The sequence below is a fragment of the Trichoplusia ni genome, chromosome 5 (genome assembly GCF_003590095.1).
Source record: "Trichoplusia ni isolate ovarian cell line Hi5 chromosome 5, tn1, whole genome shotgun sequence".
NCBI lineage: Eukaryota > Metazoa > Arthropoda > Insecta > Lepidoptera > Noctuidae > Trichoplusia > Trichoplusia ni.
In genome coordinates, this window is record NC_039482.1 from 12,965,863 (window position 1) to 13,254,220 (window position 288,358).

Consider the following 288,358-nt stretch of genomic DNA (forward strand, 5'->3'; position numbering starts at 1 on the left):
AATGGAATTATCATGTTATTGTTACTTTTATAATGTAACTAGCTGTTACCCGCGACTTCGTCCGCGTGGTTAGAAAATATAAGTTACGTTTTTTTTTAAATCAGATTAGTTTTTTAGAGTCCACGCTACGTAGTTTCTGTAATTAGCGCGTTCAGACTGACAAACTCTTCAGCTTTATAACATTAATAGGTATATGTGGGTTATGTGCATATGGGGAAGATAAAACTTAAGGTTTTAATTTTTGATAATATTAAAAGAGGTACAATTTTGAGTTTGTGACGTTGTTGTGGGGTAATCTCAACATATACTGAACCGATTTCGGTAATTATTTTACTAATAGAAAGCCATGTTACTTTTTTTTGAACGGCGGTCAAGTCGTCACTTTGTATATACTCAAACAAAATCGTCTAATGGAGTGAGGACTTGTTAGCAAGTTTTGTGATTAAATTTGCTTCCCATCCTCGATTATTGTGACGGCAACTATCTTGATATTCATGAGGCACAGCTAAATTAACTCGAGCTTTTTCAGAATTTTTCATTAGATTCATATTTGGTTTAAGCAAATATGATCACGTGTCTGAATTACGTCTAAAAAACGTTTCCAGTTCCTTAATGACACACGTTCACGATGCCTGAGCTCAACGGAAAATTTGCGACTTAAGAGGCCACCTCACTCCACAGGATTCTTCGACAGGTCTTTCACCGTGCAAGATGTGTGCTTGTCGAACAAACTCCCTGCACTAATAAGAAAGAGTCAAACACTCAGCACCTTTGAAAAACTGGTAAAAGACCATCTCCTCCCTCTAAAGTAGCTGTCTCAAACCTACCCTAACACTGAATGTATTAAAAATCAATGCTGCAATACCATGTTCCAATTTTTGTCTAAAAGTTAAAATATCATAATCTTCTTAACCTAAACCACCGTGCTATGTTATACGCGTTTTTGAGTCCGTGAATGGTAGAGTGTTGCAATCCTTCCTACACCGAAAGCGGGCTACCGCCGGCCAGAACCTGACTTGGCCTAACCCAGTCACCCTCACGTTTTGTGCCTGGTCTGGAAATATACTTTCCCAACTGAGCAGAACATACCGTTTGTTTCTTTTTGCCATTTAACAGCTTCATAATATGAAAAATGTTGAACCATATCCGATGGCGGAATGCTTCCGAAATGCGTAAATGCTCTCCGTCCCTTACCAACATTATGGAAGGCCGCCAAGCCTTACGGCGATATTTTGAGACACATCCGATACGTCAGATGATTTCGACATTGTTCAGTGAATGTCGAAGGCGATCAGAATTCAAACGTTCGTTGTGCTGTTTTTCGTTCTCTTCAGGCCGCTCTCCAGTAATTCTTTCTATCTCACTTTCTAACTCATGATAATCTCGGTCAAACTGTTGACATCACATTCATCACTTGTTTCAAAAGACCTATTAGTAGATGTGCGAATTCGCTGGGAATTCAAGCATAATTCTCTATCAGTAAACGTCTCCGGCTCAAGATACAATGCGTGACGTTCACGATCAGCTGACAGTTGCGCACCATGTTCTGAACTTGTCTCTTGAGATTTAGAAGCAGATGCATAAATACCCTGAGAAATCAAACACAATTTCTACGGAGCGACTTGCAGCCTGATGTTCTTCTGTCTCTCCTCAATTTTTTAAGCTCCTTTGGGACGTTGGGGAAGATTCACCTCTTTCTAGGCATGGTTATAGTTTTATTGTGAAGATACCTGATCAAGTAGAATCTAAGTGACAGCTACGCTGGCTATATTATATGGAAAACAATAAAAACTTCTTTTAATTTACTTTTCACAATATGACAGACATCAAAATATGTCAAACGTTTGACATGAAAGTAGGTGGAGTAAGGTAAAGGCACCTATTTCCGCGGTGTCTTCATTATAACTTAAAAGAACATAAATTAAGTAGAGAATTGGCTATTTTTATTAGAAGTGTTATTTATCTTAATTTTGAAATATACTCACAGTTTGACTGTAAAAATGTTAAATAGTGTAAAATATAAAGAACCTTATTACAATTTTTAAATTCTAACTCCAATGCATTTGGTTCCTAATTCTGAGTGTATAAACTGTAAACGAAAGGAGGTGGCGAGAGTGACACAAAATGTATTTCAAAAACTTGTTTTCTAGTCGTTTCTTGAAGAAGTACTCAAAAGTTACATATGTATGTGTTTTCGATAAAAATGTAACCCTTCCAATATTTCAAACTAAACAAATAGTCACGCAGTATAAAATTATCATCTTAAACATTATTTGGTATGAAGCGTGCATTCGAGTAAATGTTAGCCTTAAACTGACCGATTATTTGAAAACGTATACACACTAAAGCATAATTTGCTCATATAAACGTGAACAGCTAAATTGTTAATTGAATAATGTACCTTGCAGACAGAAGTAACTTGTAAATTGCTTTGATAACAGCGTTCTTTTCTACAATACCCAAATATGGTGCCTTTACCTTAGTAAATTAAATTTGTTATTTTTTTCATAATTTCCGCATTTTTTTCCTTTTTCCTCACCGTTTAAACCTTCCCTGGACTATTACGAATAGTTCAAGACTAAAAAAAGCCAAATCGGTTCAGCCGTTCTCGAGTTTTAGTGAGACTAACGAACAGCGTTTCATTTTTATATATATAGAGATAGAGATATAGAATATAGATAGATAGATAGATAGATAGATAGATAGATAGATAGATAGATAGATAGATAGATAGATAGATAGATAGATAGATAGATAGATAGATAGATAGATAGATAGATAGATAGATAGATAGATAGATAGATAGATAGATAGATAGATAGATAGATAGATAGTAGGGATAAGGTTTACCAGCATTCGTTTTTTAAAATGTAGTTAGTGATCCACTTACCTACTAATTTGACACCCATCTAATAACTCGGTAAATAAAAATATGCACAAAGTCAGCGTAGTGGTAAACCAATCACTGACCGTATAAGTACCTATTTGTATTTTTATGCGTATCACGTCTAGGCATTAGTATTGCAATAAAAAACTATAACAGCAACTTAAATTAGCGTTGCTTAATAAATATAGGTGTTTAAGGTTAAAACCATTTTATTGGTATGATTTGATTCTTAAAATTGGTTTTTTTCTATGGAATGGTGGGAAATTCAGATTTATTCGACATTGTTATCTTAAGGTTATCAGATAATGTTTACACGAAACAAATGCACATATGATTTTTGGTTTGCGTCTTTATTGTTTGTGAAACGACCCGCGACACTAGCACTTAATTCCTTAGTGCGGGAGACAACATAGAAAATTCATAACCATAACCAAGTTACAGAATGAAAAATAATATTAAATTTAAAAATCCCAGTAAACGAAAGTAGAAAATAGCAATGGCTAGAAAATATCCACCCGAGCGTCCTTTAAAATATCATTCTGTATCTAGGTTGTGATAGGAACGTCTATTTTTGTCGTCCAGATTAAATGTATTGCCTAGACTTGATTCCTCGTAATCCGATAGATATTTCTGCAGTTGACGGAGACGAAATACGATTGCAAATGTTGCAATATTATTTACTAAAGTCTCTAGCCACACGCCATGGAAAATTATACGTATCGTTATTTGTATAGAGAGTAAGTTTTTAAACTTAAATGGGCTATTTAAGGCTGAGTTGTCAGTAAAAGAATGTGCTTTTAACAATTTTAAAAATATATTTGGTTTTTTGCTATTCAGATTGTTCTTTGACGAGAGGATACAGTAAAAAAACTGTCGGTAAAAGATGGTTTCTAAGCAAAAGTAAAAATTCCAAGAGTTATACTTTTTAGGTGTAGCCAAATCCATTCGAAAATATATGTAAGTTATAGACAGTTAATGGTATCTAGTGGATAGAAACAGTCAAGTGGTAATTTGGTCACTTTATTGGACCTGAGGGTCTGTATCCATGATATAAAGTAATATTATTACGCTTGTAACCGCGTGACATTGCAATACACGCCATTACCCGAAATAATAATATATTGAGACGTTGTAATAGGCCCCCTAGCTTTCCCATTGTCCCAAAGGGCTCCATCTCTGATCGACGCCGTACCTCTCCAGACCTCATCAAACCTTGAAGTTCGATAAAGTTAAAGCTGACAAATCCATTGATTCCACACAATAAACCCTGTCTCCCAAACGTTTATTATACCTGCCTCGTTTTAGTATACATCTTTATAAAATTCTTTATAGCAGCGTAAATTAGCTATTAGTATTTTTATCTTTGTTGCGATTTTAAATGATGAGCCGGGAGAAACCATATGATTGATTTTAAAAAGTTGTTGCGAGTATTGGCAATTGGCAAATGGCTTGGTAGTTATTTATTCCGTTTATTACACTCACTTTTCTTGTTTGTCGTTCTGTTTGAATTTTTGCAATTAAATTTCGAGGCACTTCCTAAATAAGCTAGCGAGCTGAAATTTTCAGGGCAGCTTCAAATCCGATGTCAATTTAATTTACAACTATAAAACGCTGAATGGATTGAATTGATTGATTTAAAAACGTGGCCTTTTTCACTTTTTTAATTGTTTTCATCTATAAAGATATCTTCATCAAAATTTGGTTCAGGTAAACAATGTAGCACATTCTTACGAACACTGAAACTATTTATTATTCCATTAGTCATGAGATAAACTTAGAAACGGAGACGGAGAGAATTAACTAAAAAATACTATAAAAAACAGAATAACATGTTCATGTATCATGTAAAGTCTCAAACCGCTCATTTTCCCGACCTTATTTACTGTTACTTACCCAACAAGACGGATGTTATTATTTTCTTCCATAAAGTTTGAGATATTTATAGAAATGTTTCGTTCTAATTCAATTGCTTTGATATACCTTTGAGACGGACTTCAAAGGGCATGTAAGTAAATGGCTGCATCAGTTTTAATTTATTTCCTGTTTACATGAAGATGGGCGTCTCATAACGAAATAGAAGGCCTGTGACGTCACGTAACTTAAAAAGCTATAACCGCATAAGTGAAACGCTCACAGGTTAAGCTATGCTGGACGCGGTTGGTCCCTAGATGGGTGACCATCTGTGTCATAACGAGTTCCTCCGTGTTTCGGAAGGCACGTTAAATTGTGGGTCCCGGCTGTTATTCCTACATCTTTCACAGGCGTTAAAAGTAGTCAGAAGCTTGAAAAGTCTGACAACCAGTCTAACCAAGGGGTATCGGGTTGCCCAGGTAACTTGGTTGAGGAGGTCAGATAGGCAGTCGCTCCTTGTAAAACACTGGTACTTAGCTGAAACCGGTTGGACTGGTAGCCGACCCCAACATAGTTGGGAAAAGGCTAGGCCAATGATAATAAGGTATTTAAGGTTAGGTACATAGTTAGATTAGTTAGAAGGGTACCATATGTAAATCGAAAAACCGAACAATATTGCTGAGACTCCGCTGTTGGTCTGTCTGTCCATCTGTCATCTGTATTTCTGTTGCGGCTGTAACAAAAAATATAAAATAATTTGATTGTGGTAAAAAAACGCTTGCCTTCAAAGAAATTGGGATACTCGCGAATTTATTTTATAAACATTATGTTATGTTATACACCTCTCAGTCTTGTTAGTCTGAGTTGAACGGGACAGGTTTTATTTAATAGCCTATTTTTAGGAAGAGGAGTAAAGAGACAGAAAGAGATTTGTCCCTTCAAAACGAGCGTCGAGCTTCTGCACGTTTACGCACGCAAAGATAGAATAGAGTATATTGTCTACAGTCAATCGTCATTATTATAATCAGCAATTATTGAGAATTATTGTGTTGCACACAAATGATACTGCAGAAAATTCGAGTTGATTAATCTAAAACTTCGTTAGTATTCAAAAACACAAAAAAAATCTTGTTTTGTTTTATCTGCAAAAAAACAGTTTCTATAAGAAAATTTTAAACCACTTTTTAAGATTTAAAGAAAACCTTATAAATAAAACTCAAAACAAATATAATTCATAAAAAGGTCATTCAAAGATAAATACAAAATCACGTTTATTTGTAGAGTATGCACTTACAGCAGTTATCGACGATTCTTTCCGGTCATTTCCATTAAATATTGATATGAAATACGTTTACTTAATCCAAGTCGTTACATTCACATAAATGACTCTGACTTAACGTAATGGTTTCCTAATACGTTTTGGAACAGGTATAAGTGGTATCGTACCTATTATTTTAATATAGTATTTTGTCAACCCCTATTTTTGTAGTGACATTGGTCTTTATTGTGTTAAATAATGATGACAGTTTTTGTATTGAGGTTAATATATTTGATTAGGTAGTAGTTTTGTTTGTTACTCGTAAGGCAAAGGGCAGAGATGGCGTGTCGTGCAGTAAGGGCCACTGACACCCCGGGCGAAAATATTATTTTAAAAAATATATATTTAAAAATTAATCGACCTTTTTTTAAGATGTGTACTTTTTATTAATATTCCATCAATATAGCACAGAACTTAGAGGCAAGAGACTCAACCTTCAGACCTTGGCGCCCCAGAGAATTTGTCGCCCTGGGCTATCGCCCCATCACGTCCCCCCCTAAGGCCGGCACTGGTGTCGTGGGAGATGCTTAGGTCCAGCAGAGGATTGAGACGGGATGATGATGATATTATTTAAGCCTAAAAAAACAAAATGTCTCCTTGTGGAACCGAGGCAGTGCTACGCGTATTGCTGCCACAACGTAAATTTCCTTCTTTTTGCAATACAGAAGCGGGACTGTCATGAATTAAAAAACAAAAGTTAAAACTACCTTCATATTTTACTTACTCAGCCATTTTAAATTTTAATATTTTATCAAAAGCTTTGAATTTAAAACTACTTTGTTTTCAATCTAGTAGAAAAACTTGAACAATGAGCTACCTTTTAAATACCGGCTTTACAAAGAGATATACGTGTCTCAATGAAAGAGGAATGAGTTTCCCGCTAAAAATGTTTAATGAGGAACATTTCCCGCCCTTTGCTGACAGCTAGTAGCGCTTTATTGCGTTTGTTTTTTTTTAATTAAAAACAAACTCAATACTTTAGTATTTTACGAAACTAAAAAGTTACATCGTCACAGCATTTTATTTACACAATGGACGGCTAAGGATGGTTCAGCATATTATGCAATGGTGTTAAAAAAATAGCTGACACTTGTCCACCTCTCTGCGCGGGTTTATCGGTAAATCCTGTGAACTAGAAAATAAGTTCTATTGGTGAAGCGATTTTCAACATCGCCCGCACTAAATAATTTATTCTTCGTGTTCTTAAAACATTCAAGTTGTATGCACAAAGACACTTACATTCAGAACAAGCAATTGTGGATCACACAAACGTCTGTCCTACGCGGAGATTAAACCCGTAACATGACGACGCCCAAACGGCTATCCGCGCAGCCAAATATTTATTTGGCTGCTAGATTATATTATCTATAAATGGTTCCATAAATCTATACTCTATACTAATATATAAAGCTTAAAGAGTTTGTTTGTTTGAACGCGCTAACCTCAGGAACTACTGGTTCAAACTGAAAAATTATTTTTGTGTTGTATAGACCATTCATCGAGGAAGGTTTGAGGCTATATAACATCACGCTGCAACTAATAGGAGCTAAGATACAATGGAAAATGTCGAAAAACGGGGAAAAATATTCATCTACGAGGGCTTCCGTTCCAAAATTCCTAACTTATATCTTCTAACCACGCGGACGAAGTCGCGGGCAACAGCTAGTAAAACAATATAGCTTTATGTAGGTACTTCTACCGCAGACGGGTAGAAAATTACAATTATCACAGCCCGTATATACATAATTAATCGCATTCCTATATTTATAACATTTATGAATACAATAACGTGATACAAACCCTGTCAAATATTTACATGAATACTGTTAAATAATTATGACGTTACGTACGTCGTTACGTACCTTAAAGCTGGCGGAGTCCAGGTGTCGTCTATTTTGAAATAAATTGTTTTTCTTTTTAACTTTTCTTAACCACCTTAAGATTCATTTATCACCAGCGTTACCCTTAAATGGCGATAACCGTGACAAGTTTACACTAGCTTTTTAGGGGTCCCTTACTTTTTAAATAAAACAAATGTTATGTTCTTTACCGTTATTATTGGATAATTTAAAATGCATTTTGGTACTAAAAGGTACCATTAACATGTCTTTGTCTAAACATACATTTAGATTCGATAATTTTCGTTTAGATGTGAATTAAATTTATACCCGTTTTATAAATTAAATAAATATTATAATTTAAAAGTAAAAATAACAGCTTAGGATATAACAAAAATCATATTAAATAAAAATAGATAATCCGACAAATACAAATTACGGAATATCGTTTTAAATAATAAATCTATGGCTATAATCTGTTTTAATCTTCACAGATTATAAAACGGATATTAAAAAGTTGCTTTCAATATCGCAGCTCCAAAATATAAATTCTAAAAAGTTTTTTCACTGTAGTAGCAATATATTAAAAATCCCAATTTTTTTTAAGTCATTGGTTATTTTGAAACGAAATTCCGTATTTTGTAATAACTTGTAATTACAATTAGTCTTCGTGACAGTTATAGGAAACTTAATTAGTCAACATTCAGAATTTACATAAAGCAGACATTTTATGCGTATGAAGTTTTAAAACCATGGTACTAGCAATCAATAAAAAAAGTTCATATAAGTAGTGAGTCACAAAAAAAAACGAATTATATTTGAATATAGAACTGAATCGTTAATAGTTTGTATGTATGTATGTTTGTCAGCGATTATCTCGTGTTAGGCTGAAGCGATTTGAATGCGGTTTTCAGGAATGTGTTTGTTACTTAACATGTATTTATTACGCCACTTGCGCTATTTATTTAATTAGATTTTTAGAACGAGTGCAATCATGGCTTTAAAACTTCATATACTCGCGTAAGGTAGATATTTATCCATTTCTACTTTAATAATATTATTAACATCGATTTAAAAAAATCTTTTAGAATCACAATTAGGTAATACAATTTATTATTTATTTATGCGACTCGAGTTAAATTCTACTTGTACTTTTTAATAATTTTATTGATTAATTTAATTAAGCGACTTCAAGAAAGGAGGTTCTCAGTTCGATTGTTTGTATGTATGTAGGTATGTTTGTACGCGATTATCTCGCGTTAGGCTGAATCTATTCGGATGCGGAAAAGTATTCGGTACATTCAGGAGAAGGTTTTAGTGATTTAACCGACTCAAAAAAGGAGGTTCTGAGTTTGACCTGTGAATATGTATGTACGTTTATCCACGATTATCTCGCGTTTGGCTGAATCGATTTGGATGCGGTTTTCATAAAAGTATTTGTTACAATCGGGAGACCAATTTAGTTAAAATAATTTATATTATATAATATACACCTCTATTTCAAACTTCTACTTTTTGAAGTCTGTGCCAAACCAATTTTCATGACAAAGGAGAACGCTGCTTTATTAGATACTAGCTATTGCCCGCGACCTCGTCCGTGTGTTTACGTAAACATAACCTACCGTTAGTTTACAGTCTCGGTATTCATTTGATTGAATATTTTGTTGTATGGTTTTCTCTATGTAGCCGCTTTCATTTTGGTTTTGTTGGTTTGGCACCGACTTCAAAAAGTATAAGTTTGAAATAGTAATAATATACCTATAATATACATTATTTTGTTCTTTTCAGTTTTTTTTAATGCGTTTCTTTTTTTTTTTCGAAAAAAAATAGTGTTTAGTCTTTCTGCTTTGTTATAAGATTTTTTAATGAGAATTTTGAATTAACTTGGATATGTTATTTTTACACTTATTTAATAAAATGATTATTCTACTACTCGACAAACTACTTAGGTATAAAATGCAAAATAAAATTACAAAAGTTTTTTTTTCGTTAAATAATATTATGTAATGAATTTTATTCAATGTCAAGTTTGAAATTGATTTCAGAACACTGACATGAAATAAATAAAAAAATAAGTGAATTTAAAATGTAAATGCACAAAAGAGAAGAAAGTTAATCGTTCGTAAGGGATGTGGTTCAATGTGAGTTGTAAAAAGTTTTTATGTAAATAAATATGGAAGGGTGGTCGACCCTTCTGTCTGTCTGCTAGTATCGATTGGAATCAGTTTGATGTCGCGTTCGATCGCAACACAAGCACTTTGCAGTAGAATTTCAGTCGTTTTTTAAAGTGTATGAATACTGGCACATATTATGATCTGCCCATGAGTTTCTTACCTAAGCAACACGTCACGTATTATATACAGTCGTGACGTCACTATCAGCTATCCGCGATCATTGTTCCACAGCAGGAGATAACTCAAATCGCATCTTAATTATAAGCACTTTGGAATCTAATTTACTATAATTTACATAGCCATACCGACTAATATCTACGTACACTTAGAAAATCTACATAATTACAAACTTGTTCACTAAGAATCTAGACTTTTCGAATTTTTCAGAGATCTAGGTTGTTGTACAGTTTTATTTTTTTTGTTCTTATTTTCTAGGTTGAACGCGTCGGCGGTGCTGGGCGGCGGCGCGCTGAAGATGGAGTTCTTGGAGCTGGGCACGCTGTTCCCCGGGGACACGCCACTGTCCGTGCTCACCGATGCCGGACTCGGACTGTCACTCACATTGTTGCACACCGTCAACTCCTGCCCCGGTATCGAGACGATCTGACCTATCGGCTTCTGCCTGACTAGATTTATGCTTTGGCACACGTTATTCTTCACTTCACTATCACTTGGTTCCTTCTTCTGGTACCGGGTGAGCGTCCCCGCGGAGCCTGCGGAGTTCGGCCGGTACATTGGCGTGAACTGCGACTGCGGGTAGTACTGCATCTCGGCGGTAGCCTGGCCCGGGACCCACGGGCCCATTGTGGACACGACGGGAGCCATGTGCGTCCACATCGGCACTTGGACCACATGCGCCCCATCTGGTATGGGGCTGAAGCCAGGCGCGACTGGCATGGGCCGCACCACGCCTACAGGAGGCGGCGCACTGTGCGGCCTCATCGCTGGATGTCCATACTGACCCACAAACTCCTCACCCTCATACGTCCTGTTCGGTGTGGGGCATTGCGCGTACTCAACATTGGGGAACACCGTGTGTGGACTTCGTTGCAAATATGTAAACATCTGTTGCTGCGCTTGCTTCATGGCGACGTATTGCTGCAGGTGCATGGCCGTCTGTTGCCTCTGCTGAACTATATCCTGCGCCATCGTCGCTGTCGTGTTACCGTGGATGTAGTAGATATGAGATTGAGTGTGGACTTGTGTGACCGGCGAGTGCTTTTGAGTTTGAGGGTTGAACTTGTTGTCTGTCACATTGTTCTGAGGGTCCTGGTACTCTTCCGGCGGTGCGATATATTTCGGTGGTGATGGCGGCGTCACCTGTTGTGACATCGGGTAGCTTATGATCTGAGCGATGTACGGCTGCTGGGACTTAGCTGAGTGTGCTGGACTGTGTGTTTGGAATGTAGGATTGTACGTAATCTGTGACATGTCTTGCCCCAGCCCTTGAGCCTCGCCCTCTTTATGGTTAGCCTTGTGTTCATTAGCTTCGTTTTTCTTAGGCTTTTGGTTGTAAGGAACCACTTTAGGGTTGCTTTTCCAGTTAGCGCCTGCGCTTTGCGGTCTCTTGACCGGTGATTTAGTGGGGTCTTGCCAGTTGTCCCCGTTGAGTTGTCTCGGGTCTGGTGGATGGTGGGATTGTGCGCTGTGGGCTCTTCGCGGCGGTGGGGAGAAGCTGTCCATGACGTGTGGCTGTCGGTAGCACCTGCGGCTGGAGCCAGGGCTGTTGACTTGTCGCTCCGGCGGCGCTGGTATCATTCTGGGCCCTCTCCTCCTGGCTGGAGTGGGCGGCGATGGCTGCGACTGTGAGGAATGTGTCGACATGGAAGCTGAGCGCCATTGTTCTATTAATATCCTGCGCCGTTCATGTTCTATTCGGATTTCCGTTTCGCTGGACGAATCGTAGTCTCTGCCCTAAAACAGAATAATCATATTAGTTCTCACTTAGAAACTAACATCAAATTAAAAATGCTTATTCTGCAAATTCTTACATTCTCAATTTTGTCGTCCAGCATTTTGAAGAAATCTTGTTGGCTCGCCGAAACTTCACTGCAACAAATATTATGAAAATTTAATTAAACTTTCCTTAAATCACCTCTAGAAGACTACGGATATGATCTTTGAGGTTTATTACAAAGTCCTCGGTTTTGAACGGTATCAATAGAGGTAAATTGAATATGTGATCTACATACATGGCAGGCTGATGGTTGGTGAGTGGCAGGATGTGCTTGCTTTGCTCGGCGTCGGCCAGCGCGTCGTCAGGGTGCGCTCCAGCCGGACCCTCTTCCTCATCAGCGTCTTTGTCTGCAGCGCCTGTAGAAGAAGACCCTACTTGAATTTCTTCGTATTATATAGTTAAGGTACCATCATACAACTTAAGTAGAATCATTGGCATTGGCTTAGCCTTTTCCCAACTATGTTGGGGTCGGCTACCAGTCTAACCGGTTTCAGCTAAGTACCAGTGTTTTACAAGAAGCGACTGCCTATCTGACCTCCTCAACCCAGTTACCTGGGCGACACGATACCCCTTGGTTAGACTGGTTGTCATACTTTTCAAGCTTCTGACTAACTGTAACGACTGGCAAAGATGTAGGAATAACAGCCGGGACCCAGGATTTAACGTGCCTTCCGAAACACGGAGGAACTCGTTATGACAAAGGTGGTCACCCATCTACGGACCAACCGCGTCAAGCATAGCTTAACCTGTGATCGAATCACTTATGCGGTTATAGCTTAGCCACGAGCTTACGTAGGATCAAAATCGTAATTTGTCGTCTAGTCTTTTGATATTGTTAATTATTTTCAAGTTTATATTCGGTATTAGAGTCGTGTAGATCTTGCCATTCCGTAATCTGGCTTTGTGAAAAGTAGGTTGTTTTTATAAAAGCTTAAATAAACACAATGAAAAAAGACAAAAATTATAATCCTATTTTTTCAGTGTCTATCTAAGGAAAGACGAGAAGCTTCTAAATACCTGTCAGCTGACCCAAAGTATCCAGGTCATTATAGTCAAACCTCACAAATTCCGGACACGGAACAAGTTTAAACCTTCGATTAAACTGTAATACCTTAAATAATTGAGAGCATCAATAATGCCGTCAGACGTTGCGTGGCTGTCATATCTGACACACCGAAGGCTTAACCGTGTCCAATCACAAGCCGGCGTAGGTGTAAAGGTCTTTTCATCGCTACGAACATTAATTGCTACGCTATTTACGTAGCAACGTAGGCGGTAGTTCGCAAGAATATTTAATTAGAGGAATGAAGATGTAATGGGGTAAAGTATTTGTAAGTACGTTGTAAGTAGCAAAGGCATCCTTGACTTAGGGCACCGTCCTTTCTCGGTATACAAAGTGATACTACGGTAGGAATGCGTAGCGGAAATGTCTTAAGTATGTGTTGTGAATGAATGAATATTTTTATGCCTAAAAATCTATGAGAATGGGAACCATGTCGGATGGAAAGAACCTTTAAATATTTTGCTTACACCTACTATTTCGACATCAAAAATTAGTAATACGAATGACATTATCATTCGACAATTTGACATCAATGTCTGTGCAATTTTGACTGACGTTTTCACCATAACTCAGTGTTTTGAAACTAGTTTTGTGTACAGTTTATTTCAAGTGGAAGATTCTGGCTCTGGGCTCCATTCACGGCCGGCTCGAGGCAACGTTTTTCATAATTACTTCCAAAGGTAAAGTTGAAGGATTCCCGCGGGTCACCTGTTTGTGCGCTAAGCCTTTGATCTGTTACCTAAGGATACATTTCTTTACAAACTTTCAGACTTTCTTTGTATTATAAATTAATTATGTAAGATTTTAACCATTGTTTACTTTGACAGAAAGTGAGCTGTTACAATTTTGTAAATTAAAAGGGCGTTAAAATTTTTGTTGCATAGGTTTACGAACCCAATATTTAAAAAGGGACCAATATTACTAAGGTTTCATTGTCTGTACTGTCTGGCCTTCAGTACCATGACAGTTAGCATATATTATAGACCTCCTTTTTGGTTTGATTCAAGGGCGAAGGGATGATGGGATGGGATGAAGGGATGACTCAAAGAGTATAGATCCACCATATATGCTACAAAGTTTCCGCCTATCTGTCCGTTGGTTTCTAACCAGCCTGTATGTCATAAATCGTGATGGCTCGACAGTTGTTTTATTTTAAAACTGTGTATTCAAAAGAGAGATTTAAAAATATAGGTGAGAGGAGACTGTAGAACATGTAAAATGTTATTGAGACAGCATTTTATGCAGATATTTAAAACAAAATACCGACTAAAAAATTCAAACAATAAAAAACCGTATAATTAGTACAGTTTATAATAATTCCCTAAAACGATTCCAGTAAACGTTGACACCGTACGAGAAATATAAATTGGATGGCAATTATTTTTGGGGAAATTTGCGAACGAACGAAAGCTTGTAATTCACGAGGGAGATATTTATAAATGTTTTACGTAAATTGGGAGTTTTTCATAGAATGTTTTTTTGTTTATTTCGATACTTATAACATTATGGAGATTAAATTATTTTGAGAGAACGGTGATGAAGGAAAATTGATGGGTATTGAATTAAACTGATTTCTGATTAAGTGATTTCGGTTGGCCTTTCTAAATCTTTTAATTACTTGGTACTCGGGTCAAGGCCAGTCTGTTCCTTTAGGTGATGATGCATTTAAGCAATGACTTGCAACATAACAAAGGAACTGCTTCCCGAGATGTTCAAACTTCTGCGAAAACTGCTTCGGTCTACAAAATTAATAGATTAAAATATGTAAATACTCACATTTTTAATCGTCAGTCCATTTAAATTTTATCCAATTCTTTTTATTACATTACATCGTTAAAGCAAAGCTACCCTGAAAATTTCAGCCTGCCAGCTTATTGGGAAGTGCCTCAAAGTTGAGTACCAAAAATCCAAGCGGAACGACAAACAAACAAACAAGAAAGTAAGTATATAAAACGTGGGAAAATATTACTGGTTGAGGTTTTATTGTTAACTTTATATAAAAGGTCGTAGAACTATATAGCTAGGTATAGTTTAATCGATAAGTACGCTCCCTTAGGTGGCCTCAAGTTGATCAAGTCACGGCGAAAAATGCCCCGTCAACCAACCGAAGATAGGGGAGTAAGTATCGTCACTTGGGGTGAAGTCTTATCTATACTAAGATATAAAGCTGAAAAGTTTGTTTGTTTGTTTAAACGCGCTAATCTCAGGAACTACTGGTTCAAATTGAAAAAATATTTATGTGTTAAATAGACCATTCATCGTGGAGAATTTTAGGCTATTAACTATCACGCTGCGACTAATAGGAGCGAAGAAGATACAATGAAAAAATATCGTATTAATTTATATTTTGGTATTCCTTCCTGTATAATGAAACGAAAAATGTACTGTAACAAAAATTTTCGACCGTTGAAATACCCGAAATGCTAGCTATTCAATCAATGACATCCGTTGCTAGGCAACGTAGGTCATTGAACCAAAATACAATACACTCGAATGTGAACTCGTCAGGGCAATAAAGTAATACTATTAAAATTAATCAAATATCAATTTTAAATGTGAATAAAGCAAAACGAAAATCAAAATTCTTGTTCCTTGTACTTGTACCGATGTCTTTTCGGGTGGTCCTTATATTAGCTACTAGCTTTTCGCCCGCGTCGATGTTGGTTATATCGCGTTTCCAAGAGAAGTCTTCAAAAGTCTGGGATAAAAATTATCCTTTGTTCTCTCTCAAGGTCAACTCAATCTCTGTACCAAATTTCATTAAAATCAGTTCAGTGGTTTAGACGTGAAAGCGTAACAGACAGGCAGACAGACAGGCAGACAGACAGAGTTACTTTCGCATTTATAATATAAGTAGGGATAGACGGTCTTTCTCGTATTTTAGTTTTAGTTTAGTTTAACTCAACTCCTGTGATAATTGTTATTGAGTATTTTTTACAGCTTTTACATCTGAGCCATTTGCATTCGTAGGTACATGTAATACCTACGTAATGAGAACTATGTTTTTAATAAAAAAAAAATTCACTTGCGTATTATAAAAGACTTCACGGTTAGTCGAGTAGTTGAGGCAGCCACGACAATAAATGTGACGTGTCGCGGGTTCGATCCCAGCGTAGGACAAGCTTTTGTGTGATCCACGAATGTATGTCTTGAGTGTGGACTCTGGATGTCTTTGTGCATATGACATGTATTTTTATAAAACCACTCGCGATACAAGAATTACAGTCTTTAAGTAGTCTGACATTTATTAGAAGATATGATTATTATAGATTTATTGAAGGAAAACTTCGTGAAGAAACCAGTACACCTGATTATTTTAGGCCAGGAGACCTATGGCTAATTTAAACTCTCATGCCAGGTTGTAAATCAACTATAGGCTTAGAAAAGAAAATTGAGAATGCCTACGCAAAAATATATAAGTTGGCTTTTAGTTTTTTGTCTTTTTGGTATGTACCCACAATATACACGCAATCATCCTTGTTAGAGGGTTTGTGTAATATCGCCCAATTAACCATATTGCCCTGTAATAGGGCTGTATAGTATACAGGGTGCGCCATAAACGAAGGTATTCATGGCCAGTCGTGCGTGATGCTACAATTAGCATAGTTTATTGAAGATTGGACTGGTGGAGCGGAAAGGTATGAGGCATTGTGTTTAATAAACAGCAAACGTGTAAAAGAAAATCTAAAAGTTTTACTGGCAAGCGGAGAAATATATTATGTTATTTGACTAAGGCCAGATTTTCAATCGTCAGATAACTTTTATTTGAGGAATGAATATGGCCGTTTGACATATTTTCTATAGAAAAGCTGTCAAAACGTAGAACAAAATAAAGTCGTCGAATAAAAGTTATCTGGCGATTGAAAAATCGGCCCTTAATGTAATAATATAAATCTGTATTGTCCTTCAGCCGGGTTTCCAAAAAATATTTGTGAAATAATAATTGAACACGTATTTTTTGACTATCGCATAATTAAAAAGTAAGGGTTTTTTTTTTTCAAAACCTCACCGTACCGTACCTACCGTACCAATTACCAAATATGAAAATATTCCAAATACCCTATTATATAGTCATATAAACAATATTTAACACAATAAGTCATCATTGGCCTAGCCTTTTCCCAACTATGTTGGGGTCGGCTTCCAGTCTTACCGGATTCAACTAAGTACCAGTCTTTAAAAAGAGCGACTGCCTATCTGACCTCCTCAACCCAGTTACCTGGGCAACACGATACCCCTTGGTTAGACTGGTTGTCTGACTGTTGACTACCTGTAACGACTGTCAAATATGTATTAATAATAGCCGGGACCGACAATTTAACATGCCTTCCGAAACACGGAGGAACTCGTTATGACAAAGATGGTCACCCTCTACAGACCTGTGTTTAACCTGTGATCGTTTCACGTTCGTATAACACTATCTTGTATCAGTATTTTACTCTCACTCCAATGTAAAGTGTGTGAACGAAAATTATAATTAAATACGTAGAACATTCTATACGTCAAAATAACTTTGTTTTGCATGATCGTTATCAATAGACGGAATTATTGCAATACTAGGGGTGTCCAACGTGTACGGAATTTCGAATAACTTTTTACTTAATTTTCCTAATACATTTACAGTCGTAGTGGCCTAGCGATTCTGTGCATGGAGTTGTATGCATAAGGTACAGGTTCGGTTCTACTGCAGGGAAAACACTAAAGTAATTTTTTCGCGTGTTAAATGTACTTTTTTAATTATTCCAAGATCTGAACGGTGAAGGAAAACATCGTCATAAAAGCTTCATTGGAAATATTGGAGTTTGAAATCGCCAATCGCCAATCAAATTCTCAAATCTTTCCTGTACGGGCAACGGCCTGTGGGATGAATAAAGGTTTCTATTAATATTAATGCATTATTTTAAAATACAACTCAGTCATTGGCCCTTAGGCGTTAAGCCATGTCCGTTGTTCAGGTGCAAGGCAGAGACAAATTTGAGGCATTTAAGAAAGTCACTGAGTTTCTTTAGTAAATAAGAAAATATATTTCATCCAAAGGAAAATACGTAAAAATTACTAAATAACTCGTATGGTAAATGCTAAATACGGTAATCAGAAAGATTGTATTTTGTGTCCTTGAAATGTCGTAATTCTAGTTGCGTTTAATTTTTACTATCCTAAAACGTATCTCTCCACTTTTGAATGTTATCAAGAAATACGATTTTGCAGTTCTCTTAACCAACAGTTGCACATTCAATAACACTTTACAAAATAATATCCATTTTCCAAAGCAGAACCAACAAGGAGAAACATAGCATAGCACAGTATCGCATCACATAATTCCGTATTGCACGCAACACCCACTCTCATAACGGCGACCCATTTCCTCAGAACTTGTTTGAAGTAACTAACAATGTGTTTTGAAAAACCACAACCAGATTGTGAAACGCAAAGGATTGTAGAATGTATGGGATGACGTCACAGTATTAAAAGTGAAATTTAAATACATTTTGAGTGACATACATGGTATAACTTAAAATATCTTCAGAGGAAATTGTATTTGTAATTAATTACAATACAATTTCTAGGAATATTTATTATTAAGTCTGAAGCCACTACGCAAAGTAAGGAGTGTCTGTCTATAAGATGGCCGCTATGTTGGTATGTGTGTCTAAGTCTATCTGTAGCACAGTAGCTCTTAAATAGGGGAACCGATTTAGATGCGTTTTTTATCTCTTTGGATTTTCCATTTGTTGTTTTACCTTGTCATAATTTAGGTGCAGTATAAATCTGCGAAAAATAGTATTTCATTTCTTAACACTGAGGGAACAAATTGTTTTTTAATTATTTATACGTCATCGACATCTCACAAAACGAAATAAGTATTTGATAGTTTTTTTTTAAAATTAGACGATCGACAAACATTTTGCTTTCTTTCATAGAATTCTCTCGTTTTCATCCTTTATATTGTCTGAATAATACTTTTCAGAGATGTTGACTACGTTCAGTTATAAATTACTCTGCAGTTAAGAATTCTTGATAAACCTGAGACAAACGCGCCCACTCTTGAAAATTGTGTTAAGATTTAACAGACAAGATGGCAATTGCAATTTCTTGGAAAAATACCGAGAACCCTTTCTTTATTATTTTGTTTGTTGTGATTATTTTAGAGATATAAATGTAGAGTTTTATAAAAGTAAATAAATCTACATTTTTTTTTGTAGAGAAAGACAGTTTAAACTTTTATTTACTTTCACTTTCCCCGTTGAATGTATGTTATCAACTCTTGGAGGTTTAATTAGATCCACTGCTCGGTTTCCGATAAAACTGAAATGACAGCATGCAGCATTCGACATTACATTGAGCTGATCTGCTGATGGAGCTAGAAGGTGGAGCCACACTAAAACACTATCAGGTTTCCATTCGTTTGAACTGTCTTTTCGAGTAGGTACTTTGATTTCAAAACATTAAAGCTTATTTTTAAACTATGTTTTTAATTGTTATTCTTACCTTGTGTAACTCGTCAACCCACATTCATATAACAAGATTGTCTTTTAGTTACGTTAAATTTAGAGATCGTATTGGTTATTTAGCTTATCAACCAAAAATATAGACGATTTTTTTGCTGGTATCGCTCGTCATAGTCATAAATGATTCTTAAAAAAAACTTAAAAAAAATTACCTACAAACTCTATTAAAATTATATACTACGCTGCTATCAGATCCGAAAGACATACCAGCTAACTCGGAATGACTCGGATACATTCAAACAATGGCTACGTTACATAAATACATAAGGTGGACAGTACTGTGTAACAAGCCGAGTTTATCCAGCTTCTCTATACATTGAGCAGATGTTGCTCTGTCCGTCCATTGGCTTCACGTCAAACAAACACGGCGTTTTTATTGTCTAACCCTGGTTCATTGTGTAAGCTCTGTATTTGCACATACCTGTGTTCAAAACGATTAATACGTATTCATTATTAATATACAATCGTTAAACAAGATAATGAAAATGTTGGCCGGATTTTGCTGCAATTGTTTTAATATCGAAAATATTGTCAAAACATTATCTGTACTAATATCATAAAGAGGCAATATTTGATTGTTTGTTTGTTTGACATGAATAGGCTTCGAAACTACTGGTCCGATTTGAAAAAATATTTTACTGTTGAGAAGCTACATTATCTATATTAGTTTCGTGAGAAAATTGCGATATTGTAACCCGAGGTGTCATAACTTATATCTTCCAACCACGCGCAAGACGTCGCGGCCAACTGCTAGTACCTTGATAAGAACTGACGATACAAAAGGTTGAACTGCAATAATAAAGCTGCTGTCTGTCTTTTCGTCCGTCTATCTTTCATCAGCTGTGTTTATTGAAACGTGATAGCTATAGAGTTTAAATATTACAGATGATGTATTTCTGTAACCGCTCAACATTATATAAAAATCGAGGCATACAGCAATGTTTGGTATGGTAAAAAAGTTATTTATTAGCCTATTTGTACGGAACCGTTTTTGACAGCTGTTAATTATGTGATGTATGCCCATAATACTTGTAGGCGTAAAAACCTACCTACTTGTAACCACCGACGCAAGATGGGTCGTGGGTTCGATTCCCACCCAGGACAAATGTTTGTGTGATGAGCACGATCATTTGTTTTGTGTCTGGGTGTAATTTATCCATATTATGTATGTGTTTAGAAATATATAAGTATGTTTATCAGTCGTCTAGTACTCATAATACACGCCCTGCTTAGTTTGAGACTAGATGCCGTTGTGTGAATGTTGTCCAATATTATATTATATTATTATTAATTCGATTTCAATTTAGTTTCTTTTGTATTAATGGTGAACCATGTGCGAGAGAACTTGAGTTGTTTTTATAAAAATCGGTCAAGCCATTTAAAAGTTGTGGGGGAAGGATTTTACCGGGGGGATTTTTTTAAAAATCTTAATATTTTGCGGACGAAAATAGTACAAAATTTCGAGTACATTATTAAATTGAGTATGCAATTTTATGGTATTATTATTTCCTTTCGTTTATTTTCGCTTATGTCCAGAAATGTGGTCTTGTGGTAAGGCAGATCAGTAACAACTTCAGTTCTCCAAAGAAAAATCAAATGGAAAGCTTTAAAACTATGCCTTCAATTCGTAAGGATTTAGAAAATCGGTACTCTTAACTTTTAAAATAAACTCTACCTTATTTTTTGTAGGGAAAGGTTGATTTTCAATCGGCCTAACTGCCTGTAATATCTTTATGGCTTAAGAAGATTACCTAAAGGGCAGTTGGTTAAGGACTTTGCGAACTTTATTGAGGTTCTTTAATGTTTTGTAACAAGTCATTTAATTTGATACCAATTCTGATAACTTTGCACGTAAAAAGCCTACGGTCATATTAAAATTCTGGGTGGCGCTCTTGATATACATAAAAAAAACTAATGCAAATTTTACTTTGTTATTCGTAAATGTCCCATCTTGTTTATGAACTAGAAAAATACCTACCAACAAAGTAGACAAAAGTTAGTTAAGTACTTATAAATAAAATAAAATAGATTAAAAAAATAAACAAATTACCCACGTTTTTAACTGTAAATTTTTAACATATTTAGTGAGTTTTACGGCTCATTTAGACGATGCGAGAAATATTGTACAAGTTGCAATACATTGCGGGATCGCGCAGCTCTGTCGTCGAAAGGTATGTGGTATAGCCGGCAATGACGACCTCCGTGGTCGAGTGGCGCACGCACCGGTTTCAAGGTGTCGCTAGCTCTGAGGTCTCGGGTTCGATCCCCGGCCGGGTCAATGTAAAAATTCACATTTCTTCATTGTCTCGGGTCTGGGTGTTTGTGGTACCTTCGTTGTATCTGAATTCCATAACACAAGTGCTTTAGCAACTTACTTTGGGTTCAGAACAATGTATGTGATATTGTCCGCATTAATGTATCGCAACTTGCATGATACTTTCAACACCGTCTAAATCGGCTTTTATATTGTTAATTGCATTGTCATCGGGTTTGAAGATACCCTGAAAATTTCAGCCAAAAATCCAATCGGAACGACATACAAACAAACAAACAAGAAAGTGAGTTTATTAAAACATGGTAAAAATATAAACAGTGACGTTTAACTTTGAATGTACCCCATAGTGCTTAGAACTCGCTTCGTTTCCATTTGTCGCGTTTGAATAGAGGCGTTTCCGTCGTACGGCGAGCAGGAGCCACCGGTACAGGGGTCTTTGTTGAGAGACGGGAACTGGCCCCTGGTCAATGGAAACTTTGATTCTATTATCGCTTATGGTTAGTCGTAGGTTAATATTGTAAGCATGGAAGAGATAACTATTATACTGATACACTCAAGTTGACTGCATCTTTCTGTGTTTCGGATGTTCCTGCATCCTGTGTTGTGGGTCCCGGCTGTTATTCCTACATCTTTGACAGTCGATACAAGGTAGTCAGTAGCTTGAAAAGTCTGACAACCAGTCTAACCAAGGAGTATCGTGTTGCCCAGGTAACTGGGTTGAGGAGGTCGGATAGGCACTAGGCAGTCGCTCCTTGTAAAACACTGGTACTTAGCTGAAACCAGTTAGACTGGTAGCCGGCCCCAACATAGTTGGGAAAAGGCTAGGCCGATGATGACACTCAAATTGACTGCACGGATAGTCGAGGATTGAGATCACCGCGCCGATCCCGCTGAGCGCGAAGTGTTGCCTGCTCGATCGCGTAAGGCATTTGTGTGTTGTTGTGCTGAGTCGGGGTGTCTTTGTGCATGCGAAGTGAATATTTGCGAAACCCCTGCGATACAAGGTTCAATCCTTGTGTCGCAGGGGTTTAGTGGTTAATTAAATGAGTCATTTTCAAAAAAGTTTAAAACCACCATACAGCATAAATGCTGAACTGGGTCTATTTGGCACAGCCGTGAGGCACACGATACCTGCTTTTGTGTTCATTCTTTTGTGTGCCCAAGGCTTGTCAAATAATTTTTTTTTTTCTTTCGTTCTTCTTAAGCATTTTTAACCCCCAACGCCGATCTGTGGGAATAATGAAGTCCGATTGATAAGTGAGAGTAGACATTATTTACTAAATCTCAGCCTGCAATTCTGGTTAAGATGATTCGTCATGTAGGTAATCAAAAAACTGTTTGTCATATTTGTTAATTAGCAAAAATATTGTAGGTATACTAATATTTTCCCTCACGTATTTTTGCGTGTTAAACCCGAAATCTTTGGATTTTATCTAAATTAAATTTATTTGATGGAGGATAAGTAACCTTTGTATATATATCTATATCTCTATCTTCTATCTATCTATCTATCTATCTATCTATCTATCTATCTATCTATCTATCTATCTATATATATAAAAATGAAACGCTGTTCGTTAGTCTCACTAAAACTCGAGAACGGCTGAACCGATTTGGCTTTTTTTAGTCTTGAACTATTCGTAATAGTCCAGGGAAGGTTTAAACGGTGAGGAAAAAGGAAAAAAATGCGGAAATTATGAAAAAAATAACAAATTTAATTTACTAAGGTAAAGGCACCATATTTGGGTATTGTAGAAAAGAACGCTGTTATCAAAGCAATTTACAAGTTACTTCTGTCTGCAAGGTACATTATTCAATTAACAATTTAGCTGTTCATGTTTATATGAGCAAATTATGCTTTAGTGTGTATACGTTTTCAAATAATCGGTCAGTTTAAGGCTAACATTTACTCGAATGCACGCTTCATACCAAATAATGTTTAAGATGATAATTTTATACTGCGTGACTATTTGTTTAGTTTGAAATATTGGAAGGGTTACATTTTTATCGAAAACACATACATATGTAACTTTTGAGTACTTCTTCAAGAAACGACTAGAAAACAAGTTTTTGAAATACATTTTGTGTCACTCTCGCCACCTCCTTTCGTTTACAGTTTATACACTCAGAATTAGGAACCAAATGCATTGGAGTTAGAATTTAAAAATTGTAATAAGGTTCTTTATATTTTACACTATTTAACATTTTTACAGTCAAACTGTGAGTATATTTCAAAATTAAGATAAATAACACTTCTAATAAAAATAGCCAATTCTCTACTTAATTTATGTTCTTTTAAGTTATAATGAAGACACCGCGGAAATAGGTGCCTTTACCTTACTCCACCTACTTTCATGTCAAAATTAAAAGAAGTTTTTATTCTTTTCCATATAATAAAACCTACATGGTAGCCAGCGTAGCTGTCACTTAGATTCTACTTGATCAGGTATCTTCACAATAAAACTATAACCATGCCTAGAAAGAGGTGAATCTTCCCCAACGTCCCAAAGGAGCTTAAAAAATTGAGGAGAGACAGAAGAACATCAGGCTGCAAGTCGCTCCGTAGAAATTGTGTTTGATTTCTCAGGGTATTTATGCATCTGCTTCTAAATCTCAAGAGACAAGTTCAGAATATGATGCGCAACTGTCAGCTGATCGTGAACGTCACGCATTGTATCTTGAGCCGGAGACGTTTACTGATAGAGAATTATGCTTGAATTCCCAGCGAATTCGCACATCTACTAATAGGTCTTTTGAAACAAGTGATGAATGTGATGTCAACAGTTTGACCGAGATTATCATGAGTTAGAAAGTGAGATAGAAAGAATTACTGGAGAACGGCCTGAAGAGAACGAAAAACAGCACAACGAACGTTTGAATTCTGATCGCCTTCGACATTCACTGAACAATGTCGAAATCATCTGACGTATCGGATGTGTCTCAAAATATCGCCGTAAGGCTTGGCGGCCTTCCATAATGTTGGTAAGGGACGGAGAGCATTTACGCATTTCGGAAGCATTCCGCCATCGGATATGGTTCAACATTTTTCATATTATGAAGCTGTTAAATGGCAAAAAGAAACAAACGGTATGTTCTGCTCAGTTGGGAAAGTATATTTCCAGACCAGGCACAAAACGTGAGGGTGACTGGGTTAGGCCAAGTCAGGTTCTGGCCGGCGGTAGCCCGCTTTCGGTGTAGGAAGGATTGCAACACTCTACCATTCACGGACTCAAAAACATAGCACGGTGGTTTAGGTTAAGAAGATTATGATATTTTAACTTTTAGACAAAATTTGGAACATGGAATTGCAGCAGTGATTTTTAATACATTCAGTGTTAGGGTAGGTTTGAGACGGCTACTTTAGAGGGAGGAGATGGTCTTTTACCAGTTTTTCAAAGGTGCTGAGTGTTTGACTCTTTCTTATTAGTGCAGGGAGTTTGTTCGACAAGCACACACCTTGCACGGTGAAAGACCTGTCGAAGAATCCTGTGGAGTGAGGTGGCCTCTTAAGTCGCAAATTTTCCGTTGAGCTCAGGCATCGTGAACGTGTGTCATTAAGGAACTGGAAACGTTTTTTAGACGTAATTCAGACACGTGATCATATTTGCTTAAACCAAATATGAATCTAATGAAAAATTCTGAAAAAGCTCGAGTTAATCTAGCTGTGCCTCATGAATATCAAGATAGTTGTCGTCACAATAATCGAGGATGGGAAGCAAATTTAATCACAAAACTTGCTAACAAGTCCTCACTCCATTAGACGATTTTGTTTGAGTATATACAAAGTGACGACTTGACCGCCGTTCAAAAAAAAGTAACATGGCTTTCTATTAGTAAAATAATTACCGAAATCGGTTCAGTATATGTTGAGATTACCCCACAACAACGTCACAAACTCAAAATTGTACCTCTTTTAATATTATCAAAAATTAAAACCTTAAGTTTTATCTTCCCCATATGCACATAACCTACATATACCTATTAATGTTATAAAGCTGAAGAGTTTGTCAGTCTGAACGCGCTAATTTCAGAAACTACGTACCGTGGACTCTAAAAACCTAATCCGATTTTAAAAAAAAACGTAACTTATATTTTCTAATCACGCGGACGAAGTCGCGTGTAACAGCTAGTATTGAATAAAAATTGTAAATTTATTCAAATCTCATAAATACCTATTTTTTATCATGACCGTGTTGTAGTCATTGGATACATGAACTGGGCTTCTTTTGTAAGACGACTAAAAAATCACGGTGTATTATTATTCCGATTATTTTACTTTCTTAAACTACTCAAAATTATTATTTTTTAATCCAAATAGTCCTCAATAGTAATTGGTGTACCAAAGTAACACTTTCAAGGTCACCAAAGTATATCGACAGAGCCTTTATTCGCATTCAATTACTCTAGAAAAAAACGTCACAAGAAACGTCAACAGTAAAAAAACCGCCTCCCAAAACAAAGAGCTCCCTAAATTCGGAGCTTACACAAATCTCCACACTTTCGAAGCATCAATAGATCCATTGAATTCTCGACGTTACGACACCGGGTGCTTTATTTATTGACAAAGACGTCCCGGACGTTTTTTATTCGCCGTAAGATGGGTAGCCACCATAATAAACACGTACGCACCATTTTAATGGCGTCTGAATGGTTTTGAGCGGCATTTTATGGGCCTCGCGCAGGTGTGGTTATTTGTTCATAACCTCTTATAAAACGGTAGTAGGTTAAAAGGGGCTGTGAATAAACAATGAGTGTTATTGCGTTTAAATGTGAACACATTAGGAAGTCACCCTGTATATGAGGTATATTGTTTAAACAAACGACGATTTATTACGTAATGTCGAAAAGTATCTCAGTAAATCCTACAGACCAAAAACAGAAACAGTTGTATTATGCACGATGTCCATCTGTTACGTTTTTTTTTAAATCGGATTAGTTTTTTAGAGTCCACGCTACGTAGTTTCTGAAATTAGCGCGTTCAGACTGACAAACTCTTCAGCTTTATAACATTAATAGGTATATGTAGGTTATGTGCATATGGGGAAGATAAAACTTAAGGTTTTAATTTTTGATAATATTAAAAGAGGTACAATTTTGAGTTTGTGACGTTGTTGTGGGGTAATCTCAACATATACTGAACCGATTTCGGTAATTATTTTACTAATAGAAAGCCATGTTACTTTTTTTTGAACGGCGGTCAAGTCGTCACTTTGTATATACTCAAACAAAATCGTCTAATGGAGTGAGGACTTGTTAGCAAGTTTTGTGATTAAATTTGCTTCCCATCCTCGATTATTGTGACGACAACTATCTTGATATTCATGAGGCACAGCTAGATTAACTCGAGCTTTTTCAGAATTTTTCATTAGATTCATATTTGGTTTAAGCAAATATGATCACGTGTCTGAATTACGTCTAAAAAACGTTTCCAGTTCCTTAATGACACACGTTCACGATGCCTGAGCTCAACGGAAAATTTGCGACTTAAGAGGCCACCTCACTCCACAGGATTCTTCGACAGGTCTTTCACCGTGCAAGGTGTGTGCTTGTCGAACAAACTCCCTGCACTAATAAGAAAGAGTCAAACACTCAGCACCTTTGAAAAACTGGTAAAAGACCATCTCCTCCCTCTAAAGTAGCCGTCTCAAACCTACCCTAACACTGAATGTATTAAAAATCACTGCTGCAATTCCATGTTCCAAATTTTGTCTAAAAGTTAAAATATCATAATCTTCTTAACCTAAACCACCGTGCTATGTTTTTGAGTCCGTGAATGGTAGAGTGTTGCAATCCTTCCTACACCGAAAGCGGGCTACCGCCGGCCAGAACCTGACTTGGCCTAGCCCAGTCACCCTCACGTTTTGTGCCTGGTCTGGAAATATACTTTCCCAACTGAGCAGAACATACCGTTTGTTTCTTTTTGCCATTTAACAGCTTCATAATATGAAAAATGTTGAACCATATCCGATGGCGGAATGCTTCCGAAATGCGTAAAATAATGCTCTCCGTCCCTTACCAACATTATGGAAGGCCGCCAAGCCTTACGGCGATATTTTGAGACACATCCGATACGTCAGATGATTTCGACATTGTTCAGTGAATGTCGAAGGCGATCAGAATTCAAACGTTCGTTGTGCTGTTTTTCGTTCTCTTCAGGCCGCTCTCCAGTAATTCTTTCTATCTCACTTTCTAACTCATGATAATCTCGGTCAAACTGTTGACATCACATTCATCACTTGTTTCAAAAGACCTATTAGTAGATGTGCGAATTCGCTGGGAATTCAAGCATAATTCTCTATCAGTAAACGTCTCCGGCTCAAGATACAATGCGTGACGTTCACGATCAGCTGACAGTTGCGCACCATGTTCTGAACTTGTCTCTTGAGATTTAGAAGCAGATGCATAAATACCCTGAGAAATCAAACACAATTTATACGGAGCGACTTGCAGCCTGATGTTCTTCTGTCTCTCCTCAATTTTTTAAGCTCCTTTGGGACGTTGGGGAAGATTCACCTCTTTCTAGGCATGGTTATAGTTTTATTGTGAAGATACCTGATCAAGTAGAATCTAAGTGACAGCTACGCTGGCTTTATTATATGGAAAACAATAAAAACTTCTTTTAATTTACTTTTCACAATATGACAGACATCAAAATATGTCAAACGTTTGACATGAAAGTAGGTGGAGTAAGGTAAAGGCACCTATTTCCGCGGTGTCTTCATTATAACTTAAAAGAACATAAATTAAGTAGAGAATTGGCTATTTTTATTAGAAGTGTTATTTATCTTAATTTTGAAATATACTCACAGTTTGACTGTAAAAATGTTAAATAGTGTAAAATATAAAGAACCTTATTACAATTTTTAAATTCTAACTCCAATGCATTTGGTTCCTAATTCTGAGTGTATAAACTGTAAACGAAAGGAGGTGGCGAGAGTGACACAAAATGTATTTCAAAAACTTGTTTTCTAGTCGTTTCTTGAAGAAGTACTCAAAAGTTACATATGTATGTGTTTTCGATAAAAATGTAACCCTTCCAATATTTCAAACTAAACAAATAGTCACGCAGTATAAAATTATCATCTTAAACATTATTTGGTATGAAGCGTGCATTCGAGTAAATGTTAGCCTTAAACTGACCGATTATTTGAAAACGTATACACACTAAAGCATAATTTGCTCATATAAACGTGAACAGCTGAATTGTTAATTGAATAATGTACCTTGCAGACAGAAGTAACTTGTAAATTGCTTTGATAACAGCGTTCTTTTCTACAATACCCAAATATGGTGCCTTTATCTTAGTAAATTAAATTTGTTATTTTTTTCATCTTTTCCGCATTTTTTTCCTTTTTTATCACCGTTTAAACCTTCCCTGGACTATTACGAATAGTTCAAGACTAAAAAAAGCCAAATCGGTTCAGCCGTTCTCAAGTTTTAGTGAGACTAACGAACAGCATTTCATTTTTATATATATAGATTTAAGTAAGAAGGTTTACTTATATCATTTTTCTCTTTTATTTGTAACTATGACAGTATTATTTTTATGGGACTAGTTCATTCTAGTTGGGACTATTTTTGTATCTCTTATAGTTTAGCTAGTCTATTGCGGTTCTGCATCACGTATTCAACAAAATCGGTACTTCCCTTCTTTCTCTTACCACTTGCGATAACTTATTTTGTAGGTATATACACTGTAACATTGACGAGCACACACATTAAAAAATAACCAAATTAAAACATAGACCAACGACGATAAATCCAGGACCCCGATTCTGCTATCTACAATGGCCGATGGATGAATGTCAGTAGAATTAAATTTGAAATTATTTCTATTCTGTTAAGCATTATGCCAATATAATAAATGGAAATTCTTTGTATTGACCATGAGTGTTCCTCCCAGTACTTAATCTTCAATTATTGTGTTAGAAAAATACTTTCAATTATAAGCATAGGGCTAATTTAATTCAATTGCCATTCATTTATCGGCCATTGTAACCAGCAGAATCGGAGCCCTGAACATTTGAATCGTCATAGGTATTTATGACCAAATCTTTAAAAGGAGGATTTCATAGCACCAGTGAATTATTAAAAACAGATGTCTCCAAGAAATAATCGAAATATGTTTTCCTTGCAAAGATTTCAAAATTTGGCCACTTCAAAAGCAGCTTCTTCAAAAAAAGCTGTTCATTCTATTCACTGAAGCGATAACCTTAAAAAAAATACGACTTCCACGAGAAATAATAATCCTTGTGTCTATGCACAATAATGCACTAAGACACCCAGACTTAGGACAAGTATTCGTGTAGATCAAACGCTTCTCCTACGCGGGGAACCCTCTCCCCTATAACTGGCTAACGTTAAGAACTGTTATCAAATTACATTTAATTGTGCGTGGAATCCTATACATATAATTAGACCTCGTAATTAATTATTACGCGAAACAATGGCTTCCCTTATTCAGGCCGAATTTTAGACATTACTAGGTATGTGGCCATAGAGTAAGTGGCTGGGTTTCTTTTTAATTTGTCTAAAGAAAGACATCTTTTAAAATAAGGCAAAGGTACCGGCAATTTTTTTACCTATTATGGTCATATGACATATGGCTATTATCAAAACTACGTCAACTTCTGTTTTAAATAAGGGTCATGTTAGTATTATTCTTGAATGGGGCTAACGACATGTGCCCAAGGCCGTGATCCCCTTGAAAAGCCATAGGTTGCATACAACGCCAACTTGTGTGCCGCTTGACGCTAATATACTATAACCTGCTGATGACAGCGGACGTATTTATAGCATTATTTTTAACCCCCAAAGCCAAAAGAGGGGTGTTCTAAGTATGACGTATCTTTCCGCTGGTCTGTCTCTCGTTGGCATAGTAGCTCCTGAACGGATTGAGCGATTTCAATTTAGTTTTTTTTGTATTACAAGCTAATGATGCGTATGTGTTGTCAGGGCCCCGATTCTGCTATTTACAATGTTCGCTGAATGAATGGTAATGGGATTAAATTTCAATTTCTTCCTATTCTCTTGGACATTTTGCTAATTCCATATATGGAAAGTAATTGTATTGACCGTGAGTGTTCCGCTCCGTACTGAATTTCCAATTATTGTGTTGGAAAAATGCTTAGAATAATACGAAACGAGCCAATTTCCATTCATTCAGCGAACATTGTAAATAGCAGAATCGGGGCCCAGATAAGTAAGATAAAAATAAGTAGAGCCTTTTATGATTGTGGTCGAAGGAAGTTTTTTCTGTGATTTTTTTCCATTTATTTCTTTTTTTCCTCTGCAGCACCGTACATTTCAGAACGTCTCTTAATCTTTTGGTTTGCTTGACGGTGACGCTGTAGACGGGCTATACCTAGAGTTTTTATAAGATCATTCCTTTATTTAATTGAGCGTGTGATTCTCCGGTATTGAGCATCCTACCTCTATTCCTTTTGAGTGTGTCGTAAAAGAGGCCTAAAGGATTACCGGATAGGGAACGGCAGTAACATTCTGGACAATGGTTGTGCGGTTAAATATACTGTTATAGTAATGGTTCACAATAAACAGCTAAACGGTCAAAATACCCTCAGAGCGATACGCGTTTTGCAGTAAACTGGAAAATGTTCACTGTGGTTTTTTTTTAATAGTGTGTTAATCAAAACCTATTAGTCTGTCAAATTATTTCCGAAAATTATCAGTAGTCTTTTAATTTCATAGCCTAAACAAAAAACGGAGATAATATCTCGTGTGACGTCAGTTATCAGCATATTTTTACCGACAAATGACGTTCTTAGCCCCCAAATCCATACGTTTCACGACATTACGTTTTATATTCGTATTTTAAATTAATTTCATAAAATTGAATATTTGCTTATTATGTAGTGTAGTTAATTTGTAGACTGGCATACCGTTATGAAGGACTCTCGATTTCAAAGAACTATCTATTTTATTTTTCAAAGTTTCGTGATATAGTTAATTAATAGGATTTCAGTTTTGTTTTAAGTCAAAGCACCGACAGTCTACATTGGTATTCGAGCTAATTATAATTCACTAATACCTCGCCATGCCATAATCCTCAAAGGATAATCTTATTAGCAGCTTACACTCCATAAAGTTCATCATAAAATATACACCTATGCTAGACGCAAGTAGTCAATCGCAGATTAACATTCATATTACTTTTGATATAATTTTTACGTATTAAATGGTGCATTCGGGACTTATCACATAAAATAGAGTGGAAGAGGGGGGCTAAGAGTCCTCTCATCTATTTGGTAAGATTATTGGTTTTTGTTCTCTAACACGACTCCCGCACTAAGGAATTCGTTCCTTGTGACAAAAGGGGCATTCAGGGAGGGGTCAAGCATTCGTGAATCATACGCTGGTGTCGACGCAACAAAAGCGAGAATCGAAATCCTGACACGACGCGCACAGCGGGTTTGGCGTGGTGACCACAACTACTCTTCTCTGATGCAGTCCTTCGATATAACACAACTACCGTCTTACTTAGGGAGTTGGTAGTAGGATCCCATTGTCGCTAATCAAGAAAAGGCATCTAATTAAAATCCAAGATGGCGTTAAACGCTTCGTACACACGCTCTTGTCTCCGCGGTTCTTTTGGCCGCATCCTTAGCTTTTACATCTCATGAATATTTAGAGCACGTCGACAGGTACCTCTGGCTCCCTCTGCATACCTCTCTTTATCAAATATATAGAATAAAACTTCAAGCACCGTTTATTTACCTATTATACCTATATTGAAATTTACCTTTGGAACTACTGAAGCTTTCAAAGGGGATTGTAAGCCGAATTTATGTTTTACCGTAGTGTTTGAATTGTTCCAGTTTAAGAGGTTTGCTTTGAATTCAATGGTGGTTTTATTTGTGTTAATATTTTGTTATTTGCCATATTTGAGTTGAATGCCTTTGTGGGACATTTTTACGGTGCGAAATAAGTGAATAATTGTGCCTTTTTATAAAATCTTGAATTTAAGAAATAGGTGCTTTTATTAAGTATGTGGAAATGAAATAAAAAATATATAGTTAAAAAATAAAGATTCCATAGTATCTTATGTTTAAAAGATACGTTTTTCAAGTATAGCTCACCTGACTTTTTGGCACTGTTTCCTTTGCCGCCATTTTTGTTTCGTCTCGGGTAGAGATTAATTTTACTCTGACCACACCCCATCACAGAGCGTTAAGCGCACATCACCAAATCACTTAGCATCTTAATTGCATTTAAAAATGAATCACCGGATTGACCACTCATCTATTAAACCAATGTTTACTCGAATTAGTTTTATTTCCTAATTATTGTTTAATCACATTCACTTTGATTTATGTTTTTGCGATTTACAGATGACTCAGCTCCATTTTTTCTTTCCTGGAAATAAAAAAAGGGATTTAAGCAGGCAGACCGGGTTACAATTGGAAAAAGCTTTGACGCAGGGGACATTATATTTATGCGAATGATACCTACAAGTACATACATACAGTGACAGTATTTGCAAAGTGGTTATTTGGAAATGAAAACAATTATCATTTTTTTTTAATAATTATGTAGTCTTAATTAAAGAGAAAATTTTGGAGCTGTAGGAAAAGCAGTCGCAACTTCTGTCTTCCTTATAACCCCGTGAGTTGCAAATAGTTTCAATATTTTATGGTATTTTGATAAAAATAATACATGATAAATGACGCTTTAGATGATATTTACCATACATCAGCAGCATTGGGAGGTACATAAGACAGGATATGCATGATGGTAGGTTTGGCAAGATAGGTCCTTAAACACTTATCACTAAAGAGGTCTCCCTTGATTGTATTGTATTGCAAACGATTGTAGTTTTAAATTGTAGATTTTGGGTATATTACTTTCCATAGTACCGAAAATCTGGGTAGGAAAATAAAAAAAACAACTTACTCGTTATTATACAAGTCATACCTAAGTTATCACATGGAACAAGGTATATAACGAGTTTTAAATTGCATATTTTTCCGAACGTTAACGCTCAAAAATGTACTGAATAGTAAGTGAAGAACGATGGCGTCACTAGATACATTTTGACAATTTAACAATGTGTAGACCCTCAGACCAAATGAGGTTTACCTGTTTGTCTACTACGACTTAAAGTAAAATTGTAAGGGTTGCAGAAGCGTGATGGCGCAACACACAGCTTAGAGTGGCATCTCTCTCCCACGCCCTCAATATGATTACTTTAAGGCGTGATCATAGACCCTCTAGACAGCCAGCAAATTCATTCTATCATGGATAGTGATAACATAACTTCCTTACTTATTCTTTTTTTTTCTTATTATTTACGGGGTTTTTTCTGAATAGAAGATGTCACCCCGTACTTATTCTTGCATAACAAAACAACAAGTCCAGTCACAGACAAACAGCTTAGTTTATAAAATTAATTTTGGAAAAAAATAAAAACTGACTTCAAGACTACACTAACAATATATACAATTGAACTAAAAAGTATAAAATAATATTTTAATTACAAGCCAAAGAAAACTAAAGGAAAATCAACGAAATTATTGATACTTATGCATACTATTTACATTTTAAAATCAGTTATTTTTGAGGTCGGTGCCAAATGCGGGCAGACGCGTGAGGGCAGAAGACGCTGATGGTTGTGTTTTATGTTTGTATGTATTAGTTTATGTTTCTTTTTTGTGTTATTAATAGATAAATTATTTTATTGTTTTCTTTTCAATTATCGGTTGTTTTTCAATTATTTATGTAATTTCTTTTTGTGTCATTAATATATTGTTTTTGTTTTGGCTGGCACCGACTCCAAAAATAACTGATTTTAAAATGTAAATAGTATGCATTAGTATCAATAATTTCGTTGATTTTCCTTTAGTGTTCTTTGGCTTGTAATTAAAATATTATTTTATACTTTTTAGTTCAATTGTATATATTGTTAGTGTAGTCTTGAAGTCGGTTTTTATTTTTTTCCAAAATTAATTTTATTTTTCTCTTTTTAGTGGAAAGTTAGTGATTTTTAGTATGGGTAGGCCTACTAAACGCGCTGCCCAAATGAGTTCTTTGCCCCCGTGAAACTGCCCAGAATTCCCAGTGATATTTGTTCGAAAGCCTCCACCCAGTCTGTTACCATTTGAGAGTGATGTTAATTATGGAGGCCATTTTGAATAACCGAATATCTCATCAGAACAAACATCTAATTATGTTTATTTTAGTTTCAGTATTGCGTTTTTTGTAAAACTTTGTAGGTGACCATGAACATTATTTTTTTTCGAAATAGTTTTTATAACCTTTGTAGTGAGTACAGGCGTGATAATATGTTGTGTGATGGCGTAAACAATGCTTAGATATGCTATAGCAACAATTGCGGTTAATCTGCTGTTATTTATTGAAGAGTTCCCCCGATTTCTACAAGATCCCATGATCAGATATTGAAATGGTGATAATGGGACCACACGGGAAGCACAAGCTTTCAAATAAAAAAAGAATCATGAAAATCGGTTCACCCAATCGCAAGTTACGAGGTAACAAACATAAAAAAAATACAGTCGAATTGAGAACCTCCTCCTTTTTTTGAAGTCGGTTAAAAACATCTGCGTTGCACAAATTTTAATATGAAATTTTAGGCAAAAGCAAAAGAGATACACTAATCGAGGTACTATATCATACAAGTTGTGGATAAGACTAAGCATCTTGTAAACAGCTCGGCAAGAATGCCCGAGGGCTGCAGTCGCTACAGACAGGGGTTTCCTATAACAATGAGATATACAGAATTGAAATCATTTGGAAAACAGTATAGCTATTGTGTCTGCCTCCAAGATACTATAGAAGAGGTGAATGAAACAATAAAACATTTTTTTTTATATTACGTGAGAATATTCTTTACTCTTCCTCATGTCAAATTGTAATAAACTTGTACAGTTTTAATGGAAACTGATAGTGTTCCTAAAATTAAACTTTTTAGGTAAGTTGGGTTATAAAATTTGAAATTAAAACGAAATTTATAAATACGATAGATCTAATATTTAAAATTCCCGTGTCACGATGTCAGTTACCGTACTCCTCCGAAACGGTTTTACCGATTTTTAACAAACTGAATATTCGTGTTCAATAGGTCTGAGAATCGGCTAACATCAATTTTTCATAATCCTAAGTGATAAGGGTTGTCCACTCTTAATATTGTCTCCACTGTGATCATCGACTGTTAGGCGGTACATAGTGCGCCGGGACAGCTAGTATACATATATAAAAACTAGCTGTTGCCCGCGACTTCGTCCACGTGATTAGAATTTTCCCCGTATTTTCCACATTTTCCATTGTATCTTCGCTTCTATTAGTCGCAGCGTGATGTTATATAGCCTAATGCCTTCCTCGATAAATGTTCTATTCAACACAATTTTTTTCAATTCGAACCAGTAGTTCCTGAGATTAGCGCGTTCAAACAAACAAACTCTTCAGCTTTATATATTAGTATAGAAGTTTAGATATCATGTGCACAAATCTTTAACTTTTCCCCGCAAAGAAATATTATTACTTTTGATCATTTCTAGGTCCTGTTAAGTCCAGTAAAATAAAAAATCTAGACATAATTACTACAGCTCTGAGACATGATTTCCTTGAAAACTGGGACATTTAGAAAAACTCGTTGTTTTTTGTTTGGAAAATATGATTTCAAATAACGTTACATCTACTTAACTAGAGCTTTCTTTATCTTTCTTATCTTTATCTTCTATAACTTTAAGTCCATTGAACTAGATGCATTTTGTACTTTTATTTTTATTATTTATTTCATATTCTTTTGGTTATCAGTTTGGTTTTGGTTATTTTACTAGTGTTGCCCGCGACTCCGTCTAGGAGGCTTCTGTCTCCGTGCGAGGACTATAGCTTACGTGCGGTGGACCCCGTTTCCCTGGAAATGCATCTCCTTAGTGAACTTATAGCTTTTACACACCTTTTTAATTTTATCTCGGGATCAATTTCAAAAATCTGGATAAAAGGTAGCCTATGTTCTTTTCCATGTCAATGGCTATATGCATGCCAAATTTCATCCTAATCCGTTCAGCCGTTTTTGCGTGATTGAGTAACAAACATCCAAACATCCACACTTTCAAATTTATAATATTAGTAAGGATATAAATGTCAAATAATCTTTATTATAAAAAAAAAAACAATTCTAAATGTCCCAAATAGTTATGATCTAATAGACACTCTGTCATAACCTACCTAGTTTCGTATTCCGTTTTCCCTTTCGCTTTTTACCAGATTAAATAATAAAATGTGCAAGTGAACATTGAGAAAAGAATGAAAGCAATTGCAGGGTCGTAAAAAAATTGCCCTGTAGGTATAGGTCGGTTGCATCATTTGAGAGACTACATTCCAATTACGTTTCATTTCAATCACTATCATTATTTAACTAATTAAACATGGTCGTCGAATGACGACTAATGACCGAATGATATGCATTCGATCCCTCACTCATTCATTCGTTCACACAGTTTGCAATATTGCCAAATGAGTTCGTATTAGCCTTTGTAGCATCGTTCGAAGTAATCAGCCATTAATTTATACACACTACCCATAATTTTGATAATGAAGTACAGTTTTCATTACCTAATTTCAAAAGCGGCGATTTACTAAAATGTGCTAGTAACAAAAGCGACATTTTAACATTGTAATTCTTAGCTAATGCAACAAGATATTGAGCTGAATGTGGGTGGACTGAAAGTATCCTATATTTGGCTAAGTCGACCCGGTTAGGAGTTGTCAAAATTATACTTTGCTATTTTCTAAAAAAAGAGAAAGCAATAGATTTTCCAGTGTCGTGCAAGTTTCAAATCGCCAGAAACTAGTAACAATGAACGTCCTAAAATATACTATTTTGTAGATTGCAACAGTGGCATCTATCTACTGACTTACAAACAGGTCAACACAACCAATAAGAGTAATACAGCATATTTTTACCTATTTTCCTTTATTAATTTATCAATTACTGGCACCTACCTCAAAGAGAGTTCTAACATAACTTTGGAACATGCGAACTTTTCGTACGATTTATAAAGCGTACATGCAATTACTTTATGCCATCTTCGAATTTGTATGTGTTACGTCATCCAGCCAAATGATATTACCTGTACCTATATACTGACAAATTCGAAAACGAACATTTTGCATAAGTTTTTGGTAGTAACTATTGTGAGAAAGTAGTCGGGCAATTCCGATAAATACACGTGAAAAAACCGTTGCATCATAGAAATGAAGTTTTTAATAGCAGGTATTTGTAACTAAGGGAGGGACGAAATTAAAAAAATATTTCAAAACTGCTTGCTGTTAAGATGCGAGTCGGAGATACGACACGAGGGCTTATTAAAAAAGTCTTAGGTGGTATAAAAGTCTAAAGGTGGAAGAAAATGAAAACGGAAAACAAACAGACAGACGTACAGACAATGGAGCCACAGCAATAAAGTTCCGATTTTATCTTTTGGATACAGATCATTAACAACCTTTCAAACTAGCGTTAACAAACATCAAACATGACCGGTAATACAAAGGGCAATAACAGAACTAATCCGACACAATATCTTCCATTCTAACAAAAAGTATTCACCAAAGAAAAATAAAACATTCTCCTAATAGCTGAAACTATGAAAGCAATCCAGACTTGATTCTATACTTCAATTATTTTATCAAAAAATGGAGCGATAGCGGCCATTTAATAATACACAAAGAGGACCCACGAGGATAAGCAAAAAATTCTTAAAATGAAACTGCACAGTCGTGGAAGCGAGAGAGCGCGCTACAAACGTAGTGGCAGCTCTTACCCACAACCGTTTTATTCCTTTAAGATGGTAGGTCCCGAATGGTCCATAGAGTGAGCACATTGTTTTTTATTCGGCTCCCGGGTAAATGCCAATTATATTTGTCCATTTTGCAGTTTATGGTCACGACCTCATACGCCGGTTATTTGTTAGGTATTTTTATGTGTTTCTGGTTGTTTGATCTTTTAGTTAAGCTTATATTAACTGCATTAAGGATTTATTGAGGAAGTTTTAATCGCTGGAGTGTTGTAAGGAAGTTGTTTTTGTCGGTAATTGATGGGGCTATGTGGAAATCTGATATACTAACTCTCTGTTTGAGAAACGGATTATGAAAATGTTATTTAATATTAAACAAGCGTTTGGAAAATTTGGAAATTACATTTCTTTTAGGTTACCTAACATATTTATATGACTTCGATACATTTGAGAAAATTCTATAGTTGAAATATGCAGAATGCATTTTCAATCATCACTAATTACTATTCAGGGTAGTAAAGCTCGGCTGTCTATACCTCACCATGCTGTTTTTGAATGAACCGTGACAGCAAGACAGACAGACAAAAATAAAAGTTAAGCAACGCTAGCCACGGTCATAAATTTGATAGGTAACTATGCATTTGTTGCAAACTGCTTTTCTTTAGACTAATTTTACGAAAACTATTTCTTCTACGACGAGTCTCCAAGGCTTATCAAAATCGTTTGAATGCTATCACTGTTGGCTTCTGTAGGATTCTGAAAATTTCAAGTAAGTACTGTTAGCTAGTTTAGGTAGTGACTCAATGTCAAGGGTCTTATCCAAGATAAGACGATGCTTTAGAGAGGTTCTTGTGTCATCCGCAGTTCGCAATCTTAAGTAGGTACTCCCTTTGTCAATATTTTATTCAGTAATATTTGACAATACATTCTACAGTAAGAAATAAAATACTTATATTGTAGATTAAGGTTTAAGTCCCATGACCCAGATTTAAAAAAAGCTTTTTTGGATCACACATTTATTTTTCCGATTCGGAGATCGAATTTGCATCAGGACGCTTGCAGTTTCCAACTGTACCACTCGGCTATAAGTGTAGTAAAATATACAAAACTATAAGATACTAGCTGTTGACCGCGACATCGTCCACGTGGTTAGCATATATAAGTTAGGAATTTTTGAATGGAAGCCCTCGAAGATGAATATTTTTCCCCGTATTTGCCACATTTTCCATAGTGTCTTCGCTCCTATTAGTTGCAGCGTGATGTTATATAGACTAAAACCTTCCTCGATGAATGGTCTATTGAACACAAAAATGTTTTTTCAATTTGAACCAGTAGTTCCTGAGATTAGCGCGTTCAAACAAACACACAAACCAACAAACTCTTCCGCTTTATAATATTAGTATAGATTTAGCACTGAAATCAGATAGTAAAAACTAACCTTTTAAATTGATACTTCACGGTAACTACTAAGATAAAATCATGTATCATCACTAGTAATATAAAAATAAAAAAATCAATTGACAGCCACAGTTCAATGACATTTCTATTTTTGTATTAGTTTAGCTACAGAAAGCTTAATACCATCCTACAACGGAATTACCTGTTGACTCACATCAGCTGTTTTAATGTCCCACACTTTTAATACGTTCAGTCACGAATGTAAATTCAAATATTTGTAAACAAACGCGCGAATTCAGTTACATCTTACGTAACACGCCTAGTTTTGCTTTAATTAATTACTTCAGTCATGTAAAAAATTGCACGGATAGCCTAGTGGTTAAGGTCATCACGCCAAACCCGCTGTGCACGACCGACGTGCTGCGGTTTCGATCCCCGCGTAGGGAAGTGTTTGTCTGATCTACAAATTTTCGCTCTGAGTCGGGGTGCGATTGTACATGTGCCGAACGTTTGTGAAACCGCCACGTAACAAGGATGAAATTATTTAGGGCGAAGTCAATTTAAAATATTATTTGTGTTTTAAATTCTGTGAGTCGAGGAACGGAAGGTGATTTTTTACTGCTGTTTCTTATGTGATTGTTTATTGTTGTTTAATTCTTGTTTATGTGTAAATTTTATATTAGACTTTTGTCCTCTTTTTTAGTGTTTAGTTTCTGTTGTAATTGTATTATCTGACTGCCCAACCACTTGGTGTAAACTGTTATGTTGTGTATTTTATTTGATAAATAAATTTGATGTATATGCAACTAGCTTCTTTACGGCAAGTCATGTAAGTCTCCTCTGAACAGTGTTAATGATGACAGGGATCGTTCTAATGCTTCCATGCACTTTTCAACGAAGTTAGCAATAGCGATATAGCGCCTTAAAATGTTGTATTTGTATATAAATGCCATAACCCATCATAAGCAATACCGCCGTCTCTGTAAATAGAAATTGAGTTTTTTACCGAGTTGAATGCTTTTTTGAACTAGATAATTCTGCCGTCGAATCTAACCTCGTAGGTACCTATATTTCATAGTTATTTCATAACTCTCCGAACCTGATTTTCCCACGTTTATTTAAATAAGCCAAGTAATGAGGTAGCCTTTTTGTATATTTCTACAAACAAACTAACAGATGGGCCGCGTTCCCGCGACTTTCATTGCTTTTAATTCTTTTTTTATTTGTCAGTTTCTTGTACACAAAATGATAATAAAGTTTGTAACCGTCTTGTAAATCTTGATGGTGATTTGGAGGTTTTATGAGGTAACCACATAGCTGGCCTCCTGGGGACTACCGCTACATTCCATGTTTGTTTGTTTGTCGTTCCGGTTGGATTTTTGTAACTCCTTAATAATAATAAATAATACCTTAAAAAATGCGGACAACATCACATACATTGTTCTGAACCCAAAGTAAGTTGCTAAAGCACTTGTGTTATGGAATTCAGATACAACGAAGGTACCACAAACACCCAGACCCGAGACAATGTAGAAATGCGAATTTTTACATTGACTCAACCGGGGATCGAACCCGGGACCTCAGAGCTAGCGACATCTTGAAACCGGTGCGTAAGCCACTCGAATTTAATGAAGTCGGATAAGTTTACGTTCTATCTACCTCACATACAAACATACATACATACTTTCGCATTAATAATGTGTGATGTACCATGTAAAACTAAATGAAAAAGTTACTATAGAAAAAATACACAGGGTTATATTTAATCTTTTTTTGGTTGCGGGGGAATCCTCGTGGATTCAATGGAGTATTTTCAGACTCTTAATGACTTAAGCTGAACTTTTATTCCGCATTTAATCGGTGCGCGATAATGCATAGCAATGCAACATGCACCAAGGGTATATTATTATGCACATACCCAGCAACTTTCTTTAAGACCTTAAATATAATCAAGTCTCAAAAAACGAGAACAAAAAAAACTGTCAATATTTCTAATATACGTCTAATATTTGTTAAAACTTACCAACATTCGTGAAGCCGGGTTCGGCGAAGCTCTTATTACAAAAGTTACAAACTCAGATACTTTAATGTAAAACACATCCCTCGAATTTAGGCTGTGCGCGACTAAGCGAATATTCGTAAAAAAAAATACTGCCCCTTACCTTAATAATAAGGATATTAAGGACTTCATCTCGTTTGCTTGAGAAAAAGTTAAGAATCACGTAAGAATTCATTATAGCACATGGAAATAGCTAGTGGATAACGTGGTTTTGATGATGAGTAATGCATATTTTAATCATAAAAAGTAAATGCATGTTAATACTAAAATTCCAGTGATTATGTTGCATTTATCAAACTGTTCAAGTATTGGCAGTTTTGATGTCATTACACGTTTAATTTTGTTGACTAAAGCATTCCCCATTGTTTCACCTCTACAGTAAGCCACTCGACCTAAGTAGTTTCAATCAGCGTCCCTCACTGAAGCCCCCTTTTCTAGCTAGTAAAGGATTATAGGGGTGATTTCTATTTAAGCATAATAAAACTTCATTGTCTAAGAGACTGATTCATAGTGACTCAAACAATAGCCGAGACACCCACACCAGCACGCCCATGTATGCCTTAGTTACCGCTTTTTCTGTGGGCTCGTGTGCATGTGTGTGTAGTACATTCACATACGACCTTACAGATACACACACAAGTGAAGTCACATAAACGCACAGAAAATGACAGATATGCATGCAAATATCAAAGTCACGCACACAGACAAACAAGCACACAAACGCAATGTGCTTACGTGTCAAAAAAAAAACAAATCGTCTGGCAGATGCAAGGAGTTGCAAGCGTCTGTCTAAGTGGCAGGAGGGCTCTTCAGACCCTCAACCCTCAACTATCGAGGGGCACCTTTGTACAAGAGGTCGGGAATCAGACGACTGTTGTTTCTCTGGCTCAGCGGTGAGTGCGTGCTGATCGAGTTTCACACTTTAATGTGGATACAAGTTTTTATTTATGTTTGATAAAAGTTGATTTTATGAGAAATATTAAGTTTATGGTGACAGGCATAATTAATAAAGTTATTGTTTTTTTTCACTACGTCGAACTAGTCGGACATTCCCGATAAATACGCGTGACCATTCGTGTGATCATTCTCACAATAGTTACTATAAAAATATTTACGACATGAAACACTAAAGTGAACTTCCGATAAACCAAGAAAAAATATCTACCTAAATATCAAACTTGCATTAGGACAAAACTGTATTCCTATTAAATTTATATTGCCATATCTACCCAAAACAATAAACAATTATAAATCAGCGTGAAAATACACGTTGCGATACAAATGAATACACAAATCATTTACGGAAGTACATTCGAAAGCCACAAATCAAAATATTTGATGATCATATCGCTTCAATATTTGTATAACTTCGTTCAAACGATACCCTTTCGTGTTCACCGAAATGTTGGCTGGTAACAAATAAAAAATGTTTCAGTATTTACCTGGGATTAGAGATTTCGGTTTTTGTATTAATGAAAACAACTGAATGTTATTTTATTTCATGTTGATCTGAAATATAATTGATTAACAGAGTAGTATTCCCATTCGCTACTGTGTGGCATCGCGAATTTTTTCAGAGAATAAAAAAAAAAGTTTTTTTAGTCTATGGCAACTCACAACTAAACGTCACTTTCTTTTTTCGCGACTTAACGGCATCGTGGTGATTTTGTTAATTACACTTTAATTACGTTATTTAAATAGTTTTTGGCATATTTCAAGTCGAAAAAGTATTGCCAAGTGATACAAAAGCCTTGAAAATACTGGCCAAGATGTTTAAAAGTGATCTTCGAGACTATAAAGGCGCTGCGGAGTTAATGCAGGATGCGTGTACGCAGCCCTTGCCCTAGGTTCATCGCCGTGGGATGGAACCCCAAATTACGGAATATAAACGATGGAACACTGACCCATAACCTCAAAGAGGGGGGCCAACAGGTGAGGTTTTCTCTAATTTTAGGTTCAGCGAACAAGGACGCAAATATGATGTGAGATGATGCGAAATACTAAAAACATGCATGAACCGAGCGGGTCCGAGAGACTTTAGCTCGAAGATCGGGCTCTTCGCGAGACGTCGTAGCTCTGATAAACCCTACTGCAAAGTTCGGGACGCGAGCCCGCAACTTTGATAGTACACAAAACAACATGCATTACATATAACCGAGCTAGTACGCGATGCTCCACGCTCGATGTTAAATTGTGGGCGCCCCCAAATTACGGAATATAAACGATGGAACACTGACCCATAACCTCAAAGAGGGGGGCCAACAGGTGAGGTTTTCTCTGATTTTAGGTTCAGCGAACAAGGACGCAAATATGATGTGAGATGATGCGAAATACTAAAGACATGCATGAACCGAGCGGGTACGAGAGACTTTAGCTCGAAGATCGGGCTCTTCGCGAGACGTCGTAGCTCTGATAAACCCTACTGCAAAGTTCGGGACGCGAGCCCGCAACTTTGATAGAACAACATGCATTAAGTATAACCGAGCTTGTACGCGAGACAGCTCGAAGATCAAAACTTCGTACGAGATACGACAGTTTTGATGAAGAACGTACTATGTTCACTGGTTCTCACAGTCCACAACAAGAACCAATGGTGACACTCTTCGAGGTGGATTCGAGGCTCAAGATAGAAACAAGACCAATGCAACTATCAAGAATGTATAACAAAAGTTATAACCGAATACCACCTCTAAACCTAAGCAAGGACTGTGGAAAACATAAGTGGTCCGGCATCAAACCAAAGTGCTAGCACAGCAAGGTGGACCCAAGAGTGGTATGATACAACTGTGACACCCTCGCTGAACAGAATACAGGAAGGGTGGCCCCGAGAGGTACACCATGCCATGCATCCAGCAGGCAATTGTCAACCAGGTATATGCAATATATCTAACTCTCTTTCATGTTGTGAACATACCACCACTAATGTACCTTAAAATACTTGAACATAACATTGTTTACATAAACAATATACATATAAATGAAATCAACAATATGTGTCAGACCATCAATAACTCACGAGTTAGGGGCTGTACAAATATACACTCACAGTAAAAATTTCTATCTATATATATGTCTAAAGATTTAATATTCTTAAGACCACCAAACTCAACGGACAGATCAGATTTGTTCTTAACTGAAAACCAAAAATATATATAGAAAAATATTATAGTTTTCAAATTGTGGATATGGGAACCTTGCACCATCAATATCACATGTCTTGCACAGTCTTAAGATAAAACTGATTCCTTAGGTTCAATAACACCTAAACTCAGAAAAAGTAATCCGCTTTGAGTTTGAAAATGTCATATAAATTTACTGCAATTCCATGTAGTCCACGTACAGCACCCACAGTCCTTACAGACTAGAAATTTAACAAACTGTTGTCTGAATGACCACCCATTGGTTAGAATCAGTATAAATGTCTGGCCGACAGAGGGGCTACACTCACATTTATCTAAATGATTTTCCCTCACTGTTAACTATGATTAAAGTATATTAGTGCACTAAATACTTTAGGTTTACTATGAATAGAGACTAGTTAACATCAGAAATACAGCAAGAATGCAACTCCTATAGAGATACTAAATATCAATGATATTAAACATTGCCCAATCAGCAAATTGGCAAGATTGTTGGGAACGTTCTGTGAACCTGCCCAAGAGGTTATGTTCAAACACACACAAAAAATAATAGAACAAGTTAAGTACTTAGCCTTGTTGCATAACAATAGCAATCTTGATGCTGTCAACTGACCTAAGATGGGGCCCCATTACATAATCCGAAACTATAAGAACAGTGTAGAAAATGTATACTAGAACTAGTTTCTAAAGCTTTTCTAATAGAATGGTGACACATTGTAATGGCGAAAACAATTGTAGTGTGGTGCCTTGTTTAGAATGATGACTTGCATTTAATACATCAATTAGAACATAATATTAACTGGATTAAAACACATTGCAAGATTATACAGCCAGAGTAACATGGCTGCAAATACATAAGTAAGATAAATAGTGCTCAGTTCCACATGTAAGTCAACGAAAAAACCATACTTGTTTCGTTATCAATAGATTTTGGGCCCCACAAGTTTATCTATAGCAATAAAAACAATGTGACACACACATCTCTAAGAAGTGAGGCACCCAATAACATTAATGCTACTAAACACTAAATGTATATTTATTTATTTATTTATTTATTCAAGGAAGGCTTACAGACTAATAACATCATTTAGATACTAACTATAATTTTAACTAGTTGCTAATAACAAGCCCCCACATATTAAGTACAGTAAAATACAATACATAAGACTCAGAAGAATATTTAAATAATTCAAGCATCGAAAAAAGATTTGGCTAGTAGACGCCTTGCTGTGCCTGCACTTGTGCAAAACAGATCAATATTTAAATCACGTGGTATTACGTTGAAGCTCCGAGCTGCCCTTAATAGAAAAGCATTACGTCTGTAGTTTGTCGTTGCAAAAGGTACATGTAAGAGTGATCGTTGACGGAAACCAACTAGATTTGTTTTAAGAGATAAGTTAGCTACAAGTTCTGAACAATCGACTGTACCATTAGCAATATTTAATAGAAGACATACATCATTGATCTGACGCCTAATTTCCAACGGAAGGAAATGATACCTTTTACAACGATGTATGTAATCTTCAGACCATAGTTTTGCCTTGTAGTCGAGATAACGCAAGAATTTCTTTTGGATACCCTCAATACGAGACGTGTATACCTCATATTGAGGGCTCCAAACCTGTGAGGCATACTCCAAGTGGCTGCGTACGAAGGAACAGTATAAAATCTTAACTGGCTTAAGAGTACGGAAGTCAGCGGTATTTCTAATTATGAATCCCAGCGCTTTCGCCGCTTTCTTAACAATAACGTCTATATGTTGATCAAATACGAGCTTACTATCTTGTATGATTCCTAAGTCTCTTATGCTGCTAACTTTATTAATATTTTGTTGGTAAAGTTTAAATCCAGCACCTATTATTGTCTTTCGCCTAGAAAAGGTTATGTGAAAGCATTTGGACACATTAAGTTGTAACTTATTAAACCTACAGTATTCCTCAAACCGTTCGAGATCGGATTGTAGACATGTGACGTCTCCTAGGTCCCGCACAACTTTATGTATTTTCATATCATCTGCATACAGCAGGACATAGGAGTGTTGGAAGCAAAGTTTAACGTCGGTAATGAATATCGTGAATAGAAGTGGCCCCAAAATGGATCCTTGTGGTACTCCTGAAGGAATAGAAACCCAATCTGAACTATATCCCCGAAGCACCACCGCCTGTGTACGATTTTCTACATAAGAAGAGAACCAACGGAATAAACTCCCGTGTATACCGGCTTTCATTAACTTATCCAAAAGAACTCTGTGATCTATACGATCGAAACACTTACTATAATCAGTATATATAACATCTACCTGTGCCTGCTGATCCATGCCTTTCGTAATGTATTCATGCGACAATATTAGGTTAGTTGTAGTAGATCGCTTTCGGATAAAACCATGCTGCTCTTCACCAAGTTTAGACTTTAGTGCTGTGTATACATTATTATGCACAATTCGTTCAAGTATTTTAGCAAACAAACATATTTTTGATATAGGGCGATAGTTGGCCACATCTGACTTGTCTCCTTTTTTAAAGATGGGAGTTACAAAAGCTGATTTCCATATGTTTGGAACTACACCTTCTGTCAATGATCGCTTGAAAAGAATATATATCGGTACAGCAATACTTTTTGCACAGCTAACAATAAAAATAGGAGGTATCTGGTCAGGTCCGCCTGCCTTGGAAAGGTCCAAAGACTTCAGTAACTCCAACACTTCAGTATAACTTATCTCAATAGAGCTTATACATGTTGAGCACTCACCTAAACTAAATTCTGAGAAATCCATGAGTGTTAATGGGTCTGGTTCTTTATAAGTAGAACTAAAAAATGTAGCGAATAAATTACTAATACCTTCTCCAGTAGATGCAGTCTCATCTCCATATCGCATAACATTAGGAAAAGTGTTGGTATTCTTTTTACTTTTAATGTACGACCAAAAAGACTTTGGGTTCCTTATAATAGATGATTCTACTTTGTCCATATAAGTGTTAAAGCAAGACTTCTCCAGTTCAACGGCTCTGCTACGCAATATGGAGAAGGAATGATAGTCGGATATATTTCTATATGTTTTGTATCTACGATGGTATTTATATTTTTCTTTAAGCATTTTGACTAAGGCCGAGTTGTACCAAGGTGGATGTGAACAGTGAGTGATAGTTTTAATTGGAATATGTTTATCTCTGAGTTCATATAGTTTACTATAGAAGATTGTTACTGCCTCGTTCAACGGTTTTGGCAGCAACAACTCATCCCATTTTACTTTATCCAAATGATCTATGATTGCTTCATAATTTCCCTTTGAATAAATAAATTTAGTTGATTTTTTATCCGCAAGTTTATGAATTTCTACAAAATTAGTATTAATAATGAAGGGTTTATGATGTAAATCAACGGGCAGTGCTAGGGGGTTAATGCATTCTGCTACACCAAGGGAATCATTGGAGAATACCAAATCTAATAATCTATCTTTAACATTTTTTATATTATTGTATTGACAGAGATTTGTTACTATGACGGTATCAAAGAAATCTTTTATGTGTTGAGAGGAAATATTAATGGGGGTAAGTTCTAAACTATTCGTACTTACACTTATCCAGTCCACATTATTGCTAAAATTGAAATCACCCACTATTATGAATTTATCTAACGGCTTGGTTAACATTATGTGATTAAGGCTATTCGTGAAGTTTTTTAACTGAATATTATATGAGTTACCTTGGTTCTCGTTACAAAGGTAAACTGTGCAAACATGAAGGCAATAGGTCACCGAAGGCCTGGACCTTTTGAGAATCAACGAAATCCAGATGTCCTCCGCGGAACTACGCCAGTCGTGTCTCTCAATTGCAGTAAGATCACTTCTAACTGCAATTAAAACACCCCCACCGCGACTTTGTATGGTACGGGAATAATCGCGATCACGACGCCACACCAGATACCTACCATCAAACATTTCACTATCACTAATATCATCCGTAAGCCATGTTTCGGTGAACACGATAATGTCGTAGTTATTAATGCATACATTACGAAGGAGACTGTTTGTTTTCGTACGCAGACCACGAACATTTTGATAATAAATATTAATACTAGACATATCGGAGCCTCACAATAACAATGTTACTCAAATTAATACTAAAACTGTTCGAAACTAATTTCTTCAATTTGCTATAATAAATAAATAAACAGTGGGTGGGAGCAGAAAAAGTCATGCACAACAAGACACAGTGTATGGCGAAGTATAACTTTGTAAACAACAAGTATTGAATACGAACAAAAGGTAATCGGCGACAAACCGGTATAATTATCAATTGACAATTAGTCTCAAGCCACATAGTAATGCATTGAAAATAACGCACTAAAGTATTACAATTAAAGTCTCTATTAAGTTGTAACAAATGACCACCGAACAAAACATTTTTATAAAACTTATTTGAACACACGGAGCACGGACACAAAGACATTAGGAAAACGCATGATGCATGCAGTGTCCAACGGATCTCAAACTGTTGAGTATTTTTTATATATAAATTAGTTGTATAAATGATAAGTATAGCTTTTAGTCCAAAGTAAGTTAAATTATTTTTGTTAAGTCTTTTTCCGATTTTATTGTAATAACTGGACTTGTATCTGATTTTCGTACATGTATCTTGGTGTGTTTTATCCAGACATATTGAAAATTTGCTTCAGCAGCCGATTTCTTGGTCTTCGACAGTAATAATTTATTTTTTAAGGTAAGATGGTCATTTACGTAGATTTTTTGATTACCGGGTAGACCAAATAGACTGGTTGTCAGAGGAGTCGTCTTGGCCTCCAGTCTAGCGGCAGCAATGAAATCCTCCTTTACATACCTGTTGCAGAAACAGACTATTACAGGTTTTGTACGATCCTTCTCACGTGTTGGTACTCGCGATACAAAATTGATTTGAGTTTTTAAGACTGGATAATTAATTTTTGAACCAATTTTTCCGACCAACTCCAAAAGATTCTCGTTATTTCGCTGCGTTATCCCTTTTATTTCTATATTGTTCATTCGGGACCACTGATCCCTGTCTTCGGATTCTTCCTCCAGTTTCTTCACTCGAGCCTGAAGCTTCTCCATATCATCTTTTATAAATTCCACCTTTGCGACGCGTTCTTCCATATCCGTCAACTTTTCTTCGAGTCTATTTATAATATCGGCAACTTGCTTGCTAAGTGACGATTTTAAGTCGGCGAATTCAGTTCTCATAGCCAAAACTTCTTCCTTTAAGCTTTCCAACGGGGCAAGTTTCTCGGACAACGCTCGTATTTCGAGTAAAATAGCTGACTCAGATACTGGTGATTTTGGTGCTGGTGAGAAGGGTTGATGGGAAGCGCCCGATAGTCTGCATTTGTTGCAGCGCCATGTAAGCTTTCTGTCCCCCAATTTCCGATAGCCAGTTTCTGTGATACCCGCACATTGGAAGTGCATTGTCATACAGCACACAGTGCAGTATACTCCATCCGACATCTGTTCACTACAGGTATCACACACTTTATCCATCACTAAAAAGTTCAAGTTCTATAAATAAAAACTTTGAGAATTAATGGTTGGCTTCGAGAAACCCACAGTGGATATGAGTAATACACGACCGCAAGGTACGAATCTTACGACTGTACTGATATGCATCAATACTTAGTGGACATGAATATGTTTTTTAAGCATTCCCAACATTTGTTTACCTTACTAAATGTTTCAGAATATTAATAATGACAAAGCAAAAAAGTCACTAAGTTCTTATTCACCCAATTTTGGGATTTTTAACCGACAACACGCACTGAGCAGACTAGGTGCCCTGACAAAAAGCATCTCTTAGGGGAAGCACTTAGAAGCCAACGTTAGATAGCTCATTAACCATCATGTTACCATCTGTGTCAACAAAGCAGTAACCGGGATCCTATTTTGATCTTCACCCTTATTAATTAGGAAACATTAATAGAAAGTTTAGAGAATGGAGCTAGCTTCAAAACCCTAAATTTCCACAAATCAGCATTGACTCTAAAGATGGGAGAGGAATTAGGTATGGATAACAAAGGATTTCTGAGAGGCTTACTCAGATTGAGATTTGCCTGTATTACAGAAAGCCAGAACCCATATTTTGTATTGAACCAGCTAACTCATCTGCTAGCTGCCTCAAAACACAATATTATAAACATATTGCTTATCGGTTAAGAAAGTATAGATGGTTATTAAATAGAACTTGCAACAACTGGTTACAAGCAACATGATGACAAAATAGGCTAGAACATAATCATATGGCACAGGAATAACTCTGTTGACAATAGACACAAACATACATATATTATGTTAATGAAACATACAATACACCTGTATCTGAAGAGACAGAATTATTTAGTTATTTATTTGAACCAAGACACAAAAATCTTCTAACTCCTAGCTTGGATAGCTGCTCAATGGGTACTAGCCGCCCTCTCATACATTAAACTAAATAACATAGCCCATGTCACACCCTGACAATTAATAAGATGAGAATTGTGATAACCAACCTTACTCTCAGTAAAAAAGGAAAGGAACCATAATGTACTTTTTACTTTTAAGATCATAAATTATGGCTAACTTCTAAGATTTAAAGATCCTTGTAGCCTCAACCAATACCTGAAATAAGTTAACTTTACCATATTAAAAGTTTTACCCTTGGCCTTCAAAACAGTTAATCAGGTATCAAATTTATACCTGCTGACAGCTGTATCCCACACTCCAGCAGTACATCTGCAAGAGCAGCAGGAATGCTCTTGAGTTTAATCAGGGAAAAAGGTGGTTTGGTTGTAGGTTCTACTACCTTTGCAAGGCCTTATAGCTCATGTCTTAGGAACCGACAACTGCAGTGACAAAAAATTTAATTTAATTTTAATCATAATTGAGTGACTTACAAACTGCAACTTACAGTAAATGGAATATCTCATTATCATCTTGTTATTTCTTATTAATAGCATATAAATAAGAAATATTTGCAGTACCTTAAATACTCTTATTATTACTGCGCTAAAAAAGAGCAAAAATTAGTAACTAATTATCTAATTTTATGGCAAAATTAAAACAATATGAAGAAAATCTGTATTACTAAAAAATCATAATTACATTGTAAATAATTAAAAATAATTATCAAATTGTTTGACACAATTAACACAATGTGTAGAAAATTTGTTACTAAAAATTTATTGTTACATTGTTAATAATGAATAATTAATTATCAAACTGTACACAATATCACTATGTATTGGAAATGTGCCTTACTCAAAATCCATAGTTACATTGTTAAAAGCTAATGGTTAAGTATCAAATTGCACAAGGTGCAGGAAATTTGTATGACTTAAAAAAAAGTCATAGTTACATTGATATCAAAAAGAGCACAAATTGGTAATTAATAGTCAATCATGAAATTGGTGGACACAGTCTCCACAATATGTGGAACAATGATAAAGATATATTTATTTGCATAAACATGTGTAACATAACATAAAATTTGTTCATTGTTCCACTTAAAAACTCATATTACATTAATCTCAGTAATAGAACAAAGATAAAGAAGTATTTATTTGCCTAAAACATGTATTAAACATTTTTTGATGTGGTGAAAATATAAGGACAATATATGCATCAACATGTTCTGCCCTTTTGGCTTACAAATTTGGCATTTAGAAAAATTTGTTAATTACTACAGACCAATTTTATAAAAAATGAAAATTAATAGTTGATCAATAATCAATGTGTATGACAGAATATATGGATAAAAACAAATGTAGATACTAATATTAGGATAATATGCCACTATAAATAGATATCTTAATAATTATAAAGCCTTAACCGTTATTCATCATATCCAGGCTTATAAGATGTACCCATTATGCCTCAATCTCTGAACAACTACTCTGTTAATCAATTATATTTCAGATCAACATGAAATAAAATTGAGGATTGGATTAACTTACCTAAGTGACATCCAATCGTAATTTTATGAAGGTTGATCTGAAATATAATCACCCACCCCGACCCCAGCATCAATAGCTGAACCCTGGCATAATGGGACACACAAAATCATGGTTAGCTCTAAATCAGTGACGTTTAGTTGTGAGTTGCCATAGACTAAAAAACTTTTTTTTTTATTCTCTGAAAAAATTCGCGATGCCACACAGTAGCGAATGGGAATACTACTCTGTTAATCAATTATATTTCAGATCAACCTTCATAAAATTACGATTGGATGTCACTTAGGTAAGTTAATCCAATCCTCAATTTTTATTATACTGACCTATTGGTTTAGTGGTTAGTGACCCTCCGGAGATAGTGGGTTCGATTCCCACCCAAAATAAATGTTTGTGTGATGAGCAAGATCATTTTTTCAGTGCCTGGGTGTAATTTATGTATTTAGAAATCAGTAATACTCTAATAAAAGGTTCGCTTTGTTGTGCTAGATGGCGCCGTGTGAAAGTTGTGGAATATTATACATATATTTTTATGTTTATCAAATTATACTGCACTAGCTGTTCCTCGTGGTTAGAAGATATAAGTTAGGAATTTATCAACGGAAGCCCTCGAAGATGAATAATTTTCCCTGTTTTTTCCACATTTTCCATTGTGCCTTCTCTCCTATTAGTCGCGGCGTGATGGTATATAGCCTTAAACCTTCCTCGATGAATGGTCTATTCAACACAAAAAGAAACCAATTTGAACCAGTAGTTCTTGAGATTAGCGCGTTCAAACAAACTCTTCAGCTTTATAAATTAGTATAGATTACTGTCTTAGTACATACACGTACCCATTTCAATAATTAGCGGGTTAGCTGATACCGCCATCTTTGGTTAGTTAAACTGACACAATGATAAGTCAATTATCTTCTGTAGCACTATTGGTCAGAAATTTGAAGACATAAATCTGCCCTATTGGCCGTATTCCGTATTTCCGTGTAGGAAAATTATTAATACAACATTTAACGTTCACTATCTATTCTAGCCAGTGTTTCCACGTCAGACAAGTGTCTTGCTAATAAGGGTGATAATGATAAAACTCAAAAGTTTATATTTCAAGGAAGCTGTTTCCAAAGCCCTATTAAAACATAACAGTATTCTTTTCGGGCGAGAACCGACAAGATATTCCAAAAGTTTTTCCTATAAAAATATATACATATACATACAATTTACCTTATACATTATTATTCTGTATTCAGGATTTGCGTAAAATAACAAAATGATAAAAAATATACAATCCTACTTCCTTTCTATCTTCCTCTTTTATATGTATGGATGTTTGTTCCTCTTTCACGCAAAAACCGCTGAACGGATTCAGACGAAACTAGGCACACAGATAGTTTATAACCAGAATTAACACATAGGATAGATTTAATCCCGATTTATAGCGGGCGGGCCCGAGGCCATCATCTAGTAAAAAGTAATAACAAATCCAATCATGAAAGAGGTAACAAAGTTCAGGCGATTTATCAAACTGAATTCTATCTAAACCGTACCACAAAAGAGCATTCTCAAAATCCAAATGACAACACACTGAAATCCCTTAATAAGATGATCAATTAAACTCTTACAAACACGTGTATAGCCCCGTTTATCTCCACACACCATGAGCAAGGAGCCATCTTAATAATCCCTATCATTACGGTATACACCTTTGTAATATCGTGCCAGACTCCTCGACTATGTAAAGGATTAAAATTAAATTTCACGTACAAAGGTTGTGATGCCAATGTACTTCGTTCAGGGTTGGCAAAAAGCTAAACTTTCGATTTTATAGGGTTACGTTCAAAGAGGAAAAACGGAACTTTATTATTGTGTCCGCCGTCAGTCGGTTCGTTTATCACCAGGTTTTATCTCATGAACCGTGATAACTAGACGGTATTTTTGCCGCTTAACCTATGTTTCTCATTTGTTTCAGCTAGCATGACCGGAAGTGTCGTGAGTCCGACTCGAACTTAACCGATTCTTTCGTTATCTTATATTGCATTCATAATAGAATTAAAAAAAAAATCATTTAAAAAACAATCAAACATTCCAAATAAGTAAATAAAAGTATTCAAAACTACAAAAACCTTCACTTATTCCGACCTCATGTGCAAAGCCTGAGCCACCAATCCGATCCTAATAATATTTGTAACTGCTAAACCAATCCTTCTCGGTCAACAGCGGCGAACAAAGTTGTACAGATTTTATGAGCACAGCAAGCTCTTAAACTTTCAATACTAGTGCAGATTGCATCTTCAAAACCATACTAACGTGTTAACAAGACTGCAGTTAAAACGAGATGGCGCGCGAAGAGTGTACAGCTGTGTCTCCCTTCTATAGTTACCAGCACGGATCTTGGGCGCTCGGCAAAAAAGTGGGGATCGCTTTGCGCATCGTAAAATAAAACGCCAATCAATTGTGCGTACTCGTCGTCTTGAGGTGCATGCAACTGCAGTAAATAACGAATTTCAATCAATCACGAGTGACGATTATGACGCCATGCGCTGTGGGCCAATCACTGCACTTTATCCGCCCCGGGCCTCACTTCATACCGCAAAAAGGACCCAAAATATCACTTCTGCGCAGGTGAAGGTCACCGCTCAAGATCCGTGCCGGTAACTATACAACTGAAACGGTGTTATATAGACTGTGGGTGGGGTTGGCCCTAATGTTTGGCTTAATCCTTGATTACATTTTTGAGTTAGCCAAATGTTTGATCATGGAATCAATACTTGAAAATATATTTCTACCTGTATTTATAATCTATTTGTTTAAGTAAATAAAAAGGAAACAATAGGGATGATGATTTGGGTATAAAAAGAAAAAATCTCATTAGTCCCTCAGTTAGATAATTGTAAAGTATGAGACATGTATTTTTTCCTTTTTCAGAAAAACTAGAATTGACAAAGATTAACTGCTTTAAAGTTTAGGGGGCTTGTGACGTAACGATATAGTAAAATTTATACTCAATCGCGACGTCACGCGTAAGTTTCATTCACTGTAATTTGGTCAATTTATATTTGCGGGACAAACTAAAAAATACTTATCCATTATTATACAAAAAACTACAAGACGGATACTGCTAAAAAAAATTGTCATCATCCATATTATGGTTTATATTTTTGTAAAAAAAGAAAGAAATTTCAAATTTAAATCGGCTAAGCTTACCACTGCAATTAATCAGTCGTTTTATTTTTAATTTGTTTTTAAAAAAACACCAAGATCTAGATTTAATATTGCAAGACTGTTTAAGTTTTTACCCATTTCCAAAATAGCATTCAAGTGTATTGTATTGTCAAATATACATTTTAGAACTTAATTCAGCCCAAATGTCGTTGTTGTTATAGTTTCGGCAATTAATCGCTTATTTTAATTGTTAAAACTACATCTTCCTATTGTTACTAGGTTGAAAACATAAACCAGATATTTACAAACTAGTTGGATTTAATATCTACTCTAATAAATCCTAAAAATCTATTTTACATTAATTATAGTTCCGTAAATTGGCCCAAAATGTAAACCCTTTAACACTTTTCATGTTAATAAGATATTGTTTTGAGGCAATTATGAAGAATTTTACGACTTTTAAAGGCGACAGCCCTTACGCGATATTATTAGACCCCTGTGATTAAATTTGAAACGATCTCACAAGGTTAAATAGTGTTATAATGAATAGGTACGTGAACATAAATAGGTATATTTTATTCTTCGAGGAGCTCGTGGCTAAGCTATAACCGCATAAGTGATTCGATCACAGGTTAAGCTATGCTTGACGCGGTTGGTCCGTGGATGGATGACCATCTTTGTCATAACGAGTTCCTCCGTGTTTCGGAAGGCACGTTAAATTGTGGGTCCCGGCTGTTATTCCTACATCTTTGACAGTCGTTACAGATAGTCAGAAGCTGAAAAAAGTCTGACAGCCAGTCTAACCAAGGGGTATCGTGTTGCCCAGGTAACTGGGTTGAGGAGGTCAGATAGGCAGTTGCTCCTTGTAAAACACTGGTACTTAGCTGAAACCGGTTGGACTGGTAGCCGACCCCAAAATAGTTGGGAAAAGGCTAGGCCGATGATTTTATTCTTCAAGTAGATCGATCCTTCGTAGAGATTTGAACTTTTCTTGGTAATAATCTGAGACTACTACACACTCTTCTTACACTATTCTTTATGTATACATAAAGAATATAGATGAACCCAGAAAAATACATTTTTTTTATGATACAAAGAAACAAAAACCCATTTTACTGTATGACATAAAGCAAAAAAAATGAACAAAGCAATCACTAAGTAAACACGACACTACAGAATTGCAAACGGACATAAATTCGAAACCCAATGATCCAAAACATTGCTGTACTGGTACCTGATTGTAACTCGCAAAAATAACATGTCGCAAAAAATACAAAAGAGTCCGAATGTAAAAAATACAATTCTATATGCGCACATTCGTTTTTGCAACAAAAATGTCAATTGTTACATTCAGTTATGAAACAAAAGCATCATGGCTTCCGAGGCAGTTTATATTCTGTTGGTAAGGCATATTAAATTTTATTTTGAAAACAAAATAACTACCTAAAATAGATAAAATTACTGCTTTCTTCTATTATTCTACTTTTGTTGTACTCCGAGTATCAGTTTCCCTTTTTATTTCATAAAGCATTAATTAATAATCAACATAACCTGAAGACCAGAAAAGTAGTTTATTATAAAAGTCCTAGTTGATTCCTAATTCTTCTAGCCTTTTTTTTTTGGTAAGGCCGGGGAATCCTCATGGACACCCATTCCCTCGGGAGAGGAAATGGGTAGTGTCAGACTTTTACTGACTAAACCTGAACCGCCGTGCTACGTCTTCCGCGTTTTTGTGTCGGTGTACGGCAATGCGTTGCAACCCTACAGGCTGGCCAAGAAACAGAAACTGATATGACTTCATTTATGAATACACTTTTTACCGACAAGTGACTAGATTTTTTCAGTCAGATACCATTCTCTAGCATTCTCCTTCCGGGATTGCACGAAATAGACATCGATCTCGTGCGAATCTAAAAATATGACATTGTTTACAAACCAGGCCTGTAATGAGGAGGAATTTGATAGCCCATGGATCAGTTTAACGTCTATGTGATCGTGTTTAACGAGGCAATCATTGTGCAAGCATGTTCATTAAGTTATAAATATGCCATGCCCCGATCGAGCGTGATAATGCTATCTATATCGGGCCGTAATTATAAATATGGAATGTATTATCTGCCCATCTATGTGTAATTTATCTGTAGTTATACAATTAAGATAAGGAGATTGTTTGTTTGAACCCCTATCCGAAACTACAGGATTAGATATGACATTTTTGCTATTATACTCATTTAGACACTTCATCACGCTGTTTGCTTAGAAAGTAAAGCAAGGCAAGTGTGACTGTAATTGCATAACGTTAAAAAAAACAATCAAATTCTCAAATTTGGTAGGAAGGAAAAAAAAGAAGATTTTAAGTTTTTGAGATCAGCCTGGCGACAGACGAACGAACAGGCAGTACTACTCTAGTTATATAAGTATATAGTGTTTAATTTTTACTTTTTGGATACAAAACCTAAAATCTATATAAATAGTAATTAAATTCCAAAAAGAAAGCTCTAATGAATCTGAACAAATTCATAACTGCTATCATCACGCATAACTTGACAGTTCACCACATTGCTAAAATACCGATCAATAATATAAAAAAAAAACAACAACAAAGAATCGTCTATCACGCTTTAAACTACATCGAACAAATTTGTCTTGTATAGACAGATGTTTATAAATCAGTCACTATGAAGTTCCCTAATACAATGCTAGCTCAAAGAGGATTGCACAAAGGTATAGTTACCGGCACGGATCTTGAGCGCTCGGCGCAAGAGTGGGGATCGTTTTGCGCATCGTAAAATAAAACGCCAATCAATTATGCGTACTCGACGTCTTGTGATGCATGCAACTGCAGCAAAGAACGAATTTCAACCAATCACGAGTGACGGCTATGACGCGATGAGCTGCGGGCCAATCACTGCACTTTATCCGCCCCGCGCCTCACTTCATACCGCAAAGGGGACCCAAAAAATCACTTCTGCTCAGGTGAAGGTCAGCGCTCAATATCCGTGCCGGTAACTATATCAGGTATTCATTCGTGAAGCCTGCATTAAATTCTCAGTTCCTGCAATAGTAACGTTAATCTTTTTTGGATATAGTAGCAAGAGGCCGCTTGATAATGAGGCAATTTTTAATACTATACAATAATTTACTAATGTTGAATGTAACATTTTTTTCCTTTTCAGAAGGGTCGCTAATCGGACTAAATAAAGTTACTGTAATAAGTATAACACCGTTTATTCTTTAGATCCATAATGAAAGTTATCGTTATTGTTCAAATTACAATAGTCATCTATGCATTTAACTGTCTTAGATGTACTTTTTTGCAATATTTTCTTATTTACCTTCGGTAAAATACACAGAAATTACGTAATGATGAAAAAGGGGGTTCAAAGTGGAAGATACCTAAATTATGTCAAGCGCACCACGGGGGGGCAATCATATAACGTGGTTTGTTAGTTACAGGCCAATCTCTGTATCTCAGCAGGAGACATTTTGGGAAAATAACGAGCTCCTTTAGACTCTAAATTACTTTAAATCATGGGGAAATACTACTTAGAAAAAGCCTTAATTTCAGATATAGGAATACTCAGTTCACTAAGAGAAATACGAAAAAAACTAACCTTAATCGCATCATAAAAATACGGATTAATATTTGCCTAAAATGAAGGTGAAATATTGAAAACAATTGTTTAAAATACTATATGAAATATGTGTGTAAACAATGAGTAGAAAGCTAGATGTCAGGAGGTGGGAACATACCTTTCCAATGTGTCTGTAACAATTCGAAAAATTACCACTATGCATATATACATGCAGTTAAATGGTATAAAAAGGAACCATAGATATTATACCTTTTTCGTCGGGAAACATCGCGCGCCGTCACTTTGTCACTCAGCAAAAGGAGATCAGTAAATCGGTCACGTTCCTTGTTTATAAGTAACGGAATTGTCTTGACATGTCCTACTACTATTATAAAGGCGAAAGTTTGTATGTATGGATGTATGGATGTATGGATGTATGGATGTTTGTTACTCTTTCACGTAAAAACTACTGAATGGATTTGAATGAAACTTTACCACAATATAGCTTATACATCAGAATAACACATTGGCTACAATTTTTGAGGTTTCTAATGTGTCCTGAAGTCCACGCGAACGAAGTCGCGGGCAAAAGCTAGTGTCAAATAAAGGTGATTGTTTCTTTTCAAATGACATTATAATCTGAAATCCAATGAGTTAATTAACAAATGAAGATGAAAAACTAGCTATTTAAGTAAAATTCATTACGTTCAGAAAGTATTGATTTAACAGGATTGCTGAAAGCGAGTTCAGTGAGGAGTAGTCTTCGCAAATATTAACTGAGAGGCATAATGAGAACGTGCCGATCAATCAATACCTTGAGTGAAAAGAAATTTCTTAGAAACGTCTTAGTTTTAATAAAATAATTTTATAGAGAATTTTGCTAGGAGCTTGAAGGTTTTAAAGGAAATTTATAATGGAAAATTTAGTCATTAATACCATTGTTATTTATTACTAGTTGTTGCCCCTGTCTTCGTCCGCGTGGATGTAAAGATAGGGCAGGTTTTTTTTCGGTTATATAGGTACTTTTAGAGTAATTCTGAAATGAAAGTTGTCAACAAGCAATTTCTTAAGATTTTTGGAACAAAACAAAAATAATTTTGTCATAAAATGTTGAAATTGTTTAATATTTTAATTTATTTATAAACCGATACATTTCGAATCTTCTTTTGGCTTGTTCATAGCATTCATAAATCAAACACAATTTACATTAAATGAACCCAAAAACAAGCAGGTGGTCTTCAGAATAATTTATTTTAAAGTAGATTATTGATATCAGAGAAGAGTTAATTAAAAATACTACTTACTAAAATCGTATTACAAGAAATATTTTTGTACTGAAGAGATAAGGGACCCACAACCGTCTTTAAAAAAAATTGTATGAGCGAGATGGGGCTCTATACCCTGTATAGCACTGTCCCGCTTCCACAACATCAGAAAAGTCATTTTCATTCATCAAAAGCCTTCATTTCGAAGCTAGTGGTAGACCCCCATTACGAATTCTTTAAATTTGTTTTCCCGAACATTCTTTAATAAAATGCCAGCACTAAGATCCGTAATGAATTTATTTTAGTAATTTTAAGAGAAACTGGACCAGAGCTCTACAATTTGTACCATAACGCTTACAGCAAATGAAACTTTATTTAAGTAATAAACTTAACGATGAAGATTGAAAATGAAGAAAATGAAATGGAAGAATTTGTAGTACTCATTCTGCTCGAAGTTATTTCTATTACATCTCTATGTTTAGGGTTCCGCATCGAAAAGGTAAAACCGGAACCCTGGTTCCGCTGTCTGGTCTTCTGTCCGACTTTGTGTCACCGGGCTATATCTCATAAACTATTACAACTAGACAGTTTTTTTCTGATGATTTATTTCCGTTGAAGATTAAAGAATAAAATAATGAAAATAAAAATTGACCATTATGCTATTTTTTCTTCACCTGCATTTGTGGCTGCGAGTTCGACTTGCACTTGACCGATTTTTTTACAATCAAAATATTTATTATTCTTGCAGAAGTTCAACCGTATCCACCAAAACTTTTACTTTACGTTACATTGCCCAAACGTTTCCAAAGATCTATAAATTTTTAACTCCTCAAGCAGTCACCACACATTTTCTTAGTATCCTTTTAGTAAGATATCTTCAGAGAAACCCGAAAACTCATGTATTTTTAAAATGAAGCGGGTACTTCGCACAAATTATTCATAAGCTTTATAAATATTGTAGACCTCAACGAAAGCGTGTTTTCTGATTTGATTTTATATTTTATGCCTGGGAATATTGTGAAAATTATCTTAATATAATAATTTTTTTTCTGTAACCTTTTCCAACTATCAGGCTTTCGAGAAAATGTGACTGTTTTGAGAAATGGTCGTACGTCCATTGAACACCGCATCTTATGTAACCTATATCCATTGTGGAAGAGATACTGCCATACTCCGTTACTACCGTAGTTAAGATTAATATTAGTTTAAGAATTTAGGCATCTAGTGAACATATAACAGAGTATTAGCGGCAATCGTGTAGCCATTATGGTTTCTGTAAAACATGGATCAGAGAACAAAATGAGGCGTTTCTTCATTCCTACATTAGATATCAAAGTGACGAAAAAGGTTGAGGGTTACAACTTAAAAATGACTTCATGTTGAACGTTCACCCATAATTTCTTCTTTAAAATGTCTTCAATCCCGTCTAAATAATGTTGGTTTTCCACTATCATACCCTGGTATCGAGATAACGTTCTAATTACATATGAATTTGTACGGCAATGCGGTAAAATACCGGGTAGAGTGCGGTGAATGCCCGGCGGGCATTTTCCGCCGTTCCCGGATTATTGCGGTTTGACGCTGCCCTTGTTTAGTTTTCGATTCCAACAATCAGAATTTCCGGGATGTGGGCATGGAGAAATATTATGAAACGTTTAATCATTGCGGTAATCGCTTTGTGGAAAAATATGAAGATGAGAGCAATTTGCTAAATGGATTTTTTTAGTTTCTCGCTTAAGTTTTATCTTTGCTGTTTTTTTTTTTTTTTAAATAAAACTATACAACCGCAGACTCTAGGTCCGCGCCTTTTTTAGTATTGCCTTTTTTATTGCAGTGACTAAATTTTTCGCCATTTATTACATTCATTACATTCTCCGCTGCGACTGCAGCATTCGTCCGTCCACGTACATATGTTTTAGACGTACGGGGTCCATCACCTTTTTTTCTTATTCTTTTAATTTTGTAGCCGTATTTTACTTACATGCTATGGTTATCCTAATGTTTATTTATTGGGTTGTTTTTTTTTTTATTAAAACTTTTATGTTTATATAATATGCTTTTTTATTTTATGTATATAACTAGCTGTTACCCGCGACTTCGTCCGCCTGGTTAGAAAATATAAGTTACGTTTTTTTTTTTAAATCGGATTAGGTTTTTAGAGTCCACGCTACGTAGTTTCTGAAATTAGCGCGTTCAGACTGACAAACTCTTCAGCTTTATAACATTAATAGGTATATGTAGGTTATGTGCATATGGGGAAGATAAAACTTAAGGTTTTAATTTTTGATAATATTAAAAGAGGTACAATTTTGAGTTTGTGACGTTGTTGTGGGGTAATCTCAACATATACTGAACCGATTTCGGTAATTATTTTACTAATAGAAAGCCATGTTACCTTTTTTTGAACGGCGGTCAAGTCGTCACTTTGTATATACTCAAACAAAATCGTCTAATGGAGTGAGGACTTGTTAGCAAGTTTTGTGATTAAATTTGCTTCCCATCCTCGATTATTGTGACGACAACTATCTTGATATTCATGAGGCACAGCTAGATTAACTCGAGCTTTTTCAGAATTTTTCATAAGATTCATATTTGGTTTAAGCAAATATGATCACGTGTCTGAATTACGTCTAAAAAACGTTTCCAGTTCCTTAATGACACACGTTCACGATGCCTGAGCTCAACGGAAAATTTGCGACTTAAGAGGCCACCTCACTCCACAGGATTCTTCAACAGGTCTTTCACCGTGCAAGGTGTGTGCTTGTCGAACAAACTCCCTGCACTAATAAGAAAGAGTCAAACACTCAGCACCTTTGAAAAACTGGTAAAAGATCATCTCCTCCCTCTAAAGTAGCCGTCTCAAACCTACCCTAACACTGAATGTATTAAAAATCACTGCTGCAATTCCATGTTCCAATTTTTGTCTAAAAGTTAAAATATCATAATCTTCTTAACCTAAACCACCGTGCTATGTTATACGCGTTTTTGAGTCCGTGAATGGTAGAGTGCTGCAATCCTTCCTACACCGAAAGCGGGCTACCGCCGGCCAGAACCTGACTTGGCCTAACCCAGTCACCCTCACGTTTTGTGCCTGGTCTGGAAATATACTTTCCCGACTGAGCAGAACATACCGTTTGTTTCTTTTTGCCATTTAACAGCTTCATAATATGAAAAATGTTGAACCATATCCGATGGCGGAATGCTTCCGAAATGCGTAAATGCTCTCCGTCCCTTACCAACATTATGGAAGGCCGCCAAGCCTTACGGCGATATTTTGAGACATATCCGATACGTCAGATGATTTCGACATTGTTCAGTGAATGTCGAAGGCGATCAGAATTCAAACGTTCGTTGTGCTGTTTTTCGTTCTCTTCAGGCCGCTCTCCAGTAATTCTTTCTATCTCACTTTCTAACTCATGATAATCTCGGTCAAACTGTTGACATCACATTCATCACTTGTTTCAAAAGACCTATTAGTAGATGTGCGAATTCGCTGGGAATTCAAGCATAATTCTCTATCAGTAAACGTCTCCGGCTCAAGATACAATGCGTGACGTTCACGATCAGCTGACAGTTGCGCACCATGTTCTGAACTTGTCTCTTGAGATTTAGAAGCAGATGCATAAATACCCTGAGAAATCAAACACAATTTATACGGAGCGACTTGCAGCCTGATGTTCTTCTGTCTCTCCTCAATTTTTTAAGCTCCTTTGGGACGTTGGGGAAGATTCACCTCTTTCTAGGCATGGTTATAGTTTTATTGTGAAGATACCTGATCAAGTAGAATCTAAGTGACAGCTACGCTGGCTATATTATATGGAAAACAATAAAAACTTCTTTTAATTTACTTTTCACAATATGACAGACATCAAAATATGTCAAACGTTTGACATGAAAGTAGGTGGAGTAAGGCAAAGGCACCTATTTCCGCGGTGTCTTCATTATAACTTAAAAGAACATAAATTAAGTAGAGAATTGGCTATTTTTATAAGAAGTGTTATTTATCTTAATTTTGAAATATACTCACAGTTTGACTGTAAAAATGTTAAATAGTGTAAAATATAAAGAACCTTATTACAATTTTTAAATTCTAACTCCAATGCATTTGGTTCCTAATTCTGAGTGTATAAACTGTAAACGAAAGGAGGTGGCGAGAGTGACACAAAATGTATTTCAAAAACTTGTTTTCTAGTCGTTTCTTGAAGAAGTACTCAAAAGTTACATATGTATGTGTTTTCGATAAAAATGTAACCCTTCCAATATTTCAAACTAAACAAATAGTCACGCAGTATAAAATTATCATCTTAAACATTATTTGGTATGAAGCGTGCATTCGAGTAAATGTTAGCCTTAAACTGACCGATTATTTGAAAACGTATACACACTAAAGCATAATTTGCTCATATAAACATGAACAGCTAAATTGTTAATTGAATAATGTACCTTGCAGACAGAAGTAACTTGTAAATTGCTTTGATAACAGCGTTCTTTTCTACAATACCCAAATATGGTGCCTTTACCTTAGTAAATTAAATTTGTTATTTTTTTCATAATTTCCGCATTTTTTTCCTTTTTCCTCACCGTTTAAACCTTCCCTGGACTATTACGAATAGTTCAAGACTAAAAAAAGCCAAATCGGTTCAGCCGTTCTCGAGTTTTAGTGAGACTAACGAACAGCGTTTCATTTTTATATATATAGAGAAGAGATAGAGATAGAGATTATTGTTTCCTTTATTTCACTTAAATACATATAAATTACATTTTTGAATATATATATAAAAAAAACAACATACATTTAAAAATATAAAAAATAGTGTCCAACCGGCAACGGGAACAGGGCCCAAGCTGCCGGTGGTCAGGGCTCCAGAGAGAGGAACCTCCTCACGATGCGCGCCGTGTCCAGAAGTACCGCTTTTTGAATCAAACCCTTGACCCAGACGCCCAACGAGAGCCTCCGAAGATGTTGATCGAGGCTCTTGGCTATTAAGCCATTGGCACTTACGACTATCGGGACAATGATTGCCGAGTCCACCTCCCACAAGTCGACAACCTCGTGAGCTAAATCCAAATATCTCAATTGTTTTTCTTTTTCTGCTTTCACGAGGTTCTCGTCATGGGGGATGGTGATATCAACAATCATTGTCCGACGCTCTGATCGATCGATCACCACTTTATCAGGCTTATTGGCTACAATAGTCCTGTCAGTGATGATAGACCGATCCCAGTACAGTGTGATATGACCACTTTCGAGAACTGGGTCGGGCACATACTTATAGTACGGCACCTCAGATTCCACAAGTTTGTACTTCAGAGCAAGCTTCTGATGGATAATCCTGGCCACTTGGTTATGTCTGTGCAAGTATTCACCGTTAGCAAGACGAGAACATCCCGAAACTATATGTCTCAAGGATTCACCGGAGGAGTGACATGCCCGACAGATGTCAACTGTACCATCCTTAATTATATATTTTCGGTAGTTATTCGTCATGATAACTTCATCCATAATTGCACATACAAACCCTTCGGTCTCTCCAAAGAGATCTCCGAAGCGTAGCCAGGCCACGGACGCTAAGAAATCTATATCAGCCTCGTGAAGGGTCCGATAATAGCGTCCGTGTAGCTCCTTGCTTTGCCATACATCTTTGCGGTCTTTGACGCTTAGTACGACAGGTCTGCGCCAGTTCTCTTTGCCTAGAGAGAGCGGAGTGAAGGCCTTATCCACTGCCACAACATCTCGATGCATCCCCACGTCCATTCGGAGGAATTACTCCCTGAGGTTACATATCTCGCGATTATGAAGGGTCTTGGCGTTTATTATTGTTATTATTATCATTATTATATATATATTTTTTTTTTAACCCAGTTATTAATATACATAACTAAGACTTACATTTACAATAAACACTTACAAATTTACACATTTCACTATCTTTGCTGTTTAACACATTAAACATGGAAAACTAAATTAAAATATAAAAAGTAACAAACTGCTGGTTAGGCCAGTTTAACTGCATAGAATAGGATAGAATATTCTTTATTGTACACTAGCTGTTGCCCGCGACTTCGTCCCCGTGGGTAGAAGATATAAGTTATGATTTGTACCTGCCCTGATTTTTCACATTTTCCATTGTATCTTCGCTCCTATTAGTCGCAGCGTGATGGTTACAGCCTAAAGCTTTCCTCGATGAATGTTCTATTCAACACAAAAATATTTTTTCAATTTGTACCTGTAGTTCCTGAGATTAGCGCGTTCAAACAAACAAACTCTTCAGCTTTATATATATTAGTATAGAAGTATAGATAATAATATAGTATTAAAGTCATAGAATTACAGCAGTGATTCTTAGTGATAACAGAAAGTTGAAAACCCTTAATAAATGTGAGGCCTAGATAACATCCTAATAGTTACGAGAGTATTTTTTATTTATTGTTAGATTATACTATTCTGTACCTTCGTTCGAATGCTTGTTTCAAAAATATTATTTTAACGATTGAAACGAAAAACTGTTCCGTCCGATTGTGATAACATGCTGACAGATAAGTCGTCGAATGGCATAGATACACTTGTCACGTTTTTCTCACTCTTTCTAGCATTCATAGCGCATATAGCAATATCTCACTTTCGTAGGCTTTAAAGGAAGGTAAGTAATTGACATGACAAATCTATAAAATGTATGTCTGCCACATGTTTTGTACTGAACAACAAAAAAATCTTCCCAAAGCTTATTTACAGAGAAGTAAGACTTAATATTGGTTTTAATGTTTTAGAGATATTTTAATTGTTCAAAATTTCACATCAATTATACTACGAACTGTCGACGACTAAAAATAATTGTGTCTCTTTCCTATGTCAACAAGTCCAGGTTATCCAACAACTTTCTCCAACACGTAGGAAATAGAAATAATAAATTCAAACATTTTCCATAAATATAAAGTTTGAGATAAACTCCGACACAATTTGTACCAAAAAATAAACACATAGTAAAAATCTTGTGTTAGTCTACGGAGGGACATTTATATAAGTTAGTTGGTTCCCCTAAGGGCTGGGAGGCCGTCGCGGTCGATACCACCCTTGCAAAACTCGACGGTGCCTCTCGGTGGATAATTCGCAGAGTTGCCGTATCCATTGATGTTTTTGTGAGGACGTTTTAAATCGGACAGCACTCAAAAAGTTCCATGGATAACAAAATAGGGTAGGTTAAGTTATAAATTAGTAAGGAGATCGTGTCTGCTTCCCAGATGGCGGTGAATTACGTTCGAAGGGCAATTATAGGGAGAAGTCAGGAACTGAATGAAATATGATTTATTGATTGTTTACTTTTCGTTTAGAGGTTGTTGCGGCCTTGTGATGAGGTCAAGCTGTTACTGCAGTTTGATTAGTTTAATTTTCGAACCATTTGTCATTTGTTTTCTAATTGAGGGAAATAAACGAACTATTTAAGTAAGTATTTAGTAAAAGTATATCTATATCTCTTTTTTGGTACGGTAACACCGGTTTCTGCGCTACGGAATCTAATCCTTTATCAAATTCATTTAACTGCAAAAGACGCCCGAAACAATATATTGTTTAATCTAAATATTCATAAAACGTGTTATTTTTGAGTTAATACTATCTAATATATAAAATTCTCGTGTCACGAAATTAGTTACCGTACTCTTCCGAAACGGTTCGAGCGATTTTTATGAAATTTTGTATACATAATGACACTAAAAAAAAAATCTTATTTTTTGGACGATTTTTTGTTTTTGTTTTTTTTTGATAACGTGGCATTAAAAATACATACAACTAGAAATAATTTATTAGGCCAAACAACGTTTGCTGGGTCAGCTAGTATATTTTAATATTCTAAATTAGGATTTTCTCTATTTCACACTGCCAAGAATTATTCATATATTTCTGTCAAAATTAAAAAATATACATAATTAAATAAAATTGAAGCGAGCTTTTTCCAGAAAGAAAACTGCTTTGGAAACCAGAACGAGATTTCCCCTTATCACGGATGAAGTAAGGGAGCCGACTTGAATACAAAGTAGAATTGAACCAACAATGATAACCGCGGTATACATATGTAAAAGATTCCGGCTTCAGAATTGTCTTATTGGAGCTGATTTAGGAGTATTTGAAATCCCTACTAATATTATAAATGCGAAAGTAATTCTGTCTGTCTGTCTTTTACGCTTTCACGTCTAAATCACTGAACTGATTTTAATGAAATTTGGTACAGACTTTGTAACAGTTTTTATCCCGGACTTTTGAAGAGTTCTCTTGGAAACGCGATACAACCGACGTCAACGCGGGCGAAGCCGCGGGCGAAAAGCTAGTCTTTCAAAAATATTATTAGAGTTTAAGTTTCGTGAGGCGGATTCATAGCGACTTCAAATAATGGTTAACTCATAATATTAGCCCGACTAGTTTGGCCTGTTGGTCTCGTGGTAAGTGACCCTGACTGCTATACCGGAGGTCGTGGGTTCGGTTCCCACCCCGGACAAATGTTTCTTAGTTTAGTGTCTGGGTGTAATTTGTATATATTATGTATATTAGAACAATAAAAGTATGTTTTTCAGTCATAGTACAACCTTTACTTTGTTTCATACTTCGTGTGAAAGTTAATTACGGTCTACGGTTGGGTCCAAAAATAGCCCGGCTATCTCATTTGATAATTAGAGTTTAGATGTCATGAATTATTCTGCTCGTGATCTGGAGAGTGAGAACTTTAAAAACGACTTCTGTGTCTCTATTTTATATTGAAATCTCATTCTAATCGTCAAAAATCTTACACTTAAAATATATTTTCTTAGAAAAAGTCCAAAAAACCCATAGTTCAAAAGTTCAAAAAACAAAAAATTCTAGCACCAAATCTAGATTTCCAGTCCTATCGATCACTTTAGACATATAAAAACCTGATCCTAGATACCTAGCTACCTGCTTACCCCTCACAATACATCTTTTCTACTCGAGGGAGCACAATGTTTGCAGCATCCAATATTTCAGTGCGTTTACATTGGACTTAATGAAAGATCGCGTCTTCTGGGAACATGTAAGATATTTTTACTTTATCCCTTACTTTATTAGGATTACCTCAGATTTTTATGGGTTCAAAGGGTTGTTGATGAATGATTTTATCAAGGTTTGCCTTTGTATACATAGGTATAAAAACTAGAGTAATCATAAGAAATCGGAGTTGGATTTAGGATGTCAAATTGTAACCACTATTAATTTTTGATATACTGATTGTTATGCATGTTTAATTCAAGCTTTTTTGTTGGTATTCGAGCAGGGAAAATCACATTGTAACAATTTTCAGTGAACCAGATCTACTTTCAAGTGTATAGAATTGACATTTCATGAGTATAAGTCACGTGAACTTCACCTGTCATCTGCATAAATTCGAGCGTTTTCAAAACACTTAACTAGAGGTACGTTTAGACAGAATAAATACATAGGTATAGTGATATAAGGATTATTTTCACTTGCAACCCTTTTATTTCTACCATAATAATGGATAACTCCTCTTAAAATTCTCAATTACAACCAGAATCTTAAACAAACGAATTCTCCTACTTCCTCAGCACACGTATGTAACTTCGTCAATCGTTTTACTATCGGATTTAAAAGCGGGCTCGTGTAAACATACCGTCGGATATTCCTGGCTACTCTCAACTCTGGAACCAGTCAGACAGACACACAGACGTAGTAAACAATGTGTCTTGTGGACGTTATTTTCCAGACCACAATAGGCTTGCTAATGTTACTATTGTTTGCTTATCATTGGGATGTATTGAGGAATAGTCAAAGCTGGTATTAATAGTAGTGGTCTCGAACAAAGATTTCATCAAGCTATAGGTATCTTACGCATAAATCAGAACGCACAGACAATATTGAGTTGCATGAGTATACTGCCGTCTACTGACTAAAAAGCAGCTAAGCGCAAAAAGTGTTTTTGGAAAAAACGCAAAAATGAGGGGGAATTGATGTCTCTTGAAAACTATGCAACCTAGGACCGTGGTTGCAAGTTATATATGTAGACAAAGTGTTTGTGCACAATATGCAATATATTTCATTCAATCATATTGATTACATTTTATTTAAACGAAACGAAACAACTGTGGCTTAACGGCCTTTTAGTTAGTAGACGGCAATATGACGTCAAATGTTTAGTGTTGTCATTCGATTTATTATTTTAATACGTTTAGGTGAATTGACAGCGTGTTGAGATAATATGTAGCTTATCCAAATTATTTACTTACTTACTGGAATATTCGTGATGTTACAAGATGTACAAAAGTGGGTCCGTTTTAACCTATTGGGTACGGAAAGCAAGAATTCGAGGTCAGACCCTTAAAATGAAATGAACGAGAGCTAAAGACCAACTCTTCAATGAAAATCATCTAGAATACAGGGCACCGATTCTGCTTTTTAACAATGGCCGTTGAATGGCAACTTGATTAAATTTTAAATTATTCCTATTATCTTAAGCATTCCAATACAATAATTGGAAGTTAATTATATTAGTACCCTGTTACCCTGAGTGTACCGTCCCGTACTGAATTTACAATTATTGTGTAGAAAGATGCTTAAGAAAATACGAAAATTGTCATTATGAGCCAAATTTCATTCATTCATCGGCCGTTGTGAATAGCAGATTTGAGGCCCAGGACACATTCTGTCAATACCAGATTGCAATAACATGATCTATGGTTGCGAATGGTCTACATAATTCAGTAACAAATTGTTTGGAAACATCAAAATCCTTTACGATGTTATTTGTAGTTTGATGCTCATTCATCATGTGAGCCCGTTGTCATAACTCATTGTGGATTACCATTAAGGTAACATGAGGTACAAGCTTGGGTATTTAAGCTTACTTTTTGTTTAATTTCGTTAGTTTTAATGTTAGCTTGAGTTTTGGTCTTAATACAGATGTTGCTGTAGCATGTTTTTTATTATTATTAGCTGCTTCTATTTTGGAATATATAAAAAACATAATTTCAAAGTCATTATTGTCTAACCTAGAATCTAGAATCAATGTTATGAAATTAAGGACGAATTATCAATATCAAGTATGAGATTTTGAAATCTATACTAATATATTAAGCTGAAGTGTTTGTTTGTTTATTTGAACGCGATAATCTCAGGAATTACTGGTTAAAATTGAAAAAAAAAATTGTGTTCAAAAGAACATTCATCGAGGAAGGTTTTAGTCTATATAACATTACGCTGCAACTAATAGGAGTGAAGATACAATAGTTGTCTATTGTATCTGTGCCAAAAACGGGGAAAAATATTCATCTTCGAGGGCTTCCGTTCAAAAATTCCTAACTTATATTTTCTAACAAGTCGGGGGCAACAGCAGTCTACTATAATCTCACACATCTTCAAGATGTCAGTTTTTGCTGTGAAGCCGTGGACAAAAGCTCGTCAGCCATATCCGAAACTGTTCATAGACACATCTTTTTAACCTAAGCCCAAATTTTCGCAACATTTCGCGAGCAGTTCTGTTTAAGACGAGTAATGTGCATTCCAGTGAAATACCACCCTAAAGTCAAAATACTTCCACCTCAAAAGAGTCGGTTAAAACGAGATGAAACTAGTTTTACGAATAATTTCGCGGCGTGTTTAACTTTTTTAAATTCTCGTTTGAGTCTCGCGCGAATGAAAAATGTTCTGGCGTAGAGTCCTTTGCTTGATACTGAAAAATTCTGCTGAATTTTGTACACGTAAAAGTGTGAAGACGGTTTATAACAAGTACTGAAGAAGTTGAGTCGTTAGCTGTAGATTTTTTAGGATTTTATGAAGATTTTTTCTGACTTTAAATATTTTCTTTAGTCTTGTTATAACACATTTAATAAAATTTCTAAAACAGCAATCTCTATATCTGATCCATCGTTATAAGCATAGCAGTGGCAATTGAGGGATAAAAAACAAATGCTCATATGTAAGTATATTCAATTTTATACAAAATGTTTTCTCATTCGAACAGTTTTATTTTCAAAACCTAAAAAAAATATGGATGACAATTTCTAGGCTTAGAGCGTCTTGGTTTAAAATAAACAGTTCCGAAAATATACAGCTGCATAGATGATACCTGTGTCAATAGACCTACCGAAGTTGTTGGTTAGGAGGACTACCAACACTTTTGAAAGAAGACTTGCAGGTATAGGAGCGAGACAGCACACTACACGGCATATAGCGCTGTCCCTCTTCCTCAAATCCACCGATTTTAGTTTTGGCCCTGGGGCAGGTTTCCCGCGTTGGTAACGAGGCGATATCAAACGTATGCAGCCATGCAAATTCTTAACCCTCGCTAATAGGATTCAATCTGATAACAAGCAGGGCTCTCATAATGATGTGGACGTTAGAGGGTGCAATTACGCGAAAATGATCTTTATTTCAATTGGAAAAACTTTGATAAGTAGACTGGTAATGAAAGTTTTATATTAAAGGTTAGGTACTTACCTGTGACTATGAATTGTTATAATGTTGAATAGAGGTTAATAATATTCTTTACCGTTAATATCGTTTGGAAATGATTTGTATCAGCTGATCGTAGCGATTACGTAATGAATGCTCAGTCAATAGAATGATAGTGTTCGTCTCCAAAAGAAGTATGGATTCAAAAAAAATTGTAAGCGTACTTTAAGATCAATACAAAATACAAAAATGAAACAACAGTAGAGGCTAATAATTAAACTCGTTCGTAAAAAATATACTGACAAGTGACGTCACACGAGATTGTAACTTACTTTATCCTCTCCAGTTTTTGTTTATTAAAATATTCAAACGTTTATTTTGTGTTTTTTAAATATAAATATTTTTAATAAACAAAACTGAAGATGATATCCGGATTTTTTTTGGTAAATCAGTATGCAGATCTTTCCACCAAAAGTGCCACATAGTATATCAAACTAAATCATAAACTTACAAGTTACATGGTTGAGGGCAAGCAAGCCGAAGTTCTAAGGAATGTTGTATTAGTACTATGTCTTAATAGTTTCCAAACCAGAGCAAGTTTACAACGGACGTTTTGCAGGAAATTTCAACAGTCGCCACAGCACGGAACAGAAAAAATAATGGAAGAGTCATTTACACTGCTGAAGTACTGAAACCAGTGTCCATAGACTTACTCAAACACTTTCCGCTTCTCATTTCTTTTTGATATCTCTCAAATACCTATATACATAATAAACTAGCTGTTACCCGCGACTTCGTCCGCATGGTTAGAAGATATGTTAGGAATTCGAAAGGAAGCCCTCGAAGATGAATAATTTTCCATTTTATCTTCGCTCCTATTAGTCGCAGCGTGATGGTATATAGCCTAAATCCTTCCTAGATGAATGGTCTCTTCAACACAAAAATATTTTTTCAATTTGAAAAAGTAGTTCCTGAGATTAGCGCGTTCAAACAAACGAACAAACTCTTCAGCTTCATACACGGTGATTTTTTAGTCGTCTTACAAAAGCAGCCCAGTTCATGTATCCAATGACTAGAACACGTTCATGATAAAAAAATAGGTATTTATGAGATTTGAAATAAAATTAAATACAATTTTTATTCAATATTATGATGCAATTCGTAGTTTTTTAGAAACACAGCTCTGTTGCGGGAGCGGTCCGAGCCTTATAACAATGGTGAGGGGCGCGGGCGGTGGCGTTTTTATAATTTTTAAGAGTATATTTCAGATTTCTCTTGTTTAATTTTCTTCGTACTTATTATTTAGTTGATGATAAAAAAAAAAAACGCGCCTAGGGGTATTTTACGTCGCATACATGAACTGGGCTGCTTTTGTAAGACGACTAAAAAATCACCGTGTATATTAGTATAGATTAAAAATTACTTGTTACCAACTTTCATCATCTTTCAACATCATATCATCTGCCTAGGGTTGATCAACGTATCTGTCAGTAATCTGTCAAAATTTATATGCTAAGATTATTCGAGAGCTACGTCGTACAACTTGCGTCATCCAAATGCCACTTCTTTCAACCTACCTGTTCTCCATGTCATATTGTGACACGTGTTCCCTTTGACACAAGAGTATGGAATAACAACACACGAGGAATTGTCTGACGTGGAATAAGGACACACTTAAGTACCGGAACCTATTTATTTTGCTGTTTTATTAAAGGGAATGTTTCTTGCTTCTTGCTCTTCCATTAGGATTCAGTGGAAAAGGAATTCCTAACAAAAAATGATTTATTTTTAAATAAAAATTGGAGTGTTATTAGTTTAAAGGAAGAGCAGAAAATATATGTATGTAGAGGAATAGTTTTATGTCATCAAAATCAAACAAGTGAGTGACAAATCTACAAGCATTTATTGATCAAAATATGTAGCTTTTTATATGTATGCATTTTATCAGAAACAATCACCGTAAAAAAAGTCCTTGACTACAGGGAGCACTACATGCAATTGACAATTCAACAAACCTACAGCTGACAACAACAAAATAAACCTCAAAAATTTCTAAAAGCATCTACAAAATTTCTTCCAAAAATCCGATAAAAACAACATCCCCATCTTTAGCTAAAAGATCACAGGATCAACAGTTGCGGACTTTGAGACCAAATAGCTTTGTTCCTTGTAAGGTATTTGCTATCTTAGAGAAGGCTTCCTCTCCGAGCCGGTCTTATTACAGATTATTAGTTGTGCGTTCACTGTGAAGCGGTGAAACTTCAAAGTTCATACCAACAATATCTTAGCTTCCACCTTACACGGAAAGGAATAGGGGTTATAAATAATTAAGTAATGAGAAAACATGAGCTTGGATTAATTGTTTTTATTTGTAATTGCTTGTATTTAATAGAAAATGAAGGTCTTTTGGTTTTCAAGAGTATTTTAAAGATGATTTTGTTGTAAAAATTCAATGACAAGAAAATTCTTTCGACATATAAAAGAAAGCTTGTTGATAATACATAAGCATGAGTCTTAGTACCTAAAAACCGTTAAAGAAGTTAATAATAGAATTCTATTTTGGAAAAAATCTAAATTGGTATGGTTAATATTATTTTTAACAGAACTTTGCAGATATACTGAGCTCAAGTTTCTTAACTGCAATACTTGAAAGCCTGACTCCAAATCTCCATTATAACGTGTCCATGCTATCTCTATATACAAGGTGTTACGTACCATAATTAATTGAACCACTAGCTTCAGCTGCCGTAACACGACTCTATGATTTATTTGCCTATCCGTGAAGCCGATAGGTTATCTAACGATGTTACTGTCTCACATCCACCTTGCATACGCTATGCATGTAGATACAGGGTGTTCCGATAACTAACTTGAAACTTCGGTGACTAACATTGGCTTTATAAGTTAGACGTTCTAGGTAGGTGTCGTTTTGAAATTACGTTTAGGCTGGCGATGGTTTTGGGAAAGGATGAGATGTGGGTCTGAAAATTAATTAGGTACGATCAAGATTCATCAGTTTCAAACATACAATAGGGCTTTGGACTAAATCTAATAATATTAATAATGTATAGTCCGTCAGAAAAAAATAAAAAAATATTGAATAAGTATTTTTCATTTCAAACAATAAGGATAATTAAAAATACTGAAGATGCTGGAATGTATGGTAGTGGGGGCTAGTAACATCACTTGCTAGTAAAAAACGCACTGGTTAGTGACGTTGCAACAGATTTCAAATCACTTATAGACTCTTCATTTTTTATTTACGAGATAAAATAAAAAAATGCGGATCCAATATTTTACGGAGATCAGACTGATCCGACTAAACTGTTTTCTTCTTTTGACAAATACTCCGTTTAAGTGATATCATATCGGCATTAAAACCTGCAAAAATGTTGCAAACAAATTCGTCTTGCAGTTTTAGCTGTATTCCTATTTCAGTCTATTTTGCCAGCAACACAGAAAACCGGACATTATCATTTGATACCAATTAGCAGCTCATTAACGTAATTGCCAGTTAGCAAGGTGTTGGTTGCCCGCAAGATGCCTTTGAAGGCGCCAGATACTTAGGCACAGACGCGGCCTCTACTAAATAATTAAGAAAACTGAGGAAAAACTCTAACTCCGTACTTGTGTTAAGTCGCATAAGTTTTATACAGTTTTTTAGTTGTGTTACTAAGGATTACTTTCTGTAAATACAATAGCTTGGAAAATAAAGTGTTAATAAGTATAACAACTTTCGTTAGTCTGATTTATAAGACCATTATTTATTTAATCACGGTTTACACACCCGTATTTATCAAGAAAGCCCGATTAGTCTCGGACCCAACGTTTAATCATGAGCTGATGCGGCGGTGGTATCGATTCAAAAACTGTAAATACGCTTGAGTAAAGCGTCATCATCAAAAATACTTTCAACAAAAACTTGAATTACTTTGAATTTTTTATTAAAAATTGCTTACAGACACTAGATATATTTTAAACAAGCTTTCATACGAAGAAAATACAGGCACTCCATGACACACGATTGTAAATTAAAGGACTTTCGCCAAACTATATGCAATATGACTTTGTAAGCCTTCAGGTTATTTAAGTAAGTTCAAAACTCCGCAGTTATGAACAGTTTGCGTTAATTATTGTTGGTCGAGGGAGGCTTATGTGAACAGGTACACGGGGCAATGCAAAATGAATTTTATTTGCTTTTTGATATTCAAAGTATCGTAATTGGATATTTAAAAACATTTAGTTAAGCTTTAGCTTTAGTTAAGCTTTTCTAAAAGTCACGTTACTCTAGATCTCATCAGTGACATAAACTGGTGACATTAATTACTTAGTTTTTTCAACGAATCCCACACTAAGGTATGTAATACTTGTATCGCGAGAGCTTTCACACACATGCATGCCACATGCATAAAACCGCCCAGACATAAATCAAGCGCTCTTGGATCACATATCTACTCGTCCTACGCGGAGATAGAGCCCGCCACACGTTATACGTAGTGGGTTTGATGTACCTACCTATACCAATAGCTCCGCTATGCGTGCAGATTTAAAAAATATTCACATCGAATAATCATCACCTTTACGCATTTGACTGATAATCACCTTTCCGCATTTGACTGATAAATTTCATGTAGATAACAGAAAGTCAAATATATATTAAAACGTATTAAACAAATATTAAATACTTTATTTTTATATAGAAAGTAGGCTATTTTACTACTTATAACATCAGCTACCTTCCAATGAAATCCCGTTCAAATCGGGTCAGCTGTTTCTGAGATTACTCGTAACAAACAGGCACTTCAAATTACCAATATACATCTCTATATATATAAAAATGAAACGCTGTTCGTTAGTCTCACTAAAACTCGAGAACGGCTGAACCGATTTGGCTTTTTTTAGTCTTGAACTATTCGTAATAGTCCAGGGAAGGTTTAAACGGTGAGGAAAAAGGAAAAAAATGCGGAAATTATGAAAAAAATAACAAATTTAATTTACTAAGGTAAAGGCACCATATTTGGGTATTGTAGAAAAGAACGCTGTTATCAAAGCAATTTACAAGTTACTTCTGTCTGCAAGGTACATTATTCAATTAACAATTCAGCTGTTCACGTTTATATGAGCAAATTATGCTTTAGTGTGTATACGTTTTCAAATAATCGGTCAGTTTAAGGCTAACATTTACTCGAATGCACGCTTCATACCAAATAATGTTTAAGATGATAATTTTATACTGCGTGACTATTTGTTTAGTTTGAAATATTGGAAGGGTTACATTTTTATCGAAAACACATACATAATTATGTAACTTTTGAGTACTTCTTCAAGAAACGACTAGAAAACAAGTTTTTGAAATACATTTTGTGTCACTCTCGCCACCTCCTTTCGTTTACAGTTTATACACTCAGAATTAGGAACCAAATGCATTGGAATTAGAATTTAAAAATTGTAATAAGGTTCTTTATATTTTACACTATTTAACATTTTTACAGTCAAACTGTGAGTATATTTCAAAATTAAGATAAATAACACTTCTAATAAAAATAGCCAATTCTCTACTTAATTTATGTTCTTTTAAGTTATAATGAAGACACCGCGGAAATAGGTGCCTTTACCTTACTCCACCTACTTTCATGTCAAACGTTTGACATATTTTGATGTCTGTCATATTGTGAAAAGTAAATTAAAAGAAGTTTTTATTGTTTTCCATATAATATAGCCAGCGTAGCTGTCACTTAGATTCTACTTGATCAGGTATCTTCACAATAAAACTATAACCATGCCTAGAAAGAGGTGAATCTTCCCCAACGTCCCAAAGGAGCTTAAAAAATTGAGGAGAGACAGAAGAACATCAGGCTGCAAGTCGCTCCGTATAAATTGTGTTTGATTTCTCAGGGTATTTATGCATCTGCTTCTAAATCTCAAGAGACAAGTTCAGAACATGGTGCGCAACTGTCAGCTGATCGTGAACGTCACGCATTGTATCTTGAGCCGGAGACGTTTACTGATAGAGAATTATGCTTGAATTCCCAGCGAATTCGCACATCTACTAATAGGTCTTTTGAAACAAGTGATGAATGTGATGTCAACAGTTTGACCGAGATTATCATGAGTTAGAAAGTGAGATAGAAAGAATTACTGGAGAGCGGCCTGAAGAGAAAGAAAAACAGCACAACGAACGTTTGAATTCTGATCGCCTTCGACATTCACTGAACAATGTCGAAATCATCTGACGTATCGGATATGTCTCAAAATATCGCCGTAAGGCTTGGCGGCCTTCCATAATGTTGGTAAGTTTACGCATTTCGGAAGCATTCCGCCATCGGATATGGTTCAACATTTTTCATATTATGAAGCTGTTAAATGGCAAAAAGAAACAAACGGTATGTTCTGCTCAGTCGGGAAAGTATATTTCCAGACCAGGCACAAAACGTGAGGGTGACTGGGTTAGGCCAAGTCAGGTTCTGGCCGGCGGTAGCCCGCTTTCGGTGTAGGAAGGATTGCAGCACTCTACCATTCACGGACTCAAAAACGCGTATAACATAGCACGGTGGTTTAGGTTAAGAAGATTATGATATTTTAACTTTTAGACAAAAATTGGAACATGGTATTGCAGCAGTGATTTTTAATACATTCAGTGTTAGGGTAGGTTTGAGACGGCTACTTTAGAGGGAGGAGATGGTCTTTTACCAGTTTTTCAAAGGTGCTGAGTGTTTGACTCTTTCTTATTAGTGCAGGGAGTTTGTTCGACAAGCACACACCTTGCACGGTGAAAGACCTGTCGAAGAACCCTGTGGAGTGAGGTGGCCTCTTAGGTCGCAAATTTTCCGTTGAGCTCAGGCATCGTGAACGTGTGTCATTAAGGAACTGGAAACATTTTTTAGACGTAATTCAGACACGTGATCATATTTGCTTAAACCAAATATGAATCTAATGAAAAATTCTGAAAAAGCTCGAGTTAATCTAGCTGTGCCTCATGAATATCAAGATAGTTGTCGTCACAATAATCGAGGATGGGAAGCAAATTTAATCACAAAACTTGCTAACAAGTCCTCACTCCATTAGACGATTTTGTTTGAGTATATACAAAGTGACGACTTGACCGCCGTTCAAAAAAAAGTAACATGGCTTTCTATTAGTAAAATAATTACCGAAATCGGTTCAGTATATGTTGAGATTACCCCACAACAACGTCACAAACTCAAAATTGTACCTCTTTTAATATTATCAAAAATTAAAACCTTAAGTTTTATCTTCCCCATATGCACATAACCTACATATACCTATTAATGTTATAAAGCTGAAGAGTTTGTCAGTCTGAACGCGCTAATTTCAGAAACTACGTAGCGTGGACTCTAAAAACCTAATCCAATTTAAAAAAAAAACGTAACTTATATTTTCTAACCACGCGGACGAAGTCGCGGGTAACAGCTAGTATTCTATAAAATGTATAGATCAATAAGAAAACATGATCTATATGGCAATATATCATGTATTTCCTAGTTGAGAGGTACCTGGCGCATGTCAGGTCGCTAAGTGAATCGGATGAAAGGGAAAGGAGTTACCTTAAAGGGCTCTCAACCTTCGATTATAACGCACCATTAAATACATTGACAACATGTTATGTTATGACATTTTACGAAGTAGGTTAACAGATTGATTTTCTTAGATGTCTGTTTTTAATGTTTTGTAATGCCTGAAATATTTATAAATTGTATATATTTGCCCACGTTTTTATTTTATTACCACGTTTATATAAAGTCACTTTCGTATATTCTTCGTATATTATACACTCACTTTCTTGTTTGTTTTTTTGTATGTTTGTCGTTCCAGTTGGATTTTTTGCAAATCAATTTTGAGGCAGTTCCCGATAAGCTAGCAGGCTGAAATTTTCAGGGTAGTTTCAAACACGATGACAATGCAATTTATACAACTATAAAAACGGCTGGACCGATTTTGATAAAAAAACAATGGAGTGGCATTTAAAAACGTGGGTATCTAGATTTTAAGTCTATAATTTTTTTCAATGTATTTATTACATGAAGACTTGTGGCGAGGTGTAAGTTTATTTAATGACCAGGGCCAAAATAAAATTCAGTACGGGTCGAACACTCGCTGTCAATACAATGAATTTCCAATTATTGTTAGACTATTGCTAATTGTTGTTAATTATTGCTTAGAAGAATACGAATATAAATAGTATAATTGGGGCCCATGGCCAGCCGGGGAGTGTGCACTGGGACTGCAGACGCTAAATTACAAACAGCTGTATAATATATTAGCCGTGCATACACCTACCCAAAGTATACTTGCTCCATGTAATCATATAATGTAGTCCAATTAGCAAAGTCGCTCCCTGAGCAGGGCCCCGATTCTGCTATTTACAACGGCCGATGAATGAATGGCAATTGGATTAAATTTAAATTTATTTTTATTCTTTTAAGCATTATGCTTATACAATAAATGTAAATCTATTGTATCGACCTCGAGAATACCGTACCATACTACATTTCCAATTTTTGTATCAGAAAAATGCTTAAGAGAATACGAAAACTGGAATTTTAAGCCAATTTTCATTCAGTCATCGGCCATTGTGAAATTTAGCAGAATTGGGGCCCTGGCTCTTGTTCCCTTTATACATAACATGTCTTTAGCATTAAGCCTGTTGAAGTTTATTTTCCTTATTACAGTTTTTATTTGGTTTCTTGAGCCTTCCAATTGAAAATAGAGTAGTCATTAGTCTTTAGATTTATTAACATACTAGCTGTTACCCGCGACTTCGTCCGCGTGGTTAGAAAATATAAGTTACGTTTTTTTTTTAAATCGGATTAGGTTTTTAGAGTCCACGCTACGTAGTTTCTGAAATTAGCGCGTTCAGACTGACAAACTCTTCAGCTTTATAACATTAATAGGTATATGTAGGTTATGTGCATATGGGGAAGATAAAACTTAAGGTTTTAATTTTTGATAATATTAAAAGAGGTACAATTTTGAGTTTGTGACGTTGTTGTGGGGTAATCTCAACATATACTGAACCGATTTCGGTAATTATTTTACTAATAGAAAGCCATGTTACCTTTTTTTGAACGGCGGTCAAGTCGTCACTTTGTATATACTCAAACAAAATCGTCTAATGGAGTGAGGACTTGTTAGCAAGTTTTGTGATTAAATTTGCTTCCCATCCTCGATTATTGTGACGACAACTATCTTGATATTCATGAGGCACAGCTAGATTAACTCGAGCTTTTTCAGAATTTTTCATAAGATTCATATTTGGTTTAAGCAAATATGATCACGTGTCTGAATTACGTCTAAAAAACGTTTCCAGTTCCTTAATGACACACGTTCACGATGCCTGAGCTCAACGGAAAATTTGCGACTTAAGAGGCCACCTCACTCCACAGGATTCTTCAACAGGTCTTTCACCGTGCAAGGTGTGTGCTTGTCGAACAAACTCCCTGCACTAATAAGAAAGAGTCAAACACTCAGCACCTTTGAAAAACTGGTAAAAGATCATCTCCTCCCTCTAAAGTAGCCGTCTCAAACCTACCCTAACACTGAATGTATTAAAAATCACTGCTGCAATTCCATGTTCCAATTTTTGTCTAAAAGTTAAAATATCATAATCTTCTTAACCTAAACCACCGTGCTATGTTATACGCGTTTTTGAGTCCGTGAATGGTAGAGTGCTGCAATCCTTCCTACACCGAAAGCGGGCTACCGCCGGCCAGAACCTGACTTGGCCTAACCCAGTCACCCTCACGTTTTGTGCCTGGTCTGGAAATATACTTTCCCGACTGAGCAGAACATACCGTTTGTTTCTTTTTGCCATTTAACAGCTTCATAATATGAAAAATGTTGAACCATATCCGATGGCGGAATGCTTCCGAAATGCGTAAACTTACCAACATTATGGAAGGCCGCCAAGCCTTACGGCGATATTTTGAGACATATCCGATACGTCAGATGATTTCGACATTGTTCAGTGAATGTCGAAGGCGATCAGAATTCAAACGTTCGTTGTGCTGTTTTTCTTTCTCTTCAGGCCGCTCTCCAGTAATTCTTTCTATCTCACTTTCTAACTCATGATAATCTCGGTCAAACTGTTGACATCACATTCATCACTTGTTTCAAAAGACCTATTAGTAGATGTGCGAATTCGCTGGGAATTCAAGCATAATTCTCTATCAGTAAACGTCTCCGGCTCAAGATACAATGCGTGACGTTCACGATCAGCTGACAGTTGCGCACCATGTTCTGAACTTGTCTCTTGAGATTTAGAAGCAGATGCATAAATACCCTGAGAAATCAAACACAATTTATACGGAGCGACTTGCAGCCTGATGTTCTTCTGTCTCTCCTCAATTTTTTAAGCTCCTTTGGGACGTTGGGGAAGATTCACCTCTTTCTAGGCATGGTTATAGTTTTATTGTGAAGATACCTGATCAAGTAGAATCTAAGTGACAGCTACGCTGGCTATATTATATGGAAAACAATAAAAACTTCTTTTAATTTACTTTTCACAATATGACAGACATCAAAATATGTCAAACGTTTGACATGAAAGTAGGTGGAGTAAGGTAAAGGCACCTATTTCCGCGGTGTCTTCATTATAACTTAAAAGAACATAAATTAAGTAGAGAATTGGCTATTTTTATTAGAAGTGTTATTTATCTTAATTTTGAAATATACTCACAGTTTGACTGTAAAAATGTTAAATAGTGTAAGATATAAAGAACCTTATTACAATTTTTAAATTCTAATTCCAATGCATTTGGTTTCTAATTCTGAGTGTATAAACTGTAAACGAAAGGAGGTGGCGAGAGTGACACAAAATGTATTTCAAAAACTTGTTTTCTAGTCGTTTCTTGAAGAAGTACTCAAAAGTTACATATGTGTTTTCGATAAAAATGTAATCCTTCCAATATTTCAAACTAAACAAATAGTCACGCAGTATAAAATTATCAGCATAGCATTTTTTTCCTTTTTCCTCACCGTTTAAACCTTCCCTGGACTATTACGAATAGTTCAAGACTAAAAAAAGCCAAATCGGTTCAGCCGTTCTCGAGTTTTAGTGAGACTAACGAACAGCGTTTCATTTTTATATATATAGAGATTATTTTGATGAGATTTTGATAAGGTTTTGATAAAATTTTAAAATATTAATATGATGATTACTATACTATAATGTAATAAATTAATGATAAAATCATGTAATCTTATCTTATCTATAGATACTAATATATAAAGCTGAAGAGTTTGTTTGTTTGTTTGTTTGAACGCGCTAATCTCAGGAACTACTGGTTCAAATTGCAAAATTCTTTTTGTGTTTAATAGACCAGTCATCGAGGAAGGTTTTAGTCTATATAACATTACGCTGCAACTAATAGGAGCGAAGATACAATAGACAATGTGCCAAAAACGGGGAAAAATATTCATTTTCGAGGGCTTTCGTTCAAAAATTCCTAACTTATACCTTCTAACCACGCGGACGAAGACGGGCAACAGCTAGTAGGTAATAAGGCTGCATGTTTTAATTTGATTATTATAGTCAAACAATATTTGTATACCTTCCAAGGTGAAACATAGTGCAACTAAAATGTAATTTTCCACCACCTATGTTTAACAAATAAAGAATTTGAAAAAAAAATTGATCTTTCATGAGAAAATATGAGTACATAAGAAGTAAAACTAAGAACAGGGGCCAAGACTAGTTATCGACAGTTTGATAACGCAACGCGCAACGAACTATGAAATACATTTCATACCAGAACAAAACAATCTGATTGAGAGTAGGATTATTTACATGATCATCATTCCACTGCGACACAAAATGGCTGCAAACGTGATGCGGACTTTGTTCCGTTTGCTTATGGTGACAGTCAGTACTCTAGACTCAGTGACATCGCACTCGCTGTATGCACGTCCTCAGATTCCACTTAAAGATATACAACCAGTGGTCATGTTGAGAGCTCAACCTGAACCAGAACCCGTGTCCGCTGAGGATAACTTATGTGGCCCGGCACCATATGCGAGTTACAGTTGTGAAAATTCAAGTGTCACGGTGAATGGTTTCTTGAAAACACCGGTCTTAGATGATCTACAACTATATGATGAGCCCACACAGAGGACAGATTATGTTCAGCCTACACAGAGGACATATGATGAGCCCACACAGAGGACATATTATGTTGAGCTCAAACAGAGTACATATGTTGAGCCCACACAGAGCAGTGCCTCAAAAGTTGCATACAGCTCCTTACAAAATATTAAACCTATATTAAGACAAACTATATTCGACCCCGTTACGCCCGCACTCCCAGTTGATATGACCTCTGGAACGATAGGTATATATCAAGCGGATCTGGCTCCTACGGAACATGTTAAAGATGGTAATTGTACACGGTTCTGTGGTGGGCGTTGGAAATAATATAGTTAAGCGATACGAAGAGCAGACATTAAGTTTACTCGCGGGCGACTCTTCGCGCGCTAGCAACTAGTTAATGCACCTTGTGTGTCTCATGTTTGGTCCTTTGGCGGCATAAAAATTATCACACGTACCGTTTCAAATACAGTTCAGCCATTATAGAAAGTTCACCTCGGAATTCGAGAAACCCTGCTGTAAGTCTGTAAATATTTGTAAACATACTGACACCCTAAAACTTGTCTCAAAACCTATTTACGATTAAATTTCAACATTAAAGTTCTCACAAATCGTACTTTTTGCACTTTTTGGATTTTTTTTTTTCTTATTTGTATACATAAAAATGAAACGCTGTTCGTTAGTCTCACTAAAACTCGAGAACGGCTGAACCGATTTGGCTTTTTTTAGTCTTGAACTATTCGTAATAGTCTAGGGAAGGTTTAAACGGTGAGGAAAAAGGAAAAAAATGCGAAAAAGATGAAAAAAATAACAAATTTAATTTACTAAGGTAAAGGCACCATATTTGGGTATTGTAGAAAAGAACGCTGTTATCAAAGCAATTTACAAGTTACTTCTGTCTGCAAGGTACATTATTCAATTAACAATTCAGCTGTTCACGTTTATATGAGCAAATTATGCTTTAGTGTGTATACGTTTTCAAATAATCGGTCAGTTTAAGGCTAACATTTACTCGAATGCACGCTTCATACCAAATAATGTTTAAGATGATAATTTTATACTGCGTGACTATTTGTTTAGTTTGAAATATTGGAAGGGTTACATTTTTATCGAAAACACATACATATGTAACTTTTGAGTACTTCTTCAAGAAACGACTAGAAAACAAGTTTTTGAAATACATTTTGTGTCACTCTCGCCACCTCCTTTCGTTTACAGTTTATACACTCAAAATTAGGAACCAAATGCATTGGAATTAGAATTTAAAAATTGTAATAAGGTTCTTTATATTTTACACTATTTAACATTTTTACAGTCAAACTGTGAGTATATTTCAAAATTAAGATAAATAACACTTCTAATAAAAATAGCCAATTCTCTACTTAATTTATGTTCTTTTAAGTTATAATGAAGACACCGCGGAAATAGGTGCCTTTACCTTACTCCACCTACTTTCATGTCAAACGTTTGACATATTTTGATGTCTGTCATATTGTGAAAAGTAAATTAAAAGAAGTTTTTATTGTTTTCCATATAATATAGCCAGCGTAGCTGTCACTTAGATTCTACTTGATCAGGTATCTTCACAATAAAACTATAACCATGCCTAGAAAGAGGTGAATCTTCCCCAACGTCCTAAAGGAGCTTAAAAAATTGAGGAGACAGAAGAACATCAGGCTGCAAGTCGCTCCGTAGAAATTGTGTTTGATTTCTCAGGGTATTTATGCATCTGCTTCTAAATCTCAAGAGACAAGTTCAGAACATGGTGCGCAACTGTCAGCTGATCGTGAACGTCACGCATTGTATCTTGAGCCGGAGACCTTTACTGATAGAGAATTATGCTTGAATTCCCAGCGAATTCGCACATCTACTAATAGGTCTTTTGAAACAAGTGATGAATGTGATGTCAACAGTTTGACCGAGATTATCATGAGTTAGAAAGTGAGATAGAAAGAATTACTGGAGAGCGGCCTGAAGAGAACGAAAAACAGCACAACGAACGTTTGAATTCTGATCGCCTTCGACATTCACTGAACAATGTCGAAATCATCTGACGAGATTTACTATCTTTATATAAAATTGTTAGAAATCAAGTTGACTCTTCTTACCTCCTAAGCAAAATAGGTCTGAGATGCCCGCGTTTCAATGTTCGTGACAAGTCTTTGTTTTATACGCCCACTACCCGAACTAATTATGGTAACAACTTATTTATAATAACAACAACAAGTGATGAATGTCTGTTGACAATTTCTACGGAGCGACTTGCAGCCTGATGTTCTTCTGTCTCTCCTCAATTTTTTAAGCTCCTTTGGGACGTTGGGGAAGATTCACCTCTTTCTAGGCATGGTTATAGTTTTATTGTGAAGATACCTGATCAAGTAGAATCTAAGTGACAGCTACGCTGGCTATATTATATGGAAAACAATAAAAACTTCTTTTAATTTACTTTTCACAATATGACAGACATCAAAATATGTCAAACGTTTGACATGAAAGTAGGTGGAGTAAGGTAAAGGCACCTATTTCCGCGGTGTCTTCATTATAACTTAAAAGAACATAAATTAAGTAGAGAATTGGCTATTTTTATTAGAAGTGTTATTTATCTTAATTTTGAAATATACTCACAGTTTGACTGTAAAAATGTTAAATAGTGTAAAATATAAAGAACCTTATTACAATTTTTAAATTCTAACTCCAATGCATTTGGTTCCTAATTCTGAGTGTATAAACTGTAAACGAAAGGAGGTGGCGAGAGTGACACAAAATGTATTTCAAAAACTTGTTTTCTAGTCGTTTCTTGAAGAAGTACTCAAAAGTTACATAATTATGTATGTGTTTTCGATAAAAATGTAACCCTTCCAATATTTCAAACTAAACAAATAGTCACGCAGTATAAAATTATCATCTTAAACATTATTTGGTATGAAGCGTGCATTCGAGTAAATGTTAGCCTTAAACTGACCGATTATTTGAAAACGTATACACACTAAAGCATAATTTACTCATATAAACGTGAACAGCTGAATTGTTAATTGAATAATGTACCTTGCAGACAGAAGTAACTTGTAAATTGCTTTGATAACAGCGTTCTTTTCTACAATACCCAAATATGGTGCCTTTACCTTAGTAAATTAAATTTGTTATTTTTTTCATTATTTCCGCATTTTTTTCCTTTTTCCTCACCGTTTAAACCTTCCCTGGACTATTACGAATAGTTCAAGACTAAAAAAAGCCAAATCGGTTCAGCCGTTCTCGAGTTTTAGTGAGACTAACGAACAGCGTTTCATTTTTATATATATAGATAGATAGATAGATAGATAGATAGATAGATAGATAGATAGATAGATAGATAGATAGATAGATAGATAGATAGATATTTTTAAGAGTAAGGTGAAATATCGCTCACTTGGCAAGCTTCACATAATGATTATGTATGTAATGAATTCTCTCAATATTTGTGTTACTATTCGGGAAATTATTAAAACAGCTTACTTGAAATAACAGTTATATTATTCACATTCATAAATTACAACTTTTTATCTCCTTCCACGAGATGTCCGAACAGAATGCCCTTCTTCTTCTCCATTCAAAATTCCCGCCCAGTCACCTTTTTCTCGACCGAACATCATAGACTAACGAAATAATGACATTCTGCCTCTTTTAACAAACTAATACTTTTTAAAAATAAATAAATATAATTTAAGATAACAAATTTATTAAAAACATGTTAAATAATTATAAATTCATTACATTCGGCCGTCCGACAACGTGCGATCTCCTGACGCACGTATATAATCAAACATAAACTTAAAAAAAATAAAAATAATTTTACTCACGAAATTTCATTTCAATCAACTGTAAAGTCTGAATCTGACTGTAAACACACGTCAATATATCTACATGTCGGTATATCGGCTAATCATGCATTACATTCGTAGGGTAATTTAAAAATAAAATAAAAAATCAAACATTGAATTTCATTTCATCTAAACAATTATAAACTAATCCTGTACATATATTTTTTTTTAATCCGAATTAATAAATTAGGTATTTATATGTATATTCGTATAGACTATTTTTATAAAATCAAATTAACATACTCTCAAAATTTCATTTAAACCAACTGTAAACTTATCTTATAACTAACAATATGTTCATTATATTTGTAGAGTATTTTTTTTTTCAAACATTAAAACAAATTTCATGAAAGCACTTGTAGACCAATCATATACAAATATAAAATATTGAATTTAAATAATTTCATTACATTCGGGCATTATTTGGGCTCAGGTTGACTTTGTGACAGTTCATTGTCACTATTATTGCTTTCGCTATCGGACGAACTACTGCTATTAGCCACTGGATCTACATCATCATTTTTTTTCGGCCATATTTATGCTGATCCACGGTCGAATCCTGTCTACTGCTACCACACTATCGAATTTATTCTTACGTTTACTGAAACCGGGTATATCAACAACTTTATACCTATCATTGCCCAAAGCTTCCGCTATTTTGTAGGGGCCTATAAATTTTGACATCAGCTTAGTACTATTACCTTTATTATTAAAATTAGTTCTTGTTATTTTAATTAAATCCCCTGCCTTATAAGTTGGGGCAGGAATTCTATTTTGATCGTATTTTTGTTTTTGTTTAGCCTGGCTAGATTCAATATTTGCGAGAACTTCTTGTCTTACTTCTGTAAGATTTGGATTAAGCTCATTATTAACATCTAGCAAATTACTTAAGCCGTCTCTCAATCTGGTTCCAAACAATGCCTCAGTAGCCGTTTTCTGAGTGGTGGAATTTATGGAATTATTAATTCCCCACTGAATTTTTCCCAGAGACATGTCCCAGTTCCGTTCGTCCTCACCGTCAGAATATTTTGCAAGTGAACTTAAGATCGTTTGGTTGTATCTTTCGGCTTGGCCGTTGGCTCTGGGACACGCTACAGCATTTAACACATGTTTAATACCATGAGTATCACAAAAGGATTTAAAGGCTGCTGAAGTAAAAGAGGTACCTCGATCCGATATTATTCGGGATGGTAACCCGAAGTCATAAAAAACATTCAATAATACTTTAACCGTTGTTTTAGTTTTAGTATCCTTAACAGCTCTTACAAATAAATACTTGGTAAATCCATCCACTAGGGTGAGAATGTAAGCATTGCCGTTCTTGCTTTTGACAAATGGACCCAAGTGGTCAATGTGAATGGTGTGGAATGGAATGCTTACTTTCTGTATCGGATACAACTGACCACTCTTATGTCGCATCATATTATCCTTATTATAAGCACACTTAATACAGGATTTTACGTACTTTTTAACAAATCTACGTAACTTAGGAAACCAAAAAACAGACTGAATTCTCTCGGTTGTTTTGGATACACCTAAATGACCAGCGTCATCGTGATTCGATTTACATATTTGCCATCGAGCATTGCGAGGAATTACTAAACAAAGCCTATCATCAACCCTCCTGTATACCCTACTGTTTTTAACTACATATTTTTTTCTAATATCTTTAGCTTCTTCATCTGACTCAGGTTTAAGGATTTTATATATTCGCGATATATCGGGATCTGTTATTTGTAAAGTTAAGAGCCAGCTATCAGTTTCAATGCTATAGACTGTGACGGTAGAACTATCGATATCTTCGGGTGTTAATTTGGTGTTACGGCTCAGTGCATCTACATGAGCCATACGGATGCCTGGACGGTACTCTATACTAAAATTGAATTCGCTTATTAAAAGCCACCATCTAGCTATTCGGGGTATTAAATCGCGTTTAGTCAGTGTAGTTCGTAGGGCGTTACAGTCAGTCACAATTTTGAACTCTATTCCCAATAAATATACCCTAAATTTCTTTAATGAGCAAACAATTGCAAGAGTCTCGAGTTCATAAGAGTGCAAGTGCCGTTCCTCAGGGGTGGTTTGCCGGCTAAAATATGCTATTGGTTTGAGAGCGCGCGGTTCCGGCTGCCATTGCATCAATATCCCGCCCACGCCTAAAGAACTTGCATCCGTATGCAACTCAGTTTCAAAATTAATGTTGTATAGTGCTAAAATTGGTCGGTCAGTTAACTTGTCTTTTAGGGTGTTAAACGAATTGGATTCGTCATCGGTCCATTTAAAAGCATTTCCTTTTTTAAGTAAATTTGCTAGAGGTCTTGCTATTTCGCCGAAACTTCTAACGAATTTTCTAAAATATCCTGCTAGACCCAAGAACTGACGGATTTCATGTACGTTCTGGGGAACAGGAAACTCCTTCACAGCCAAAATCTTATTTTCATTAGGGCGTATGCCTTCAGCAGAAATCTCATAACCTAAATAGTCAAGCGAATTATCGAAGAAACGACATTTGGATAATTTTAAAGTAAGTCCATTCTGACGCAACAACTTTAAAACACCCTCCAATCTCTCAAATCCCTCCTCTAAGGTAACCGATGGCACAAGAATGTCGTCCAAATAAGCCAAAGCTGATTCATGTCGTTTACTACCTAGCATTGCATTCATGAATCGCTGAAATACAGCTGGAGCATTCGCGAGACCGAAAGGCATCCTTTTAAATTCATAATGCCCATCCGGCGTTACGAAAGCAGTTAGCGAACGACTCTCTTTCGCCATTGGCACCTGGTAATACCCGGAAGCTAAATCTAGAGATGTAAAGAATCTATTGCCACTAAGGTTTGTCAGCTGATCATCTATTATTGGCAAAGGGAAACAATCTTTCCTAGTTTTATTATTTAAAGCCCTGTAATCGACACATAATCGCTGCTCGCCTGTCTTTTTCCTCACCAATATAATAGGACTAGCATAATTTGAATCGGACTCTTGGATAATATCGTTTTGCAATAAATCATCTACTATTTCCCTAACTTGACCTCTTTCTGAAAATGATAATCTATACGGTCGGTAAACTACAGGTTTATCATCTAACAAGTCTATTTTCATTTCAATGGAATTGGCACAACCAATTTCTCCTAGTTTGAAAGCAAAGCAATCACGATAATTAAGTAAAAGTGAATGAAGTCTACTTAATATTTCTTTGTCAATTTGGGGACCAACTTTAATGTCAGTTATTAATAAGGGTTCATATTCCGTACTATCTTTCGTTACTCTATTTGTGTAAGTTGTACTTCTCTCAACCAAGCAAGTCCCTTTTGCAATAGGGCGTTTCTTAGGTAATGTAAGGTTTTGACCAGATAAATTAGTTATAGGCAAACAGCACTTTCCATCCACTACTCTAAAAACTCCCTGGTGCAAATAATGCTCTTTGTTAGGCTCACAATTGCAATAACCTTCAATGTAGATATCTCCACAGTAGCCAGCTTCAGATGTGGTAACTTCAACTAATCCCGATAATCCAATATTGGTATCGTTTTGAATGTTTAACTTTAGACACTTCACCGGTTGTATCATGGTTTCGGTATCGGGGCTCTGATAAAAAATTAACTGATGGCTGTTCTTAAATACTGTCACGCTAGGGAGTTCGGTAACATTTTGACCTATAAGTACAGCTGACTGAAGAAACTGATTGCTAACCACTAATACCTCTACATTAACCTCAACTTCATCCAATTTCAGATCAATACTGCTCTTATATATAGGAAAAACTTTAGAGTTGCCGAATCCTTTGATTACTGGCAACTCAGTTAAACTTTTGTTCAAGTTCAGACTTTGAGCATCAGACTCTCTAATTAAACTACATTCACTGCCGAAATCAATGAAAGCAATTAAAGATTTATCATTTACCGTAACATTTTTGTAAAATTTATCACTATTGTTATTGAACGTAGATATAGTCAAAATTTTTCTATCCTGGTTGTCTGCCTGTTTTGGTTCATTTCTTAAGATCAATGGCTCTAATTTACAATTATCATTATTATGGCCCACCCGCTGGCATTTCAAACATTTAATAAGGGGTTTAGGGCATCTAAAGTAAGGGTGCCCTTTTGAGCGGCAATTAAAACAAGTTACTGAACTTTCAGTTAAGGTAGTTGCTGTGTTACCCGGTCGAACTATATCACTACGTTTCTTATTGAAGATATTATTTTCTAATACGAGACGTTGAGAGCTTAGAAAATTCAATAAGTCCTCCGGTTCGCGACAAGTCAGTGTCTGTGCACTGTTTCTAATTGATTTATCCAGGATCCCGTGGATAATACAATCGACAGCCTTTTTGCCTCTTATTTCACATCTGTTTAACAATGTTAACTTATCGTAAAAGTATTCTCGCAGACTTTCGCTACCGCGGGTGGTTCGAGCTAACATTTCCTCGAGAAGCCGACCATAATTTTGCTCATCTGGGAATGCTTTTAGGAGTTTGTCTTGCCACTCTGACCAACTGAAAACAACACTAGGAAGAGCTCCATACCATTTCTTTGCTTGACCAGAAAGTTTTTGTAGAGCAAAATGTATGGTCTGCCTCTCGTTCCATTCATAAATAACAGAGCATTCGTTTACTTTTCTAAGCCAGCAGTCAATATTCTGAGTTTTACTCGACGGATCAAATTCCGGTATTACATTGTTCACTAGATTGTTATTAAAAATATCTTTACCTTTATGTTTTTGAAAGGTATTAAACATATCAAGTACTTCTTTAGTAGACCAACCGACTTTCTCCTTGGATCGCCTTTTATTCGAACTCCGTGAACTGCGGAATGACTCACTGCTGGACGAGGAGGAGCTGGACGACTGCTTACGCCTCCTCTTTGATCGCTTTTTGGCTTTCTTAGACTTAGCTGCTGCTCCGGAGGAAGACGGTTTAAGTTTTCTATGGCGCTCTTCCTTCCGAGTAGGCGAGCCTTCGGGAGTCATCGCTTCGTCGGAATTCATACCTCAAAGGATTAAATATCATTGTAATCACATCAGTCTATCAAGATACATACCTGTATCAATTAACTCATATTCTATAGGTTCACTAACTATACAGCTCAATATATCTATATATATTTGTATAGAAATCAATTCATTGCACCAATCGTTCGTACTTGTATGAAAATTTAAAAAAAGTAAAAGGTAATAATCTAGTTTTAACGTTGATACGCTTTAATGGGCGCAAACCGGCAATCGGTATATTGCAGGTACACATAACCTTTACTCTCACATTTCTAAACAGTCATGATTCAATAGGCCCACATAGCCTCTAACATCAAGCACACATGGCTCAATAAAAATAAATAACATCTACTAGTTAAAGCACACTTGGCTTCCTATTGTAAGTACACTAATCTCTACCATCAAGCACACATGGCTCAATAAAAATAAATAACATCTACTAGTTAAAGCACACTTGGCTTCCTATTGTAAGTACACTAATCTCTACCATCAAGCACACATGGCTCAATAGGTATACAAAATTTATACTATATAAAGCGCACTTGGCTTTATATTGTAGGCACACATAGCCTCTACCAGCAAGCACACATGGCTCAATAAGCATACATAACTTCTATTAGATAAAGCGCACTTGGCTTTATATTGTAGGCACACATAGCCTCTACCATCAAGCACACATGGCTCAATAGTTTTAAAAACTTATATAAGATAAAGCGCACTTAGCTTTCTATAGTAGGCACACGTTAATCCTCATAAAAGAGAAATAAAAATAAAAAAACGTATAAAATCACATGTTAAACATTTGCCAAATTGTTACGGAAAGTTGCACACAATATTAACCATTTGGCGCCTTTCTTTTTTTTTTAACATTTCTAAGAGCTAAAACTTTGTCTGCGTTATATTTGTGTACCAGACGTACTAAGATACATAATATCCTTAGTCATTTAGGCTAGACTTAGACTTGCATATTTTCCAGAATAAAAGTTATATGTTTATAACATACCCTTGCTTTTTTTTCTTGTGGGGTCCTTTTTCCGCTTCTGAATTGTAATGAATTCTCTCAATATTTGTGTTACTATTCGGGAAATTATTAAAACAGCTTACTTGAAATAACAGTTATATTATTCACATTCATAAATTACAACTTTTTATCTCCTTCCACGAGATGTCCGAACAGAATGCCCTTCTTCTTCTCCATTCAAAATTCCCGCCCAGTCACCTTTTTCTCGACCGAACATCATAGACTAACGAAATAATGACATTCTGCCTCTTTTAACAAACTAATACTTTTTAAAAATAAATAAATATAATTTAAGATAACAAATTTATTAAAAACATGTTAAATAATTATAAATTCATTACATGTATATCTAGTTATTTTTTTTCTTGAAAATACTTAGAAAACATAAAAGTAGTAACAAAAAGTATATTCTATAGTAATAAAACCTGCCAAATACCTCTTTATATAGAGCTAATACTTAGATGTATTTTTTCATAAGATTTTCATGGTATGCAAAATTCTCTTTCTCTTTACCTATTTAAGTAAATTTCACACTAAAATGGAGAAAATCAACACATCCAACTCTTTTAGAATAAAACTTCGATGAAACGGTTCCAATAAAGTGACAGGACAAGACTCGGTAACAGCACGAACGCAGCTTCTTGATCAAATGAAAGATGCTTCGAGAATCGTGACGTCACGGAAAAATAGAGAATAGATTCTGTTCCTTTTGATATTATTTGTTACACTATATTACCTGACTATCTTTGTAGTGTAGTTCTAGGTATTATATTACAATATTTTTGTTGTCTGCGCTGATAACCGAGTGGTTGAGGTCACCACAGTGAGGTAAACACATTTTTTAATACTTAACGCTTAATCACCCGACTAGTTTCGGAACATTCATGAATCGCCACATAAGCTTATGATTGAGGACTCCGGTTGGCTCGAAATCGCGGTTTATCCTACAAATACGTGTGAGTAAAACTTTATAAGAATTAAATATTCTATGCCAAGCAACTGGAATCTGGAGAGTATATCACAATCAGGAGTTAAACCTAAGCTTACTAATAATTTTAAAACGAACCTTATTCATTGACCTATGAGCTATCACTTATACCAATATAACTATTTGTTAGTGTGTCCATCCGGGTGTGTCACGGGGTTAGTCACAAGATTGCTTGGATTACCAGCGCCCAGTGAAGGGTTCAGCCTATTAATACGCCAGGGCCACCTTTGAACGGTTACCGCTTGATTTAATATGTAAACTGTATAGTTCAAAATATTAATATTGTTATTAGTCCTTGTTTAGTACCTGTCATCTAGGTTCATTTGACGGTACTATATACATACATTTTAATGGCCAATTAATGAATGGAAATTCGATTAAATTGGCACTATTCGTATTATTCTAAGCATTTTTCAAACACAATAATTGGAAATTCACACTCGGGTTAACACAATGAATTTCCAATTATTGAGTTGGCAAAATGGCTGCTTAAGAGAATTGGAATAGATTCAAATTTAATCCACTTGCCATTCATTAATCGGCCATTGTAAGAGCTGAATTGGGGAATAGGTGTCAGAACTTAAGTCGTATTCCTAAAAACTTCACTTAGGTATGTAGGCATGTTCTAGTTATCTTCATTTTTTTGAACCTATCCTAGTCACTTTATCACTAGGTACACATCGACAGCCGGTCAGACTTACAAAGCAAAATTTGGCACTTAGGTAAATAAAGTTATTGCAAAATACGATCATTTACCAATCGTAATGAGGTTATATCATCTGTCGTAGTATATTATAACCCGTCTTAGCAAAACGAAGCGCTAACGAGATGTGTTTCAAAGTTACCGACTATTAACACTGGCGGCATGCCAGCTGACCTAACTTGATACTGCCTTAATAAATGCTACTTCGGAAACCAAAAATGGCTGTAGAAAGAAGATTTGTTAAATTTAATGTCGTCTAATATTTTATAGACGAGCGCCCGTTTTTTAATTTTATAGGAGACTAGCTGTTGCCCGCGACTTTGTCTGCGTGATTCTCAAGATGTGAAAAACTATGAAGTTTAATAATAACGATCATAGTAAAAATGTAATGCAATATTGAAAATGAAACACTTTTTTTTATATTTTAAGCTTGCTTTTTTATTTCTAAATTATAATGAATCTTGAGCGGCCCAAAAACTATCAAAGCATTATGCTGAGCATCGGCCGTTTTGTGTTATTATGACGCATATTTTCCCCCTTCTATTTTCTATTTTAATTTATTTGTTTTTGTGTGTATGCGTCACTTTTTTAGCACAAATAAATATATTTTCTTTCTTTCTTTCAAAAAAATGCTTGAATCAAACACATTTCATCGTTTACGATACTATCCTGGTGTCAAATATTTCACAGCTGTTTTAATGACTTTTTCTTATTTAATCCCTAAAAGAGGGGTTTATACCTTTGACATATCTGCCTGCCTGTCTGTCTGTGACATCATAGCTTCCGAACGAATTGAACTATTTTAATTTAAACGTGATTATGTGCGAGTTTTCGTTTAGAAATATTTGACAAATCGAGCCGTTTAAAAATGGGGGAGGGGGGGGGGGTGCAAGTAGGAAAACATAACAGAAGGTATAACTCAGTCTTAGCACTTCTGCTAAAAATGTTTTACTTTCGAAATTTTCCATTTAGTAATTGGGTGGGTTATGATTTTCGAGCACGTCTGTTCTTGGGACGCCCTACACCTGAAATTGCTAGACGGATTATGACAGTGATTATGAGGTTACATAAAATTATTATTGTACTGTAACCAAAGAGGTAAACCAGAACCCTATTACTGAGGCCCCTGTGTCCGTTCGTCTGTCTGTCACCTGGCTGTTTCTCAATAACAGTGATAGCCAGACAGTTGTTATTTCACACACGATGTTTTCTGACGATATAAAGAAGATGTCAAATTATTTTTGTGGACGGAGCTGGTAAAGTGAGAGTCGGCCTCGGTAACTGTGGATTTTACATAGTGTCATAAGATAAAAGATTTTGCAAAATTGCACCCAGATAAACGGTTTCCTGAAACATGTTTAATTGTCCTCTTAATATTAAAACTGATCTTCCTCACAAACATTTGTTGGTAAACGTGTTATCTTGCCCCCTGGTGTTTTGATTATGATTTGCCTTTAAATTGCTGATAAATAAATAGCGTGATAATAAAAAAATATCAGTCACCCCTTTTTTTTAAATTGACAATGACAGAAATCTAAAGTATAGGATATGTGTAATTTGTGATGTTACGACAAAGCAAAATATGAACATAACAGTGACTTCATGTGCATGAGTTCTATTTACTATATCAATTTACAAAGAAAAATTACGTATTTTATTCGTTAACATACCTGTCGATCATTGAAGTATATACCTACCGTCATCCCTACTGCATAAATGGAACTTAAATAAAGACTACATCGATACCGACAGCCAAAATGAATTTTCTAGACATTGTATGACGGATTTAAGTGCTGATAGCTACACGCTATTATCAGCCTTACTGGGGAAATTTCCAAAAATATGTTCCTAATCCTCGTCGGCTTAGGGATCTCAGAGACTTATTCAGCCTCGTTCCTTCCCCTGTTTTTACCAGGCTACGAAAGAAGAAAATTTTAAATAAGTAGAGAATACAATAAATTGTTAAAGGAATTTTTGGAAGGACCACGTGTGCGGTCTCTATAATGGCGGATGTAGACCGATCAAATCGTTAAAATATTGAAAAATCCCAGGTATCAGTAGACATTATTCTATCAATAGATACATAATGTATATTCATTGATAGCTTTGGTCTTATAGATCTTTCACATTGCATACCTATTATGCAGTTCTTATGCAAGTTTTCTGGGCTTTTTTATCCGAAATACTTTTGGCCTATGTAATGTTGCAAATTTAAGAAAAAAAAATGTTGCTTGTTGTTACTGATGAACCAAGGTAATAATTAACTGTGTCGTTCAGTAATTTTTTTGTTATGCATAATTATAGATGAGATCAATGTGAACTACATGCAACTTTGGGTTGAGTGTCACTACGAATGTTTTGATCTTGAAGTAGCATCGCCAACATTACCGAGCTAAAAACATATACATATACAATTGAACTTGAGTAATTTTAGTACATCGATAAAAATAAAAATAAAAATAATTTAAGTTCCTTTCTTTCAAGAATGTACTGATTACGGTAACAATTGCATAAAAAAAACGTATTAGTTTATGTTTCTTTTATTTTACTTGTGAAATAGTCGCGGTAGGCCCATATCAGACTTGAAAGCGAATAAAATAACTAATTTTGTGAAAATGATTTATTTTCGAAAAATCCTATTATCGCTCTGTCAAAAGTATTAAGATAAATAGCGTGATGTTTTTTTGTGTAAATTGATGACCGTGCTGCCTACTACTCAATGGGGTGAAAATACACCTCATAATTGTATTACACGATGTTACGGGTGAGTCCAAAAATTGAAAAGTTTACTGCTCATGCCCCCTGCATAGTAGCGTTATAGTTTTTGTATATTTGTTGTATCATGTGAACGACAAGGTTCATGCAAAATTTGAACGAAATATATTCAGTAGTTTATGAGATAATTTGATATTCGTTTATAGATATAAAAGGCTCCTGCTCACCCCCTGTAACGAAAAGCGGGGTAATAAGTAAAAAGTATGTTGACCGGACCTCTTGTTGATATTCTCTGAAAATTTGAATCAAATCTATCCAGTACTTCCCGAGATCTTTCCGGACATACATACAGACAAACAGACAAACAGACAAAAAATCTAAAAATCATATTTTCGGCATCGGAATCGTTCGTAGACCACACTGCAATTATTCTTTTTTAAAAATATTCAATGTACAGTTTTCACTTTTCTACAATTTTATTATATGTACCTATAAATAAATAGATAAAAAAATTCCCTTCTTTGATAAAAAGTAGTGTTACTTTATCTTCCATATTAAAATTCATCGAAATGGGTCCAGCCTTTTGAGCGTGACCAGGTAACAAACATTCACATATGCAAACACACTCACATACTTTTGTATTTATAACAGTAGTGTGTTGAACCTGAGTAGGAAATGGGTAGCTGTATCAAATTTAGTTTTCTTGTAGTTGGAAAGGGAAGGCGTAAATACCTATAGTAGGTTGAGAAAAATTTAGATAAGATGATTAAATGTTTAAAATTTAAATATCTTTTAATTTCTGTTCCTCAAGTTCCAAAACAGTTTAAACATTACTACAATTAATTTTGTCGTGAAATAAATCTCGCCGAGTTTTCTTCATCCAAGTCTTCCGATATCTGCTCTTTATTTAATTACAATTTACCGCAAAAATTCTTCTACTAACTTCACATAAATTTTGCCCACTCATCACAACATTTATTAGATAATCTGATTAGAACCCAATGCACACACTTGTTATATTTTCATTTCAAATATATTTTTGTACGTGCCAGGAGAAACGTGGATGAAATGACAAACAGCGAATTTCTAATTCAAGTCTGATGTTACCTCGCACGGACTGACACAGTCGTGTGAGGGAGATAGCGCTCTACGTTTTGATATTCGCTGTCTTGCTTCCACATCTTAAGTCATCGTCTTTACGAGATGATGGTATATCCAGCTATAAAATATGAACAATAAAATCGTAAATAAAGCTTTCTCGTGAAAATCAATGAATATGATAAGTGGGAGAAATATTGCCATTCGGTCATTTTGCCACCCCAAGGTTGCATAGACAAACAGGAAATATATAAAGGAAATGTCATATTATTGTATAAATGCTAGATTTATTATCAAAGAAAGTTTTATGCTTCTTTGACTGTATATAAAGCGAGTAATTTATTCTGGTAAATAATCAATGATTTTCGGTAGAACTCATCAAAAATAGGATATTGGTTGGTTATACAATATATTCTGATATAAATTAGAAGAGGAACCAAAATGGGCAAAAAAGCAGATCTCCCGTCTGAGAACAAAAACCACTTTTCACACTTAACTTCGCTTTATTCTAAAGAACATAAAAGGTAATATAATAACGTAATTTACATAATTAATGTAAAACTTTCCCACTAAAACTAAATAATTTAACGTAAACTAAGCGGGGTGGACGCTAAACGTAATTATAAAATCCTTTCCACAAAGCAAATGCAAATGTTAGGTGAGTTATCCACTTACGAATGAGCAACTTGCAAAGTGTTTAAAGCAGAAACGTCGCCTAGAGAAAGAAGGACGGCCATAGTACTGTATAGCCGTGTCTCCCTTCCACAACGGTCTTTTTTAACAAGACTATCACTCTTGCGGAAGTGAAACGGCATATTATTATAGCACCGTGTAGCTGCATCTCGCTTTGACACTGGCAATTCCTGCTTTAACAGATTATAAAAAAAGACATTGTATCTTCCTCGGATCATAGCTTAAACAGCAAGGCAAACAGTGCTGCAAAAAAATTACCATTAGGACTAAAGTCAGGCGGTCAGGCCTCCTAACCACTATACTTACCAACAGGCTAGACCATACAGGGGCGACTAGCTAGATGCCTGCACGCGACTATATGCGCTTTCAGAAACGATTCCAACTGCCTGTCTTTGCTTCTCTTTCTCTAACGCATTCTACAACTGAAAGCAGGCTACCCCTGACTCGAGCTCCCCGAGACACAGACCTTTTTTACATTTTCTGTACCGCCACGCTCACGCTCACGCTCATCTCAAACTAGACTCTTATCCTTCACATATTTTAGTTTAAATGACTAACAAAACGTAACGGCCCGTATAACGTGCTACACTTTGACCTGGCGCGTGGCGTTTGAAAGCCGCGCTGTGACGTCATGAGGATCCTATGTGGACCTGACGTTGAACGACAGTTTTGTGACGCTGCCTGACTGACGGAGAAAAAACAAAGCTTTGGAATTTAAAAAGTAGTTCTAACCAGTGTTTTAGCTAGTCTAGTTCAGTCTTTTTCAGATGGGTGATAATTCTATAACTTTTTTTTGCGAATGTATCTCGATATGTTTTCTTTTTTCTTTAGGTTTGGTAGTGCCACCCGCGGTTTCCGGAAGATTGACATTTATTTCTTGTTCAACTTAATTTAACTTATCAGGGTTCATTGGTTAGCCACAAAGCTTAAAACCAATGACAGCGCATACAATGCGATTTTATCGAAGACTAATTCGTGTCACTGTAATATCGACGTATGGCAAAAAGTAAATAAATAAATGCGGACAACATCACATACATTGTTCTGAACCCAAAGTAAGTTGCTAATGCACTTGTGTTATGGAATTCAGATACTACGAAGGTACCACAAACACCCAGACCCGAGACAATGTAGAAATAAGAATTTTTACATTGACCCGACCGGGGATCGAACCCGGAACCTCAGAGCTGGCGACACCTTGAAATCGGTGCGTACGCCACTCGACCACGGAAGTCGTCATTATGTGTCAAGCTGTCCTTGTTATTTTCAAATGAAATGAAGGATACGAGTATATACCTTAGTATTTTGCAATTATTATTTTTTCTATTAGGTAACACGACTACCTACACTAAGGAATTCAAGGAATAATTGTGTAGCGGCGTTTTCACAAACGCTCTCAGACTCAAAGCATTCGCCAATGCAGAGATCAAAACTTGAAAATTGCTCACAATGGGTTTGACTTACACCTATGCCCGGATCGGGCTTGCGTGCATTTAAAATATGTGTCCCATCCATGTTGTCCATGCATCCATCCATGGTGAATGCTTATACGTCGCATTAGGCATTGCCTGTAAGGATAGTTTAAGTTGGTTTTAATAAATAAATAAATATTAATATGTGTGTACCTTTTACAACAACACACAAGCTTAAATCAACTCTACTCATAATATTATTCTGATCTTATGTATCAACAATTTCTGTAACATTTGCTTCAGATTAACCATCGATCAACATTGACCGGCTTTCGATACGTTTACTTGAACCCTGTCAATCAACACTTGTTAACTAATCTGAAAACACCGGACTTCTTAGCGTGCTATTTTGATATTATAACAATGTTTGATATGTTTACTAAAGTGTTCGTTATACTTGGGTGCAAGTCAGTAATATTGGAAAGTGATAAATTTGTCTGTTTTGTATTAATTTGCAGGGGAATGGAAAGGTATATTGTGGTGTTTGAAGCGTGACGGCGAAATTCACGTCATGCCTCTTCAATATGATGGTCTAGTGGTTAGTGACCCTGACTGCTATTCTGGAAGTCGTGGGTTCGATTCCCACCCAAGACAAAGGTTTGTGTTATGAACACGATCATTTGTTCCGTGTCTGGGTGTAATTTATCAATATTATGTATGTATTTACAAATATATGTAATCAGTTGTCTTTTACTTATAATGATCTGCTATGTTTGAGACTAGATGGGGACGCGTTGTGTGGAATACTATATTATTATATCTGCAAAAATTATTCTTTAAAACAGTGGTAAACCTGGTCCACATCGTTTTTCAACTTTTCTGTAGATTATGGAGAGTTACTAGGACTTGTAGACAATTTACATTTTTCCTCTAAGTGCCTCTACGCCTCTTTTTTATTTATTTACATTGTACCTTTAAGATGTGTCATGAGATTTGTTTTCGGTCGTCCGAAGACGCACACCGCCTAATCAATTGATAATTGAAACTATCCAGCGAATCGAAGAGGTCAAGGCTTAGAAGAAAATACATAATAATAATAATAATACGCACTTTTTTGAAGTCATGTATGGGGCAATGGACTACGGTGCTTCACTATCCAGGATGTCGGGATATCCAAAAGAGCGGTCAACTTATTAGGATTGAGCGGGGAATATTTCAAGGTGACAGTTTGAGTCCCCTGTGGTTCTGTTTAGCCTTGAATCCTCTTAGCACTCTGCTTGAGAATTCTATAATTTCTATTATTTTTCTATAATTTCGAATTCTACTATAAGTATGTGCCCGACCCAGTTCTCGAAAGTTGTCATATCACACTGTACTGGGATCGGTCTATCATCACTGACAGGACTATTGTTGCCAATAAGCCTGATATAGTGGTGATCGACCGATCAGAGCGTCGGACAATGATTGTTGATATCACCATCCCCCATGACGAGAACCTCGTGAAAGCAGAAAAAGAAAAACAATTGAAATATTTGGATTTAGCTCACGAGGTTGTCGACTTGTGGGAGGTGGACTCGGCAATCATTGTCCCGATAGTCGTAAGTGCCAATGGCTAGATAGCCAAGAGCCTCGATCAACATCTTCGGAGGCTCTCGTTGGGCGTCTGGGTCAAGGGTTTGATTCAGAAAGCGGTACTTCTGGACACGGCGCGCATCGTGAGGAGGTTCCTCTCTCTGGAGCCCTGACCACCGGCAGCTTGGGCCCTGTTCCCGTTGCCGGTTGGACACTATTTTTTATATTTTTAAATATATGTTGTTTTTTTTATATGCCTATATTTAAAAATGTAATTTATATGTTTTTTAATTTAAATAAAGATAATAATACACAATACACAACGGAACCTGAATACCCCAGGGGGTCACTCTTTATGGGGACTCCCGGCTCTTTCTTGCCTTAACTGGCTGGCTAGAGAGGGGTCGCTAGAGCTATATGCTCGGGGGTGGAAGTGTCTAATGGCGTAATAACGAGGAAACCCGCTCCGGGTCTGTGAACCGCGATGGTGAAATCGGTGTCGCACCTCTCTACACCCCTAGCCGCTCACACTGGTGTTGCCCACCTGCTGTCAATCGTGACGGTATTATAGGGGGCCCATCTAGTGAGCGGCGAGTCACCGCCTGCCTAATTGTTTGCATTACCATGTGGAAAAAGGCAGGTGTCATAGTTCTCCGAATCATTTTAAGGAACTGGTCCACTTAACATGTCTCATTTATATAATAGCCTATTTAGTTTTACATACATATTGCAATAGTTTTGCATCTACTTTGGATTCTTCATCTCTGTTCTCCCATAGAGCGGAGGTGAATTATCCCTAGTAGATGCCCCATCACATGGTATATTAAAGTTCTCAAGAAGGCCTCTGTGCGTTGGACCTGTGTCCCCGTTCAAGCCTTTAAAAAGGACCGGGTCTCTTCTCATGAAGTTAGCCCGTGAATGAAAAGAGATACAAATAATAATAATAATAATATTTATTTATTTGCTTGAATGTAAGTTTACAATAAGTTGGTTACAAGTGTGTAGGATCCATGTACATTCGGCCATTAGTGCATGGCATGCAAAAACATTTTAGAGCAAGTGTTGAGAACAGTGGCTATATCTTAATATAACAAAAACTTAATAATAAACTTACTAACTAAATAATATTAAAAACATTATATAAACTGGTGAAGTACGCTTGCAAAAGTACACAAATATTTATGTTACACAGTTATCTTGCAGAAAATCTGATACGGAGTAGTAGGATTTCTGTATCAGGAAATTAGTTAAATATTTTTTAAATAATCTTACAGGCTCTTCTTTTATATTATTTGGCAATTTGTTATAAATTACAGGTGCTATACCAATAAAAATTTTATTTAATAATGCGGTTTTATATGTGCCTGTATGTTTTATATGTAGGCGCAGTATTATCCATAAGGCACTTTAGGCCAGTGTCTCGGGGCCCACGACGACCCGGGGGCCTTCGCTACCGATTAAAAAAATTAAAAAAAACGGGGATTTTAAAATCCCTAAATTACGTTGCTGTGGTATGAAAAAGGGGGGCCCGAAACGAACTGTGCCTAGGGGCCCCGAGATGGCTAATCCGGCCCTGCATAATCGAACTGAAATAAGGCAAAATTGACAACATAAATGAAATGAAAGTGGCAATGGATGGATGGAGTACCCCGTACTTAAATTTCGTGATGCAAAATTTTTGAAATTAAAAATAAGCGTAGACTTTCAAAATTGTATGTTCGCCAAAATTAAAAGACCATTATCATTATAGGTACTTATTTAACACTTAACGACCGTTTCTAAGGGCTTTATCATCCCAGTCACATTATTCAATTATAATGTAAGGAAGATGAAAGTATATAATACTTAATTAGATTATTTAAGGACGTTGGCGCAATATCAACTTGCTAAAAAAAGTTGAACATTGAGGACATATTCAAAATGTAATTTAAATTAAATCCTATTATCATTTATTCCCCTTTAAATGCCATAATAGCCATAGCCATTCTGTAGAAAAATAATGTTTCTAAATAAAAAACGTTGTTTTAAGATTTCGCAACGCAAATTCTAAAATCCCTCAAAAAGGTTTTTTTTTGCTTATAGAAGCAAGATTCTGCAGTCTGTAATTACAAAACTGTTGCATATGTCATTGACATTGATCCTTACTTATATGTATTATCCTTACTTATCCCTACTAATATTATAAATGCGAAAGTAATTCTGTCTGTCTGTCTGTTACGCTTTCACGTCAAATTTGGTACAGAGATAGAGTTGACCTTGAGAAAGAACATAGGATAGTTTTTAGCCCGGACTTTTGAAGAGTTCTCTTTAAAACGCGATATAACCGACCTCGACGCCGGGCGAAGCCGCAGGCGAAAAGCTAGTTGAAAATATAAAATTCACTCCGCGTAGAGCTTTATCACTATCACAACAGCACTCTTGCTTATTCTCTATCCTCAGATATTTTTTCAATAATAATCAGAAACAGTTCAATTCGTTATTGATAAACTACTTCCAATTCTCACCATTCTTTGTTTAGGATCAACTAGAATTCAGCCACTCAGTAGCAAGGGCTCAAAATTATATTCGTCACTTTAAATCTCTTTAATTTCGCAAATCAGAGGTCGACGGACTGAAATCGCTTCCAAAGATCAATTAATTTAATTAGTCTGATGTAATTATAATAATTAAAGAGTTAATTACGATGATTAAACAGTTCGATTGAATGAATTGAGGTTCAAACGACTGAAACAATGATGTAAAAGAGACCAAACTATGAAAGTAAAAGAAAAGGCCACTATTTCCATAAGTTAATAAATTATCATGTAGGTTTTCTATCGATTGGCCCGCTAGTTCAATGGTAAGTGGCACTGACTGTGTATACTGATCGTGGGTTCGATTCCCACCCAGGACAAAATGTTTGTGTAATGAGCACGATTATTGTTTTGTGGGAAACTGTAATAATCTATAATACGTGTGAAATACGTAGATATAAGTTGTTGAGACAGGCAATTGAAAAAAATATTGTTTGCTTAATTACAGCAACTTATAAAACTCCAACTTAAAAAAGATATTTTTTTATTTACAGCATTCACACAACGCCATCTAGTTTCAAATTAAGCATAGCTTGTGTTATGAGTACTAGACAACTGATAAACATACTTATATATTTATAAATACATACATAATATCATAGATAAATTACACCCAGACACAGAACAAATGATCGTGCTCATGACACAAACATTTGTCCTGGGTGGGTATCGAACCCACGACCTCCGGTATAGCAGTCAGGGTCACTAACTACTAGACCAACAGGCCAGTCGCTTGCTTTAATTATCACCAAAACATACACGTAAACATGAAATTCAAAATCACGAGTAAGCATATTAGGGCTAGAAATTAATGTAAATAGAGAAATATTAAATGAAAACGACTTGTTTAATACCATAGTTACAAATGATAGAACTTTCGTCGCTTGTTTAACTTGTGAATTATTCAGTTGCCTCATGTTAAATTATGTTGATTATCTACTAAATATATGTGATGTTTACACAGCGTTATTGGTGAAGTTTTCTCAATTAGTTTTGGTTAGTTGGTTAGTTTGATTGCCAGACTTAATTTTAAAACTTTGAATTAGATCGATTTGGTATTCCGTTTCCATATGGACTTTTGTAACTGTAAGGTGAATTAATTTGAACTTGTAAGGGCCTGTTAGACTCCAGGAACATCAATAAAAAAACAAGAATAAATTAGTAATAGCATAACTAGTTAGTTATGTTAACTTTTGGAAAGAGGATTAAATTGCCCAATCTTTTTTATTTAATTTTGAATGCATGATGACTTACTTCAGGACCGCTTTACTCAGGTATGGCAATCATTTTAAAGAACTGAAGAGCATTTATTTTATAAAGGAAATAGGAAATTAAATATCAGGTAGTCTTTAAAAATATTGTATGAGATTACTTGACATGCATGTATAGTAATGTAAGGCCTTTGTTCCTTTAAAGTATCTAAGAAAAACAAAATCATTGTATCTATAAGTTTAATAAATTATAACATTACATTTAAATAAGAGTTATCTGTAACTTACGACTACGACTAGTTACGACTTCAATTTAAAAATTAACAAAGCTTCTGTTTTAAATTGTTAGACGTCGACGGTTTTCACCATAACAAGATTAATAAAATGTAAGAGATCTCACTTTCAAGTCAATGTAAATAATTCACTTTATTTTTGGTTGATTTCTCGACAGAAAAGCGAATTATTTTTTTATAAGATTAGAAAGGATTGGAAAATCCTTTTAAAGTTAATTTGACGCTGTGTTAGCTTTAGATTGCTTTAGATGCAGCATTCACAAATGCTGCATTTCTCTCATAGTTTTACATACTTGAACGGTTTTTGAGATACAGCCTGGTCATAGACGGAAAGATCGTGATACGATAGTAACTGGGTTACTTTTTTACCCTTGGTCTGAGGCTCGCTAGATAAAACTTCAAATCTAACGATGCAGGTAGCTTTAGCAAGCATTTTGTCCCGTCTTTACCTACGAATATACAGTGATAACACCTAGGGTAATAACCAACTGTGTTTCATTAATCTAGTCCAATTATGTATTGTTAAAAGTATATAACAAATACCTATAACAAGTACACCAGTCAGGCCAATGTTAGCCTTCAGTGGATACTGAAAAATGGTTTTGAAACGAACTGTTTGGGAAGCTATTATTTCAAATCAAGTACTGCCCATGAAAGGGTATTTTCAGGGCAAACACTTCAGCCGTAGGCGAACGAAAGCTCTTTTGATTTCAGAACCTGTACCATGAACTTTTATGGCGGGACAGTCTTAGTTGTGCGAGTGAGATGGCGCTATACGCAGTGCATATTGCTATCTCGCTTAAACAACGGCAAAAGTACGACCTCAAGTGATCATGGTATCAGTAAAGGAGGCATTTCCCGCCGTCAAAGTTTTCTTTTTACCATCAAAAACTTTGCTTGTGCAGACTTTTTCCATTATTACAAGCTATTTCACATGAGATGAATGGGAAGGCAAAAAGTTTAGCCTTTTGTAAACTAAGCCGTAAACCGGTTTGTCTATTTTGTTGTTTATGAAGTAAATCATTTTTGCTCATTTGAGCTTTGGCTTAATACAGTCAAAGTCAAAGATTATTTGTAAACTAAGTGACGAAAAGTAAATTAATATTTCTATCTGAATTTTTGAATTGTTAAATATTCCCACAGTCGTCCTTTATTCAAAGAGATAACTTCTGTAAGTCGTAGGTATTATTCAATACATATATTTTTAAGCTATGACACAAAGATAAAACATGAAAAATTAAATCATGAATACAATCATTCAAGTTTTTAAGTGTTAGTGAAAGGTGACCGTAAAAATGTAAAATCCCTTGATCTAAAGAAAGTAACGTGTAATAGGATTGAAAATCGCAGATCCTTTAGCTTGCCTAAATCTTAGGCAGTTGATTCTGTCATATAAAAAGCCTTTTCCAAAATAGAAATAAACAACGTCGCATCGCAGTTGAACCCAAAAATCTCTAAAAAAACCTCGAGAGATATAAAACAGAAAAATCTCTCTTCTCGTCTATATCATTCCTTAATATTAAAAATGAAAAGAACACACTAAAATGAAAAGTGCAAAAATATGTAAGCGTGTTTGTATGTAGATTTGTTGCCTCGTTACGCCGAAACGTCTCCATCAATTTCGATGAAAATTGGTATGAAGGTAGATGACACATTGGATTAAAACAGGCTACTTTTATCCAACTCTGTTACTTTAATATCTGTCTCTCTACATGTTTATTATAAAGGTATGCATTATGATGAGAAAATAAAGAAATTTATTTATTTACTGCGTTAAAGACGGGTCATAACCACAACAAGCACCAAGCCAGTATTATAACATAGTAGGTGCCTTATTTCTGAAACCTCGTTTTCTATTAGTATGCCGATACAGAGGCTTTCAGATAAACTGTTACATTCGATACAAAATGTACTTTATATTTCAAAGTAGTTTCCGATACTGCTTGCGTAACCCACCTGTGGGCACACCACTGCCTCTTGAAGTAAATACTATTGTTGGTGTCGAAGCGAGATAGCGCTCTGTGCTGTGTATCGCGCTGTCTCTTTTCCTCATTAGCAATAATGTTATACTTTAAGAGGAACGGGTTTTAGAATATAACCGTGTACTGCTGAATCTTCTATAGCTATTGAAGTTATGAATTTTTTATTACATTGATATAGGGACAGCTCGGTCTGACGGAAGGAGTACCTATTCAATATTTGACGATAACTTTTCATGGATGTTCTAATTTCCTATATAGAATACTTTTTGTAGAGGCCCTTTCTACCCGACGCGACTGTAAGAAAGGGTTATGTTTTTTGCCTAAGAGGTAAGGTAAGGTAAGTAAGGGAGGCCTATGTCCAGTGGATGGGCTGAATTAATTGATTGTTTGAAGCCGTTATTAAAGTGGTAACAGTTATGAATTTATAGTAATAGATTCAATTCTTCTGAAGTACTAATTACTTCTACCATTATATTATTTTAGAGTGTGCTGAAAGCAGGTTTGAAACGTGACTGTGTCACGTCTGTCACGTGGCCAGACGCATAGTCATCTCGCTGCGGTATCGATCTATCATGCTAGCTATCTGTATTTGGAACTGAAACTACGGCTAGCTTCAGCTATAGTTTATACTAAACTGTGTAGGTAGTTCAAAATGAGGCTTTACAAGTAAGATTTTTTTATATCCCGATTTTATTTTCCCGTGGGATCATTTTCAATTTGTAGCGGGCAAGACTGCGCGCATTATCTAGCGATGAATAGTTCTTAATGCAAATATTTCACTAAAAACTGTTTAATAATCAGTCATCACATTTTTATACACTTCATTTAGAAGTCAAATTGACAATAATATTATAAAGCTGAAAAGTTTATTGTTAATTTGAAGGCTTTTCCTACCTAGGAAATACAATACCGATTCCAGAAATCCTTTCAATATTAGAAAGTCCATTGATTGAGGAAGGTAATAGAATATACCTTAGGCGCAGAGTAGTAACCGAATATGTTCAAACCAAAAACTTGAAATGTTGCGTGCTCTCCAAATCGTCATGACCACGACGAAATTGCACTCAACAGCTAGTTACTAAATAAATAATCAATTAAATAAACCAATACATCTCCTGCATATATTTTTAATGATACAGGTAGAACTATCTCTTCAGTGGTATCATCAATCACTTCACACCGAATGATTCTCTCAACGCTGTACGTTTTATTGTACGTTACCATTTAATTTAGCCGTCAAAACTGTTTCGTTTTCAATCTCTATTTCGTTTTATTTGGTGAAATTAGTTGGTTTATTAATGATAGCTGTTATTTTGCTTAATTATACTCAATATTTAGTTAGTTTTTTTCGTTAGAAAGGTTTTATCTTATAAACACAGAAATATAATGACATTTGTGCGTTTGTAATTTTATAACCATAAAATTGATCAATTTTGATGAAATTCGGTAAGCAGTTAGCAAACGTGCTATCTCATTAAATCGTCGCTCAACTGTTTTGAAATGAAATGAAATGAAATAATTTATTCTGTACTTAGTTCTGTTTTACAGCAATAACTGACAGAGATGCGAGGGAATCTGTAGAAAGCTAAATATGATAAAGTCGCGTGTCTGAAACGTCAAAAATAGAAAAATACATTCAAAATAGAATGTTATGGTTAGATGTGAACACCTAAACATAAAGTAGAATGAACAATTAAGATGGCTATTACACGCAATGCATTTAAAAATGCATTTAGTATCCATTGAAAAACTCTTTGCAGATAAAGTGAAAGAGAAATATATTTTCCATTGTATTACTATCCTGCGGGTATTAAAAACCGGTGTGTGCGATCCTGATTATTTCGTACAAACAGGCGAAAGATTAAGAAATTAATTCAGAGACGAATCAATTGTGAATTTGTGAAAAAAACGTATGCCCGTAACAAATTTTAGTCAAACTCGACATTTATTTTTAGTAATTTTGCGATAGCGGCAGCAGAATTACATTATAATAAATATGAATGTGAATTACCCCGGTATCAGACAGGCGGACTTGTACACAGACGGACGGACAGAGGAATTTAAATAGTAAGGTTCCGATTTAACCTTTTGGGTACGAAACTTTCAATAGTTAGAAATCTTTATTATTTTGTATAGTATAGTTAAATTCTAAGTAACTATGCTCTTCCTCTCTCCTAAATTTTTGCATGCCCTACAGGGTCCATATTGATCTTTACCTGATTTTTTTTACAATCTCTGTAACATAATATATCAAATGCAATAAATGATTGAGTATTGAGTAATTAAAAATGGGAGATGGATACAATATAATCAGTGTTTTTTAAACCGCTTATACAAATAGATTTTAAACTTTTTTCCTTTTAGCTTTTTCGATTTATTTACTTTTATTGGATCGATACCTACTGTATTTTCAGCCTCTCTGAATAATGAAATTAAAATTTTTATGAACGGTTAATCTCGTTACTTCCAAATTGGAAGCTCGAAAATAAAAAGCCTTTATTCGCGGAACTTTAAAAATACGACTTTAGTTCATATATGAATCAAAATACTCTATAACATAATATTTTTTGAATACAGCATTGTTTTCAGGTCGTAAGGGAAATTTTAAAATGAACATGCAATCGTTCTCTGATGCGTCGTTTGCCTAAACCTAGAAGTCCGAGAATCGATTTCACTCATTCAAACTACCATAAGACAAAAAAGATGAGGAATTTAAAATATGGAAGTTTTCCTCTAGCGAGCCCGATCCAGAGAAAATTAATAAATGAGAAAAACTTTATTTAGGTACCCACTGATTTTTTTTTACAATCTTAGTCTAGTCTTAATATTTTATCTTAGTTTTCAAAAACATTGAAAACCAAGATTAAATGACATCTATAAAACATAATATTCATTATATTCAAACAAAAGACATTCCCACTTACAACTTGCCTGAGCAGATTATATAAAATTCTAGACAGCCTCTAAATGTTCAGAAAACGTTCGTTTCATTTCAAAAAGCAAATCCTACTAGATCCCAATTGTGATTGGATAGAAATTTAGAAGATAATCCGAGGATTACGTTTCAAAATACATCTTTTGTATTCTGAATACATGTTTACATATTACGTACGTGTCAAGTTCATGTAGGTACAATATATTCAATATTTGAAAGAGAAAAGAGAGCGACAGACAGAGAGCCTATTCTCGTTTTAAATAATATTCAGTTGTGCCATACGAAACGAAAGCCATCTCTCTCACACACTTCGTTTACAGATAAAAATCAAATTTATTCATTCAAGTAATTGAGCCCTAGGGCTTTACCCGTCAAATTTGTCAAAGCCTTATCGGAAAAATGCCTATCTCTATTCCAACAAAACTTTCGCATTTTGAGGGTAGACTTCATTTATTTGCGGATGTGTCCACGTGGATGTTGTTTTCATGTCGATGTCGGTCCTGCGTAATCTCTTTTCCAATATCCATTAAGTGTTCAGCTTTAAAAACGTATCAAATAGAGAAATAATCTTTTTTTGATATTCCATAAAATATCTGGTTTTGGAGAGTAGTGGTAAAAAGTTTATCCAGGTACGAAAAAAAATACACTTCATAAAAAAAGCTGGCAGCACTTTTCAGTGGCCATTTCACGATTTCAGATGCCAATTCTATAGGGCCCTTAAGCATGAGATTTACCAATGAGAAAAAGAGATGGAACTCTACACTTTGCATACCCATGGCTCACTTTCATGTCGGTAATTTCTGCCTTATTGACTTCCTCAAGTATATACAATTTATTTCTGTACCCTACCTGTCACTCAAGACCTAACCAAATTAACAATAAATATACAACAATACAAATATTTATTTAATTAGCTAGCCTCTAACATCAAAACATCTATCCTATCAGAAAACATTAACGGTAGAAAGTAAACGGTACACCGATATCCGAACAAATTGTAAGTCTGTTTTCTTAATAGCAACACCAGCCTATACCGATCTTATAGCCTTAGTCTTAAGGTCTATTTTACCTTGTATTCGAGAGGAAACGTCTGGAAATATTTGTTCAGTCGACAATATTGTCCTGTCGTCTATTTTGTGTATTTTCTTGTCGTGTAGGTTTCCTACCTGTGTAACTGGACGTCGCTGTGTATGTTTTTGTTCAATAGATGTAGGTATTTCCTATGTATTAATCACACGGGCAGTTCCCAGGGCAACAATAGCAGTAGTTGCGGTAAACATTAAATGTTATGATGTTTTCTTGTATCTTATAACGATAAGGATAGATTTTATGATGTGAAAAGTCTTTTTTCTGGGTACCTAAAGAAAACTAGCGTAAAGCATAGATATTTATTCCTTTGGTATTATTCTGATAATAGGAATTTATTTTGCTGCAAAAGCATTACCCTCCTTTTACGAAGTCGGATAAACGTAGCCTATGTGTCAAACGAAGGTATCAGCTATCTCCATACTACATAAATTTTCTCGAAACGGTCCAGCCTTTTGGGGGTGAAGAGGTAACGAACATACACAAACATACATACTTTTACAGAAATATTATTATTATGATAGTCTTATTTATGTCATTTAGATGCGGTAGATAATTGTGCTATATTTGTTAGGTTATAATTGTCACTGCTCAGCCAGCCTATCATTTTCATTGTATATTTTAATAAAACAGAAATCAATAAAATAAAATATTATTGTTGCATGATGCCTATTCATAAAGCTTTTAAATTACAGTCTTATATTTATTTCGAAACGTAAATCTTAAAACGCAGGTATTGTGAAGCCCTTTCGATGTGTTAGGTATTGTCCCAAAAGTTTGGTAACTAGCTTGTCCTTGAAGTGTCAATACTCTACTTACATGGTAGGTATGTTGAGCTAGATACTGTTAGATATTGTTACAAGAAGACCGACATCGTCTCCTTCACATGAAATGATATACCTTGATACTCAGATCAAGAATCTGTAATCAATTAATAGTAGTTTTTAATATTCTATCTAGCTTGACTAGGTATGTTGTTTCAAGTAAGTGGCGACTATGACTTTCTAAGAGTAGACTCTTTAAAAGCCTTAGTCGATGTATTTGACTACTGGATATTTAAATAGCTATCAATTCAAAATCATTGATGTCAAAAATAATGATCAAAACAACCGCTGTAACAAATCCGTAATACATATCTAAAGCCAAAACTGAATTGCTTACCTCGTTCTTATGAAAATTCTTTTCCACATATCATTTTAGAAGAAAAAATATGTCTGTCCTGAATATTTCGAGATTAATTAAAGACCGATCGTGACAGCTTTCGAAAACCTTCATGACAACTTTATAAAAAAAAACATTTTTGAATTGGCGCGCAACGTCTCTAATGACAGTTAAGTTTATTAAAACAAGATGGCGTTAACACCGATGCGTTCAAAATTTAAAAAACTACACAAAGCAGTTTTTATTTAAAGTAAAAGCGATTCGTTCCACGTATTGTTTACAGAAGTTTTTCTGTACCGTCGGATATTGACAAGACTTGTGTACTTTCGATGTATTTTATGTTTTTCAATCTCGGTAAATACTGCATATTTGCCCATTCGCATTCAGCTTTGATATCGCTTGAGTTCACTGCTGTCCCTGAGGTAGCTACGACAATAACTTTTTTGTGTACAGGACCATTTGGTGAAGTAAATTTTGCAACGGCAGCATTTTAGTCATAAAAAACTGTGTGTATTTGAAGAGAAAAATTGTGTTAATGTAGGAAATACTTTGTAAGTTATGAAGTTTAATTAGTAAGTATTTTTTGATTATTATACCTAAGTATAAGATAAGCTTACGAGTTTGTAATGACGTTGTACGACTTGAAATTACAGCAGTCAGAGTCATAGAAATCCTTATTATTTCTGTTTTAGGATTTTTTTGTGTTTAACATAACAACTGTGCTTGTAATTGTAAGCAAAACAAAAATATAGACATAGCTTAATTTATTATATAAAAGTCCCCCGTATAAAAATAGTCGTTAAAATATTTCATAAAATTTAACCATAACAAAGCTTAGCGTATAGTCCCTAAATTGCATAATTGCAGCACAAAAATCGATTTTTTTCTACTATCCAAGTGAGCATGATAATATCTTTTTAATTTAAACTCGAAAGCCGAGCGGAATCAGACAGATAACTTTATCAATTATGAGAAAGCGACATGACCTTTAAAAGGCCCTGAGTTCTGCCGCGTGTTCAAGCGGTGCATAAAAGTGGAAGAAAAAGGATTAAAGAGAGATGGCACGTGCCCATATCTACCTTTTTATTATGGAAATGGATCGCGATGGTATGGGTTTTGTTTTTTGTTCCTGGTCTGTAATAGAATGCTGGTATGATGGAATTTTATTGAAAGCGTGTGGAGAACTCGGTTTTGTAAATGTCAGTCATTGAGGCAAATCCCTATTTATTTTTTTGCAAAACAGTAACACGAAAAAGTAAACAACGCACTAACACTGGTATAAAAAGAAAGAGTCTTTAACAAAAAGGTAAAAACAAAAAATCGTCTGCATTTTAAAATATGGAACGGTACCGATCTCATTTTAAAATTCGAAGCAATCTTTCCCTCCCATTTCTCGTCCTATCTTGTTCCACAAACAAAACGGAATATTCCCAAGATGGCGGACAGACGATCTTGGAATTCGTCACAATTTTACGAGCGTTTTCAACTTCTTGTCATAGGTACTGTTATGTCGGAGATCAGTAAATCAGGACTCGTAACTCTAGATCGTGAAGTGTAAGGACTTTATCCTTCAGAAACGTATGTCACGCTAAATAAAATTTACGAAAGGCTTGTCTTACAAGACTTAGGCACCTACAACTTTGTTACCGAAAGTAAATTTTTGAATATATGAAACAGGGTTTTGTAACAAGTAAAGAGTTTGAGTTTTGTGTTCTTGAAATTAGTTTTCTTGTTGATTATGTTAATACAGAGTCTACAAAGAACGAGTTAATAACAGCTGATACCGGATTGTCTCACATGCGAGCAAAAAGGTTAGACGAAAAAGGTTTGAATAAAATACGTTGAAATGAACTACAAAAACTTAGCGACGAAACCGCCATAACAGTTTTACAGATCTATAACTTAACGTCACTTAAACTTAGTTCGCCAAAGTTGTAAGTTGAAAATATAAAATCAATAACCATAATAGTTATCCTAAAGTTTCTTTTGGTCCCTCTTTTTGAGCATTGGCTTGTTAAGAGCTCTTTGTCGAGCGTCGAGTGAGATGCCGCTACGCATTTGTTTTCGCTGTCTCACTTCCACAATGACAACAGTCTTGGTTCCTCTTTCCAATAAGTAGCTGAGCACGTCTTCCCAACTTTGAAAGTTTCAATGGGAATGGATTCAGGATTGAGATCTTTGAAAACAGGCCGTGCGACTATAGATAGATCGTGGATTGTAATATCTGAAGAGTTTTGTAAACATCTACAATGTCTATACTTTAAAGTTATGATCCGAAATTTTTAAATGGATGTCTGTCTTTGTTTTCATTTTCCGTGTCATTACTTGGGTTGCAATTAAAATAAAGAAATAAAAATATAGAACTTTGTTTGAAGGACTATGTTTTTCAAATCAGTAATATTTGAATGCCTTATAAAAGGAAGTTTTTAAATGAATCATACGTTATTTTTATCAAAGATGCAAAAATATAAGATGCCTACCATTTAATTCGTCTGCGTGAAATGGTGACAATGAATAAGTTAGGTATACACTTTTCACAGAATATTTTTCAACCTCTTCCTGTCTCGAAAATCGAACTCAAGCCCTAATACTTTTAACCGACAGACTACTAAGGAAGTTTAATTAACAAAATACCTAAATTTGTTCCGTAAAATTGTTGTTTTGGGCTTTTGCACTGACGTCGGCTGAATACTGGCTGTATTTAAACTGCTAAACAACTGGCAACTTTTGAATAGCCCCGCCGAGGGTTTTGAAAGTGTTTAATTGAAGTAAATCCTTAGTAGGCTTTTTGAACTTATTTATTAAAACATATTTCTGCTGGCATGTTTAAATGAATAAATATGGGTTGTTTAAAGTGAGAAAAATAGGTTAGCTGTCAATTCGGGAAAGAAGGTTTATTATGTGGAGATTGGCTGTCGTAGAAGCGATTCGATAGCATGCATATAGAAGAAGAACAGACTTCAACTAGATAGGATGCAGTAGATATTTAACAGTAGGTATGCCGAAACTATGTAAAACTTCGTATACTGAGTAATAATTATATTTACGTAAATTTCTGCTACGCCATGTTGGAATTCTGAATCTAGACTTCTAGTTGTAGTATTATTAGTGAAATCGTCTTGGTCCCTGACAGATTAGTTCTCAGGGATAGCCAAGTGGTATAGGTTTCTACGCCAAACCCACTGTGCGCGAATGCCGCGGAATCAATCCTCGCATAGAACTAGCACTTTGTGTGATCCACAAATGCTTGGTCGCTAACGAAGTCCCCCGCGATACAAGGATTCAAATCCATAGAGCTAGAGAGTCGTTTAAAAAATATAAAAGGAGATATTTTTATCACTACGCTTGTTCAATTGTAAGAGCACATTTTCACCTTTACATAACATAAAATGTTGTAAAAACATAAAACAATGAATTCTCATAATCCATTCGAGAAAAGCTAGGTATTCATAGCAACAGATATTCGCGGTTTGTCTGGATATGTGCGGTTTGATCTGTTTCTGTTAGTGCTTCTACAAAGCACTGTGCGCATGTTAAATTATCTTTTGTTTTCTTATTTATGACACATGTTTTATTATTTTTCCTCTTACAAGAATACAAATCAATTGCAAAACACAAAGGAAACATAAAGCATTACTTTATGTTCAAAATACTTAAGTCACAGTTCTGTTATTATGAACGAATGTTGCAAAATTATACATTGAACAGAAACTATTATACAGAAACTCTTTTCCGTATTCAAAAAGTTATAAAAGATAACTATCATGAAATAAAAGTTACCGTTAATCTCTCGTGCAAGACTGACAGCTGCCATGGTTCACAATAAACAGAATTTTTGACGATAAAATACACACCGTTCAGAACTAACGGGCGATCGTTACCGCGCATAAATCCTGCATTATACTGTTTATTTTCTAAATATTTTAACACTTTTTTTGTCCAAAATAAACCAGTAACAGGTGGGTGTATTGTAAATATTAACGTCATTACTTTTAAGTCTGCATGTCTGCGGTTTGGGATGAATTATGAGCTAATTTAAAGGTTGCTTGTAAAACCTCATCGGTCTATCTTCTGGAGTTTATTATTTATGATGCTATTGTGAGATAAGTGTTTTTGATAAGTGGTTAATGGGTGCGTTAACAGAAGCTTGAAACATTATCACTTTCTAAATTCGTTCAGCTACGTATCATCGTCATCAGCCCATATTCGTCCACTGCTGGACATAGGCCTCCCCAACTGCACGCCATCTAGTTCTATCTTCGGCTGCTCGCATCCAGCTCCTGCCAGCCATCCTGCCAGATCATCACCTGCCATATATAGTCGACCATTTGGATGTGTCATTTTTTCTTATTTCATGAGACACAGTTGTGAAATTGAGACGCCGTTCCATACCGTTTAATGCGTTTTTACACTTTCATAACCACCAAAAATACTTTAAGACATGATTTTAGGCTCTATAATGATAATATGAAACCACTCGATGTATACCAAGTAGGTTTTATACTATGCTACAGTAAGAACTAGCCTGGAGATATACTAAAAGATACAATCTAAAGACAGTCTCTCGTGTTTTGGTTTCCATCATAGTCTGAAGCTTAAATATATATGTTGTATATCTCGGCTTAACGAGCGCTGTTTTGCTTCTGTTGTTTGAATACGAAACGTTATATTATACAACATTTTGTTCTAGTTTGAAACGTCTAGCATTTCATATTTATAAAAGATCTTTGTCTTCGTTATTTTAAACTGTTACTGCAGTTGTTTTAAGTTCTTTCCGTTCCGTATATGTTTATCTGTTTTTAAAGGGACTTTAAAAAGAGGTAGGTTCTCAGTGCATCTTTTTTTTTAAAGTTTCTAACGGATTTTTGATTTTTATAATACCATCTGGTTTGGCTCAGTTGTTTTGTATTTGAATTCCTTTGTCAGATATATTATTAATTAAACTATAAAAAACAACATACCTTTTTCTCTCTTGTTTAAAAATCTTAGTGTTCTCCCATTGCTTGTATGTTCATTGAAGATTCTACCGTCTATAAGTGTAAATATTTTGAAACTATATTAAGTGTTAATATCATTATGTTTAGAAATATTATCAATAGAACTATTGACAACTCGTACCCACATTTTCATTCACACCAACCAACTGGGATAAAATTAATTAATATGTTACCAGATTTATACAGAATGTTCAGTTTTAATATTTCCCGGTATCAACCGTTAATATTTGCAAACAATTTGAAACTAAATTAATAACGGCATGCAACTCCGATGCAGATATTTTCACCGGAGTCCTCGTGAATGAAAAAATTTCGATTGTTTTTGCGTATTAATTTGAGTTTGAAATACGTAATCAAGGCTTCAACAAAGGGATTCGAATTTCTCGGAACTATTAATGAATTGAAAAAGATTATTTATTTATTTTCCGTTATTTAAGTGGAACGTAAATTTAAATGCTTAATAATTAATATAAAATATAAATTTAAACATTGTTATTAATGGTACCTACTGATTATTTAATTAACTAAGTTATTTTTTTATTATTTCAATTTATCAAATACTGAATTATATTTTATTATTTTCTTCAGATATTCAATGCACACTAGGTATTAGTTCGTTCTTGACAAACAGACAACCAATCGATCCTTAATAGTAGATAGGATAACAGCCGTAACTTTTTCCTTTAAAGACCCTTTAACTTTACTAAATATACCTGTGTCATCATACATAATGAAATGTATAATAAATAAGGCCTCAGGGTATTACGCTAAGCCAATTCCTAGACTCAGTCGGATTTATGCGTTAGAAGTTATACGTGACGTCATTACTCCCATTATAGTGACGTCAGTTCCCGCTAAGTATATTACGAACTTAGCTTAATCTATCTGAGTGATTAATTAATACGCTTTATTAGTCGATGTATTGAATTTAAATCAGCATGTATGCTTGTGAAGTGCCTGAAGTAAACTGGAAGCCGTTCATCACCCACAGGAGTCTGGAGTATATAGTGAAGAAGGTCATCCCCGCAGAAGGTTGCGTGACGATCTTGGCAGACATGCAGGACGGAATGTGGTCAGAAGTTACAATAGATGGAGTGGTTTAAAAGGAGTAGGGAGTCTTTGACCAGCTGCAGCATCAGATAATATTAACAGAAGGAAATGTGACGCGTGACGGTATTTTTTTTAAAGCCTGTTAAGAAGTTTCACTTCGAAAAATTGCCAGTTTTGTTGTATACAAGTACGTATTACAACATAATAATTTTAAAATCTGTGACAAATTTTCTTTTTTTCTAAAACTGGCAGTAGCAATTAAGCCTTTATTCCTCTAAAATCTAAAATGATTTTCGGACGTCATCTAAACATACACATTTTTGTCTTCATAGTTCTCTTAAACCGTTGACCTTGACATTAAAACGCGTCCAGAAAGTGTCCTTGAGACATCTTCGATATTTCGTGACCGTATACGCCAATTACAAGTACCTCGCTCTCACTCAGCAACTAAAACTCAAGGACGGTCGCGCATTTTTAGGGAAAAATACGCCAAAACTGTTAGTTAAGAAGATATAAGTCAGTGAAGAAAATTAACAAAATGTTTGATTTCAAAATCACTTATTTTCTGCATGTACTTTGGTACATTAAAACAGTATTATAGAAAACCTTTACTCGCAGTACTGACATAGATCATATAAATAATATGTGCATATATGTATCAGTTTTATATATTTGGAAAAATCAAATACGATTCAGAGTCATGACACTGGTTACAAAAACAAAAGGATTAAAAAAAAAACAATAAAAAAAATTGGACAAGTTAAAAAATAAAATTTGACCATATTTACTAATCGTTTTATTTTTAAGTGTTGCTAAAGGGGCAATACGTGTACATTTTCTGTGTAAATTTTAATTATCTAGCTATCGTGGATCATAAGGTAAATCCAGGTGACACACCGTCGCTCGGACAAACACTCTTAGTAACAGGGTTCTGTTCAGCACTTAACGAAACCCAAATGGACACAAAATACCCATAATATATTATCTATCCTAGATTAGTAGTCCAGTATCAAAAATATTCCATCTCACCCCAAATCTCCAGTAATAAAGTATCATGCACATTAATAAAGTCCCACAGAACTAATTTAATGGTAACACAGTAATCGCCAAAGTGGTTACGGTGTGAATGCAATCACAACTGATAAGACATGACCGTAGGAGGTCCGTAATTACATTAATTAGGAGAAAGTATACTTAAGTGTGGATGAATATAGCTTAGACTTACAAGATTATGTCTGGAATGGCTTCTCAATGTAAGTACGGTTAGGTAAATTTGGTTTTAGTTTTTTTTTTTGTTTGGATGGTAACAGCAATTATAAACGACTTTTGGGGTAGAAAAAAGTGAAATAGTGGAAGCCTGCGCTGAAATAGAGTGCATAAATCGGAGAAAATTGAAGGAAGGCATATATTTCTCAACCCCAGTATGTTAGGAATAAAATGTTGGTTTTTTTCTTTACCCTGTTCAATGATTTATGCACTTAGCTAGTTAATATCATTCAAAGTAATCGAAATAAAAACATTCTTGGGACAGATTTAGATTGTTGTAATGTTAGTTACATTACTAACTTGTACATTTTTTTCTTATTCGTGTCAGCAGATAGATACATACTATTTTTATTAATTGTTTGCTTCCGATGTAAATTATGTCTAATAAATATCGGTGGTAAAACTTTTAGCAGTAATTTAAATTCAGTAAACATTGAAATCAAATTCATACACGGCTTAGTTACAAATTAATCCTATCCGATCTGATTGTAGCAAATGACAAAATATTATTAACTACCACAACAAATTGTGACAGTCATGACAACTAAATTATGTCATAAACAAATAAACACACTAAAATTTATTAATAATGATTCAAAGCCACAAATAGCAGAACAATAGATACAGCCTACGACACATCTAAACAGAACCTTATCTCGAAATATTAAGATCCATTTTCGTATATCATTGTGTCGGCTGTAGGGTTGACTGTACTCGTGAGGCCATACAAATTCAGCCGTTGTACAATTTCGGCTTGAAGAGGGAACCCAAACATCCTGTATAACGGCCTCATAAACGTTCAACTTAATTTCCATAGGAAATGTCATTTGGAACGAAACATCGATAATAAACAGCTGTCAGTTTCCACAGATCAAATATTGCTGAAAATTTAGATTGTCCGATACCATAGAATACTGGTACATATTTAAAAGTTAATGAATGAAGCATAACTTGGTGGACTTAGTCGCTGAATATCTGCCACTCGACCTTCAACTTGAAGAAACAAAGACAATTTTTTGGCACGAATACTCTAATCATAACTCATTAACCATAAAATATAGCAAAGAAAACTAAAGATTTAATTGAAAATTAGAAAAAATAGGTATTTATATTGACCGTAAAAACGAAACACCTTCATTTTCACCTTCATCTTTAATGATGTCTTTTTCTCATCCGGAAAAACTCTTACAAAAAGGATTTTATGACAAAAAAAATAATGAAACCTATGTTTGCTACTTTCATACATTTTCCCAATATATCTCAAAGTTATTGCATTTCCAAAAACAGATCAATATCGTCTCGCTGTCGTGTCGTGAAGTATAAAACTTGCCAATAGCATCAGGAACATCTCTGGCTGAATACTTGAATGTGCATTGAGTTTCTGAATCGCGGCGAACTACGAACTGAATCAAATTGATTTTATAAGTGCCTTTGAAAGGTTTATTGACATAATATATTGAAGGAATATAATATTTTAAAAAGAGTTTAATTTTTGTGGAGTGACTTTACTTTGAATTTACCAAGAGTATATCATTTTAATCAAAGTTTCTTACAAACTTTGATTAAAATGACAAGTTGAAACCGCTGAATTAGGAATTAAAACCTTTTTGCAATCATTTTATTTGTATTTGTTATAATTAAATTAAAACAGCTTTTGGCATGTTTAAATCGTATTTCATTACGTTCAGTCCCGCATTTGTATACTATCAATCAAGATCATTCATCACATTCATTTTAATGTAAAATGCTACTACAATATTTTATTTTGAAAAGAGTAACTTATGGAGTTTCTTGCCGGTTCCTCTCCATATGAATGACACTTTGGGACCGTGCAACTAGAGTCAGTAATGTAACGTTTTAAAAGTGCCTGAGAAACGGCCTATTTGAAATAAAAACTTTTTGATTGATTTGATTGATTGATTGATCACCATTCACCTCATCGCGATCGTCTTTGAAACTCCCAACGATTTTCATTAATAAAGTTTCTTACATATGAATTTCTAGGGAAATATCATTAAGATTTTCAGAACGACACATCTCAACAGTCTTATATTGCAGCCTTGTCGCTAGAGTATGCTATCATTGAAACCTACATCACTCTGGCTGTCATTTAAGAGGCGAGGAAAGTTCTCAAAGCTCCACAAGGAGTGTATAAAGTTTTAGTTGAAAAGGCCGCAAAAACTTATCCATTATACTTAGGTATGTGCTACTCTACCCTTAATGATGCGAGCTAGAAGTTTATAAAAGCCTCGCTATACAGGATGTAGAAGATATGTTTGTTAGCATCGTTAGAAGTAATGCTCGAATATAAAGAACTTCAGAAAGCGCTACTTTTTAAAGTTTAAGCTAACTAGATTTAAAAAGTATTTCTATAAGTATCATAATCTTAGTGGAGAACGGTAAACTTAACCCGAAAATGAATAAATAAATATGAATCGAACGTGTAAGCTACGACTAACATAGTTTGAATACATCTTTTCTGTTAAAAGATACTTATTTTGTTACATTATCGTAAAAGAAGAGAAGAGGTAAGTATAACTAGCTGTCAAATACGATCTAAGAATGTCGTGTGCCTTGTCTAAATGTTTTTATTTGGTAGCCTATACTGTCCCACTGCTGAGCAAAGGTCTCCCTCGAACCCTTTCCCCTAAATCAATAAACCCACGAAACCTTGAAGTACTCCAGGCGGTTTGCTTTTAATTCACCAAGCCTCTAAATGCTTTGGAGTAAGAAAAGTGGATTTGTGATTCTTCCAATTTAGGTTCTAGGAAACGATTTTCCCAATTTCAACTTTCTATGCAACGATTCATTGTTCTACGAAATTTCTGGATCTAATGTCAATCGTTATGGGAGTTTATCTGTTGAGTTCTTGCTTCCTTACTCTCAGTCTTCTGGGACGACAGGAGCAAATAGAACTAACAGTAATATGTGCTTTCTGAGACTTTGGGATTTAGCGCTTAGTTGCTAACTTCTGAGAGTTTGTTGTCAGGAAAACCCTATAACTTTAACTTAACACCACCTGAGTTGCAGAGTTCGGATGTTCTTTTTCATGTGGTTTATGAACAAACTTGTAATCTGGTGAGCTGTGCCTGTACCATGAGGTCTTATAACAGGCACATTGCTGTTGCGCAAAGAAGACAGCACGATACCCCAAACGTAGAAGTGTCTCGCTTCCACATAATCAAAACTGATGCTTCAACAACTAATAGTAGGAGGACAGCTCATCCGAAGGTTTCCAATTTGGATTAACGAATGTTATCTAGGTTACACACATATTCCGAATTTTCGAGATAGCCAAACAAATCTGCTGTTTTAAAAACAGGGTTTATTTTGCATGTTTACTATGAGAGACGATCAAGATAAGCTTTAACTGATGAGTAGAGAGTTAAACCGACAATTCCTGATAGATTTTATGGGTTTATTTTGGCCCAGTTATACCATCGCGTCATTGAGAATCAAAACATTCCCGAAAAATTAACGTAAACTGCTTATCAATTGAACTTAGTAATACAACTTTTTGTGTATATCTAAAATATGTTATTTTGCTATAAAACATTAATTTTGGAACAAATACCTTAGCTGGTCAAAGACCTTCTGATGAACACCGGAATCTTCTGCCACATTTCAATTAAGCTGACAGTTTAAGTAAGCCAATTAAACACAATATCTTGTATATATCCACCATTTTGTTCCCATACGATATTAATTGGCTGTCCTTGTTTCTGTGTTTCTTAGCGACCGTTGTCGGGCGTGGAACCGTAATAATCGTATTTAATATAATCTATATTACTACTTTTAGTAGTGGACGACATCAGAAGATACGCAGGCTAAGACTTGATGCAGAGGGCACAAGAGAGCAGGAAATGGAAGAAAAATGCGTTAAGGACTGGACAAATATTTGCTGAAGAAGATGATAATGACGATGATGATGATATTAATACATTTACTATTTTTATCTCCCAACCAAATTTTAAAAGGAAAACATAATTACAATAACTTTCCGGACATACATAGGTAAAGACAAAAGCAAATCAAAATCCTTAGCTCAAGGTCGGCGATTTGTGGATGTACCAAAACTGTTTTTGTCACCAAACAACATTGTTAAATGTAGCTTAGTTGTACGGAACCCATACGTATAGTAATTTTTAACGGAGCCCTCAGTGTCACGAGTCCGTATTTTAATCATCATTATAAATAGACACCGAATTATGAAAGATTATAACAAACTGCTCATTCTATTTGCGTAGGACGTAAATCGAGAATTATACGAAATACCTATCTATGGAATTTATATAATTGTGAGAACGGAAACAGGTGGAAGCCGCGTCCAAGTTCATGTTTGAAGTATTTTATTTCAAAAGTTATTTTCTGATCGTGCCTTCTTTCAAGTAAAACATTTTCTTGTGCTTTTTTTGGAACTTAGAGTATTTTTTTACCTTTGTTTTTATTTCTACCGTGTATTATACGGATACTATACGTATGTATAGATTTTGTAATTATATTAAGTAATTGGTTTATGGACAACCTATCCATTTTAACTTTATTGATAGCCAAGTCCAAAATAAAATTATTTTAATAATTATGATATTCGTAAGGCAAGGTTTGAAGAAGGACAGCTGAAGATCGAGCTTAGGGGCGTGCCGTGAGGGAGGCTTATGTCCAGCAGTGAACTAAGACGGTTTGATGATGATAACGAAAATACAATTAGGAACAAAATGCTCATAACTAAACTAACGTATAATAATTCCATCTCTAGCCAAATAATGATTTCAAACTTAACTAATAGTCACACACATGTCAATAAAAATGTTGTCAAACCAGACCAAAATTCAACCCAGAACGCTCATTAAAATTTTCACCTAAATGTTTCCATAGTCCTTAAGCCCGCTATGAGCCGCGAGCATAGAATGACAACTAAGCCCGAAGCACCGCCCCGCGGGTCTAATGAATGTATTACTGAAGTACTCTGTACTATTGTGACTTTCAGACTGAAATAACAGAACTGGAAGATAAGGAGACAGCTGTAGTAGATAATAAATCAAATGAGAGAGATGGAAATATAAATTTATAAGTTGTGTGGAAGAAGACCAAACTATAAAGGATTGTCGAAGGTAAAACCGAGGAAGACTTTAGTTGGTAGGTTAAACAAGGCGTGTTAAATATCAAAATGATTTGTTTTAAATAAAAATTATGCACACACATTTGTTATATACCGTTAAGAAATAGACCGGATGAGAACTCACTTGAGTAATGATTAAGGCACGCGATTTTTCTCACATTCAGCGTTTTCCGAAAAAACACGCAATAATTATCCACGATCTAATCTCCATCACCATGATTCAGATGATTAATCACCTTCAAAAACGATGACCTAACCTAACGTTACAATTGCCAAGAACAACAACTCCAAATTAATCACTATTCAACACCGCTAACAGATACCTGCCAAACATCCAAACTTGCAATTTATCTTCAAACTACCCGCAAACGATAAATAATCATAGTTCAATCCAAAGTCCTCAACATCAGCCGATGGGAGGCAAGGAGTGGTGGCATTAAGGGATTCCCACTTAGTAATAACATAATTAGATTATCAGCTAACTACCAGGCTTCGTGGATCGCCTAAATGAAACTGGAAATTTCACATCGCATTTATAATAAGATTAAATTTTCGTTTAAGGATCGATCTTGAGGAGTTTCCCTCATATGAAGCCTTGTGATTAGATAGAGGTATTATTACTGGATAGTGGATACCATAGGCGGACTTTATCGATTCTGTTACTAAGCCACGTATAGTATATACTTATATATCTGTGTCTGTTGTGATCGTCATGTAGGTCACTTCTAGAACTTATTAATCTATGTTGGGTACAAGACATTTAAAGACTAGTAATTATGGATATGAATACATGGAACTTGGATAGTAATTCTTAAATAATTACTTCTTTGCATTTTCTATAAGCAGATTTGTTCAGCTTACAAGTGTTCACGACTTTGTCGCGAACACATGCAAGAAAGAGTCCCACAAGAGCTTAATCGCCTACAAGCATTTCTCCAAAACAAGTCCATTGAATACTGCAACTTGTACAGAATACACAAATACCGGATTATGCGAATCGGAGAGACTACAATAAGGACTTCAAGGATTCGGTAAAGGAAAATGAATTACCACAAAAATTATAACTCATCAAATTGGTGATCATACAAACCGTTATTTAACCTATATTTGTATTTATTTTCTGTTTCATACACCATCGGTAAAATTTTTAACTGTTTAGCTATTGTAGTTCATGACTTCTGGTGGCGGCCTGATGACACCTGAGTCTTCAATGATCTTCCAATTTTACCCTTTAGGAAAAAAATCAAACTAATGAAGATATTCTCATTAATCAAAGAGAATTGACGGTCAACATTGGACGCAAAAGTATGTATACCCATAATTAATTGAAAGACAAGTTCTGGTATAATATGCTCGTAACAATTTTTCTTTATATTTCACCGAGCCTATAGTTAAATTAAAAACGTCCAGCGCTGCCCTGCCCTGCCATTAAAACCGTAAAAGCTGACTAGACTTTGATGTTATGTCTTAATGAAATTATGAAAACAAAGCAAAATCGAAACGTAGCACGCACAAAAAACAATGTTTGCTTTATAAATTCTTTGTGAGTTTAAAAACAAATTTTATAGACGTTACAATAAATTTAAATAGCTCGCGATATGGATTCGGAATGTTTGTTTGTATAGCCGTAAAGTTGCATATTGCCGGAAGAACGGCCATTGTTAATAATCAAACGTTTTATGGTTATGAATTAATGTTACCCGGAATAAAACCCTATAGAAGTACCGTTGAAAGATATAGTTAGTAGTATTTTTCATTAATAAACGGGTGTAGGTAAACAATGTTATAGCTGCCCTGTAAGATTTATTCAAGTGCTTAGCGAAATAATTCCAAAATATCAGCGTCTTTTTCTCTCCCCAATCTATCTTTGAAGATACTGAAGGCAAAAAACAGAGGATTAAATTTAGGTACTTACGGACTCAATTCAAGTTTTTATATCGCTATTTAAATTAAGCTTACCAACGGCAATTTCAAATTGAAACGCTGAAGATAACTAGATAGATTGTTAACTGTTTTATTCAGCTGACTTGGCAAAGAAAAAATGTCCTTAGTGAAAAAAAATCAACCAAACAACAAACAAATTTAAATACTCAATTTTGGACGAGCGATTAACGAGCTATCCAAATACGTAATCCCCATCCTTACCGCGTCAATTAGATCTTGCACCTTTCATCTTTAATTTATGAAAATCTCTGGAAGATAACGCTTTATATCTATTATTCCTTAATTCCAGTTTATGACGGAAAATCGTATCAGCTGTTTGCCGCCCACGCCAAACAAAAGTCAGAACTGGGTTACTGGGTTGACGTTTAAAGATCTATCATATTTTTTATATCTATTACATATTTCTTTAACATTGGAATTTTACTTTAAGGTATATCTTCACCTTGCTCTAATATTAAAAGATATGAGGTAAAGCCAATTGGCGTCTTCAGCGCAAAATAATTAAAACTATATCGGGGTTCTTTCGATTCTAGCGTGCGTTGTCTAATATGACAGTGACAAGGGGTTCGAACCGTAATTATTAATGTGCGCTTTTGAAATGGAATTTTATAAATCGAATAAGTTATTAAGATCATAATTTTTATTCAACCCACGATCGAAAATAATATCATATCGAAAAACGATCGTCTCAAATCAAGCGTGTCCATTGGTTTATAAATTGACGTGCGATTACTTCAAAAAGCGACTTTCTTTGTAGACAGAAACTTTGGCAACCTCAACTACATCATTTCTTTCATCTACATTATGATCTTGTTTAATAAAATGAATATTTCCTAAATTGGCTGGTACTTCGGCGTCTGTTTTTAATATAATGGCAGCATATATATTATCCCTTTTATAATCATGTAGTGCCCTCATGGCTGAAGAACCGTCACAATGCCTTTGAATAGACTTCTATTGTATGAACACAAAAGTTCTATCAAAATGAGGCAGTGAATATTGAAGTATGTTCCACGTCAGCAAATGTGAGCAAAATCTACAATGGACCGTACTATTAGAAAAATAGTGGATTGTAAACTTCAAGTTTTAAACCGACATCTTTAGAAACTCGACTGGAGTGTTTCCTTATCAACTATTGTTACAATAAGCTCCCTAAAGTTAAGAACTTAGAATTGTAAATCAAAATCCGCATAAACTAATACCAATAAGCAATCATCACCAAAATGAAACAGATAAAACTGTAGGAGCTAGTGGTAGACTTTTTCGCTTATTCATAAGTACTTTGACATTTCAATTCCATGCTTGCTTTAGGACCATCTTCGTCATTAGATAGAGTTCAGGATGGCACTACTACATACACCTGGTAAGTAAGGGTCGTATTGGTCTCAAAAGATCGACAAATCTTCAAACCTGTTAAATTTTATTCCAATTTAAGTACAAGTATCGTAATATACATCCATGTACATAAACAACCTTGAACGTAGCACCATCCGGGCATTATAAGACTTTTTATAATCGATTAGAGTTTATCCGTAGGACTTGTACTGTCCCTTAGCTGAGATAACCGCTAAAAGTCAATGCTTTTCTATGTTCTGATGAAACTAAATTTTAAAAGTTATACTAATATGGTAATTCGATCCAAAAAGGTTACACCTGTCTTCATAGACTTCATAGAGTCTGATAATTGTAATTGGTTCGAAAAATATTAAAGTAATAAAAAATATATTTTCCTCTCAAATTCCCCTTATTCTTCGATAGCCGTAGCTAGCTATCCCTGCAATCATTTTGACCTTAAAGTTAACGCCTTGGGCGTTAAATGCTTAAAGCTTTCTCCTAGGACAGGCCTACGTGACCCCTAGACGTCCGAAAGGTATACACACCCTTGTATATGCATTCAAAGTAAGTGAATTACTCAATTCTCCAGCTGTCCAAAAGTGGAGTGTTTGTCTTTCTATACATAAATGGTCACAGAAACCGGAATTTGCTCCTTTAAACATGAGCTTTTCGTTTTAGTTCTTTTAACAGAAAAATATCTCTTCTATCGTTAAGTGCTGTTGTCCATTTTAATCCCATTTTCTCGCTACTTCATATTTTATTCAGATTTATGCAAATTCTAGATAGTGGGTTTTAAAATTGTACTTCTAATAAACTGTAGTCAACGATTGTATATTTTTTATGACCTATTAGTGCTTCTGAGGATATAGGATAAATTTTAGAAATAAGAATTTATAATGACTACCCAAAGAGTATTTGTGTGGTGTTGTAGTATACATATATACCTACATATTGTGTCGAATCAATCAATTAATTTAAAGGATTCTTCTGTCCTGCTTATTATACGGTACTTTTAACAAAACATGCCACAGTTAAAAGTTTTCTTATTTGAATTTTCGGCCTGTTATTAAATTTTTGGAACTTAAACTATGTATTATGTGCCTGTAAAGCTCTGTTCGCATATTACGGCAATAAAACGTGAAACTCACCGTAGAGCCCGACGCATTGAGCAATCCAATCCCACAAACAGTTATCATTATCACACCCATATCCACTTGGCATCGCTATCACAATTATCACAAAACAAAACACGAAAAGTCAATACACGCCACTTACAACTCGTAACATCTCCACAAATTTACGCCATATTGAATTTCCATGAATGCAAAAATCGAATTCCATTTTAGAAAATCAATTCAACTGTTGGCGGGATTATTTGACGTTTTGATTTTTTTTTTATTTTATGATGGTGGGGTTTGTGTGCGAGGCACAGGCGACACGCCTGCGCGGCCCTCCCGACATTTCGCGACTGAGCGAAAGCGTCTATAGAGTCCACAGTACCTGTTACATTTTACGATGGTTTAGCGCGTGCGTACTACTCGACGAGTACGGAACCATTAAAGGCGGCGTTTATTATTAAGTTTGTATAATAGCCGTTGACAATTTCTTGATTGTTAGTTAGGATGCAATTAGAAACGCAGACGGATTGAGCGCGTCATTCGCCATTTCCGCTTGTTCTATTTTTAGATGTTACAACTGAATCTGTTTTCTCCTACGTTAAGCGTATTTGTCAATCGTACCAGATTTCCCTTTGATTGACGAATCAATATGAAAAGCTTGTGTATATTCATGACACTTTAAAAATCGATAGCTCACCGTAGTGTTGTTTAAATTAATAGTAGATCGATAAACCTTAACTAATTTTCATAAAGGCAAGTACTAGTAAGAGATAAAGTTTGTGTAAACTGCTAACAATTTATTAATTAGCCATTAATAAACTCTTTAGTACTTGAAGTCCTCTTAATGTCTGGAACATTGTAATTTGTTAATACATAATTGAAGATTGGATGAACTTACCTAAGTGAATTCCAATTGTAATTTTTATAAATGTAGACTGAAATATAATTTCAAAAGAAACTGGTTTTTATAAGAAGAGAGCTTTTTGTTTTCCGAACATGTTGATTTCTCTCTCTAACATCTCAAACAGATGCGTAAAGGTTTTCCCATACTTCACGTTCCTTTTACTCTAATTATCAGTTTAAACGAATATTTACCCATTAGAGAAAAGTTAAGATAATTTTATTCGACGCTAAGACCTTGCGAATCAACGCAAATTCAATACAATCAATAATTAACGCGCTGCATCCACGCATTCCTCAACCGCGTAAATACGCGTCGCGCGTGTTGAACTTATGCATGGATTGCGTAAGCCCGATGCGTTCTGTTTATAACGGCTTCCTCTGCATGAGATTTTTTTAATTTTTTTTAATTTTTGTCCAGCAAGTCTTCAGGACTCATTTTACCTAACCTGGATTTTATAAGTAGGCTTACGGAATAGTGCACATCCACAAAGGCTAGTTACAAGTTTTTGCAGACCTCACAAAGATCATGTACCTAAGGTTAATCTATAATTCAGAACACAAAGTCGTTACACAAAAACAATGAATAAGTTACTACATAAGTGCCAATACGCAGCCAATATTATTTTAAGGAGGTTCTAAAGGTTTGCTCGCCACCTCTTTCGCAGTAAAGGGGTAATAAAATATTGGATTTTATGGCTTCAATAGGCTCTAAGTGGTCATAAGTTACACCTATAAGCCGGGAATTAACACTTCCGAGGCGTAAACGTTTAGGGCTTTCAAGATTAAAAACAACGTTTGTGGTTTAATAACGAGACTAGAAGTCTAGACTGATTGAGGATACTCCTCTATTTATTAAATGCCTGCAAAGTGGGAAAAGTGAGGCGACGATTTGAAAAGCTTCTTCAAATATGGAAGGTTCGAATCCAGACACGCATAAACGTATTTTCCTATTCATGGATTACAAAGTGCCAAGGTACAAACTTGCTTTTTGAGAATGTTTAAAGCCCCGTCGTCTGAAGCCAACTGACGATTTAAACTCTGATGACAAGTTATCACTCTGCCTTGAGTTTAAACTCTGGAAAAATTAAAGAAATAACGGCCAAATTGAGAACATCCTCGTTTCAATTTCTGAAAGTTTTTTCTCAAATTCTTAAGCTCAGGCTTTTAGCACAAAAATGTGTGTCGTGTCAATTTCTACTAAATGAATACTTATTAAACGCTGACTTTTTATCGAAATTGGAATTAATTATAGAGTACTTACTCTTGCTGTTTTTGTGTAGTTTGTTTAGATAATGAGTGACAGATAAACGAAACTCCCAAATTTTTGAAGTCCTTTTAGATTAAGGTTGCGGAAAAGAGACGAAGCTCTATGCCTGTTTCGCTTGCACTTCAGTAGAAGCTTTACTCTAAAAAATTGTGGTAGACACCGATTGGAGACCGGCACACCCTGTCGTCATCTCTCCAAGACGGAGGAAGTTCGACCAGCGAACAAAAAAGCACACAAGTCACTAATCTTCTTTAGATTTTCTTTTAAAACAAAACAAAATACTTCTTCAGAAACCCTATTGTTTTAAACTTCCACGAGTTACCTATATTAAAATATAAAGTAATTTAATTACTTTACAATGTGTTTGCAATTTGCAGGAATTACCGGGTGAAAAGCAATTATTTCTCATTGTTCGCCACACAAAGGTCGGACAAATCTTGTAACACCGGTTATTTACCGGTAACTGACTCAGAACGATGTTACGTTAAACTAAACTTATAACAGGCAGTGTAAAATTAACCTAATTCCTACCATTAATTATGTATGTACCTTGGATATAATTAACCTTTAGAGGTTCTGTAAATATGTAGCCATGAAGGCATGTATGTATAACCTTTTTCTGAACTTTTACACATGGTTTCTGATCTTAACCTGATAAAGTGAAAACTTTAGAGACAATTGCCGAAAAAATAGCATCATTAACATAATTACGAGGGATACTTTCCAAACAAAAACTAAACGAAGCCAATAACAATTTTCGTAGTTTAATCTTTTCGAATAATCCACTTGTGTTTAATATAAACAGAGAATCTGTTGTGATAACTAACACAGCTTACACAACGCAAGCAGTGCCTCTGTCTATAAGAAACCTACATGTTTGTTTAAGATTAACAATAGCATACGCTCGCGGCGTCGCTCGCCCACACTGCTACAATTAGACAAATTAGTAGGTGTTGGAAGGAAAGTCGCTGTATTCTATGAAAGTGGAGAAATTATCTTCTTAGCTTCGGGGCTTTCAGAAATAAAGACATGGACAGGTTATCTTACAAAACAAACATTATTTATAGGTTGTTGATTGTCCTGGCTTGTGTCTATTTTGGAGCTTGTTATTTTTCGATGGTGGTAATTTATTAATGGTAAAAAATAGGAATGAATCTTGAAAACTTGAATAGTCTGCAACATTACTTATCAATCACTGTCAATTTTCGTACTAACAAGTCCTCATGACTCTGGCACTGTGTAATCCATGATTGGGAACTCGAAACTGGTCGAAAGTAAGGAATCCCGCTCTAGCACGTCCCCTAGCTCCATCTAGCATACCTGACTCCACAGCTGGGCAAAGCTCAACCTCAAATTCTTCAATGATGCTGGACCACATGAAACCAGCCCACATGCTGAGCGTTTTGATCTTCCACTAACTACCGCTTCCTAGCCTGACCAGTTCGATGCTGTCCATCCGCAGGCTTCCCTTGTGTGGTAACCTTTGCCTAGCGGTCATTGTTGAGTATAATAGTCAACTATACCTTGCAAAAGTAAGTACGAGTAGTGTAACCATCTCATCATAATTACGAATCGGTCTCACGTAATTTATTCCATTATATTTTAATGGAGTGTGTTTCTATCTTACGTTCCACACTAATTTTAATGACGTCTGAATAGAAAACTATTTAGACAACACCCCTTTGATTAGACCCTAAAATTGTTATTCATAATGATAGGTTGAGTTGCTTTTAATGGTTCTATTATCATACAAAAATAAAACAAATAAGCAAAGCATGTCATTTAGTTGAATTATTTAGTTCAAACACGTGGCACATAAGTATATACCTTTCTGTAAAGGACACGCGTAGGTAGATAATTAGGTAATTATTTATTAGTAGGTAGATATTGGTCTTACTTGGTAACGCCTACAACATTATTTTTCACTTCCGAGCTACATTATTCTTCAATGGCTTGTTGCGGTGCAAAACGACGTAATAATTAAAGAATGATAATAAATATTACTGCTGTTTCTAAATACGGCCAATTTCAATAATTTTCACCTATGATTGACGCTTTACTGCAAAATATGAAATGTCAAATGATTTGAGGCCATTGCGGAAATTAAATTTCGAATCCGAAACTATTTTCATAGACAAGTATCTACGGCAGAGACAAACCTTTGACCAGGGTGTCGCAAGTTGGCGCGCGGTGAACTTATAACCCATACGTTATCTGTGCAGCACCTGGTTTGAACCTGGCACGGATCCAACTCTTGGAATTAATACCGTTTAGTCCCAACTACGAGTAAACACGGAAAACTTATTAGATACCTGTTGTTTCCAAAGACGTTTGGGGGGAAAATGTTTTTGACGGTTTGGTACTGTCTTTTAATACTTGCTAAATATGGTAGAGGTAAGAGGTCGTCCAGAACTGCAGAATTTCGTTAAGTAATAGTGTTTGCTAAACTATTTACCTAACTAAAATCTCAATTAAAACTTAGAATTATTCCTAGATAGAATATCGGGAGATCTGTTTTAAAAAAAAGTTCGCTTTTAAACGAATAATCAGCCTTTGAAAGAATATGCCATTGATTTTTTATAAAAAGAACGAATTTTCAAAAATCCGCATAAGGAAAAATACAGCTCGCTGTTCTGGCACAAGATTAATTAAACTACACGGCACCATGCCATATATTTATCCACGAGAACAATATTCTCAAAAAATCGAATCGCAAATTACTTCCACACCTCAATTTACACTTAAAAGAGCCATATTTCAGATAATGAGGTAAAAAACCCTGTCTGTGAGCGGCCATTCTCTTCATGCAAAGAATGCGGGCACAAAGGCTTTTGGCAATGAAAGGATCATACGGCCGACGATTGCGCCCTTATCTATTGAGCTACGGAAAAGGCTATTTCAGCTGTAGCAAGGTTTAGATTAGGGTAAAATTATTTTATCATTTAGTCTGATTGGTTTTTGAGTGCCATTGACTGATTTGTAGTTTATGGTGAAAAGATTACCTACCTATCATTAATAGCATGGGCTTTAGATGTTTTGCTAGAAATTAGATTAGATTAGAATATTCTTTATTGTACACCATGGAATTACTGCAGTGATTCTTAATACATACAATGTTAGGGCACAATGGCGGAGTAGAGTAGCTATATGTTTTACTTTTTCAATAGTTTAGTATGTATTTAAGTAATTGTATTATTAGATGGATATTCATTTGAATTGCGAATTTAATTGATATTTTTTGAAATCATGGTAGGTAATTACATTCCTGTATTCATTTAATCTGGGCACCAGTCCGTCGTACATATCATAGATTTGTATGATGAATAGGTAAAACTTCCCGATCATTTATAAAGCATTGATAACAATAATGACCAGTCTGTCTGCTAGTAGCTATTAATTTTGTCTAGCCGTGGCATAGACCTATGCCACGGCGTACGTGATAGTTACCTTTATCTAGATATTTACTACATCAATACAGATTACAGACATATTAGTATTTTTATTAACTACTCAGAAAACTACCTATTACCTATTCGGTTTAGCAAAACCAACTTGAAAAATAATGTCCTTCAATCACAATTTGGTGTCTTAAAATTAATGTATGTTGTGGCTTATTTGTTTTGTTCATCACTAATTTAGTTAAAAAAGTTAAATTGAAAGATTTTTTTAACTAACTTAATGTCGTCTATACATTTCTCCCAGTGTGATCGTAGCTTAACTTCTAACACCTGCAGTTACGCTTATGTAAAATGTTGAACGCTCCCAAATGTATAACAAACATAATTACATTAAATCTGACGAATTTACGACTATTTACGTTACCTCATAAATAATTTACAATAACGGTCCCATTACGAGTGAGTTCCGAACTCAATGAATGTTTATGTTAAGGAGCGTTCGGAATTAACGAACATGAATAATTCTACCGCTCTATTTTGTTGATTAACTCGCTGCCGCGACCTATTTAATACATGCATTCCTTTTGATACAATGTTTATAAATAATGAAGTTATCAAAACAGTTTATAACAAATAAGATATTGAGTTTTATTGAACTTATCGTGTCGATTAACGCCATCTATTTACGAAATAAATGTTCTGAAGTTATTTACTGCTGCTAGTTGTTTTAAGTTCAAATGACCACTAGATGGAGGTATAACTCTAATTCGCTAAGAAACTACGAGATGGCACTGTTTTACGATACGCTGAAAGGCCAAGGGTCCTTTGGCTTGTGATCGGACCGAAAGATGTGTCTATATATCTACTTACTATTGTTTATTGTTGGATAATTTTTTGGAACTCAATTGGAAGTCAAAAAGCTTTTGGTTGCCAATTTAGGTACTGTTTAGTTCAATATGTTCCGTAAAACGGGGTGAATAGAAAGGGTTATAAGCACTTGGTCCCACTCGCATTTCGGCCTCCCTTCACAAATGGTCACATTCGTGATTAGTCCTATTCGTAATTCGTCCCATGCAAGTAGCTCAAGTAGCTTCAGAAGAAAAGTATCTTTAAAAATAATTTACGTCAAGTAACATCAACACTAAACTTATTTAAACTACCTGCCTGTATTACCGATCTTTGACTGATATATTATCCTACTAGGGTAAGGGATTTCAAAGTAAACACTCAAAAACTTAGGTCTTAAACTTTATTAGGCTTAGCCTTGTTTCTGCGCGAGCTCACGAGCCTTCGCCTTCTCGAGCTTAGCGATGCGCGCGTTGGACTTGTTGCCGAGGACACCACCTCCCCAGTGTTTGCGGAGCTCTTCGTAGCGCTCGTTGAAGTTGGTCTTGATGGCTTCCGTCACCTTCGAGAAGGCAGCGCGGTCGCCAGACTCCACCTGCGAACGAGGAAAACATATTTCAGTAAAGTTCATATGTTTGCTGTGTTTATCAGTTGACTAAATGGCATCCTCAGATAAAATCTATTGGTGGTAGAAGGGTTGTCAGCAAGGCTTTCTGATAGCAAATAAATCATCATTACATGCACTCTTTGTAACATATACATTAAAATGAAGCAACTAATTTACTAAAAACTTAAATAACAAGAACAAAAGTTCACTACTAAACATCAAAAATTAAGGTCCTACTAAGATAGTAGCAATAACAATACTAACATGTGTGATTGCAACGCAGGTGCAGGTCTTGCGGTGCACAAGGGCTCCCAAACGGGACTTGCCCTTGACAATACAGTAAGGCACACCCATCTTACGGCAGAGGGCGGGCAGGAAGAGAACCAGCTGAGGACAAAAATAAAATAAATTAGACAAGGATGACAATGGTATTAATATCTAAGTTGTTAAGAGTGAGGGTTTGAGCTCAGAGTCAACAATCTTCATGCAGCTAAAAATATCGTGATATTGAAAGCCTCAGGTGAAGAAATTCTAACATCATAGCAACCCTAAGTCAAATGGTAACTACTGTAAATAGTTATCTTGGGCAGTTCATCAAATAATTGTCTCTTTTTGAAGTAAAACTTCTTTATCGGGGTTGGAGAATTTTTTTTCATTATACATCATTTTTTTTTACTCAAGCTCATACTCAATCAAAAGGAAGAGCTTGACTTCATGAAATAAAATAATAGCAAATATATGGTCACTATAGTAAACTTTTTCAACTAGAATAAAGAAATAATAATAAAATAACTCACCTCAATGGGGTCGACATCATGGGCGATGACGACAAGCTGTGCCTTCTTCTTCTCAACGAGCTTGGTCACAGTGTTGGTGCCAGCACGGATGGTGTTGGGCCTCTTTGGTGGAGGCTCGTCTTTCTTGGCAACCTGAAAGAGGACTAATGTTATCCAATGTTCTAAGAATAAAACATTTTTGAGGAGGTATTAGATGGCATCAGAGATCTTGGTGGTTAGAGGTCTTCATGGCATTCTGAAGTTTTTGTTATGCATCATGTCGATAGAACTAAACACACTAAACAGATAGAGGTAATCATAGTAATTCAAACATTTTGGTATAGGAACTTCATCTAAATAGTAATGATAAAATTCAAGAATATGACCTTTAAACTCATATTTCAATTCAGAAGAACAACAATGATCAGAGATTTTAGTTTTCATTATATGTATTTTTATTATCTGAACAGCAAAGTGCACATTAAAGGACACTTGGATTTTATACTGGAACGACACAAACATAGCTAATATTACTAAATAACAGCATCCCTATCCATATTAACTCATCAATGCTATGAAATATACAAAAAATCTTACCTTAGCTTCAGCAGCCTTTTTTAGGCGCTCTTTCCTGACTGCCTCAGTCTCTGGCCTGTATTTCTCCAAGATCTTGAACAGACCTTTGGCTGAAACACAAATAATCTATTTGAAATAATGAATATATCTCAATGCAGCTTTAAATTATGTAGAATGTTGTTTCAGAGTTAAAAAGCTCGTATATTTTTTAGGATAATCATAGTGATTCAGTGTTGCATTTGGTATTCATCATTTTAAGTAGTAAATAGTGCAATGTGATTTCTAAAACCCGGTTTTTGGTAAATTAAAACTATTTAATTGTAATACTTCTAGTTTTAAGTTACATAAAATTAAATCACATTACGCCACACTAACTAAATCTAACTTATTCCATATGACATGAGAAGGATAATGCCAACAAACCTGTGGTCTTGTCAAGTGTCTGGGTGAACTGGTTGATTGGTGGCGGCACCTTGAGACGGCGCTGGAGCACTGCCTTCTGGCGCTGGATGCGGATGTACTTGGGCCATCTCACGAAGCGGGACAGATCCCTAGTGGGTTGGATGTCCTGGCCTGTTAGAGTTCAGACAGTAAATAGTTTAGTATCCAGCCAATGTAATAGGTTAGTACTGTAAATCATAGTAAAGTTTTGGTTGTAGTGGAAGTTAAATTAATGAATTGTTTTGATAAGTGATTAATAGAATAAACCAAGAAATGCTTCCTACCTAAATTTAGTTTAAAGATTTAGGCATAGAACAGAAAAATAATATGGATAGTGTTCAATTGAGACTAATCAGTGTTAAAAAGCTCGTATATTTTGTAACCACATGGTATTTCGGAATAAGGTTTACATCATTTTAGTCTCAAGCTCACTATATTACTAAATAATCGCCTACATCAAGTAATTCATAACCTAGTAATGTAGTTGTATGAAGTTTAAAATGCCAAATAAACTTTGGCGCTATTTGTAACAATGAAAACACAGGAACAACATCATTTAGCATCTAATGTAAATATAGGTTATATGTACGTAAAATTTAACAATAAGCTTACCAATAGCAAAGTTCTTGGTCCTCTTCTCGAAGAGTGGGTTCACAATCTTTTTAGGTTCAACTTTCTTCACGACCAAAGGTGCGGCCGCTACCTTCTTGCCTACCTTCTTCTTAGGCTGAAATTATAATAATACAACTTGAGTCATGTGCTACCGTACGAAGCACGTTGTTACCGACAGCGGAAGTACAAGTTATCACTAGAAATAACACTTGGTCAGACATCATGGCATTGTTTTGAGGTTATAGAGGTTGATTGGAAACATTACTTCACATTATGACGGAAATTGATTATAAAAAGCAACAGCAACTAATAGTGATTATTTAAGTTAAATGCACCACTGTATAATGTACCTGGACATAACAAAGTGAGAAGTTTTGACTTCAAAAACAACGCCAGTCCCACAAACATGTTACGATGTAAACTTCACGGTAAAATCACTTTTTCTGATAAAAATAAAGTAATTAACTAAACGCACATGGCTTTTACCTTCTTCTGCACCATCTTGAACGAGTTTTATACTAGTGATCTAAAGGCCACGAAAAGATACGTGACCTAAAGCGAACACCAAACTTTCGGCGAAAATGGCCGAAAGAAAAAGATCTGACAGCACTGGAAAACGTCAAATGTAAACGTTGGTACAGATAACACAACTCCTCGATACTAACGCCACCTATTAACTCATTTGAAACCAGAGTATTTGAGACAGTGCCACAGATGATTAAATAAAGTATCTCGTATATTAATTTTGTTTAATTTTAATCTTCAATTAAATTATATGTTACGAACTTCTTAATTATATTTTATGTTTTCATGGTAAGTTTAAACTAATTGTTTCGTAATATTTACACAAAAAAAGAAGAGGGGATTGAATATAACTAAGTGTGTATTGTCTTTCAGAATGTTTATTTTATATCCCTATCGCCGTTGTTACGACCAGGCAATTGAATCACCAAACTATACTGAATTGGATTGAAATAAAATAGCGTCAACGATTTTATTGAGTCATAAAGTGAACAGCTTATTGCTCTAAACAAAATTGTTATAAATTGAAAATGAGTTATCAAAAGTATTTGGTTGCTGTTTTTGGTAAGGTTTTTTCTTGTAAAAAGAATAAAATACTAACATCACAATTTTACCCTATTACGTGATAAACATGAGTAAAATATGTGCACTATGTCCTTGTATTATAACTAAATGAAACAATTTTATTTTTTCAGCTCTATTTCCGCTCACTGACGCGGTCAAAGTCAACATGCAAGGATCGTTAAGTTTCGGAAAAGAAGTTATGGATACTTTAACGCGCTATATAGGAACGAACTACGCTTTACCAGTATCAGGTCGACGGTCAATGTCATATTCGAAAGAAACAGATGTTCTTTATATAATAATCAAATCAACATACTTATGTAGGGATCTACAATTCTGCGACGGTATATTAGAAAAATTCTTAAATGATTACGTTATGTATCTGACAAAGTCCATAGAATCTATTTTCGAAGAAATACTCAGTCAGCGCGAAGTTAACGACGAGGAATCTCAAGTAGTCAAGCAATTGATATTTGAAGAAGAATTGAAGAAGTGTCTGCGTGAAATAAGGAAACTGCTCAGAACTATAAATCTGAAAAGCACGCAAGAAAGCGGACCTTACTTGTGGATAGAAGTCATAAAGAAGATAAGTCTCATGTTCCAAACGGCGGCCATCATGTTTGCTGTGGACAGGTTAGAAGGTACAGAGACCGACATCGATGTGGTTACGAAGAAATTGACACAGAAATTCGTCATTGCAACAGTAACAGTTGAAAGCAAGTACGAAGTCAAACTCTGCTCGGAATACGAAATCTGCTCCAAGTCATACGAATGTACGAAATCTTTAAACATCTTGCTTTCGTCGTTTAAGGACATGGAAGATGAGAAGGTAAAGAACTTCATTCGTTATGTGTCTGAAGCGTTTTTGGACACTAAGTTTTACAACCAACTAAGCGAAGTTACTGCGAATGAAATGCAAATTATACTCAACGATATGGCTTATTCGGACAACGTTCCGGCAAAAGAAGTTTTGCTGACGATTCAGAAGACTATAGAAGAGAGACTAAACTCTATAACAACCAAGACCTACACAGCAAACGGAAGAGACGTGGAGCTAGTCCACGTAATTCTTTCTGACATGGATCATTTGTACAGCAAGAGAAAAGTTGATCCCTTTCATTCTTTCTTAAGCAATTTCTTTGAATGGTCCCGATCTGGTGCCAAGTTAGGGACCCACGTACGTACATTATTAACGGATATAGAAGATCAACTCAATGAACTATCTGATGATCTATTTTTAAAACTTGTGAATGAAGTGAAAACGTTTTTGGAAATCACCGTCGATCCGGAAAAGTAAAGGACGTTGTAAAGTTGGTTGTTTTATTACTTTTTAACGATTGCTAGGTTGAATTTGTAGGTTATCGGAAAGAATGTAATTTCAATATGTCTTCTAAGTACTGTAGAACACGGTTGATGTAAAAAACAGTTTGCAAGAGTCTGATTCACCGACTGTATCCTCCCCGTGGAGGCAAATATCCATGAGGATTTCCCATCATACAAAAAAAGAATAAAAAGAAAAAGGTACTAGTTACTTTCTGTTAACTTCAAGTTAGACAGCTAGAGCTTCTTACTAACAGTATACGATTAAAGAAGCTCGTGGCTAAGCTATAACCGCATAAGTGATTCGATTCGGTTAAGCTATGCTTGACGCGGTTGGTCCGTAAATGGATGACCATCTTTGTCATAACGAGTTCCTCCGTGTTTCGGAAGGCACGTTAAATTGTGGGTCCCGGCTGTTATTCCTACATCTTTGACAGTCGTTACAGGTAGTCAGAAGCTTGAAAAAGTCTGACAGCCAGTCTAACCAAGGGGTATCGTGTTGCCCGGGTAACTGGGTTAAGGACGTCAGATAGGCAGTGGCTCCTTGTAAAACACTGGTACTTAGCTGAAACCGGTTGGACTGGTAGCCGACCCCAAGCCCAACATAGTTGGGAAAAGGCAAGGCCAATGATGACGATTAAATTTTGCCTCCTCATAGATACAAAACCAACTTTATGAATAAATATTTAGCATATAGGTATGCTAAATATTTATTCATATAAAAAGTTCGATTCCTTACATCAAACGGTCGGCCATTAGGGAAAATGACTGGCAAACCTGGAAATGATAAGACGGATATTTAAAATGTATTTATGAATTGTATGTGCCTGTCAATCCATTAATCATTCTTGATGATAAGATTATCCTCTTTTCACAGGACTTCCATTTTCCTGGTATTCCGAATGCACATCGATCGACGTAGGTCGGATAAATCCTTCTTTTAGGAATTTGAGTATGACATCTTTGTGTTTTGAAAAAGCGTTGATAATATTTACATAACGTACCTAGCTAGGATTGTTCGTTTGAGCTGGTTCTGGGTTAAAACTGGAAAACAAATTAAAAATGTTTGAAAGTTCAAGAAATCTTAGGCAAATTAACTTTTAATTCGTTCAGAATTCATTAACAGTTAGTAATTGTAGAAGTTCCTCCGTTATTTGTAATTACGTGCGATTTGAAGAAAACTTTCTAATAGGTAACTTAAATAACGGAGTAATTTTAAGTAAACAATATATTTTCTATAAAGCTTGTAAAGTGAGATATTTCACTATTGGGCAACGGCTTAAATAAGAACTTAGGGGAAACCAAATACTAAATACGAGTACCTACATCCAAACGTCTGCATAGCATCAAATATTTTATCTCTTATCTCAGGCTGCATACTGTACTCACTTTCAAAGTCTAAAATGGCGGGTTTTCCGTTAATCTTGTGAAGGTCAGTTACGATGAAGCAGCAATTACATTAGCTGGCCTAATTACTTTATACTTGGCACTAATTACTGAGAGGATGCATCGAAGTAGGTCGTGTTTAATCTTAGTTTAAAATAAAGAAGAAAGTTTTTTTTTTATGTAACGATTAACGAACCATTAACGGCATTGAATGATAAAATTAATAAAAATTTTATAAAATTTGAAAATAAATATATATTATGTTCGTGTTAGAGATGCGCCGAATAGTGGTTTTACCGAATAACCGAATGCCGAATACTATTCGGTTTAAAGTTTACCGAACCGAATATTCGGCCGAACTATTCGGTTCTATTTTTTTTTGCCTCGTTGCGTAAACAGGTTTTAACATGTCCTTACTTGCTGCCCGCAAGATTAAACATTTTAAAAACTGTTATTTTTTAAGTGTTAACTGTTTAGTTTCAGAAATAAATATTACTAGCTTTTCGCCCGCGGCTTCGCCCGTGTCGAGGACGGTTATATCACGTTTCCAAGAGAACTCTTCAAAAGTCCGGGATAAAAACTATCCTATATTCTTTCTCAAGGTCAACTCTATCTCTGTACCAAAGGAGAAAACCAAACTCCATAAAATCTTGGGCCTGGCGTTACAGAGCTAGAATTTTGCCATAAATTAGAGAACTTAGGGAGATTTCACGAGCCCAATTTTCACGTCTCTCAGCAATGGCCAAATTGGTAAAATCAGACAATGTTTAAGTACATGTTAGTCTAAGCGAAACCTCCTTTTTAAAGTAAAACCTCCTTCTTTAGGACCTTAGTGAAACATCCTTCTTTAAATCCTGGGACTTAAGACAAGCAGTCCGCTAAAAAAGATGGAGCGCTTAGCAACATTCTCTCTCTGCTGTCAGTTGGCATCGCTGAAACATCTCCGTCTCCTTCGTTGTATTTATTCTGCATAGCAGCCATATTGTTATTTTGATTGCCATTTACATTCTTTTGCAGTCATTACGAGTCTGATGTATTAATGTTAAGTTACCTTTGTCATGATTTGGTTAAACTGCTTGTGAAGTATCCACGCCTTATTTTTTTTAAACTGTCTTCACTCCTGGTTTCTAAGATTAGGTTATTTTTTTAACTGTTCTACACTACATTTCTCATGTAGCATGGGTGTGTTTACAAACATTCCAACTCACATACACAAACTCCCAGATCCGGGACAACTGGCAGTAGTTAATACAAATATTTGTTCCGTGAGGGAATCAAACCTACTACATGCTGCACACCAATTGCTCACCACGACAATTAAATTAAAAATATGTTTTTGAGGCTGTTTTCTACATATGAAATGCATGTTCTGTCATGATGAGGTTTAGGTACCTACTTAAATAAAAGCGGTGAATTCAGTTTAATATTCGTGAAAACCTCAGCAGAAAAATATGTTTGCTAGATAAGGCCTACTTACAACAATAATGACATATTTAAACATTGTAATTACTACCAGGGGATTTGATACCATCTGAAATTACAGTAAACTGAGATTGCAACAATAGGTTTATTAAAATAAAAAACCGTGTTATTGAGATCTTTCTTTAAATACCACCTTCGTTAGGATTATCATAATATAATAATATAATAAATCATTTTATTATCAGGCTACTAAGGCCCATAGACATATACCTTACAGACTAACATGGAATTTATACAATAGTTGTTAGTATTATATAGCTTAAAATTAAATTAGTAAGCTTCCTTATACTACGTCTTAGTGCGTTCTGGTGGAACTTGTCCGCGGAAGCGACGGAACACCACGTTCTGAGGTCAGAAGTCTTCATTTAAGACGAGATGCAGGAAGCAATTTGGTACTCGCAACACAAACGCCTTGTAGTTGACGTTGCGGTTCGACTCCAGCTCCTGCACCCTCAGCGTGTATTTCAACTTCTGGCGCACATACTCGACGATACTCTCTCGCTTCACAGAGTAATGTAGTAGGAATATGTATACCGGCGTGTTCGGCTGCGCGGCACGCACTAGTTCTTCGGGCTTTGTTGGAGCTTTGCCGCAGCGGTTCTTTGTAGTTTTGTGACGACGCTTCTTATTCTGCACCGTCTTCATCCAGTCTCGGCAGCACTACACTCGGTGCAGCGGGCAGCGGGGCGGGGCACGGAGCAGGCGCGGCTCGTGCAGGAACACGCGCGGGCGCGCGGGGTAAGGTCACGCAGCTCGGTGTTCGAGCAGCGGCGTCAGTATAAACGCACCGAGGCGTCGACGCGGATACTTCTTTCGCAATCGGGGCATTGCACTCTCCTACAACTACAGACGCATCGAAAACTGCAGACGGAAAGGTTTTGCGCCCCGCGACGTGTGTTCACCTTAGGGGCCTCGTCAGGTGACCTACTTACAGACAGTGTTACGCAATAACACTACTTCTGCGCGCAGCTCCTGAATGGTCTTTTCCGAGACCTCTAATTTGGACTGCACTTCTGACTGGCTCGTCTTCAGGAAGATGATGTCTTTTAGGAGCCTGGTGACGTCGACGTGGTCGAACGTGACGGGGGGCAGCTTGTGCAGATCCTTCGCCACGAAAGTCGGAACGTCGTCCGGATCGGTCACCTTCAGCAAGGTGATTATGTCTTGGACGCTCTTCTCCGTACCGTCCCTCCGTCTAGACGGCATCTGGTCGAGCTTGTCCAGGCTCATGTACAGCAGTCTCTTCCCACTGCTTATTTCTTCTTCCTTGAAGTTAGTCTTGCATATTTGCAAGATGCTAACTTTATCCATGGTGTCGATGGCGTGTTGTATAAACGCCAACAATTCGTTGGCTATGAGTGTTGAGCTCATAGCGACAGAGACGGGCAGCGGCATAGAGCAGGCATCCAATATGCAAGCGAGGGTCAGTCAAAAGGCAATCAATGCCCGAGTCCAGTATTCGAGCACAGGTTTAATATTGTAATAAATCTCGAGAATTTGAAAAACACATTCACATGCGCGAAGATACGAAAAGCGAATGACACTTATGAAAAAACTGAAAAAACGATGTCAATTGTCAGACGTTGACATTGGCATTTGCCATTTACTAGTGCAATCCATGTGAAATAAATGAATCGATGCGTTGAAATAGTTTTTTTCAATTATTTATTTCCTTTAATCGTGCTTACATAAAAATATTATACTAAAATAAAGGCTAAGGCTGGTCTATATTTTGCCCAAAGAATTAGTACTGCCATACAACGTGGCAATGCAACCAGCCTTCTGGGCGACGTTTCCCGACTTTGGCAGGGATGAAGATGTCTTTTTTGACGCTTTGTAAATAATGTATATTTTTCTTTTTATATTGATATAGTTTTAAAAAATGTAATATTCGCTAAATCAATTATATTCTAGGTACACTCTATTGTTTAATGCTAGTGTTTGCAAATGAAGTTATGTACAATAAAATAAATACTTTAACGGTTTACAAAGGTTGTTTTAAATAGAAAAATAGAAATGTACTTTTTTTTAGACTTGGCCATTGTAATTGTTGCTAATATTTAAATGGGTTAACTAAGAAAAATAGTAGATTTTTTTGGTACATATTTCATTCGTGTAACGGCTAGGCCCACAATCGGGTTTCTCCTTTCAATAAAATCAGTTTAGTGGTTTAGACGTGAAAGCGTAACAGACAGATAGACAGAGTTACTTTCGCATTTATAATATTAGTAGGGATTATTATCTTGTCCTATGGTTGAAATATCTTTTTTAAATAAATATTGACTAGAAAGTTGTAAGTAAAATGATGTTGTTTAAGAAAGAAACATGTTGATTTTTGGTTAAAAATTAACACTGAGTTAAAGTTATTTGCTTTTATTTTATTATCTTAATTCAACATTTTTTTCATAGTATTCCGTAGACTTAAAATAGAATAAGTTATATCTTTTAGTTCTACATCGGGTAATGTGGCGGAGAAAAAAAGAACCGAATATATTCGGCACCAAACCGAATAATTCGGCCGAATACGAATAGTGAAAAAATTGCCGAATAAGCCGAATACCGAATAGTTATTCGGCGCATCTCTAGTCTGTGTGTATGTATATGTATGTCTCTGAGATGCAGAAGTAAAAAAGTTAAAAGAAAAACTTTTACGAGTGTGTTTCAAAGTTAGGTTTAATCGAAAAAGATACAACATACCTCATTTCCCATACCGTATTATGGAGGGGACAACATTTTGCCATAACCATAACTTTTCATAGAGATTGGAGATCATCAAAATGATAATTTAATAACACCCTTTATTTTCCTTTCATAAGCGCGACAATTTACACTCAGGTGTAAATCGAAATATAATATATCATTCGAAAAATGTGGAAGAGAGACCGCAATAGGCTACGTAGTGTGCCGTCTCGCTTCCACACAACCGCAACTGTCATAATGGAGTTAAAGCCGTTTTAGACGATGTGAGAAATAGCATGCAACTTGCGGTACATTGACGTCAATGGTTAGTCACTTCTCTTGCTATTGCCGTATCACCCAGCAATGTATTACAAATGGTATGACATTTCTCACATCGTGTGAAAAACGTTTTAGTGATAGGCCCCCAGACCAGCGGTTATGTCATGATAAAAGCCACCATTTTGTCAATAAATACGCCGACATTTTGAAGGCATAAGGCTGAATCACGATCAATTAAAACGGCTACAAATTGCTTTCACAGCCGTCATTGAATGAACATCTCTCTGAATTCCATTCGTGTGTAATTGTCATAGAGATTGTAATCTATAGATAGCTACATCGTACATTAATTAAAACCAAAATGTAGCTATTGTAGGTTTTTTTTAAATGGAAGAACCTATTGAACTTTTAATATCTAAGAAGGATTAATATTAAAGTATCACCAGTAAAAAGTATGGATGCCATTTATGAAACAAAAAAAAAATTCATAGATTTTTTTTTATATGGCCTTTTAAAATACTTTTTTTCGTTTTAAATGTTTTCGTGATTATGATAAGGCGAACAGCATGGGAAGCATTTTAGTTAAAAAACACACAATTTAGTTTTTTGTTCATTGTATTCTAAGTTTGTACCAGCTTTGCAACGTTGTCCAATTTATATTTGTTATTATTTAGAGCACCTTATTGATTTTCACTAGGTACCCCCTATAATTTATTTAAAATCTGTGGGTTTGCGAAATTGAATAATATGCGCTCCTTTTAAATGACAACTCTTCATTTTTATACGTATGTACGTCGTGTATCAGAGAGTAAATGATTGCATTGTATGGACACGAATTAATGATTGGAAGTTACACGGATTGCGCCTGAATAATTTGTGTTTGTTCGATGTCAACATCATTACAGTTTGTAATTATTGTTCTGAATGACCAAAGCTGTGAGGCAGTTATGTATTGGATAAATTGACTCAATTTTGCATTTATTTGTAGGTTATCTGTGTGCGTTGACATTGACAGCTGTTTTTTTTTCACAGGCACTGTCCTTGGCGGAAAATCCGTCTAATACTTTTTGGAAATTAGGACCGCGAAAGACGAGACTTCATATACTAATTTGAGTATTTTGTTTAATTTAAAATAGGAATGTTGTGTTCGCTTTTGTATATGTATTGGTTAAGCACCTATGTACATAAGTGAACACACAACAAAACACGGAATAGACTGTTTTTTTAAGGGGGAAGCATTTTCAGTTTATTTATAACACTGGCAGATAAGAACATTTTGATAAAAAATATCACTTTACTGTTTCCTTCTTGCCCAAACAAGTACCTACTTAATTTAATGGTTTGAAGTATGCCACTTCATACATAGATTATGTACGTGAGTATCCATCTGCCCACTTACTTACATGTATAGATGTATTTAATTTTCAGTCGAGAATCTCTGCCTAGGTACGTAATACAAAAGCCTATAAAGCCGCAAAAATAAGACCTAAAAATGTTAACACAACATTATGTCATGTTAGCCTAAATTTATTATCTGTATCCAATTTTATTAGGAGATGGCGACGCTACTGGCTGACGATAGCAAATATACAATGTGCCGAGTGCCTACCACCATCTTTATAAAAAAAAATATCGCAGTTGTGGAAGCGAGAGGACGCTATACGCCGCATAATGCGCCATCTTGCTTGCACATCTTTAGCTGTTTCACTACGGTGAAACAGACGGTGGTAGGGCTCCGTTATTTTATACATATATGAAACCGATGGTAACTGGCTTTTTAAGTGAATTATGGAGCCATCCAGTAAATGTATGGCCCATACGAGATCTTTTCAATTTGATACGTAAAAAATGATTTATGAAAATGAACGGGCTACGGTGAAAATGAAAAGGTATTTTTGAGCAAGTTAATGCTACTTTCGTTGTTTTAAAGGATTAATGAGTATTAATTATCAACCCCTTTTATCGAATGAAATATAAAGGTACTTACGATAATGTTGTTTTAAAATGAAGAGGGAACTGTTCTTGCCTGAGAGGCTGAGACCTGTGTCATTTGAAGACAGACGGCCTTGACACAATTTTAAAAAATGCGAGAATGTAATAAACTCATTAGGGCTTTCATTTTTTTATGGCCTTTGATTGTTTATCATACTTCAAAATGATTATTAATAATTTCCAAAATTTTGATTTGTTTTTTCGAGCGTGTATAATTTATTTTCATAATTTTAACAGTTAATAATACACAGTTTTAAGTAGTTAAAACAAGAATCTTAAGCTCGAATATTATAAAAACTTCGTAGTTATTTAGTAAGATCATAAAAGTTAGAAATGTATCTTTATTTGCCTTAAAATGCTAGTAAAACTAGTTAAAACATTAATGCGAGGAAATTTCGTAGGGTAACTGCAGCAAGACTTGGCTTTCTCAAAGCGGACTTGACGAAAATTGGATTGCAAAGTCCCACGGGATGAGGAAAGCTCGGTTGGAGTGGCCTTCGCATCACAAACCTTGAAGAATGTTGATGGCCAATCATATTGCGTAAGTTATATTCCAAATTTGTCAAAAAGAAAAAGAAGTAAATTCACTCGTTTAAGAGATATTGTTTATGAGGTAAAGACAGAATATGTTCCTAGTGAAAAAATGTAGCCAAATATATAGGGAACAGAAAAAAAAATTGACCTTTTGGGGACACCCGGGTTTGAACCGGGGACCTCTCGATCTGCAGTCGAATGCTCTACCACTGAGCTATATCCCCATATTCAACGTTGCCAAATTTCTGTAGAGTTTTTAGTGTCTAATAATTTATGTAAGTTCTAAATAACAATAGTACCAGTTTTGTTAGTATTAGACCAAAATATTTCTGAAACTACCAATATATTTCTTTCAATTCATTACCTAAAATGTTTATGTTTATAATTATGACTCAAAAACTAAATCATTAAAAGTCCCGAGAATTTATGAAAGAGATCCGCTAGTGGCTTATCCTGTAAAACACTCGATAAACAAGCGTTATATTAAAAACATCGGCAACTGCGAGTCGAACTGGCGACACTGGAGGTTCCGTATAAATAGGCAAAGTAAAACCAGTCTGTTACCGGCACATAGGTGGGTGGATGGGTCCTCACAAGTAACCCGAAAATTCATTTGTCACTAATAAATTATGGACGTAACAACGTTGCCTAACGTCGCTTTTTATTTTTGGTTTGTTCTAATAAAATAAAGAAAACAGAAATATATCATCATCATCATCATCAGCCTTTAGTAGTCCACTGCTGGTCATAGGCCTCCCAAATGTGTGCCATAGCGCCCTGTCTTCGGCTTGCCGCATCCAGCGTCCACCTGCAGTCTTTCGCAAGTCGTCATCCCACGAATAACAAAAGACAGAAATTATGATAATATGTGAAAATACAATTGTCTTGCTATCACTGATCATGAGATATAGCCTCGTGGCGGACAAACAAGACAGGGGTTGTATTTTTTTCCCCTTGGATTTTCGGCAACAGCCAGTTTAATATAATTTATGTTCTATTCAAGATCTGCCCATTTCGAGTGATTAGCAAATTGACGCCTCTCTAACTTGGAGAGGACGATAGGTTGAGACTAGGTACTAAGTATTTAATACAATTTAGGAAAATAGGTATATTTTAGGGGAAAGCTAGATTAATGTCTGAAATAAGTTTATTGATATTTTTATGAGAAAAAGCTGTATCCGCTCATTTAAGAATATTTTTATGGATATTTGGGATGGTACTGAATTTATAATATACGTAATGCTGTTTTTATTTTCTTTATGGATCATTCTTACATAATTGTATTTAAATTATATTATGTCGGTTTAACGTTTATACTTGTCGCAAACATTATTTAAGAAAAAAACAATAGATTAAAAAAAATCTAAAAAAGTACCTACCTACCCACTGACATTTTAAATGTCACTCCATTCATTGCTTTATTAGTATTGCATTGTCATCTAGTTTGAAGCTACCCTGAGAATTTCAGCCTGCTAGCTATCGGGAAGTCCCTCAAAATTGAGTTGCAAAAATCCAGCCGGAACGACAAACAAACATACAAAGAAACAAACAAGAGTGAGTGTATAAAAACGTGTGAATAATAAACGTGGAGTTTAAGACAAGCTTGGTGCAGTCATTAATTTGTTGGTCAAGTTTATTTACCAAACAATTCGTTTTTCTCGAGCCCATTTATACAGCTCTTGACCGGTTTCAGGTTGAGACGTCGACTGCCAAAAGGTAATTGAACGCTGAAAATCTGAAAAATGATAGTCGTGACATCAAATGCAATGTTATTGAGAAAGGATTATACTTAATCAGTCATTAATCTTTTGGTGTCTTCTTGACTTTAATCTTTTAAATAATGATTGTGATGGATTGTTATCAAGACATGATATATTATTTTTAATAGATTGATGATGGTTTTTATCTAGTCTTAGAATTTTTTTAACTTTTTCTCTGAGTAGAAAGTTTTAAAATCAAATCAAAATCTATTCATTCAAGTTAGGCTACAAAGTAGCGCTTTTTGAAAGTCTATATGTATAGACAGCTCCCGGTATCGCCCACCCTTCACCACTTTTCTAAATGCTCTGGTTGTGAAGATGAAATGGCGAAGTTTGTGCAATTTAAACAAACTAATTTAAATAAAAATATCGGTGTCTTTGTAAGCCTCCAAAATAGTAAAAGGTGTCGTATTAACACATGAACTGTATTTGGCCTATATTTGGCAAGTAAGCCAAAATTATACACTGTGCAACGTGCTGTGGACTATTCAGTTAACAAGAGTAGCTACTAACGTACTAAAATGTTACTAAAGGCAATCCAATATATTTTTCAGAAAACATTTCGCCCGCGGCTTCGCCCGCGTCGAGGTCGGTTATACCGCTTTTCCAAGAGAACTCTTCAAAAGTCCGGGATAAAAACTATCCTATGTTCTTTCTCCAGGTCAACTCTATCTCTGTACCAAATTTCATTAAAATCGGTTCAGTAGTTTAGACGTGAAACCGTAACAGACAGACAGAGTTACTTTCGCATTTATAATATTAGTAGGGAGTAGGGATGAACTGAAACCTAGTAAAGTTCAAATTCCAGTTAAAATGTTATCAAGGACTGAAAAACATTCAGTTACAGAAACTCTATAAACTGTTAAAATAATGCAAACGTGACTCCGTCGTACCCATAGAAATCTAAATAACAAGGTAATAGAAGTGCCAACGCCGCGTGACCTTGTCGCCACACTGGTGTCTTGGACGACACCAGCGCGCGAACTTACGCTCAGTCGCTCGCGGAACGTCGTCACAGCAAGAACCACTAAAAATGGTGTTTTGCGGCGTTTCTCAGGCTGGAAATTCATCTGCATCGTTTAATAACATAAATAAAGAAATAACATTTTATCGGTAAGTAAATTATTGCAGTAATATTGATGTTATTGCAAAATTAAATTTCAAAACATAACCTTCATTATAAACCATATTTATATCGCACCATCCTGCAACAACTGCATTCTTTACTAATCGTTGCCTCTGCAGTAAGAGACTTACAGAAATGCACCGTTTTAAAAAGAGAAATGTATAACGAAAAATAATATTTATCAATGCGTCGTATTTGTAGTGGTACGGCCGCACAAAACTGTTGGAAATAGTGATGTGGTTAAGCGCGGACAAATTATCCAAAATGAACATTGTATACGAAAAGTAACAATTTTAATAGTCGTTTGTTTTTGTGAACATATTATTGAATATATTTTTATTTCAGAATCCCGCAGGATGCAAATAAATACAAAAGACAAGTAGATGACTACCACGGGTAAACGAAATTGGTACCCTATAACTTAGGCCGAATATACACTATGAACTTGCCGCCCGCCGCCGCCCGCGCCCCTCTCCATTTTTACGGCTCGGACCGCGCTCGCAACTGAATGTTTCAGAAAGTACGCCATGCGCTATAGCATAGCATTGAATAAAAATTGCAATTTAAATTTATCCAAATCTCATAAATACCTATTTTTTTATTATGAACGTTTACTAGTCATTCGATACATGAACTGGGCTGCTTTTGTAAGACGACTAAAAAGTCACCGTATAAACCAAACCTACCTAGGTACCAAGTATTTCCTAATAACATTTTTTTTTGTCAAGTGACAATTAGCGAATTTTTTTTTTGTAAGTAGGTACATATTATAATGTAATCCATAGAAGAATACAACAAAAAACATTGTCACTCATAATTTCGTCTTTCATTATATATCGGATCCGTAGTCAATCCCTAGTGTAGTTTACGTAATCACTACAACTAATGCAAAAAAATGCAATGACTGTGTGAGTTAGTGAATCCATACAACGACAAAGTCAATCTTATTGCATTAGACGTACGGCCTAGTGTTGTTTGCTTGGTCTTCTCGATGTTAATGTTTGCGTGATTGCGTAGTTATTTGCTGTGAATGTGTTGAAGCCCCGCCCACCGGCGACATGCGTTTCGATAGATCGCCGCGGTGTATGCCATTTCTATTACCTTGTTATTTAGATTTCTATGGTCGTACCTATAGAAGTTTCAATGAAATTCAAATTTTACGATCCAAGCGAATTGAAAATGGAAAATAGGGTCCCATAATACTTCGATTCTCAACTTGTTCCGCCATTTTGTAAAGTTCATGTAAAAGGGAAAATTGTAAGGATTTACAAATTCTTTATTTTATTTTGCAGCGAAAAGTATAATTATAACTTTTAAAAAGGTCCACAATCTTGGTGTGCCTTTTTATACAGAACGAATTAAATAAAAAAACGACTGATATATTTTGATAATCATTATTTTTAATTTACATTACTTTATGTTCCGATTACTTTAAACGGAGTCTTTTTGGCAAAAATACTCCAAGATTATTATACATCTTTTAAGTACAAATCGAAACAAATAAAGTATAGGTTTCCAATATCCTCAGAATTTAAACCGTCATTAAAATCGGTTAAGTACGTACATTTCACCGTGGAGGTTAGTTCACGCGGCAGAATGTCAGATGAACACAGTTTCAGAGGCCAAATCACATAAGTTTATGTGATTTAGCCCTGAAACAATTTACTGTTTACTTTTACATTTTATAAATAGTAATTGTAGAAATCTCGTGGCTAAGCTATAACCGCATAAGTGATTCGATCACAGGTTAAGCTATGCTTGACGCGGTTGGTCCGTAGATGGGTGACCATCTTTGTCATAACGAGTTCCTCCGTGTTTCGGAAGGCACGTTAAATTGTGGATCCCGGCTGTTATTCCTACATCTTTGGCAATCGTTACAGGTAGTCAGAAGCTTGAAAAAGTCTGACAGCCAGTCTAACCAAGGAGTATCGTGTTGCCCAGGTAACTGGGTTGAGGAGGTCGGATAGGCACTAGGCAGTCGCTCCTTGTAAAACACTGGTACTTAGCTGAAACCGGTTGGACTGGTAGCCGACCCCAACATAGTTGGGAAAAGGCTAGGCCAATGACGACAATTGTAGAAATAAAGAAAAATTGAAGATGAAGGAAAGAGGAATCACGACTCTAAAGGATTAAAGGTACCTACTTACTAGGAAAAGGCAAGAGAGAATCATTTATTGCATGTAGGAAAACTTAAAGCGTATTTTATAAAGCAGCTTAAATGCAATTTAAATATGCTCTTACTTAATACTTAGTTATGTAGTTAAAAGCAGAAACTTTTACTTAAAGTAACTATGTACCTTACCTTCCTATATGATAGAATTTTCTTTTATATTTTATAACATCACTAGCTTTTCGCCCGCGGCTTCGCCCGCGGCTTCGCCCGCTTCGATTTCGGTTATATCGCGTTGTCAAGGGAACTCTTCAAAAGTCCGGGAAAAAAACTATCCTATGTTCTTTCTCAAGGTCAACTCTATCTCTGTATAAAATCAGTTCAGTGGTTTAGACGTGAAAGCGTGACAGACAGAGTTACTTTCGCATTAATAATATTAGTAATGATTAAATTATTTTGATGTCACTGCTTGGTTTTAGCCCGTTTAAAGCTTAAAGAATTAATAATAATCGTGCTAGGCCTAAGAGCATTACGATATTCTTCTCAATTTTTCCCTCTACCCAATAGTTAGGAACAAAAGAGGACTTCATTTGTATACACACGAACTCTTTAGTTTCTAATATTTTTGTATTTGCTTCTTGTAGAACACGGGTAGGTACTCCTAAACACCCGTTTAGGCTGAAAACGAAATTCAACATAGCTGAAAAAATGCAAGGCTGATGGTGACATTAGTTTCATAGATCGATATTCAAAAATAAAAATAACTCATTCATCAACAGTGGTCCCCTAACTAAGCTGAAGCTTGTATCTTGGGGGCCTGGAGTTCTAGCTTTTATTTATTTTGTACACCTGAACCTATTTTGTTTGATGAAATTAGGACATAATTCACTTACTCTTAGATACTGATCAAGTATTCGTATCCGTAAGGAAATGTATTTACCTAGTTTCTCTCCTTGTGCCATCATTTATTCAAAACGCGCCGTGACTTTGTAATCACGGCTGTGCTGCATAGAATCACAATACACGGGCTTATTTTACTACGCTATTTATCTTAGCCTTTATGTGAAGCTGTCTTAGCCTAGTGGTAAGACCGTTTGACTGTTAAGTCAAAGATCAGGGCCCCAATTCTGCTATTTACAATGGCCGATGAATGAATGAAAATTTGCTTAAAATGACTTTGTTTTATTTTTTGTCCTGCGAAATAATTGGAAATTCAGTATGGAACACGGTCAATACAGTTAACTTCCAATTATTGTATTAGCAAAATGCTAAAGATATTAGGAATAATTTCAAATTTAATCCAATTGCCATTCATTCATCGGCCATTGTAAAATAGCAGAATCGGAGCCCTGGAGTTCCATCCCAAGGCATAAACTAAATTTTCAAATGTTGTGTGTGTTTTAGAAATAAGTAATGCAGTTTCCGTGTTTCGGGAGGCACGTAAAGATGTGGGCCCGCTAGATCTCTCTGCGGTCAGATTGTCAACTCAAAGGACTATGAGAGTCAGGGATCATAGAGTTTCTTGTCAATGTCGATATGTCAGAAAAATCGTTCAACATAAATATATTATTATGTGCGGTTGAAAGAAATGTCTGAATCACATGGTTTACATTTGCTTAGTTGAAATTAGTTAACTGATTTAAGTATTACCAAAATGACAGTCAGTCCACGGGCTGAAAACGAAGCCCAAAATATTTTTCATTATATTCATTCGTTTTCTCTTTCAAAAGCTTTCTTAATGCCATATTAACGTCAAAAATGACAAATGATTTCAACATTTTAAGTATGAATGGTAGGGATCTGATATAATCCTCGTTTTTCATCATTATTATAAACAAGTAATGCTTATACAGCGTAGCTTCGAAATTAATAAAAGCGATTATTTTTTTTGTAGAGCTTAAAATAAAAAAGTTTTAACTCATATTTTAAAATGAGAATTTTATAACTGCATAATATTATAACATAGCATATAGCAACATAGCTTCGCGGTACGCTTCGGATAAACCTAAAATCTTTAAAAAATTACCAAACGTAAAATATTACAGTATACCAGTTATTGTCGTTGGTAAAAAGGAAAATTTTAAATTCCAGCGGCATGGCACAGAATATTTATTCAATATTAATCGAGGGAATTCATACAAAAGTTTAAGCCTACAGTGTACAGTTAAGCGCCGGCCATGTTGCCGTACGTGACGGCCATTTTGAAATATTCCCGACATTCGAAATTGACGCGAATTCACCTTCAGAATTTTTGTGCACTGGACTGTTAAAATGAAAAATGCATTTGAAATGTATCGTGAAGTTTTTAAAATATTTATGAATTTAATCTTTTATTAAATATTTCCTTGCTATTTCTCATTTTATACGATGAATCTGGAACTTTTATTTTGTAGTTAGGTTTTAATAATAGTGGGATCTTTTTGCGTGTTATTTCCGTTGTTTGTATATAGGAGAAGTACATACAAACCGTTGTTAAATCCGTATTAAGTAAACTACCTACTGTATTGCAGAATTAATTTAAAATTCGGACTTTTTATGTAACTTCCTTTTATATCGTGGGCGCGTGGTAACTTAATCTGGTTTTAAACATAAATATTCAACACAGTAATCCTTTTAGTTTCAAAATCAAACTAATACTTTACTAATTAACTCCAACTTTTTAGTTTGAAGGCAAATCATTCATTTTATAGGTAGATAATATGATAATACCTAGTGTACCTACGTAGTACAGCCAATAACAAAAGTAACCGAACAAAATTCAGATTTACTGAATCACAAAAGCTTTAGTTTTCTAGCAAAGCTCTAGTAGAATGTTAGACCAGTATATGGCACTTTTGAACGTCAAAACAATTTATATAGGAACAATATTAAAAACTAGTGTCAGTCTGTCGGTCAGTCTCCTATTGAAGCTACCGCTTGAAGGTATTCCTTTCCATATCTCAATGAGAGACTGCTCTGATAGCCGAGTGGTTGAGGTGACCACGCCAAACGCACTGAGTACGTCGTGTCACGGGAACGAAACCCGCGTAAGACAAGCATTTGTGTGATCCTCGAATGCTTGTTCTGAGTCTAGGAGTATTTATGCATGTGACTTGAAACCCCTGGCAGCACAAGGTTTAAATTCCTTAGGTATAATGGGAGTCGTTTTTTTTACTTTTTCTTCGAAACCTTCGATTCTTATTTTCTTCGAATTTACTCGTGGTAAACGACTTTGGTGCTGATTGTACCTCTTTGAGTTTTCCCTTTAAATGGCTAACTTTATTAATCCCCGTCGATACGGTACCTTTGACGTCCACTGGACATATTATGGCCAGTATTGGGGTTTGAGTGGCATGGATCCTCTTTGGTGAGGCTGAAAATTGGATTGAGTGCGGTAATATCGTAAAATATTGGTGGATTGTGTTACGAATTAAAATTATTTTAGCTTTGAAGTTCATAACTTGATCGTAAATAATATCTATATTCTGTATATTGTACTTGGTAATTTTTTTTTATATATGATAGGTCAAATTCACAAGGTTAAGTTGACAAAGAGAAAAAGACAATTAACAAAAAAGATATATATATTTTTTTTTATGAGAAGTCTGAATTTTTTTTGCCATCAGAAACTATGATAAACGTATAGAGATATGCTTAGAAGTTTCGTTAATAGCTACACATTTAGATTTTTCTTCAAATAAATTACACAATAGTCTTTTCCAATTAATCACCTACGTATTGTTTCTCTACACCACCTCTTGGTTGACTGTTAGAGAATGCTCTTTCGTTAAGTCTGCCATTGTCCTCACAATCTGTATAAGAATAAAAGAAGAAAAACGAATCAATCAACTGAAACACCATCCAAAAATCTCCACTATCCCACTCAACTGCAAAATTTAAACAAACCTTTTCCTCCAAACGTGAACGACTCAATCAACTGAAACACTGGCCAAAAATCTGTAGTATCCCCAATATAAAATTGAAATAAACCTTTTTCTCCAAACGTTTCCAACCTCAAACCATATCAAAACAAACATCGGATCCTTACAAAGAGATGCCATTCCCATCCATTGTGGTCCAATTCTCGTGACGCGAGATACGGGATTCAATATCGCAATGTACTCGTCAGGTGGACGGGTTCGGATAACACGTCTGTAGGTAACGGTTCAGTCTGGCTGGTATTTTTCATTTTGGAAAATATATTTTTGTTTGTTTGTCTTATTGTAAGCTGTGTGTAAAAGAATAGTATATAACAGAATTGATAGTGATACTGTAGTGTGTAACCGTGCATGCGCTTTTGGTTTTATATAATTTTACAAAATGTAAAAAATGGAAGCATAGAAGAGACCCTGCCAATGCAAAGGTTGAGTCAGAATCATGTTCATTGATTTAGCATTTGGTACAGGAGAATATTTATTTTAAGTATAAAAATAAAAAGAAGAGAAACTTTATCTAAAGCCGAAATTAAACTTATTTTTTTAGGGTTCCTACCCTGACAACCGGTTCCTGAGCCGACGGCGCATGTCCATTTGTTATCAGGCTGAAGCTCATGAACCGTGATAGCCAGAAAGTTTCATTAAATTTCACAGACGACATTATTTCTGTTCAGACAAACAAAAATAAAAAAGGGTTACGCAAGGTTCGATCCGGTAAAAATTTGATGGGAGATCATTTTATTTTTCAAATTTGGTCCTCTTAGCCTAATTATATGGAACCCACAGAATTCTTACTCCATACATAAACTGGACCATTTCTTTTTTGACGAATTTCAAAATAAAAAAGACAGGGAAACTCGGTTCCGGAAATCCGACTAGAACGTTCCCTTTTTGTATTTATTCTTTGACAAGTCACAAGTGATTCGTAATAAAACCCCGGTTACTTTGAACATTTCATTTGGTAAAGCCCCGCTGTTGGTTTCTCGGAAACAACCTAGGATTATTAAATATATAAAAAGTATTTTCACATCTTCCACAGTTTATTACAATTTCTCAGAGCTGAAAAAAGAACTTCCAGCGACTGGTAATTCGTTATTACGTGTTATTAAAAAGGATGAAATTAGGTATATGTACTTGTTGTGATCATACAAAATAGATATATAAATAGAATATATTTATATATGTGGTGATTGCCAAAAATTGTAAAAGAAAGAGACATTTCTTAGTTTTTGATGCATAAGACTATTATCATAAGAATGAGAAACTTAACGCGTGTATATCTTTAGAGTTTACATACATACCAAATATTACCAAATAAGTTAAATAATATTTAAGACAGGCATACAAAAAAGACATAGTAAACCAAAGGAGAAACCCGTTTCTGGGCCTAGCCGTTACACGAATGAAATATGTACCAAAAAATTCTACAAATTGCTTAGTTAACCCATTTAACGCCAGCATTGGAACGCCAGCTCCGTAACGCCAGGCCCAAGTTTCTAAGAAGTTTGGTTTTCTCCTTTGCAAAAATGAAACAGTCACCCATATTTCTTGGACCGAAATCCTCGATTAAGACTATTAGCGGAAACAGAAATACGTTATCAATAGAGTTTGACATACTGACGGCATTCCTTTTCAAAATGTCCAATCAAAATAGGTGCAAAATAACTGAATTCCTAAACAACATAAAATAAAACTAAAAAGATAAATCCCAGTTAGTGTTTAAAAGTAGACCTGTAAAAACAGCTACATATAAGGTCAAGAGCTTATAAGAATTTAATTACACCTGATAGCTATAATTATGAAAAGATTAAGGCCTAATGTTCTGCACTTAATCCTAGCTTATATCACTAAGTTCAAGTTAGCCTACTTCTTGGCACGTGTAATCCGCAAATTACTTCTTACACGTGATTCAAGACTTCAAGTTTTCTCATTTGCTCTATTCATATGGGGTGAGATCGTAGTTAGCACTTATAATTAATTTTCCAGCAAGCTAAGACGAGAGTCATTACCATCATATTTATTGAGACGGTAACTTAGTTGCAACAACAAGGATACAATTTAAGATTTTGTGGAACTGTTAGTATATTAAATAAATTTACCTACCAGAAAAGTTTAGGCACAAAATACCATTTAAAAAGAGCGCTTTTACTGACAAGAAACTGACACAAAGAAAACTACTATTTCTCTAAATATTATGATAAAAGGACATATATTAAAAACGGTTATGAAGAATATTCTTTATACTCTGTGAAGAATGTGTCTCAACTTAATTATTCTGAATAAAAATATGCTAACGACCACCTAGCTCGTGGTCGCGGATAAATTAATATTTCTACGAAGATAATGAAGACAGGCCTCTTACTGTTGATGGATGTGGCATGTCGAGGCTGACCTTTAAGGTTCAAATAAATGAGCTAGGGCTTTTTAGTTTAAGTAGAGCTAATGTTGCAAGGTTTTTGAGGATAAATTGACGGTATTTGTCAGTGTTATGAAAATATTTATTTAGTAAATTATGTACATACTAAATAGTTACAAACACAACATTGTAAAATATGATGTACAAGCGTCCTGCTTGATGGTTTATGTTGCTGATAATACATTTTTTTTGTTAATAAAGACTTTTCTATCGAGATTAATAGAGTTCATTATTGTTGCTCCCTACAAACTGACCTCATCGGTAATTTGACATCTGTGGGAGCTTTTATCTTATAGGTGTATTTGAGTAATTTATATCGGATGGATTTCTTCCCATTCTCTTAAGCTTAATCTCAAATAATATAATATAATATATGCGGACAACATCAATTACATTGTTCTGAACCCTAAGTAAGTTGCTGAAGCACTTGTTTTATGGAATTCAGATACAACGAAGGTACCACAAACACCCAGACCCAAGACAATGTAAAATTGTGAATTTTTACATTGACCCGACCGGGGATCGAAACCGGGACCTCAGAGCTAGCGACACCTTGAAACCGGTGCTCACGCCACTCGACCACGGAGGTCGTCAAATGTAATTTATATCTGCTATCTTTTTGTTCTAGCAATCTTCTAGTTGTAATTATGTGACATAAAATGCCACATCCAATTAATAAGGTCATTCCCACATCACAGTTGACAGACACTCGAATGGGGAAATTATGAAAGTTTTGAGCGTAACAAAACACTGTTCGGAGCGATGTTTTTAATTTACAGTACACAGCGCTACGGATGCCTGCTGAAAATGGTAGGTTTTATGTTTTGTAACTAGGGATCACTGGAGATGGGAGAAATGAGTTCGTCAAGGATGTCTGTTTTTTTTGCATGAGACTTTTAATCAGGCATAACTTAAAAAGTTAAAACGCTAGGTACTATACTGTCAGAAAGTTACAATATAATGATATTTTAAAGATCTTTAAAGGTTTAAAAACATTATTAAAGCTGGATAAGTACCTGCATTCATTTATGAGATAAAATACGCTCACAATATAATAATATTCGAATTTAAAACATTTAGGGGCAGGCCAAAAAAAACAACATTAATTACATTAATTTACGAGATAAATTAATGTTAATTTTTTTTTTTTGCCCAGACATTTACTTACCTACGTAGTTCATTGCTCAGGCGATTTCAAAACACAGTCTCGTATTGATGGCAATTACACGCATTTATCGGGCGGCTGCGCCTGCCACCATTTAATAGCAATTTCACACTAGCTCTCTTATTGCTGAGTTCATAAAGTAGGCGCTCGTAAACTTCAGAATGGTGCTGTTAATTGTGTTAATAACACAGCTGCCTTATTCGGTCACTTTAAGACTCAAAGACATTATGGCTCGTTACGTGATTAAAGTAGCAATTAAACTTGTAGTTTCAGCACAGCCTATTCAGAAATCCTATCAATACTAAAAAGGAAGCGAATCTAAACGTTTCTTGAGAGTAGTTTGAAAACGTCTAGCTATATACACAATTTAACACTCTAGCTCTGTACTGCGGTTCCGCTCTTATCGATCGTGGCGTTCAGTTATAGTTGGCAGCAATCAGGGATTATCAAATATAATTTGAATAATGGATTCGTGTGGAAAATACAGTTTTATGTGCAGATGAATATAATGCAATTAGATTTTGGAAAGTATAATATTCCGGTAATTTCATACAACGCCATATACTAGACAAATGACGTTACGCTTATTGAAAACGTTTGTACTGGGTGGGAGTCGAACCAAAGACCACCGCTAGGCTAATTTTCGGCTACAAATTCCATTTAATAGAATATATAATCAAGAATGCTTGTGTTTAACACGCTCAGTTTACTTGCAGGCATATGTGGGATCTCATATTTGAAACACTAATGTCTCTTGGAACCACTAAGCAGGTCTGCTGTTAGGGCTCGAAGGAAGGAGACGTAACCCTGGTCTACCTTTTAGTAAACCCATCGAGTTTGGGCTCATTGAATTTGTCTTGACTAGTTCTCTTCATGTTTTTGTTTGAGTCGGGGGATTTTAAATTTTAAATTTATGATTTTGAACATGACAAACCCATACAATTTAGACTTCTTTATATGATCACTTAAATACTATTAAAGCAAATTAAATACATATTTAAACATATAAAATGGTATATTCCAGTTCCCGTTTCCAAAGTCGTGAGTTCAGAGTCGTGAGTGGAGCGGTGGTGCGCAAGCGCAGCTCTTTCTAATGGCACTTACATTTGGAACGCTACAGATTGCCAGCCCACTATTTATAGTTAACTGACAACATTTAACAGTTGCTGAAACTATTAGTTAGTTGAAGCTACTGTAGGTTGTGAATTGATTTATATTAATTAACTAGCTGTTGCCCGCGACTTCGTCCGCGTGGTTAGAAGATATAAGTTATGATTTATATCTGTCCTGCTTTTTCCACATTTTCCATTATATATTCGCTCCTATTCGTCGCAGCGTGATGGTTTATAGCCTTCCTCGATGAATGGTCTATTAGAATTTTTCAATCTGAACCAGTAGTTCCTGAGATAAGCGCGTTCAAACAAAAACTCTTCAGCTTTATATATTAGTATAGAAGTATAGATTAAATCAGACTTGCGGCACTGTGGTTCGCTACACATTAGTATAATCGTACCAACGCGACGGTTGCTTAACTTCGATTTTTATTATTTGTTTTAGGTCTGCAACGGAAATATATGTATTAGATATTTATAGACATTTTAACTCTCGAGCTTTCACCGTTCTTGAGATAGAGCATGGTCACAGAGGGACAGACTGACAGACAGACCAAAAAATCTTATTATAGTAATAGGGTCCGGTACTCTGAAAATAGTACTTATCTGGCAAGTCATGAAAAAATAGGGCTTTGAAAAATAGATGTTGTCCTATTCTCCGAACTACTCAACATGTACACAAAATTTCACGAGAATCGGTCGAGTCGTTTTGGAGGAGTTCCTACTAGCTGTTGCCCGCGACTTCGTCCGCGTTGTTAGAAGATATTGCGACTATAACTTGAGGTATAAACTATTCTATTTCTCACAACACAACGAACTGCACATGGTGTGCGAATTTTATTATAATCGGTTTAGTGGTTTAGGAGTCCATTGAGGACAAACATTGTGATATGAGAATTATATATATTAAGATTAGAAGAAGATTAATTATGTACGTAACTATGTATAATTAAGATCATAGAATATATCTTTAAAATGATTACTTTCTACAATAATAGATATATATTATTCCCACCAAGACATTAACGTTACACAAGAACCATTACAGTTCGCTATACTGTGTAACATCTGCAATTAATTGGAGATCTTAGTTCAAGTGGAATATTAATAATGGCTGTAACTTATGTGTGACTTAGATTTAAGTGATGGATTATTCATGTAAGTGTTTTAAGTGATTACCTACTTAGTTCCAATATCTGTTTCATTTTAGTTAATGGTCAAATTGGATGTATGCTTTAGTTTTTAGGATTCTCTACCCAAGTTGGAAAAAAACTTATCATGAAGCTTCAGTCAATCCGTCTATCCGTCTGACAGTTTTCCGTCAGTTCGTACGTTTTTCACCAGGTAGTATCTCATGACCCATGTAAGGTAGAGATTTGAAATTCTCACGGATAATATGTGTCCGTCGTAGCTTGTAGCTATTACAGGTGGAACAAATTGATAAATTTGACGGATAGCATTTTTTGGCAATTTTTTTTTATGGTTGTATTGTACCCTCATCATCTCGAGTACATTAAAATTACATTAAAACCCTTACAATAAATTTTGTATTAACAATATACAAGATTAAATGTTGCTATAAACTTCTCAGTTCTAGACCAATTTATGAACTAACTAGCTGTTGCCCGCGACTTCGTCCCCGTGGGTAGAAGATATAATTTATGATTTATACCTGCCTTGTTTTTTTTCACATTTTCCATTGTATCTTCGCTCCTATTAGTCGCAGCGTGATGGTTTATAGCCTAAAGCCTTCCTCGATGAATGGTCTATTCAACACAAAAATAATTTTTCAATTTGGACCAGTAGTTTCTGAGATTAGCGCGTTCAAACAAACAAACAATCAAACAAACAAACTCTTCAGCTTTATATATATTAGTATTAGTATTAGTATAGATTAGTATAGATTAGTATAGATTATTTTATTCACACATTAAGTAAAATTGAACTCAGAACAAAGAAAATAAATTATTATGTTAATAACATTAAACATGGCGTATACAGATCAAAATTAAATATGGCGGTGATATTTCGCGCCAAAAAGTAATTTGGGCTTTGAATAATTAAGACTTAATGGCCGCTGAAATATTTGGGCGGGAAATAATTTTCTTGCAGGTTATGGTATTTTCTAATAAGTTTAAAGTGGGCCCTGTAGGCACAATTTAATTTAATTAAGGTTTACTTAAAAATGCTTGCGATTAAGATTTCAAAAACATAAATTTTTTGTCAAGTTTTTTACAAAATGTCTATTCTTATTCACTCGTATGAAGTGTGTGTGTGAAAGAACTACATATGAAAAAGTAGTTTTTTTAAAACGAATTCATTTTTTTTGTTCTATGTATCAAGTATTGAGTTAATAAATACTGGTTAGCTCCAACTCTGACTGCTATGCGTAGTGGAGGTTGTTGTTTAAATTTCTACCAAGGACAAAGACTTGGCGTGATGAGCACGACCATTTAATCTGTGTGTAAGAAATATTAAATTATGTTGAGTTGCGTAATAAGCTTTGCATAGTTTGAGACTAATGAAGTAATAGCTAATAAAGTATAAACAGAGCTCTTCCTCTCACCTACCAGAATGCTGTGCCCTACGGGGTCCATAATTGATCATTGTACCTAAAATTACCATCTGTAACTACATAAGGGAAGCAATAAAGTATTGAGTATTGACTGGATGTTATTGTGTGAAAACTGTTTTTATTTTGCTATCACTACCAAGTACACGCCAGGACTGTCGTCATACAGATTCTTCTACCTTTTTGCTCATCTTGCCTTCTCGGACTTAAAGGCATCTATTTAATATTTACCGTTTTTGAATATGCGTCAAATGAATATTTCTCTACTTATTTACATTCAAATGCATGTAAGTGGTATTTCTGTTCAATCACTTTTAATTGCCCTTATCGCAGATAGAAATGTCACTAACTTGTCTTAGGAGAGCATTAAACTTTAAAACTCCAACGCTTTTCCCAAATATCGTAACCAACCCTCGACTATCAGTAATTGCATCAATATTTGTAAACACTTAACCAAATTATAAAGGGCGAATCGATAGAAGGGTCCAGATTATTAATAGACTGTAATCTTATCTCAGATGTAACTTATTAAGTTTAAGAGAAAGGTGTGACGTCACGCGATCCTAAGCCGTAAATTCAAATTGGTGTACGATAACTTTGAAGGGTTTAAACCTATCTGTAACCCTTTGCCGTGATGCTGTTATTCTTGTTAATTGCTTCCCTAAATTAATGAATAAAATAGATATTGAAATGGTTTGGGTACAGCCATTATTCAAGTTGTGTATATTTCGTTGTGTGATTAGTTTTTTTTTCTGGCTTCCTGCAGATATCACAATTTTATAGTTTTTCTATTTTATTGATGACCTTTGAAACGAGAAGCAAAATAGCACAGAAGTTCAATAAAACCATTTATTCACCAACAACTTAAAAGCTAAAGCATGCTTTGTAATAAAACGGTTCCATTTCAAGGATCGTTGTTGGATATTCAACCTCGGGGAAATACAAGGGATATTCACATTTACATTCCGTCAAACATTGGCACATAGGCGCTGGTTTGTATGTCTCGCAAACGTTGGCCGGGTCTCTGTAGCATTGGCAGTTGGTGTAGCAGTTGGTCGCCAAGTCGGCCTCGCAGGAGCAGGATGAGCAGGGCTTGCCCGTGGTGTAGGAGTTGATGCAGGGAGCAGTTGGTAACATCCATGGGTCACGGTTGGTGCAAAATGCTACGGTGGTCTAGAAAGAAGGTGGGAGTTGCTTGGGTAAAGATCTTGTATAATTCTAAGGTGACTTACAGAAGTTACAGACTCTATTTATCGAGTTGAAGAGTTTGTTTGTTTGAACAATGTTTGAAAATCAGGAACTAATGGTCCATTTAAAAAAAATATAACTTAAATCTTCATAACACTAGGACGGTGTCCTTAGATTATTAGGACGTGTGATAAATATCAAATTAACAGTTTTAAAGTAGACTTTGTAAACATAAAAAAAATACGATAATTTTGAAATTTAACGAAGTTATAAATAGAAAAAAAAATAGAACTAGAAATAGAAACAGAATAAATAGAAGTATAACGAAGGTTTCAAAAAAACTGTCCTTTGGGTGAGAAAAATATCAAAATAAATTGTGAAGAGTAACTTACCTTAACGAGATAGATGGAGAAAACTATGATCAAAATTTGATTCATTTTTACACAATTATTTATTTTTCTTTACAAAAGAATTAAGTAGGTCACTGCAAATTTCCACACGTAAATAGACTCGAATCCAGACGCACTGTTTTATTTATGTAAACTTCTAGCTAGGCGACAGGCCGACCTTAAGGTTCCGTACAATATTATTTATTAAATATCTAGAAATACTTTATAGATAGTCGTAAATTTTCCTTTCTGTTATAACCTCCAACCAAGTTCCTTTCACAGGGGGTTTCAGAAATATTTAAATATAAACAGGAAATGATAAACCTAGAATCGGTATTTCTTGTTTTCGCTCCACAATGTATAAAACCAGTAAATATAAAACCGTAAAAAATGTACACAAACACAAAACCAAATGAAATATCTTCGTACATGTAGGTAAGACAGAAATATAAAGCAGTAAAATAAAAAAAAATACATTTAAAACGCAGGGTATGCAGCCACTATAGTGAAAATGATCAAGATATACCTATCAGTTTATATGATTACAGATCACAGAAAGCCATCTTAATAAGCCATTACATTTTCAAAAATATATATTTATACCATAGAATACTTTACCGCAATTATTGTCGGTGAAAGGCGTTTTTCTTGATGCAATGCGGAACTCTAAAACTTATCAATATTACGAAAGTGAGTTGTGTAAACGTATAAACAACTAAATACTCGTATGTGTCAGTTGGTCAAGCGATAGTTCTCTGTTAAAAACGTCACGTACTATATAAAACTAGATTTTAAATTCCTTTGAAGTTTGCGTAACAAGCATATTTTGATTTTGCTGTCATTTTAATTGGGTCTATATTGTTTTCAACTTGTGAATAAGTATTATTGTGGAGAAGTGGTTTTCTGGATGAGATAGCTGGTACGGTGGAAGGTGGTGTCTTCGAGATCGATACCTCTACTATCACTAGAAATATTTTTTGGAGCAATCCATACTTCCATACTTAATATTATAAATGCGAAAGTATCTCTGTGTGTCTGAATCGCTTTCACGCCAAAACTACTGAACCGATTGCAATGAAATTTAGTACAATTTAGATTGTCTAGGATACTTTTTAACTGGAAAGAAGGTCTTTAAGGGTAGTGAGGGGCAAAGCTTTTATGAAACTTTTTTTTGGAATAGACTGGATACGGCTTTGTTATTTGGCTTAAATATTATTTATTTAAGTCAATATAGAAGTAAATCTGTCTGTCCCTCTTTGTGAAATAAAATCCACACGGACGGACGGTGTCGCGGGCAACAGCTAGTTATGTTATAAATACACAGACTGCTCAAAAGTCTCTCCAGCAAAACCGACTCGCCCTCGTGTCGGGTTACCAATTAATGAAGTCTGCACATTAACTAACACAAACTTCAAGTCCCAAATTAAACAAATACAATATTTTTTAACCTTGTATCACAGCATGTTAAAGTCATACTGCAAGTTCTAACCTCGCCATAAAATACTAGCAAGAGGATACCAACAGTAAATCAAGCTTGAACAGCCCCGCAGACATTACCCCCCCCTCCCACTAGGTAGATACGGAGGGGGGGCAATAAACCACCCCGCGACATATCATTACCTTGAAAACGTAACATCTTTTATTTTCTTTAAAATACATTATTTATCTTTTTACCTAGACTCGTAAATGTGTCAGGTATTTTCTTGGGTTTTATTTTGAAACTAGCTGTTGCCCGCGACTTCGTCCCCGTGGGTAGAAGATATAAGTTATGATTTAGGTATACCTGCCCGGTTTTTTTCTCATTTTCCATTGTATCTTAGCTCCTATTAGTCGCAGCGTGATGGTTTATAGCCTAAAGCCTTCCTCGATGAATGGTTTATTCAACACAAAAAGAATTTTTAAATTTGGACCAGTTCCTGAGATTAGCGCGTTTAAACAAAAAAACAAACAAACTCTTCAGCTTTATATATTAGTATAGATATAAGCAACGTAGGTACTTTTTGTGTTTAGTCTATTTTTAAGAAATTGTGTGACAATGTGTGACATAGTTATGTATTCTACTTAGAAGATTATGAATAGTTTTATGATTTAAACAAGATTTTCTTAAAAATGTTCAGAAATTGAAAGAAACTACTTTCTGTGAAAAATTTTTCAAACGATATTTTGACAAAGCTTCAAGAGCTTATACTTTTTACTTTTAAACTTTACTTTAAGTTGGGTAAAAAACTCAAAATTACTACTTAACCTCTTTAAAAATGTATAGGCTTAGCTACAATTTTTAAAACTTATTATTTACAGAAACGCGCCTTCAATCACGCCTAAATTCAACATTATTCATTGCAGTAGTGGTAGAATTCTCTTCTCAGTATAAATGTAAATCTAGATTTAAGCTACTTTCTAGGACCAAGGCGTATTGTGTAAGTAACTCCGCAATAAGGAAGATACAAACTGAATATTTAATGCAGCCTCTGTATATGGGCCGTAAACCTGGGCCACATCTAATATACAAGGCAAAGCCTACCACCAAGTCTTAAAGAAAGATTATTGCAAGCGTCTGAGCGAGATAGCGCATATTGTAGTGTATATCGGCATCTCTTTTCCACACCGGCAATAACTTTAAGAGAGAATGGTAGCTCAAAAGGCCTTGTTTCAAGGTAGTACTTCCCTACCTGCAACTACTAGTAATATTATTAAGAAAACTCGGAAACATTCGTTGCGCGTTTCATTACATTTTTACGACTTCATTTGATAATTTAAGTATTGACCTTTAAACTAACACGTCGCTTGTTTATAACTAAATCTATAAAATGAAATTATGTAATGTAATGGTGCCTGTTATAACATCACTGCGTATAGGTAGAGATAGATTTAAGTTCATCCTTTACCCGTCGCGTTATCTTGTTTATTATAATAGTGACTGAAATTTATAATATCAACAATTTTTGCCAAGTGATTGCTCAGTTCGTTCAAACTAGAGTTAAAATTAACATGCAAAATATGAAATGTAAAATAACTGACTCATAGTGGTTTCTTAGGTTTACGCGAATGTTAGACATAGAAATAAAACAACTTTACTTTAATTTTAGAGACACAATAAAAAAATCGAGTCGCTATCGCCGCGCACACGCGTTAGGACTTCTACACTTTATTTGCTCTCCACCTTATAAATACAAGATCAGCTGTTCCGCAGACAGAGATAGTCAATAATGCAGCGATGCGGTCTTTCGGTAGCGTAGCTTGGATTCTACACCAATTAAAATAGTCAGCCATGTTCGTTGAGCTGTCTCCCGGGAAATCTGATTCGTGGCTGAAATCAAATTAATTCTGGTTTATTCGAACAGAGGATACCGCATCGAGCATTCATGTTAATTCAACCCGACCACAGATAAAATACGTAGACGGATTCCGTTTAAAGGAAATGAACGCGTTATTTCAGGAAATCAAATTTTCTGTATTCGTATCTTTGAAGTCATTTTCATCATTGGCCTAGCCTTTTCCCAACTATGTTGGGGTCGGCTACCAGTCCAACCGGTTTCAGCTGAGTACCTGTGTTTTACAAGGAGCGACTGCCTATCTGACCTCCTCAACCCACTTACCTGGGCAACACGACACCCCTTGGTTAGACTGGCTGTCAGACTTTTTCAAGCTTCTGACTACCTGTAACGACTATCAAAGATGTAGGAATAACAGCCGGGATCCACAATTTAACGTGCCTTCCGAATCTTTAAAGTACAGGTATAAATAGTTCTAGTATCCTATCTATAGTTTATTCTAACATATTTTGAAGTTACATTGTTACTTACAAAATTATGGACATAAAGTAATCTGAAATAAACGAATTTAATTAATTTATTTAAAGTAATTGTTTGATTATAAATCTTAACCGGAAAAAGCATTTTCACATTAATTCCAAACATTAATTCTTACCAGCCAATGATAGTACGGAATCTATATTCTGTCGTTGGCTTATCTCGTTTTAAAAAAAAAAACAAAAAACGTCGAAATGATTGCCATTCTAAGTGCCTAATTGTATTAGAAAGAGGAAAAGGGAACACTCGGTTGGCACAACGCTGATGTAATTCGACAAATTGCTAGACAATGGAACCTTTCTTCACTAATAAAGCAATATATTCTAGGAATTACTTTAAGACAACGAACTTTACCTGAAAAATAATCAAATTGAAGTAGTCCTTTGACAAACTTAAAGTAGTCGTAGTACTTCTTTGAATTATCCGGAAGCCAACACCTAAATCTAAAAATATGTCTGTTTTTAATTTTCATTTTGGAATGCACTACAATGGACTACGTACGTCTCTTTCTCAATTTCCCATTTTTACTCGCCCAAAACAAATCTGTTGCTGTCATGTACTTAGGTATACACCCATAATACAAGTCTTAAATTTTCAAATGAAATTAATCATCATCTACTTTACGTGAACAATAAGATACTCTCTTTAAATTGAAATGAAACGACTTTTACGGATTTTATCGCGGTTTAATTTTTGGTTTTAGTTCCCGACGTTTCGACACCTTTGCAGGTATCATGGTCACGGGCAGACTGAGATGGTGTTCGTCTTGACAGAAGATGTTGCTCGTTCTACCTTCATATTTTTAATTAATTATTTATGGTCCGACCTACGCAGTATGAGCTCACTGTGTCGTGATGTCTTGCAGCGCTGCTCTTGGGTTTAGCTTTGAGTTTTTGTATTATTGGGTCCGCGATAAAATCCGTAAAAGTCGTTTCATTACAATGTCTAGCATTCGCGTAAACCTAAGAAACCACTATACTCTCTTTAAAATTATCAGTACTTAGCGACCCAGTTCGAAACACTTCAGGATTTATTTAACTGAAGCTAAATTACGCTACATACTCTGTAGCGACTTACAAAGCGTCGTAAATAAGCCAACTCCAGCCTACTTTCATTAATGAGATTAAGAAGTTTTAAAAACGTTTTTGTATCAGCTCGCTTCTCAAATATTAATGCTTCGCGAAGTTCGCGGAAATTCGGTCTTAAGGAAAACTGGAGTCGATAACATGGACGTTGTGTCAGAACCAGTTTTTAGCAACGGATTTGGATAATATATTAAGAGGTTCTACAAAATGATACCTTTTTTATCATTTCTTTGATATTAGGGAATAATAAGCGCTCTACGTGTTGTTCGAAGTTTTTTTTTCATCAAATCATAGAATAGGTCAATATACCAAGTTCCAAAAAAATTACCCGAATTGAACGTAACTTTGGTAAATTCGGCGTTTCAGAAAATAAAAATATTTGTATCGTTTGAAAAATGTAAAGTTTATGTTGGTAAATTCGTCTTGTCTAGTCAAGCAATCAAAACCTCCCTCAGAACGATTCCTTCGAAGAGTTTTAAAACAAAATATTGTCTTAAAATCTTCTGTATCTTTAGCGAAGAGAACAAAGTAACGTGTTTATCAAGTTGGTCCATATTTCACGTCAGATTTAACAAAAGCCGAACAAAATGACAGTGACTTTAACTCTGTTTCAATTGATCTGTTCATAGAAAATGTGGGTTCAACGTGGGCGTCATTCAAAAACGCGTAGAGGAATTTATCAGGTATTTTTTTGGCTGTTGTTGTTTATTTTAACTTAGCTTCGTTGGTTGAAAAACTGGATCAAAATCACTTTGATAAATTAATTTAGTGAAGTTTTACTATGTTAGCAGAAGACTTAGAATGTCGGAGATGGGTTTTTGTTTAAGTATAGCTATACAGACTAATTACAATTGTTTTTGTGGGTGTGTCGTGTCTTTTTTTACCCACCAACAAAATGATGACTGTAACAACTGTTGCTTAACCTCGATTATTATTTGTTATTATTACATAGGGGCGGCAGACGGCAACAAGTAATTGCGCGCGGAGTAACAAATTCCCGATCTTCAAACGTACTCCGTTTCAGAATGGTTGATGCCATTAATTGAATTCTCATTATTTTTATAAATGTAAGGCTTTCCAAGTTTTCTATTCTTTTCGAATACACATCTAGTTGTAAGACACAGTTTACGATGTATGGTGGCGGTCCGCAGTGCGTCGCTCCGGTCTCGTGCGGTTATTTATGACTTACCGTCTAGAAACACTCGTTAAATGTTATGTTTACAATAAATATTTGTGTTCTCCTAGATTTGTGGCTCTATGAATCGTCTTCTTGAAATACTTGATGTCGTTAGCAGAGATATTTGAAATTTTTTTTTTCTGATAGATTTTTATCCTATTTCTTTTATATTTTTTTTTTTGGTAGTTTTGTGCGAATTTAAGTTTATTTTTTGCCCTACACGTAGATTTATAGACTTACCGCTCTGGTTTAGATTAACCTTTATCATCATGACCGGCTGGATGTCGGTTATAGCTGCAAAAACATTCCCCTTCTTAAACGCAATCGGATAGAAGTAGCCTATGTACCAAATTGTATGTACCTTTAATACCAAATTTCATAGAAAAAAGTCCAGCCGTTTGGACGTGAAAAAGTATTAAACGTACTCACTCACACACACACAAACATTCAAATTCTTTCATTTATTATTTTAGAGTTTTTTTTTCGGGTTCATCTGGTTTTTTACTCGTGCCCTCAAAACGTGTTCTCGAAAGAATGAAACAACTGTCCATTTATCGATAATATTTATTTTCAATTCAATAGTGATTGACTATTATTAGGAATGCGGTGTACACAGTTATTATATTAAAATATATGTATTTCCAAAGCTATCGTCCATTTTACAGCGGAAGTGATATGTAACATGTATATACAAGATGGCCGTTCAATTTTAAATATAAAAATATATATTTCGCTTTATATAACACTGGGAAAAATATTTTGATCAATTTTACACAAGGTTGTGTAAGTTGACCAAAAAGACACGTGTATTTTTTCATATTATAATCGAAATTATAAAATGAAAACGTAAGAGTGAGATGTTTAAGCAAAAAATATATTAGCATAATTTAAACAATAAATATCAATATATCTTTGCTTTAATCATCAATTATAAGAAAATAGAATATTATTATACTTTTGAAAAAAGTAACAAAATATAATTTAAACAAAAAATTATACAGTTTAATGTTTTTTAATCACGTTGTGCTTACATTTAATAAAACACGTGTTTTAAAACAGCTGAGCGGAAATACACGTGCTTGGCTAAAGTACTTCTTATACCGCCAACGAAATGATATAGTTTACTGTAACGAAATAGACACGTCCTGAAATTATAGGTGCTGAACTGCGAATTAGTGTCACAATAATTCAAAGGACCTGTATTTAGTACTATAGTAAACTTTACTTCAAAAAGAGTCCTTTAATTAAATTGTTTTTAATTCGTTTCAGATTTCCCTCTGTTGCTTTGTCTATACTATATTTGATGTGTATAAGAATATCTAAAATGTCTTAGTATTATTGGTATTCAAATAAATGTTCTATATTGTCGCAGTTATCTTAAAACCATTTTGATTTATGAATAACGCTGTAAGCAGACCTTCAACATAGTATTTTTATGTAGAACGCAATTATATTTGTACATGTTAAGTACCTATAGGATGTGCTATCACAACTCTCTATTTTGATGAAACAATATTTGTATTAAAACGTAATGTACCCTTAGGTAATCATAAAATAAAAATACATTGTTACAGAAATAATAATCACTGTGTGACAATCATAATTATTAAACGACCATCTTATTAGCGGAAAATATACGAACTATTTATTAATAAGAGAAAAATTATTTTAATAATTGGCACCGAGACAATAAATATCTAAATTATTATATTTCAGAACCACTATTATTATTCTGTTTTATTATTAACTTACGTTATAATGAATTGGCGAAAACAATTTGACAAGATGATCACAAAATCACAGGAGATTTTCAATTCCAATGAAGCAACATTTTTTACAAATAACCTATAATTTTCATGTCTTTTCAAATGAAATACTCAAAATCAGTCGTGCGCGAGAAACAATTCAGTTTTCTATTGTTTGCAGAACTTGGTTTATTATTATTTAAATAATACTTTGTACTAATTAGGATTACTACTTAAGTTGTTAATTGTAAAATGGCTGATGATACGATAACTACTTAAAAATCCTGTAAGGTAAGCAATGGAATATTTTTCTTTTATTATAAGCTCTGTTAAATAGAATCTAGGCCAATATGAACAACATTGAGATACAGTATACAATTGTTATTAAACTTTAAACAACGATAATCAATTCTAAATACGTATTATTTAAAACTTTGAGATATAAGCATAGAAGTTCTAAAAACAATAGAAAACATGAAAAAAAAACAACTAACTTATGTTTAGCACAATATCCATTCAGGTAGATATAAGAAATATATTTACAATAGTTTGAGTATCAAGAATATTTGAATATGTTCTGCTTTACTTGTAAAGCTGGGTACAACCTTATTTGTTGTACTTTCGTGGTACAACTGTAGTTGTGATCAGATGTGATGCGTCGCTGCTTGAGCGGTAGACGAGGATCCAGCACTTATCTAAAGGAACTTGTCTTAGGCGTAGCTCTGCGCGTGCTCTAGCGGTATGTTGGACAGCTTGTTGCCCTTCTCCACCCAGTTCTTTAGCCTCCCCCGCAGCTCCTCCAGGCTCTTGGATTTGGCTTTGTTTATCCTCTTGTACTTGACGTCTTTGGGTTTGGTGACGTTCCGGTGGTTGGACATCACTCGGTTGTAGGTGACGACGTGGTTCGACTTCTGTTCTGGCTCCTCGTCGCTCTCGGCGTTGGAGGTGGCCTCATCATCAGACTCGTTCGCTGGAGTCATCCTTTTTGGCACGTAGGTGTAGGACCAGACCTCTTTCTTGGGCTTGAGCTCCTTGTCGTTGTCTATGCTCTTGACCTCTGCGGTGAGTACGACGCTCCTCATGCGGAAGTTGTCCCGCCTTTGTGCGAGGAGACTCGTCTCCTTGTACTTCTCCTCATCAGTTTTGTTAGCATCATTGAGCTCCTTCTCGGTGCTGTTCTGCGCACTGAGACCTTTAGTGGAGTCGCCGTCGACTTCTTCCTCGACACTGTATACGGTTTCGAGAATCTCTGGTCTACGGAGGAAACCATTCGACCGCCTCACGACATTGTATTTCAGGTTGGGGTCTATGGCATCCGATATCGACCGGACTATGGTAACGCTGTCAGGGTTCGCCGACCTGAACCGCGGCACGTGGGGGGCGCTGCTGTCGAAGTCGACGTCCTCCATGATCACGGCGGAATCTGAGTCGTTGAGTGAATCAAAGTCTCCAGTGATGTGAGTATCTTGGAGCATATCCCTGAAGTCTGGGATATTTTGTACCATCTCGATACCATTGTCGAGTAACTTGGCTTGGAGAGACTCAATAACTTTCTGTTGTTTGATGATGATAGTTTCTCGCAATGCAAGCATGCTGGTGATCTCTTTCTGTTTGCGGACGAGGCGAGACTCGAAGAGGAGCAGTTGGCTGGAGAGGGACTTGAGCTGTTCCGCCTTCTCCTTCTGCAAGCGAGTGACTAGTTCCTCTTGAGTTCTGTGCGCACGGCGCCAGGTCAGGAGCTGGTGTGCTTGAGCACGATACTTCATTCGAAGATCTCTGCAACAAAAAAAACGTTTACATAATCATTTGCTATAAAGAAACTTTTAGGAACTTAAAGCCTAACGGGGACTCAATTCAGTCAACTCGTCGAGTTGCATTTTGCAATGGATACTGTTATTATTTATAAACATAGAATTCATTGCTCAATCCTATCTATATTTCATTAACGATTATTCCATTGAGTCACATAGGTATGATCAAAAGGTTGTTTCGTCAGTCAATTTTCTCCGAGTCAGGATCGTGACGATTCATAATATTTCGTTACCACACTACTGTATTATTTTGACTTACATTTATTGACAAGTTATTGCTATGTGTAATATTATAGGCGCATACATTTTAATGATTTGGTTTCTTAATGACGGACTTTCACATGTTAACGATTTCTTTTGTATAAATTGTTGTTTAGACTGACTTATTTACATCAAAGGTACTCAAATACCGATCTAAATATTGGTTTCGGAGCCCTTTAAGAGAAAGCTGAGAGGTTATTAAGCAAATTAACATCAATTATCACAGTTGAGTTTTACTTATTTCTGTAATAGCCTGGGAAAGATACACATCTGTGCACCTCTACCAGAGTAAGCAGTTACTGCTTTTATTAGTTTCCAGGTTTCGATCGTTTTTATGACATTTATTCCATTCGCTGTTAATTTAGTTTCTTTAGAAGATACAAAAAAAAAACTAGCGACATCGACCTAGTAGTCAGTTTGTGACACTTCGCCGTAATAGCGGTGATTGTTTTTTAGTAGTTTCAGAGGTATTTTCTCTAACCTTATCCTGGGGAGTCCCATCAACCATAAAAACTCCCGCAGCTTTTTTGGAATCGAGACTTCCGCTTGTACCGAATAGTATGCTGTCTCGGTTCCGTATCTCTTTAAGCAGTGGCAGTAGACGCTTAAGTCCCAAATGTCGATGATGATAGATCCAATAGTTACCTGATAGTCCTCCTAGCCTCCTCCAAGGTGTGTGCCTCGAGAGGGTCGGTCAGGGATGCCGCAAGTGATACGTCAGGCTCCGTTGGGCTGTTCAGAGCCGACTCGCTCCGGCTGTCGACAAAATGACACGAAATTAGTACACGTATCACCGTAATTTATTGGGCAATTTATTACTGTTATTACTGTGAATCTAATGCGCGATGATTTTGTTTAACTTAGATGTTCCTTTTTAGAAATGTTCCATCTTAATAACATCGATTCTCCCCTCGCATGTTTTTCTACACAAGTTTAACATTTTCAAGTCACAGTGAGGCACACATGTGAGAAAAAGACAAATTTTGAGGAAATAGAATAATAGTCTGAAGTTAAATAAATAAACTTTTAACAGACTCTATATCCCTCTATATACGGATTACTAAAAAAGAAGAAACGCGAGCAGATTATCTATTGCATAAACTTTAAATAGTAAGCTTTAAGCGAGTTTATAATCGCATAATATAACACAGAAATTTATATCACCCTTATAAGAAAATCCCTTGCAAATGATAGGTCTACCTTTACAATAAATCTTCAAAAAACAAATAACCTGCACAGAACTAAAAGCTCAACTAATTACCATTTTCATTTGTTCGGCTTTCCCCACGCTGTCTCACCCTTGTCAATACAGGTATATAGACACATTAAAAGTTAGACAAAGCCCTAACTTTGCACTTAGCATTCATGATTGTAAGCCACTTAGTTATTTAGGACTATGTTTGTTTAACGTGATTTTCAAATGAAAATGGACTGACGGAAATTTGTTATTTGATTTGGGTTCGGCGAAAAACTTTATAGACTTGTATATGTTAAGACAGGTGTTTTGGGCATTTATGTGTGAAGTTCAGATTAGCTCTTAAAGGGAGAGATTTATTACTTAATTTTACTCAGATAATTAAGAAATCGATTCGCAAATTACTTCATTTCAATGTCTCAAATTATAAGACAATGCGAAATCTTGCCTTACGCGCTTTATGGATACACAGTCGTACAGAAGCACGGACAGAAAGCGGGCCTCAGTCTGTTACTGAGGCCCGCGCGGGTCGTTCTGTTCTTACTATTTTTTTACGAAATAAATTAAAAAGAAAAGCATTCTTATATTTCGAGTATCTTAGAAAATATAAGTTTCGTATAATATGAGTATGTACTTGCGGTATTCAAATTTAAAAACTTACTCATAAGCTTGTGAATTGATTACGCCAGTGTTCTCAAAAGCCTAGATACATACATCAGAATCATCTTAATTACAATCAGAAATCTGTTCTAAACTGTAAATAATGAATACATAATTGAGTACATGAATTTAACATTAGAAACGGTTGTTTCGTTATAATTGTGCCTGTATTTGTGTATGCAAATCAAACTGGAATGCGATGCATAATTTATATTAATACGAATGTTACGTATGGGTATAATTTACGTACAATATAATGGTACATTTTACACTGATTACAGTTTCATTAGTAACTAGCTGTTGCCCGCGACTTCGTCCCCGTGGGAAGAAGATTGTAGAAGATATAAGTTATGATTTAGGTATACCTGCCCGTTTTTTTTTTTCACATTTTCCATTGTATCTTAGTTCCTATTAGTCGCAGCGTGATGGTTTATAGCCTAAAGCCTTCCTCGATTAATGCTCTATTTAACACAAAAAGATTATTTCAATTTGGACCAGTAGTTCCTGAGATTAGCGCGTTCAAACAAACAAACAAACTCTTCAGCTTTATATATTAGTAAGTAAGTAAGTATAAGTATAAGTATTAGTAAGTATAAGTATAGATAAGATCAGGTATGTTAGTGTAAGTAAAATAAATTAAAATGAAACGTGTGTAGTATAAACCAATATTCTGCAACATGGTAAAGTTTTAGGTACCTACAAAAACGACGCTTTTAAGAGCTAAGGTCCCTCAGACCCACATAGCAGTTCAACTTATAACACTCCTCTTAGACATCATGAGATGGGTAAAAATTGTTGATTTTATCAGAACTTTATCAAAGAAAACTATCTAGATCCTCTAGATATATATCTAGACCCTCTTTCAAATTAAACATCGGCAAAACACAAAAAGCTTACCAGTCTCATTTTAAATCACGGATACCGACGAAAAACATCGACTTTTTTAAGGTAACATTTTATTCAGGCCGAAAACCAGATGAACTGTAGAATTCATGCTTCCCTACTAAACCCGACACATCTACATACATTGGTGCTTGGTTCTGTAGAGTCTATGCTATTGGAACTAGGTCACCCTTACCTACACGCTTTTAAACATCTATAAAACATTTACACGAAGTCAGTTTTAAATGCTTTTTTTTCTCCCTCAATGTTATTACTGAAGAGCAAGTATTTGCCATCTCTATCCGTTTTGTTTCCTCTACAAATATTTTTCGGAAAAAGTCAAAGAGAAAATATACGTTATCTATACTTATAAAGCCCAGTTTTCAAGATACACAAACTTTCGCGGCTACACACGCCTGATAGTAGTTATCGCTGCAAAATGTATCTTAATGTCGTTTCTTGGGATTCAAGTCTACCATATACTGGGTTTATCTTAATCGTTTTAGTTATGGAACATAAGAGAGCAGAAAAAGTAGGGATAAATGCCCCATCTACCTACATTACAACACCAAGTATCCGAAGAATTAACAAAAGAAACACTCCATCATTTTCATCAGTCAAAGATCGCCTTAATACTACGATAAAAGCTATACGTAATTTTGACGTCACATCGATATATTTGACTCCCCAATCCATTTACTCTCCGTAACCTGCGTAGGTCGGTATAAATGTACATTACAATAAAAGTATTATACGTAAAGCCCACGCTTCACAAGTCAACAAAGGGCCCTCAAAGACGACTTTATCTTAGGCTGTGTTCTTCAGTTATTCTATATTATATTCGGAATCCCTCCAGCCGAGGCTAAAACAGCCTTTCTGAGTATTACGTGTAATATTTATAAGCAACTACGTTACGGAGTTTGCGATACGGTAAGTGGGCGCGTACAGTGTGGTGCAAGGTATGGAAGATAGATAGTAGACAAGTAAATGGTGAGAAAGTAGTTGGTATTACTTTTCATTGGTTAATGATAACAAAGGTGGAAGTGACGATGAAATGAATTGATTGCATACCGCGATTTTGAGATGGAGCAAAAAAGAATTTTAAACGGATTTGTAGAAAGCCTATGCTCAGAAGTAAGAGAAAAAAAATAAACCTAGATATTAAAGATAAGTATATTACAAAGATAAAAATAAGAAAGAGATAGATATATTTTTCATTCGATTGCCAGAGAGACCTGTTTTATTTTACGTGTCATTCTCTACGATGGCAGAATGTCCCTATATTCTCCTGATAACGTTGACATTGGTGATGTCTATAGGTATGTGTATATTATTGGCGAGACTAAGTTTATTAACTTCAGCTAAAGCCATGTACGCCCTCTCTGGATTCCAGGCTAATTTAAATGGGGCGATCATTTCACGAGGGTTAGTACAGTCGAAGCTCATCCGCTGTCGCTTCTCCCTTGTCTTTCCTTTCCACACATGAGGCGTCCGTTACTCAGCAGCATGGAGCTATAATTTCACGCCAGCCAGTCGGTTCCTACAGTAAGGTCTAGTGCCATTACTAAGTCACAACTGATTTAAACACTATTATTATAGTCAACGAACCTTTGATGCCTTAATGGGGAAACGATAACGTTTAGAATGGACTTGAAACTGCTGTCAGTATGTTATGATTATTCAGATTATTATTTATAACTGCCAGTTAAGAACTCATGGCACTGGCTTTGGTTTTATTTAATGCTTCGAATTGCTGTAAATTTGTCTCAGTAGTTCTATATTCATCGTGTTTTACTAAATCTTGGTTGCATGGATAGCCAAGTGTTTCAGGTTAGTTTCGATCCTCGCGTTGGACAACAATTTGTGCGATTCACGAATAGAATAGCACGGCCCAGCATAGAAAGCCGTATACAAAATTGTCATTAGCTGATCAAAATCACCTAATACCAAGAAAAATCCTATATCTTCCAATCTTTCGTTTACAACTTTTAATTATCAGACTCCTGCCTTACCTATTCAGGAGAATTTCAAACTAAATTAAATACCTCAAAGTGTTAATTTTCATCGGGCTTAAATACAAACTAGAAACAAGATTATGGTTATTACGAAGCACTCAATATGCAGATTACATTCGAACTGATGTAATCCGGAAGACTTATACCCAACGATAGCGAACCATATTTACTATTATTATTTATAATAAACATACATTTATATATTAAAGTGTGCAGAACATGGTCTATATTGAATGGCGGAATTATAGTTGAATGCGGTGTGATTGAAAACCAACCTAGCTTGAAAAAAGGCTAGGAAGTCGACGAAATGATGTTCCGGTAAATAATGTAAGAATAAATTAAATGTAATAATTTTAGGTTTAATCCTTTAAAAACTAAAAGAAAATCTTTCTTTACGCTTCTTTTATGAGTAAAAATGATATTATATCATCGAAATGACGATTTTTAAATACTGTAATCAATCATTTCTAAATTAATCTTTCTACACGTGTGACTCAAGCCGGTTGATTACACTCATTACGTTTGCTAATTAATTCTTATAAATCACTCACCCATCCAAAATTCTCAAATGACTCATATCTATCACACATTTACATATTTTAACTAACACAGCGTAACACATGGAATTATTTAAACACAATTGACATAAATTTTCAATAGAACGCAACTGACGTAATATACCGGCAACGAACTTGGCTATAATACACTTTCCAGCTAAAAAATCGACTCCTGCGCAAGGAAGCGAAACAACGGACACCGCACCTTTCCCTGCACCAGGGGTCAGGCGGCTTCGATTTGAAAACTTTATAGCCCTATCCTGTTCACTCCTGTAGGTGTAGAGAGAGATGGAAGATAGTTCGTGTTCAAATTAAGTATAGGTTCAATGATGACCTGAGTGTAGGCCGATATGGAAGCCGACAAACTAAGTATCGATTCACGCTGGACGATTTACGGAAACCATTGAAATACAAACTGGCTTTGCAACAGCAAAACCACAAATATATTTTTATAAGATATTTAGAGTATGGCAGCTGTTTTAATCCGGGGATTTTTTATTGTAAATATGCAAAAATCTGAGCTTTAAATAGGGTTTTTTTGGGCCTAAAGTTTTTATCCAAAACAAGCAGCTTTGCGCGCGGCCAGTATGCCAGAGTAACCAAACTTCATCTAAAGCGGTTGAGAAGTGTAAGCAACAAAATTAACAATATTTCTATACGAAAGGCTTATAAGTATAAGATATCAGAGTATAAGTATATCACGTGTCTCGGTCGGCTTGCACTGAGCTTACAAGCGGGTTTGGATTCGGTTGGCCGCACACCGCGACAGGTGGTCTGCGCAGGAGTGCAAACAGCTGTTGCTTTTAACGAAGTTTTGTCAAGGAAAAAGGGGGGAAATTTGGCATGCTTTGGGTAGTATTATTAACAGTTTATCGTTGGACATTTATAGTATTATTCATCTTATTTTGCCATTTTCAGTTAACCAATTAATTAATTTAACAAGCAGCAGTAATGCAGATGTGAATTTGTGATGCAGTCAGTTAAACTGTGGATGCCCATTTATATAGAAGACAAATAGGCCCTTATTACACTAAAAGAGGATAGGTATTTACTCATATAACTAGGGATGTATTTTTAGCATTTTAAAGCTGGATTTTAGCTAAGAAACGCAAGTGCTTTTAAAAGGTCGACGGGGCCATCAAGATTTGCAAATTTGATTTTTATTCCAAAATACAAATTGCAAAAAATGAGCTGCTGTTTTCAACAACATTATTATTCATAATGAACATAAATGTAAATAACTATCAATGCTAATGTAAAATTACCTAATCATTATTTATATAAACACTTTAAATTATTCAAAAGGCTCAACGATTAAACTAAATATTTCTTAAGGATTTTCTTAGATAATTTAAAATAATATTTAGGGACAAAAGAAAGGCTGAATAAACTATAAATCTTATTGCGGTGTATTTAAGTTTAAAATGGACTGCTATTAAAGTGTAATGATAATTTACAGGCGCTGGCAAATGTCGCTTTTCCCACAATTCGGGTAAAACCCCTTATTATCGCTGTTGTTTGTTACGATCGATATGATTTGAGGGAGGGCGAAAGTATTGATGTCCGTGATTCATACGACTGAATAATTTAAGAATCTATTTCAGGTACTTTTTTTTTCTTTCAAGATAAAAACCTCCTTGTGTAGTCTAAAAGTGTTTACATGATAGAAAATGATAGAATCTATGGAGATGACAGTTCTTAGACACGCTACATTGCTATAATTCAAAACGAAATGTCATTCAATACATTTGAACAATTTCTATTAACGTTAAAAATTTTGTAAACGTCCCTTAGCAAGAAAGCGGTCTTATCTATCCACGAAACGATTTAACGTTACTCTTATACATTTAAATTGTCACTTAACAATTAAGTACAAAGTGGAGATTTAATCAGTATTGATTGTAAACAAGCCCGCGGGTACCCGGCGGATGTCAAAACAAAATGGCGACTTCCCGCGTATAGATAACAGGTTGCTATCACCGTGCCAGGCTGTTGTCACGCTGAGCGATGGGGAAAACTTGGTGAAAGGTTATAATCATATGGAAACAAAAGATCATCGTGTTCTATTGGTTTAAGTGTGTGCGGAGAAAGATCTCGATGGCGTGGAACTGGAGAGGCTCATGTCCAGTAGTTGACGAATATGGGCTGATGATGATGAAGTGTGTTAGATATAAATAGGTTTCGTTGATCGTAAACTCGAATTGCTTGCTTGCCCACGGTCGGTGTATGATGGATTGCAACACATTGCCATACAACGATACAAAAACGGATGACGTAGCACGGCGGAGCAGGTTTAGTCAGTAAGAGTCTGAAATTACCCATTCCTCCCCCGAGGGAGTGGGTGTCCACGAGAATTCCCTTGCTTTACCACAAAAAAAAAGGATTGCTTGCTTGCCTTTGAGATATTTTTTTAAGTCTTTGATAAATATAGACTCCTTTAATGAATTATGATGAGTAAAGGTGTTGACAAATGAATATTTGGATGGATGTCTTGGCCTAGAAGTATTCTGGTATGCTGCAGATCAGTTTAACCTTGCAAGAGATATAAATTTCTATGATGTAGTAGTAGTTGACTGCCTTCGATAGTAGGAAAGACACATTAGGAAAAGGATCCAGATATTAACCTTTTAGGCTACTAAAAAAATCCAGCATTTTATATTTCATTTTTAAGTGTAGCCTATGTCAACCAACAATTCCCCTATTTTAATTAATTGTTAACAAAATCTTACTCTTTGTTTTAAACAATTTAATTTGCTTAGTCTTTGTTTTGGAGATGGTTTGAATTTCATTAATTAGTAGTAAAATGATTTCTTCCTGTAATATTTAGTTTCCTATTGAATCAAAGCTGAATTTTGGTACCGAAACCTTTCAGCCAATAAGTCTCGTAATTGGCACTTCCGCTATTCGAATGTTTTTGCCGGCATTCCTTAAGTTAGGTTAGTGAGATAACTCTCATTGTATTTAATACTCTTTGGGCCAAACCCATAACTTCATGTTTTTTTTTAAGATTTAGTTAAATTTCTGATATTTAAAAATCAGAAATTTAACGAAATCATTGTTAGTTTTTCAAATGTGAAAGGACTAAACTGGATGAGGTTAAATCTTCTCATAAGTTAGTTATTACCTACATTATCAGTAACCACACTTGAAAATTCAGAAACCTTTCCATAAGTAGGGCTAGAATAATGTCTAACTAATGGCATTAGATTTTGACACTTGCATCATCATTATCAGCATCAGCCCATATTCGTCCACTGCTGGACATAGGCCTCCCCAATTCTAGTTGAGGATCACACACAAAACCACTTTAAACCTGATCGAAGATAATAAAATAAAGATGTATGCCTTTAAAAGGGTATTTCGTAGTATTTATCTTGCAACTTTGTCTTAAACAAAAGTAAAATGAAATCCTCGTATTTCGTAGATTTTATTTTACTTCTAGCAATGTAATTATCCCTTACAATGACGCAGCATTTCCCGCCTCATATTCAGTCAGATAAGTCGTAATCCAGTATCTACGGATGATTAATCACCGTTGGAAATCTCGATAATATACACAAATCCGATTTATGGATGTTCTTGGTATAAGTGCGCTTGTACACGATACAAAGAGTCACTGCGATGTGCAAGGATTTGTGTCGTTTCCACAACATTAAGTTTAAGTTTCCTAATTTATGTATTTATGTCCCCATATGTATATGTTAGCTGCGGGGTTGATCCCCGTGTAGGACAGGCATTTGTGAGATTAAAAAATGCTAATACTGGGTGACTTAGTGAAACCCCGCGAGATAAAAAATGTTTAATTAGTGCAAGAGTGTTTTAAAAATAAGAAAGAATATAGACTTTTACCACAATCCTCGCGAAGTTAGGAATGCTTCATCAAAACCTTCTGTATGCACCAATTAGTTAAGTTATCGCAAGTAAAGGAAAAAGCATAAAATTGCCATGAGGAACGTAGCCTAATTCTAGCCTAACATACTTTTTTTTGTAGAAAAGACAAAATTCTCGCTTAGATCTGGCGACTTTTCTGAGCGTGTACAACGGTCCTGGAGAAAAATGTAGGTCACTTGAATACGTATCCAGGACACATCTGATGCTAAACGTGTCATTTATTTCCCCTTTTTGAATAACATTTATAACTTTGGTTACAAATAGACATGTTTTATGCTAATGGTAAGCTGAAAACTTTGTTGATCCTTCTGGGTAACGGGTATGAATTTATGTAACGTATGTGAAAAGTTTTAAAATTTGTTGGTTTTTTTAGAATCATTAATTATTTGGTTTTTAACTGAGTGAAAGAGTTCCAATCACTGATTTGCTCTATGCTTATGCTGCCTATGCTGTGTCTTAAAAGGTTTCCTTCACACCTAAAAGTTGATAAGATAAAGACTTTTACGTTAAAGCAAAGGCCCGATTACTTCCAAGATCATATGACACATTAGCAAAAGAAGTCTACTTAGAAGACTCTCTTAAAGGTCTAAAAAACTAAGCAATAATCCCAAATAGATTGACTTAACAACGGTTGGAAAACAAATCCCGAAATAAAGTACCTCATCGTAAACAAATGCATTAGATACATCTCTCCATCTCCACATCATTACCATATTCAAAATGGAGATTCAGAAAAAAATAAAACGCGCGTCTCGTCACGACATTACATCGCTCATAGTAACATCTTAATCATAATGACCATTAGGAAACAGCGTATTGTGCAAAACTGTATATAAACATGATTAGTTTCTTATCTAGGAAACGGTAACGACGTGAGTCTGTTCACTGGTTTTTATTGCTGTGGATTCAGTATTAATCGCTTTCGCACTTATTACGTGAAAGTGAGAACTAGGGTATTTAGTGATCTGGATTATTATGTGGCTTTTACTTTTATAGGTGGATAGGTTGGTTGCTGAGCACTTGATGAGCTACAAAAAGAAAATTACTATTAATGACCGTTGAGAGTATCTAATTACTTTTAACGTGTAGTTTTCTTAATCTTTCGAAGAGATCCGAAGTAGCACAAGCGCACAAAACATGTAATTTCGTTTACTAAACTGATATTAATGGTATATATTCCGTAACTAAACACCGTCCATGAAATAGTAACACTGGAAACTTTAGTTAATCGTGTGTGAACACTGAACTCTTCTTAAACGCGTTTATATGACTTTTTTGTATGCGTTTTGGTAGCGCCCTTGATGATACGTATCATCTCACAGAACTAATTTAGATAGCTGCATGCATGTTAATAATCCTCAGATGAAATGTTTTCTCAATTCCAGGTCAACGTGAAGTATTCACTTCGAATAGGTATCACACAAACGTTGCACAGCCTACTTAGCAATCACAAAAAGTGGTGTGCCATAAATATCGCAAAACAGTAAGATTCAAGGCGCGTGCCTCACAGATGTGACTTTCTAGACATTACGTATTCGCCGCGGGCTTCACCGGGATAACGATATTTATACAGTTTTGCAAACGCATAAGATTGAATTCTTAAGATTACGGAATGATGTCGTATTGTTTTTGCTCAATACTAGAGCTCGTGATTGAATGTAAGTTGGTTCAAATCTGCATGAAGCAACTTAAATGTATGTGATGTTGTCCGCATTTATTTATTTATTTATTTAAAATCATGTCAGTGATGCTCAAGGACACACATTTTGAGTCTGCATGATGTAATACCAATTTATTAATCACTTTTTAAACCATTATTTGTATTTACCTTTTGCGGTAAAAAGCCCTTTCAAGTTAAGGCAACAATAGCCAGAAATTATGGTTTAAAACATCTACCATATTTAGCTCGAAAAATTTATGAAGCAGTCCGTAGAAAAAGCAAAATAAATCATACAAGCAAGGGACGGAGATATTTTGTGTACCTCTAGACATTAATATTTGTGAAAAATGTTTTCGTCATTAATGTTTCTGTTTTTTATTTTATGTTAAATGCCAGAAGCGAGTTAATTAAAGATCTAAAGACTGGTTGAAAAAAAAAATGAAGATACATGTTTATATTTTGTTCTTTTGTCTTTTAACACACAATATTGTTCTATTCTATATATAACTCCATAATACATGAAACACGTCGATCTAGTATATTATTTTGATTGCCGATGGGTTCACATTAAACACAAAGGTATTTTATGAGTGAACAAACAAACGTTACAAAACCGGACGTTTCAATATTATTTTAATATCGAAAGCAAACATTCATATTTTCATTGGCAGGTGTATGCAGTAGCCCAGAAGTGACAACAATTGAAAATGAACTTTACTGAGTGGTAATAAGGTTGGTGCCACTGATGTGTCGACTGTACAAACAGACCAAAACAAAAGCCCAGTGAATGTTTTAACCGAGTTTATTTAGCTACAAACGAATATCGACAATTAATATTTGCGGAATCACGGTTTTTCAGTGCAGTTTAATAAGGAGGCTTTGCTTTTATTGTTGCCGATATGTTTGCACACGTAACTGCATATTGTGTTGTGAAATAATCTCTTTTGCGTCAATAAACGATTACCGCAATGGGATTTAATCCTTTGAAATGTGAACTCGTTGGAGCTTTCATGAACATTCAAATCACATGCATAAAAAGTAACTCTGATTTTTACCGATAATTTACATCTATACTTCTATACTAATATATAAAGTTGAAGAGTTTGTTTGTTTGTTTGTTTGTTTGAACGCGCTAATCTCAGGAACTACGGGTCGAAATTAAAAAAATATTTTTGTGTTGAATAGACCTTTCATCGAGGAAGGCTTTAGGCTATAAATCATCACGCTGCGACTAATAGGAGCGAAGATAGAATAAAAATGAACAATGAAATATATCTTCTACCCACGGGGACGAAGTCGCGGGCAACAACTAGTACATAATATGCCGAATGATTGTTGTTTGCAAAGCAAGATCGGTACGGGACTTTTATTCCTTATATATATATAAACTAGACTTATAAATACCTAAATTCTAGGTGTACTTAGTTAAAAAATTGTGAGTCTTATATTCGTATATGCACATATTTTGGGTTCTAAGCTAGAAGGTTGATATCAATCATAGTGTAAGGTTTATTTTTTAATTAAACTCGTTGCATTCTGAAGATAAATCCAGATGAGTCCCTGCTAGACAATAGTGTCTTCCATTCCATTCAAGTCATTTTATCAAGCTGGCACCAAGATTTTTAATCTGTCTTTTAAATTCGCATTTTAAAATAGACTTGTATTACTCGAACAATTTTTTTTAAAGACAAATGGGTTCATTCTCTATTTCTTCTATCCTTGAAAAGATCTAATAAATCTAAAGTAACCGCTTACGGAAAACGTCTTTTGTTTCACATTATAGAAATTAGTTTCTAAAATAATGCTGACCTGTGCCCTAACTGTAGAATATCAAAGAAGGATAGCAGCGTTAGTGCAAGCGAGACACAGCTACGCGAATTAGAGAGCGCTATCTCACTCCCACATTGGGTCTTAAGAACTCATAATACCGTGGACACAGTATTCTATTTAGCCATGGCCTACTTTTCAGATGTCAAGTATAATACAACAACAATAGGAAGATTTTAACATTAGCCTCAAGGTCGCTAATGAATGAGCCTCAAAAATAAGAAAACTGTTTCCAGAGATGAATGGCCCTGGTTTCCACATTCATTTTAAAGCTATTCATCATGAAAACTGTCTTTTGTATGTTTTAATGCTGCTTTCATTAATCTGGTGTGTTTTATGCCGTATTTGTGAACAGCAAGATGAACACGTAATTAAACCCGCGTAATTAAGTGTCATTTTTGATCATAAAATAATTATAAATCGGTGTACAATATTCAAATTTAGAGGTCCTCTAATTGTCAGTCACTGCTGTATATTCCCGGCGATAACTTATTTATATAGAATTTAATTACAAAGATTTTTATGATTATGTTTTTTTTTAAGACAATAAATACTAAGACACGTATAAGTTTTAGTATGTAAGTCATCAAAGGGCAACCCAATGGGGAATTATAAAGCAGCAACTGACATGCCTACAGGGCTACAGTCCACCCTATCAGCAATCATCTTCACAATGCTGATGCAGCTAGCCCTCACCTTGGGCAGTACACAAAACAGTCGCAAAACGCAGAACAAACATTAAAAGAACCAAGTTTGAGAAACAAAGGGAAATAAATATTAATTTGTCGACACCCTAAAGTATCTGTTAGCGAAAGTTATTAAAAATGTAGCCGGCCCATTTCAAACACATTTATTTCGTTTAAGCCTGAATAAACAGCTAAGTTAAAATAACGAGGAACCGTAATTCGTTGTTATGAGATTGAAAGCAGAGCGACCTGTTTGTGACCTGTCCTTGCGGCATGCGATAGTATTTACAGAAGGTTTGATCGACAATGTTCACGAAACTAAATTACAGAAATAAATAATTACTATTTTCATTGTATAGGGCGTCTACGTTTTGAAGCAATATAGGAGTATGTGATAGGAGTTATTGAAAAGAGATCCACCAAAGAGACCACCGGTGTTCGTGTGGTGCCTTTCCACAATTGCAACAGACGCAGCAGTTGCCGATTTTTAACAATTAAGAGTGCAGATAATTGGTCATTGTTATGGTTCCGTACAAAAAGGGTTAAAAACGCTTCACTGTTTGTCGGTCCGTCTGTCACCAGGCTGTCATGTCATAGCTAGATTGGGGCAATTTTCACAGATTATGTTATTCCGTTGCCGCAGTTGCAACAAGGAATCAAAAAAACAAAATTGCGGTGAACCGACATATCTTTTCTTAAACAAAATAAATTAAAGCTGAAACAATTAGCCTTCTGTTCCTACTTCATCCTCAACCCTTCGCAGATTTACCTAGGGTCAAGGTGAAGGTCACACGTGTGTTCCAATGTGCTAATGTGACCCCCAGAGGAATTCGTGAGCTAAAGAAATGCTAAATGTATTGTTATTACTAGGTTTCTTATAAAAGATGAAAATCTTGGAGCTAGTTATGTTATATAACAAAAGGATTTGTTATCTCAGCACTAATTAACTTGCCTGTCCCTGTAGATATTAGTTTTTGGAAGCGTGTAAGCTGATTTTGAGATTTGATTAATATCAAAGGATTTAGAAAATAAGGGATTTCTTTTTCTGCCGTTTTAGAGTTGAATGAGCGGTAGTTGTTTGTGATGTTTTTTTTATCTGCACCTCCAATTAATTGGAAAACGGACATTGGAAAGAGAAGATGAATAAGGAAGAGACCAGAGTCACCAAATCCAATTGTACCATTTTAGACCAAATCTAAATGTTCAGTTTATGCGATCAGTATAAAACTTGTTTTTATAACAAAAAGTTACGGTTATGATGTCTATAATAATTAATACTTACTTATCGAATATTCCTACGTTATACTGTTTTGAAAACTGATTACTATTATCGCCTATTTAATTACTGCCTGCACAGCTACTGTACCTATATACTTGGCTTATTGGACACAGACTTCTAGCTTACCTACTCCTTACAAATCAGGATCGTGAGTTTGAAACAAGTCTTCAATCTCCACAACTAGTTCAGAAACAAGGAACATTTATAAATAGTGTCAAGTCGTATATCACAAGTTTTAGCGTTTCAACAGTGAAACGGGAAAGTAGCGTATTGTTTTGTCTAACAATAAGTTTTTGATTTACCGTTTTTGTAATTACGGTGAAATACTGCTATTTTTGTTTCTTGTGTTTAGTTGAAAATATGAAAGGTAAAGGCACGCCGCGTGGTTATAATGGGTATGTCGAATCGGTGTTTTATTTGTTGTGCGAATGTGAAAATACGTTTTTAACTATGTAAGGTATTCTTACTCAAATTATGAATACCGGTAAAAGCCTTCTTGACTATAATATATGACTAAGTCTATATGAATATAATAACACCGTTTATGTATATGTTCTATTGCTGGAAGCAGGTATACTCCCTTAGAGGAAGGATTTGAGCATTGATCACCACGCTAGCTCACTGCGGGTTGCGGATTTCAGATTCCAGTAATTAGAACCCAGGTTTCCTGATGACGTTTTCCTTTAGTAGGTATGTGCATTCGCGACATACCATAATGCCAATTACCTCATTTAGAATGGTCAAAATCCTGGGATCACGAAGGTAATAATGACTTAAAGAAAGTACAAAAAGACATCCCTTATCTATGTTGAAAATACCTACAAAGTACCTATGTCATCAATGAACAATGATAAAATAACTATACTCATTGATCACTGCCGATCCCAAAACGCGATACCGATGCGATATAACGTATAACCCCAAATTGGTATGTTGTAATACAAACCAATAACAATGTGACAGCCGCGTGCCACTGTTCGCGGGTTTCGTGCGCCGGCGCCGGTCTACGCGTTGCGTCACGAGAGTAGGGTGACCATGGTGTACTGAATAGTGTGGAAAATTATTTATGATTATTACGATTATGTGTCAAGTGTGTTTTTATAGATAGATATGGTTTATTTGAAATTAGACTTAATCGTTTTACTATTTCGGTTCGGAAAGGCGTTTCGGATTTTTTGAAAAAAAGCTCGAGATTTCCTTTTTCATAATTTAGAGTTAAATTTAAACGTATGTTTGTGTCCTTTGGCTGGCGTGACTTATAATGACATAAAATAGAAATGAAATCAGCAACAAAAAATAGTTATTCAGCAGATTCGATTCCCATCATTTATCAAAAGTTTATTTCAAAACATTACTATTACTGACTGATGAATAAATGTATAAATGTCCTCAATAACATAAAACCATGGCCACCTGACCGGTGCGTTAGCCGGTAGCAGTCGCGCGCATGTCAATACGCTCAGCGAAAGTGATTATCATTCCATTACAGAGCGCTTGCGCAATACACAAGTATTCACCGCTCTTACGTTTTTAATTTATTGTTATTTACTATATGGATTTATGGGACGGACGTGCCCGGAAATATTGGAAGTACAGATTTGGGTGGCTTGCTCTATAAGTAAATGAACTGATATGTATATATATATACATTTTTCGGCTTCTGGAAGGCAAGGAGTATGGATAGAGTGGTAAAACTTATACTGGTTTTGAAAGACTAAAAGAAAAGTTTTTTTTTCATGAATGTTGTCCTGTTTTAGTCACATCGTGAGGCTCATTTACTATGAAATGAAGCTACTATGTAGTTGCTCCTCCAAGAGTCTTTAATTGAGACTCGGTTTGGATCCAATCCCGGTAAAAACGCGTGAATCATGAAGTCTCTTATTTACAGTTCTCTGTTACAGATCGAAAACAAATCACAAACAGCTAATTTCATACGTACTATACAGCACGTATGAAATCAATAGCGCAAGTAAAGAAATAGTCATAACTAGAACATGAATCTACGAGTAGTGAGCAAATTATTAGTTTAGAATTATTTATTCTTGATGGTAATCTTCTCACTTGCATTTTACGAGTAAACACAGTAATAAAAACTCTAGCATAGAAAAATACCTACTTCAAATAGTTATTCAACATTATATCTACCTGTTTCATAATTAATGGCGGGTTTAGGAAGAGGAGCAGTTTCTTCTGGAATATAAGACTTTAATAAGAGCCGTCTGCCTTTGTTTTAAGGTCTCCGGGGAAATTCTAAGTTAGATAAGTGGGAGGTAACGTTGTGTAAAGTCGTCTGATTTATAAGGTGTTTTAATGTCCTAAGTTATGTTCCTACTGCTCATGTAGGTAGACTGAAAGTTCTCAGAGAAGCGTAATGTGATTTTAAATCTAGTATTATACAGCTGAAGAGTTTGTTTGTTACAGCAGTAATTTAAGGAAATATTCATTCTACTTGTAAAATCTTATAAGTGTTAAATAGATCATTTAATAAGTTATAATTCATAGGAGCAGATAAGTAATTAAGTTAAAAAAGGGTAGTAAATTCGGTCGTAAAATTTTCGTAAAAAATCGTGTCATTAATTTATTTAGGCTACAATACCATTACCATAACTGCAGAATACTGAGACATGACTAGACACATACGTGCTAAATATAAATCAGTCACCACCTCAGTGTGACAGAGAAGGCATAAATCTGATGTGCAAATTAAAACTGATTGAAAAATGACGATGTTTTCTTTGAACAAAGTAACGAAAAAAAAAACACTAGTACTTACATAGTAGAAATACTGTTAACATTTTCGTAGTAATTATTTAAGGTAGGTTTAATGTATACGTGTAATAGGCGTAACGGATAAATCAATCAGAAATTCGTTCCATACAATGATTGGGTAACCACTAGGTTTATTTAATAGCATAAGAATCGCTGTATTTAAACCTATTAAAAATCCTATTCGAAAAAGGTTTTTTTTACGCTTTAAAGGGAGGAAAAAGTATTTAATTAAAGCCAATTTCCCAAAGCTATTAGATGTTTTTTGTTAAGGAAAAGCGACTTAGATTTGTGAACTAATTCGAAGTGGAAACAGGATTGATTGGACGACCGTGATTAACTTGGAGTTGTGTGCGAGGGATTGATCGAAAAGGTGTTTTATTACCTTCTTAGCTACTACTAAAAATAAAATAAAGTTTGAAGAAAAATCACAAAAAAGTATTGTCTAAATAAATACGACGAATTATGAAATTAAGCCTCACATTGCAGATTTAGCTTAAATATCTTTATACTGCACGGATAGCCGAGTGGTTTACATGTAATATAGGTCACACCGACAAACAAAATCTCGTGGATTTGATCCCGCGTAGGACAAGCGTTTGTGTGATCCTCGAACGCTTGTCCTGAGTCTGGGTGTCTCTTGTGCATGGAATTTGAATGTATATGAAAGTCAATCATTAAATTCCGTACAGCAGAGTCGTGATTCAATAAAAAATACCTAAGAATACTTTGACGATAGCGAACGTGCAAAGGCCTACACTAGGTAGTAGGTACCTAATTCATAAAGTTGATGCTAGTCCAAACTTCTGTACATATTTATTTTTTCAAACGAAGGCATATTAAATAAAGGATATCAATCTACCCAAAAATAAAACTGTCCTCAAAAAGTGAGGCCGGGTTTAGTAAATTATTTTCTACCTTATTTATTTTCGTGGGCGGCTATCAAAAAATAAACATTAATGTCGAAGTTTACAGACCATTGTCGGCAGTAGATTGGGTCGGTATGTTTGCCATCTCTGCGTAAACACTCTGTTTTCATAGAAAAATGTTGGCCCTGGGGGCTTAGCATCACCTCTAAAATTAAGACTTGCTTTTGTTGAAAAGGGACGCTGCTCTACGCAGTTTATAGTGCTGTTTCTTTCCCACGTCTTAGAGTCCCGTTTGAGGAGGAAGTGGTAAGCCCCCAGGCAGGAGTGACAAATCGTTGGAGCTTGTATCAAATAACTTTCGTCTCCGAAGGTTGTTTACGGTTAGTTTTATGTAGAGTTTAGTGGTTATGTCGCGTTTAGTGTTCTTGTTGAAACTGCTGTTACGAAATGGGGTATAAACTTGTATAGTAGGTGTATGGAGTGGAGGTTTAACTGGTAGATTGTTTTAATCGACTTTTAAAATATGAGAAGAAAAAAACATGTTTAAGCTTGATTGCAGTTCACAAGTTCGCTGAAAAATCAAAATCAAAATGTTTTTATTTCAAGTAGGACGTTAATTCGAAACCAGCGTCTTTAAGTGCTCGGTTCTAAAATGTCATTCTCATGGAGAAGTAAATTTTGGAGTACATGTCATTTCTTAAGTATTAATCTAAATAGTCTAATATGCGTTATACCTAAAAACATACCCTGTTGTTGCTTAAAGCTTGATCACAAATTGTAAGTGACACAGGTATGTAGAAATGAAAATACCAACGTCACTTGATTCAGCAGAACGATAGAAATATCTTAATACATGAGAAATGTCTGGCATTTATCTCATAACGTAGGTTGCGTTTTGGTTAATTTACGAATGTTTTCGCTGTTTGTTTACGTTGTAGGAGATTTACACGTAATTTTTCGAGGTTTTTATATGGATTCTCATTTATGAAATGTTTTGAACAGCAGCGTTATTTTTGTCAGTCAGAATGTTGTGGAAACTGTATTGATAAGGAGATATTATATTTGTAAACATTTGTTTGGTTGTCTGGTTTGCAGTTGTTCTCAACTTTCGGTCGGTCATTGCAGACAAACAAGGTGACGAGTAATTTATATTTATTAAGATAACAAAGAGGTTATAAGTTATATAATTTTGTGACATCGTAGGGGGTGATTTTAGGATTGATTTTAGACGTTATATTTTCAATAGAAACCTATTCACACACCTATCACATACTTGTTTTACGTTATCCCAAAACATCTATCAACATAGTTTGCTGCCTGCAAATATTTTATTACTGAGTTTGTCAAACTGTTATTTCAGGTAATTGGATACCTTTCGTGGAGGCCAAGAAGTTAGGAACTTGTTCCAGTGTTCATTACATTTGTTTGGCTTCAGGGTATCAGGACGAAATCATCATCATCTGAAACTTTTAAAATCGATTATTTATACTTATGGCGACATTTTATTAAATTGTCATTTTTATACCCGTATTCTTTTCTTTTGTACGGAGGACATAAAGTGATTAAATTAAACTATTGTGTGACGTCATTTTTGTGTACTATTTTGAGAAGTCGTTGCGCCACAGCCCTCTCTCCTAAGATTTAAAGACTTAATTACGTGTCTAATACTTTTTAATTATCTATCTGACGGACTAAAAGGTTTACTTTTTATAATGTTCGGAAAATATTGGATTGTGATGGATAGAAATTGGTTTTTCTGAAACCCGAAAAATGAGTGCTTATTCTTCTAGTGTAAAAAAAATCAATTCAATTTAACTATTTTCTAGGAAGTTAGTTAAATCACGTTTAAGAATGATGTTACTAAGACTTACATACTAAAGCATTCGTAACTGACAAACGAACAGAAATTCAAAAATGTCTTAAATAAATTTACATCTCAACAGAATACAGTATCATGCAAATTAATGAACTTCTGACGTAATTTAGTTACAATAGAAATGTAAAGGATTTATATAATTATTCTAACTGCTGAAAATGGATAAGACTATTATTAAATTATGATATAACCTATCGAGTTTCAATTTGTGTAGACATCTTTTAAATGCTGTTTTTTCTTTCAGACGGGAAATCATCAAATTTCTCATCCCGCTATGGGTGGAGAGGAAGGGAGTGACAGACTTTTCCTAAAAAAGGTATTGCCGCTCTGGAATTAGTAATAAAAATTCTATCATATAGAAATCGGTGCTCAACACATCTTTGAAATAGTCGTAAAAGCTTATACATCGTTGAAATAGCCCTGAAAATGACAGATGGTTGGATGTTGAATTTTTAATGTCAATCATTTTCAAGTTGCCGTTAAATCTAATGTAGACAACAGCATCATCAAGATGGAATGTACTTACTAAGAACGACCACATGTAGATTCTAGTATATCTTAAGCTGAAATTATGTTTTAGTATCAGGGGCAACGGGCCAAAGAAAGCAAAATAACGCTACGAGAAGACCAACTCAATCAATCAATATATTCGGCCTATTGAGGCCCACAGCTGGACATAGGCCTCACCCAAGCTATATCCAACACCCGGTCCTCCGACTTCCGCATCCCAGGAAACGAAGAAGAGCTACTCGAATGTGACTAGATCTAAAACTAACGGTAACTCAAACTAAAGCGATGATTGATTGATATACTAGCTTTACCAATTCACCTGCATACGTTAAACATTAGTGTCAAAATATTTGTTGAATAGATCTCGTTTGCTTAATTGCGTTTTGGGTGCGGAAGTAATTATATATTCACGTTCCACAACCATTGGTTTAATATCGAAATCCTGTTATTTTATGAGCAACCGACGAGTAATGTGTAAAATGAGATTAGTCTGATATTGAACTTGTTAAGCGGTGGGTAACAAGGAAACTTAATAACAATTGATTTTTCAAAATGTTTTCCAAATTTACGAAAATGACAAAGGTCAACAATCTTGGTGTCACTTTTGTCAAAACAAACTCATAAACTGATATCAAGGAGGTACCAAATTAAATGTGTCAGTCGTTTAACCACTGAAGTAAATCAATAATGTTTGGTTTCTTAGGTTTACGCGAATGTTAGACATTGAAACGAAACTACTTTTACGGTTTTTATCGCGGTTTAATTTTAGATTTTAGTTCCCGATGTTTCGACATCTAAAGTTAAACCTCGATAAAATCCGTATAAGTACTAACTGGGCATATTAAATGATGTAACGGTTTACTCACGCGTATTTATCGAGGTAGCCACTAGCCGATAAATACGCGATATTCTCACGATATAACTGGGCATATCTTGCATCTATACCTACTAACGATGCTATACAGCGGTGGAAATTGCTAAAACTAAAATAAGTTAAATATCAAAAGTACTATTTCTATTAAACAAAGAGAAAAAGTCAAAATCAAATAAAACCTTATAAAACAAAACACAACGTAGAATAGAACAACAGGAATTAAAACAGAAGAACAGAAATAGAAACTATAACAGCAATTCAACAAGAAACAAAAGAAAAAATCAAATAACAGAAGTAGAAAACTTGAAAGAGAACGTTGATTGTTTTAAAATGAAACCTGTGAATATTTGATAAGGCAGGGGACCTAATATTTATATTAAACACGGTCCAAAGCGGGACTGGGTCAAGGTCTCGCCGAGCACAGAACTAAATTTGATTTGTTCTGCCTTGGGACTATTTTAATTCCTCGTTTTGATTTTCTATTTGAAATGTTTTGTGTTTTTCTTTTTGTGATAAAGGTGTGATTTGTTTATAATTGACCAGTAACTTATAACACGAATAAAATGTTTGTCAAAGAGTTGTTACATTTTTAAAGCGTACTACTGTTTTGTAGGCCATTGGTGAACATCAATTTAACCAGTCTAGTAAATAGGATGGCTGTGAAAGGGGAAACTTTGTATCTAACAGCGGGTGAAATTAGGAAAGGCCCAGCAGTGGGTCATTCCAGGCCAATATAATGACGATGATAACGGGAATGTTTTATTATATTTTTTGACTTACGTAATTTTGGTACTTTATAACCAGCTGCTGCCAACGGCTCTACCCGAGACAAATCAATCCAGATTATACAATATCTGTGTATCAAACGTCCGATACCAAAAATCCATATTACAAACTTTCGCGCATAATATAACGAGAAGGATTAAGCCACTCTTAGCTAAAATCTTATAAGTCAATATGAATGTTTTAAATAAAACTTCGTATAAAATATATGGGAACAAAGATAAATAACACTCACACGTTCCCTCACCTCCTTCAAGAACAATAAATATATCTCCGCAGTTGGAAGTGTTAGCACTCAATAAATTGTTCATGACAAGGGTACTTAAAGTAACAAGGGATGATAGAACTGTTCACAGATAAACCCTTTGTTTTAGCGGCCATCGTTTATATGATAAATGTTTGGAAGTATGCCTGTTGAGATATTGTGAAACAAAGGTTTTATGTCAGGTAATCAGGGTGGTTTGTTGTGTAGGAGAAAAATGATTATCTCCTTTCAGATTATGGACTATTTCTGTAATTGTTTCACATAGTAGGGTGGGCGATACGAGGAGCTGTCTATGTAAAAGTGACGTTCTTGATAAATGGATTTTGATTTTTGATTTTGATATGATCATCCAGATGAGGTTGTGAATAGCTCGAGGTACACTTTCACCTTTAAGTTTTTTTATTGAGGTAATGATATCTGCAATTGCAAGGGCTAAATTCCATTTTGGGCTGAAGAACAGCTTTCCATTACGGGCTCAAGACTCAAAACCAGAATTTTTCATCAAAACAACCACATTTTTCCTTAATACATTTAATGACAGCGTAGTATTACATTACTTACAGCGAGATAATCCGCGAAGGAAAAAAAGAGAGGGAATTATATCACGTGTAATGGCGTTAACCGTACCTCGGTCATTAGTATAAAACAATTAGGGCGAGCTCTAATGAACGTCATACTGTCGCAAACAGTGTCGGGGAAAACAAGTGCCGAAAATAATGAGGAGGATGAAATAGTGGCAAAAATGTACGACTTCTATGATGCTTGAAAGGTATTCATGTAAGTAAGGTTTTGGAAAAACTCGGATATAATATTATGGCCATCAAAAAAGAAGTTTATTGAAAAAGTTGGGGTCTTCAATCGGCTGATGAAAAATTGCATTCAATTCATATCTATGACCCTAAAGATAAAGCTGATGAACATTTGTGTACACTATGAGAAACAGTTTACTGGTACGGGTATATAATTATGAAAACAATTTCGTACGAAAACCCAATTTAGTTTTTCACAATATATTGTAACTTTCTTACAACAATATGTCTTTACATTAAGAAGGTTTGTAAAATATGATCATGCATTAACTAACACGACGAATATACTATATGGATATTAGGTAAATATACAAAAATATTCGGAAACACGTAAGCGAGTATCGGATGTCGGATCTCGTAATGAAATTAATCGGATGAGGAAAACAGTAGTCGGAAAATGCCTTTCGCGTAAATGAGACGAAAGAGCTTTGGATATTATAACAAATATCGTTGAGTATGCTTTTGGAATTACAAGACTTTTCTCAATCCTCTTTCTCGTTGGAACTAATGTACTCTATAGTAAGTAACAATTACCAACAAAAACCAATTAAAGTGACCGGCTTAACCTCAAATTTATTTGTTTCTTAGCGTCAACGAACTTTTTTTATTTTTTAGCCTATTTGTTCATACCCTCAGTGTCACCGGTTAGCACTTGATCGGTTATTTATTTATATTAATAGTAAGATGCAGGTACATACTTGTACTATCAATACAGATATTACTATTTAAAATAATGTTGTCCTCACCTCTCAGAATCCATGACGCTAATATTTTCAGTGGGGATCCAGTTTTGACGAATTTTGTCTGCTCCGCGTTAAACTGTAACAAAACATAACAATATTTCACTTTATTAAAACAAATGTTGGTGTATTGCTAATTGGTTTGAATATTTGGAGGTCTATAATTTGTTGTTTGAATAGTAAGCTTTTTTAAGATATATTTTATTAATGTTGTTTTTGTTAGTTTAGTTTTCAGGTAGGCATGATAATGACTGGTTTGTTGGTCAATTAGTTGGTGGCCTTGACTGCTATACCGGAGATCGTGGATTCGATTGCTATTCAGGACATAATGTTTCAATAACATGATGGTATCAGCCAAATGCGAACGAAAGGTTATTTTATGTATGTAGTATAAAAAGAAAATCAAAACCATCTTTAATTTTAAATTGAAATAAATCTAGAAATCCTTGAATTCAGAATAACATAAAATATCTACAACAATGTTAGCTTGCCATAAAAGAGAGACATATCGAATTTAAATCGACGTTTTCCGAAGGACGCGACGCAACGACGACTGCTTTCTGCGTGAGATCACCAGACATTTCCGCAATTTTCTTTTATTTATGACTTTATTTTGATCTAGTTACAAAGTTATCTAAGGTTATATGTTTTTCTTCTAGTAGTTTTAACGTGGTTGGAATTATGACGATTTTAAAAACCGGTGTAAATATCAGTCTTCAACATTTAAATTGGAATCTGGAGGCTATATAAAAAGGCTGGTGCAAAAGTTAATTTTATCATCATTTCAGCCCATAGCTGTCCACTGCTGGACATAGGCTGCTCTATACGTTCTCCAGCGCGACCGGTTCATTACCACCTGCATCCAACAAAAAGTATGTTTATTTGATTTTTATAAGAAGGCTTTTATTCATTCGTGCAAACGTTATTTGGCTTAAGTACTTCACAAAATACTTCTACATCAAATACATTTTTCTAAGATTCAATTTAGAACATAAAATAAGTGCAGGTAACATAACCACCAGTCCTAAGTTACCGCATATAAATGTAAGAAGTATTTAAATGGTAATTTAATCAAATTGAACATTCTAGTGGAACTGGTAATACCGATCATTCGAAGGAAAAAGCTTTTCTATGTAGGAATGTGCAGAATTTACTACTTTCACTGCGTACATGTGTTCTTAGTATTTAATATAGATGTTAATTTGGCGTGTGCGCATGTTATGCAGACTTGGAAGATGTTGCAGGACGGGGCATTTAGTTTCTTTTACTAATGGCGACTGACTTTATTAAGACAAGGTGTTGTTTATATAATTTGTATCGTAAGGCACTAATTTAAATATCTGGCTACAGTTTATATCTCATATTTTTGTTCCCTTTTAGGTTTTCGAAGGAGCCGAAGGGTAAAAATTCAACGCTATAGAAGTGAAGTGAAGGCTCCGCTAGCCGTGATATCTAGGAAATTGCGATTAAAACTCTACGGTTTCATACCTGCTTGGCACAAGAAATTTTGTTGTGCAGCCTTTTTAAGATTACATGAACGATTTATTGCTATTTCATCATGTCGTTTTCAATAAAAAAGTACTAATCTCTAGACAAGTTTTACAAGTGTTTATTAAACCTAAAGAATTATAACTATGCTCGTATCTCCGGACGTCAAAGTATGAAAAAATCATTAAAATACTATCAGAACTGTAAAATAAAGAGAGAAAGAGGTTTTTAAGAATGGCTGGTTGCATCCTCATAATAAAGAACAACAACTATCAGTAGCACCCACATTGTCCTACATATTTCAAGAAAACACTGGAAATTATGTATCGTTGTAGCCCATATATTTACGCTTCACGTCACCCTAACGAGTTTCCGATACTCTGCAAAGATTGCTTGTTTGTCAAGTCATACTGACAATGCATTGAGGAAACTGGACTCAAAGAGGATGAAGAATACAAACTATGTTTGTTCATGTTATAGTAATTTGATACTGAACTAGTACCTGTACCCTTTCCCAACACTCGGAAAATTAAAGGCGGTGCTTTTAAAGCCGTTGTAGGATCACTATTACTGATGTAAATTTCTTTTTTAAAGGAGGACCTGTACCTTTTCGCAATATAGTGGGAAAAATAAAAACTGCATTTTTATAGCCGTTGTAGGATTGCTGTAGCTGATGTTTTTTTTTTAAAGAGGGAGACTCTAGCCTTCAAGCGGTTATTACCTACGAGTGTTTTTCATTCTCTTAATGAAATCAGATCTTAGCCCTGGTGTATCTGTGTTATACAGGTTAGGAGAGTCGTTTTTTAATGTTCCGTACCAACAGGGTAAAACGGAATCACAATACTGAAGTTCTGCTGTCTGTAAGTCTGCCCGTCTGTCTATTACTAGGCTGTATCTCATAATCTGTGATAGGTAAAAACATTGATTGATGTTAATCAAAGATTCTTATGGTCTTAAATTTGATGGGTAACCAATATTGTTTGCAAATTTATGCGGAATCCGATCTCGAAATGCCATTATTTTGAATACTATTTATCCCAAAATTCTTCCTGTCACAAAACAAAAGAATGACAGTCCTTTGAAAGTCCAGTACTCTTTCAATTACGTGTTACGAGCAACAGGCACATCCCTCGTGTCCGCAATCACGCAATAAATGCACAACAAGTAGAATGCAATCTTCTAAACGAGGTCCACTAAACAAATAGCTCGTTTGTATGGGAAATACGATTTTACCGGGCAAAGGATGGTTCAAGATGGAGGAAGACGCGGTAGATGTACAATGGCTAGCAAAAATGTGTACAAATAAAAATATGTACGCGATACAATAATTAACGTCATTTTTCTATGGAATTGTATGTTCTTTTGGTCTTTCAACTATATATTTGATGTAACGTCTTTCATAATCGTAATATTTACGCTCTTGATAAATATACCCACTCACACTCCTCAAGCGATGCCAATAAATTTCGCATAAGTAAATTCGCATTCGTTTTATATCACTTATAAGTTATATTATATTTATTTAATAGTTTATGTTCACAGAAAAACAAATCATGAAAGAAAATATGTTCAAGGATGAAAAACCGATAACAACTATGAAAACAAAGATTTTTGCTTGTGACTGTACGTGTTTTATGTTAGTAACATCTGTGGAAGTTTCCGTTTCTAATATTCATGTGTAATACCGCAGATATGTGTGGAGAATTGTATTTATTATCATTTTACCGAGGTTGTACCATCTGTGTTGCGAAGAATTAAGTTAGAATAGAATAGTAAGTGCTTGCCTTAAACATTGAATAATATAGAACTAAGAACTACCAAAATAAATTAAAATAGCTTTTCAGCAGGAATTTCATTTTTAACATGGGTACTATCATAAAATTTTATTAAAAAAATAAAATATTTTATAGTATATTAGTACTTCCGCCATAAAACGCAAAACGATGGAAAGTTTTGGGTCCACAGTCCACACCAATAGACAGACAACGGGACAGGTAAAGGAAGTAGGTGAGACTAGTATGTATAAAGGATTGCAACGCATTGCCATACACCGACACAAAAATGCGGATGACGTAGCACGGCGGTTCAGGTTTAGTCAGTAAAAGTCTGACTCTACCGATTTCCTCCCCCGAGGGAGTGGGTGTCCATAAGGACAAAACAAAGGTGAGAATACTATGTTCAAGATGATTCCGTTTTCTTCTAACTTAAACCATTTGCCTGTGGACGATATAACTTAGGACTGCGAAGTGGAGTGGAAGAACTTAAATGCTTCCAAGGTCACTAAACTCTTGTTTTTTATATTCGCTTCCAACTTTCCTAACTGTATTATGAATCTCTGAAGTACTCACCACTCCTCAAGATTTTAAGTGGCTTTTAGTAGTGACGTTAAATTGTGCGACGAATGTTTTTCGTGTTGAAAAAAACTTAGTTCATTGGGTTTTTGAAGCTATATAATTGTGAAGATTTGGGATATACGTATGGGTACGTCACGGGAAAAAATAATTATAAAAAAAACCTAGGGTTTGCGAGTCTATGACACGACGTCCGTTTGGTTCGTTAATGGCTAAAGAAAAACAGCTTTACAGTTTTAGCTTTTGGGGGTAGCCCTTAGAATGGAAAGTGTTCTATTACTAAAAAATATTATGAAGGATTGTTTTAAAAATGCGAAATAAACTTACTGTGTACCTATTTAAAGAATAGAATAAAAGAAAGTTGAAGAAGGGTTTAAATAGATCTGGAAAGGAAAAGATCGGTACCAATACTCATTGTAGAAAAAATAAACGGTACATTAGATTAACAATCACAATTTACAACATTCTTAAAGATAGCTAAGAAATGTAATTTCCTTAAAACTGAACGAAATGTCCAACAGAAAGATATCAGTCACAATGTGACGACACTCGACAGGCATTTCAACTTGACATCAGTATGATAACATAAAAGTTATAATCAAGTTTACGAAACTAAGATAATATTCTCGGACTTTTACGGACTTTAAGAAAAGTCATAACTTACTTTCATGGTCCTACCATGTCATCTTAAAATAATATTATTGTAGTTGTGGAAGAGTGACAGCGCTCTACATGACGAAGACTCTAGATGACTCTTTTTCACTTGCAATAATAATATTTTTGGTTGTGGTGATAGACTCTTACATGAAGATTTTTTATTATCCGACATGTAGTTGGCAGTGTTTTAATACACTGACAGTTTAATGTTACAATAATTGTAAAGAAAAATACATAATTTCTTACTTATTTCGTTACTCTAGAAACTTTTTATACAGAATAATCCTTAGTTACTACAACTGTTGAAAGACTCCTCTGTCTCATAACTATAAGGTATGTCTTGCTTTGCATTGCTTTTGTCTGTAGAGGTTAAGCGCTTATATGCAATTATTTCGCTACAAATAACAGTAGAATATGCGACATAACATTATTAATCTGCATTAAGTTATTATAAAAAAGTGGTTATAAATACGTCAATGTGCTACAATCATATTTTACTAAACTGCTAATAAATTTAAGCCAACGTTTCTCATACACAATCTGAAGCATAACTTACCAAAAAAAAAAAAAAACACTAGACCAAAACAAACTCATAGCTCATATCTTATTAAAAAAATCTAGGTTCTCAATCGACAAAAAACATTCCAGACATAAATTATATCGTAGTAAACTAGACCAGATGACTATCAACAATATTGTTCGATGGGAAACAGTTTCTACCGTATCGTTCACCCATTGATATAATTGTGAGAAAAGTTTTTATGCCAAAGATACGTATACTAGAGACTATGTAGAAAGTGAGGCAATTCCGTCTGTCTGTTAAAGCAAGAAGCGTGAATGAACGTCTCAATGATAAATAGAGGCTAATAGTGCTAGACATTACTCTAGGGGTACAGATCATAGATACAGAGGGAAGTGTCTGATTGCCGTAGTACTATCATTCGTGTCGCCAAACTAATTAGCTGTTTGACTCTCGTTGATCTTTGCAGCAAACTCAGTAGAGACAATAAAGGTTGATAATGCCTTTCGGAGCAGAGGGATTGTCCGAAAAGGTAAAGTAGAAAAATGCGTTAGTTTTAAAATGTCATATTGATCATCATCAGCTGGTGTGCAAACAGAGTGCTCAACAGTGTGTCATTCTGATGTAAATCAGTACGAATCGGTCTAAGGTTGATCGACATCTCCTAAAGCCACCACGCGCTCGTAGTCTGAGTGCCACTTCCTTCTACTTCTATGTGCTCCATGACAATGACAGATGGATTGTTAAGGCTTCGTTTGTAGTGAAATATGGTGGCAACTATTGGAAGGTTTACAGCATTATTGTAAGCAGAGCATTTGTTTAGTGCAGATTTTAATTAGCTGTATAACGAAAGATTTATGTTTTGTTTTTAACTTTTTTGGCCAAGAATTCAACGGCGAAATTCTATAGGCAGTTTAGATATTTAGTATAACATGAATAGGATGGATGCAAAAGGCAAGAGAGGCAGAGGGAATTTAGCAATTAGAGAAAACGCTGATCTGATTTTTCTAGGCCTATTTACAACGGCATTTATTTTGAAGGCATTTAAATCTAAATATCCGCTCCGTATGCGCTCATGTGTAATAATAGTTAAATAACATAGAGCTGTCAACTTGGACTGGTAGGCTTAATTAGAGAGAGCAATGGGTTTTAACATCTAAACAACAACTCTTTGTGTAATTTATATCGCTTTGAATCTTCTTTTTCTTTGAATGCCAAATACAATTTATATTAGCGATTGAGATTATGCAGAGTCAGCACAGGCGCGGGTGCCGAAACCAATCATATTGATATATCCCTTAGTTTCCTTTACGACACCCTTGGGTGAAGTAACGTCCGTTAAAGGTGAGATGATACAGATCTGTTACAGACGATGAATATATTCGATAACATTTTTAAAGCATTTACTGAAATTATTGACATTATAATATTTTGGTTGACTAAGCTCATTGCAACAACTATTTTATGAATAAAAATCCGTTGAACAGACCTCTATAAATAGCTAAAACCATCTTGATGATATCAGCAAACAAAAAACATAAACAAATACGTAGATTTTTTGCTCAGGCATTGATCACGAAGAAAAAAATTAACACCTTTTCTAATTGTGTGTATATTTGAATCTTACGTAAAACAACACTACGTTTAAAAAAACAAAGTTCTCTGGTCCTATCGCAGATATTTTTTTCTCTTTGTAACATCCTATACTTAGTTAATTACAGAATGTTTATCGGCGTCGCCTTTGCAGCGAGATCTAAAGCCAGCCAGGCACCACGGCAAAGAGTCAAAGAGGAAAGATCGATTGATTCATTAAGCACGTTCTTTCAGAGTCTAGAATTAAACTGGAGCGAGCACCCGGAATTTATTCACTTCAGCTGCAATTTAGAGTAGCTGGGTGAATATCTAACATAGTTTATAGATAAGAATGAATAAGTTATTCATAAAAATAAATGTGATGAAGTTGGTAGTAAGTTGGTGGTACCGCCATTGGACCAGCATGTAAGCATGTCAATATTTCAATATGCCAACTAAAAACAATTAATATAATTAACATAACGAATTGCCTAAATATATGATAAACCAGCTAGTAGGTACTCGAAAGTGTAACAAAAAAACTAAAATCCTTAAAACGATTAAATGAGACCGACCATATCTGTTAGATTTAGGAATCGATTCCAATGTTCAGATTGCTGCAATCGATATATATAAACAAGTAAATCGATTTATTTCTGCATAGATACATATCTAAATATCCAATATTGACCTTTGTCTGTCGGTCTGTGTGCCCGTGGGCAGAACAGGGCAACTGACACCGAAGATATACTAGTATTGTTCGTTACAAGTCACGAACAATGCGAAAACAACAATTTGGAATATTTAATTCTTTATTCTTACAATAAACGTCATAATACATACAATAATTTGTAATGTCATTTCTTAATTAACACTCAGTAATTAAATCCCAAGCTTTTGCATCAGAGAGGATAAACTTTTCTACTCTAAAAGCTAGACAAAGTTCCAGGTACTACAAAATAAAAACCTTCTTTTCATCGATACGTAACTGGAAAAAACAAAGGATCCTCTTATTGTCCACTGTTTTCAATTTCCAAGGAAATCTGTAACATCTTGTATGTGGATAATCATCCTCTAAGGGTCTGTTTTCTTGCACCGCATTTTCTCCTACATTGTACCACACACCAATACAATAGCCCTCGTGACTAACCCATAACGGCGCAGTTCCCCGCGCGGTCGCCCTGCAAACCCGACCTGACAAGCTACCATCCGCCCAGAAATATCGCCCGGCCTAGATGCAAAGCCTCACTGTCTGACAGACTAAGTTTAAGGTTAACTTCGTTTTGTATATTTATGCTTCGTAAGTACTGTCTTTCGTAGTTATTTTGTTATTTATTTATTTTATTTTATTAGGTTTGGAAAACATACAGTTTTAACAGCTTACAAAAACAACAAATTAGGGAACTATTAACCAATTACATGTTTTCGCATTTAAGTATCTATAAAGAGCATGCTTGAAAGAGAAAAGGATATAAACTATAAACTTATTTAGTATTTTAGTACATAAAAAACAATAAACATTTACACTATGATATTACTAGCGCAAGATACAACAGTTGTCGAACCAATGTTTTGTTAGAAATCGATTAAATACATGAGGCTTAGTAACGAATAAGTCCAGTTCAGAAAAGTTGATGAGCTTATTATAAGACTTTGCGCATCTTACAAAGAACGAATTCTGTCTGTAGTTCGTGTAGCAACGGGGTACGCTAAGAAGCAGGAAGGGTGTTCTAGCAGATCTAGTAGGAGCGCGTAAGTTAATCTTGGAGATAAGTTGCGGGGCGTCGATATAAGATTGTGCTAATTTGACGAGGAGAGAGATGTCTGATATTTTTCTTCTCTCCTCAAGAGGTAGTAAATGGTATCTTTTGCATCTCAACTCATAATTAGGGTCATAGGTTTTGCACTTGTGCTGCAAGTATCGCGTAAAGTTTCGTTGAACAGATTCCAGTCTAGAGGTATAGATGTCATACATTGGATTCCAAACCTGCGAACTGTACTCAAGTGAGCTACGAACAAAGGAGCAATATAATATTTTAATTATTTTGGGATCTTTAAACTGAGAACAAGACCTTTTTAAGAACCCCATGGCCTTGTTAGCTTTATTTACTATCTGATCTATGTGCTTCTCATAGGTCAGTTTGGAATCATGTATAACACCTAAATCTCGTATATAGTCTACTCTTTTCAGCTGGTCATTCTTTAAAGAATATATGTGGGTCGTGATGTTGGCTTTGCGAGTAAATGAGATTGTGTAACATTTAGACACGTTGAGTTCCAAATTGTTTATCTTACAATAATTTTCTAGTCTCCTAAGATCTTGTTGTAAATAGTAACAGTCACCGACATTATCTATGCGTTTAAAAATCTTCATGTCGTCTGCGTAAAGCAGGAATAATGAATTCTGAAAGCAAGTGTGGATGTCATTTATAAAGATGTTAAACAACAAGGGACCGAGAAGCGATCCTTGGGGTACTCCTGAGGGGACACAATACCGCTTCGACACAACGCCATTGACCACAACAGCCTGGGAACGATTTTTTATATAAGATGTTATCCAACGATATAAATTACCATGAATACCTGCGCAGAGAATTTTTTGTAAAAGAATATTATGGTCAATACGGTCAAAGCATTTACTGTAGTCTGTGAAAACACAATCCACCTGTCCTCCATCGTCCATACTTGCTGTAGTGAAGTCGATAAAGGACAGCAGGTTGGTAGTAGTCGAACTGATTTTTTATCTGAGTAGTTCCCATGGAACATTTATCGGGATAGAAATATAGTTTTTTTATTACATATTTTAATACAGCTCATATCTAGATCGCAGCGTTAATTCAGACCTATTTACGACATTTTTATATATTTTTAAGAAACTTTATTAACGATTTAATGAGTTTTGTTTTGCCAGTTACTACCAGCCTATAAATATCCTATTACTGGGCCTCTTCCCATATTGCCATAAAAAGAGGGTTTTGCCCTTGATCACGACGCTAACTCGCTTCGGGACCCACCATCAAACACCTTTTAATTTATTTTTGGTAACATGCAACTCACGCAACTCATTCAACGTCACAAACTTTACCAAGACTTGTATAATACTCTAATGTGATCCAATAAGGTTGTATACCGCTGTTTCTTTAACAAATCCCTCGCTGCCTCCCACACCTTGTGCTAGTTCCCGATACAGCTAATGGTGATCGTGACTGGTCCACGGAAGTTTCACTAGTCGAGTCCATTTGGCTAGCTGTTCCAATTTGCAGGCTTTTTTATTAACATCCTGTATCCTGGATTCTGTATCTTGTGTGATTCGACTATTATCGGTAAGCCATCCGGCTTTACTTAAATAATCTTTGCGATTTACTGTGGGAATTGATGTTTACCGAACATCAATTACTATTTTTACAGATAGGTTTTACTAGGTATTTGTCATAAATAAGCTATATTCCACATAGATATGCGAACAATAGACTCATTTGCTTGACATGTTATTGATACACAAGGTGGGTTTAAAAAGAAACGCCATCTACCAGAGAATCTGTAAATTTAGCTAAAGCTGGATTAGGAATTTAAGATTTCTTTAAAAATCTCGGGATTATCACACAACACATAGTTCCAAAGTATAAAAATAAATCCTTCACAGCCTGCACACCATCATTAATTCTAAGGCCATTCTTATTTAGAAGTCTGATTTAAATATCAACATCATTGAACTAAAGACCTATAATAAAATGAACAATAAAAAGACTAGACAAATAGTCTCCATAAGGAAGACGGTACCGAATATCGTCGTAACCCACGCAAAAGCTTAGAAAAAAAATCCGGCCAAGAGCGAGTAGGACTTCTTTAATTGATGTTAATTGTTAGTTCAAGTAGATTTGCGTGTCTAAATGACCTCTGTGCCCACGCGCAGCTTTATCATGAAATATTTATGGTCAACTTTTACTGTACTGTACTGTGTTGGATGGTAAGTACTTGGTGTCGGATGGTAAGTACTTGGTGTTGGATGGTAAGTATTTGGTGTTGGATGATAAGTACTTGGTGTTGGATGGCAAGTACTTTGTGTCGGATGGCAAGTACTTTTTGTTGGATCGTAAGTAACCGGTGTTGGATGGTAAGTAGGTACTTGGTGTTGGTTTTATTTTAGTATTCGTTGTTATATGCATCATCAGCGTGAAAATATCATCTGTGAAAATTTAGACTATCTAGTTATGACGGTTAATGATGCACAGCTAGACAGACAGAAGAACCAACAGACAGACAACGGTCCTCAGTAATATGTCCCACCTTCACATCCAAACAGGTCGCTGTTTTGATGTCGCCTTTAAATATATAACACAACAGCCAGAGGTATAAAAATATACTACTTAGGTATATAAATGAACATTTTGCACTTCATAACACAAACGACCTGTAACAAAAAATGCAATAACCAAGCATCTTTATTAAACTGAATGCCATAAAGTGATAGACGCTTGATATGAGCCCAGGGGCCCAAAGTTAATATCGAAGTTCATGCAACACGTAGCCGACACTTGTTGCCTCCAGACATGACATTAATCTCGGAAATGTATTGGAAGTATAACCTAGCTACTTCCTATGTATGGGATAGCAAAGAGTTTTAATGTGATTGCTAGTAATCTTGTTACGACTTATATAATATGAACATTAAGGTTTTCCACAATTGGGTAGAAGTCCCAATTTCTCGTAAAAGTATGCTCGATTTATGAGGCGGGTTATTGCTTATCACATTTTTTTTTAGATCAAGCGCAGAAGATTCTTTGAGATACTATTCCGATAAAGTAAAAATAAACCCCTATTACCTACTAAGGCTCTAGACTATCTGTCCGTTAGTCTTCAACCAAGCTTTTCATAAAGCTATTAAATAAAAATCTAGTAAAAATAAAAATCGAAGTTACGTAACGAAATTAAGCAAATAACTTGATGGGTGACCACATTTGATTTTCTTGAGCCTCAATATGGAACCCACTGAGTCACGAGAACGTCTCGCATTTGGCTGGTTACTCACACAACGACTAGCTAAAATGTAATTTTACAAGATAAAAAAAGACCAATTAAAAAGAGTTAATTTGATGCCGATTGAGCCAATTAAATGTCGTTAACATTTTACTCAACAAATTAATGGCGTACAGCTTAAGCCGTAATAACTATAAATTTAGAACATTACGTTGCGTTTAAAAAGGCACAGCTCAATTCCCAGTTAATATCTAGCGAAATTTATGGATCTTTTATAAACCTTTTATTACTTAGAAATTAAAATTGGAGTGAGCTAAGCCTACCACCACGTCTTAGTGTACGACAGGTGTGGAAGAGAGACAACAATACGTAACGTAGAGCAGCATCTCGCTTTAATGCAATAACTTTAATATAAAATTGGTTTGCAGGCATCCAAGTGTGTCCTAGTTCTTTAAGCAATTTCAGCCTATTTAGATTTGAAGATGTTAAATTGAGTTTAAGTTCTCTTCAAGTACTTCGAAATATATTTAATGTAGAATGTAGAAATCATAAAAGTTTTACGATTTAAATTTTAGCTCTTGAACCATAAACTCTTGATTTTTATATGGGGCAATAAGTACAGGCAATGCCCTAGATATTGCTGGCTTTCGCTATAAATAGCGAAATCCTAAAATGAAAACAATATTTTATTGAAATTCTTATGGAGTAACTTGGAGTTTATAAGTAGCTTATCGTTGGGGACAGAGAAAGGCTTATGAACAATGGCTTGGAAAACTCTTCATAATTCTAAGAAACTTTAAGCTGAAACTCGTTTAACTATTGTTGCCGCTAGAGCTCTGTGTTAGATATGTAGATTTATTTTTCTGTAAGAAGCAAAATTTTAAGTCCTACATACATTCCAGACGTCAATGGTAAGTGCCAGTAAGTCGTATTGGTCACTAAGAAATACCCTATTGCGCGAGGTGTTGCAGTTTCTATTTTTACTAACTTCTACTTGTTTTGAATCTAAGTGTCTTTGTGCTTGAGACTTGAAAGCTTGTGAAATCAACTGCGACACAATTATTAAATCTTTTTTAAGAGATTTAAAATCCATGTCGTAAATTCCCAAAAACAATATCACGTGACCTTGGTTTTTTTCCTCCGAGGATTGAAAATTAGTGAACCGAATGACTTGGTTTTACATACATTTGCATCTCTCTTTTCCCGAGTGATTTCATTTCATCGAACTGTGACACTAGAAAGCTTTTTTAACAGCTTTCCGACACTTCTGCAATAAATGCGAAGAATAAAACTTTGTCTATTTATCTGTTACAATTACACGTAATAAAATGAAATGAAATCATTTGTTCTGTAAGTAGGATTTACATGTCTGCTTTGAGAACGTTGGATTCGATATTTCCTATCTATATACCCGGAGAAAAAAAATGCCGAAACAAACTCAAGGGTTTCTTTGAAAGTCCAGTAAATTTAATATGACAACTATTCATGTTCCATATCCTACGCGTGCAGACTTGTGTACAAAAGCTAGCTTCTTCTACCAGAGAATCAAACCCACATCGCCTACACTAAGGTCATCTAATCATGTTTAATGAGAAACCGGTTTGACTTCGCATGTGTATTGAAATCTAACAACGTGGGTTCATCTAATCAGGTACGTCAGACAAAGGCATCAATAGATGGCCGGTATAGATAATTAACAATGCTAATCATAACACTTTCTTTTAATTCATTTATGATAATATCGAACCTTTAAACGCTAGTCATTAGTCCTTGTATAGTAGTTTTGCATAATGGCTTGATGAAAGTCTAGGGTTAGGTGGATAACTGAGTCCTGAAACCTCTTAGAGGTTATGGTTTATTCTGATCTGGTAATAAAAATAATAAAACATTAATTTATTTCCACAAATCACGGGAGATATGGGGGATATGGATGTAGGTACTGTAGAACTCCAAGCGAAACATTGTTGGCAAGAGTTTAAGTGAGATAAGAAAGGTAACTTATAGGCTTTCTTATCGGTTCTTGACCAAAACATATAATTTTGGTGTCTTTTGTCTATATATCTTCCTACTAGCTGTTGCCCGCGACTTCGTCCGCGTGGTTAGAAGATATAAGTTATAATTTATACCTGCCTTCTATCTATCTATCTGCCTTCTATCTATCTTGTAGGATTCAGTCAGCGTTTGCAATGTAAGCGCAAAAAAATTGTTTTTTACGACCTCACATTAGAAACCTCAAAAATTGTAGCCTATGTGTTATTCTGATGAATAAGCTATATTGTGGTAAAGTTTCATTCAAATCCATTCAGTAGTTTTTACGTGAAAGAGTAACAAACATCCATACATCCATATTTACAAACTTTCGCCTTTATAATAGTAGTAGGATTCTATCGTCCACGTTGGTCCTTGGTAAATAAAAAGCTTAATACAATTAATCCGAAGTCCAAATTCAATTTATTATTTAGTTTCATAGTTACATTAGGCATATTTCAATTTGCTGGTCTAAATCAATTAATTAGTGATGCCACTAATGGGAATTAAATGGCCTGTGGTTAGCCCATGCGAGGTCGGCATTAGATTTAATAATATATAACGGATTAAAATGTAATGTTTTAAGTTTTGCTTTATTTGTTATGTAAATTGTATTTTTCGTATATTTTACCATAGCTATGGTTTTAAACATCGTTAGTCTTGGATACACCGGTCTTCAAATGACTATAAAGCATGGTAATCATTGTAGATTAATTTGTTTATTTCGTTTTTTCGGTTAGAAAATCGTCTACTTCCGCTTTAGGTTGAGCGGAAGGGAATATCAGACTTTTACAGACTGAAACCACCCATTTTCCTTCCTTTACCTTTCTTGTACCGAAGCCAAGGTTAGATTTGATTCTAAGAGTTGCAAAAATCAGCTCAAAGTAAAGAATAAAGACTTAACATTTTAATGTCGCATAGCCATAAAATGACGCAAATTTGTTACCAACAAAAGAAGCCTTAAGAAGGAAATACGCCGAAACTGGAGCTCTTTCATCTTAAGTTTCCCTCTTCGAATAAATAAATTTAAACTCTAAAATCAAATTGAATATTTGTTGAGAACGAAGTGGACCAACTTGTTGCTAGGATCCGATTTCCGCCAAAGCCCGCCTCGCTCCGCTCTCGTATATAATCAGTTTGCAGAACTATTGATCGGGTTGTTCTTTCTTATTATATTGAAATACCTGGATAACATATAGGCCAAGATTTTAAAGATCAAAAGAGGTGGAATGACGTCTGAATTTTAAGAAAAGAGGTCACTATTGTAAAGTACAATAGGTGACCTCTTTTATAAACATTAATATGGTTGAAAAGGGGTAGGTACTACGAAAATTATACGCAATAGATGGCAAAAATATTCCTTTAGGAAATTTTGCAAATTACATAATATCACCATTCCAGAGAAGTTTATTAAGGTTGCTTTTAAGTAAAAAAGACGCCATGAAGCTTTTGACCTTAATTTATAGAAACGATCTACGCCTTCATTCAGGTGTAATGACATGTTCCAAATAGGCATAATTATATTTTGACTTAATTGTTGTAGTAAGTTTCGTGAGCCGGACTCATAATTATTTATTCAATTCGCTACCGCTTTGCCATTTGATTAAAGACTCAGGTTCGGACCGAAACTAGTCGGGCAATCCCGTTAAAAATACGAGTGAAAATAATGGTTCACTTAACTTGTAGATAAGTTTAACAACAAGGCTTACGACACTTGTTTAACATATACAAGCACATTACTCGTCAAATATTAATAAAGTGCGATAAACAAACGGAACTGGTATTGGATCAGTCCATGCTGTGATGTGCAATGGTATGGAGGCAAACGTTAAGTGCGGGAAGCAAACACGGAAAACAAGTTGTAAGGAACTTTAAAAACAATATTTAATTAAGTATTGGTGATCGAAGAAATGCTTTCACTGAGCTTTTTTTCTTTTTACAATGAATTGGTAATTTTGTCTAGATAATTAAAATATTTCAAAATTATGGTTAATAGACTGACTTTTGCGTTGATCTTAGGGACATGACAATGTTGTATCGCATTAAATTTGAAAAGAAAAACTTTAAATGTTTCGGAACAGCACACTTTTAGGATTTTGATTTTAATTCAATACTTTGGTGCCATTGCAAAGGACAGCGCTGGGAGAATTCTAACTTCTTACGCAGACATACCCTAGTCCTGTTTGCTAGAGGCTTTAGGATATCTTCAATATTCACTAATGATACGTCATCGTGTTCCATTACTTAATTCAGTCCAACAAACAATTCCAAAAAAGCAGAAGATCTAACATAAAATTTCACATCATCACAAGGATTATTACGTAATAATACCCTAACAAGATTATTACACCTTCTCAAAAGCTACGTGCTATAAATACGAACGTCTCACAATGAATAAGATATCACAAGGTCGATTGTTTAGCACGAGGGGCTTTCGATTGCGGATGTCTTTTGTTTTTACGAGTCCAATTTGCACCGTACTTATTATTAGGAATTTTCTGCATCAATTTGTAGGGGAGGCTGTGTTTGTAACGGCTTAGAATGTATTAGATGCTGGTTTAAGGTTTTGGTGTAGTTGCATGTAAGTTTGATGAGGAGTTAAAATATGAACAGAAAAGGATATAAAATCATTGCAACGCAGTTTTTTTGTGCTACCCAACTAAAATCATTAATTAATCAAAATGAAAAACTTACCAGTGAATAAAACTTTTATCTGCTGAATTGTAACACAAATGCAATTATAACCGTATTTCCATAAATCCCGTTCTACCCACATATTGATCACACTTTATCAATACAAATCAGGCACTATTGTTCGCGATAGTACTAGAAACGAAAATCATTGTACAACCGAGCAGGTGAGCATGCGCGTGAATGAACTAAAGATTGCTCTTGCGCAGGGTTAGTGACCTTCCCGATCAGGTCTACTCGTAATTTAATGATTATGAATCTTATTACTATATGCTTAAGGTATATATTTGAATGGGGATTGGTCTTTAAGCGGGAACATCAAAACTGTAATAATTAACTGGTAACTTCCGGTGGGCAGGTGCAAAAACATAAATGTGGGCGGATTTTTGCACCTCTTAACGGGTTATAATCAAGTTTTTTTGTGGAATTGGGTCAATATATTTTACAAACCAGAAATTCAATTAGCGACCTGCAAGCGGTTTCCTTTCTTTTTTCACTACAAGCATACAACCTTAAAGAAGTTCCATTAAGTTTAAAAAACATTAAAAGCCTTACCTTTAAACGAAAACTAATTACTTTAAACATCGTTAAAGTTAAGCAGTTACGTCGGTACATCAAAGAATCGCGTATTAAGTAGTAAAGAGGTTTACAGATAAATATTAGCCGAGTTATATCGAAAGTAGGTTACTAATTACGTAAACAATTAAACTCCTTGGGGATAACCCGTCGGTTGTGTGTTAAGGCACTTGGAAGTGACCCACGGAAGGACCGGTGAACCTCGGGGAACTTGACATCAGCTGATAATGGATTGAGGTCCTTGCTAAAAAGGATTTCTCAGAGGATTTCATTTTCATTAGGTTTAGGTTCTTATAGAAAATATAAATATTTGTTTTAATTCGAATAAATATATTACATGATCATTAGATGAAAATATTTATTTAATACAAACCTCTTCGTCTACTACATAAAAATAGAAGTCTACACTAATATTACGGAACCATATGATTTTGTATGTATGATTCAGTTTTACGCTTAAACGCCTGAATTTGATAAAATTATCCATATGGTATGGAGGTAGCCGACAGTCGCGAGATGCGAATACAAGCAAAAGAAAAAAACCTGAACAAAGTTTAATAAACATTTTATTGAAAATTTAATTATCTATACTTCTATATTAATATATACTAATATATAAAGCTGAAGAGTTTGTTTGTTTGTTTGTTTGAACCCGCTAATCTCAGGAACTACTGGTCCAAATCGAAAAATTCTTTTTGTGTGTTGTTTTTGTTTTAAACCACCACGCTGCGACTAATAGGATCGAAGATACAAGGGAAAATGTGAAAAAAATAGGGCAGGTATAAATCATAACTTATATCTTCTACCCACGGGGACGAAGTCGCGGGCAACAGCTAGCATATCAGATATATGAATAAAAAATTAAATACATTAAAGCGATGATAAAAAAGACATCCAACCATAGAAAGTATTATTAATATTTTATTAGAAGCGATCCTTAGGGTCACATAATGTTGTCTGATGTACATTCAAGTGAGTAATAGTGCGGAATTTGTTTACGGTTCAAAGGACCAGAGAGCTTTCTTCTTGGACCCTTTTGGGGACAATTCCTTGACAATTTTATATTATGTGTTAAGAGTAGTGGATGAGGGTGGGTGACTAAATATTTTTATTAGGTATGATTGATTTGAATTGCGTTTTGATAAGAATTATTTTAGTAAGTGATAGTCAATGATAACAATTTCGATGTCCCTTCGATGGACACAATAGTTAAACAATACGGCTGCACGGATAGCCGAGTGGTTGAGGTCATTACTGTGCGCGACGTGTCACTCGTTCGATACCAGCATTTATGATGTCAACTAATGGTTGTCTTGAGTGTCTTTGTGCATGCGACTTGAATGTTTGTGAAACTCCCCGCGAAACAAGGATTTGTTTTTGTAAAAAGATTTTTTTTGTATAGTAAATAGCAATACTAATATCATAATACGCCACAGTGCCGCAAAGGATGGGGAAATGGTTAAGTTACCTTTAGGATAACTGATAAACTTATGTATTTCTTGTGAAAGTATTTTAATCATTGCGACTTTTCTCAAGCATTTTAGTCTTTTATCTTGTCACATCTTATGACTGAAATTAACTATATACTTCAATAGGCACGAGGTAACTTCCACTTCAATTTACATACATAAAAAAAATTATAACCATAACGCTTAACCTTAACTTGACGGTTAACCACTAAAACATTTACTGCACAAGTTAGAGACCGCTGTATACTCGGGAGTATTCTCATAAACTTATACAAATAAACCGGAGATTAGGAGACTAACAAAGATTAGATAGTAAGCAAACGCTAGGTAAGTTAGGCAAGGTCTGGAACTGTTGTTTAGAGTTACTTGAAACTGTCATCATTAACAAGGATCTTGTAATGTCTTTTTGTTCCGGTTTTGAGATTCCCTAATCATGGTTTAGGGCAGAAACCGAACAATACACGAGAATTGTATTGATTCTAAATGTCTTTTTTATTTGATTTACGTGTGACTGGTGTTATCGATAACTTTGAAGTTTAGATTTTTAGACACTTGGGATTGGTCTGCATACTATATGACAAACCTGGCTTCCTCTCCTAACATATATCCGGATTTATGTAGCATTGTCGTGTTAATACCTGTAACAATAAAAAAAAACATCATAAATATTTTATTCACAGTCAAAACCAAATCTCCAAGTCCAATTAAACACAGCAACAAGTATCAAACTACAAGGTCCAAATATAAACAAGTCTGCAAAACGAACTGTGGGTGTCAAATTAACCAGAAGTTGAGGTTGTAATGAATGTAAGAGAGCGTCTCAATTTATGAGGGTACTTTGTAAGTGGCCTCTGAATGGGAAGATACTTTCTCCCCTTAAGGGAAAAGCTTGAACTTACAAGCATTCAAGATGCGTGTTTAAAGCTGTAAGCATAATGTTCACAAGTATTTGAGGAAACCGCAATTTGCATTAATGTTCATTTGGTTTACTTTCTATTGGTTGAACTAAGCTATTGAAGTTTAGACTTTCGTTGCAGTGTTGAATGAGGACTTTAATTTTAATGCCACCCAGTGAATGCTTTGGTGCTGAATAAAAGTGCCAACGCAACTGGAGACAAAAATAAAATACTACACCCCTGTTTCCGAAATCAATAGAAAAATTTAGATGTCTTAAAATAAATCGTTAAAATTCTCTTTTCCTATTACGGGTTTTGGATGAACACGTTTGGACATTTTATATGTAAGTTATCACATTCAGTTGATTTCCACAACCACAAAAATACACCAAAATAATAAAAGGGAAGATCGCAGCTTAAAATATAAAAAATAAGCTTTTCATTTTCAATTCTGACTTAATAATGAAAACGGTTTACAGTGCTAAAGGAAACTTACAAAAAGATAAAAATTAGACGACGGAATTTCATTACATAACGGTTGAGGTAACAAAGGGGTAAATTATGCGGAATGTAGGTCCGAGGAGGACTGTTATGAAAGAGAAAAATATATATTAATTTGAAAACAGATCAAAGGTTGATTCCGAGAATCTTTTGTAGAAATTGCTAGTAGATATAAAAGCAACTATCCCGCTAGTAAAGGGCCTCCACAATCAAACATGCTGCGGTCTCAAACGTTTCATCGTTCAGTTGACGCCTCTTTTGAAATTCCTTTGAAGTGAACTGTCAAATCACACACAAAATGTCGCACACAGCAAAAACAAAACCGGTCAAGTGCGAGGTGGATTGAGACATTGAAGGTTCAGTAAAAATTATGTTTGGTTTTCGCAGCAACAAAAAAAATGAATTTTTAACTGTCTAGCTATCACATTTCATGAAAGCTTTTGCTTCTCTCTCTGTGCATGGATTCCCTAAAATTCATCATGAAACGAGCTTTAATCACATAATATTCGCCTCGAAGGTCCATAATACACACTTTATCCTGTCGGGATATCATTTTAAAAGCAAGAAATGTTTTATTGCAATAAGCCGCGTTCTCACAAGTATGGCCCGGAGCAATTAAAACGTGATTGACACTCGATTATGGTGGTACTGTGTGCCTAGAAATGGGTTGTCGACCTGAAAACTCTCACGAGAATGGAGCTATACGATATTAATTGTTGATGTATAAGTTTTATGCACTTTTTTTACATGGGGAAGGTTTGTAATAAACCTTCTTTAAGACTCATAGACGTAATATAATTCTAATATTATAAACGCCAAAAGTTTGCACATATGGATGTTTGTTCCTGTTTCACGCAAAAAAGTACTGAACTGATTTTGATAAAACTTGGTTAATAGATAGCTTATAACCAGGATTAACACACAGGATAGTTCCTATCTATGATCCGATTTTATGATCCCGTAGGACCATTTTTTTTTGTATGTTTATTCTTTTTTTATTTGGGCTAATCACGTAATGGGTTTTTCCGTCCCGCGAAGATTGCATTCCGGAATACTGGAGTTCTGGGAATCTCTCGTTATCCACAGGACCAAGTACACACAAGGCCAACCAATGAAAAGAAATGTAGAGCATTAAATTGATTAACAGAAAACTTTCACTTTAAATGAAATTTAGGTTCGAAAAAAATTGACCACCCAAAAAAGATACGTATCTGGGTAAAAATAAGATTCGGTTTCGTATGTAACTGGATCGCAATTAGAGTATTGCAACTAAAGCTCTAATAGCAAAGCAAACTAGCATCTAACTCATGTTACGTTATACGTAAGGTAAATATAAACTGCAGAGGAATACTAACATATTTCATGGAGTTAGGCCTGTAATATGAGATGCGATAACAAGTCTTCTTCTGTTGTTAAAAAGGGACGGCGCGCTACACAGTACGTAGCTGCATCTCGCTTGCTCAAAGACAACATGTCTGCTTAAAAACTCGTAGTACAGGGTTCAGAAGGTTTATTTGGGAATGTGGAAATGAAATTTTTACGTGTGACTAAATTCCGGAGAGCGTGTTGAATGTTTTAATTTAAAACTCACTAGATTTTATGAAGTTATATGGACATTTTGTAGCGCAGCGCTTTTGAACTAGGGTTAAATAATGTAAATAGAGATAAAATTTAACTAAAAGTATTAACACGACTACATGACAGTTTTGAATTGTGCACACAGATGTATTTGTTTATTCTGAAAATTTCAGGGGATTTATTTTGACGAAAACAATCATAGATAGTCAAAAAGCAAAGTTGTAACTCGCTTTTGTGCTATCGATCACGCTAATCTTACTTAACAGCCATATAAGCAAAACAGATTTCCGCGTGGCAAATCAGGCGCGAATGAAACCACAAGATGAAATTGTCTCATGGCTCGTCGTTTTGAGTTGATACAGGAAAACAAAATGCAGCAAAGACTTCCGCTTAATAATAAAGAAAACATAAAAACAAAAGAATAACCATATTACTGATTCAAAATAAAAAGGTAAACTTTCAAGGCACTCGACTTTACATTTACCTGGCAATTTATCTGAGTAAAATATTTTATCCCATTCCCAGGGAACGAATTGTGGAACTTCGTTAATTGCTTAGCAAGTAGTCTAATGAAAAATTCACAGAGTTTTTGTTGCTGTTTCCTTTCCTAGTTAGTCCAGAACTCTAACATCGCCTCTTGAAGTAAGAGAAAGAGAGACAACGCTCTACGAAGTGTATTGCGCTATCACGTTCTCACACTTGCAATGATGTTACTTTAGGATGTAGTGGTAGGTCCACAGTAATGAGAATTAGCGAGGAGTATTCTGTGCAGAGATTTTATTTGTCTACTTTGCAGTTACATTAATTGTATTTATTGTAATGGATAAAGTTGTGTCTGATAAAATAGTCTTTGTGGAGTTCGCATAGAAAGAAAAGAAATGAAAGGAAGAGTAAATAGTTATTAGTGGCTTCTTGTAGATCTTTTTGTCAATTAAACATATAATTAATTATATTACTTACTACAAAAAGCATTAACTGACAAAATATTAATACAGAAAAGAAAATGCTTAATAAACACTTAGTGAAAAACTACAAGCAAAAGTGGTATTATTAAAATATTTCGCAGGCAAAAGAATAAGCGAAAATTTTGTCAAGCATAAAGCCAAGGTAGGAACTGTAGAAAAAACACATTTACCGTTATAATATGAAGTAAGGCAGACATTTTATGCGACACTTATATTCTGACACACGATCCGAATTTCCATTTTGCAAAAATCTGCATTTTTATAACCACAGGTTTTGAATAAGCAACGTTGTGTGTATTTAGTTTTTCGGTCGAAGAATATTTTGGAAAATGTAATGTAACCGATGGACGGTCCTTCGGAAAATTTTTACGTTTAAATAGTAGAAAACGGTATTTACCTACTTAAAAAGACGGATAAAAACATTACAATGTTCATTCAACAGAACACTTAGTTACAATGCCAGTCCATTTCTTAAGCGGTCATTAAGTTGATACGTCTTAATCGACCGTATGAACCACCTGATGCCAAAGGATACTTATCTCCAGTTAAGCGGATAAGATAGGATTGGATAGAGGTTGAGTAAATGTAGGTAAAGAAAGATAGGAGATTGAGATTACTATGAACTTGTTGCCTGTGCAAAAGCCAGAAGTAGTGATCTTAAAGTAAAGCTTATAACACTTAGGGCTTACAAATGCCTCTTGGCATGGTTGTTTCCAAGACTGAAGCTATCAAATCAGGGAACCTGCGCCCTCTCTTGACATTAGAGAAATCCTGCTTTAAAAGATGACTACACTCCCCCCCCCCCAAGTTTCAAAAGTAAAAAAAAAGCTATTCTACTCGTCTGAAAAAAATTGGTAGAAAATGCGTTTATTTACCTCCCCCTCGTCAACGGTATACCTACCTGCATGCTATACCACCTTTTTGCATCACTTAATCCGCTGTTTATAATTCCACACCATATCCTAAGGTTATAAGGTGGCTCAAATACCGGTACACCGTTAACTAATCCCTGGCAGCGATTTTTCCATCTCATGGTAATGCAGTCTAGTTTTTCCGAGCAATTTCAGTTCAATTTCCTGCACATTGAGTTAGATTAATTCTGAGAGGCAAGCTGTACATGTTTCAAATTAGTTATGTAATGCTTGGACCTGTAGTTTGTACCGTTAATGGGATAGGTAATGTAGGGCTAATCGCTTAGGTGGTAGTGATCGTATGTAGTAATGTTACAAGTGTGAATATAATGCTGTCTGTTCACGGAGGGGATAGGGATTGCATTTTTTTTGTCAAGTGAGCTTAAATAGAATATTCAGCAAAAACCAAAAAAAAACCTTAGATGTAACTATTCCTGTCATTATTATCATCGGATATTGAACATTTAGTTAATTCACTTCACATTCATTCATAGTTTTAGTTTAAAATAAAATCAACGAATATGGGAAACACTTTTCACTATATACAAATACCTAGTTCAAAAACAAAAGCTTTACTTTTCCCAACATATATTTTCGACGCGTATGAAATGCGTCACAGACAGAACGGATTCGCCCGACATTTCTAAATAGAGCTATAGTTGTAAAGTTTTGTGGAGTGTGCTGTGTTTTACGAACAATAAACTATATGCCATCCATTAAAACTATGAAAGACGCCTATCAATGTCTTAAGAGAATTTTATAGCTAAATTTTAAGTAGAGATGCTATGAAACTTGAAAATAGGTGATAAAATTTTCTATGTAGCTTAAAACAACTCATTGGACACAAAATTGCGAGTATAATGGTCATGTGAAGAAAGAAAAACTTCTGTAATAATTAAATAAGTTTCTGGTGTTTGTCACAATATGTTTTTGTTACTCTCTTTGTTCATACTCGATTACATTATGCATTAAAAGTATTATTTAGTTAGGTTTGTGTAATTCTGTCTAGTTTTTTTTTCAAGATTCTACATTGAATAAGAATGTGTAGGTGTCCTAATATTATTGTAGTTGTATGAAGACAGTTTACTCACATGGCTCGCTCTACTATTACTTTTATAATATTATTAGAACTTGATTTGAAAGTGAAGGTTAGATAAATGAGTCTAGCATCCATGGTTCTATCAAATCGGATCCAAATAATAAAAACGATGCAAGAATTTATTTAGTTCTTATATATTCATATTTCCTATCGACATTGATTCTGGACAAAAAAATTAAATTCTCAACAATTTTCTACAATTTGTTTCTCTCAACCTTCAGCTATTAAGAGTTTGCTGCAATACGGTATCTATACGAGGTCTCATTTAGCTTACTTAGACGCTTAAAGTCATCTTAGAGGTAAGAGCTTTCGTCAGAAATTCAAAGGCAAGGATAGACGGCCCAATTGGCACGAAAGCTACGTGAAAAGGAAGTCTCGAGTTTCATATAACGCTTTATGGAAGTTGTATAAGTACCGATAAAACGAGAATTGCAAAAAAGAAACATAAATAAAATTCAAATATAGGTCGTCTTTAACGTACCTATCATTTTAGGGCCAAACGCAAAACGACAGATATTAAACAGGTCAAATAGTTTCAGAATTAAACTACCAATACTCTAAGATGACCGAATTAAAGTTACTCTCACGTTAGATGGCATAAATACATAAACTGTCCGCAACAGAGCATTTTTCACTAGACACAGAAGTAACATAAGCCCGTCACGTCTACCGGGATAACCATAAAAACACCAAAATCGAGTCGAGAATGATGTATTAACCAAGTACACCAGACGCCATATAGATCTAACTGAAGTGCTTACAGCATGACTGAGGGTCCTTCAGCCGACCACGGATTAACTAAACCTATTATAACCAACAATAGTGCCTGATATACCTATATCAATATAGCAGCATCGATTCGATTCAAAACTCATCACGTTTTTATCGATAAAATCAATGACAATGGTAAAATTAGAAGCATTCAAATGTATTTCGACATTTCTGAACGTAAATTGGGAATCAGATTGTTATCATATTTGATTGAAGTGAAATTGTTTAATAAACAGAATGGAAGTCAATGTTCCCCTTTTATATCTGTCATCTCTAAATGACAAACAAACGTTTGTGCTTCTAATAATCGGATCTCTTGACATGGCCCCCTCGTTCTTTTGATAAATGTATTTATTAAGATGAAAATGTGGGAGATGTTGCAATGTTATTTGAAGATTCTATGGTGGAAAAACTGTGAAAACCAGTTCTGATAATTTGCAATTGAAGAATTAAGTAGTTTAATATTTAAATAGTCAAAGAACCGGTTAATCAATAAGTGGTTTAGATTAAGCCTATCATGCAGGTAGTCAAATGAGCACAACCCTTAAATGATGATTTCATATTGGTTGGATAAAATGCTTCCATAAACAACCTTCTGGAAAAGGTATTAAATAAAATTCTGTCCTTAATTTCACCCTTTATCGCAAGAATTTTGAGGCATCCAAAATTCCCGACGACGTGCCATTCAAATTTTCTCAGAGGTAAAAATATTAATGACAAAACGGATTTAAGAGATAAAAAAGCAAATAACTACACCATATTGTTTTTTAAATTACGAATTTTTGTTTGTGGATTGAGGTCAAGTCTAGTGCTGTCACTTGCAGGCTTGATATTTCCAGTGGAACCTTGGAGCTTGGGGGCCACCATCCACTTCTCGTTGTGGGAAAGAGACACCGCTTTACACGATGTAGCATGTCGTCCTTTTTCCACAACCGCAACAGTCTTTGCTGGTAGTAGCCTGAGCATGCAGAATAGCAAAAAACATATATAAAAAGAATTACAGGAAAAAATCTTTTCTATTTCATTTAAGCTTTATTTTTCAGTCTGAGTTCTGTTTAGAAATATCAGGATGTGTTAATTAAGTTTCGTTCTGGTGAAGTTTCGAAACTAAGCTCTACGTTGCAATTAACAGTTCTTTCAGTAGCACGTAACGTGTTTTATTTAAATTGAGTTGTCGACGGAATCTAGTTTTTAATTGTGATTTATTTTATGGTCTTGTGTATGTATACTACCTCTATGTTATTTTAATGCAATATCCAATTATTTTGTCCACTCAGTACTTTACTCTAAATACTATTCTATTTGTTTACATTTGTTCAGTTAAGAAGTTATTGTAATACTGAATTTAACGATAAAATGAGTTATATTTCGTTTTACTTATTGTAGCTGAATTGGCCTTGATGTGGAAGGCAAAGAAGCGTTTTTCGCAACTTAGGAAAGGCCCATCTCTAGCAGTGGACTTTGTTAGACTGAATTGATTGATTGAGTTATATGTATTGCCAGCATCTAAAAAAGGAAATTGTAAAATTCATCAGATAGGACTTCTTAATTTAGATCAAAATTTACCGGATCCTAATAACCCTTACACACGAGGCAAACTTCTCCGACACCTGTCGACTTAATCTCAAGCGCACGTGCTTAAATACGAATTTCTATGAGCTCTTGTTTACGAAGGCTCTTATCATCACAATTGAGGTAAATCTCCGACAAACAATAGTGAACAGTTCCCGAGGTTGTCATGAGCAGACGTCAGATAATATCGACATTTCAATACAAACTGGCGCAGGCGACGGGAGATAGCGATCGTTATGAAGCACGCGAAGCGGTTCAAAGAAATCAGGACGGTGCTATTTCTTAATGCTATTATGAGTAGCAGTTTTTGAAAGGTTTGGTTTGGTCTTTGTTTCTCGGTTTGTTATAGTTATTGTCTTCAGGGTGATTCCTGTTTGAGGTAATGGAACGGGAATGGTCGATATTGTAAATTCAATTGTATTTTACATGCGATTAGTGATGGTCACGTGTAGTTGTATTTAATGTCCACTTGATAAGTAACTAATTGGAATATGTTTTTGTTTAATTTTTGTGTAGAAAAGTTAACACGAGAGTGCTTTAAAACTTTAAGACAAAATAATTATGAAGGGGTCATGAAATTGGGAACTAGGAATGTATTAAGTAAATACATATAATGGGTAGATAAAACTATGCAACCTTTCAAAGCTTGCACCGTAATTTTATTAGTACATAAAATAGTGTACATTTGTGTACGTTTTATTTATTTACAAGTGCCAACATAAAATATTTACTACTACGATTACCTAATAATTTTCACGCGATAAGTGCACTGTGAACTTGAAATAAAAACTTTTGATTTTGATTTTTGATTTTATGGTTATATATTGTGCTACTATTTGTTGTCTAGCTTATTATTAATGATATTCGGTACGGGTATATGTTTGGATTAAAATGTCATACATTTCCATTCATTTTTTAACGTTTTATTAATCACCTGGACAATTCAATGGAATTTTCTGAAAGGGTTACCCTGCTGGCCCTGGTACACGAAGAGTAAAGGAACATGGGAGGTCTAGTCAATAGAAGTCTGACACTCAACCCACAGCGAAAGGAGACGTTTGCTGAAAGATACTTGATCCTATCTATCCACTGAGTTATTTTCAGCATCTAACTACACGTTTAGTGTATACACGGCCTAACACTTGTCTTCTGGGTCACTATTAGCTATCGTATCGGCTTACATAATCCCAACGGTTAAGGCTTATCCTCTTAGGCACGAGGTAATGGAGTAACAAGATACAATATTTAGGATGTCGGCATTATTTTGGGTCAGCGTATAACACGATCTTCGATAACATTCTGTAGTGCTGGTCTAAGGGACTGAATATTGAAAGAGGTACCTTGTAATGAGGCTCAATGTAGTTCAATATGTAGTGACAAATAAAACGATGTTGAATTTTAGGTAAGTGGATCGGAAATTAAGGTACGAACATGGAATTTATCATTCTATGAGATAATAAACACATATACACATATACCTATATGTATAAGCAAGTAAACTACTTGGCCACGGCCTCGCTCGCGTATGTCGGCGTTTTATTTTCATTTACCAGTTTTTATAGGCAAATACTAAAACGTAAACATCATCTGTAAAGTGTGTAAAAATCTCCGTGACACAAGAATAAAATTCCTTTGGGCAAAAGTTGTTTAAAATGAAAACAAATTAAATAGAGAAGATTTGAAAACAAACTCAGAACTCCAAATTAAGTTCACGTAATCAATCCCATTAGGTCCATCGTTATTTAGGCGATAGTTCTTAACATTGATTAGCTTTATAACTAATTTACCCTTTCAAGGTGCTCGAAAGGCACGTGACAGATACTTTCTGGAAACTTCGCAGACCGTTTACTTTCTGCTAATCGAAGAAGTCTGAACTTCAGACAAACAGGTCTTGATATCATCCAAATAAATTAAGTCCAAACCCGTTTCAGTTTCTAATACTGGTCTTTGTTTAACTTATTAGGGTGGGGTGATATAAAATACGCGTGAGTTAACCTTGCATAATTTAATATTAAATCATCCTCACGAAAGTTTTTTTTTTGACCTTACGGGAAAACAAACAACTGCTATCAAATCCACATTATTTTCACAGCTTAAATTTAAAATCATCATTTCTTTAATAAATAGAATAGGGAGAAAAAAAAATACTTGACTAAAAAAAAGTACAGTAATTAAAATTCAAAATGTTTTTCCTAAACATTTAACACCAATTAAGAAAATAATTTTAGCTTCATTGTAACCATGCAACATAACATAGGAGCAAGATAATTTATTCATAACTCGAACTTCGTGTAAGTGAAAACCGGGTTTAACAGCTTCAACTGTATCCGACAAACTGTGTATATCTTGGATGCGGAGTAGTAGTCCTGCTTAATCCATAACGGGTCAGAAACTGTATGGATGGTGAGACAAGGGCAAGCAAATTGAGGCATCCTCAATTTGCGTACGTGTATCGAGATATAACGAGCGAAGCGCCAGACGTACTTTTGTGAAGAGTCTGAAAGCCTTTTCTTATAAACATTAAATCATTTTTGTAAGTTATGTAACACTAAATTATTTATTTATTGAATTCGTTTTTTGACCCAATTAGGGTGTCCATTATTGAGGCGTATGTCCAGAAGGGGACCGTGTCACGTTGAGTAGACGGAGGACAGAGAAGGGCGATTAGTTTCAATATTTTTTTGTTAACATTTTTGCCGAGTTTTTTTGATTTCAAAACTACTGATAATTCAATAAAATCCTATTCAAAATAAAAGTATTAAACATTTGGTATTCGATATTTAATTACGAAAGACAATTTTCAATGGAAGCTTTAACCGAAAAAATAAATTTTGCAACTAACAAATATTATTTTGCAATGTTGTGTTTTTTTTGTATTTTGTGTGTACAAAATTATTAAATAAATAAATAACTCAGTTAAAATATTTTAGAGCGTACTTTTCCACAAGACACGTCAACCTGCATAAATTGAGATAAACGCCGAGTATTAGTATGACGGAAACATGTTTTCACTATAATTACTACACGCGACTGAGTACAGGATATCAAATATTTAGTTAATTGCTGTCACTGGGCGTGGCGGCAATCAAAGCTCTGCTTCATTTATCAAACACTTTCCTTACCTAATACGCGTTTGACATGCAGGATGATTTCCGCAGGTAGAAAAGGTAATAAAAATTACCTTAAACGCAATGCCATCTAATGTTAAACTTAACAGAATTTGTGTTATGAGTACTAGACAACTGATAAATATTATTTTTTTCTGTAGTTGTGAAGAAAAAGCGTGATAGCCATATGTAGATAAAACATTTGTAGTATATATGGATACATACATAGATACAACTGTATAAAAATCACGAAGACAGACTGGTAGGCAATCATTTCAGAATAAAATACAAAGAAATGGATAACATTAAATTAATAGTTATTAGGTATTGTTATATTGCCACATTTTTATTTAGCTAACGAAAAACATTTTACTTTCGACAAGTCTGGGTTGCAATTTTGTCTAGCTTAACGTAACGTGTCTAGCTTAACATACAGCCTTTAATCGATATAAAATGGCTACAAGAGTATAAGATACATCTCCTGATACCATAACTCGACACCCAGCATTAGAATTAACACCATATCCGCCGTTTTCATCTAAACACGTATTTAAAGATATCCAGTAATGGAAAAATGGCGTGTTTCCTATCATACACTTATCAATCTATTAGATACGCGACAGTTTCTGACTGTAATTATATCTGAGCATCCCGTCTAACGGTTCAGTAATTATAGATGAGTTTCGAGTCTATTGCAATTAGATGTGATATGATTATATGCGATTTAGTAATTGATAGTATTTTAAAATTGATTTCTTTCATGGATCGAATGTGCTTCGGGTTTTGTCCTGTACATACTTAATTGAAGTTTATAAGGCAGTTTTGTTAACGAATTATGCTTAAATAATCGAAGGTTGTCATTTTCACAAACTCGACAAAGAAAATTATTTCTTTTCGACGTTATCAATTATTAATATTAAAATGATAGTCCTGCATTTTTATATTTAACCCATAATTTATTCAAGAGGTTTTATTTCACAGTCTGGACATTATTGTTATTATAGCGGTATATATACAGTTAATAAAGAAATACAAACTGACATTATTTAAACCGTGTCATTGATGGAATCCAATCATTTACCGAGCTGATGTTTTGTATTGAAAATTGTTTATTTGTGGTTTCGCACGGCAATGTTTAAAGTGCTGTCGTGATCAGATCGACTTAATTAAGCGTTAACTATTAATCAACTGCGCATTATACGTTGATAAAAACGTTATAATCGTAGTAATTGAGAATTTAATTAAAACGATGTTTTAACTTGCTTTTTAGGATTCAGTACCTAAAGGTTGAAAACGGAACCCAATAGGGTTGGTTCTATTGAGGCATCCTTATTAGGTCTGAGGCACCGATGTCTGTTCGTTGGTCAACTGGCTGTATATTATAAATCAGACAGATAGTAGAAATGCTCAGAGATGATGTATTTCTTAATGTATGGTTTATTATTGAAAGTGAAAAGGAATACCGTATCAAACATAAAAGTGTGTTTTAGTGTAATTTTAATGTCATCGTTAACGCCTGTAAACATGTTACCTGTCTGAGAGTTAGACACTATAAATTCTACGTAACTAGGTGCACCCTATATTTTCTTTGAGTACAAAATAGTACGTACAACCTTTGTAACAAACACAAGTTACGAACACACTTAACAATAAACGTCAGTTGAACCGTAACAACTCAAACAAAGCAATTCGATTTAATCTTTACAAAGCGGGCAAAATGTTAAAATTAAATGCTATCGTAATTATCTTACCGAAACCCGTTCCCGAGTAAATCGGCTCTAACTTCCTTAGACTTGAAAGGTTAATGTTCAACACTCTGCTTAAACTACGACTTAAAAAAGAAATGTTATTGTGGGAGAGAGATAGTGCTCTATAAAGTGCATAGCGGCATCTCGTTTCCCCATGGTAAGAACTGTTTAAGATTTAATAGTTAATGCGATGATACTGCTGAGATGACGACTTATTATATTAACCTCTTTGTTGGTCTAGGCTATATATAGTCTTCTTAATCGGAAATGTTTTGATTAATTCTTGATTAATGTTTTCCGCCTATGAGGTGGACGGACCAGATAAGAGCAGCTGTGGACAGTTCCCTGCACGTCTGCATCAGAAAGGCGGCCATCAGACAGGAATGGCGGCGTATAGTTAGGCGAGCCCCTGACAGCTGAAATGACGACCACGACCACTCTGCCAAGAGTGCAACGACTAAGAAGAAGAAGAATGTTTTTTAATAGTAAAAAAAAACAAATTCAAGGGGAACTTAATTACCAAGTAAATTACCGAGTTGATAGATCTTAGATTTACTGGGAAATGCTTGGATGGTAATAAATTAGTCTTTAACATGTAGCACGTATCGGTAGCGTGTAGGAAGTAACATGTCGATAAAATATAAGGTATTAAATAAGGGTTATTGCATAGGTAGTGGCAATTATCTTGCCTTAATTTTTATAATTAATGATGTACTTGTAACTTATCATGGGAATGCGGTAGCAGTAAAATAGAGTTTTTCATGAACATTTCTAAAAATGCATTCATCACAGAAAAGACTGAATGTAGGTCGAATGTTTTTATTTTCATAATTTGTAGTCTACATCAGTCCATAATAAGGCTTTTAGTCTGAAACGTGAGGTTTTCAGAAAATGCATAGTACTTACGGAAAAATATATTCTCCAGTTTCTTCTTTTAACGAGAAATGTTTGGAGAAATTTGGATGTTTTCCAGAAAAGCTTCATAGATCTTTTTATTATAAATCAACAAGAGTTATTATTTAGCCTACTAGCCTACAGAAGCCTTATAATAAAGTATGGATCAGATTATGCCTATTTTTATCAGTAACTGACTGAAAAACCTGATCGGTTTGTTGGGCAGATTTCGAAAAATACTGCACACGTATTTTTAGTTAATAATTTGATTATGAAGATAAATCTCATCACAGATGGTGGAACGTGTGCAAGTAGGGACAAGTAACGTCATTTATCGGTAGAAGGTGTACCAATAATTGACGTCACAGATTTAAACTTACCGTTTCATATTAAATCTTTGTTCAATATTTGTTTTTGGAAATATTTATATTTTTTTGTAATAATTGATGCAATAATTTTTTGTAATATTTGTTTGGTAAGCAAATCACACTTGAGGTCAACTCATCGTGAAGCTACAATAGGTTTCAGTATACAAAGTCTACTACCTACTCCACTATCTTTCCATCGATACAGTTATTGTATCACGATATAGAAGTAGATCCTAGTTAACACTACCTTGTTAACCCTTGACGGGTAGCGGATCTTGTCAGGGCGCAGACAAAGGGTATCATTACTGCAGACCTAGATTACATCTGAGCCTAGACGGACGCAGTGCGTGGACGTTAATGGTCCCCTTGTTACAATGGCTAGGGGTTATGTTGGTAGCGGGATAGTCCTGGAAGTGTCAGATAGTATTATAGGGTAAAGATATTGTCTTGTCTTAATTGCTATATTTGATTTATTTCTGGATAAATACCGATTAGGGAGTGAGAAAATCTGGGAGGTTCAACAACTTGTTACAGGATGAACTAAAAGTGTCAAAACTCTTTGGTTTGCCCATTTTGATTTGATCTGATCGTTCAGATGAAAAGAGGTTGTAAGCTTCTACGAAGTTCAAGACAAAAAATTAATTTGTATTATCAAAGATTGAGTAAATAACAGATATAATTATGTCGCGTTAATTTATGTGTGACTATACCTACAGTATAATTACATATATGAATCAGCAAAACAAGTGCAGCATTAAAATGGTTACAAAAGCACCCGCGTCCATTAAAAAGCACCTACTTTTAGTGAATAAATGAACAACATTTTCTGCTTGAAATTCAAAGCTGTCCTTTTTACGAGTAAATTGTGGATGCATTAGTGGCCACACGCCGGGCTGTTTATCGCTTCGCACACAAAGCGACCTTATTTGTTCAGTATTTACCTTCTGAAGCACAAGCAATTAAAATGTTAGAATAAAGATAGTATTTTAAGAACTTACTTTAGTACTAAAGGACAGTTTAATGATCCCCAGCCCTAAAAACAGTCTTAGAGGAATGTTCTTGGAGTGTGTGAGGGTGACAGCGCACAACAACGAGTATAGCTGCATCTCTGTTCTAAGACTGCACTTACTTAAAAATATCATACTTTGCGGACGAAACTCTTCTGTGTTTCTTTCGTTTTTCATTCTTCCAATATTTCGTAACATAACAACTTCTTTAAGGAACCCCTAAAAGTAACTTACGACCAAATTGAGGAAGTCTTCCTCTTAATCCAAAGGCACATGTTGTGTGAACATCCAATCATACAGATTGATCCTCCCATTCAGAGAGTATGAATAGACGCTTGATATTGAATTTACGGAGGGATCTGTCTGCATCAGGCGTGAATGAGGACTCCCTCCAAAATGTTAACGTGACCGGCGTAATGATGGAATTATATGATACTCTGTTATGTCATAGGTTTGGGGTATTCACTAGAATTGTGGGAGGCAGAGGCATGAATGAATATTGGTTTTTAATTTGATTATATGACCACAACGATTTGCATAGCTTGAATGTAACCAGTCGCGGGGACACGTGCACTATGTTTGATATTTTTTAGATTATTGAATAGGAAATTGAGAAAAATTCCACAATCATATTCATTTATGAACTTGGTGTATCGTAAAAAACGAGCAAATCACTATAATAATGGAAACGAAAATGGTTCTTAAATGATTACAAAAAGTTAATATAGATACCTATGTGTGTAATATCGCTTTACGCCTATAAACTATTCGCGAACTTAAATTCATATACCTGGCTAATATATAAATAGTCATATATTCTGAGAACATCTCAATACTCTTACTGCTTAATCTGGCTTTGCATGTTATTCGCTTATAAATCGCGGCGTGCCATCCAGAAAGGCCAATCGTTATTGACCCACGTCTATAAGTGAATTCGCGTGGGACTACAAAACGACTCTATTTTCAGACTCGGCTCATAACTCGAATGTTAGGACTTATTTCTGTTTTAACGATGGTTACGGTCGGTTTTACTATTGTAACAGGTTACGGTACAAATGGTTTTGTAGTGGTTGTTGTGTTGCTTTTTTTTAACTATTCGGACACGCAATAGTAAAATCCAGAAAAAAGTCTGTACAAAATATTGTTCTTTTTACTTAAGTTTTAAGATATTGACTATGTAAGTAACGTAGTATTGAGTTTTAGATAACACTTGCTACAAAAAAGAAATTAATATTTTTGTCGCAATTTACTATATTGAGTGAATAGTCTATCAATCAATCAATCAATTTAGTCTATCGAAGTCCACTGGCCACAAAACCCGGTACCCGATACACTGAGCGTAATCTATAAAAAAATCAACATCCAATCTTTTTTCACTTTAAATTAAAAAAAAAACAGCTCTAGCAGGATTTTGAATAATTAAGAGTATAAGTACGTAAGAAATAAGTAATTCACGGCTGAACTTGGAAACTTGAGCGGAACACGCGGTGCGGAGAGTGTGGCGCTGGCCACGCTTCGCACGCATTCTAAACACCTAATTACAAAGTTAATTACCTACCCAACTCATAAATTAGACAAGTTTTAAGCGAGACACGACACATGGGAAAACTTGGAAAGCTTTATAAAAGACGCAAAATTTTCAGTTTGAAATTTTTTACGCTAGGCTTTTCACAAGCTATGTTGGGGACGGCTTGCGACCTAAATGGATTCAGCTGATTTTACATACAGCCAGTGCCTAATTAACTGAAAATGAAAAATGAAAATGAAAAATCGTTTATTGCTAGTAATTTTTACATTATTGTTTATGTAGAGATTGTGTATCTAGATCCTACACTAGGATTCCCTGTGTTGTAGGACCTAGGCTCTGCAATCCGTTCACAAAAACTTAATTCTAGAATTTAAAACCTAAAACTAGAACAATCAACATAATTTGAGTGTATGTGTGTGTGTGTGCGTGTGCGTGTGTGAGTGTGTGTGTGTGTGATGTGGAGTGTGTGCTGTTGTGTGTGTGTCTTTATGTGTGTGTTTGCATGCGTGTCTGCTGCATCACCTACTCTAGAATTATCTGAACTGTACAGGGTAACGACATTTGCCTTAAAAAAAATCGTAAGAAAAATATTTTAACTAATTAAGAGTACCTACGTGTGCACTTTTTTTTAAACAACTCCCATACTAAAAATTTATTTCCTTTATTCGCAAGGGTTTTCGCAAACATTCAAGTGAAATGCATAAGACAAACAAAGTCAAAATAAACACTTATAGATGATACTGCTGCGCATTTTACGCAAGAATCAAACCTGAGACGTGGTCTTAATTGTTATTATTACCGAAATTAAACATCTAAATTTAGCTATGCTAAACATTAGAGAAAGTGCATGTTCTTTACAATTAAATAAATAATTATTCGATATCATGATAACAACTGAATAATTAAAAACGATGATTAATATGTCTACTCTCTCTAGTAAATATTTGTGCACGAAATTTGACACGTAACGGAAGGTTTTATAATTGTTCCTGAGTTTTGATTGATTAAAACAACCGTGTATCTGTCTTTCAGTGTTAAATTTCAGGTGAGATTCGTAGCGTGAAGCTGCCTAATGGATTACATTGTATGCACAGGCTAACTTTACGTCAAATCCGTCCATTTTAACATAAAAATAAACAAGCAAATGGCGTCATCAAAATGAAGGATGTAAATTTTATTTCTTGGTATTTTATTTTGGTGTCTACTATTGGTATTTGGTGTTGAGTAACAAAAAGATACCTCACGGCAGGCCTAGAAAGTGATGGCGGAAGAAGATCGATCCCTTCATTCATTCCCTGTTGTGTGTGGCCATAGACCTAGAAGAATGGAATTAGGAAAAAAAGGCCTTTGCCCTGCTTTAAATAATAGTGGCTGGTATTTTTTTAAATCGCTTTTTCAATAATTAAATAACATTAAAACCTAGCTCTATAAATAAAATAAAATTTATACCACGTTACCGCCATACTCCAAGCATTTGCAAATATGACGCAAAAATACATGAATATATAAAATGTAAAAGGTATCTTCTAAGGTAAGTTGTAACATAAAAAGGCGTAATCTAATGTAATATGTATGCATGGGAACTGTACAATCTAAGAACATGAATTCGTAACAGGTTTGTGAACGAACTTATTATTTTTTATGAATCTGCTTGCTCTTAAGTGTACGTTAATCAGTTTTGTTTTGAGCTCAAATTGTAACCTGACATCGACAAAGTTTTTTTAAATATTAATGGATGTATTTTAATTTTTCACGCAAAACCACTAAACCGATGTTGACTAAACTTATTAGGTACGCAGATAGTTTATAACCGAAAGTTAGTGATCATAGGATAGTTTTATCCCGATTTTTAGTTTTCGTTAAAAATTAAATAAACATTTTTGCAATCTGTCAAGTTGGTGCTGACATTTAACGTGATACAACAACATTTTTTGCAATTTAACGATAATTTACAGCAACATATGTTTAGGTAGGTAGGCAGTGTAGTTAGGTATTTATTTACTATTGATGAAAACCTCAACAGGGACATACAGAGCGTTCGGTGGTATACGTCGCTTTGAACAAGCATTTTCGCTAGCTATTTACAAACGTGAATCCGAACTGCAAAGCAAACATCCGGATGTATATCTCCTATTTGCAGTTCAAATAAATACCAAGCCGTTATAGGCAACAGTTCAAATTGAGCCATTTCGAATAGGAGTTAAATTTTACAGAAAATCACTATCACCAGCCTACAAATCACTGTTGAACAAATGAATTTTCCAATATACAGACAGAAATAGTTTATTTCAAATAAAATTTTCACGAACTATCGTATAAAAACTCGATTAAATATTGAACCATCCGCAGAGTGAATTTAAATATTTTAGGATTCCGTACGATGTATTGTATATTGCTGAAACATAAAACTTTCGAAAATATGATTGGTACTTCCCTTTTCTGGGTTTGTACACATATTATTGGGATTTGAAAATCGGGCAATATCCGTTAATTGATCCGCAAGGCCAACACGATATCAGCGTACAAATAAAATCAATAAAATTTTTCAACTGGCCCTAGCTGTAGATGATAAATTTAAACAAAGTTTATAAAAATATCTAATATTTACAATTAAAAACTTTTTGTCGACCTCCGTGGTCGAGTGGCGTACGCACCGGTTTCAAGGTGTCGCTAGCTCTGAGGTCCCGGGTTCGATCCCCGGTCGGGTCAATGTAAAAATTCACATTTCTACATTGTCTCGGGTCTGGGTGTTTGTGGTACCTTCGTTGTATCTGAATTCCATAACACAAGTGCTTTAGCAACTTACTTTGGGTTCAGAACAATGTATGTGATGTTGTCCGCATTTATTATTTATTTATTTAAAAAAAAAACTACTTTTACTCGAGTGTATTTGCAGACATTGGTACCTAATCCTTCCCCAATTTCACTCCGCCCCTCCCAAGTTTTAAACGCCTCAACTGATAATCATCAAACTTGCCTAAGAAAACTCGCAAAAAAATCACTTCTAATACAAAGCGAGCAAAATTAAAATAGCTCAATCCCTTTCAGAGCTATGATGCCACAAAACGACACACACTTACCTACGCCGTCTCTTCCAGAACAGCAACAATGTTCGTTCAAATGCCAATGGTAGATACTTTAATCATAACGTCACACTGTTAAGCTTATTACACTCATGGTATTGTCGTACCGTGTGAGTGTATACCATTAACAGACTATGAGATTGAAACTATCGCTTTAATAACATTGAAGGTATTATAATTACTTTATGTATCGAGCTTCCATGAAACCGGGTTGGATATTATCAGGGTATTATGTTGTGTAACGGGTTCATTTTGAATATATATGTAAACTAATGTAAAGGTATCGTGTTAAATTTAGGATTTTGGTTTGTAGGTCAGAAATAATTTGCTGAAACGTGTTTATTTCAGTTAATGTTACTTTTTTGATACAATATGCAAATGTATATTTTACATTTTACAATTAAATTCAACTTAAGTTATATACTAAGAAATGCAATCTCATTACTATTTATTGGCCCACAATCCTTGTTATAACTAAGAGTTCTAATTTCCACGGGACGATTTTTGTGAGTGTGTTAAACCTATGGCTGTTAAAAAAGACGCTTTATTTATTTAATTTCGCTTTTAGACCCCAGGTTACGTATTATATTGCGTAAAGATATGCTACTTCTTACAGAAAATTGCTCCATATAAGACAGTTTTTTAGTATCAACTCAATATCAAGGATAATATATCGGGTCCGCTTGCCATTCAAGTATGAAAACTTTCTCTTAAAACAAAAAAAAAACAAATTCCTCTTTCAAACATCAAAGAAACTTCCACCTAAATGAACCGTTTTATTTCCACACAGCCATTGCCGGCTGCATTTCGAGTTTGAAGTCCAACCTCATTTGTTACAAACTGCTGCAAAAAGCCGCAGCTCTAAAACTATGCGTCTGACGGCGGACGGCCAGTCAATAGAGTGTCGTACTCATAGTTTACGAGAACAGAATATAATGACTTTACTGAGTGCACGGGAATATAGGAGCGGGATTTAAGTGACGTTTAATTCAATGATGTTGGTGTTTATAGCAGGGGAATCACATACTATCAAAACATAAGGGGTAAAGTTCTATTTACACAATTTTTTCGTACCTTTTTATTTCAATAGGCAGGTAAAATTAACACCATGTGATAGGGTTATGACCTACAAATTACTAATACCTACATAATAAGAATATTTGAATTTTTGAGTGATTATCCTCGTATCATCCAATATTTATAATCTCGACTTTTTCTTAATATTATTATAGACTACAACCATATATGATATTGAATGTACTTGTTCAATAAGTAAATAAGATATTAATTATTAACGTTGAATAATCGGGATTTCAGAAGACCTTGATGCAGCGAGCTTGCTATAAAGTAAATTAATACTTCATAATTAACTTCAGTTATAAAGCAAGCGTAATAAATGTTTACAGTACCGAGCTACGGTTGAAGGCAAATGCAGAGAAAACAAATATAAGTTTTGCAAGTAAATCGATGCAGTTTCCTTCGCTTTGACTCATATAGAAGCTTCAATCTTACGACGAATTCAAGAGGAACGGATTTAATATACATTTAAAGGTTTATAAGCTTCTGTATATTGTACTTAGGATTCTTAAAGCTCGTAAGGGCAGTTTTTGCGCTTCGAACGAGATATGATCGCCTCCTTATAACAATAAGTTGATCATGAAAAGTGCGACTTATGATGGTACGAGCAGATACCGCGATACAGAAAAACTGAAGTTGATCGCATTTTCCGCGTTTTTGTGAGAATATCATTACTACTGCAGAGCTAGCGGTGCGTGTCTCTCCTTTATCTCTTTGTAAGCATATCAAACGCGCCTTTGTATAATTTTTTTCACGCATTTCATGTACATGCATTAACCGGTATCTAATCCGCCATGAACTAAATCAATATACTTATATCCGACGGTCTCCGCTTGGGTGATAGCACAAAAAGTAAAAGCTAGTATTTATATTAAGGAATCATTTATTAAATTACCGTCTTATATCTCAATATATTGTACTTATGCTTCAATCTAAAAAAAAGTTTAATATTTCTTCTCCTCTACTCAAGTGATACAATTTATTGCTAACGTTATTAATGAACGTCCAAATGTAGATGACAGCTCAAAGTCACGTGACTTATTGAAACGAAATGTCATCTCCATAGATTCGAGAGTTTTTTATTGACGTAACGATTGTAGAAATACCAATAACAAAAACATTACCCTCCTTCTTTGGCAGTCGGGTAAAAATAACAAAGCTCAATAACTTGTTGCATACCCAACGGTATTCTCACAATTATGAATTTATGATACACTATATAGTGGCATTAGTGGCAGCTCGGTACCGGCTGTGCGGAATGGCAGACGTCGTGTGTCGCCCCGAGCAAATTAAAATATTACTTTGTTTTGATAGAACAATAACAACACAATTGTGTTTGTTATTTCACACTGCATTTGAGGTGTTACTATTTTAATTTGCATTTTAAAATGTAAGTTATTGTTATTTAAATTATTCAAATGCCATGGACGTGTTACCCTTAGTAATGTCTTATATTTAACCTTTTAATTAAATTGGAAACTAATTTTAATCATTTACAGACTTTTTTGAACAAATTTCGATCACAAGGTTTGGAACCTTAAACAGGAAAGGCAGGTATGAATAGTTTCAATCTTGTATCGCCCAATTCGTTTGAAGATTTGAACCACATCTAAAGATCTGCAAACGACCATCCCTCCATCATTTTCTCGTACCAAACTTGGTACTGTTAAATGAACTACCATTTCGCAGTCACTAGAAAATTAGAAACTGCATACTTCGGTGTTTATGCTGTAATGGGTCCCTCCTGCTGTCTATTTTGTGTATAAAATAAATGTAATTCAGAATTATGCATCTGTTCTCATCTGAACGAGGTTCATTCACTTGGCCAGACGAAGAATATTAACGTATGTTGGGTCTGGGGAGAATGGTGAAATAATATAAGTTAAAGTAATATTAGCTGTTATGTCGCTAATTTGTTAGGTGTACTAAATATTTAATCAAGACATAGCTTGTATTAATGTTATGGAGAAGCTCTAAAGTCTAAGGACATTATGGAGTTCATTAGTGTTTTTGTTTAATATATGTATGTTCGTTAAAGTAAAAAGTACTTGTTAAGGAAAGAGCTTTAATTAGAATCTATACTAATATATAAAGCTGAAGAGTTTGTTTGTTTGTTTGTTTGTTTGAACGCGCTAATCTCAGGAACTACTGGTCCAAATTGAAAAATTCTTTTTGTGTTGAATAGACCATTCATCGAGGAAGGCTTTAGGCTATAAACCATCACGCTGCGACTAATAGGAGCGAAGATACAATGGAAAATATGAAAAAAAAACCGGGCAGGTATACCTAAATCATAACTTATATCTTCTACCCACGGGGACGAAGTCGCGGGCAACAGCTAGTTATAAATATTTTCTAAAAGAACTTACAAGACTATCTTCTGTCTACTATTGTTTTCTGGATATATTCACTTTCTTTCACTATTTAATTTAAACTTAACTGTCTGAAAAGCCATTTATAAAAATTAGAGCACTTAACTATGACTTTTGAGAGACATTATTACAGTGCACAGCAGCCAGACACCCTTTGCCTAAGTGCTCTAGCTACGGAGAGGAAACGTAGTAGCAAAGTGGGTGCACAGCAGCACACTATCTTTCCATTAATAAAATAAAATCAAAACTATTCAGAGACAAAATTAATCAGGTTATATTTCAAGTTTTCGGCACTTTTGAAACGATATAATATGTGTCTAGTTGCAAGGTTTCAAAATGACATTTCTATGAGAAAGAACTGGGAAAGAATTCATTAATTCTTGTTGCCAATTAAACACTCTTGACCTAACTTGACCAATCAAAAAGATTCGCAACACTAAAGTTTGAATAGAGCAGAGAAAAACTTTTCAAACAAACTTGTGACCCGTCAAATTTAAAAATAAAAGTATTTTCTCATACAATAGATAGAGCCTGACAGACGGACAGAGAGCGATGCTACAGAGATAGATCTCTAATTTTACTGTTTACGTGCGGATCCCTAAAAACAAACCACTAAATCATACACTGATAGCCAATACATACATTATAAACAAGGCAATCTTGCTAACACGACTTGAAAAGTTTGGTAAGCCCTCGTCGGGTGAACCTTTCAGTCATATTGGAATATTGATGGATAGCGTATTGATGCCGACAAGCCAAGCTTCCGAGATTTGTACGTCATTGGTTTATTTATATTTATTTAGGGGTAGGAATAATGTTGTTAGCGCTTTACATTGGACTTTGGTGATAGTATTAGTATTGGATCCAGGTTCGAAAGATCAAGTACTAAAATCTAATAAACTACAGTATTAGAAATATTATAACGAGAATACATTATTTTTGTTATATTTATCCTTAACAATTACATAGGCATAATGACACCTTATAAAGGTGTTTAACAAAATGACCTATCGAACAGTCGGTAGGAATCGCTTTGGATGCTTAATTAAACTTATTAAAATTTAATATATAAAATTCCCGTGTCACGATGATAGTTACCGTACCCCACCGAAACGGCTTAACCGATTTTTAAATTTTGAAATTTTGTATACATATTGGGTAGGTCTGAGAATAGAACAACATCTATTTTTCATACCCCTAAGGGATAAGGGTTGCTCACACTAAAAAAATATAGTTTGTTTTTTGGACGAAATTGTTTCTTTTTATTTATTTTATAATGTGGCACTAAAAATACATACAACTAGGAAAAAAAATATTCGGCAAAACAACGTTTGCTGGGTCAGCTAGTAGGTACGTAAAATAAAGCATCAACGCGAAGGCAAGATATAAGCATTTTTTGTTTTTTAATTAGCGCAAATAAAACTTAATTATTTAATTGGACACTCATTATAATAGGACGACATTTCGTGATTTACATTGGAACTTTAATGACATTCAAAGTACCCATTGTAACAAACTAATTAACATTACAACTTTATTAAAGTATTGTTTGAACGAAATATTTTATTTAGGTCTTCAAAATGACAAGCATAATTACCGAACAACAATATTAAAATCGTAAAAAGAGCGGTAAATCGTTTGCCTGCTATTTGTATCAGTCTAGCACAGTGTAGCGCTTAAACGGGTGAACCGAATTAGATGCGGTTTTTTTACTTGGAAGCAATTTTTACTGTTATATGTAGATTTAGACGCCATTTTATAACTTAAATATTACGCTGCTGATAAATAATTCGTAACTAAATAAAATACCTAACACTAGTTCTATTTACCCACGTCATCTCAAAAATACATGTACCATTTACTGAGACATGTGATCTAGCTTTCAGTCTAGTTTCAATATCATCAATTTCCCACACTTTGTTGACTTCCCAGGCAGAAATAGAACTGAAGGAACAATATATTAATAGCTGCAGTATTCGTAGGTGTTACTATAGTCGAATAGGGTTAAGGTTAAACTACATCCAGTTAGAACAAAGTTAACATTGCTTAAAGTAAAGTGGTGTGTTCTAGACGGTACCTTATGAAACTTACTTGAAAAAAAAGGTGAATAGAGTGATGATAAATTGCGAACCCACCTGTAACAAACACATTTACAATGTTAGTTTAATTATTTAATCAATTGTCAGGTTACATAAGATCAGTGTATTAAAAATGTTAGAAAACAACATGATAAAGATCAATTCAAATTAAAAGTTAAGAAAATGGAAGGAGGATGTTACGATAAAAAAAAATATCCTTGGTACCTCTTTTTTACCACTTTCAAGCGACAGAAAGCTCTTAAAACTAGTCATGGGAAAGTTTGATAGTAACTTATTTAAAAAATGGATGAAAGATCCCAAACTTCTTGTTTGAGTATGTAGGTAGCTGATTACGTTAAGAATAACTTAGGCTAATTTATAAGCCAAAAATATTTGTCTTTCTTTTGAAAATCCTTGGAATAAGCGATAAAAATCTGGCCTGGCTTGACACCAACCTTAACGTGTCATTTTATAAGTGCTAGAAGAGATACGTGCACTCTACGACGCCATCTCGCTTCCAACACGACCATGACACTCAGAAAAGCCATCAGAAACACTTTTTAACGGGAAAGAAAAAATGTGAGTCAAACTCCTGGCTTAGCTAGTTCCAAATATAATGGTTTACAAGTTATTTGTTCTACGTTTCCTATCGATTCAAAGCCTTAACTTGAAGTACTTGTGTGTATTGATTTCACGTGGAGTACTGTTAAGGATTTAATTAGGTAATGGATCGTATGAAGTCCTTCAATACAATATGTGGAAACGTTACTCTAAGTTAGAGGCGGGTTCTGTAAACGTATATATTGAGTAATTGAAATGTGTTAACTCTTGCTGTTTAGGTGAGTGTAGGTAAGGATATGTTGTTTTGATTTTATTTTACCTAATCTATACTTCTATATAAAGCTGAAGAGTTTGTTTGTTTGAACGCGCTAATCTCAGGAACTACTGGTTCAAATTGAAAAAATATTTTTGTGTTGTATAGACCTTTCACCGAGGAAGGTTTTAGGCTATATAACATCACGCTGCAACTAATAGGAGCGAAAATGCAATGGAAAATGTGGCAAAAACGGGGAAAAATATTAATCTTCGAGGGCTTTCGTTCAAGAATTCCTAACTTATACATATCTTCTAACCACGCGGACGAAGTCGCGGGCAACAGCTAGTAAAAAATAAGATGGTAGAATAAACATATCAGAATTAACTGGATATTTAGTACGTAGTCTATATTTATATAGCTAATACTACTACTGCAGGAAAAAAATACAACTGTTGAGAGAAGGAATCATTCCGTGGAGAAAAGGCGAATTGATCACCTCGCATGCAGGTTTGCGAATTCAGATTGATATTTTTCGACAGAATTCTGGTTTCCCAGTTTATGGTTCTGCTTAGCGTATGACACTAGTGCTATAAAGCAATAGCTTAAGCACACTTAAATTTGGAAATCAGATTTAATTTCGTACATGTTTAAAACTGATGTAGCCACTTCGCTACTGCTGAATTGGCCTTGAATAATCAGGCAATGTTTATTAAATTAAAAGGCTGACATGCTACCTACAGAATTAGCATAGCCATTAAAGTTGAAATGGTGCAGCATTTTTGGGTGCGCTCCAACTTGTTACATAAAGATACGACACGAAAATAGAGAAAAAATCAGAAGACAAATAATGTTCCGAGTTAAAACTAGATTAATATTATTATATTATTTTATGCACTTTCCGACACTAAGGCCAGGATCGCAGCCAAATTGTGTACCTACATGTTTTAATGAAAATGATTTATTTTGTATTACACTTAGATTTAGAATTTACTGAAAGCATAAAAATATTGTAATACATAAGCTCTTTCACTTTTAAACCTCTCCGTTTTATGATTTTACTGCGGCAATCTTCTTAAACCTTTATAAACGTAATCACGAAATTGATATTGGAATCGAAAAAGGACAAAAATCCAAACAACGTCTTCCCAAGGTACATATTTACACGTTACCTTCTAAAATTGTATTACTCAATACACACTGAAAAAGCTAGTTGCTTATTTCCATATATCTTTATGCGGAACTATATTTCCTATGCAAATATGAATCACGTATAAAGTCAAATATTTGACTACCAAAGTGCGAACGAGGAAATGGGATGAAAATACGTCGATACTTGTATTTCCCATGGAAAACTTTCATGGATGGTCCGTGAAGGTTGCCCCGGAAATAACAAGTCGTTTTCGGTGTATTCGTTTGGTTAGTTATGATTGTTTGGCAAATCCTACTGATAAATGTTAATCTATCTGTTACACTGTCATACGAAACTTAACTGATCTTCATGAAACTTTGCCTTGGAGACTTAGAGGTAACAAGTTTTTAATCAACATAAATACTTATACCATTTGTCTCATTTCATTAACAATTCACGTCTTAGTCAAATCATTTCTTTCTAACCTCTCTCTATAGCAGTAGGTACAAAACCGCAACTTAATATATTTTACTCTTCTATCTTATTTGTGTCGAAGCGCAATAGAAAAGTTGTGGTATTGGAAAAAAGCTAAGTTTGTCAGATTGTATGTACATGGCACGTTGCCAATGGCGTCGAGAGAACAGCAATCTCGCTCCTCATTCTGGCACGATTTGTTGCCATTAAATATGTACTTTAGTGGGTATATAGGTTGTTTTGTAAAGGTTTACTGTTATTCTTATTTAATAATGTGATTTGAATTGTTTTTTGTTAACAAAGCTTCTGTTTTGAGGTGATTTGATTCTATGTTTTGTTTTCACACTAAAAAGCGAGTGATAAAGCAGAATCAAAGCAAGATTTGACATTTAAAGAAAACACAGATTTCAATTTTTTTGGCGCCCCTATCACTATTGTATAACTTTTCTTAAACTCTATCATTTTCTTTAACTTTATGTAATTTTGATTAATTACTCCTAGCAAAAACTCTGTCGAAAAAATTTCCATAATTTAAACGTAACATTACATGGAGAATTTAATTTAGAACACCGCTTCCCATGCTAATTAAGAGGATTCGAGACTGATACTTGAATATTTAATAGACATCGAGGTAAGAGTGTGTAAAGTAATATAATTATTTTTATACAAAAATTCTTGTACCGAAAGTTAAGGTAAAGGTATTTGTACGTTGATTACTTCTTTACGCCTAAATGCATATACCAATTCTATAATTTTTTATAGCTTTTTATTTATATAGATACTAGCTTTTCGCCCGAGGCTTCGCCCGCGCCGAGGTCGGTTATATCGCGTTTCAAAAGTCCGGGGTAGAAACTATCCTGTGTTCTTTCTCAAGGTCTAGGCTATCTCTGTAAAAAATTTCATTAAAATCAGTTCAGTGGTTTAGACGTGAAAGCGTAACAGACAGACAGACAGACATAGTTACTTTCACATTTATAATATTAGTAAGGATGTACATATATCATGGAGGTCGCAGACACCTTACATCAAAACATATTCAATTTGCAACGGTAAAATCCATTTCACGTAAGAAAATCTTCGGACGAAAACTAGTTACAAATAAGTTCCTTTATTTTCATAGCTACGTCGTAACGGTTAACTCCCGTGTATTTATCGGGGTTGCCCGACTAGTTTGGGACCCAACCGGAGTCTTAATCATAAGCTGAGGCAGCTACGGGCTAGCGATTCAAACCAGGTCGATTGTACAATCCGAAATTAGTCGAGCAATCCCAATAAATACGCGTGTGTAAACTCAATGTATCATTTAATTACATAACTTCCTCACAAGAGAATGTTTCATCGATTTGTAGTTACTTCTTATCGCATAAATGTATTAATACAACATGTTCATATTAATCGTGAACGTTACTGAGTGTAAATAGTTTGCAGCAAATCCCTTAAGGAGATTCCTGCAAGCATGAGGAAGTTTCCGAGTTCCAAGTTTCTTCATATGCTGTGGCTTCGTACGTCCTTTGATGGAGAAATTAATTACAAGTCAGGTAAGCGAGTGAGTGAGGTTGTATGGTGCTGGTAGTATTAATACAGAATTTGAAGATAGGTTATTTGTGACAAGGGATCGTAAGCAAGATAAGTGGTGAAAGCTTTTGTTATTTTTTTACAATGCTGCTTATTCCCATGAAGGACATACTTAATATATATGTGTAACGCTTATGAAAATAATTAAAGTTTAATAATAATCTATTGAGGTCAATATTCGATTAAAAGTTTTCTAACGCAGACAAACTATTGATGTCGATATAATGTACAAAAGACGCAGAGTATTTTATTCAGCATAATCAAGACCATTGTATGTCTTTTTAAAAGCTTTTACGCCAAAAAGCCTACATTAGCAAACATTTTCTCCGCTATTTATAAATCTCTTTAGGAAATTAGCTCAGACATCCCTTTCACGAATATTGGAAAACGTCCTATTCTGTAACCTTATTTTGCCTTCAACGAAATTCCTTGACAAAGCCAATATTTTTTAACACTATCGTTCAAACAAAATTGTCTGGAAAAAAGAACGAAATCAATTTCAAAAATGTGTTTTATATATCCGAAGCACTGAAGCGTGATCCTGCTCCGATTTCACAAAACAAAGTTTATTCAAATCCTTACTTTCGTAAGGCGAAACAAAGGTCAAGAGGATAGAACAAATCGTTGTGACTTTAAAGGAAAATCATCCTTATTGCCTTCACAATAAGGATCAGGTATCTATTTTAAGAATGATTACGAAAATGAAAAAATCAGAACAATACTGGGTGTATTCAAGCAGGTATTCGAAGATTTCCCTTTAGTGTATCTGATTCGACACTAATTAACGAATTGAAAGAACTGTAGCGTTTGATCATATCAACAAGCAATTAAACATAATGATAATTTATAATGCCACTTATATTATAAATAGATTATGGACATAGAAACTAAGTAAAGTAAAATTTAAGTAAATGTCTTCAAAGACATACTAGGAAAACCATTCAGAGGCCAAGAGTCGGACGCGGTAGATTGAAATGATTGAAATTGGTCACCTATCAAATTTATGAAATTACCAATCGATGCTTTATCGACAACTATTTCAACTGTCTAAATATTACAATTCGTGATATTCAGGCTTCTGAAAAACAGAAGGTCAGAAAGCGACGATTTTTCAAAAATAATAAGGTAGTTAGTTGTGGGTGTTAGTAAGTGTGAAAAATAAAAACCTTCAGTGAACGAAATTAAAATATAAGTTCAGTCCTCCATTCCCAAAAATAAAGAACTTTCCAAATCCTAGTAAGTCCTAGTGATTAGTTAACAACGTTTCTAATTGAACATGTCAATTAGAACTAATGCCAACCGCCTTATTGTTTCAGCAGACAATAGCATAATAGTAGTCAACTGCTTAGATATTCAGGCACTGTATTAATAGTGTGGCCAATTATGTCACCCTACGTACCAAAGTCAGTAATTTCAGTGTTGCTATTGAAAATTATTTCATTATTTATGACTTATTCATTTACTTTAATAAAACGATTTTATGAAAAAATAATGATTAATTTTCAACGAAAAAATTTTTAAGGTAAAATTATTTGGAATTCTGAAAATTAAATAACAATTTTCGGGAGTTTAGTTGAACTATATTTACCATCCTTCCAGGAGTATAAAATATCCAAACGGTCGCTTTGATATTTTATCCGGCACCAAGAATCGTTTGAACATCAAAAAGCTCTAGAAATGTCTCTCAAGAAATTAAATATTTGCCGTCAATATTTTACGAGTAACTTTGGCTGAGAAAACCGTTTATTGAAAACCTTAAAAATGTTAAAGCAATATTGGAGATGACATGGTTCGAAATTTCATTGTGTTTATAAAATTTACATCAAATGCGATTGGACTGACAAAAATAATGGAAAGCATTAGGCTCTACTGAAGATGCGAGACGTAGGCTTAGAGTAAACAGCGAGTAAATTGAAAGTTTGACAAAGGCGACTTTTAGGGAAAACCAAACAGATAAAATGTAAAGGCACTGAACTGAACATATCTAAACACAACAAAATACAGGTAAATGTATCGAAACCGCGACGGCATCTTATATCCTTACATAGAGTCGCGACCATACATTATCCTCTCTGATCTAGCAGTTTACTGTATTTGGAAATTTATACCTCGTATACCTTACTCGAGGATCGATAAGGCAGGCTTTGAAATAAACAAGCATTGGCCCCGATCGGAGCCTGTTTGGCCACCATTATATGGAAAATCGTGTGTTCCTAGGAAATAGGTGCTCGGAGCTGATACGGAGCTTAAGTGACTCGAGAAGCTTTTCTGTTTGAATGTTTTGTTAAATGGTGCTACTTGCTTACAATGAGGTTAATACGACACAATAATGCTAATAATGCTTAAAATTGGTCATGTGGGAACAGGACTCGCGAAACTAAGTTGACTTTGATTTTGTTTATCGCGACTTTAAAACTAGTAACAACAACAATTCATGCCGAAACCAAGTCTCTGCCAAATGCACTTTAAGCGAGTTTATACTTGTGTTTAAGTAAATATATCTGAATTAGCCAACTAAAACCGAACGTGAACCAATGGAGCTTACTTTATTACGTGAAATGGTAACGAATTCTCGGAATCAAACAAAAATCTAGCTTAATTGCTTTTAGAAATCACACATTCTAGGAAAGCATTGGACTCTGAGAATAGCCGATGTCACCAAATCGATATTTCAATGTTAGAAGCTACGACACATTAGAAAAGTTTTTTCAGCTTGTTCTGTCCCACTTCGTAGCTAAGGCCTATCTCAGGACCGAGATTAAGTAACTTAGTATTAGAAAAGAAAACCTCAAATGGAAATGACGAATGATTTTTTGTTTTCTCTCTCCTTTCGACCACAGGTTTTTTATTCCTTCCATCTCCTTCTATATCTTTCGAGCATGTATTGCCCATAGCTTTACTTATATCATCTCCTAAAGATGCCTCTCGCTGATATTCACCAGTAACAGTCCACTTGTCAGATTTGCTCGCTTCTGACTGGCATTAAAGGCCAACGGTAATGTGGTTACAGTTAACTCGCTTAGAACTAGTCGTAATAGGATATAATAGTATGCAGATAAGACGATGAACACAGAGTATGGTGTAACTTGACATGACTTTGTAAACTAAGTTCATGTTATAATGGTAGCATCTGGACATGTCCCGGAAGAGGTAAGTTGAGGCAACAATTTTATGGAGGAAAAAATATACATTGATATACCTGGGTAATGCAGCGTTTGAACGCTGAACTAAGAGAATAGGAAAGGCTTTAAACTACTTTTAGACGAGCACATACAATATCATAAGCAAGGAATTGACTATTTTTATAATATAGAGCGCGAATGGATCGGCCAATTTCAACCTCAATAGCGTCGGTTTCGTCCAACTTAAATCTTATGCGAATCCGAACGAATGCTAACAATAAGCCCTGAATCCCAAGAATTAGTCGCCTTTGTTGTTAAAAACACGAAATCCTTCGAAGATAATCAAGCGATATAAACAACTCAATCAGTGTACGTTCTGAACGAGACAAGATATCAAAAGAAAACAGAATCCAATTAGAAACAACACAAGGACACCTGGTTCTGTCTCGTCGGACTCCTATTACTGTGAACAAAGGACAGGAGCTCTTTAGATCGTGTTTTCAGAACAATATCCGTTGGCGTTTTGTTTCACAGATTTCGAAACGTGATGTAATTATTTGGTTTTATTTTTAGGAAGTTCTGAAGGAAATAACTAGTTTTAAGTGAAGTGTTTTTTAAACATTAAATAACAAAGATGATTTAATAAGAGGTAAATTAATATTTGTTTTACAATTTAATAAATAAATGAAACCCACCGGTTCATCGTTGGCTTAGAACAAAAAATCGCGGTAGGATTTGAGAATTGCTCAGCACACAGCGGGTTTGTAAAAAAACAAGATTTTTCAGATTTCATTTTACGCGTCTTCCAATACTTAGACCGACCTGATCTCTCCAGAACCTAATTTGAAAATTCGAACTTTACCATTCTACATTCTATAGGTACTAGTTTATACCATTTTTTTATAAATAACTTTCCGTTCCAACCACTATAACTGCTTAATGAAATGTATTTAATTAACACGTAGGACGGAGTCGTTACCCTAAAGACGTCTTAACTCAAGAGTTGGTCTCCTAGTTAGGAACTAACTTTTCTTTGGTAACTCTATTAGTTGAGTAATGACCTACAAGTTTTGTGGCCAAACTAATTATTTCTAGATATTTATACCATAGTAGCAATGCCCTGATGGTTGTCAATTATCGCAGTTGTTTTATTGGACAATAATTTATTCAGCTCCTAATTTACTTTGGCTGTTGTTTCGAAATGCCTAATTAAGAATATTTTTGACGATTCAACGAAATTTAATCACTCTTGAACTTCCATCCGTATTTTAATAACTCTGAGATTGTATTCTTAATCATTTTTTTCTATGGCAGTATATTACTTCAATTTCTTACTGCCCGGTGACGTGTTCCACGAGCATCTGAAAGATATATAAGGGAGCTCAGCTTGCTCATTAGTACCGATACCTTCCTATGGTTTTGGGCTGTTACACGTTACTCTAAACAATGCCATTTATATAGATCTTTTCACTTATGATCGTACTCTGTTTTTTGCCCCATTGCTGTTTTATATGAAGAGAAATCCTAATACCGCCCACAGCAAATAATGCTTTTCGCTTTTGCAAATTTTTTCGAACTCAAATCATGTAGGTTTTATTGCGTGTTGATAGTCAGTCTATTCTTTTTTTAAACCTAGATTACTCGACAAATTGTAACCACAAGCTACTTCAAAGATATTATAATTATAGTAAATGACCTACCAACAAATATCAATGGTTTGGTCTAGTATAATATTTTAGGTAACATCTGTGGCTTAATGCACAAAGATTGTTTAAGACTTTAATATAGCAGCCGACACATAAACGTTCGCTTGAAGGTTTGAAACAATTATGAATGCCACTAAACATTTATATTAGTAAAGGAACAGCTAACAATCTTGGAAAATAAAGGTTTTTAAGAGGCACTCTGAATGGCGAACTCCAATTGTGGGATAATTTCAAAAGCTAAGAGCTAGCATTCAGCCATTTTTCTTTGTGCGGCACGTCTAAAATTTATCGTTGTCATTACATTTTACTCTGAGCCATGCACCGCATTCGCTCACCGCTCACCGCGCGAATACTGCAAGCGCGATGCGGGTTGACAAAGGGATCAAGTAAATAAAAGCTTTGTCATTAGAGAGGCTAGAGTACTTTATTTCTGCTGTTTACTCAAACAGATCTACGTATGTAAAACTGTTTTCGTGTAAGTCGCTTATAGTTAGAATGTTCTAAAACGTTCTATTGCAATAATTTGAAATCAAAATTTCGCTATTTTAGGAGAAATTATATTCCACGATATTGTTAGAACCAACAATAACAGACATAAATTTTAAAATATAAAATGAAAGACAAAAATCTAAATTATTATATTTTATTATTTAAATATATAATTTATTATGTAACTACATTTTTACTATTACAGTAAATAGTTCTTGTTTCTTAGAAAAGTTCAGTCAAAAAGCTTCAGCCTGGAAATAATTGTCTCGTTCTGGAGGCAATGGAATAACAACTTTACACACTTCGTTAAGTGATTTCTGCTCTTTTTATACAAATCAAGGACTGACAGAATTTTAAGATATTTAAAAATTACGAATTCACAGACAATCAATCAACACCGCACATACTTTTTAAAAATCGATAAAATCGATCAATTCTTTCGAGAGGTATGACACCACAAACAGCTCCTTTTGCGTCCGTGGTTAAAATAATATTCTTCTGTAAAGTGTAGGGCAAAGATTTAACCTACATGTTATAGTTGATGCATGAATACTGAGCCGAGAATGACGAATGTGCCGGTGCGTGCGGATGGTCAAATAGAACATGGAACTGAGCCTCCAGCTGCAGACATTAGCGGGTAATTAAAAGTGTGTTTTATAATAGATAAATGGTAAGCAATATAATGAGAAATTTAGTTCAACTAAAAGGTAAATAGAACAACAGATTCAAAAAATATTTTCAGATATCTGTAATAAATTGAATGTTTTGTGACACAGAATAAACTATCAACAAGGTTTTCTTTAGATTTATATTTAAACAGTGTTTCTTTTATACAAATTTTAGTTTGCGGTATATAAGTTAAAATTTATTATAATTTTACTTTTTCAGTTTTAAGAGTCAAGTGATTTTAGTCACATGTCGTAACAAAAAATATCAAAATAATTTCCAATTAATTTCTCTCGTTTCAAGTATAATTCTGGTCTATAATATAACGTAAACCAAAATATTCACAACCTTCGACCATAATTCCCAATCTCACTTGTATATCACTCGTGTGCCTGAAATAAGCACCTAAGCAACAGCATACAAGTTAATTAAACCACGCCTAATCAAACAGCGACTATCAAACACAGATGTCAAAGCCTTTCGTTGTGTGCGGCACAAGTACAGACGCCCAACAAGTACCTAGTCATTTCCAGCTCCCTTTGTGAGACGCATTCACGGGATACCGTCAAAATGGAAAGCTAAACAAAGCGGTTGTGCGGTACATCAAAATTAATGCAGTTGGGAAATAAGAAGGTTTGTTTCGTAGTTAAAATTTAGTTTCGTTTGTTATATTTTCTAATTAGTAGATGCAACGGTTTACTCACACGTATTTAACGGGATTGCGCGATTAGTTTTGGACACAACCGGAGTCCTTAATCATGAGCTGACACGGAGGGGTTGAACTCGCCCGAGCAGGTAAACCATTGCATCTTTTAATAATTTTATTAATCATCCTCTCAGCTCACGATAGTTTTGCTCATGATTAAGATGAACTATATAACAAAACGCACCTAGATAAGCAACATTTCTTCTAATAATTTTAATCTATACTAATATATAAAGCTGAAGAGTTTGTTTGTTTGTTTGTTTGTTTGTTTGAACGCGCTAATCTCAGGAACTACTGATCCAAATTGAAAAAATGATTTTGTGTTGAATAGACCATTCATCGAGGAAGGCCTAAAGGCTATAAACCATCACGCTGCGACTAATAGGAGCGAAGATACAATGGAAAATGTGAAAAAAATACAAGGCAGGTATAAATCATACCTTATATCTTCTACCCACGGGGACGAAGTCGCGGGCAACAGCTAATTTAAGTTACAAGTCTAATGTGATTTGAGTAGGTTGAGCGAAAAGTTAAGCCACATAAGCATTCCATTGTTTTCTGTAAATGTATACTATTAATTGAGACCCGTATAATGCTGTATATCTACAAACATCTTGCTAAATTAGAATATAAATAGATAATTCGTTAAGGCCTTATCCCGTCACAATAGAAAAACTAAGTACGGAAAATACATATCTAAACAATTGGCACAGGAAACATTAATGAATCAAATAAACGAGCTCTAAATAGGAAAACAAAAAGTTCCCATCACGTTTTCAGAGTCGTGTTTAGTCGTTTTCTTTCTTGCTAAGATCTTAAAAGATTTATACATTACACAAAGATTTTATCTTATCTATAAGCGGCCACGATATCCGCTCGGGGGGCCCAGCAGTCCCAACACCAGCACTTGAAGTAAGACTGTAGTATGTGTGGAAGAGAGACAGAGTACTACCGACGTATAGCGCTATCTCGCTCTAACATTAACAATAATGTAACTTTAAGATGTAGTGGTGGGCCCCAGGTATCCTACAATTTATCCAGGGGCTTAACAACAATAATTACATCTGCTATCGGGCCGGTAATAAATTTTCCAATTGATTAATAGTCTTTAGAGAAAGCTGACCGAATAGCGCTTCAGACAGAGATAACAAATGATCTAGATTTATTCAATACTGCCAACTGTTGTATGCAGATACTGTTATATTGATTGCGATTTACTGTTCTTGAAAATACACATAAAAGAAATCATTCTAAGAAATCTGATATAAAAAAAAAGATCCATTAAGACACAGAGCATCAAGTAGTTTTTTTTTTTTGACAAAATATGATATAAACCCTATATGGAATTCAGTTTTACTTTAATGTAACAAGAAAAAAAAAAAACAAATATGAACTATCCATAAGAGGAAACCACATCCCCATGACAATTCCCCTCAGATTCCGTACTACACAAGTTAGGCAACAGTTACCTGAAACTCGAATAAAAACCAATCTGAGTATTTTATATATCAAACGGCCCTCGGGAAACTGGAAATATAAAGGTTGTTCAGAGTAAATCAACCATTAGGAGTGCTCACGTTCTATTGTGGATCGCAAAGACTCACAATTCGTTGGAAACGCTACCAATATCTGGCGCGGTCGAAAATGTGGAGGATAGCAGAGGGAGCTTAGTGGCCCGATCACGTGGAAACCGGGAACATTGTGGTCGTACAGTGTAGCGTAGACGTTCTGAGCTTATCGGTTCCAGTTAGATAAAAGAATACACGTATAAAATACTGTATTTGTGTTGCTGATGCTGGTTTATAATATGGCACTAGTTTTATGTAGTTACACTTGTACCTATAAAGCATAGATGAGAAATTTCTCAACCGAAAATATGACGATTTCGAAACAAATAAAAAAAATATTAGTTGTCACCTGTTAATCTATCAACCGTTCCGACTAGTTTCCTTTCATATATGTAGTCTTATGGCTAACATTATATATTTAAACAAACTGATGCTTTTGATTATTTGATTACAGCAGAGACCAATGAAAGGTTATAAATAAAAGCTTTTGAAAAACATTTAACATTGGCACACAACAAATGTCTTACAACCCAAGCACTTGATAAAACAGTTCTCTCTGAATCACAGTCCCATTTATTTTCCGATACACTAACTCTATCACCGATGCCGATGGCTGTTACCTTTAGATATATGCTCATATTTCTCCAATATTGTTCCCTGACATTTGGTTGTTTGCAGAAATTGTACAAACATGGCTAGAAAATATTACTGATGTTCTTTTAGAACTATTTTTCATTGTAATTGTGCAGGATTTCTAGTATATTTACGCTTACGTTAACTTTTTAACGTTGTCGTAAATTACTAAACATGATTTGATCTTAATTAATCGTTCGTTTAGCAACTAGCAAAATATAACCCTAAAAGAAGTAGGAAGAAAAAATTTTGGCCGTCCGTAGGTCACAAAGGGCCAGATTTTTTTTTTATCCAGGGAATACATTCTAAATGAATGATGATATAAAAGAAGTTTTTTGTTGCAAGAGCTAACCAAAAACTTCCTTTGTATCATTCATTTCGTTCGAATTTCTGCTAAAAGTTTCATCGAAATGAGTGAGAATAATTTTAGTTTCTCGAGAGCTGCGGTATCTAATGAGCGGTATCTCGTTCCTTTAATCAACGCTGTACCGCGAAGACTTGCTAACAGAAAATAAAAGCTTCAAAATAGTAATAGTACAATGCATTTTGTTATCATTTATTTTTAACGAAACTTATAATTTTGTGACGTATTTGAAGCTCACCTTCACGGTGAACGTGGAAAAAGTGATGTTCGATTGAGTACAGTCGTCATTTCGACTCCGGTTGGGTCCGAAGCTAGTCGGGCAATCCCGATAAATACGCGTGAATAAAACGTTGCATTATTTAAATAGTAAAACGATATAGTGTAATTGAACACAACCCTTTTACGAACTCTCGTGCGCTTGCAAAGCGATAAAAAGGCCTACAAAACGTACTTTTTGTAATTAATTAAATAATTAAAACCCTCTCAGTCTAGCAAATTTTCCGCTGTCTTGACGCAAAGCTATCAGAATTGTTATGCCGCTTATAATGAGCAATTTTGACTCGCTAAGCCCGATTTAAAAGGCAATTCGAAGTGTCTTGCCCAGCCTTTTGCTGGTTTTAATTATAATTTACTGGTTCAATTGAGGACTGCTTCGTCTAATGTCGGTAAAAAATATAATTTGTCATCTGTCTGTCACTGACTGGCTTTTCTGCGAATGAAAAGAAATATTTAAGAAAATTTATTTCATGTTCGCCTTGAAAGCACCCCTAAAATACCTTTTTAAAGGGTTAAAAGTAATCATATTAAAATCGTTTAATTTTTTCATCTATTATTATTAAAAAAAAGCAGCAGGTTTCGTAACATAAATTTGGAATACACACCTTTTATCGTATTTAAAACTCTGCTATGGATACACATGAATAGCTAGCTATCAAATAATTCATATTTGACATTTCAAACAAACATAAAACATTCAGTACACTGCGAGTTATCACCATTGGGTTTCGGTACCTAATGAACAGCAAAGACATGCAACAAAGGTAAAAATACCCATTATTCCGTCGGTTTCAATCAAAGAACTTTACAACCAACAAACAAACAGCTGTTAATCATTCAGTCACACTTATGCAACACAAAACAATGCCTCCATAATATGTGTAGCCCAAATTAGCATAGAAACTATTATCTAGCACCGAATAAGCCAGGACATGACAACTTATTAGGGCCACAAAGGACGCACGTAACGATGACGCAAGACGCGGGGTTCCGGGTTTGATGCTAAACGCAGCAATTAACAGAAATCACTATAACTGAATTTTAGTCGACTGTAGGAAATAGGTCAGGAGGCCTACCACCAAATCTTAAAGTAATGTTCTTGCAGTTGTGAGAGAGAGATAGCGCTACATCGTGTAGAGCTACGTCTCGCTCCCACAACTGTTATATAACTTTTAGTTGTCGTGGTAAGCCAGTGCTTGTAACAAGTACTTCTCGGCTCTCGCAGTTTGGAGTTCGGAACTTTTCAGCTCAAAAACTCGGGTTTCCAACATTTTTATAACTTGAAGTGTTATGACGTGCACGGGTTTATTTTATCTAAGTGGCTGTATTACACTGTAGGGTGGATGTGAAGAACAAGGGACAGATGAGGATGAAAAATAAAGTGATGATGATGAAGTGGCTACAAACAAAGTAACTACCACCAATGACAAAAGTCAAAGTAATGAGTCAGAGTATGTTGATTGAGTAGGTGATAATAATAATATTACATTACTATTCTAAAGGAAACCATCATGAGGAAACTAGGGATTAAAACATTGGAATCGGAAATCGCAAGCCCACAGTGAGCTAACGTGGTGATCAATGCTCTTACTCTCCTTAGCGGGTAATGGGCCGTATATACGTTGATATTATATTATTTACTAGCTGTTGCCCGCGACTTCGTCTGCGTGGTTAGAAGATATAAGTTATGACTTTTTTCTTCGCTCCTATTGGTCGCAGCGTGATGATATATAGCCTAAAACCTCTCTCGATGAATGGTCTATTCAACACAAAAATATTTTTTCAATTTGAACCAGTAGTTCCTGAGATTAGCGCGTTCAAACAAACAAACAAACAAACTCTTCAGCTTTATATATTAGTATAAGTATATTAGTATATAGATGCCAACGATATCTTCGCTACGTTTCATCGATTTTTAATTTCTCGCGCGGAGATTTTAATATTACGATAACTCATTACCTATTCACTTTTTTGGTGTAGTGTAAAAGGCAATTTTGTTCTATATTACATGTATAATATATCTAACTTATTTATTTGGATAAGGATTAATACTGTATTGTTAAAAATAGGTTCGTAAATAACCCATAATTTTTGTGTATTAAGAAAACACATAAAAATGGTTATTGTGGGTTATCCTTGGAAGATAGACATATACCACCGCGGACGTTTTTGTAGATTTATTAAAGAGGTACAAACCCGCCATACATAGTTTTGTTGTAACTCAAAAGGTTTTGGCAGCGTTCTCGAGGAAAGCTCTCGAATGGCTTCATTTTTTCCGACATGTTTAACTAATATCGTTGTAATATTGTCAGTTTACACAAAACCTAAACTTATTATACACTAAAACCCTTCTCAAGAATTGTTCTATCTATTGTTGAAAACCGCATCAAAATCCGTTGCGTAGTTTTAAAGATTTAAGCGTTCATAGGGACATACAACATGACACATGACAGAAAAAGCGACTTTGTTTTATACTATGTAGTGATTATATCTCTCATCATATAACTATGGTCAGTTCCTTTTACCTAAAAAATTCACATTTTAAACTAGCTGTTTCCCGCGGTTTCACCCGCGTAATATTTTTTTTCTTTGCCACAATTTTTCCTTTTTTTACCGCTTAAACTTTCCCTAGACTGGTACGAATATTTCAAGACTAAAATTAGCCAAATCGGTTCAGCGTTCTCGAGTTTTAGCGAGACTAACCAACAGCAATTCATTTTTATATATAAGAAGAAGAAGAAGAAGATTATACTTGAAATATTAAACACAGCCACTTCTAATTAATTATATTCAGGCAGAATAGTTGTTTACCAATTAGCACATCTACAAGATTACCAATACCGTAATTATGTATTCCATGTAACTACTAGTTGTAACTTAACAGCATCTTGTTATCAATATAGTCATATAGGTAACTGTACTTTATGCAGAATGGTATACACCTGTGAGACTAGATAATAACTACATGAATCCAAGATGGTGAAAACCGTTAGTTCATTAAACAATTTTTGTTTGAATGATGGTGGAAACGTTTTATAAGATTATCTGACCCTGCAAACGTTGGTGTGCCATATACATTTCAAAAAACATGAAGTGTCTTTATATCAAACGCATATTTAATAAAAAAAATATGACTCATAACTTTCAAGAAGAAAAGATCACCAAATCAAATGTACTGTAATGTTATAACTTTGATTTTAGGTCGCGCTTCATTTTAGAATTGTGTTTTAGACAAAAAAAAACCAAGATTGTTTATCGTTTTTCAATTTAATAAAGCAATGGCGTATAAGTACGTAAAACTATAATCGTTAAAATACGATGAAACCTTTAATCCGTTATTAACACTGTAGCTTCAATATCCTGTATCCCCGATATTGCAACACCCACGCTTGAAGTTATAAGTACTATAGAAGAGCTTATTGCCTTTATTGAGCCGCTACTGAATAATTAATCTGAACACCTATATTAAACTGCTTTCAGGGTACAGTATGCAGGACGGTAGAAACGAAAAATTCATTACATTCGCACTTTATTACAAAAAGTAAATATAGAAACTTATCTAGAAAACATTAATTACCTTACAAATGAGCACTTTTATTAGAGAGAATTTTAAAATACAATGGATATCACCCATATTCGCCTGCATTTCACCAAATCATGATACTCTCCTTAGCGGGTAAGCCGTGACAGAAGGACAGGCGCAAAAGAATCCCCAGCAGCACATTGTCTAAAATATCTCATCGCCCGATAAATACGCACAAGAGAACCGATCTTAAACATATATGAATCCGTCTCAGTTATTGTATACTAGCTGTTGCCCGCGTCTTCGTCCGCGTGGGCCCCTATTTTGTCACATTTTCCATTGTATCTTTGCTCCTATTAGTCGCAGCGTGATGGTATATAGCCTATAACCTTCCTCGATGAATGGTCTATTCAACACAAAAATAATTTTTCGATTTGGACCAGTAGATCCTGAGATTAGCGCGTTCAAACAAACAAACAAACTCTTCAGCTTTATATATTAGTATATAGATAACATATCATACAATTTTGTTCGCATCTCAAATCAAAATTCCATCTATCTATTATACAGTAAAGCTAACCGACTTTTATGAAACAAGTACTCAAATCACCTGTATTATCATAGCCATACACCTCAGACGGTGCAAGACCGCTCAAATGTATTACCTACGTCGTATAATATTTTCTCGCAATTTTATTCTTACGAGACTATGTAAGAACGTAATAATATGAATTTCTTATTTTTATGAATTAGGTTCGACGAACTTTCTTGTACTTGGTTGGATTACTTTTTTTATTGCTTATTTTGTTATTCCCACTAAACTGTGTCGGAAAAGTACGCATACTCATACTCATAACCTGAACAACCTCATACTACCTATCTAAAGACATGTTGCAGAAAAGTGATAGGTACATCAAACCGCTGAATTTAGCTCATATTCGTAATGACAATAAAATTGCTTATTGTATTCTAAAGCATATTTTTCAGATTCAACCTTGACAAACACTGTTTGAATCGCAACCACGACATCCACTCATATTTATGGATTTTCATATAATAATAAGCATCGGTTTGGTAATTTTACCACCGAATAGAGCAATCTTACTTCATTCATCGGCCTAGCTTTTTTCCCAACTATGTTGGGGTCGGCTACCAGTCTAACCGGTTTCAGCTAAGTACCAATGTTTTACAAGGAGCGACTGCCTATCTGACCTCCTCAACCCAGTTACCTGGGCAACACGATACCCCTTGGTTAGACTGGTTGTCAGACTTTTCAAGCTTCTGACTACCTGTAACGACTGTCGAAGATGTAGGAATAACAGCCAGGACCCACAATAGAGCAATCTTACTTAATAAGAATAAAATATAACCTATTAAATCAGTGTCTATATCATCAAAAAACTACACACATACATTGTTTTCAATATTAAACCTTATCAATATTACTTAACATTACGTAAGAATGCATTGCAATTGATTTCGTTCGAGCGAAGCGTCGAAGCCTTAGCATATAATTGTGGTTTAAACATCCATTGTTATCGATAATCAATCATCTTATCAGACGAACGTGCGCGACGTGCTTTGCCCATAATATAACGATTGGGAATCAATCGAAACATTGTAATGTAATCACCGCTTTTGATAAATGCGGTGATTACGGCAACTATAGTTTGAAATGTGATGCTTTAGCAATTGAATATATAATGGTCTTCTATCATCATGTTTTTATCATTTCGGGTCAAAGGTCATATTCATTTCTCTTGTAATTTTTCAGTGTGTTACTTAGCTCCAACTTTCTTTTTGTTGTGTCTGTATGATTTCCAATTTTGGACTACATATCTGAAGACTAATTTCTACTCTAAATGGAGCCATTCTTCAATACTGGACGCAGTTTGAGATGAACGATTTTTACTCCGATAAAAATTTCGTACACATTTTTGCCAGTTGTATCCAATCTTTCAACTCGCTTCACATGTTCGTAAACATTTATCCAAAAAGGTTGGGAAAAGCAGACTTTATTCTGATTTACGGTATTTCTCCTCACATTCATGACAAATGACTTAGCTACTGCCTGTCAGGTATCCACTGAGATGTACAAAGGTTCACATCTCGAGCCAAGCAATGCGTGAAGTTATCCAATACAGAGTCAATCCGGTCGAATACGTTCCGTTACGCGTGTCATGACATCGGGTTCCGTGTCAATAGTTAGTGCGTGGGGTTGGTGAGTAAGGGTGGTTTATGAAAGAGTATTGTTCTTGTATAGATGAAATGATGCTATGAGGGATTGGCAGTAATTTAACCCAATAAGCAAGTCAAGTCAAATCCTCTAGTCTAATTCAAAACTTCGAATATGATTATTTTGCCACGATTGCAGTTAGTAATGCCTTTAGAATAACTAGTCTTACCCTTCGTTACTTGAACAACATTATTTTTTTAATTTCCTGAAACCAGCTACAGCCATCGAATATGAACCACACAATACATATTAACTAAAATTCAAGATCCCTGAAATCAATTTCAGCTAAATCAAGTTTTACCAAGAATGCTTTTATATTCAGCATAATATTCATATAACCGTTTTACCTTCATTTGGTAAGCATATAAGTAATTCCATTCCCGATAACTCAAACAGCATTAGGCTAAAGTGCCCGCACGAGTAACCGTTGAAATCCTAAGATAATACATCGTTACGTTTTCGATGAAAGCCTGCATAAGTAGGCTATGTATTGAAGGATCGAGAAGTTATAGAAATAATAACGTTAAAGAGAATTTTAGTATTTATATAGTGACTTACTTATTACTACGGTTAATTTATGTTTATAATTTGTATTCAAGATTTATCGCGAGTTTGAGTTTATAGGCTAAGGTTACGGCGGTTTTGGTAATTCTAGGAGGGTTTTGGGTAGACAGACTATCAGTTAGACAGCGTTTAGTATACAATGACTTGCTTCGGCTAGACAGAATAGTACGAGCTTATTTTTCGTTCTATTTTAATTAGAAATGTAATATTTGAATGAATATGAATGTGTTTTATCATCAAAAAGTTATATGGAACCAGTACTAGTAAATACATACTTAAAACTATGAAGCGTAGCAACAAATATTATATTCGAGCATAAACCTTATTTTTTTAAATACCAGCCACTTGTAATACCAATAAATAATAACAAAAAGTATACTTAACAATATTTCCTTTCAACTACATGTATAAAAGAAAATTTATAATTTATATAGCAGTATAATAATAATAAAAAATTAGATACTATCGTAATAAGAATCGTTACGTCTCAGTCATGTTATAACGGTTGAAAGTAAGAGTGGTGTCGCCAATAACCGTGAAACATGTAAGTTACTGATAAAATCTGAAATAAACACTATAATTATATCATTATAATACACAGTATAATATTTTGTTATGACTGGGTGTTTTTGACTATAGTTTTAATATAAGTTAGAGTAGTGACAGTTTTATGGCTGATTACGAAATATGCTCATGTAACGATACACAAAATGTCTAAAAACTGGTTATTATTTGCAGTTCCGCCCATTTCAATTTTGGCTATGTTTAAAAAGTGTGTCGTTTTTGATAGTTAAGATTGCTTTAAAGTTTTAAAAAATCGATTCAAGAGTTTTGAACACAGCTTATTAGAGAGACTGAATTTCTGCATATCTTGGATTTTGCGACGATGTAAGACAAGAATTTGTGTGATCCACAGTTCTGTGCCTGAGCGTCTTAGAGCATGTGAATTGAATGTTTGTAAGACCATCGCGACAACAAGGATAGACTCCTTAATAGTTTAATTTATTTTGTCTGTAAGCTCGGTTTCGGTAGGTAACTGGGATGGCAATCAATCAATCAACTCAGCGCATCGTGATCTACAACTAGACATAGGCATCCCCAAAATTACGCCACAGCACCCAACACTCCGCCTACCAGCCCGAGATGTATATAGCAATGATTAACGCCATCGATTGAACACAAAGTCATCTAAAAGAAAAGTAGCTACACCAAATTCCTGTACCACGATATTCATCTGACCTTCGCAGTCCATTATAACAGAATGCCTTTTTACTATGGCTCGCGAGGATCCCTCGTGCACGACGTTGGTATTCTAATGACAACCAGGTTAAGCCTTCACATGGCCCCTGAGTCACGGAGGCGTCAATAACGGATAAACAAACGGTAACGGTAAACTGTTAGCTTAAATGATTTTACTGTCTTTTTTTATTTTTGGAGTTTCGTATCTTAAGGGTAAAACGGAACAATATTACGGACACGGCTATCCGTCCGTCCGTCACCAAAATGTTATTGTCCTAGATTCGGAAGTTGGTAAAATGGAGTAGCAGGATCGAGTCTGTCTGGGGCTTTAATTTTTTTTTGGTTTGCCTATATTTAATTTGACATATTATCCGCTTCGCAGAGCTGTCTGCATATTACATAATAAGCATAGCTTCGGTTACTCATCAGTGTAGTAGGTATCCAGTTTTTATCTTCATAAATCTAAACAACTCAGATTCTATTATAAATACTACTTCAAAAAATGGGAAATTCAAACTTTTTCGGTTAGTGCTAAGATAGTACTGAAACTTTTGCAAGTGACGGTCACAAAAAATTGACATCATTTGATGAAAATTTGTACCATAATTTCTACAACTTCTAAACAAAATTAACTTATATTTTGTTAGAGAAAGTTGTATACTTCAACCAACAATATAAAATCTAGGTTACAATTCCAATATAAATTAAAGCAATTAATATAACAACACCTAATACACAAAGTACAAGATATATACCATCAAAATGCAAACAACAATCTCGGCGTAATGAACAAACATACAAACTGGAATACTGCGTCTATAATATCTGTATTACACTATTGTTCCCTGCGTATACAATCCCGGTTCCTTATTATTGAATTTGTGGAGCACTTGCATCAGCAAATACGGCACTGAAAAGCAAATTCAATTCATAAGGGAATCTGGAGACAACAGGGAAATAGAAGATATGAAGAGTTCAGAAAGAACGGTTATAGTATTTATTTATAGTGGAATCATAATATTTGTACGTCTTCATTGATACTTTCTTAATAGTTACAAACATTGGCAAAAAGCACCTAGTGGTTGAGTCAAATGGTGACAAAATAAATTGACAATTATGACGGAATAAGAAAAATAATGATAACTATTGGTTATTACATCGTGAGACTGATTCTTAATTATCTTTGGCGTGGTCGGCTCGCGACCGGGGCGCGTCAGCTCATGCTTAAAACACTGGTTGGGTCTGAAACTTGTCGGGCTAGCTTTCGATTGACGAAAACCTTAAAGTGAATCAAATTCAGTGGATGGAAGGAAATAAAGCTTGTAAAAATGTTACATCTTAGAAAATATTTATGCCATTTTTTTTTTCAAACATCATTCGCGTTTCAAACGCTTCATCTGAACAAGACATTACAGTGAGCACGAAGCAAAATCAATATCCGTACTTTTCGTTTGTTTACGGATGTTAAAATTCTTGTTTATTTCATTGTTTTGTAGCGAAGTTAAGAGAAACAATTCATTTGTAATTTACGACTCTATTTTATTACTCGGCAAGATTTCTCAAGTTCCCCTTTACCGAATGTATTGACAAAGATCTTAAGGATTCGTGGGTACTGGAAAGAGGTTAAGGAAAAGCAAAGCCTTAATTCTGATTTAGTAAACTTGATAAAAGACTCTGTATTAGACGTATCCCATTAATAAACGCGAAAGTTTGTATCTATGGATGTTTGTTACTCTTTCACGCAAAAATTACAGGACCGTTTTAGATACAACTTGGTACACGTATAGTTTATAACCAGGATACTTTTAATTCCAACTTTATGTTCACGTCGAATCACTTTCTATGTGTAGCGGGTCGGCCCGCGGACAACAGTTAGTCTTGTCTCAAAAATTAAAGTTTTAAGGCAACTTCAGTGTTAGTATCTTTTCCGTATATTGGCAGCGGGTTGGCCTTTCAGTATTAGTGCTAGCATAGTCTATCATGATTGATGTGTTATTATGATCTAATTGATTAATACCATTACTGTGAGCTTTTGCGTTTGCACTTTCAATTGTAATGAAACTACTTTTACGGATTTTATCGCGGTTTAATGTTTGATTTTAGTTACCGACGTTTCGACACCTTTGCAGGTATCATGGTCACGGGCAGACTGACCATTACACCGCGACAAAATCCGTAAAATTAGTTTCATTTCAATGTCTAACATTCGCGTAAACCTAAGTTTCAATTGTGTTTCATATTGGCACGAAATTGTGTTTTAATCTATATTGGTTGTAATTTTACCATAAGAATGCAATATCATTATTATAAATACTAAAAATGTAAAGCTGAACAGTTTGTTTATTTCGCTAAATACTGGTCCGATTTATTTATTTGTTTGTTTCTTTTAATTAATTAATTTAAGCAGCTTTAAGACTGTCTTAAGATTGAGACTTTAAGATTGTCTACTGACATTATTCTAGCGGGCGAAATCACACGCAACGAATAGTTTTAAATAATAATAGTATAATATAAATAGTATAATAGTATAAAATAAATGTATAGTATAATAGGATCGAAATCGAATATCGACTAAGAAGTTGACCAAGCTCTTAATAATACAAACAAACAACAATTCCATCTTGTATTTTATACTCACTTACGTTGCATTCGTATGCTTCGAGAATGCACGAATTGTATTTCCTTACCTATTTTCTAGCAAACTTTTGTAGAAATATCGAATTTCTAAAAGACGCGACGTTGTTTTCCACGAAAGAGATTGAACACATACCTGAAACAAATATATTTTTAGTTAGATTTTCATTTTAAAATAGAGAAAAACAGCTGAAATTCGGACTCGTGAATTGAGGGTAAATTTTTTCTAAATAAAAAAAACTGGGTTAATACGAGATTTTCTCTTGCATTGAGGTTTGAGTACCGACGTCAAATACTGATAGATCAACCCAACTATTTTTGGATTAACTTCAATTTAACACGCTCCTGAAACGATTAAAATGGACGGAGAAGGAAGTTATCTTGTAGCTAAATATTCCTTTTGCCCTCTAAATACACGTAACTCAGGTAACCATATGAAAGTAGGTCGTAGAATTTCAGAGTTATTCCACAAAAACCTTCAGATTAGTAATCCCGAAACAACAATACAAACAAAGGCTTGTCTAACAGAGAATGTCAAAATGAAGCTTTTAATCTGGCTGGTTTTAGGTCAGAACATTTCAGGCATATTTATAAGAGCTGCATTTTACCTCAATCCGAAATTCATATCATTAACATGTAAATTACATAATTCCCTTTTGGTATTGCTATGTACTTTCTGTCAGTATATGAGGGATACAAAATAACTGAAAGTATTAGTTACAATGATGCTTAGATCTAAATATTGGATACGACACTAATTTAGTATCCACTTCGCCTATTGCGACTCTCTTGATAAAGATTTCTTTTGAATAAAAAAATAAACACAAAATGTGACTTCTTTATCTGTACTATAAATTATTAAAGTAAATAAGCTGTCATTATATTTCCTTATATTATAATATTTTATTCAAGCGTATTTGTAGGGCAAGTTCGACTAGTGTCGGGTCCAACCGGAGTCCTTAATCATGAGCTGACGCGGCAGCAGCCGTTATTAAGTAAATCACGAAAATTATGTTTAAATCTAACCTATATTATATGTGGTTAAAATCTCACAAAACGAATACTTCATCAACATTTTTCTCTTCATTTCATGAACCAACACCAAAAACAAACATCACAAGTTCATTGCAAACCCTTAGTAATATCATAAACGCTATATTCCATGGTTATATGTGTAACATAGTTTGTGAGACAGAGCATTGCTGAAGGCTGTCTTGGGACAATGCGCTGCAGTTACTCGGATAGCATAAAGGGAACGTATGTACAATGTTATGTATGAACAATCTGCATTACGTATGTATTTTGATGCGGATTATGTACCTTTGTTTTGTATTCAGCAGGCAGTGGTTTATAAAACCGTTATAATTTTTGTCAAAAAACGACTCGCGGTCTAACGAATTTAATCCTTGTCACTGGGGGTCTTACAAACATTTAAATAACATGCACAGACACACGGACTTAGGACGCGAATTCGTGAAACATACACACGCTTACCCTACGCGGTGATCGAACCGGCAATATATAATGGGTTTGACGTGGTAACCTCAACCACTCTGTTATCCGAACAATCAAAATTGTTTTTTTTAATAATAAACAGCCAATAAGGCATATTGAAAATTATAATTATTTCAGATGTTACCATTTAACAAATGATTAGAGTTAAACAAAAGTAAGGTAATGAAAGTACTTCATAGTTCTTTCATTATCATTATTTTAGGCAAAAATTATTCGAAACTAACTGTTCATAATTAGTTAAAAAGGCAAAAACAAGTATTAAGTTCTCCACTGAACTAGCAAAAAGTTACTTGAAGTGAAATAATAAAAAAAAGATATCAAATTAATAACTTATCTAAGGAGTTATTCAAGTGTTCTTTTCTTCAAGTTTATTACAACACATTAATTCGGTCTAGATTTTTTTTGTCTAAAATCTTGTAAGACTTGAAACTAAGTCTCGAACAAAGCGAAATTTACTGTTACAAGAAACCTTAATGGACCATACTTTTTATAAATACTCTCTTTTATAAAACTGTTTCTGTGTTAAACTTAAAAGCAATATGGCAGTTCTAAGAAACCTGTGCATTTACTGCAAAAAGGGAAAATAGGTCTTCTTAACTTCAAATAGGTCATTAAAAATGTTCATCGTCATCATCATCATTTCCCAACTCTGAAATCCCATGTTGGGGTCGGCGTCCAGTCTAACTGGATGCAGCTAAGTGCCAGTGTTTATAAGGATCGACTGTCTATCTGACCTCCTCAACCCAGTAAACTAACTGGTAAACACGATACTCCTTAGTCAGGCTAATTGCCAGAATTTCAAGCGTCTTACTAGGTACTTGTAACGACTGTCAAAAACCTGTTAAGGATAGCCGATATAAAAGTCTTTATTTTTTAAGTTTCTGGTTTGTGGATCAACATAATCATGAATTCTTATCATCGATTGATATTGGTTGATCAAAGTCAACTAGTAAAATCTTTGGGAAAATATAAATATTTCTTTTTAACCTACAAAACTATCTTCAAACCTTATCGATCGATGACCATACAGGCTGGCAATTGACAGCTTAAACAAACAAATTGAAGTCAGCAGGTAATGTGAAGTGAAATAGCTTCCACAAAGGTTGTTATTCCACTTTATTCTCTTGAAGTACATTTGTAATGTTTCTTGCTCCGTCTGAAGAAGCAATTTGAGTCAAATTGGATTTTTCCCCTGTATACACTCGTAGGTGTTATTAATTTGGCGTTTTCATTGTGTTCATTGTTCACTAGTGTTTATTTTGTACGTAATATAACGTAACATTTCTTCATTTCATTTACGGAGTACATGCTGTTTGGATGAAATGAAAGGAAGTTTTTTTTGGAGAAAAAGAAAACCGTAGAGGGGATAAAAAGCATTTGGTGACTTACAACAATATAGCTAGCTATATAGAACACGTTTCAATACAAATTAATCACGAATCTTAGGGTTCCGCACTCCAAACGTAAAAAGGGCCGTATTACCTTTATTACTGAGTAACTGATGGTTTTTAGCCTATCTCGGAATCCAGGTCTCGTAAGTCCGACACGAACTTTACCGGTTTTTATAAGAAGCCATGTTTAAGAAAACAGCGCAGCTCTTTCAATAAAATCTAAAGTACTTTAACGTGTATTATTCTAATACCTTTTACTTTTTAACCGGGATCGAAAGAAAAACATTTTCCAAGTGCAAAAGACAAAGAGTAAAATATTATCCCAAAGTATTTTCCTTAGCGGATCTCGACGGGTGTGTTTTTGGGTTGTAAATCACTGAAAACCGACCAAGAAAGTTTAAAAGTAAAACTGTTCAGTTGTCGAAGCGGGATACTGCTCTACACCGTGTATGTTGTCTTCTCTTTTCCTCACCGTTTTACTTGAAGAGGTTTTAGTCAGAACTCAGAATCGGAGAATACAACTTAAACAAGAAAGTAAACAGAATAGGTAATTTTCAAGAACAATTTGTACGAAATAATTTGTTCTCTTTTAAACTATAGGTATACGTAACTAAGATTTTTTTTAAGATTGTCCTTCAAAGAGTTTGTAATATTGGCGAATCAAGTTCTTTATATTATTACATAGTGTAAAATAATTCAAATAAATCTAAAATGTTTAGAAGATCTTTGCTAACCTTTCCAGAATCTAGTGGTTAGACGAAAATCATACCCAAATCAATCCACTGTCATGAATCAGTATTATCTTTACTTATATTTTATTCATAACTGCCATACACTATCAAACTAAGCAAAAATCACTCGCGCACGAAACCCAAGAGGTTGCGATTTCGTAACGAATCCAAAGACAACAACAAAGGGTTATGTCTTTAAAGTTTTAACTCTTACATCAACGCGTTGCGAGATAGCAAGTAATTAATCTGTCGTAAATGAAAGCTTTTGAAAAACATTTATACACCTACAGTACTAACGAAACTGACGATCACAGACTTACAAAGGCTAAAGTTTATGTCCATGTTGTTATGTTTGGTCGTCCTTTACACTTGAATGATTGGAGCAATATGGACGAATTCTTATTGAAATGGTATCTTAGGATTTTTGAAAGGCTACTATAATTTATTAAATTATACTTCTTTTACATGAAAATGTATACAAAGGCAGACGTAATGCCGGAGGAATTCTCTACCAGTCAACCATTTTACCCCAAGAATCTTTAACTGGTGACTAGAAAGGAAGACCTAATAAAATGTACCTGATAAACTGCGAATAAAACCACGGGCGCAGCTAGTATGTCACTAGCTAAGATTTCCTAACAAAAGATTTAATTAATGTGGATATTTTTTATCCTATAGAAACCTTTTAGCTGACAACTGATTTCAATTAAATCTTATACCTATGTGGGAGTGTTCATAATCTGCGTTAATTAATGGATTCTGATTAGTCTATACTTCGTTAGAAATTATTATTGGCCGTAGACCAATAATGATCTGTCCATAGGTGGGCGATATTATGTCCCACATACACTGGCGTTGGAAGTGATGACGTCGCAATCAATTGTTTATAGAGGTTTAGTAACAATATCTTATCGCAATCCAATAAACTGTGTAAATGTTTGAAATATTCCTTACTAATATTATAAATGTGAAAGTAACTCTGTCTGTCTATCTGTTACGCTTTCACGTCTAAACCACTGAACTGATTTTAATGAGATTTGGTACAGAGATAGAGTGGACCTTGAGAAAGAACATAGGATAGTTTTTATCCCGGACTTTTGAAGAGTTCTCTTGGAAACGCGATATAAACAACCTCGACGCGGGTGAAGCCGCTGGCGAAAAGCTAGTGTACATATATAAGTTTCAAACTTCAACTTTTAATTACGATCAAATTATCGTATCATATCCGTCCTACTAATATGATGAACGCGAAAGTTTTGTATTTATAAATGTTTGTTCCTCTTGCACTGAAAAACCACTGAAGGGATTTAGACGAAATTTGGTTCACAGATAGTTTATTACCATCATCATCGGCCTAGCCTTTACCCAACTATGTTGGGGTCGGCTACCAGTCCAACCGGTTTCTTACAAGGAGCGACTGCCTATCTGACCTCCTCAACCCAGTTACCTGGGCAACACGATACCCCTTGGTTAGACTGGTTTTCAGACTTCAAGTTTCTGACTACCTGTAACGACTGTCAAAGATGTTGGAATAACAGCCGGGACCCACAATTTAACAAATATTATAATAGTTATTACCGCGATTTTATGTTCCCGTGGGATCATTTTCGTTTTGTAGCGGGCGTGAAAGCAGTGAACAAGTAAGCTAGTAAGTAGTAAGTCTAATTGCCAGCAATCTTTTTTTAAAGCTCTTAGAAGCACTGCTTGTTAGCACTTGCAACGGTAAAATTGTCATCTGTCTTAATAAAGTTATTTCTCCTTTCATAATTACATGTTTGGCGTGAGAAAATATACAACAGCACATCATTTTTATAACCAAAAAACCTCTATTGAATAACTTTTTACATCCGTGGGAATAATTTGTAACCAATAATTGGAAAGATTTATGTCATACGTATGCTAGTCAATTGAAAATACAAATTTATATTAGAATGTTCAAGACAACACAAAGCCCTTTTTAATTTATATTCTACACACGTATGTACATAGATCTAGTAACTGAATTCAAAGGTAGTTCTGAAAGGAGCCCTCTTTCTTGAAATTTACATAAGTTTCATTCCTTTTACAATTACTGTAAGTTACCATTGAAACTGCAACGACCTTTTAGGGTGAAATTGCCATTACTTTAATGATTTCGCTACATTTGAACGAGTGTAAAGCAAACCGCACGTTTGTGGCATCATAATTATTGAAATGAAATGGAAGCATCATTGAAAACACTATGTATTTGAAAAGTGCATTTATGTCAAGGTGATACGGTTGCTTTTGTAGTTTGATGACCGATGACCTGCGGAACCTGTGGTTTACCATATATTGTGTTCGTAGTGTTCATTAAACCTAATTTGCTTTTGTACTGTAAAAACATAATTAAATTACAATTCGCTTCGATATTACTTATAATAGAAGCAGTTTTATTTAAAGATCCCACAAAAATCTTAATTTATAGCGCGAGATGATGTGGGAGACCTTTGCCCAGCATTGGGATCAAAAGGGCAAAAAATTGAGGGCAATTGAGGGCAAAAAATCTGAAGCTCGTTGAGGAATACAGACCAATCTAAGAGGCCAGGTCCAATAAACCACTCGTAAATTTTGAATAAAAGCAAGCATTTATCAATCTATAATTAAGACCACGGCAATAAATATCATATCTACAATTTCATATATTTTAAAACTTTCAAAGTAAAGAAAACTATATACTCTTCAAGCATTGATGAATTGATATGAAACCTGTCATTTGAGCACAACATTTTTAAGATAAATACATAGCTATTAATCAAATAATTTGGAGGCCCGCCTATATGTCAAAAAAGCTAACTTTTGATTTATGGTATATTACTTGTTTGTCCTAAAGGCCAAGTTTTCATATTATGTATACTACTAGCTGTTGCCCGCGATTCCGTCCGCGTGGACTTGAGTTTGCAGCGGTGGTTCCCGTTTTCATATAAATTCCGGGATTAAATGTAGCCTTAAACCTCCCCATTACCCCCCTTATTATTAGAATACCCAAAAACCGTAGCTTGTCTTTTTTAAGACTTCAGACTATCTGTGTACTAAATTTCATTACAATAGGTTCAGTAGTTTTGGCGTGAAAGAGAGACAGACAGTAAGAGATACTTTCTGTCTTAAAATATAAGTACGTTTTGCAGAGGTAAATGAGAAATGCCGTTCTGTGAAGTGTGGTGTTCTGCCTCGCTTGTACAACTGAAATAATACTATTATTAGACAAGGCGGTAGGCCTCCTTCATTTTGCTATATGGAGTTGTGGTCGCATATCCTAACGGCTTTGTCCTAACCACATGAAACGGTCCTTTTATCCTACATATATAACTTAGTCGTGCAGTGTATACGTTAGAAGTCCGCTTATGAGATGGTAAATAAGGTTTCAAAATCACTTTACTACTTATTTAGTATCAAAATTTCAAAATAATTTAAATCGTCACTGTTACATACTTCAATTAAGTCATTTCATTGCCATATTTGAAAGCAGGACATCGTAAAGAATTCCGTCCAAAACCTCCGATTCCCCAGAAAAAAAAAACTTTAAAACAGTTTTCGGTATTTTCGTGGCAACAATGGCAAAATATTGTACGCTGTAATTTTCCCAACATATTTTAACAGGAGACAATAAAACAATTTTACCATCAACTTGATTTACTGCAAGTGGAAAGTGGAGATTACGAATGTTATTTATACTATAGCTATAATTCACGTCAGGCTGGCTCCACCGATAAATCCTGGCCTGTCAAACTTCATCCTATAGGAACCTAGTTTTGCTCCCTATTTGCTGAAGGTTATCAGATAACCAGGCTCTTTGTTTTAGTAGTTTCTCTTGGTAAGGAAACTGTTTACAAGAACGTTGAGTGTAGGCGCGAATTGATCAATTGGGATCTTCGTTTTAATGGTGATTTGTGGAGTATTGATAAGTTTGAGTTTAGTTGTGAATGCTCTTTTTAAAAGGGCTTTAGCATTGTAGCTCTCCGGTAAAATAGCAATGCTATTTAAAATCTGTAGATCATTACGAATTTTTCTCTGCACAAGTTAAGAGATAATTGTAATTTCTACGATATAAAAACAATGTAGAATACGTATTATTCATTTTATTTTATCAATTGAAAAATAAGAAGATATAACTTAAGGCTAATGACGTCACTTGCAAAAGTGTAACGACACCTGTCGTGAGATTTTAACGTACAGTACTGTATCAACTCCGGTTTTAATTTGAGAAACAATAAAAAAATATTAATACTTTTTGATAAAAAAATTTAATTTTTGATAAAAAAAATATCATGCCTTTTATCCATCTAAATTATAATAGAAAAGCTACAAAGCCTCTTAAAATCCTCGCAAATTACTTTAGAGAGTTTGTTATCAAGCGAGAGTAGCACAATGTACCCATTTTCCATATTTCAATCAATCTCGCCAACAAATCGTGGCAAAAACATAATGGAGAATCTTTTACGTGTATATCAATGAAACATAGATAAGTAGAAGGAAGTCGCACTGTGATTATAAGTGTGTGTCACTATTAGGAGAACATGATCAACCTTAGCATTTAAGGAACTAATAACTGTAACTTCAGATTATGTTTTCTTTCTGTTATCGCGTTTATGTCAAAACCAAAAAACTAGATATTTTATTAACTTCATTTATTTATTTACGTACACACAACATAAAATGAAAAATACACATATAAAAATAAGATAGGCACAAAGGTACTGTTTATTTCTAAACGAAAAGATACATAGACACTGTAAGCAAATGTGGGACAATCAGAAGAATAAGGTAATTCTTAGACGCTAAAAAACGAATCATACAGAGAATAAGTGATTTACTCTACGCTATTTCCAGTATCACAGCAGTGTAGATGCACTTCCCTTAACTTGTAACTTCCATGTCGGTTCTTAGTATTTACTTTGAAGTCACACGGCTTGAGCAAGCAATGTTAATCTCTCGTGTAACAGTGTGACTGTGCCAGAATTACTGTGAACACTTAACTACCAGTGTGTCAGGTTTGTAGGTTGCTATACCTACGTATAGTTGTTAAACAAAAAGTATATAGGTAGGAAAACTTCATTGAGTACCTGTATTACCTTAGATTATAAATGGTATCTGCAAAATGTAGGTTGTAATTTAAGTAAGCAAATAGACGACAACGAATAATAATAAGAAAAAACGGTTAGAATTTTAATGGACATGTAATTAGGAAAATACTGAAATCTTTGAATAACAAAATCATACAAAGAACGCACTCAATCTATCTCGTCTTTAGACAGCGTTTCTTAACAGCGATATTAATTGTCCATTTTGCACTATCTCCCTTAATTTAAAGCCTTTGACGTCCATGGATAAGCTACTTTTTCCATTTATAATTGTTTTAAATCTGGAGGTGATGGTACATTTCTTCCAGATTTCAATATTTTTCTCCAGGTCTATCTAAAGCCACATTTCACACGCTTGCATTTTTGCCACTCTTTTGACGCTCTACAGCAAATGACGAGATAAAAAGGGAAAAGGGTCTGCGTAATCGTGAGTTAAAGCCGGAATACCAAAACTTCCGGGCTTACTACACACGACAATTACCAGCAATAAAACAAGAAAGCTGCAGGATGTACAGATCGGTTTTATCTTAACAAACCACGTAACACCGCTTATACAGTTACCTTACAGAACTCATTGTTTCAGCCAAGTGAAAGTACTTCACTAAACGGGCTATTGTTTTGTCTAACTTTCTATTTGATCTAGACCTGTCTGTCGGCTAGCCTTTATCCGTAGCCTTTTAAAGATAAGCACTAATGGTGATCTCCGTTGAAGTATAATAGATGATAATCGGGTAATTAGTGTGTTGAGTAGAGCGTTTAATGCTTGAGATGTATTGATAATGCCGGGCACGCCCGTGATACTGTGTACTTAATACGTTTTGTCACGGAGCCTTTACCTTGTGTGATGATACGGGTTTTCTAGAAAATATTTCTAATCAATTATAGTGAGAACACTGTCTTTTAAGTTTAAAGGATAACCTAGTTTAGGTATACAATAGGAGGAAACTCATCGATCATATTAGTCATCAACGGCAAAAAATATAAAATGTAAACAATTTTTCCTCATGGAATTTTCTATTGGAATTAGTTTTTTCTTGTAATTATTTAGCAGGTTTCAGTGCTGAAGTGACAAGTTTAGTAATATTAATTAACACTTGCTTAAATTAAATAGTTTGCTTAAAGTTTGTCCCTAATTATTTAAGTTTTGGGTCTTGGCTTAATTCAAATCCTAACAATTGACTAACCCTCAGATAGTTAACTAAGGAATTTAGCAGTCTTCTAAATAAAGTTTGCGATTGAACATACCGCATGATGTTAGGGACAAGAATTTAGACAAACGTCAAAATTACTTAACGAAATAATTCAAATTGTTGTGTTGATCACACAAATACTACATTCTGTCCCTTGTGACTACGTCTGTGTTTTTAGTTTTATAAGCATGTAGACATTTTTTGAAACTTTTTTGTTACATAAAATTACTCTATAATTATTATAAAATGCAACATCTAGAATGCAATTATACGCGTACTCAGACAAAAATAACTTAAAAATTTTTTCTTGTTATCCTCGATCTTGACCTAACATTGCAAATAAATCAGAGAGAATCTTGACAGTATGATAATTTCTAGACAAGGATATAGTGGGGTCAGACAAGTCGCGATGGGTTGGAACCAACCTGTGATGTATAGATCTATACATCTGGAAAAGCCATTTGTTTTGGGATCAAGGGACCTGATACATATTGCTAGCCTGAAATCAGTAGTATCTACCAAAGTATCGTAATTTTCTGTAGTTATAAGATATCTAATCGTCATCTAACATATGTCGAAACGGCTGCACCGATTTTGATTAATTTTAATATTGGAGGAGCTGGACAAACACACACTAATTTTATCCGACTGCGTAAGAAGGTTATGTTTATACAGCTATAATCACCTTTAACACACAAATGGTGAATAATAAAATTAAAGAGAATACAAAATATAACATTTTATTTCAATATGATAATAAAAATTAAGAATTGAATTATCTTTCCACATTAGTCACGTTAAATGTCCGTAAGAAAAAAAGAAAAAAAACACAAAATTGCTTCTTAAAGAAAACCAAATGCATTAAAAAGCCCAAATGCTGTTTAAATCATCAATCAATGACAGAAATTCAATTAGGCACAAGGTAATATCTACAGACTTGTATGGAAACATAGTTGGAAACTAGTTAGTGATATATGTGTATTTGTGTAACCTATAAATATGCAGTTCAATGACATGTAAGAAGGCATTAGTTACAAACTGCCGATCGTAATATAGATTTGGAAACCGACGCAGAAATAAAAATACAATAATACTTCGAACTTAACAAGAAACAATGTTATAGGGTTTTTAGTTATGTTGATGTAACCGTTTTCCATATCCCAGAGAAAACTCCTTTACTGGAGAAGTGTGACATTAGATATCAATCTCTTATTAGTCAAAATATTTGACCTAAAACTACTCAACTTCAGGTCAGAATTGCGACTCTGAGGGATTTTTACAATGAAAAGAATGCAATAAAAATGGTCACACATCAAACTGATGTCCTTACTAAGTATTATTTGACCTCGATTTAGATTTTTTTGCTTCTTGTTATGGCGGAAACAGAAGTACATCATCTGTAGAAATTTTAACTGTCTACCACAGTATTTGAGGCACTGCCTGGTTAAAACCGTACAGGAATACCGATCTTTATTCTTTAAGACTCCTAAAACTATACCGTACCTCACTACGCAGAATACTGCAAGCGAATATCACTTTCTAGTCCACCGCCAAAGCGAAGCCTAATCAATGTTAACTAAGTCGCAAAGGCTCAATTGCAGTCGCAGCTCACATTTACCTTATACGGTCTATAATAGCTATTTACACTCAAACGACAAACGCATACAGCCTCCGGAACAGATACAATCAGATACTGCTATCGGAAACATACTGCACACTGCTACCACGTTCTACAGAATAAACCGGTTTAAAAGTACATTTACTTTATATAGCAACTAGATTTTTTAAAGTCACTCAAACTCGGCAATTTTAAATTCATTTCGCAATTATCGCACTAATTTGGCAGGAACACTTGTAAACTCGTTGCTACGTAATACATGTGTCAAAACGTAAACACATTACAATCAGACCAAATTTAGTTTACAATTGACATAACGCGATCGAAAAACTGGATTTAACTGGGTTAAGAACTAGTTTCGACTGGTTTAGATCTGGATTCGAGTTTTAACTGATTGGTTGTTTTTGGTTACGGTGTCCTGGACTTTAGGCGTTGATGTGTGACACAGTTTTTATTGCTTACCCTCATGTGTGGTTATATCGCTCAAATAAGTACTGTCCTTGGTCTCAAGAGGCGCGTCCAATCACAGCTCGTATGAGGTGCCTTTTATTCTCGTGCAAAATTAACTGGAGCACCTTTTGTAACACATGTGCCCGTAAAACAGATATTACACATGTTGGGAAGGTACGAAAGCGAAATTTACGACTACCTGCAAACCCAAATCTTCGTACTAACGTAATGAGTTTTTTTCGGACATATCTAAGGTTGCCGAGTGACAAGGAGGTAAAAGAAAAGAGCTTAAAATTACGTACGGAATATACGTGTTCAAGGTTTTTATTTTCTGAGTAATAATGTTCTGACACTCAATTTCCGAGTGTCTGTTGCCTCTGGTTTCTAAAAGGGTATTTAGAATCTTCGGATCGCGAATAGTCACTGACCTTAAGACCATAAACGAATCTCAGCGCTTGATATATTGTTTGTCTGGTGATTATGAAATTGTGATTTGTGTAATTTGTGACCGGTTGAAAAAGTAAGAAGACACTAAAAAAACCTATGAACCAAGTTGCAAAGTAAACTAAATAAATCAACAAACTGATTAATTATTTATCAAGTCCTTTGAGATTTCAGTATCAGATATTATTGAAAGATGAACCCGGTAAGGTTTTAATATTTAATTTTCAATCGCAAGTTACCGATATCAAAGGATAAATCGAATGGTTTTATGTATGACTTATGTGTAATTTATAAATATGTGAGGGTACTAGTCAAGATCCAGTGAATTCAATCCTAGAACCTTTACCTCTTCCCGACCTTGAATCCCTCTTAATAGTGCTTGCTTAACTAATCGTAAAATTGTGATAAGCTCTTGTTCATATTAAAAAGAAAAAATAATAATGTTCTTCAGTCAGTCATTGATATACTTGTAAATGTTTCGAAACGTTTTTACCTAACAGGCCTACTAGAAATCAATTCGTTTTGATTTATTTAATATAGTGAGCGTTTTTCACCTTTACTATATTTTTCTAAAATGTCTACCCTCATTTTCGTGTTAATATCATCATTGTCTATTTCCACTGTTCAAATTATGCCACTCCATCAATTAATAACTGTCATGAATCTGTTCATTTCAACTACTTTACTCATTTAATAAAAGATGAGACGGCTGGCGCCAAAATTTATTCAACCAAAAACCAATAAATATCATGGCTATTAAATAAGCATAAATAAAAAATTCTGTAGTAAAAACTCACTATTACAAATTCAATTTCTTTCGTAATACAAGACCAATAAAGTCGGATTAAAATGGCGAACTTACATAATAAAAGTGATTAAAATCTAGGGCACGTGACATTATTTAAACAGTGTCACTGTTCGTAAGAATATTAATTTTAAGGCCAGTGATAATGACGATTTGGTTTTGGAGCTACGAGCCAAACTGACAGAGATAGTATCTCGAAGACTTGTTTAACTTTTGCGCAATTATGTTAATATTTCATTTATGATGAATAAACATGAGAATGTATGACGATCTTTAAGTTTTTGGTTTTCGCTTCAGCGCCACTGTCGCAGAATGTTTATAATAGATTTAGAGTGCACAGCAAACTAATTCTCCCTTTTTTGTAATATGTCAATAAAGCTCTGCTTCTATTTCTCATGGCAGACGTGGTACCAACTGCCTTTCTCATTAGATGTGCTATCTAAATCTAAAATACTTTTTTTCAAATTGGACCAGTTTTAGTAGAAAGAATTGGATCAGTTTGCACAGCAAATTTAGTGCAATACGAGACCTTCCGTTACTTAAAACGAAGGCAATATTTTAAAGGGATTTTATCATAAAAGCATAACTTACTCATCACAACAAATACTTAACCGCAAACCCTAAACACGCAAAAAAACATTTGTGTCCAGCAAGCAATGTAATTAAGTTAAAATATCACGGCATTGCGTGAGGGTAGTCGTTAAAACGTTAGCATATAACCCGTTATACTGCTTGCAAGCACACAAAACAAATATATTACTTCAGGTTATCTTTCGGATGTGTGTTTCTGAGTAAACAAGTTTCAGTGATTTATGTGCCAATCACTTTCGTACTTCACTATGAATAAGACGTATCGGGAGTGTCAAATAAATTGGGAATATGACGCGTCTGATTGAACTATCGCGGTGAATGATTTATTGGTTGTTTTTATTGTTGTCGTGGACTAGTGTGTGAAACGGTGTCGTAATATAAGGTGATAGCTCAAAGACTTATTTACGATCTCAGTTAGGCCTTTTCCAAGTACCGTCGAAACTTTAAAATTGTTTACGACCTCTGGTTATGTGGTCTTGAATGTCGTACCTGTATCCGCTTCGGACATGACAGTAGTTTGAACTTGCTTCATTATTTGTCAATTTTTAACAAAATTTTTAGGCAACAATAATTTCGTAAATAAGTTTTTCTGAAACCCGATTCAAGATATACTTACATATAGCCATATATCGAAAAATATGTAAGGCAAGAAACACGTGCAAATAATAAATTTGGTATACATATTCCGATTTGGACATTTTTACTATTGTGATATATAACATCCATAAACCATCGAAAGCACATGACTTTATTACCAGAGCGGATAACTTTATAGCTTCACCGTGTGTTACGAATAAAAAATACTATAAACTATAACAAATTAAACAAATTCGAGTTATTTAAATCTTAACTAATATATAAAGCTGAAGAGTTTGTTTGTTTGTTTGAACGCGCTAATCTCAGGAACTACTGGTCCAAATTGAAAAATTATTTTTGTGTTGAATAGAGCATTCATTTAAGCTTTAATCTAAACCATAATGCTGCGACTAATAGAAACGAAGATACAATGGAAAATGTGAAAAAAAAACAGGGCAGGTATAAATCATAACTTATATCTTCTACCCACGGGGACGAAGTCGCGGGCAACAGCTAGTATTTAAATAACAAGTCAAAATAAATAGCGTCAACAAGTTATTCTCCAGAACTATTCCGCTCCGTTACCTTACAGAAAAGTTGAATGCAAAGGAACTTTATATTACCATAACTTAATTTAAACTTCTCTTGAGTACTTGTTAAATTGATGATTCGCATTGCGGTAGGAAATACCTTTATAAGATGGTCTCGTTTTGAAACAAAGAAATATTGTTGTTGGATATTTTTTGCTCTTTATTTTTGAGTTCTTTTAAATTGAAGAATTAATGTCTATAAGTGATTAATATTAATGAAATTTCTTAGAGGAAAAGATGAAGATGACTGAAAGGGTCTGCGATGATCTGGTACATGGTCAGGTAGCATGCAAGATTATATCTTAGCCAGTTAGTGGAGACAAATATGTAAACATAGAAAAATCTAAATACCTATCCACGTTTTTAAACGATTGTTTCATATCCGTTCCCATTCAAATTTTATCAAAATTGGTCTAGTTGGTTAGTTGTAAATTGCATTGTCATTGGGTTTCAAGCTACCCTGAAAATTTCAACCTACTAACTACTAAGCTACTAAACTAATTTCAACTACTAAGCTTATCGGGTAGTGCCTCAAAATTGAGTTGCAAAAATCGAACCGGAACGACAAACACAAGAAAGTGAGGTGTATAAACAAAAACGTGGGAAAATCTCTGTTAACTCGCCTAAGGTTTTTGTTCTTTATCCATCCCCATTAATTCATACTCACATATTAGTTTTACTTACCAGTGATCATAGTGAACTCGTCTAAAATACAAAACGGAAAGGCTAACAATGCATTTGTATGACATTTCAGTTGACATTGAAAATTAGACCTTACCGCCTACGTAATTAGAGCCTTCGCTCTAGTGTTTAAGCTCTAAATTTAGTCTGTTAATTTGGTGTGGTAAGGTCGTGGAACAAAGAGCATTTGATATATGATGTGACTCTAATATATCGTTCAAATGGCATTTATTTTGATACCCAGCTTTTTGCTGCTGCTTTTTCACTGGCTATACAAATAAATCACTTTG

The 288,358-nt window shown here is 35.0% G+C and overlaps 5 protein-coding genes and 2 non-coding genes across 7 annotated transcripts in view; 1 reads left to right on the plus strand and 6 right to left on the minus strand.

The window, feature by feature from the left end:
* Positions 1-9,936: 9,936 nt before the first annotated feature.
* LOC113494562 lies at positions 9,937-132,892 on the minus strand. Its single transcript, XM_026872953.1, has 5 exons — positions 132,845-132,892; positions 32,969-33,245; positions 12,261-12,381; positions 12,060-12,117; positions 9,937-11,982 (listed from the first exon to the last, which is right to left on the minus strand). The coding sequence occupies exons 2-5, from the start codon at positions 33,048-33,050 to the stop codon at positions 10,426-10,428; spliced, it is 1,818 nt and encodes a 605-aa protein (XP_026728754.1). The 5' UTR covers positions 33,051-33,245; positions 132,845-132,892; the 3' UTR covers positions 9,937-10,425.
* Positions 132,893-139,614: 6,722 nt separating this feature from the next.
* Positions 139,615-142,865, minus strand: LOC113494564 (60S ribosomal protein L7a). Its single transcript, XM_026872955.1, has 7 exons — positions 142,727-142,865; positions 142,241-142,355; positions 141,611-141,760; positions 141,209-141,297; positions 140,633-140,764; positions 140,100-140,222; positions 139,615-139,823 (listed from the first exon to the last, which is right to left on the minus strand). Exons 1-7 carry the CDS (start codon positions 142,739-142,741, stop codon positions 139,641-139,643), a joined length of 807 nt encoding a protein of 268 aa, XP_026728756.1. The 5' UTR covers positions 142,742-142,865; the 3' UTR covers positions 139,615-139,640.
* LOC113494638 lies at positions 141,976-142,048 on the minus strand. The gene has a single exon (XR_003400666.1). It is a non-coding gene; the product is annotated as a small nucleolar RNA SNORD36 (small nucleolar RNA).
* Positions 142,866-142,939: 74 nt separating the features above from the next.
* On the plus strand, positions 142,940-144,907 carry LOC113494563. Its single transcript, XM_026872954.1, has 2 exons — positions 142,940-143,326; positions 143,458-144,907. The coding sequence occupies exons 1-2, from the start codon at positions 143,293-143,295 to the stop codon at positions 144,621-144,623; spliced, it is 1,200 nt and encodes a 399-aa protein (XP_026728755.1). The 5' UTR covers positions 142,940-143,292; the 3' UTR covers positions 144,624-144,907.
* An 8,243-nt stretch (positions 144,908-153,150) lies between these two features.
* Trnac-gca lies at positions 153,151-153,222 on the minus strand. The gene has a single exon. It is a non-coding gene; the product is annotated as a tRNA-Cys (tRNA).
* A 16,273-nt stretch (positions 153,223-169,495) lies between these two features.
* Positions 169,496-171,118, minus strand: LOC113493907. The gene is made up of 2 exons (XM_026871939.1): positions 170,754-171,118; positions 169,496-170,346 (listed from the first exon to the last, which is right to left on the minus strand). Exons 1-2 carry the CDS (start codon positions 170,796-170,798, stop codon positions 170,038-170,040), a joined length of 354 nt encoding a protein of 117 aa, XP_026727740.1. The 5' UTR covers positions 170,799-171,118; the 3' UTR covers positions 169,496-170,037.
* Positions 171,119-177,812: 6,694 nt separating this feature from the next.
* The window catches only part of LOC113494565, a 153,885-nt gene continuing 43,339 nt past the window's right edge, over positions 177,813-288,358 (minus strand). Inside the window, exons 2-4 of the mRNA XM_026872957.1 lie at positions 204,789-204,861; positions 181,284-181,394; positions 177,813-180,342 (exon numbers count right to left, since the gene is read on the minus strand). Of these exons, the coding sequence (XP_026728758.1) occupies positions 179,277-180,342; positions 181,284-181,394; positions 204,789-204,802 (1,191 nt within the window). The 5' untranslated portion in view covers positions 204,803-204,861 and the 3' untranslated portion in view covers positions 177,813-179,276. The remainder of the gene's footprint in view (positions 180,343-181,283; positions 181,395-204,788; positions 204,862-288,358) is intronic.

Bases quoted from the DNA above. Each gene is read 5' to 3' on its own strand.
- LOC113494563 (XM_026872954.1), top strand. From the start codon at position 143,293: ATGAGTTATCAAAAGTATTTGGTTGCTGTTTTTG. The intron at 143,327-143,457 runs GTAAGGTTTTTT...TTATTTTTTCAG, and splicing joins GTATTTGGTTGCTGTTTTTG to CTCTATTTCCGCTCACTGAC.
- LOC113493907 (XM_026871939.1), bottom strand. From the start codon at position 170,798: ATGAATCAAATTTTGATCATAGTTTTCTCCATCTATCTCGTTAAG. The intron at 170,347-170,753 runs GTAAGTTACTCT...CCTTCTTTCTAG, and splicing joins TCTCCATCTATCTCGTTAAG to ACCACCGTAGCATTTTGCAC.
- LOC113494564 (XM_026872955.1), bottom strand. The intron at 140,223-140,632 runs GTGAGTTATTTT...TTTTGTCCTCAG, and splicing joins ATGATGTCGACCCCATTGAG to CTGGTTCTCTTCCTGCCCGC. The intron at 139,824-140,099 runs GTTAGTATTGTT...CCTCGTTCGCAG, and splicing joins CCTGCGTTGCAATCACACAT to GTGGAGTCTGGCGACCGCGC.
- LOC113494562 (XM_026872953.1), bottom strand. From the start codon at position 33,050: ATGGGGTGTGGTCAGAGTAAAATTAATCTCTACCCGAGACGAAACAAA. The intron at 12,118-12,260 runs GTATGTAGATCA...TATTTGTTGCAG, and splicing joins ACCAACCATCAGCCTGCCAT to TGAAGTTTCGGCGAGCCAAC. The intron at 11,983-12,059 runs GTAAGAATTTGC...ATTCTGTTTTAG, and splicing joins TGGACGACAAAATTGAGAAT to GGCAGAGACTACGATTCGTC.